This window comes from Sorex araneus, chromosome 3 (assembly GCF_027595985.1).
Source record: "Sorex araneus isolate mSorAra2 chromosome 3, mSorAra2.pri, whole genome shotgun sequence".
Taxonomy (NCBI): Eukaryota; Metazoa; Chordata; class Mammalia; order Eulipotyphla; family Soricidae; genus Sorex; species Sorex araneus.
Window position 1 is genome coordinate 226,336,680 of NC_073304.1, and position 288,358 is coordinate 226,625,037.

The 288,358-nt window shown below is 45.1% G+C and overlaps 6 protein-coding genes across 9 annotated transcripts; 2 read left to right on the forward strand and 4 right to left on the reverse strand.

Annotated features, from left to right (window-relative positions):
* Positions 1-17,384: 17,384 nt before the first annotated feature.
* On the forward strand, positions 17,385-26,499 carry MILR1 (mast cell immunoglobulin like receptor 1). Its single transcript, XM_055133561.1, has 6 exons — positions 17,385-17,504; positions 21,260-21,370; positions 23,572-23,661; positions 24,971-25,027; positions 25,123-25,191; positions 25,893-26,499. The coding sequence occupies exons 1-6, from the start codon at positions 17,390-17,392 to the stop codon at positions 25,940-25,942; spliced, it is 492 nt and encodes a 163-aa protein (XP_054989536.1). The 5' UTR covers positions 17,385-17,389; the 3' UTR covers positions 25,943-26,499.
* Positions 26,500-34,347: 7,848 nt separating this feature from the next.
* Positions 34,348-51,295, reverse strand: POLG2 (DNA polymerase gamma 2, accessory subunit). 2 transcript variants are annotated; one of them, XR_008629285.1, is made up of 9 exons: positions 50,704-51,295; positions 45,195-45,351; positions 44,967-45,072; positions 43,685-43,858; positions 42,919-43,059; positions 39,546-39,626; positions 38,986-39,206; positions 37,304-37,404; positions 35,016-35,031 (listed from the first exon to the last, which is right to left on the reverse strand). XR_008629285.1 is itself a non-coding variant. In XM_055132033.1 (8 exons), exons 1-8 carry the CDS (start codon positions 51,230-51,232, stop codon positions 34,866-34,868), a joined length of 1,455 nt encoding a protein of 484 aa, XP_054988008.1. In that variant the 5' UTR covers positions 51,233-51,295; the 3' UTR covers positions 34,348-34,865. The 2 variants fall into 2 exon arrangements, 1 of the variants encoding a protein (XP_054988008.1); XM_055132033.1 differs by lacking the exon at positions 38,986-39,206 and having other exon boundaries at positions 34,348-35,031.
* Positions 51,296-52,261: 966 nt separating this feature from the next.
* DDX5 (DEAD-box helicase 5) lies at positions 52,262-60,132 on the reverse strand. Its single transcript, XM_004617986.3, has 14 exons — positions 59,993-60,132; positions 59,525-59,705; positions 58,195-58,363; positions 57,813-57,909; positions 57,583-57,716; positions 57,422-57,487; positions 57,167-57,308; positions 56,927-57,087; positions 56,672-56,844; positions 56,304-56,414; positions 56,020-56,081; positions 55,865-55,924; positions 54,386-54,610; positions 52,262-54,209 (listed from the first exon to the last, which is right to left on the reverse strand). The coding sequence occupies exons 2-14, from the start codon at positions 59,566-59,568 to the stop codon at positions 53,806-53,808; spliced, it is 1,848 nt and encodes a 615-aa protein (XP_004618043.1). The 5' UTR covers positions 59,569-59,705; positions 59,993-60,132; the 3' UTR covers positions 52,262-53,805.
* A 144-nt stretch (positions 60,133-60,276) lies between these two features.
* CEP95 (centrosomal protein 95) lies at positions 60,277-93,749 on the forward strand. 3 transcript variants are annotated; one of them, XM_004617959.2, is made up of 20 exons: positions 60,277-60,600; positions 62,047-62,175; positions 63,640-63,747; positions 68,587-68,697; positions 72,775-72,871; positions 76,005-76,120; positions 78,723-78,851; positions 79,391-79,584; positions 82,203-82,315; positions 82,412-82,541; positions 83,111-83,243; positions 86,255-86,388; positions 87,205-87,294; positions 88,287-88,419; positions 89,189-89,358; positions 89,542-89,616; positions 90,477-90,629; positions 92,588-92,734; positions 92,962-93,033; positions 93,309-93,749. In XM_004617959.2, the coding sequence occupies exons 1-20, from the start codon at positions 60,582-60,584 to the stop codon at positions 93,483-93,485; spliced, it is 2,430 nt and encodes an 809-aa protein (XP_004618016.2). In that variant the 5' UTR covers positions 60,277-60,581; the 3' UTR covers positions 93,486-93,749. The 3 variants fall into 3 exon arrangements, with proteins under 3 accessions (XP_004618016.2, XP_054989862.1, XP_054989861.1); XM_055133887.1 differs by having other exon boundaries at positions 88,290-88,419; XM_055133886.1 differs by having other exon boundaries at positions 79,394-79,584; positions 93,309-93,748.
* Positions 93,750-101,450: 7,701 nt separating this feature from the next.
* SMURF2 (SMAD specific E3 ubiquitin protein ligase 2) lies at positions 101,451-202,682 on the reverse strand. Its single transcript, XM_055131921.1, has 19 exons — positions 202,122-202,682; positions 166,756-166,794; positions 162,902-163,010; positions 157,370-157,503; positions 154,778-154,843; positions 150,590-150,674; positions 149,362-149,445; positions 146,584-146,786; positions 143,575-143,659; positions 137,504-137,662; positions 131,821-132,016; positions 129,344-129,447; positions 119,881-119,995; positions 116,098-116,276; positions 114,675-114,812; positions 110,196-110,316; positions 106,674-106,875; positions 105,226-105,301; positions 101,451-104,634 (listed from the first exon to the last, which is right to left on the reverse strand). The coding sequence occupies exons 1-19, from the start codon at positions 202,171-202,173 to the stop codon at positions 104,535-104,537; spliced, it is 2,247 nt and encodes a 748-aa protein (XP_054987896.1). The 5' UTR covers positions 202,174-202,682; the 3' UTR covers positions 101,451-104,534.
* Positions 202,683-257,794: 55,112 nt separating this feature from the next.
* On the reverse strand, positions 257,795-271,964 carry KPNA2 (karyopherin subunit alpha 2). The gene is made up of 11 exons (XM_055131737.1): positions 271,825-271,964; positions 270,466-270,563; positions 270,162-270,299; positions 266,879-266,967; positions 265,627-265,895; positions 265,254-265,348; positions 264,881-265,144; positions 264,016-264,249; positions 262,203-262,385; positions 259,294-259,443; positions 257,795-258,134 (listed from the first exon to the last, which is right to left on the reverse strand). The coding sequence occupies exons 2-11, from the start codon at positions 270,538-270,540 to the stop codon at positions 258,042-258,044; spliced, it is 1,590 nt and encodes a 529-aa protein (XP_054987712.1). The 5' UTR covers positions 270,541-270,563; positions 271,825-271,964; the 3' UTR covers positions 257,795-258,041.
* Between the last annotated feature and the right edge of the window lie 16,394 nt (positions 271,965-288,358).

Here is a 288,358-nt window from a genome sequence, read left to right on the forward strand (position 1 = left end):
ACTGTTTAGGGTTAGCAGAGTTGTACTTGTCAGGAATAAAGACACGGCTTCTGTGGGTGGGCTTGGCTCAAAAGAACGCAGTTACCAGATTCTGACATGCTGGCAAAATGAGCATCATCTGGCCTTCACAGTCCCAGACTGAGCCCTGCAGACGGACTTTTCTCCCAGGGATTGGGCTCATCACTTACAGGCTGGGTCCCTGCATTCTGGAGCCAGAGCATTTCACCAAACGGCCCAAACAGTACTTCATCCCTGACATCTATACCTTGAGAATCTCTTTACTCAGGTACTCCGAACCCTGACTATACAAACAGGCCCCTCAGAGTTTGTCAAGTAGAGAAGAGACATAGGGCACATTCTCCAGGCAAACATGGGCAAAGCTCCTGGGGATGGAGGAGGAGGAGGAGGAAGAGGAGGAGGAGGAGGAGGAAGGAGGAGAAGAAGGAAGGGCGGGGGAGAAGAAGGAGGAGGAGGAGGAGGAGGAGGAGGAGGAAGGGCAGGGGAAGAAGGAGGAGGAGGAGAAGGAGGAAGAGGAGGAGGAGGAAGGGCAGGGGAAGAAGGAGGAGGAGGAGGAAAAGGAAGAGGAGCAGGCAGGAGGAAGAGGAGGAGGAGAAAGAGGAGGAGAAGGAGGAGGAGGAGGAAGAGGAGGGGAAGAAGGAGGAGGAGGAGAAGGAAGAAGAGGAGGAGAAGAGGAGAAGAAGGAGAAGGAGGAGGAGGAAGGGCAGGGGAAGAAGGAGGAGGAGGAGGAAGAATAGAAGAAGGAGGAGGAGGAGGAGGAAGAGCAGGGGAAGAAGGAGGAGGAGGAGAAGGAAGAGGAGGAGGAGGAAGAGAAGAAGGAGGAGGAGGAGGAAGGGTAGGGGAAGGAGGAGGAGGAGAAGGAAGAGGAGGAGGAGGAAGAGGAGGAGGAAGAGGAGGAGAAGGAGGAAGAGGAGGAGGAGGAGGAAGGGCAGGGGAAGGAGAAGGAGGAGGAAGGGGAGGGAGAGAAGGAGAAGGAAGGGAAGGAGGAGGAAGAGAAGGAAGAGCAGGAAGAGGAGGAGGAGGAGGAGGAGGAAGGGCAGGGGAAGGAGAAGGAGGAGGAAGGGGAGGGAGAGAAGGAGAAGGAAGGGAAGGAGGAGGAAGAGAAGGAAGAGCAGGAAGAGGAGGAGGAGGAGGAGGAGGAGGAGGAGGAGGAGGAGGAGGAGGAGGAGGAGGAGGAGGAGGAGCTTTTTGCAACTTTGAGCTTTCTCTTCCTCCCAACTCCAGCCTCCGAGAAGCGGCCCGTCCTTTGGAGTATGTACCTGGCTGCCTTCGCGTGACTGAGCCACAGAGCACCCTTCAGACCACTCTGGCCTTGATAAGGACCCCAGGACCAGCGAGCAGGGGCCAGTGCAGATAGCGCCCTCTTTGACATCTACTCACATCCCTCTCATTCCCCACTCAAAAAACACCGCACCAGGGCCGGAGAGATGGGACAGAGCACTTTACTTGAACACACCCCTTGGCGCCCAGTACTACACACGATCCCCCGAGCACCATCAGGAGTGAGCCCGAGGAGCCATCGCAGACATTACATTGGGTCTTCTGAGCACTGAGCCAAGAGTGACTGGTTGTGTGAATTTCCACTTCATCTGGGTGTCTGGGTCTGAGTTCCCGAGTACAGGGGTTCTCGGGGTACGGATGTCAGGGAAGAAGTACCGTTTAGGCTGTTTGTGAAATGCTCCGGCTCAGGAATGCAGGGACCCAGCGGGTAAGTGATGAGCCCAATCCCTGGGAGAAAAGTCCGGCTGCTGGGCTCACTCTGGGCCAGATGAAGCGCATTTAGCCAACATGTCAGAATTTGGATCAAACCCTGATCATCACTGGTGTGGCCCTAACTCCACACCCCACCCCCAACAAATACAGCCCATGATGTCTCCCACCCTGTTTTACGTGTGACGTGTAGGCATTTCATGTTCCTCAGCCGCACATGCCTTCCATTCTTCCTCATGGGTAGGCATGAATTTCCTAAGAATTCCCAGAATAAATACGAGCTGCATCATTTATTTCTCCGCTGGCCCCTCCCTTCCACGTCTCGCTCCAGCCCTGGGCTCCCTCCGACATCCTCCCCAATATGTAGTTTTCAAGCCAACAGTTGCCCTCTGTTCTCTTCAGTTGTTCCTGGGCTGTTTGGCGTTCAGGGCTGCCGCGTGGGGGGGGGTCAGGGAAAGGGGTCCCAAGTGCTACCTGTGAAGGCAGATCATGATGAGGGGGGTATTGATAATAGTGAGTGGTGGGTGAGAGGCTTCTTGTAGCACACTAAGTGTTTTGCAGGAACTGAGCTTCAGTCCTCTGAGGTTTGATGCAGCTACAGTTATACCCACAGCACCACGGCTGGTCAGGGCTGACCCTAGGACCCTTGCTTTGACCAACTACAGCAAGTCCCTCTGGTGCTGAGATGGAACCCAGGGTCTCGCAAGTGGGAGACGTGTGCTCTGCCACCGAGTCACATCCCGGCTTCATTCCTGCCACTTTCCGCCCGAGTTCTACCAGCCTAGCAACACCTTGCCTCTTTAGAACGTAAATCAAGAACACAGGCATATAGATTCAGAACAGAAAAAAGGGGGCTGGAAAGATAGTACAGTGGGGAGGGCATTTGCCTTGTACCCATATGGTCCCCTGAGTACTGCCAGGAGTAATTCCTGAGTGCAGAGCCAGGAGTAACTCCTGAGCATCACCGGGTATGTCCCCAAAAGCCAAAAAATCAAAACAGAAAAGGTCAGGATTAACTGAGTAACAATTCCACGGAGGATCCAACAATGAGATTCAGGAAATAAAATTAAAGAAGGGCTTGTCGATGGTGGGGAACGGGGACATCAGAGCCCGCTCAGAATGAGGGAAATTCTAAAGCAGCCTGTTACACATTTGCGCGTTTTTATAACATGAAGACAAAGTGCGGAGTCCCCAAGCCTCCCCAGGAACTCGACTGTATTTTTGTCTGGTGACTGCTACATTCCTTCCCTGCGCGCTCTGACTTCAAAGAGGTGAGTGTTTCTGAAGAGAGCTCTAGCTTTTAAATTCTTTTTCAAGTGACTTCAAAGGAAACCAAGCCAGAGCTTGTAGCCCGCCTGCCCAGCCAAACGACAGACATTTGATGATGGCGCCATCTGATGGACAGTTAAAAGATTACCCCTCGTTTCTTGTCTCCAACAGAAGAGCTCGGCTCCTCCTAACACCCCCCACCATCTTTGTGTGCCCCCCAATGCTTGTTAACCTGTTGGAGATTACCTGCTATAAAAACACACTACTGGGGCCAGAGCGATAGCACAGCGGGTAGGGCATTTGCCTTGCACACGGCCGACCCGGGTTCGATCCCCGGCATCCCATATGGCCCCCAAGCACCGCCAGGAGTAATTCCTGAGTGCAAAGCCAGGAGTAACCCCTGAGCATCTCTGGGTGTGACTCAAAAAGAAACACACACACACACACACTACAGTGCAAGCAAGATGTCAAGGGAATAACATAAAAACAGTATAGGAAGAGGTTGTTTTTTTTTAATTGAGCAAAATAGTGTTTTGTTTTCTTTTTAGGGCACATCTCACTGTGCTCAGGGCTTACTCCTGGCTCTGTGCTCACAGACCGCTCCTGGTGGGATTCAGGGGACCATATGGCGTGTGGGGATCAAATTCGGGTCAGCCATGTGCAAGGCAAGTGCCTTGCTTGCTGTACTATCTCTCCAGTCCTGGTTAATTAGGTTTGGGTTTGTTTTGTTTTGTTTTGTTTTGCCACACCTGTAGTGCTCAGAGCTCACTCCTGGCTTTGCAGAGATGATTATATGTGGTCCTGGGAACTGAATCTGGGCTAGCTCCATGCAAGGCAAGTGCTCGGGTGACCCTATGGGATGCCGGGGATTGAACTCGGGTCACCGTGTGCAAGGCAAACGCTCTACCCACTGTACTATCGCTTCGGCCCCACATTTTTCAGGAAGTCTTGACTTCTCCAAGAGCCTTAGCCATTTCTGCAGGCAGTGCGGAGGGCTGGCCAAAGTCCTTAATAATCTGAAAGATAATCTCATCTCCACGTTTTGGGGAGAGCAAGATCTTGCCCAGATGGAGATGTTCGTCACTTTCCTTCTTCACTGTGTCCCCCCAAAGGTGGCCAAAGCTGGGGAGCTCTGAGGGTCCACCCTGAGTCTGTGCTCCCCGATAACCTAAGCCCCCTAGGCCCAGCAGGAAGAAGAGTCTGAACCAGGGAAGAGTCTGGGATCCTCTGTGGCTAATCCTCTGCCTCCTAGGTTATAATTTGCAGCGCAGGAGGAAAACGAAGGGCCTTTGTTTAAGATGTGTTATGAACTCCCCCAGCGGCGGGAGCGTCCTATTAAACCCAGTGTGGGAAGTGTGGGAGCGACAGCCTGCCTGGGCCTGACGCTGGCCTGCAGCCTTGGGTCCTGCGGCCCCTGTGTACAGTCCGGAGTGTTCTGCTTCTCTCTTCTGCCCCTCACTCTGGGCCTGTTCCCAGAGTGCCACCAAACTCTCTGCTCACGTTAGTCTCTCTGCATGGGGCCATCATTTGGCTGGAGGGCACTGGAGCATTCATTTAAAGCAGCAAATGTCCAGTGGCTTGATATTGATTTATTTGGGCTGGAGTGATAGCACAGTGGGTACAGTGTTTGCCTTGTACACGGCCAACCAGGGTTCAATTCCTCCGTCCCTCTCGGACAGCCTGGCAAGCTACAGAGAGTATCTTGCCCCCATGGCAAAGCCTGGCAAGCTACCCATGGCATATTCGATATGCCAAAAACAGTGACAAGTCTCACAGTGGAGACATTAATAGTGCCCTCTTGAGCAAATCGATGAGTAACGGGATGACAGTGACAGTAACAGTGACAGTGATTTATTTATTTGCTTTTTCGGGGGTTACACCCAGAGATGCACAGGGATTATTCCTGGCTCTGCACTCAGGAATGACTCTTGGGGATGCTGGGAATCAAACCTGGGCCTGCCGCGTGCAAGGCAAACACCCTCCCTGCTGTGCTATCGCTCCAGTCCAGCTTGATATTTTTTCAATCCAAGGATCTAGCCTAAAATATTTGGAAATCAGATATCCAGAATTGAGATATGGAATGTATCTGTGTCTTAATGTTCCTTTGCGGAACTATAAATTCAAGTTCCTCTGAAGCTCTTGTTCATCTCTTGGGGCTGCCACAGCAAATCCCCACGGAGTGACTTACAACAGAAATCGGTGTCAGGGTTGGAGGCTCCAAGTCCCAAATCAATGCTGGCAGGCCAGGCCACTGAGGGCTGCTGGGCCAACTCTGCTCCGAGCTGCCTCCTTGCGTCTGGTGCTTGCTGGCATGCCGTGGTACTCCCGTAGATTCCTGGCTCATTTGCTCTTTTGTCTCTGGCATCTTGTGGCTTTCTTCCTGTGTGTCTCTCTATGGCTTCACATGTCCCTATGTTACATATATGCACCAATAAATTGCATCTCTTTCTCCCAACCACCCGGGGCTGGGCATTGCTCCCAAATGGTGCTCAGTATTCTCCCTGTACTTGGCCAACGATGGTGTGAGGACCTCTAAACCACTGCAGCTGTGCTTGGGGGTCTCTGAGTGGTGTTGGGGGTACTGAGACCACCGCAGCGGTGTTTGGGAGCCTCCAGGTGGTGTTGCGGGTGGGCATGTGCTCTGACCCTGTGCTGTTCTCCCCCGCCCTGAGACTTCATTTTAACTAAAGAGGCAAATGCCTCATTTTCAAATAAAATCAGATCCCAAGGTTCAGGTGGAGATGAAATGTTCGACCAACCACAAAATCCAGAGGAGCAATGAAGGGAAGTGAACAGTAAGTTGCAGTCTGATATTTCTTCTGCTGTTACTCTTACATCACAACAGCCCAGAATGTCTTTGTACAGTAGACAAAAATAAGTTTAAAAATTTCTATTCCTAGACTAAGAAACACTTGATTATTATAATTAAAATTTTGAAGAGTGGGAACTGGAGCCATAATATAGCAGATAGAGAGTCTTGCAAACAGTCAACTCGGATCCAATCTCCGGTACTCCATGTGATCCCCTTGGGAACAGTCAGGAGTGGCCCCTGAGTGCCAAGCTAGGAGTAAACCCTGAACACCGCTGGGTGTGACCCCCAAACAAACAAATTTGAACAGTCCTCAAGAGTTGCGTCCTGAATTCATTCTGCTCAGAAGTTGTTCGGAGTTGAAAACACTTGATTTCTTGCATCTGAATAGTCATCAGGTTCGGCCCTAGAATAGAGAAATTCTACATTCTCAATGAGCAAAGTCATGGAGAGAATTCCTTAGATCTCTTTCACATGGCATTTGAAATCATAAAAATTCTAGAACTTTAAAAATCAAAATCTTGCCAGCAAAGCAAGTAAGAATGTTCCAGAAATGCTAACAGAATCATCAACACGATCTAAAGAGTCGTTCAGGGACCGGGAGATAGTTCAGGAATTAGGGCACATGTCTGGCAGGCGTCCAATCTGGGTTCAAGTCTCCTGCACCACGTTACCCCCGAGCGTGGCGGGTATAGCCCTGGAGACCCCAATACCGCTAAATGAAGATTGTGGGGACACGGCTTGTTCAGGGCACAGAGACTGCACCCACGGCCGCTTTCATGGCCACGACATCTCATACTTTATGGCACTGATTAGCACAGCATATTTGATGGGGTGTAAAGTAGAAGGCAACCAATCTTGATAAAAGTATATATACTGGGCCGGAGCGATAGCACAGCGGGGAGGGCGTTTGCCTTGCACGCGGCCGACCTGGGTTCGATCCCCGGCATCCCATATGGTCCCCCAAGCGCCGCCAGGAGTAATTCCTGAGTGCAAAGCCAGGAGTAACCCCTGAGCATCACTGGGTGTGACCCAAAAACAAAACAAAACAAAAGTATATATACTTAAATACATATATTTATATAATATATATTATATATTATAAAGATGTTTTTTATATATATATATATCAGCACCAAAGCTCAACCTGTAACAATATCTTAGTGATCTCTTATACAGGGGCTTAATGACTCCAAGGTGAGATGCAATAATATTCACACACTTTTCTCTAAAGAAACCTTTTTGGATAATTTTTAGTGTTTTATTCATAACAGGCAGTGTAGCACTGTAGCACTATTAATCCCATTGTTCATCGATTTGCTCAAGTGGGCACCAGTAATGGCTCCGTTGTGAGACTTGTTGTTACTGTTTTTGGCATATCGAATACGCCACGAGTAGCTTGCCAGGCTCTGCTGTGCGGGGTGGGTACTCTCAGTAGCTTGCCGGGCTCTCCAAGAGCGGCGGAGGAATCAAACCTAGGTCGTCCGCGTACAAGGCAAACGCCCTACCTGCTATGCTATCACTCCAGTCCACATAACAGCAATACAAAATAAATTACTTAGCATCTGTATTTGGGGTAGGCTTGAGTGGTGGTGGAAAAATTTGAAATAATGGTGGTGGGAAGGCTAAAAATCTGCCTTTGGGGCAGGCTTGAGTGGTGGTGGAAAAAAGTTGAAAAAATGGTGATTTTTAATAATTTTAATATAATTTTAATTTATAATTTTTAATTTATAATTTTAATAATTTAAAAATTATTAAATACAATAAATCATTGTGAATGACTTTATAAAAATAAAATTGAGAGAGAGGAGAGAGAAAGAGAGAGAGAGGGAGAGGGGGGAGAGAAAGAGGGAGAGAATTAGGAGGGGGGAGGGAGAGAGACAGAGAGAGGGAGAGAGAGGGAGAAAGAGAGAGGGAGAGAGAGGAAGAGAGAAAGAAGGAGAGGGAGAGAGACAGAGAGGGAGAGAGAGAGAAAGAAAGAGAGAGAGGGAGAGAGAATGAGAGGGAGAGAGAGGGAGAGAGAATGAGAGGGAGAGGGAGAGAGAGAGAGAGAGAAAGAGAGGGATAGAGAGAGAGAGACTGCGCCTGCTTGTCAGTGGCCGAGCACCACTTTCCCTGTCAATATTTCACTGCTTGGTTCCTTTTGGAGTCTTCACCTTTGCCAGGGTCTCACTGCTCACTCACTACACCATGAGCTAACAGCCGCAAGGGGAACTTCCTCCAGATTCCCCTTGTAGCCTGCAAGCTTCCTGTCCTAGGAGAGGCTTCCTTACCCAGAAGTGTCCACAGCCACTTTTCTAAACAACTGCCCGTCCCCTACTCTTCACCGTTCAGGCATCGCGGTTTTCAGGGCCCAGCCTGCCCTGAACTCATCTGAGGGTGGAGGAGACTCGGGGAGATGTGGCAAGACAGTGATGTCTGCAAAACTTCCACTGCCCTTTAGCAGAAGTTAACGGGAACAACTGCCTGCCTCTTCTGGTTTCAGATTTCAGACACCCAGCAGTAGCTCAGGGCTTGCTCCTGGCTCTGTGCTCAGGGATCACTCCTGGCAGTGCACAAGGATCGAACCTGGGTTGGCTGCGTGCAAGGCAAGTGCTTTAACCCCTGTGCTCCCTCTTTCTCTCTCCAGCCCCCCTCCTTCCTTCCTGAGACTTACACCCCGAATCCGAAGAGCCTTTCATCCTGTGCTTCTCTTCCTTAAGGAGCGCAAGTGCCGGGGAGGCAGCGTTATTGTCCGTGGGAATAAAGTCCTTCTCTAGACCGAGGGGTAAATGAGACCAGCTGTTTCCAGACAGGAGGGGTCCGGCAGGGAGGAAGTGGGGGTGACAAGGGCTCACTCTGGCTCTTCTCAGACCCCCAACTGTGGCGAGGTGCAGGGCTGGGAATGACTCACCACCACTGATCGGGTTCCGGGCGAATCTAAGCAAGGAGCTTTCGGACTGAGTCAGCCCTGGAGGCTGGACCATATTCTGAGACATCCGTTACCTAGGCAGAAGGCGGGCTTCCCCGCCGAGGGGACACCTGTCCACAGGACCCTGCCAGACGTCCCGGGCTAATGCTGGGGACAGCACAGATGGAGAGTCCGGGTCCCCATCTCTTCTGTTTGGGGAGCTTCATATTCCTGCCACATCCTTCCCTCCCTTCACCCTTGATGTGGGGATTGTTTGTATCCCAGACTCAGGAGAACTCGGGATGGAGTAGGCAGAGAGGTCTCTCGCCACCCGGAGGGTAGGGAAGGGACTTGGTGATCACGGGGCGGGGGGGGGGGGGGACGGGGGGTCTGTTGGAAATTCAGACCCAGCTGTCACCCCCAGGAAACCGCCTATAAGGAAATGTCAGCATTTCTGCTGCCAGGCGTGTGAGTAGCCGCTTGAAACAACCCACCTCTGTTCCCTAAGATGAAACCAAACTCCTGTGGAGGTTGGGTGCCTGTGGAGGGCCCCAGGCAGGTGACTCAGTGACTTGTTACATGCTCTGGGTTCCACGCCTCGCACAGCAAAAGGGATGTTAAAAAAAATGAGAGTCAAGATCACTCAAAAAAAAGGAAGTTCTCAAAATAGCTCAGGACGATTGTGAGGCGGGCTGCCGGACCCTCCTGTTCTATTTCTCTCAGGAGAATGCGGGATTCATTGGGACCCGCTCATTCGAAGGGGCTTTCTGTTTCTCTCGCACGTCAGATGCCACATGTCGAAGTGTGAGTCTCCAGTCAGAACAAGATGTGGAGAAAGAGTTTGCTCATGGTCCTGTTCTCGCTTTCGGTCCAAGGGAAAAAGGAACCTGGGAAACAGCAAAAGCCAGAGCGTGAGTTTTGTTTGCATCTCTCTCGTATTAAAACTGTTTCAGGTGGGGCTGGAGCGATAGCACAGCGGGTGGGGCGTTTCCTGCAGGGCTGGAGCAATAACTCAGCAGGTAGGGCATTTGCCTTGCATGTGGCCAACCGGGTTTGATTCCCAGCATCCCATATGGTCCCTTGAGCACTGCCAGGGGTAATTCCTCAGTGCAGAGCCAGGAGTGACCCCTGTGTATCGCCAGATGTGACCCAAAAAGCCAAAAAATAAAAAATAAAAAAATAAAATAAAACTGTTTCAGGGGCCAAACTGTACAGCGGGCAAGGCATTGCCTTGCCCAGGGACCTGGCTTTGTTCTCTGACACCCCATATAGTCCCTGAGACTGCCAGGAGTAAGTCCTGAGCACAGCCAGTGTGGCCCCCCGCAAAATAAAAACTAAAATAAAAATGTTTCAACAAAGGGTATCGTGGTCAGCTGTAAATCTGATTGTTCATGGACACATTTTTCCTGAGCCTAGAGATGGGCAGCTCAGGAAGACGTTTGCTTTAGCCGCTGTTTAAAAAGAAACGTTTTCTGGGCGGGGGTTGGAGCCTCTTTCCTGACACAGACAAAATCCTGAGATCACTTTTACACTGCAATCTTTCTTTCTCTGCTGCTTTCCTTTGTTTGGTTCAGGTGTTTGGGTTGGGGACCATGCCTGGTGGTGTTCAGGGTCTCTCCTGGCTCATGCCTTGGGGTCTCTCCTGACACTGCAGATGGGGTTCATGCAACACCACGGATGGAACTTGGGCCTCTTGCAGGCAAAGCGTCTGCTCCGGTCTGTGGTGTCTTTCCCGCCCTGTTGGCTTTTTTTAAAAAAAAAAATAATCAAATCAACATACAGTCATGTGAAAAGAATTCAAGTCACAAAAAAACAAATATCCTGGGAGACAGTTTATCATCACAGGGCTAGACTGTTATCCTCGCCCTAAAGTATGCGCCAATCAGCTGAGTAAAACGCCTCGGTGTTGTTTTAAGCTGAAGTTGCCTCCAAGCTAAACTTCGTGTGAAGTGAAGCTCCGCAGTTTCGTGTTTGCCATCTGTGAAGGCTGCCGAGACCCCAGAGGCAGGAACGTGGGACTGGCTGGGCGGCAGGGCCTTGTCCCAGAGAGAGATGCAAGAGGGAAGATTGAGAAGCTCTTCAGGGTCCAGGTCAATGGCCAGGAGGAGATCTGGGGACCGTGTCCAGTGGTGCTCTGGGTTTACTGCTGGCCCTTCTTTCAGGGATTAATGGTGGTGGTGGGGTTGAATTCAGCTTGGTTGTAGCTGCAACAGAGCAAGGCAAGTGTCTTTTCACTGTCCTATCTCTTCCACCCCTGGACGGCATGTTAAGTGGTCTTCACCTCAGCAGTGTTCGATAGTCTATGTATCTTCTTCTGGGAATTGTCACTGTCACTGTCACTCTCGTCCCGTTGTTCATCGATTTGCTCCAGCGGACACCAGTAACGTCTCCATTCGTCCCTGTCACGTGCTAGTGTAGCCCGATGGCTTAACAAAGACGGTCCTCATTTCCCTTCTGGGAATTGCCTATTTAAATTATTTGACCATTTATTTGATTGTTTTTCTTCTTGATTTGTCAATGATTTGTGTGTCTTAAAAATAGAATCCAGGGCCGGAGTCATAGTACAGAGGGTAGGGCGTTTGCCTTGCACGCAGCCAACCCGGGTTCGATCCCTGGCATCCCATATGGTTCCCCCATGCACTGCGAGGAGTGATTCCTGAGTGCAGAGCCAGGAGTAACCCCTAAGTGTTGCTGGTATAACCCAAAAAGAAAAAAAAAAGGAAAGAAAAGAAAAAAAGAATCCTTTGACCCTAAAGAGAGAGCACGGGGATTAGGAGCTTGCCTTGCATGGTCCCCACCCTAGCTGGCAGCCAGAGCACTGCCAGGAGCCAATCCACAGAGCCAGGGGTGGCCCATGAACACCTCTAAGTGTCACCCCCAAATCCCTCACCCCACCCACCCTGACATCAAACAAACAAAGAATCTTTTGTTTTCTTTTTCTTTTTTCACTCTTTGGGCCAACTCGGTGGTGCTCAGGGATCACTCCTGACAGGCTCAGGAGGGCAAATGGGGTGCTGGGAATCGAACCCAAGCCGCCCATGTGCCAGACAAGTCTTACCCAATGTTCTCTCTCTCTAATCCTAAGAATCTTTGTTTTTTGTTTTTTTGGGAGGGTCACACCCAGCGATGCTCCTGGTTCTGCACTCAGGAATTACTCCTGGCGGTGCTCAGGGGACCCTATGGGATGCTGGGAATTGAACCTGGGTCGGCCTCATGCAAGGCAAACACCCTCCCCGCTGTGCTATGGCTCCAGCCCTGAAACTTTGTTTTTTGGGGGACAGTTTAACATTTCCTAATAGGTTGTCACTTATCTTGGTTTTGCTATAAGGATTTGTTGTGGTTTGTTGTTTTTATGGTGTCTAAGAGTACATCCAGGACTCACACAGGCAAGGCAATGCATCGCCACTGCACTCATGGAGACATTTTAACAAGGATTTCCCTAAAGCCCTCTTAATTTTTTTTTTTACTATTAGATTTTCTGAGAAGGGTTGTTTTCCACTCTTGACTCCACACCCTTCCCCCGCACGGGAACAGGAGTCAAACCCAAGACCTCACACATTATGAGGCAAATGCTTCAGTGCTGAGTCACAGCCCAGCCTCCACTGACATTTTATTTAAATCACTGAAACCAAGCATGCAAACTCTCAAAGACTACTGGGGTCATCTCAACCTCTTGGGAGCATCATGGGATGTCAGGAATCAAGATTCAGAGGCCGACAACATGGGACAAAGTGATCATAGCGATTGAAAGGCATGAAATGCACTTAATCCTGAATTCACAGTGATTCCCAAAGCAAAAATATATCACCAATGAAAGAAGCAGCTCTTGTTGCTCTAAGAAGTGTGGAAACGAACTTGTTTTTGCGAATGGTCTGTAGAAGAGAGAAGTATTTATCCTCCTTTTGTTAACTCAAAAGTGGAATTATTTTTCGGTACTAGTGGCTTCTTGAGAATTGTATGAAAGATTTGCATACGAACTCAGCTACTTAGAGTATACAGTTCAAATCTCTCGTCTAGATTACCATCTTTCTTGGTTTCGGTGATTCTGGTCTAGGATCTGGCGAGCTGAGAGGAACTCTGTCACGTGTTCCCTTGCTGGGGCTTTGCTTGACGACCTGTCACTGGTTCTCTGTGGGACTGTGCCCCAGAGGTTCCCTGTTACTCTGGCTTTCCTTAACCCTGGCCAGGTGCATGCGAGTGACACTCCTTGTGTTCAGGGCCGTATCTGGGTGGACAAGCCCTGCCTGGTTTTGCCTGCTGTGTGCCTCTCTCCATGCACCGCCCCCACACACATCCCCGCCCACACACACACTGAGGCTTCCTTTTTTTTTTTTTTTTTTGGCTTTTTGGGTCACACCCAGTGATGCTCAGGGGATTCCTCCCAGCTCTGCACTCAGGAATTACTATTACTCCTGGAGGTGCTTGGGGGTGGTGGTGCTCGGGGGACCATATGGGATGCTGGAGATCAAACTGGGGTCCGCCACACGCAAGGCAAATGCCCTACCTGCTGTACTATGGCTCTGGCCCCTGAGGCTTCCTTTTATCTGCTGTTATTTACCACCCTCTTCATGCCATCATCAATTCTATTTTTTTGGGGGGTGGGGAGGAACATTTTGTACCCACCTGGCAATGCTCAGGGCTCACTCCTGACTCTGTGCTCAGGGATCACTCCTGTGGACTTGGGAACGACACGGGGTCCTAAGGATTGAACCTGGGTCGGCTGCATGCAAGGCAAGAGCCCTACCCACTGTGCTACCACTCCATCCCGCCCCTATCAGCTATTCTTGATTGGACACCTTTTCTGCTAGGTGAGATTAAAATGATCAGACTAGATTAATCTTAGATCAACTAGTTTATCTGGAACCCCACCCTTCCACTCCCACTCTGTCACCTTTTTCTGATGGCACCTCTAGGTAACCTGAGAGGTCAAGTCAAATATTCTGTTTAAGATATATGTCAGGGGCTGGAGCGATAGCACAGCGGGTAGGGCGTTTGCCTTGCACGCGGCCGACCCGGGTTCTAATCCCAGCATCCCATATGGTCCCCTGAGCACCGCCAGGGGTAATTCCTGAGTGAAGAGCCAGGAATAACCCCTGTGCATCGTCGGGTGTGACCCAAAAAAAACCAAAAAAAAAAAAAAAAGATATATGTCAGACCCCAGGGCGGGTAGCATGACAGAGTGCAGAGGTGATCATTTTTGCAATCTCGAATGAAATCCCCACTGGCCACAGCCATATCATCTTGCAAAAAGAAAAAAGGACCCGAGTTTCACTGTACTTCTGGCCATGGTTTAAAAAGCAGAGAGGGGCTCTCCGCTGACATGTGACCCGGCCAACGCACGTGTGCGGCCTCTCTGTTGCTGAATGACCACGGTCCTGGAGGTCACCTATCTACTTTTAGCACCAGCAGCTTCTTGAAGAAATGTCTCTAGATTGTGAACTAAGCCACGGCCCCATGCTGCCCCAGGAGGGGAAACGTTTTTCTCTCTCGGCTTTTCCTTTTGGGGGGTGGGGAGGGAGGCACAGCGTGGTGACCGCCATCTGATAAGGACCATTAAAGAGAGGTACGAGCTTGCAATGATGCAATTTCTGGCAGAAATTTCCCTGGACTTACTTACTAAAATACTAAAATACAGAAATCCTAAACCGTGCAGCCCCTATCGCGGCTGCGCGACCTCATAGCTCTTCATTCTCAGCAATGGAAAATAAATTATCAAATGCTTCTTTTTCAGCAGGTCTGATTTTGAGGGGGGAAACTCCAAACAATAATAGTGAGTTTCTTGTTGAAATATTGAATGTAATTAAAGTAAAGAGAAAGTGAAGTGAAAATTATCAGCTACACAGGTGGGGGGGTTGGGCTGGGATGGGAAGTAGACTGGGGTTCTTGATGGTGGAACCTGTGCACTGGTGAAGGGATGGGTGGTCGATCATTGTATAAATGAGACTTAAGCCTGAAAGCTTTGTAACTTTCCACATGGTGATTCAATTATAAAAAAGAAATAAAAAATTAAAAAATTAAAAATGATAAAAATTATAATTAATAAATAAATGAATAAAAGAAAAGCAGAGAGGATTCCAGACTAACTCTTGGAATCACTGCAGGATAACTACTCAATCTTCAACAAACACTTGAAGGATCGGGGGAGGAACGAGAAAAGGGCTATAGTTTTTTAGAAGAGGAGGAAGTGGAGGAGAAGTAGAGGAGGAGTAAGAGGGAGAGCACAGTAAGATGTTTGCCCTGCACATGGCTGTCCCGTTTCTGATCCCTGGCGCCCCAGATGGTCCTTGGAGTCCACCAGGAGTGACCCTTGAGTGCAGAGCCAGGAGGAAGCCCTGAGCTGAGCATCACTGGGTGTGAAACAAAAGCAAAAAAAAAAAAAAAAAAGCAAGTAAAAGAAGAGGAAGAAAGAGCCCGAGGTAGCTCAGCGGGCTGAGCACGTGTCCACTTGTGGGCACCCTGAGATCATCTGAGGTCTGCGGTCTGGCTCCCTGAGCACTGCTGGAAATTATCCTCAAGCACAACTGCACGTGGCCCCCCAAACCAGACAGGTTAACGCACCCCAAATCAGAAACACGCCACCCAGTTATAATGAACCCTTTGAGATCTTAACCCAAGCAAATTTAAAATATGCAATTCAGGGGAGAAGCAGTAGTACAGCAGAGCCCTTGTCTTGCACATGGCTGACCAGAGTTCAATCCCGGCATCCCCGATGGTCCCCTGAGCCCCGCCAGGAGTGAGCCCTGAGTGCAGAGCTAGGGATAAGCCCTGAGCAGCCCTGGGTATGGTCCCAAGTCCCCAAATAAATAAATAATGGAATTGGAGGGGGATAGTTTTCTTTATTCTTAAATTTTCTTGATTTTGTTTTTCTAAATTTGAGAAGAATAAAAGATGATTCAGGCAACTGGGGAAGTTTGCATACTAGATAGTCTCTGCCATTCTAAAAAATGTTGCTAATTTCTTTTTTCTTTTTGGGTCAGACCAGGAGATGCTCAGGGGTTACTCCTGGCTCTGCATTCAGGAAATACTCCTGGTGGTGCTAGGGGGACCCTATGGGATGCTGGGAATTGAATCTGGGTTGACTGCGTGCAAGGCAAACGCCCTACCCTCTGTGCTATCACTCCAGTCCCAATAATGCTAATTCTTAAGTACAATAATGATGTTGCTGTTTACCTAACCTCTTAGAAATGGACCTTAGTGGAGCTCTCCATATCAAGAACCCCCGACACACAGCACATGCGCGGTCGAACAAAATTGGGCATGGGGAATAAATCACGTCCTGCACTCTCAGCCGGACAGGTGCTGGGAAGGCGTGAAAGAGTCTCAGGCTCAGGAATTCGGAGGCACAGCCAACACAGCTGGCATCACACTGGACTCATTCTGTTTCCCCCTTTGCATTTCCTTCATGCAAAGCATTTGCTCCTCCCACTGAGCTGTCTCTGGGGCCCTGGACCAGATTCTTTTCACAAGGTTGCTAAAGATAGGACTCGGGGTCCTGAGAATTCTTACCTAAAGGCAAGAACAGATCAAGGTTAGAGCTCTAGCTGGTAAAAGTCAGTCCGTCTGTGAGATCGCTGACAGGGCTGAAGTCCGGGCGCTGCGGGCTTTGATGCCAGGCCCTGCAGTTTTGGACAGAAGACAGTAAGGAAGGAGGAGAAAAGGCAAGAGGGGGAAGAAGCAGGAGGCTCGGAGCCGCTGTTCGTCAGGCTGCTTGCTGTCGTCTTGGTTTTCCCTCTGTGCGGCCCGGTCATCGGGCTGGTCTGGTCCAGGACTAGTGTTCTCACTGTGAATGACCTTTCCCACCATCGGGCTGCTCTCCTCTCCCTCGAGACTGACATTTCTGGTTGACTGTGTGTTCCGGGATTTGCTCTTACACGACAGCAAAGAGAGAAAGAAAGAAAGAAAGAGAAAGAAAGAGAAAGATCCGAACACAATATTTGACCATAGATCCTAAAACTTTAATCTTTCTAATTCAGCCTTGCCAACCTTTCTTTTCTTTTCTTTTTCTTTTTCTTTTATTTGTTTTGCTTTTCTTATTTTGTTTTGTTTAGATTTTCTTGGGTCACATCCAGTGGTGACTCAGGGGCTCCGAAGAGCATGCAGTCAGTGCCAGGGATGGAACTGGGGCCTCCTGAATGCAGACTCAGTCTTAGGAGTCTCCCCCTGGGGCCAGTCAGACGGCTTCATGGGCTGGAAGGCCTTCTTGGTATGCAGAGGCCCCAAGTTCGATCCCCAGCACTGTACAGCCACCCCACCCCACATACCGGCACCAGGGGGGTGCATGTCTGGTGCTCTTGAGCACTGTTGGGGAAGCTCTTACGAAGAAAGAGAGAGGGGGTGGAATACAGCAGGAGAGGAAGTGAGCATATAAGAGTGAGTCATCTGCCAAGAAAGGCCTCCCTTCCTGGGAAGTTCCCCAGGACAGAGTCTCTCTCCGCCTCCCGAGCCCCCAAAGATGACCCCACAACCTTTGAGTTCTCGCGAGGGAGGTGAGCAGCATCTGCTGGTTTTGTTTTCCAGAATGTTTTGCTTCTCTGCTTTTGAATGCAACGAAAGAGGTCAGGAAGGGCCACCGAGTGGATCTGTCTTGTGTGTCCACTTTGAGAAGTCCCCAAAACACATCACTGAAGATCGAATATTCATTGTTTCGGAATACGACACTTCTGAAAGCCCTCACGACAGCAGAGAATACCACCATGTTCACTATCTCCATCTCCACCGCCAGTGAGTTGGGCTCCTACAAGTGCAAAGCCCAAATCTCAAGTCTCAACTGTACAAAATACAGTAACTTACTCAACTTCACCTTTGTAGGTAAGTGGGGAGTCTTTATGCCTGGGGGGGCCCTCCTGATGGGGGTTCTTTACTCATCTCCCCCAAAGCGCTCTGTTCTCCTGGAAAGGATCTCACCGAGATCTTTAACTTCATAACGCCTTAGTACCGTCTCTTGCAAACATGGTGTGATTTCAGAAAATAGGCCGATTGCCTTCAACCCACAGTCTTTCATCAATGACTTGAAAAATCATCGAGATCTTCTCTAGATGTTTCACTAGTGGAGTTTAAAATGACTTTTTCAGAGCCGGTTGACAGCACAGCAGGTAGGGCATTTGCCTTGCACACGATCCACCCAGGTTTGATCCCTGGCATCTCATACGGTCCTCAAACACCACCAGGAGTAATTCCTGAGTGCAGAGTTGGGAATAACCCCTGAGTATTGCCAGGTGTGACCCAAAGAGCAAAAAAACAAAATAAAATAAAGATGACTTTTTCTCGGAAGAATCAAATAAGATGTCTTAGAATCAGTGTTGGAGCCAGCGGCAGAGAGGTTCAAAGCCCCAGGCCTTTGCTCCCGTCTTCTCTTTGCACCCACCAGGCACCCACTGACCAGCCCTCTCCCTGTACTTCTCTCTCCCATCTTCCCACCCCTCACAGCCCTTCCCATCACCACATGGTCTGCCGAGCACCGAGCTGGCAGGAGCACCAGGCTTCATGTCACTCCTGAGTACTGCTGGGTATAGCCCCCAAGCAAACAAACATAAAAAACCCAAAGAATAATATTTCTTTCTCCCCCTCCTCTCCTTCCCACCTTTTTTCTGGTACCGGGGATGGACCCAAGGACTTAACATGCCAGGAATTTCTCTCCCACTGAGTTCCATCCCTGGTCCCCAGTGTTTTTTTTTTTTTTTTTTGCTTTTTGGGTCACACCCAGCGATGCTCAGGGGTTACTCCTGGCTCTGCACTCAGGAATTACTCCTGGCAGTGCTTGGGGGACCATATGGGATGCCAGGGATCGAACCCAGGTCAGCCACGTGCAAGGCAAACGCCCTACCCTCTGTGCTATCACTCCGGCCCCACCCAGTATGTTTCTTACAATGAGACACCCAGGCCAGGGCCCCCAGCAACCTTCCCCAGCCTCTGGATTTGCTTCCAAAACTGCAGGTGCTGCCCTGCCCACCATTTATTCCACTTACCTTACCAAGGGCTTCTGAAGTGATAGCACAGTGGGTAGGGTGTTTGCTTTGCACATGGCCAACCCAGGTTTGATTCCTTCATCCCTCTGGGAGAGCCCAGCAAGTTACCAAGAGTATCCCACCTGCATGGCAGAGCCTGGCAAGCTACCCGTGGCGTATTCTATATGCCAAAAATAGTAACAAGTCTCACAATGGAGACGTAACTGGTGCCCACTTGAGCAACTCGATGAACAATGGGACGACAGTGCTACAGTGCTTGTATTGTACATCAGTGATTCTAGTTTTGTAGAATACATCATATCTTTTGCTTTACATTATGCTGCCCATCCAAAAGACAATTTTTGACTGTCTGTATAAATATATTTATGTAAGAGCCTGGCAAGCTACCCACAGCGGATTCGATATGCCAAAAACAGTAACAACAAGTCTCACAATGGAGACGTTACTGGTGCCCACTCGAGCAAATCGATGAGCAACGGGAGGATAGTAACAGTGACAGTGACCAAGGCTTCAAGCGTTGTGTCCCAATCCGGTGTTTTAGAACGTGTTCTCAGCCACTTTCCCACAGGCTGCAGGTGAGTATCATGCCCTGAGTACTACTAGGTATAGCCAACTCTCCCTGCACAACCCTCCCCCCTGCAAAATAATTTAGCTGAAAGAAAAAATTCAGCATCTCAGTCTCATTGGTCAAATTTCAAGTTCTCAGCCACAAGTGGCTGGTGGCTGGTGTGTAAAACATCGCAGACACGGAGCGTTGTGCTGAGACGGGACATTGTGTTGGAGGTCTGTGCTCTGAGTCACTGGCCCTTAGTTCTTTAGGGTTAGAACTGTCTTAACAAGGCAACCGTCATGACGCCTACTGAGATGGGAAACGTGGACAGACTCGAGAGGCGGAGAAATGGGAGTTATTCAATGGCTAGAGGTTTGATTTTATGGTTTTGGCAAACTGTAAGATGAGTCACTGTCACTATCACTGTCATCCCGTCGCTCATCGATTTGCTCGAGCGGGCACCAGTAACGTCTCCATTGTGAGACTTGTTGTTACTGTTTTTGGCATACCGAATACGCCACGGGGAGCTTGCCAGGCTCTGCCGTGTGAGTGAGATACTCTTGGTAGCTTGCCGGGCTCTCCGAGGGAGATGGAGGAGTCGAACCCAGGTCGGCCACGTGCAAGGCAAACACCCTACCCACTGTGCTATCGCTCCAGCCTGTAAGATGAGTAAGTTTTAGAAATTGGCTGTACTATACCATGCCCATAACTAACAGTACTGTACTTTGCCCTTCAGATTTGAGAAAGGGAGATCTCCTGCTAAGTGTTCTTACTACAATAAAATGAATGAATAATTTATTTTAAATTTTGGGGGTCAGAGAGATAGCTCAGAGGGTTCTAGCGCAGTGGGCTGGAGCACGTGTGTTTAAGGCTACAGGTGAGAGCTGGGGAGGGTAGGGGGCCAGGCGGGCGCTGGACTTGGCATCCCCCACGCAACCACGCTGCCACACAGGCCTCTGAAGACTCTGAAAATTCTAAATTTAACCCACCCTGCACAGCTTTTTTTTTTTTTTAGTTTTATTTTGGCTTGTGGGCCACACCCCGTGATGCTCAGGGGTGACTCCTGGCTCTGCACTCAGGAATCACTCCTGGTGGTGCTTGGGGAATCCTATGGGTGCCGGGATCAAACCTGGGTCAGCCCTTCCAAACGCCCTTCCTGCTGTGCTATAGCTCCGACCCCCCCTGCACAGCTTTATGAAGAAACTCTGTTCAACTAGAAGCCTAGGGGGGAAACCGAGGCAAGGAGAGGCAACGAACTTCTGGCTTGCAAATGCTCTGCCAGCCTGCATTCTGGTGTTCCATCAGTTCTAACACGCAAGGCCCCAGGGTCAGGCGTTGGCTACACAATCACCCTTCTATTTACTCGATGTCTGATCTTAGGAAAGTCACTTAACCTCACCAGGTCTTACTCTATTCAGTTGTAAAACCGGGAGTGACACCAAGGAGAGAAATAAGATCACACACATAAAGTACTTCAGAGCGTCTGGTATGTACGAACCAGAGAGATGGTACAGCAGGAAGGGCATTTGCCTTGCATGTGACCAATCTGGGTTTGTTCCCCGGCATCCCATATTGTTCCCCGAGTGCCACCTGGAGTAACTTTTAAGCATTGTTAGGTGTGCACCCCACTCTCTCCCCGTCTTCCCACGGCAAAAACAACAGTGCCTGGTATGTAGTTGAATACTCAACAAATGGAGGCTGTTTGAGTGCATAAATCAGACCAAGGGCTTTGACTCAAGGCCTTTTCCCAGCATTTCTGGGGCTTACGTTCTGGGGTTCAAGACCCTAACAATGTTGCCAGTCCTATTTTAAGTGCCACGCTGCATTTCCCTTCCATGTAAGACCCCTGTGGACCTTCACACACGGGCCGTGAGTTCAAATCCCGGTACCCTGCACGGAAACGGCACTGTCACCGGCCTCTCAGGATAGCAGGTGTTGCCCGGGTGCCTGACCCACTGGGCAACTGTCACAGTCGTCCTTCTCAGGTCCCCTTCCCCGGGTCTGAAGGAGCGAAAGTGTTAGTGACCGTGGACGCTGTCTTCTTCCAGGTGACGCCACGTGTCCTCTCTGCCTGAAGCTCTTGCTTCCCGCCGTGCTGCTGGCGCTCCTGGCCGTGATCCTGACCCTGGCGTTCTGGATCCTACGCAAGCACAAAGCACGTGAGTCCTTTGAAAACCTTCCCCATGACACAGACCCAGCAGGTGGACAGAGACAGGGAAGGAGTGGCAGGAGCCACTGGGAGGAGCGGGCAGAGCGGCCCGAGGCAGCCGTTTGAGCGGAGGCAGCCGGCAGTGGGCGGCCAGCAGATGCTAGTTCTGTTCTCCAAAACGGTCTTTTGGTCTTAGAGTGCTCAGGGTCCGAGCCAAGAGCCCACACTTGGTTCAACGCTCTACTGTCCTGACAGTCTTGCTGCTTCCTTTTACTCCCTCTTTATTTTTATTTTATTTATTTCTTTTTGGCTCTTTGGGTCACACCCGGCGATGCACAGGGGTCACTCCTGGCTCTGCGCCCAGGAATTACCCCTGGCGGTGCTCAGGGGACCCTATGGGATGCTGGGAATCGAACCCAGGTCGGCCGCGTGCAAAGCAAACGCCCTACCCGCTGTGCTATCGCTCCAGCCCCCTCTCTCTTTATTTTAAAATTTATTTTTATTTTTTGGTTTTTGTGTCGCACCCAACAATGTTCAGGAGTAACTCCTGCCTCTGCACTCTGGAATTACTCCTGGTGGTGCTCGGGAGACCCTATTGGATGTTGGGGATCGAACCCAGGTCGGTCACATGCAAGGCAAGCACCCTCCCTGCTGCTGTACTATCACTCCAGCCCCTTTTTATTTTTATTTTATTTTTATCTTTTGATTTGGGGGCCACACCTGGCAGTGCTCAGGGCTCACTCCAGGCAGTGTTCAAGGGACCATCTGGGGGTGCCAGGGATTGAACCGGGAGTGCCAGGTGCAAGGCCAGCCCCCAACCTGCCGTCCTGTCTCTGACCCCTTTCCTCCCTCTGAAGTGAACTTCACATTGCGTAGGAAGATTTGCCTTCTAAGACTGCTCAGCGGCATTCGGGACACTCCTCATCACCCACAGAACAGTCTCTATCCTGGGAAACGGAAATTCCTTCCCCCCTCCTCCCTCTGGGAATTATGCCCCTCAAGGTGCCTCTGAGAAGTGGGCTAGTATCTGTCCTTACCTACGGGCTCCCCTCACGGTCCACAATGTCCTCAGCTTCAGCCAGGTTGTAGGGACATCTCAGTTTCCTTCATTTCGTGTGTGCGTGTGTGTGTGTGTGTGTGTGTGTGTGTGTGTATGTGTGTGTACTATAACTTATTTACTTTCTGGGCCCACCCCTGGGGGTGCTCGGGGGAACAGGCAATTGAGGAATGGTCTCTGCAACTCCCACGCAAACACGCATTTCCACTCTTAGGGTCATCTCCCTGCCTCTCCCTCATGAGGGCAGAAGACAGGGAGGCTTGTCCAGGCACAGACAGAGACAGATGTAGGCAGAGACATGCTTTGTATGTGTCTCTTTTACACAGCAGCCTTCAGCGGTCTCAGCCGCCAGTGCTCCCACTGTAGCTTATTTTCTTCCAAAAATAAGAAAATTGAGGATGCAGGTTACATGCAGCTGTGTTCAGGATTTACTGCTGGCTTGGAGCTCAGGGAGGGACTCAGGAGACCATATGAGGTTCTTGAGGGCTGAATCCAGTCAAGAGCTCTACCCACTGTACTATCTCTCTGTCACTGTCACTGTCATCCCATTGCTCATCCATTTGCTTGAGCAGGCACCAATAACGTCTCTACTGTGAGACTTGTTGTGACAGTTTTTGGCATAGCGAATATGCCACAGGGAGCTTGCCGGGCTCTCCGAGAGGGGCGGAGGAATCGAATCTGGGTCGGCCTCATGCAAGGCAAATGCCCTACCCACTGTGCTATTGCTGCTAATTGAAAACTATCTCTCTAGCCCCTAAAAATATTTTTCTTTTAACGGAGCTGTTGAGTGTGGCCAGGACTGCAGAGAATGCAGCTGGCTCTGTGGCAGGTGTTGCAAAGCGCCTCACAGGCTGCTCTTCTCAGCCACGGTGAGAAAGGGGATCATGTGATCTCAAGGCCGGCTGATGGGCAAAGGGGCTCTCACTCTCAAAGGGGCCAGACACTCAACCCCTGTGATGCCCACTTGGAGAAGCAGGTAGCTGCCGGACCCCGGCTGAATCTTGGGGTTTCCCTCCCCAGAGGCCTAGGCCAGGAAGCGGGTTGTCTCGGGACTATGTGTGTGTTTGGGGGGTGAGGGGGGTTGCTCCTGGACAGAGGAGATGAGGAAAAACTGCAATTTAATGGACTTAACGATTCTGCACCAATTGATACAGGGAAAGCTATGAAAGAAAATGCTCTGAGGGTCCGTGGAGACAAACCAGAGGAAAATGTGATCTACACGACTGTCAAGAAAAAGCAGGCAGGTACAAGACACTCGGGCATTGGATTGGGCATAGGATTTTGTTGTTTTTCAGACCATCAGACATCTGGGCCAAATAAGAGGAAGGAGGGGGCTGGACAGATAGTACAGCCGGTGTTTGCCGTGCACCTGTCTTACCCCGGCAGAATTCTCAGCACCCCATCAGGTATCCTGAACCCCACAAGGAGTGATGGAGTGATCTCTGAGTGCAGAGCCAGAAGGAAGGCCTGAGCATGGCCAGATGTGGCCAGATGTGCCCCCACGAAAAGGAGAGAGAGAGAGAGAGAGAGAGAGAAGAGAGAGAGAGAGAAAGAGATGTCTCCCACCCCTGACAGTCAGTTCCTTTCTTCCCCAAGGGTGTATCACCCTTAAAAAGAGGTGTACAGCCTTTAATCAATCTTTCCACTGTCACTGTCGCTGTCATCCCGTTGCTCATCGATTTGCTCAAGCAGGCACCAGTAATGTCTCCATTGTGAGATTTGTTACTGTTTTTGGCATATTGAATGTGCCACGGGGAGCTTGCCAGGCTCTGCCGTGCAGGTGGGATACTCTCGGTAGCTTGCTGGGTTCTCCCAGAGGGACAAAGGAATCGAACTGGGTTGGCCGTGTGCAAAGCAAACACCCTATCCACTGTGCTATCGCTCCAGCACAAATCTTGGAAAGATCTTTCTTTTTCGGTTTTTGGTTGAGGCAAGATAGTTTTTACCGAAACTTATTTAAAAAGATGTGAGATGAGGAAGAAGTGTGTGTTCAAAAGAGAACATGGGGGGCTAGAGTGATTGCACAGTGGGTAGGGCATTTGCCTTGCACGTGGCCAACCCGGGTTCGATTCCCAGTATCCCATATGGTCCCTTGAGCACCACCAGGAGTAATTCCTGAGTGCTATGAGCCAGGAGTAACCCTTATACATCCCAAAAAGCCAAAAAAAAAAAAAAAGAGAAAGAGAACATGGGCTTCTCCTGGGTGGAAATAAGGAACGAAACAGCCCGGCAGGCGAGCCCCGTGTCCAAGGGAGCGCAGGGCTGGAGGAGCAGGCCGTTGCTTGGAGTGGACACCGAGGGCCTGAACAGGTGGTGGCCACTGACTCTTGGTTGCGTTCAAAGAGTAGCACAGCTGCCGTCTCCCTCCTGGGCAGTGTTCCCTCCCGAGCCCTAAAGCAGGCGCCACAGGCCGCGCTGTGGGAAACAGACCAGGGCTGGGCTAACAGGAGAACAAACAGACGCTGTTGACTGAGCCGGGTCCGGGCACCCCGGAGAACAATGGACCCACGCCAGCGCCACTCACTCCCAGTTCACCTGGTTCCCTTTTCACAGAGGCAGGATCTGGGCCAGGCTCGGGACCGAGGCCGTGTGTGGCTGCAGCTGAAGAAGGTAGGTACCCCCTGCCCCGGTGGGAGCCGCTGGGCTGCAGTGAGCAGAGATGCAGATTCGAGGCCCGGTAACCGTGTGCCTTATCTCTCGCCCAGAGACTGGACACGCCCAGGAGATACACTACGCCTCCCCCCTGTTCCTGGACGAGGCATCAGGAGGCCATGGTGAGTCACAGATGGGGGAGATAAGAGCTCCGGATGGGAGATACTGGGGACTTGGGGGTTCAGAGATGGGCCGGAGCGCCCCGTGCACACCCCAGGAAACCAGTCAGCCCCATCGCTCCCACCTGTACTGCAGAGGGTCAGGGGAACGATCCAGACAGGAGGCTGCACTTCTAAAGCTTCCTGGAGAAGAAATCCTTTAACTAGGGCCCAGGCAAACCCACTTAATGCTGGGCCCAGACGATAGCACAGCAGGTAGGGCATTTGGCTTGCACACGGCTGTCCTGGGTTCATTCCCCGGCATCCCATATGGGCCCCCGAGCACTGCCAGGAGCAATTCCTGAGTGCAGAGTTAGGAGTAACCCCTGAGCATCACCAGATGTGACCCAAAAAGCTCCCCCTCCATAAAAACAAAACAAAACAAAACAAAACAAAACTTAGTTAATACTTGGAGTGAACACAGCTGTGGAGATGCTCAAAGCTCTGGACATGTTTTGCATGGAGCATCCTCGGATTCCAACCTCAGCGTTGCTTGGACATCACCTGGTCCCCCAATTCCCAAGCCGCCAGGGCGTGGCCCCCAAACCAAGAGAAAACAGAAGGTGTAGCACTGTGAGGCTGATAGGGCTGGTAAGGAAGAGGGTGTTCTCAAGTGTCTGAGGCTGTATTCCCAAAGCCTCTTGAATAATATCTTTATTTTTCAGATGGTGACCCTCGTGAGACTGACCATGTCTATTGTAAACTCATCTTGTAGAAGCTAAGGATACAGATGACATCTCAGGGCAAGATGCTTTTCGAAAAACAGTCTTACGTGAAGAAAAAAGCAAACGTGATTGGCAAACCTCTCTTGGGAGCGCCTGCAGTGAAGCACTCATCCGTGTTCCACTCCGTTCTTCAGGCCCACTGGGGTTTGCCCAGTCCTGTCATCAGCCCACAGGCTGGGCGGGAGGGGTCCTGACTGGTGGGCTGTGCTTTCGATCACGCTTTTGCTATTTTTAGGCAGGGGTAATTCTTCCCAGGCCCACAGCTCTCTTTTGGTTTGGTTTTGTTGTCTCTCTTCATGGTGCTGGGGGTCACTCCTGGTTCAGTGCTTCAAGGTTGCTTCCAAGTGGTGCTCAGAGTACCGCGTGGAGCTAAGATTAGACCCGAGACTCTCACATGCAAAGCAAGCGTTCAGTCCTTTGAGTTACTGCTCTGGCCAAATAGGCACATCATTTAAAATGAATGATTGTGGGGGCTGGAGAGAGAGCACTGGGGGAAGGCACTTGGCTTGCACATGCTGGGAGAGAGCACTGGGGGAAGGCACTTGACTTGCACATGCTTCCCTTGGGTTCTATCCATTGGCAGTACATACGGTTCCCTGAGTACTGTCAGTGGTCATCCCTGAGCACTGAGCCAGGAGTAAACCCTGAGCACCACCAGATGTGAACCAAAACACAAAGACAGGAAAAACCAGTCATTAGACCCCAGGGCTCATCCAACTGCTTCCTAGAAGCTTGCCAATGATCACTGACTCTCCCATTCTTATGGTTCAAAAGCAAATATCTTGTCTAAATTCTAAAACAATGATCGGTGACATTGAGATGCTGGGAAGACAGTCTTCGGCCAAGGTTGGATCACTTAGCACCCTTGTCCATCAGCCATGCCCATCACACTTGCTCTCAGATCTGGTACTAACTTCCCTGGCCTTGCAGGGTCCTCAATATTTTGCTCATGTCAAAGGCCTGCCTCAGTGAGCCACCCTGCCCTTTGGCTTTCAGGGAGAAGAGCGCCCAGAGCTGCTGGTGGGGAAGACAGGAGAATTTATTCCTCCCGAGGGTCCTTTTGACAGATTGCCTGAAGGCAGTGGCCTAAAACAACAGACACTTATTTCCCCATCATTCTGGAAGCTGGAAATCCCAAACCAAGATGTCAGTGGTGGTGGTGGAGGAGAAGGAGGGGGGCGCTGGAGTGATAGCACAGTGGGTAGGGTGTTTGCCTTGCATGTGGCCGACCCAGGTTCGATCCTTGGCTTCAGTCCACCCATGCACTGCCAGGAGTAACTCCTGAGCACGGCCGGGTGTGACCAAAAAACAACAACAAAAAAAGATGTCAGTGGGGACTCTGTCTGCTCCCAAGGCCTTGGGAGAGAATTCCTGCTTGCTCTTCTGCTTCTGCTGTTCGAAGTGCTCCTGGGCTTGGATCACATGACTGACGCCCCTCTGTCCCCAGACGCCTTTGTTCTGCCACTGATTCAGAAACAGTTGTTTGTTTGGGGGCCACACTGGTGATGCTCAGGGCTTCCTCCTAGCTCGGCATTCAGGAATTATTGCGATTGTGCTCAGAGGATCATAGGGGATGCCAGGGATCGAACCCTAGTTAGCCACACACAAGGCAAGTGCCCTTCCTGTTGTGCTATGGCTCCGGCTCCCGCAACTACCTATTAATCTAGGACCATCTCCCCGAGAGACCCTCCCCAAGAGACCCTTCCTGACAACTGCAAAGACCCTTTTCCAAATAAGGAGACATCCAGAGGTTCCGAGCCTAAGCAGTGGGGTTCTCTTGTGTGGGAGCCCCCTGGAGCCCGCAGCAGGGAATAAAATGATTCCTGGCTTGACTGTTTCATTGGAAGAGTTGCAGTATTCAATAAAAGCCTCGATTTTTCTAGGGTTCCAGACTAAGAAAACTTGACCCTAATTTTCTTCTCTATTCTTTGGGGGAGCGTCTGAACCCAATTTAATTGTTCCCAACAAGGAAACTATGACTAGGCGATTCCTAGCTATCGCAGTGTCTAATCATAGTTATTAGACATTGATTCTGCTGCAAGCTCCTTCCAAGTCAATATTATTAATTTAGTATTATAGGTAAGGGAGTTCCGACTCGGCTGGAGCAAGTCATTTCAGGAGGTCACTCCGGCTTGGTAGTGGTTGAATTTGGAGTTAAATCCTGGCCAGGAAGAGTGCGTGGTGGGGATGAGAGATTGCATACACAGATCCGGATGAGTTTGAGGATTTTGCTGTCTAAAGAAATAATAAGAGTAAACTGTTCTACCTTTCACAGCTGAGTTTTAAATTTGGGGGGTGGTGGTGATGGAGGAGGGCCACACTGGAGATACTCAGAACTTACTCCTAGCTCTGCACTCAGGAATTCCTTCTGGCACAGCTTAGGAGACCATAAGGGATGCTGAGATCAAACCTGGGTCAGCCACATACAAAGTAAACTCTCTACCTGTTGTACTATTATTCTCATCCCCTGATATTTTTATTTAGGGGAGCTATTCTTAAAAAATATATTATTCAGGGATAATTCCTGACTGGGCTCTGGAATGGAATGCCAGAACTGCTCCGTGCAAGGCAAACACCCTACGTTCTGTACTATCACACCTCCTTGCTGTGTGTCTCTGGAATAAGGTAGTTAACCTCTCTGGGCTTCCGTGAGAGTGGGAGAGGGGAAGGGCAGGGGAGAGAAGCTACATTCGAGAGTTACTGGGAGAAGTAAATGCAGATGATGGTCCAAGCCCAGACACATACTAAGTACTCCAAAACTCTAGTTCATCCCTGTGTCCCCTGAGTGGAGTCAGCCTTGGACATACTAAATTTGGTGGCTCAGCCATCGCCAACTTCTTAGTCTGAACCTGTGTTCGCTCCCAAGCAGGGCTCTTGGCTTGCATGTGGCAGACCTGGGCTCAATCCCTGGAGCCACACATTGTCCTGAGCACCATCAGGAGTGGTCCCTGAGCCTAAGCTCTGAGCACTGTTGAGTGTGACCTTAAAACCAAAATAAAAAGCAGTGAAGAGGGGCTGGAGCGATAGCACAGCGGGTAGGGCGCTTGCCTTGCACGCGGCCAACCCGGGTTCGATTCCCAGCATCCCATATGGTCCCCTGAGCACCGCCAGGGGTAATTCCTGAGTGCAGAGTCAGGAGTGACCCCTGTGCATCGCTGGGTGTGACCCAAAAAGAAAAAAAAAATCAGTGAAGAACCCTGGCCGGTGGGCACACAACACCGGAGAATGCTTCGGACCCCAGACCAAGTCAGTAACACTGAGGTGCCCCAGATGGAGCAGGTGCAGTCTCCCCACCTTCTCCAGATGGGATCCCGGCAACCATAAGCTTCTACAAATGTGGCTCCGGTATGTGGAGACCAGGACTATTTCTCCAAACTACGCGGCTGCTTATGCAGCTGTGCGACCTTTCCTGGTATACAGAAAAGAAAAAAAAAAACTGCTCAGGAATGGCTCCTCCGCTCCTGAACTGCCATGATCCCAGAGGCACACAAACCAATTTCAGAATGCAGCAGCTGCTGGCAGAAATACCTCTGGACTTAATTACTAAAATACCAGAATTCCAAAACATCATATGCTCTTCATATCAGCAATAGAAAACAAATTATCTAATGATGCCTTTTTGGCAGGTCTGATTGTCGGAGGAAAATTCCAAATAATAATAGTGGGTTTTCTGTTGAAAATTGAATTTAATCAAAGTAAAGAGAGAGTAAAGTGAAAATCATCTGCCACACAGGTAGGGTGGGGGGTAGGAGGGGGGTATACTGGGGTTCTTGGTGGTGGAACATGTGCACTGGTGAAGGGATGGGTGTTTGATCACTGTATGGCTGAGACTTAAATCTGAAAGCTTTGTAACTGTTCTCATGATGATTCAATTAAATAAAATTGTATTGCAAATGGTAAAAAAGAAAAAACCAAAATAAATAAATACATGAGGTGATCAAAATAGCTATCATACTACATGGCTGAAGCAATATAGTAAAGTGGTTAGAATGCTTGTCTTGCATGTAGCCAGTCCAGGTTCAATCCCTTGGCATCCCATATGGCCTCCTGAGCACCACCAGGAGTGATTCTTGAGTGCAGAGCCAAGACTAACCCTTGAGCACCAACAAAACAAAATCAATCTTCCATACTAGACAAAGCTATCAGAGTGAACTAAAGACTGAGAAAGAGATTTTCCAATCACATATTTTCAAAGAACTAAGTGCTATAATGTATTTGATTATGGAATTACAGAAAAAAGGGGATTAGGATTCAAAAAAGTACATGAATCAACATAAATTCAGGGTGTGTGTTTAAGATTAAGAAACATAAAGTAAGCATGTTTCGCACTTTTTTTTTTCAGCGCTAGGTATCGAACCCAGGGCTTCATACACACAAGGCTCTACCACTCAGCTATACCACCAGCTCCCAACGTCCAGTATGATTTTTTTTTTTAAATAAAATTTTAATAAATGTCTGAATAAGTAGAACAATGATTTAGGAAAGAAAGTCAAGATATAGCTTTCTATTTCTTTACCCTATAGATTTACCCATTTAAATATAAATGGAAATTTAGCTTGACATTTTATTTTGGGGAGTGGGGGAAGGAAGCTGGGCCTCATCCAAAGGTTCTCTGGGTCTATTCCTGGCTCTTTGATCAGGAGGACTCCTAATGGTGCTCAGGAGATTATATGTGTGTGGTGTCAGAGATCAAACCAGGATCAGCTGGATTTTTTTTGGGGGGGAGGGTCACACCTGGCGATGCTCAGGAGTTACTCCTGGCTCTACATTCAGGAATTACCCCTGGCGGTGCTCAGGGGACCATATGGGATGCTGGGAATTGAACCCGGGTTGGCCGCGTGCAAGGCAAACACCCTACCTGCTAAATCACTCCTGGTGGGCTTGGGGGACCATCTGGGATGCTGGGGATAGAACCTGGGTCAGCTGCATGCAAGGCAAATGCTCTGCCTGCTGTGCTATCTCTCTGACTGGATTAGTTGGTAGAAGGGAAGCATCTTACCCCCTGTACTATCTCAGCGGCCCTATGACATTTGAAATCAGAGATTATCCAATGTATTGTAAAAACTGAAGAACCACACTTAAATGTTGATTTGAAGGGCTGGACCCCAGGCTGCCTGCGGGAGCCTCACTTTGATTGCTGGCACCCCGCAGGAGCAGCCCCCAAGCACAGAGCCAGAAGTATTCAGCCCTTGGACACCCCTGGACACTCAGTTATGCCACCGCCCCCCCCCAGAAAAAAATACCTCTAAATTTGACATTCCTCCCCCACTTGATTTTTCTTGTATTTTGGGCCACGCCTGGCAGTGCTCAGGGCTGACTCCTGGCTAGGTGCTCAGAGATCACTCCTGGAGGTGCTCCAGAGGACCATATGGAGTGCGGGGGGATCAAACCTGGGTCAGCTGTGCACAAAGAAAGCGCCCGACCTGCTCCTTGACCCTTCAGCTCCTGGGCCTGCAGGTTCACAGCGGCTCTTCCTGCAGATAAAAGGAGAAACTTGCCCTCGGCAAGTCTCATGGTGAAGCCGGCAGCTTCTTTTTCCTTTTCCCTTTGCTATCCTGAAGGGACATGCACTAGAGCCTTTCCTTTGATGCTTTCACCTCCGTATCAGAAGTCTCCAGTAGCACAGACACTTAGGGGTGAGAAAGACCAGACAAAGGGGCTGGAGAGATCGTACAGCAGGTCGGGCCCTTGCCTTGCACACAGAGACCCGGCATCCCATACGGTTCCCTGAGCACCACCAGGAGTGATCCTGAGTGCAAAGTCAGGTGTAAGCCCTGAGCACCACCAGGCCTGACCTAAACAACAACAAAAAACAAAACAAAACAAAAACAAATAAAAAGAAAAAAAAAAAACAAGGGGCTGGAGCGATAGCACAGCGGGTAGGGCGTTTGCCTTGCACGCGGCCGACCCGGGTTCTAATCCCAGCATCCCATATGGTCCCCTGAGCACCGCCAGGGGTGATTCCTGAGTGAAGAGCCAGGAGTAACCCCTGTGCATCGCCGGGTGTGACCCAAAAACCAAAAATAAATAAATAAATAAATAAATAAAAAGAGAAGAAAAAAAGACAAGTTCTGCAGCCTGAACCGCATGTGTGAGGCCCCAGCTCTGTAGGAACGCAGAGACCTAGAAACCCAGGGATCGCCATGGTCTCCAGACACTGGTTGGGCAATCCTCGGAAGAAAGATGCCAGAGTATCTTCAGAGGCCCGCCAGAGTAGGACCACTGAAGGTGCAGCTCGGCTGAGACCCTGGGTTTGGCCCCTGCCCCAGTGCTGCCAAAGGGCGGCTGCTTCTGTCCTGGCCCCCATCTGAGCTACTGCCGGGGCCTCTTAACCCCGCTTCGTTTAGGCTCTGTTAAGTCCACCTCCGTGGTGAACTTCACAAAACTCGCCTGTGCCCTTTCAAACGTCCCTTCCTGCCCCGGTGGCTTGTCCTGACGCGGGCCTGGGGCGCTAACGCGGTGTTCCTACACCTTTCCCGCAAGTGCCCCTCCTTCCCACCTTCCCTCCCTCCTCTTACCCCCACCACCTAGTTACGTGATTTTTTTTTTCTTTTTGGGGTCACACCCGGCGATGCACAGGGGTTACTCCTGGCTCTGCACTCAGGAATTACCCCTGGCGGTGCTCAGGGGACCCTATGGGATGCTGGGAATTGAACCTGGGTTGGCTGTATGCAAGGCAAATGCCCTACCCGCTGTGCTATCGCTCCAGCCCCAAGTTACGTGATTTTTGATAGTTCTGGAGACCCTGACCGACGCAGAGGGACAAAGACAAATAAACTGAAGAAATAGGAGTTTATTTGGGGTGCGCTCCGGGGCGAACCCTAAGAACCTCTGTTGAGGCTGGAGTAGAGCCGCACCCTGGGAGGGACGGCGCAGGTTTTTAAGTTGTCCTGGGCAGGGGGTGGGCGTGGCACCCTCGGTAGGCACGGGACAGAGCCTGGGCGCTACCAGCCTTGGGAAGGGCAATGAGCCCTGTCTCGGTGCCTGAGGGAAGGATGATCTTTGGTTCTGGGAAGGTGTGGCATTTCCTCAGCTGGCTGCCATGCGCTCCCTGAGTGAACCTTTCAGTTTTCACCCGTGGCCCCCGTGCAATCCCCTATGGCTCTGGTTGAGAAATGCCAAACCTGGCCCCTGACCACCGCTGATTTCATCTTCTACCTTCCTTTGCTCTCTGCTCCCCTCTGGCCTGCTCTTCTCCCCCTTACCACCCCACGCCTTTTCCCTCCTACGCCGCGTGACTCTCACCAGCCCAGGGTGGGCTGTTCTCACTGTCACATAGCTGGCTGCATCCTATCTTACAGCCTCAGTTCCAAGGTGACCACCTTCCAGGTTTCCTGACCACAGGCGTCAAGCCGCCTGCCCCGGCCATGACCTCGCCTGTTCTGTTTCCTTTACCCCATGATCACTGTCTGAAATTGCTTTAAGATCTCCAGTGTTGCCAGGAGTAATTTCTGAGTGCAGAACCAGGAGGAACCCCTAAGCATTGCTGGGTGTGGCCCCAAAACCAAATAATAAAGAGAAATGTAGGGGCTGGAGCAATAGAACGGCGGGTAGGGAGTTTGCCTTGCACGCGACCAAACTGGGCTTGATTCTCAGCATCCCATATGGCCCCTGGAGCACTGCTAGGAGTAATTCCTGTGCATCACCGGGTGTGACCCAAAAAGCAAAAAAAAAAAAAAAAAAGAGAACTGTATTATAATTCTATCTCTATTTGGGTCACTTCCAGCTACTCCCAGGGCATTGCTTGTGGCTTGCTTCTGGTGGTGCTCAGGGGGCCATAAGGCCAGATCTAACCCGGGCCTCGTGCATGTTAAGTATGCATGCTCCTGCATACCCAAAAATGCATCAGCCCTTTGAGCTTTCCTGGTTAACACACATGCTCCTTAGGTAGCTCTGGTTCTATTTTTCTTTTTTTTTTTTTTGATGTCTTTTGAGCTTTTGAGTCACACCTAGCAATGTTCGGGGCTAATCCCAGCACAGTGCTTGGGGGAGCTGTAGTGCTCATTTTGAATTCAAAATACTCGTGGTGAATCCATCATAGTTTTTGTTTTGGTTTGGTTTTTGCATAAGGGAAAACACATGTATTTGCTAGCTTTCATGTTGCAAAGGCTAGAAACAAAGGCTGCCTTCTAAATTGAGCCACCCCATCCCCCATAGGGTGGTCTCTGAACACTGTTTTCCAGTAAAGGGACCAAGGGCTTTTGGGAGAAACTGAAATATTAAAATCTCTAGATATTAGATAATAAATTTTTTGGAAAACTACAATAACTGTCAAAAGAGCAATTTTATTTTTAAATTTTTTTAATTAAGGCACTGTGATTTACATAGTTATTATCTGGAATTGTGTTTCAGGCATACATTGTTCCAGCACCAATCCCACCACCAGTGTCAATTTCCCTCTACCAATGTCCCCAGGTTCCATCCCACCCCCATCTGCCCTCTTGACAGACACATTTTTAAGTTGAGTTGCTGTAGTTTGGATCTCATGCTTTCAGGGGTGCTGACTCTGCGGTGTGTATTTACACACACGCACCACCCCTCAATACCACCGCTGTACCTGAGGCCCTGGGCACCTGCCCTTACTCCCCCGTCCACCTCTTAACTTCCTCTCCTGATTTAACAGAAACGACTTTAAAGTGGATGGACTCAGAATACATGTCTACAGCTTTCCTGTACATCTATGCAAACAGTAGATGAGATTTATTTCTTCATGAAAGTATTCTAATGGAGGAGGAAGACAGGATGAGTAGCACCATTTTGCCATTTCTTATGAACTGGCTGATCTAGGCACTGATCAAGGCCAAATTAAAAGAGGACCAAAATGATTCGTAAGAGCAAAGCAGTAAAATAAATAAATAAATAAATATGACAATAAAATTAGAAAAGGAGAATATTTATTATACATAGTAAGTTCTATACATTCTTAGCTGATGATATATATTTGACTAAAAAGTCCTTTACTTTAGAAATATGCATCATTTCCTTCATGGTAGTGTCTCTGCTTCGCAGATGTATTAATCCATTCTCCAAAGTCGCATCAGTGATCAGGACTGTGAAGAGGATGCTCATTTCATCATATCTAAGAGAAAAGTGGTCAAACAATTCTATCAGAAAGCGGCAAAATCCAAGACACATGAAGCACTGACATAGCTCAACAATAAACCAATATTCCCATCAAAACATGGGGGAGATAAAAAGGAGTTAAACAAAATAAAGGAACACAAATGTGAATTGTGAATTTACCACATTTCCAGTTTAAATTACTTTAGCGTTCAGGCCCTTTCCAGAATTACAAAACTCAAAGGCAAGGCTTGAGAGCTTGACCAAATAATAATAATAATAATAATAATAATAATAATAATAGTAATCCAACAAACCCTTCTCATGTTCTTAGTGAAATTGAAACATTCCTTAAGTTCCTAATTTAGTGTAACAGCTGAAAGTCAGAAAAGAAACACTAGAAATAAACCAACCTCAATACATCATTTGGGGGGGACACTGAGGAGCCTTGGAATAATCTCAGCCTTCTTAGTATTTAGAAGTAATCTGAGAAATACTATTTGAAGCTCAAGCTTCTTTTAACACTGTATCACTGTCATCCCATCATTCATCGATTTGCTAGAGTGGGTGCCAGTAACGTCTCCATTTGTCCTGGGCCTGAGATTTTAGCAGCCTCTCCTTACTTGTCCTTCCAAATGGTGCCGTATTGGAGGCTCTTTCAGGGTCAGGGGAATAAGACCCATTATTGTTACTGTTACGCCACAGGGAGCTTGCCAGGCTCTGCCATGCGGGCTAGACACTCTCCGAGAGAGATAGAGAATGTATATAGGAGAATACAAGCAAGTATGTGAAAACCAAACACATGTTTTAACACATATTAAAAACCAAATATATAACAGATTACATGGAAACAGTACTTAGAACCTGGTATGCTGACTTGGAGTTTCTAGTTCAGCAGGAATGGGCTTTATCCTCACTGGCCTCTCCTCCACTAATTCAGTCTCACTGCCCTTTTTTTCAATTAGACTCTACCAGTAATTATTTATCTACTGCTTATTCTCTAGTTTGTCCCACTAAATTCTAAACTTCTTGAGCATATACTGTGTACTCAAGTCATGAAGTACACATACCTCAGTATATTTGTGCAGTCAATCGACACTTCTGTTAACCCATTGCTCAGGCTGATCCCTGGAAAGCAAGATTGACCCCTAACTCTTCCCGGCCCTCACACCCAGTCCATCCCAAAAGGTGAAGTCAGCCTGCTTCCAAAAGATCTCAGAGCCCTATTTCTGCCACTGCCCAAGTTAAGGCCACCATTATCTTTTGCCTAGATTGCGGAAGTAATATAATTTTTTTTGTCTCTAGTCTTCCCCAGTCCTCTTCCTTTAACTTCTGTTTTTTTTATATGAAGTAATACATTCTTCAGTCCTTTCGATTTTTTTTAAGGTCTCGTATTGAGTAACATTTTGTAGGTGAAGAATTGTGAAAGTTTTTTCTTCAAGGAAGAACTAACAGGCGGGGAGGTTTTTTTGCTTTTTTTTTTTCCTCCACCTCTTGTTTTTGTTTTGTTTTGGAGGTGCTAAGGATTAAATTCATGGCTTCACACATGTAAGGCAAGTGCTAGACTGCTGATCCACATCCCTGCCCCTGGGAAGTAAAGTTCTTCGTATGTAGAATAATGAATGCTCTTCTCATCTCTAAAATGAAGGGGTAGTATTGGAACTTAGTCCTGTAGACCAGTGATTTCCGACTGTTGCTCTGTCAGTGCCAGTGTCCAGGCATAAAGATGGTGAAACACCCCGCTCCAGACACTAGCAGGTCACACTGTTCTTCCTATGGTAAAGCTTTCATTGCCCCCATGAGATTTTGTTTAAGGCCACACCTGACAGTGCTCAAGGCTTACTCCTGGCTCTGTGCTTTGGGGTCAGGTCTGGTGGGGCTGGGGGGGGGGGCCCGTATGTAGTGCTGTGTTGGGTGTGTTCAAGATAAAGTTTTCCCCGCTATAGCAATTAAGGGCAGGTGCTGTAAATATGAAAGTTAGGGATATTTCCAAATTATATAATCTATATTTGAGAAGTTTTTTTTCCCTGCTTTTTGGGGTCACACCGGGTGATGCACAGGGGTTACTCCTGGCTTTGCACTCAGGAATCACCCCTGGCAGTGCTCAGGGGACCATATGGGATGCTGGGAATCGACCCTGGGTCAGCCATATGCAAGGCAAACGCCCTACCCGCTGTGCTATCACTCCAGCCCCTTGAGAGGTTTTATTTTTACTCATAAGGGGAACATCATATAAACAAAAACTCTGAATATACTTTTTAGTTATTGTTAATACAGAAGGCACCTCTTACTTCGAATAAAGCTGTTCCATTGAGGAATGCGCAGTTTCCAAATAACCAGGCCACACAGAAATGCTGTTTTCCAGTAATTCATTAAACAGCCCTTGGCAAACCTAGGAAGACACAGAAGCTCCAAATAAGAAATAAAAGTAGCTAGAGTGGTTAGGCTATTTTTAACTTTTTTTATTTTCTTAATCTTAGATGTAGATATATAATTTCCTTAATTATGTGATAATGCTGTTTAACATACTTCCTTTTCTTTTTCTCTGTTTTGGGCTACACCGGCCATGCTCAGGGGTTACTCCTGGCCCTGCACTCAGGAATTACTCCCAGCAGTGCTCAGGAACCATATGGGATGCCTGGGTGACCTGTGGGCAAGGCAAGCACCCTACCGGCTGTACGACTGCTCGAGCCCCAGTTTAACATATTTTACACAAATAAAAAGAAACCCAAAACAGATGTAACCAGAGTAAAATAGAAGTCCAGGATCAGGGAGACAGTTCAGTGGGCTAGAGCACATGCTCTGTATGCAGGACACCTGGGTTCAATCCCTGCCACCTCATGGTCCACACCCCTTCACCCCCACCATCGGGAGCAACACCTGCGCTATGAGCTGGGAGTGTCCCTAAGAAACAACCAACACTGGGGCTAGAGCGATAGCACAGTGGGTAGGGCGTTTGCCTTGCACACGGCCGACCCGGGTTCAATTCCCAGCAACCCATATGGTCCCCTGATCACCACCAGGAGTAATTTCTGAGTGCAAAGCCAGGAGTAACCCCTGTGCATCGCCAGGTATGACCCAAAAAGCAAAAAAAAAAAAAAAACAAAACAAAAACAACCAACACCCAAAATGCAGGTGTGCAAAGAAGGGCTGTTCAATCTAAACTGAGTGCTGACATGTGAGCCTGCAGTGACCCCAACAACGCCAGGAAGAGGAACCAAAGGGAAGCTTCGGGGACACAGCTACAGACGGACAAGAAGCAGGAGAGTTAAAGGTTCCAGGGGGACAAGGATGGCGACTGGCTTCAGTGGAAGATTGGAGGCAGAGGCTGGACAGGAAACAATGAGTCAGCCGCACAGTAAACTTGAGGGAGGCGTGTCCACGCCGGCTCACTCTGGGCTCTCTCACTCAGCAGGGATCCCTGACCATTAGATGTCGCTCGCGCCCCCTCTGCCTCAGCCATTAACCACAAACCAGGCGTTCCCTGTGAGGGAGGGGCCCTGCCTCGAGCACAAACACCGCAGCCTTGGCACCGCCTGAGACGGGCAGAAAGGCACAGGGTTTGGCCTCACGCCCGGACTGGCACAGCACGCCCGGTGCGGGGGCCAAGGAGTTGCACTTCTAAGTTCCCAGGGAAAAGCCACAGCAGAGAAAAGAGGGGGTAAGGAAGCTGATAGTCTGAAACTCTCTAATATAGACAGCAATACAGTTAGTAAACTGGTAAGTGGGACGAGTGCTAGTACGGCGGGTAGGGCACTTGCCTTGCATGCAGCTGACCTGGGTTCAATCTCAGACACCCCCATATGGTCATGCCCCCCTACCCCCCACAAGCCCTGCCAGAAGTGATCCCTGAGCACAGAGCCAGGAATAAGCCCTGAGCACCACTGGGTATGACACCCCCCACCCCTGCCCCACCAAAAAAAAAAAAAAAAAAAGTGAAAATACAGAAAGGTTTTAAGAAGTTAGTGGTTACCAGCAGAAAATTTATCTTAGGCAAGAAGGGAGAAATGAATATTCTGTGCAGCCGAAGACATGGGAAGGGGACCCTACGCCATGGGCCAGAGCACAAACGGTGCAGCCAGTAGCAGGTGCGGCTGAAACAGGGAACTGCTCCTCGCAGCGGGCGGCCCTGTGGGCGTGACTGCAGAAGTGCACAGCCCGGAAATGGAGACGTGGACAGATACTCCATGCCATCTGCCAAGGAAGAAAGGCCAAAGGCAGAATAGACAATATGATGAAAGGACCCCACACTCACCCACCCCAGGGAAAAACAGCAAACAGATCAAAATCAATTTTGTTTAGGGGCCACACCTGGAAGTGCTCGGGAGCTTACTCTGGCTCTGTGCTCAGGGATCGCTCCTGCGGGCTCGGGAGACCGTACGGGTGACCAGGGTCAAACCCCAGTCAGCTGCATGCAAGGCTGGTGCCTTAACTCTAGTACAATCCCTTTAACCTCGCAAAAGAAAAGTTTTAACTACACCGGAATGATGATCAAAATAATTTAAATCATTCATAAAAATGCACGTCACCTACCTGTCTTAGTTCTACCGTGGGTCCTCGTCCCATGTCCACTGCCACTTTGATAGGGGCCAAACAAGGGTGAAGCTTAAGCACCTAGGGACAGGAGGGGAGGAGGGAGGGAGAGCACGACTCAGTAACCGTGACCAAGCACCGCGCAGCACGGGCTGCTCACAGTGACAAGGGTCTGGTGAGAGGGAAGGTGAGCAGCGCTTTCCTGCTCGAGACTCCTCTCCCATTTCCCACACCCCATTTCTCCCATCCTGGCACCACTGCCCTCCCTGCTCAGGCCAGGCCACAGGCTCATCTGTGGACACTCCCCGAGGCTTTCATAGCAGGTACATGTCGAACGCCTCTTTCCTGATCAATGGCAGAGGCCGTGGAGACTGACAACCGAGTTTTGTTTCCTTCCGTCTTTTCTCCATGACAACATCTATTGCCTTGTCTTGATTTCAAGGCAAAACCTGGAAGACCTCGAAAATAAATGTTTTGTGGGTTTTCCAGGATTAATATAAAAATATGGCTGTACGATCACCAACTACATTGTAGTCGAAGGCCATGTGGGGGAAGGGAGTTGCGGGCTGAATGAGGGCTAGAGACTGAGCACAGCGGCCACTCAACACCTTTATTGCAAACCACAACAGCTAATTAGAGAGAGAAAACAGAAGGGAATGCCTTGCCACAGTGGCAGGGTGGGGTGGGGGGGAGATGGGATTGGGGAGGGTGGGAGGGATGCTGGGTTTACGGGTGGTGGAGAATGGGCACTGGTGAAGGGATGGGTTCCCAAACTTTGTATGAGGGAAGTATAAGCACAAAAGTGTATAAATCTGTAACTGTACCCTCACAGTGATTCTCTAATTAAAAATAAATAAATTAAAAAAAAAATATGGCTGTAGTATTTGTGGAGAAGATCAATTTTTCAAGTTTCTTCTCACCTAAATAAAATGTGTATCTTTAAAATTGTGGCTTTGATGTTGTAATCTGGGGGCCACACCAGGCGGTCCTCAGAGGCCATGTTCAGGGATCATTCAGCGATCACGGAGCCACAAGCAGCCAGTGAGAAGCTGGGTGCTCTGCATGTGACCAACCCAGTGGGCCCCTGGCACTGCATGGTGCCCTGGGCACGACTCAGGTGTGGCCCCCAACAAACAGAAAACTCCAACAGTTTTAGAAGCCTTGGCTTTTCCTCTGATGAGGCATTTGCTGGAGTTATTTGTTTGCTTTGGGGCCACACCCGGCCCTACTCAGGTGTTACCTCCAGTGTAGAGTGGAGGTCACTCCTGTGGTGGCAGACACCCAGCCCAAGGCAAAACAGGTCCCTTTCCAAAGGCCCACTCCACGGAGGGAGGCAGAGTGGGGGCGGTGGAGGTGCTAAGCAACGGCCAGAATCAAAGGCGGGGCAGGCAGAGCGCTCACTGCATGTGTGAGGTCCTGGCGTCCCGACCCAGCACCGGCCCCCAAAGGAAAGCAACGGCGACTCGGGCTCCCTGGTGAAGGTGGAGTCGAGCAGGTTTTGCTAATGGTCTGGGCGAGGGGTGGAGGCAGCTCCCAGCCGCTTGGTCAGCCAGCACCACACAGACCACCCGCCTGGACAGTGGTACCAGGGCTGAGCACATTCAACAGGCCACACTATGGCCTGTTCTGCCGCTTTCTGCTCACACCCCAGCACCCCAGCAGGGGGTCCCAAGCCCAATCAGCTCCTCGCCCTCTGCCAGGAAAGAAATCACTCGGCGGAATCCTGGAAAGTACCCTGGAAAGTACCCATCCCCTGCTACCTCCCAGCTGTATCTGCAACTTCCTCCCACAGGCCGTGGTATAGCACACTTTGAAACAGTGTGAAGAAATCCGATTTTGTTTGCTTTTTGGTGGCAGTTCCTGGGAGACCATATGGAGTGCTGGGGACCAAACCCAGGTCAGCTGAGTGAAGCCAAGCCCCGCCGCTGTACTACTGCTCTGGCCCTGATCCCATTTTAAACCCTAGTCACTTACACTCCCTCTCCCCTACATTTTAAGCTAATAATTTTGTTTCCTAACTTGAGAAAATAGAGGGCACCAGAAAATGTCTTTCAGTAGCCTGGGAGCCTATTTATATCTCTCCCATCACTTCTTTCCTGCTTTCAAATAACTCCTTGTCAAGATGAATCCCTCCACTTGTGCTCTTAGTACCACTCTGATTCTCCTTTTTCTTCCAAAATCTGGCTTAATTGTAGCACTATAGCACTGTTGTCCGGTTATTCATCCATTTGCTCGAGTGGGCACCAGTAACGTCTCCATGGTCTGACTTGTTGTTACTGTTTTTGGCATATTGAATATGCCACAGGCCAGGCTCTGTCATGTGGGCGGGATACTCTCAGTAGCTTGCCGGACTCTCCAAGAGGGACAGAGGAATTGAACCCAGCTGGGCTGCATATAAGGCAAACGCCCTACCTGCTGTGCTATCGCTCCAGGTTAATCAGCTAATTTCTTCCTTTAGCTTTAATTCTTCTTTCTATTCTTTTTTTATTTTTTTTTTTTTGCTCAGGGGTTAGTCCTGGCTCTACACTCAGGTATTATTCCTGGCAGTGCTCATACGGGACGCCGAGGATTGAACCCATGTTGGCCACTTGCAAGTCAAGAGTCCTGTCTGCTGTCCTATTGTTCCAGCCTCTCTCTCTCTTTGGATTCTGAGCCCACATAAATGTTTAAGCACCTAAGGGACAGGAGGGGAGGAGGGAGGGAGCTTATCTAAAAAGCTTATCTAAAATAAGCTTTTTCCCTCACCCCAATCCTGCACCTAGCGCCTGTGACCCCGTAAAGAGCCTCCTCTGGGTAGATCGGACAGCCAAATCAAGTCCACAAGTGCTGCTGGGCTGTGTCCCTCTTACATCCACAGGGCTGGGTTCGGCTTCTGGAAGAAACGGAGAGCGCCATTTCTTGGAAATGCAGGGGAAGACTCAGAGAGAGCTGCATCAAGCTGTCCGGGACCCAGACAGGAATGCTTTGTTCTCATCTGTGAGAACATGCTCATTCCTGAAGTCAGATTCTAAACCCAAAGTTACTAGCACTAAAAGAAATCTATTATTGGGGCTGGGGAGGAATGCACGCCAGGGGTGCCACACGGCCCCTGGAGACCCCAAGTGTTGTTGGGGTGGCCCTGGAGGTCTTTAGTACTGCAAGGCCCAAGCAGCACCGCATCCTGGGGCCCGAGCACTGAGCTGCCAGGCCTGGGTGACTGGGTGCTGCTGAGGGTGCCCCCCCCCTTGGTACTCTTGGGAATATCACTTAGGAGTCTCCCTGCCCAATAAATTATTCAAGTTTTTTTGTAGAAAACAAACACACCAACATAAAAAAAAAAAGGGGGCAGCATACACTTTTAGCTTCCAAAGACTATAAGAAATATCAAAGGTACCTTTCTATGAAGATTTTTCTTTCTTGCAAATGAGTTATCTGTTTGCTGGAAAGAATCATAGAGGTAAGCCAGCATCCCCCGATCCAGGTCTCCGCTTATGGATAAAACAGAAGGAACAATATTTTTTCGTCCATCCCGACCCTATACAGAAACACAGAACAAAAAATATTGTTTCACAGAACTATCTGAAAGTTACCTACTAAGACGTATAAAGTCATAACACAGACAATTTGCGAATTAAGAAACTCCATTATATCATTAATAAATCCAATCAACTTTATATTGGAGAGCCCTGGTCACTACCATCTTAGCGAGTGATAAAGGTTATTATCAGAGCTGGAAATGTGGGAACACAGGCTGTGTATGTGTGAGGCCGTGCATTCAATCCTGGCGCCACACACACACATAACTGGAAACCAAATGTTATCAGATGCATGAAGAAGAGGCTATTCCTAAGTAAAAAGATCTGAATCATGAAGATCAGAGATACCCAAACCAAACTGGCCTGAGTTTCCGCCCCCAATGCCCCCAAGGTTATGAAGCTCAGGAAAGATAGAGACTAGGCGATATGACATCTCCCCAGAAAATATGAGGGCACGAGATCCTTATGAGACCTGCTGGGCTCATCAAGGACACTTGGGGACAATCTGTCACTTGTGGAGGCTTCAGGCCTACGGTAGACAGGACAGTCTCAGTGGATTACTGTTATTTTTCTGGTCACAGGGAACTGGATAGCGGGTCCCCAGGTGCCAAAGGTCAAACATACGTGTAATTGAGACACGTTTCCTGGAGACGTGCGTAAAAGCTCCTGATCCCCCAGATTCCACAAGGTTTCTATCGGCTCCTTCCCCCAGGGAAAACTGTAGTAAAGGCTGATTCCTTTCCGTCCCTCTTCATCCTCACAATCGCTGCTGCTGAAGTTAGAGGGACTCGCAGCAAACTGGAAAAGAAAAGTTGTTTGTCTCATCAACTGGAATAAGGGTAGTAAGCTGCCTGAGGCTTTTTGTTGCTTTGTTTTGTTTTGTGGCCACAATGGCAGGGCTTGGGGGCTGCTCCCAGGGTGCTCAGCCACCAGAACTGAGGCTCCTGGGCTCCAGCCCTCTGAGCCAGCCCCCTGCCCCCTGCCTGACAGTGTTCATGCAGCAACTGAATGAAAGTTGTCAAATTCCAAAATGGCAAGGTTTTAAAGGTTTTAATTAAGCATGAATGGGTACATTGTTAAAAATGCTGCTCACAGACTGAATAAAAAAATCTGGTTTTTCCCCAATGAACCTTTCTGTGGTTAGTAAAAGGGAAAGATGACCGGGAACCAACAAAGCAGAAAGAATTATAAGCTCACTAGTCATTGTTTATTGTTTTTGGTTCCAGGTCACACCTGCAGGTCTTCAAGGGCTCTTCCTGGCTCTGTGCTCAGGGATCACTCCTGGCAGTGCTCAGGTAGCCTTATGTGGTACTGGAGATCAAACCCAGGCCCTCTGCATACACAGCATGCACTCAGCCCTTCAAGCTCTCTCTCCAGCCCTCACCATCCTTAGCTTTTTGACAAAGTGTTTAACTATTTGTGATGGTTCCATTTAGTTTAGGTAAGTGTGCAGGGATTTTAGGACTTGGAGAAAAATAAGAATGGTGAGAAAAAAATGCTGATTACTTTGACTCTTTTTCCCTCCAGCATATACCAAAACTTGATTATAAATTACAGAACTAATTAACTTCAGTGGTAGGACATGAAAGCGAAAGCTAAAGGAGCGGGGGGCAAAGCTCAAACTCTCCATCAGCCACTCAGGCCAGGGCAGGAATTTGAACTGTACCAGGAAAGTAAAGGCTTATCAAAGAAGGTTCTAGGCAACAGCAAGATAACAAACGTGTTTACCCAAGTTGCAGTTACATGCTATGATGGGAATCAATACAGTGTTGTTCGTCTGCATCTGCTGATTTGTTTTAATTTGCCTTTCATAACATAGCTACATCATATAAAATTCCGCTTATTACAGAGAATACACGAAATAATTAGCTACTAACTAGCAGAGGAAGGTTAATTATTATACTACCTTTCTCCACCACAGGAGTCGATGCCGTAACCAGTAGTCAAGCCACTGACTTGCAGTTCGTGCTGAAGTAAACCACACCAGAGAAGCTTCTGTTGTCTCACCAATTCTTTGGAGATCAGAAATAGTAAATATTTACGGATTTGAAAATCACATAATCCTTCCCAAAGTAAAAATGACTGGTTCATGATCACTTAAACACAAGGCTGAGTTATTTGCCATGTTTTGTACCTCTTAACACCCTCAGCAGTTGATTTGGTATCCTTAACACCCTCAGCAGTTGACTTGGTATCGGAAACGAGACGAAAACATACTCCAATCTGAGCAAGCCCGTAGGGGAGTCTCTTGTTTACCAGATCCAGGCAACTGACATAATGTTCCAAGGCACCTGTCAAAAGACACACCAACCACTGGATCAATCTAGGCTACAGTCCTGGGCTATGCTGCTCATTTTGATAAGTAACATGACCATGCAAACACAGCTGTTTCAAGCAGCATGGATCTATTAAGGTCGATCTAGATTGGTTACCACTTATTTTAGGAATTTCCCCCAATTTGGGGGAATATTTTAAAATCCACAAATTGAAAAGTACACACAAAAAAGTTCTGCAAATCTTCCACCAAGACCAATTGCCAACATTTGCCATGTTTTTTCTTGTACAGTCCAAAACATTTCAGCATCTCCAGAAGTTAAACGTATTCTCTGAAAAACCATTAGTACACCAAAAAAAAAAAAAAAAAAATTAAACATGCTAGCATAATTCCACCTAACACCTGACAGTCTGTTTCTTGCTATTACTCCCCAAAATGTTACTTACTGCTATTCTTTATCCCTGATTAAGATCCATGCACTAGACGAGGGTATGTGACTTAGTAGGAGAGCACTTGTCTTGCATATGTGAGGCCCTGGGTTCCATCCCCTGCACAGCAGAGCAAAACAATGAGATAAAGTCACACTGTAGTTTTGGATCTCACTGAATCCGGTCCACCCTCTCTACCATTTTATTTGTGGGGGAGGAGAGGTGGAGGCTCCCCAGCAGTGCTCAGGAGGCCCTGGACTAGCAGTTCAATAGATACAGTGCTGCTTGGGCCCCCCACGGCTACACACAGTACTGTTCAGGGGCCATCAGGCAAACAGGTTGAATGCATGAAAGGCATACGCCTTAACCTCAATATTACACTCTTCCCACGCCCCTTCCTTTTGGTTGGTTTTGGGTTTTTGTTGTTATTTTTAAGCCACACCTGGCAGTGCTCAGAGCTTCCTCCTGGCTGCTCTGCTTGGGGACCATCCTGGCAGGCTCAGGGGACCATATAGGGGACCAGGGGTCAAACCCTGTCGGTCTCATGCAGGGCTTTTTGGTTTTGGGGTCATACCTAGAGGGGCTCAGGGGACCATAAGGGGTAGTGAGGATGGAACCTAAGTCAGCCTCCTGCAAGATAAGGTACCTTACCCGCTATACTATCACTCTGGCCCCAGTGCCACTGACTTTTGATAGTTTAGTTCACCTATGGAATATTTCATATTAGAGAGCAGTGTAATTATTTCCTTACGATTTAATTTAGATAAATCATTTTAGCACAGATAAATATCACATCGTAGTTGATATGTGTCTTTTTGACTCCTAACAGGAGGAACATAATATCAAATACCCACTACTAATAAAACCCAAGTTTTATTACCCACTTAAAAGTAGAGAATATTTATTCTTCAATAATCTTTCACCCAAGGTACAAAGATAAAAAAAAAAATTTAAAACACTTTTGTGTCACAGCTGGCAGTACTCAGGGCTTCCACAGGCTCTGTGCTCAGGGGTTGCTCCTTGCTGTGCCCAGGGAGCCATGCTGGGGATTCCTTCAAGCACACCCTGTTCCAGCCCACTGAGATATCTCTCAGTCCTAATTTAATTTTTAAAAAGCAGAATAGTTTTAGGGGCTGCAGTGATAGTACCAATAGTGATAATAGGGCACTTGCCTTGCATGTAGCCAATTAGGGTATATTCCCCAGCACCCCATATATATGGTCCCCGAGCCCACCAGGACCCCCGAAGCCAGAGCCAGGAGTTAGTAGAATGGTTTGATTTAGGAAGTAAGGAGAAGGGTAGGTGGGGAGAGAGAATCTCCTACTGATGTTTCTCATTTATTATACTGGGAGTTACAAAGCCATAAAGTAGATTTTTTTCTATCATTCCTTCTATATTTGTTGCATAATTCCATAAGAAATACTTTTTGGAAAAATACTTTCCAGAAAGTTTGGGGTTGGAATGCATTCCTTTGCATGCCAGCGGCCCATGTTCAGTCCCTAGCGCTGCACGGCCTCCTGGGCTGTTAGGTTAGAGTAGACCCTGAGCACGACTGGGTGTGCCCATTCCCCTGCAACCCTCGTGCCCCCCCACCCACACACACACTTTCTACTGGACCAGAGATGTGGTTCAGTGGTGAGTGACTGACTACACTGTCTCTGTGAATCCCGTGTGTGTGTGTGTGTGTGTGTGTGTGTTAAAATCGCCATTACTTTTCTACCACCAGCCTAATTCACTGGAGGGTGGTTAGGGGTTAGATCATATTTAGTTATGCCCAGGGTTTACTCTGTGTTCAGGAATCACACCTGGTGGTGCATGGGGGCCAATATGTGGTGCACCAATCAAGGTCAGCTGCATGCAAGACAAGCGCTTAATTCCTCTATTTCTCCAGTCCGTGCCTAATTTTTTTGTTTCTGTTTTGGGGCCATACCCCGCAGTGCTCAGGGTGACTCCTGGGTCTGCACTCAGGGACCACTTCTGGGGGGAACCAGGGAACAGTATGGGGTGCTGGTGCTGGGGATCGAATCTGGGCCTGGTACATGCAAGGCAAGCTCCCCTTACTCCCTGCACTATTGCTCTGACCCTGAGCCTAATACTTTCAGATCAAAACAAGAGATTCTTGTTGCTTTTATTTTGGTTCTTGTTGTTGTTGTTTTTGGACCACACTGGGCATTGCTCAGGGATTACTCCAAGCTCTGTAGTACACCACTGCCCAGGGATATGGATCGAATCTGGGTTGGTCTGGTCAATTTGGGCTCTGTGGGCATGACAAATCCCGACCGGCTATATCATCACTCCAGCCCCTTTGCTTTTCTTAATGATATTCTTAATTTTATTCAAGGGATTATGATAGATTAGCATGAATATTTAATGTTAGATTTGACTCAAATTTAGCCAATGGGAGCTTTCCTTAAATCAGTTTATGTCTCTTTGACATAATCCTATTAGTCTTTTAATTCTTTGATTTCTAGAACCTTAAAATGGGCCAAATGTGCCCTGTACTTTCTCTCTCTGTCCTAGATCTGGAACCAGTGATTCCTTTGGTACCGGTTTACTTTAGAAACCAAGATTTGGAGCCAAAGATATAGTATAGTAGAGCTCTTGCCTTGCACCAGGCGACCCAAGTTTGATCCCTGGCACCTCCTATGATTCCCTGAGCCCAAGCTCTCCCACAAAGTGCTCTTCTCAGGAAATAGAGGGGAAGAGGAAAGACTGAACCTGCAACCTCCAAGTGAACTAAACCCTGGGCTGCCGCAAGATAGGCTCCACTCTGTCTGCTAGAAGCAAAGGCATACCCTACAGACAAAGGAAATGCCCCCCACAGCCTCAGTCCTCTGCAACTTTGATATTCAAGTTACCTGGACTATCAGGAGAAAAGTTCAAATGACCAATAAAAGAAGGAAGGAAGGGAAGAGGAGGAGGAGGAGAGGAAAAGGGGATAGAGGAGGAGAAAGATGCGAAGAGGAGAAATAATCCTGAGAAAAATACATTCTAGAAACTTTTTTTTTTTAATTATTAGACTTAGAAAGGTGTTCGAGAGGGGCTGGAGGACACAGTACAGAAGTTAAGACAGCTGGGGCTGGAGCGATAGCACAGAGGGTAGGGCGTTTGCCATGCACGTGGCTGATCTGGGTTCGATTCCCAGCATCCCATATGGTCCCCTGAATACCGCCAGGAGTTAATTCCTGAGTGCAGAGCCAAGAGTAACCCCTGTGCATCGCCGGGTATGACTCAAAAAGCCAAAAAAAAAAAAATCCCCCCTCCCCCCAAAAAGAAGAAGACAGCTAACCCAGACTCAATCCCCAGCATCATATAGTCCCTTTGAGCCCCACCAGGAATGACCTCTGAGCACAGAATCAAAAGTAAGCCAGAAGTATAGCTGAGTGTGGTGCCCCCAGTACCCCCAAAAAGATGCTTAAAAGTTTGGAAGATGGAGGGGAAAAATCTAACACATGTAATGAGTTCGGTGGGAAAAAAGAGGGCTGTAGAGAGAGCTGAAAGGCTAATGCATCTGCTTTGCATGAGGAGACCCAGATTTGATCCCAGGCACTGTCTGGACTCCCAAACCAAAAGTAGCCCCAGGACATCACTGGATGCGGCCCCCAAACCAAAAAATAAATAAATTAATTAATAATAATAATAATTAATAAAACCAGTACAAAAGAAAGAGGATGGGGCAGGAACAATATCTGAAGACATAATGACAGAATGTAAAAAACTTCGTAAGCAGATGCTATTATAAGAATTCACATACAGGACACGGCAAATAGTAGTCAGCAGTAAACCAGGTAACTGAAACATGAGACAACCAAAGAATTTGGAAAATAAGTGGGCTTACGCTCCCAAGATGCTTGGATGAATCAAGTTTTCATTTTCTACTAGGGAAGAAAAGTTTGATTTGTTTTGGACACAGTAATTAGCAATGATTTAACTCCAATTAAGTAAAGTCATCATAGAATAATTAGAAAGCTAGTATAACCAAAATGGTCAAACTTTCCAGTTTTTGATTGTTTGGGGGCCATATCCAAAGATGCTCCTGGTTACTCCTGGCTCTGCACTCAGGAACCATTCCTGGTGGTGCTCAAGGGATGGGATAAGGGACGCCGAAGTTTGAACCTGGATAGGTCATATTCAAAGCACACACACTACCCGCTGTACTATTTCTCAGGCCCCAAACTCCCAAATTTTAATTTTGTTAATCTCTAAAAAGTTACATATAGATTACAGCATGGGCACTAATTTTCAGGGAACCATGAACAATGGTTAAATTAGTAATACCATTTAATGAAAACTGATCAAGTCAGAATCTTGGCAAATTCATCCTGCAAAGAACCTGCTGATTTTTCCCTGAAATTTGTGTATTTTTGTGTGCATTCACTGTGTCACTTACGAAGCTTCTGCAGACTCAAAAAAAAAAAATTACCTAAAGGGCTGTTTAAAAAAGAGTGCAAATCTGGCTGAATAAGTGAAAATGGAAAGAGAAGGGAAGGCTTTTTTTTTTTTTGCTCTAGAAAAGTGAGGTTTTGTTTAGTTTTATCGTGTGTGCTGAGATGGAGGCGTCACTGGGGAAGGATCTGTAAAACGCTTGGGTGGAGAACCAACGATTCAAACACGTGATTGAACTTGGGTCCTACAGGCAGCGATGCCCACTGGGCTGTAAGAGTTCTAGGGCTGCCCCGTGGTAAGGGGCGCGTCCTGGGCACTTGACACGGGTCCTCTGGGGAGCAGTTGACCGATTCCACGGGCCGGTTTGTCCGGGGAAGCAGCCTCGGAGAGGACTCACCCGCCTACTTCCGAAAGACAGGCCCAGGTGACCGCTGGAGCACGTGAACGGAGGGCCAGTCTCCGTCCCCGAATTGGAGCGAGCATGTTTTGGGTTTTTTGTTTTGTTTTGTTTTGCACCCCGACCCTGTGTGGAAGCAAGAAACGGTGAGGCATACCGTGCAGGAGCGTCTCCCGGAGCTTCCCCGAAGTTTCTAACAAGTTCTCAAGCATTGCTACTAGCTGTTCCTGACTCAGTTCTTTGTCTTGCAAGAGTGCGCGGAGAGACTCTGCGGGGACTAACCTGAAGGCGCGGTCGCCGGGCGGCGCGGGGCCGTGGCCGTGGTGGCGGGGGGCCACGGGGAAGACCAGCTCGCGGGACGCCACCACCGCCGCCCACCACTCCGCCGCGAGGTTCCTGCGCAGCTCCACGCCCAGCGGCCCGAAGCCGGGGTGGCGGCCGCTCAGCAGCGCGGCCCGGCTGGGCGGGGGCCCGGTGCCGCTGAGGAAATGTCGTCGCTGGCACACGTCGAGCAGCGCCTCGCTGCCCGCCTCGCTCCCCCCGGGCGGCTCCGGTGGCCCTCCGGAGGCAAGACCCCTCTCCGGCGCCCACCGTTCCGGGGGACCCCCATCGACACGACTACCGAACCCAGACAGCAGGCACCGGCAGGCTTTCCGGCCGGCCCCGACGGCCGCCCCCGAGCGCATCGCTTTCCACGGTGCCGGCGCGCAGCGCTGCAGGAGCCGGTCGCTCGCAGTTAACGGCCCCAATCGCGGGCCTCGGGAGCCACTGCGCAGGCGCGACGGAAGCGCGCGGGTCTGAAGGCCCCGGTCCCGCCCCCGGAAGTGCGTCACGGAGCTTTGGCCGCGGCCCGAGCTCAACCGCGAGCCGGCCTGGCCTAGTCCACCAGCGGCCGTGTCGGGGCGGGACGTCCCGGTCGTTTCCAGTCGGCATCGGCACACTATCCCCATGTTTGTTGCCGGCCCCGCTCCTCCAAGCCCCACGTGGCCACCACTCAATCGCCTGTCCACGGAAACGCTCGCTTTGCTTCCTATTTAAAGCTTCGTCATTTCAGGGCCAGGCTTCGTGAGCAGCGCTGGCTACAAACGGCCAGCACGGAGGGGGTAGCCTCAGCCCCTCCCGCAAACCTTGTCCCCGAGGGTGGGAGGGGGGATGGGAGGGGCTTGTGAGCAGCTTTTACGGAACTGGAGTGGCGTGGTTTCTCAGGGTCCCTTGCCAGCAGTCATCTACGGGAATCAAGACATGTTTTCTAAGCAGCTGTCCACTAAAATGTGGAGGGGCTGGAGAGGCTTTCGGATCATACGACCCTTCTAAGGATCCACCCAAAATGTGAACGGGACTTTTAAGATCTGAGACTAAGCAGGCTTGTTTACTATTTCTTCTGTCCAATTCTCACCTCACTCTTGAAAATGGAAACCTTTGAATGCAGGTGGAAGGAATCAACATTCCACCGTACTACCAATATGCAGACCTTATGAAGGGGGCAATAAATGCCTACGCAATTTAATACAGCAGTTTTTAAAAATTACGTGTCATATTTTTTATTAGGATTCATTCCATACAAGCACGAGAACAAGTTCGTAAAACTGTAAAAAGGAAAAAAAAATCGGAAAGTGTACTATCATAACACTTATTAACAGTGGGCTATTAACTACTAATGTGTTTTCCACTCAGAAAACACAATAGACCTATACGCAAATAAATAAAAGAGAGAATGGGGAGAAAAAATCACATTTATTAGTTAAGACAACCACAGGCTGGACACAACATACATGCTAAAAAGTGGACTGTCTTTCAAAACTTACTTCAAAGGTAAATAGGTAAATGTTTTTCACAGCCCCACAATATTTCAGTTTTACAAATTAAAAGGCCCATGTTAAGACACCGAACAGTAAAATACGTAATAAATGCTCCAACCTACCCCAAAAGCTTTTTGCAAGTTAAAAGTCATAGTGAATTTGACTAACCATGCTATTGAAAATAGTTCAAGTTATTAGTGAGGTTGAACCAGTTTTCAATGTATTAGTCCTAAAAATACACTCCAACTCCCCCCCAACGATATTATATAGGTTTACATTTTAGAGATAAGGCCATAAACACCAATTAAAGCCTCAATTTAATAATCTGACTTTAAATGAAGTCTCTCATGAAGACTTCACTCCTGGCAAAAAGTTGACATGAAATTACTAACCGAACTCTCTGTAAAGACATTCATACCTACTTCTCTAGCCATTACTGAAATAAAGGATTAGAAAGGTTGGTGAGGCCATCTTTTTACAGCCACTCCCTGGATCCTTCTAGCACTAAAAGCCCATTATCAACCCTAAATGACTTGTACTGTTGTCTCTGTGCTTCTGGTTCTGTCGCTCCCTCTTCATTAATCAAGTGGAACTTTACCACTTGGATTCATTTGAAATCCAGTTTTGTCTTCTAAGATTCCCTGAATTATTGAAGAGACATTCATGACTCCAAGTGTGACTAGTCAAGAGCCCTGTGAAGCTTAAGACTCAAGTCTATATATAATGTGTGCCAAGAAATGAACTTCCAGCTTGGCTGTAACAACCATCTTAAATGGTAGTATCTTAACTTCTGCCTAACATTTCAGCAATTCACAAAAGAGCCAAGAGCATGAATTTGAAAAACAAGTCTTAAAAAAGGAAGTCATGTTCTCACACTAAGTTTGAGGGTGAGGCTATTTCCTGTTTTTTCTATGTACTCATTTCACCATTCTGCTGACACTGTAAGACTCACCTGATATTGGGAGGTACTGACAAAAGGCCTCTGTAATTTAGCATAGAATTATAAAATTACCTGTATCAATTCCATTTTAACTTGTAAAATGGACCTTCTGATCTCACCAATTCCCGAAACTAAAGCCTGTAGAATTTAGATAAAAGGAACAGACAATCTAAAGTTTTACATGACATATGTAAAATAAAGTACAATTTCCACTTAATTCAGTCTTCAAATATTTTTTATTGGAAGGCCATGCATTGCCTTCATTTATTGTATTTCAAATCACTGTACATTTACTTTTGTGAAAACACTGCCTGCATTTTCTAGTACAAAAAAAACCTAAAAATTGTTTCAGGAATGTAGAGAAATATCCAACTTAAATAGCGAAAAAGTGCACCATAATTACTGCTGCACTGCAGTCATTTCTGCATTTCCCATGTTTCTTAAATAACTATCCTGTCTGATAACACACAATATAAAGAGCAATTATGAAAAACAGACATTTACATATACTTCTAAAGTCTTATTGGGAATATCCTGTTGGCATTGGATAACCAATCATAGGTGCAGCTGCAGTAGCAGGATATGCATATGCCTGTTGGTTCATACCATTGTGCATATTTGGAACACTACTTCCATATTGCTGAGTGCTATCATAACCATTCTGGTAAGTCCCAGTTGGATTACCAGTCCTAAAACTGGTCTGTATACCAGCAGACACAAAATTACTTCCAAAGCTCCCATTGGCGTAATTTGCAGCACTGTAAACACCATTCTGAGTTTTTGCCCCAAAATCTCTCTTAAGCAGACTAGAATAACCTCTGTCATAATTTTCCCTGTCTCTAAAGGTATTAAATCCACCCCTTTTGCCCGCAGAGTATCTGTCCCGACGGTCATCTTTCATGCCTCCTCTACCCCTGGAACGACCTGTCAAGAAAAAAAAAAAATTGCAAATTGATTTTACAAATTGTCACCAATAATTCAATTTAATAGGTATTAAGGGTTCAGCTTCACAATACATTTTACTGACCACTAATCCCATTTTAAATTAATGTTCATCATTATTTGACTCCAAACCATTTCTAATGAAAGGTTGGCCTTACCTGAACCTCTGTCTTCGACCAACTGAAGCAACTTGGGATTAATTGCTTGATTAGCTTCACGAAGCACAGAGATAAGGTCGCTCACTTGCTTTATATTATTAGGTGTAAAGAAAGTGTATGCTGTGCCTGTTTTGGTACTGCGAGCAGTTCTTCCAATTCGATGAATATAATCCTCTGAGGAGTTAGGGTAGTCATAATTGATGACAAATTTCACATCTTCCACATCTGTAAGGTGTTGCAGTGTGGCAAAATAGCAATGTACGGAGTTTTGCACACCACAACAGCCAGACCAAAAATAAAAAGTTAGACAATTGTATTCCCAAGAAGGTATGGGCTGCAAAAAATAGTTAAAATGGTTATCCATTCCCTGTAGGATTACCATTGAGGTTGAAGAAAGAGGGGGGGAAAAAAGGGGGGAAAAAAAAAAGCACAAGTCATCAGTATGTCTTAGAACCCGCCCAATGGAGAAAGCCTGTCAAAGTGTATTCTCTAGAACATTTCTAAATCACAAGTCCCCTTACAGATCATCAAGTGACATCTGAATGCTTCTGTGCAGTAGGGCCACTTAAAAGGTTCACAGCAACCTCTTCATGTGCTCATTTTGAGGACCTTTAAACAAAATTGCACATGGTCCTTTGTATGTGTACACACGACAGTAGTTTGAAATTCTGGCCACACTGCTTGTCTTGCCAAGACCTTACAACTGCAGCTGCAAGAAAAACATACCTGTCCCCCAAAAGTTGTTTTTATGCACTGTGTCTCGTCTAGGCAAGCGCTTCCAAGAAGCCAGGATTCACTTGAGAATGTGTCTCTCTCTGGCAGGTCTCGACATGACGACTACTGTGTAGGTGAGGGAGGAACTTTCAAGGCATTTTTCTTTTCCCACTGACTAGGTGTGAGAAGTTGTTCCTGCTCTAGATATCTCATGTGCCAGTACTCACCAATTTGTAAAAGGCTTTAGTACCTTTTAAAGCTGCTCTCTCCATTTCAAACTTGAACAAAAATTTCATTGTACATTGATGTTTGGAAATATTTCTTCGACATTTCAGCAAACTCACTGAAACTCAAAGACCCACAGATCACAGTAAACAGTTTGAGACAATGCTGTACCATGGCAGTCATGCAAAGCATGGGACAGAAGAAATACCACGGCAGTGAACTGTGAGGATAACTTCCATTTTTTTCCCCGGAGAGAACAGTTTACGAGGCAGAGGTGGTATGTTCTGCCTTTTGAAGATTACTGGCACACTTTCAGCTTTTCACCTCTCTAATCGACTGGAAGCAGCCAGCCGATCACTAGTCCTCCATCCCCCTCGAGTCCTCCGATTGTCATGCCTAGGCCTTGCCACAAAGACTGCACCTTTATATGAAAAAAACTTAGAAAAATGCAGAGGTTAAAGAAAGCAATAAACTTTCTTTAAAAAAAATTATATGGAGATCTTCTGGATAATCAAGCCATGAATGCGAGTTTGTACTAACCTAGCCCTCTGGAAGCCACATCTGTAGCAATCAGAATAGGAGCTTTTCCATGTTTGAATTCTGCAAAATAAGGAAAAAGTGTAGTGTATCATTACTCATTCTGTCTGGACTCCAGATTAAAAAAATTTCAAGAAATTTTTGTTGAGATATGTTACCATTTAGAACCCAGTCACGTTCCTGTTGACTCTTGTCACCATGGATACCCATGGCAGGCCACCTATAGTATGAAAGGAAGATTTTGTTAGTGTACTCATAACTTAAGTCCGTTAACAGATTATAATCAAATGTTTCACCATTTTTAGTAACCAATCTCTTTAAATTTCACGTGTTTTTACCCATACCACTGTTTCATTCATGCAATCTCAAATTCACTAAGACACAGTCTTCCAGAAATTTCTCAGCTCTGATGTGATTTTAATGGAGGAAATAGAAAACATACCCATCTCTCCTCATTTTTCTAGTAAGTTCATCACATCTTCTTTTGGTTTCAACAAAAACAATGGTTTTATTCTCCTTCTCACTCATGATCTCTTCCATTAAACGAATAAGTCTTAAAAGAGGGAGAAAAAAAAAGTTCATTGCAAATGATCTCAAAGAAAACACCTGATTATTGACGGCTGATCATGCAATTCTACCCATGAATGGTAAATGAACTAATCAGTGTATTTCTTCCTTGAAAAACAGCACATACCTCCCTCACCCAAGAAAGCAAGTTAATTTGGGGGAAGACTTCTTTACTTTTAACTAATACGTTCAAGCCTACCCAAGATAATCGAAGCAGTTTAAAAGGAAACTCAGAAAACTTACTTTTCATCTTTTTCCACATCATGACACACATCCACAATCTGAAGAATGTTGTGATTTGCACTCAATTCCAGTGCACCAATGTTTATGTGAATGTAGTCTTTCAGAAAATCTTCAGCAAGCTGTCTCACTTCTTTTGGCCAAGTTGCACTCCACATTAGGGTTTGTCTATCAGGCTGAAGTATTCAACAATTAAATTATGGCATTATACACCGAGTTAAAAATAATAAGCTCCATTTGAAAATGTAAGATACATACTCTTATCTGATCCACAATCTTCCTTATTTGGGGTTCAAAGCCCATATCAAGCATTCTATCTGCTTCATCAAGGACAAGATAGGTGGTTCTTCTCAGATTAGTTTTTCCACACTCTAAGAAGTCGATCAGTCTCCCAGGTGTTGCAATGCAGATCTCCACACCTTCAATTTTAAATTGAAGTTCCATGAAAACTTAGAACACGCAAATCAAAGTTGAAAACTCATTTTTTGCTTTACTTACCTCTCTCCAAATCACGAATTTGTGGCCCCTTGGGTGCACCACCATAGATACAAGTAGACTTCAAACGGCACGCTCTACAGTATTCAGCAGCAACTTGCTGCACCTGTTGAGCCAGTTCCCGAGTTGGTGCCAGCACCAAGCACTAAGAAAAAAAACAGAAAGGAACCTAATTTAGAGAACACCCAGACCCTAGTTTCAAATTGCCTGTTTCAGTATTTCTTTACACTTCTAGCCAAGCACACAGAACATACTTACAATAGGCCCATCACCTCTCTCTAGAAACGGCTGATGATTGATGTGGACGATGGCAGGCAGCAGGTACTATTTAGGAGAAAGCAACAGAAATTATATTAAAAAATTTTCACTTTTGCTTCTCAATCCATTTTTTGGCTAACCAAATTTTCTCCCAAACTTACAGACAGTGTTTTCCCAGATCCAGTCTGTGCTACTCCAACCATATCCAATCCACTCAGAGCAACCGGCCAGCCCTGAGCTTGAATAGCAGTGGGCTCAGTAAAGTTCTGTCTTGCGATCACATCCATGACATTAGCTGTAAGTTGAGATAATTTAGTAAGAATGACTCAAGTCAAAGGGATGGAATGGGTTTTCTTTAAAACAAGTATTTAGACGCAAAACAATCATTTACCAGGGAAATTTGCTTCATAAAAATTCAGAACTGGCTTTGGGCAGTTGTGACCTCTAACCGTAACTTCCTTGCTTCTTCTGTATGTCTCCACCTCTTGCTATAAAAAACAATCATCGTCTGGTAAATCTCTTGAGAACTAAACAAAGCAACTGCATGCTCCTTAATTACGAAGGGGTTAATTTTTTATCTGGATCCACATATGCTAAATTTAAGATTAACTGTTCTAAAAACAGTTAGAAAGCTCCAAATCGCTTCTTTCCAAAGACCGTTCTGTTTCCCAAGCTCAATGTGTCAAGATGTCAATTCCCCCAAATCACAAGCTGTTTCTGGTCAGATTTTGAGAATCTTCATACGAACAGTTAAGTGCCAAGAGATTACTTACTGCCGTGCGCCTAGCCAAGTCAGGGTGTTCTTGATAAAAATTCTTCTCAAATTTGGGCAGCTCATCAAGATTCCACTTCTTTTTAACTAGCTTCTCCCCAGGGTTTCCAAATTTTTTTCCAGATCCTAGGGGTCCTGCCCTACTTCCTCCAAACCGAGGTGCACCAAACCTGCAATTTACAAGGCAACGTTTTTTGCACAAGCCTACCCAGAGAGGAGCTTATATACTGTGGAATTCCCCCCACCCGGGGCGCTAACCAATTAAGCTCCATAGCGAGATCCAACGGGAAACCAAGCCCCGGCTCCCTTCCTCGGCGGCGGCCACTTCTCCAAACCCAAGCATCGGTCCCGCCCCGTGCCAGGGCCACGGGCAGCAGCGACAGCGTGGGGGTGCGCAGGCTCCCCCCGCACGAGCTCGGGAACCAACCCCCCGGGCGAGGGGACACGCCAGCTCCGTGTTTTTATTTTTTTTTGCCCTCCCCCCCAGCCGATCCCGGGCCCCGGGCGCTCGGATTTTCGTGGCCGACGGGCAGGGCCGGGGCGAGCGCGCGGCGCGAGGCCGCCGCCGCGCAGTCTCGGGGCCACCTCGGCACAGCCCATGGCGGCGGCTAGGCAGGCAGGCGGCACAATTATATAACGCGAGGAAGAGAAGGAGGAGCCGGCGGCCACCGGGGGAGGAGTCCGGGCCCGGGCGGAGCCGGCCGGGCGGCGTTCCCGCTGGGGCGGCGCTTCCCCCTTTGTCTCGCATTTCTCTCTGCGCCACATTTTCTCCGCGCTGCCATTTTGAGCTCCTCCGCCGGGCGGGGTAACAAAGGCGCCGCCGCCATGTCCGACGCCGGCATTTTGTGCCCGCGGCTCCGCCACATGGGCGAATCCGGCCGCCCCCGCCGCCCCCGGGGCTCCCGAGGAGCCCCCCGCGGCGCCCCCGACTCCCCGGGGCCCCTCCAACGCCGCCGCCCCCGCAGCCTGCACCGAATCGCGGCGGCTCCGTCCGCCGCGGAGCGTCGCGCTTCCCCCCACTCCCCCCACCCAACGCGATCCTGCGAATTCGGGCTCCCCCACCCCACCCCCGGCGGCCGCAGGGAAAAAAAAAAAGAAAAAAAGAAAAAATCCCGACGGCGCCCCCGCCATATTTGAAAAACAAAAATTAAAAAAATAATAATTTCGAAGGGCCGACTCGGGTAAATAATCCCCAAAATCTCCTAATTCCCCGACGGGGGAGACCCCAAAGGCTCGGAAATAAGCCCAACGCCCAACTCGCCCCCCGCCTCCGCCGCTGCCCCCGACTGCTCCCCTCCCCCACCCGCCGGGCCCTGACAGCCCACACTCACCCTCGATCCCGGCCGCGATCTCGGTCACTCGAGTAACCCGACATGGCGTCAATGATTGCGGTTGGCGGGGGACGAAGCGGAGAGAAAACAGGGAGCGACGAGTCGCTACAAGAGGCTTCGGCGACGACGAAGCCTCGCGGGGGCGGCAGCGGCGGAGGGACGGCGATGACAGGCGCCGGAGCTGCTCGACGAGAGACCGGTGGAAATGAATGAGGTGCCGGCCGCGTCCCGGCAGCCGGTTTTATAACCTGGCCCGCCTCCTCCGCCGCGGAGAACGCTGGGAGCCGCTCTATGACCTAATCACCCGCCCCTGCGCAGAGGCCGCAACGCCCGCCGGCGTTCCGGAATCCGCCATGTTCGCGCCCTGCCCCCCGCCGCCCCTCCCTTCGAGTCGCCCGTTTGTCGCCCCTTCGTGGCTTCGCCCACCCCCTCGGAGGCTGCCTCAAGACTTCACCCTCTGAGCTTCACCTTGTCCTCGTCTTCCTACACCTCAGGGGAGCCACCCCACCCTTGTGTCCAGGCCCGGCGGTGAAACCACTCTGCCCACTCGGAGATGTTTACGTCTCCGAGGTGTCCTCACGCCCATAACCAAACGACACGGGGAGGCGGGCCTCGACGCGCTCACGTGGCCGCCCCGCCCACCGGGTGAGCGGGCCGCACTACTTCGCCACTTGGGACAAGGCGGAGGAATACTAAACGAACGACGTTTACCGGAAGTGCCGGTCTAACGCCCTCTAGAGACCGGCCAGCGTTGCTGGGGGCCCGGGGCTGTCAAACCCACCGACCTAAGAATCCCTTAGCGGGCTCTACCCCGCGGGAATGGGATCTAAAACCCACAAACCGCCGCCTAGGCACGTGCGGCGAAGGGAAGTGCTCCTTTGATGACCAATCAGCGGCGAGAAGCCGTTTTAACGTCCCTCCCTCTTTCCCCCTCCTCCTTTGCGCCGCCTATTCCTTTCCCCTCCTCCCAGCGCCGTGCCTGCGCCGAAAAGGCCCTCGCCGGACACCGTAGCCCGCGCGCCCGCCAGCGAGTCCCGCCGCAACCTGCTTTCGAGACATGGCTTACTCCGAGGCCGGTGAGTCTCGGTCTGCAGCCCCTGTGTGCACGGACTGAAGCCGTCCGGGCCCCCTCCCTTCCTCGCCCCTGCCCGTTTTATCCCGAGGGCTCCGGGGCCGCGTCCTCCGGGTCGTGACAGGCGCCCGGCAGCAGCCGTCGGCGGCCGTCTCTGGGAGGGTCTCTCCGTCCGCTCCTCAGGGAGGGGGGAACGGGAACTCGGGCGCGGTTCTTTGCACGCCCCCGACCCCTGCCGGCAAAAGGGGTCGTGGGGGAGAATCTTCCCCGGGCTGATGGTTCTCGGGAGAGCCCAGCTGCTTCCGTGCGCCGGGGAGAGGCGCTTCGAAGACGACCCTTCCCCCCACACAAACACGCTACACACTCAGACTCAACTCCCGACCCCCAGACGCCCCGGCCCGCGTCGCGCTGCCCAGGGTGTCCTCTTGGCCGCCCGCCGCCGTTGGTTCCCGGCGGGCGCCAGCCGGGTCGTCTAGGACGCGCGGGGGCTCTCCGCCGCGATGGGCGGGGCGGGTGGCCGCGTTTGCCCAGCCGTGCGGGGAGTGGGTTTCCAGGACGCGGGGCCAGCGGGTTCCTCCCTCCCAGAGCGAAAGGACTTTCCCCTAGACTCCCCGTCGTCGCAGGGAGCGGAGGTGCCAAGGCTTGCGCATTGGCGTCTGGTCCAGGCATCCTCGACGCCCGCTCTCTGGTCCCAGACCCACTGGGTTGGTTCGCAGGGAACTGGCAGAAGGGCCAGGACGGTGCCGGTGCCCGGGGTAGGTGGGGCACGCTCTGCTCTTCTGCTCTTTCAGATGCATTAAACACAACCTTGAAACTAACAAGTGCCATGGTGGTTGGTGTCATTTACTCCAGTTTTTAACAGCCTCGGTTAATCACCACCTCTTTAGGCACTAGAGAAATTATGGCTTGCCCGAGATAATTGGGTAAAAACATAGCCAAGGCTTTTGGGACTCTGCAGTGACATTCATTAATTAGTTTCTGGTAGTCCAACTATCATTAACGAACTCTTGTTTATGACATTTAGTTGTAAGTGTGTTCAAGTAAAACTAGGCATGGGTCCAATGATAACTGCAGTGGAAAAAAGTTTTAGGTTGCAACAGTAAGTATTGTATTTTCATTTCTAGTTTTCACAACATGAAGTCTTGGCGCTGGGGCTGGAGAACACGGCACGGGAGTTAAGGCATTTGCCTTGCACTTTAGGCGGCTGACTCGGGTTAGAACCGGGGCACCTCATCATGGGTCCCTCTAGCACTAAGGGTCATGCCTCAGCAAACTCCTACCTAGAAAGGTCTTTGAAATCTCAGAGTCCGTGCGTGCGTGCGTGCATACGTACGTACGTACGTGTGTGTGTGTGTGTTTTAAATGTACTGAGTATTTGTGTGTGTGTGTGTTAAATGTATGGAATATACAACTTTTTTTTTCAAGGCTTTCCCCTCTCCTTTATCAACAGAGTGGATAACTGTTGCCAATAACCTCCTTTTGAAATGTCGCATAAATCTGAGGATACGAGAACTGGAAGATTGTGATGCTAATGTTTTTATTGCTCTTTATCAATGCATTTTGGGGGAAAAGGTACCAGGTAAGGTACAAGCACTAAAAAGAGGGTGTCTGAGTCTTATGGCAGAAATTTCTGTGCCTATATGTCAATGATAAAATATTTGAATGTCTTCTCTCTGTCTGTACTTATATCTAAATGATTATATTCATTACCTTAGTGAACTTCTTATGGAACCAACCCATAATAATAGCTGTGAGAGTAGTATCAGTCTGACTGGACCTGGTCATCACTGTTAAATCATTCCTAATGACTTAGGAAAGTTGTACCTTTCTGTAAATGTACTTCAGAAGTTTGTAAATTCTGGACCTTGTTGCATCCTCTTCCTTAGCCAGTGCTAGGGATAAGAATTGGGTTTGTGGGGCTGGACCTGTACGGCAGGTAGTCACTTGCCTTGCACACAGCCAGCTTGGGTTCAATCCTTGGCATCCCATATGGTCCCTGAGCACCTTCAGGAATAATTCCTGAATGCAGAGCCAGTAATAAGCCTTGAGCCATCATTGTTGTATGTAGTCTACAAACAAACGAACAAGGCAGTGTCTTGTCTCCTAGCTTAGGACAGTTGTTTCTTGGAGGGGTGCCACATCATTTTCCTGTGTTCCTAATTAGATATCACAGTTCTTATAAATTTAAGTCTTCCTTGCATTGTTTCCTTGAAGAAAGATTTCACACTTCTTAGATAATGGGATAGTTTCTTTAGTACTAGTCTCAACATTTTTTAGAAGTTAGAGACATATAATTTAAAATGCTTTTAAAATCCTGTCCCAGGACATCTTTCTCAGTACCAGAGGAAATGCCTCAAATTTCTGCACTCTGCCTATTCTGACCTTTCAAATGTTTTAACCCAGGACTAGAGAGATGATTCAGGGCTCGAGGCAATTGCCTTTCATGTGACTAACCCTGGCTTTTCTCCCCAGCACCACATATGGTCCCCTAAGCACTACTGGACATGACTCAAAAACAAAGCAACTCTTCTTTAGATCTGCTTGGGCATTTTTTTTTTTACCTCATGGAAGACAACCCACAGTTAGGGAGGAGCTGAAGTTTTACCTCACATTGTCTCTATATTATGGAGTTTTAACACATCCTTGGACTGGGTGTGTCTCTACTTTGTTCCTCTTAGTTGTGAGGGCCATAGCTAATGGTGCTTGGGGGCTACAGGACCACTCCCATTGGTACTGGGGGTAGACATGTGCTGTGGATCTAACCCAGGTCATTACAAATATAGGGCATATGTTCTCCACACAGGAGCCACAGCCCTCACCCTGGGGACCTCTTATTTTTCTTTAACATGGTGTTTGTTACAGAGCCTGTTCATATATGCTAGTTGAATATTTACACAGACATTTAAGCAATAAAGAGTATGTAGAATTAGGGCTCTTGAACTTTTTTCCTTTATAAATATTTTGTAACAGTTACTCAGAAGTCTGGTCAGAGATGAAAAACTTCAACCCTGATGCAAACTTACATACCTTTTTTTCCCCATAGACCTCATTACTATTCCCAAGAGTCAAGAGGATGAAGCTCACAATGTACAAGCAGTAATTGATTCCCTGGCCTTGGATTACCTGCAGGTCAGCTTGTCTCACATAACAGGTTGGTACATACTTCTATCAATGCATTTTACTAGGATAATATGTTAGTATTTTCGACATTGATTAACCACATGACTGAACTTGTGGAATAGACTAAATATAAATAAAGATTACACCAGGACCATCAACAACAGCTAGCCTTGGGAGCATTTCCAGAAGGAGTCATGACTGTGTTTGATGGATTTGGGCCTAGATATAAGAATCCTAGCTGACGGACTGGAGCGATAGCACAGCGGGTAGGGCGTTTGCCTTGCACGTGACCGACCCGGGTTCGATTCCCAGCATCCCATATGGTCCCCTGAGCACCGCCAGGGATAATTCCTGAGTGCAGAGCCAGGAGTAACCCCTGTGCAGAGCCAGGTGTGACCCAAAAAGCAAAAAAAAAAAAAAAAAGAATCCTAGCTGACAGCTTGAGGTATTTTTTGGTTGTTGTTGTTTCTCCAGCCATCAGTTTATTTTTGTCATTTATTAATTTTTAGTTTTGGGGTCACACCCAGTGATAGCTCAGAGATTACTCCTGGTTCTGCACTTAGGAATCACTTCTAGGAGTGCTCACAGATACAGGGATCGAACCTGAGTCAGCCGTGTGCAAGGCAAGCATCTGACCTGCTGTTCTATTTCCTGAGTCATAAGTTTTTTTGACTTCAAAATTATTCTGAAGTTGCCTGCATCTCAGCTTTAGGTGCTTAATTTCTCTTTTCTACTGGAATCTCTCTCCCTCTCATACTTCCTAAATAAAACTACCTCAAAAAAAAAAATCCACCATAATTAATCTTTAAAGTTGAAGCCTAGCTTTTGTATGTTGGTATGGTAATTTATCTAAGTTGTCCTTAGTGGTGAAGTTTTAGATATTCCTAATTTTTAGCCTCTGAGAATAAGTAGCATGATAGTTTTTATCATATTAATACCTGCATATACTGTCAGTGACTTATTTAAATTGCAGCACCAACATCATAGATATGGTCAGTAAAGCACTTGTCTTTCATGCAGCCAACCTGGGTTCAACCTCCAGCACTGCCAGGGGTGATACCTGAACCCAGAACCAGATGTAAACCCTGAGCATAGCCAAAAACCAACCCTGTGCCCTGCCCCTCCCCACTCCCCCCAAAAAAACCTTTCTTTAAAAAAAAAAGAAAGAAAAAAATTGGAGAGAGACTAACAGTTGCTGATACTCAGAGGCCATGCGCCACACCTGGCAGTGCTACAGGGAGGGTGGAATGTTCAGTGCCAGGGATTCAGTCCAGACTATAGGTGCCTTTGAACATCTCCCTAAGATTATGGTTTTGTTCACCAGTAAATATTAACTGAGAAAAATGCACAGTTAGAATGATCAAGTTCAGAGTGTGCTCCTGTTAAAAGCAAAATTGATTTCATGCCTGACTCTGAAAGCATTTGCAACTCTGTAATACCCGTTTCACAGCGCTCCAGTGCAGTACAAGGGTGGGATAGGACTTTTCATCATATATTTTTGCACTGCTTCTTTGTTTTGGCTTTCCCAGCAGTTCTTAGGAGGCTGAGGGCTCCTCCTGGTGGTTCTTGGTGAGTCAGATTTGCAGTTCAATGTGAGGGCTCAAGGGTGTATCCTTGAGGGCTCTGCTGTGCCAGGAATTATCCAAGCCATCCCTGGGTGCTCATAAGCTTCCAGGCACCTGTGGTGGCCAAGGGATTGAACTGGTGTCAGCGCATACAAGCATGCACTTGTCTCTGGGTTGTTTGTTTGGCTTTTTGGGTCACACCCAGCGATGCTCAGGGGTCACTCCTGGCTCTGCACTCATTCCTGGCAGTGCTTGGGGGACCGTATGGGATGCTGGGGGACTGAACCCAGGTCAGCCACGTGCAAGGCAACTGCCTTACCCGCTGTGCCATTGCTCCGGCCCTATGCCATGAACTTTAATTTCTGAACCCAGTTCTCTCTGGCCCTTATTTTGCGCTTTTGAATTTGAATCTTGACTCTATTGTCCCAAATAAATAGAGCAAAGCTATTTTTGAACATTTTTCCAAAATAACATGTACTAAATTTATATTCTAATGCCAAACATATTTACTAAATGCTATACATGCAAATAGTGAGGATACAAAGATTATTTCTTTATTCCGGCTAGCAAGCAGGTCGGATCTTGAAAACTTGCAACTGTACTTAAATCATTAAGGGAAGGTTTATACTATTAGTCTATTCTTTGACAGGAGCTAAAATGTTAAGTGGAATAGATAATTTCTATCTTTTAATTTGATATTAACAACAAAAGGGAGGAGCCACATCAGGCAGTACTTCAGGGCTGCTCCAGGCTCTGTGCTCAGCAGCCACTTCTGGAGGTGCTTGATGACTCATGCGGTCACAGAAATGAAACTGAGGGGAGCCCCACGCAAGATAGGCACGCACATTACTCCCTGTTCTGTCTCTCCAACTCCCTAATACTTGTGCTTCTAGAAGCGTACTATAGCGGGGCTGGTGTGATAGCACAGCAGGTAGGGCGTTTGCCTTGCACCTGGCTGACCTGGGTTCGATTCCCAGCATCCCATAGGGTCCCCAGAGCAGCGCCAGGGGTAATTCCTGAGTATAGAGCCAGGAGTGATCCCTGTGCATCGCCAGGTGTGACCCAAAAAGCAAAAAAAAAAAAAAAAAAAAAAAAGAAGCGTACTATAGCAAGGGTAGATCTGCTTATAAAAAATTTTAGGGGGTGATTGTTCCTGAAGAAGAAAAAGTTCTTTTAGAGGCTTTTGGGTTTTATTTTGATTAGAAGGCCACACAGGCAGTGCTCAGGGCTTAATTCTGACTCTACGCCTAGGAATCACTTCTGATGGTTCTTGAGGAGCCATAAGAGGTGCTAGGCATCAAATCCTGGTCAGCCATGTACAAGGAAAGCACCCTACCCATTGTACTATCTTTCTGGCCCCAACCTTAAAGAAATTTTTTTTTTTTTTTTTTGCTTTTTTGGGTCACACCTGGCGATGCACAGGGGTTACTCCTGGCTCTGCACTCAGGAATTACCCCTGGCGGTGCTCAGGGGACCATATGGGATGCTGGGATTTGAACCCGGGTCGGCCGCGTGCAAGGCAAACGCCCTACCCGCTGTGCTATCCCTCCAGCCCCCCTTAAAGAAATTTTTAATGTGGATCTACCTCTGGCAATTGATAAATATTCCATGAAAAATTTCAAAACTGCTTACCTCTTCCAGAAGACTGTAAAGCAGCTTTTTACTGTTTTGAGCTGTTTTTCTACACCATGAAGCACTGCGTTCTGGAGGGCAGTCTTAGTTGCTGGGTTGGTAGAGTATGTTCCCCATCCTGGAAACAGAAGTCTCGAGTATGCCCTGGAGTATATACTTAAGTATCTTGTTAAGCCAGAAAAACAAGGCTTCAAAACAAGATTTCTGGTTGATGGTTTTAAACTAAAAACCAAAAACCCAGCTGTCAAGTATGTTCTTCCCTAACAGTATTATTATAAGACATCGGATTCCTGGAGTAGATTAAGTTCTGAGTGGCTAGAATCTCTCAAATAGCACTTTTTACTTAGCTCCACCACCCTGGTTTTTAACTCCTGAGAATGCCAGGCGTGGCGTCCCAGAGGACAGCCTTAGCGTCTCAAGAGCTAACATTCTGTCCACACCTGGTGCTGATTGGGATCCGTTTTAGGGGACTTTAAATATGTCAGCTTTCCAAATGCTTACCAATCCTTTTGTAACCTTTTAACTTTGTAAAAAAAATGTGTGTGTGTGTGGGGGGGGAGGCACGGAGGTACAGAAGATAAGGCATGTGCCTGAATGCACCCAGCTCGGGGTTGGGCCCTAGCACTCCTGAGCCCTGCCAAAACTAAGCCCCGAGCACTGCTGGGTGTGGCCCCAAAACAAGACAAAAAGGATGGGGTTTGTATTCATGGACTCAAGGATGATTTTTAGACAGAAAAATGGGATGAACCACATAAAGTGAATAGAAATTAACAAACATGGAGAAAAATTGGGAATTCTCAAAGTTTCTCAATAGGTATTTTTTGTTATTTCTACATTATTCTACTATTGTCATTTCCTAACATACAGCTATCTAGTCTCTTACTGTTGAAAGTGGTTCTTTTCTGCCTGTTTGTTTCATCAGCCTAAGAAAACTGCTTCACTGCTTTAAATTTTAGTATAAAGTTTATACTAAATTTATAGAGGCGGGGCCAGAACAAGAGCACAGCAGGTAGGGTGCATAGCTTGCATGTGCCAAACCGGATTTGATACTGGCATACCATATCAACCCCCAAACCCAACAGGAGTGAACCCTGAGCACAGAGCCGGGAGTAAGTGCTGAGCACTCCTGGGTATGGCTCAAAAACAAAATAGTCTTAATAGAGGATGTTTTCTTAAGTCCACATATTTTGCTTCATAGGGGAAAAACTGCCAGTGAAGTATCAAACTATATTCAAGATTATTTCCTTTGTTTCTTCAGATATTATCACTGTCATCCCTTTGCTCATCGATTTGTTCGAGTGGGCACCAGTAATGTCTCCACTGTGAGACTTATTGTTACTGTTTTTGGCATATCCAATACGCCACGGGTAGCTTGCCAGGCTCTGCTGTTCGGGCAAGATACTCTCAGTAGCTTGCCGGGCTCTCCGAGAGGGGCGGAGGAATCAAACATGGGTCGGCTTCGTGAAAGGCGAACGCCCTACCGCTGTGCTATTGCTCCAGCCCTCAGATATTATCAGAAGCAGGAAATTGATGTTTTTAATATTTATATTGTTTCTTCTGGGTTAGTTTATAATCCTTATTTTCTTGAACAGTTTCCACAGTAGTGTATATTTCAAGATTATGAGAATGTTAATTTCTTCATTGTTTTTAATTGTGCTGCATTCTGTGCTTAGGAGAAAATATAGTAAAAGGAGACAAAGAATCTATTAAGAATCTTCTAGAAATCCTTGATGGGTTGCTGGAGTATCTTACAGAACATGTCAGTGAAGCATCTCATGAGAAAAGTAAGTAAATAATAGAAAATTGGTTTCACTATTATGTCGTATTTTGCTTTTATTTTTTTAACCTGTTTTTCTGATGTCTTTATCTGATAAATCTAATTATAGATTAAGTTTGGAGGGGGGGACCACACCTGGCACTGCTCAGAGGTTACTTCTGGATCTACACTCAGGAATTACTCTTGCTAGTGCTCGGGGGACCATATGAGATGCCAGGGATCAAACCCAGGTTGGGAATTCTTTATGGAGCTAAAGCAGTAGTACAGCAGGTAGCCTGCTTGCCTTGCATTGGGCTGGCCTTCTTGGCACCCCATATGGTGCACCAAACCCACCAGGAGTGATTTCTGAATGCAGAGCCATTAGTAAGCCCTGAGCAGTGATGGGTGTGACCCCAAAGCAAAACAAAACTATGTTCATGGTTTGGAAGAATCAATATTGTCAGAATAACCTGCCTCCCCAAAGTGTTGTACAAATTCAGTAGTCTCCATTCAAATTCCAATGGCAGGGGCTGAAGTGTTAGTACAGCGGGAAGGGAGCTTGCCTTGTATGTGGCCGACCCATGTTTGATCCCAGCCATCCCATTTGGTCCCCTGAGCCTCATTAGAAGTGACTCCTGAACATTACTGGGTGTGGCCTAAAATCAAACCAAACAAAAGAAAGTTCCAATGGCATTCCTAAAAGGCTTGGAAAAAACTATTAAACTTTTTATGGAACTATAAATAAAATAGCCAAAGCAATTCTAAGAAAGGAAAAAAATACATGGGAGGCATTGCATTTCCTGACATTTACTGGTACTACAAATCAAAACAATTTGGTACTAAATTAAAGGTAGACTTGCAGACCATTAATAGAATTAAGAATCCTGATATTTCAGATTTATGGATGATTAATCAATCAGTGACAGAAGTGAAGCAAAAAAATTTCATCAACAAATGGTGTTGGAAAAACATGCAAAAATGAAACTGATGAAACTATGTCACACCATTCAACTCATGGGCCATACAACAGTTAGGGTGCGTGCCTTACACATGGCCAATCTAGTTGTGATACCAACATCACATTTGGTCTCTCAAAAACCACCAGGAGTGATCCCTGAGCACAGAGTCAAGAGTAATCCCTGAGCACTGTTGGGTGTGGCCCAAAAGCCAAAAAAAAATTCAGAGTGGATTAAAGACTTTGAGATTAAACCAGAATGAATAAAACACTTTGAAGAAAACATAGGGAGAACTCTGCAGGAAATGACCCTCAGAAGTGTCTTCACGGGACTGGAGAAATGCAAGAGGATAGGATGCTTGCTTTGCACCCAGCTGACCCCAGCACCCTATAGAGTCTCCCTGACCCCTCCACACACATCAGGAGTACTTCTTGAGCACAGAGCCAGGCATAAGCTGTAAGCACTGCTAGGTTCCAAAAGGGAAAACACGTTTCTTTAAGTGATCTGACTCCAGAGACAAAGACCGCAACTAGGAATGGAGGTTCTGTTTGCCTCAGCAACCCGGGTTCTTGAAATATATCCCAAGGATTCAGAATCAAAAGATACTTGCATCCCTCCGTTCCTGGCTATTCACAGTAGCCAAAATCGGGAAAGAACCCTAGTGTCCAAGAATAGACGACTGGATAAAGAAACTGGTATAAGCACAAAATGGAATATCACTAGGCCGTGCAACTAAAGATTAAGTAATGCAGTTTATTGATGCATGGAGGGACCTGGACATTATCATGCTGGGGGGTAGGGGAGGAAGAGAGAGAGAAAAGAAAGAAAATGATCTCTCATATGCAGGGTTTAAAAGGACATATTTCAGTTAGGAAACTTGCCACTTGAGGGGGCTGAGGGACTGAACAGGAAGGAGGCAATGACTGGAGTGGAGGGAAGATCAAATTGGAGGAGAAGGTAGTGCTGAAAAGTGTTAAAGTGTTTTGTTTGAAACCCTTTCAGCAACAGTACAGTAAATACAATGCAAAACATGTATTTTCAAAAAGTGCCCCTTACTCTAGTGGGTGGTAGGTAAAGGAGGAGACGGGCAAATTGGTGAAGGAAGTGGGCACTGATGAAGGCATGGGTGTTGAAGAAATATATGCCTGAAACCCAGTCATGAATAACTTTGTTTCACGGTGACTAGTGGAAGAGGAAAAAATATTTTGCATGGCAAAGGACATTGAGCAAAAATAAAAAGAGATCCTAATTTTTATTTGCTTGTTTCTGGGCCTCACTCTACACTACTTGGGGCTTGCACACAGGAATAACCTCTGCTGATGCTCAGGGGACCTATATGGGATGCCAGGGATTGAATCCAGGTTGGCCACGTGCAGTACAAGCACTCTACCCACTACCCACCATACTATCACTTTAACCCAAAATAAACACTACTTAAGGGAGAGTGGGAGAAAATATTTGCACACAATACATTAGATAAACAGTTTAATATCTAAGGTTTATAAAATACAGAGCTCAAAAATTAAAAATATAATACCCCATCCAAAAGGCGAGGAAATGAACACACATACTTCCCCGAAGAGGACATAATGGCTAGAAGTCATTTGAAAAGGTCTCAGAAGCTAGAGAGATAGTACAGTGGGTAAGGTACTTGCCTTGCATGCAGCCAACTTGGGTTCAATTCCTGGAACCCCACCTGGTACCCTAAACCCTCCAGTAATGATCCCTGAGCACAGAGCCAGGGGTAAGCCCTGAGCACAGCCAGACTCAGGAGACCATCTGGAGAGCTGGGGATTGAATCCAGGTTTACTTGAAATAATCAGTATTGACTGGCATGTAGTGGGAAGGACCCTCATTCACTGTAGGAAAGTGGCGTGGTCAACGTGTGGAAAGCAGTCTGGAGATTTCTCAAAAAGTAAGACTAGAACTCCCATGTGATGTCCAACTATGTATGATTGGGTCAAGAAGTTGTGGTAGATACACAATGAAATACTATGCTGCTGATAAAAAAGAAATCAAGTCATGCAGTAAAGATGAAATTATGCAGTTTATTGCAACATTGATGGAATTGGAAGGTATCATGTTAAACGAAATAAATCAGGGAGATGGACAAACACTGGATGATCTCACACATTGTAGAATATAGACAGTCAAAACAAAGAGAGTAGGTAGTACTACCAGAGATAGTACAATGGGCAGGGCCTTTGATGTGCACATGGCCAACCTGGGTTTGATTCCTGAACCCAGCTGTGCTCAGGGCATGCTCAGGGATCACTCCTGACTGGACTTTGAGGACCATGTGAGGTATGGGGATTGAACCGGGTTGATCGTGTGCAAGGCAAGCTCCCTACCGCTATGCTATCTCTGATACTGAAAAGGCATATATTTGAACCAGGAATCTCTAGAAATGGGAAGGGGAATATTCGCAGGGGTGGGATTGAATCATGGGTGCTTTCATCTATGGTAACTCCAGAAACCAGTGCACTGACAAGTTATTCCTGCCAGTAAATATATTCCTCAAGAATTCTGTCGAGAAAAATGGGTAGAAAAATTTCATCCAGACCTTGAGCATATCTAAGTGGCTCTTAGTAAATTGGTCTAAGATGTAGGTTGATAGTTATATTTCATTGAAGCTGCACCTTGGTTAAATTGCCTCAGACATCCCTTAAAAGTAGGTACAGAGACTAATAAATGTACTTACCACCTAGATTATAAAAATGAAACATTGCCAACCCAACAGTAGCCCTGCTTTTAAAGCAACCCTGGGGGCTGGAGCAATAGCGCAGCGGGTAGGGCGTTTGCCTTGCACGCAGCTGACCTGGGTTCGATTCCCAGCATCCCATATGGTCCCCTGAGCACCGCCAGGGGTGGTTCCTGAGTGCAGAGCCAGGAGTAATCCCTGTGCATCGCCAGGTGTGACCCAAAAAAAAAAAAAAGCAAAAGAAAAAGAAAAAAAAAAAGCAACCCTGTGATCTTTGTTACCCATATAATAATGTTCATTGTAGGTGATGAATTGGTTCTAATTTCATTCAAAAGAATCCAAGTTTACCATGGGGCTTAGGGTGCCTAATTGTCTTTACCACCCTTATACAAAGGTAGTATTAACTTGGGGTTTTGTTTTTCCTCTTCTTTTGTTTTATTCTAAATAGGTGAAACTGAACAGTATTTTAAACAGTCTGAAGATCTTTTGGAAGTGGAAGAAAATATTAGAGATTCCAAATCACGGAAAAAAGTTTCTTTTGGGAGGTAGATCTCTATGTCTGTGAATCAAATCAAAACATGGTTTTTCCTTCAGAGAAGGTGCACACAAATGCCAGAATGGTAACAAAAACATTTTCCTTCAGAGAAAGTGCACACAAATGCCAGAATGGTAACAAAAACAATGTTGGTGTAAAAATTTTTATTAACATTTTTACAAACTTCTTGCTCTACATTCCTGGTGGGTGGCAGGGATTGAACCTGGATTGGTTGCATGCAAGGCCAGTAGTACCCTACCTGCTGTACTCTCTCTGGCCTCAGCATCAGGACAGTTTAAACTACTACTCTAAAGTGGAAGTGGTTGTACCTACATTTGTATGTACTTTGGGGCGGAAGTGGGCCGGGGTTGGGGGAGGCTGGGCACTCAGACCTAAGGCCTCATACATGTGAAACTTGTCTTGCTACTGAACTGTATCCAGTTAAGGCCACACTCATTGGTCTCAGGGATCTCAGGCTACTTTCAGCGGTGTCCTGGTGGTGCACAGAGGGGTCCAGTAGTGCTGGGGGGCTATTAGGTACAGAGGGTCTAGCCCATGTCCTCATGCATGCAAAGCATATATTCCATCCTGCTTCCTATTATTTTTTCTTTTTAGTATCATTAAAAATAAATTTATGAGTATCACCAGAGCCACCCCTGCAGTGCTGGATGGGGGCAGCCGTATGGTGCTCGGAATCTAATTCCTGCCCTTTGCTCAGGAATGACCTCTGGTGATGCTTGGGGCCCATATGTGGTACTAGGTAGCTATTGAGGCGGGGTAAATGTCTTAACCTACTGTTTCCCTGCCTGTTTCTCTGTTTTTAAGACTTACATTTTTTGGACTTGGGGCCACACCCAGCGGTGCTCAGGGCTTACACCTGGCTCTGCAAATAGGGATCACTCCTGGTGAGGCTGGGGGACCATCTGGGATGCTGAGGATTGACCAGGTAGGCCACATGCAAGGCAGGCACCCTACCTACTGTACTATTGCTCTGGCCCTATTTCTTTTTTAAAATATCATGTGGACCTTTCCTAGATGCACAGGATGTTTTTTAAAAAATAGGACTCGGGGCTGGAGTGATAGCACAGCGGGTAGGGCGTTTGGCTTGCATGCGGCCAACCCAGGTTCGATTCCCAGCATCCCATGTGGTTCCCTGAGCACTGCCAGGAGTAACCCCTGTGCAATGCCAGGTGTGACCCCCCCCAAAAAAAAAAATTGGACTCATTTATGGAGATGCTCAGCCCAGTGGCATGGTGTTTGGGGCCACCAGGACTCACTGGGTAGTGCTGGGGTGGGAGCATGTGTCAGGGATTAAGCTGAGTCCTGCACACCTTGGTGGGCTTGTGCTCTGCCTCCCTGGGAGAGTCATGCTATCTCCCTGGCCTCGCTCTGAATTTTTAAGGTTGTTAAAAATTACCAGATTGATTTTTTTCTTTAAAAGTTGTGACTAGTTTGGGGCTGGAGCGATAGCACAGCGGATAGGGTGTTTGCCTTGGATGTGGGCGGCCCGGGTTCGATTCTCAGCATCCCATATGGTCCCCTGAGCACCGCCAGGAGTGATTCCTGAGTGCATGAGCCAGGAGTAACCCCTGTGCATTGCCAGGTGTGACCCGCCAGGAGTGTAAAAGTGCAGGGTATTGCATTCTCATGAAGCAGTATTATTACAGTGTGTGCTTTCATAGGCAAACAGCATTTCTGATTTGGTTGCATTGTTAAATAGCAATTAAATTTTGATTTAATTTATCTGACTTTAAAATATCTGCTTTTGGGTCAGGATGGTCCAGGTGTGGCTCAAGTGGTGGAGCAGTTCTGCCTGCGTGAGACCCTGGGTTTGCACTCCGGCATTGCCCCTCCAGCGTTGCTGGGAGTGCCTGCCCCCAGAACGCAAAAGAAATAACTGCTTCTACTAAGTTTGTTGTAGTCTGAAAGTATAGGCAAAGGCCTTGATGGTTAGTTCTGGAATCTTTTCTTTTGGTTTTTGGACCATGCTTGGTTGTGCTCAGGGCTTACTCCTGGCAGTGCTCATGTACCATATGTGGAACAGAGGGTTGAACCAGGTGAACCATGTGCAAGGCAAATACCTTAACCCTTGTATTATCCCACCAGCTCCAGGTATTGTATCTTGCAGGAAACATGTCTTAATTTTTGTTTTGGGGACCCCTCTCAGCTTAGTGCTCAGATTTGTTCTTAGTAATGCTTAGGGCATGTGATGCTGGGTATTGGACCTGGGGCTCTAGCATGCAGTGCATGTTCTCCAGACCTTTGTGCTATCATCCTGACCCTGAATGTGTCTTAGTGGAGAAAAGAAATCAGGGGCCAAAGAAATAGTATAATGGACGATTTTGTGCAGTGCCTGGGTTTATTCTGGCACCACATGGTTCCCCGAGAACCGCCAGTTGAAGCCCCCCAAAATTATTTATTTTCATTAGCTATTTTAGAAAAATAGGCTAGAGTGATAATTCAGTGGGTTAGGGCATTTGCCTTGCATATGGCCAAACGGGGTTCAATCCCCAGCATCCCATATGGTCCCTCCGTGCACCACAAGGAGTAATTATTACTGAGTTCAGAGCCAGGAATAAGCCCTGAGCTTCGCTGGGTATGACCCAAAAAGAAAAACAGAAACAAGAAAAATACTAGGCTCAGAAATGGAATACAAGAATATATATGTGAGTGGGTTTTTTTCTACATCTGACAGTGTGTAGGGCCTGTTCCAGGTTCTGTGCCCAGGGGTCAGTCCGGGTAGTGCTTGGTTCCAGGGATCAAATCTGGTCTGACCACATGCAAAGCCAGGGCCTTAGAATATTTAATGCAGTTAATACCCTTCCCAGACGCTTGTCTGTTGTAGATCTAGAAAAACCAATATACTTTGTATTACCATAAATACGTACTATATGGACAGTTTATGCATAGTAGTTTCTATCATGCATATGTCAGTCAAAATAAATAGATAAGCAGTAGGAAGTGAAAAATGGGAGGCGGGGGTATAGGGGTTGGGCCTCTGCTTTTTTTTTTTTTAATATACATAGCAGTGAGCAATTAATCAGGACTCCCAGAGAAAGGTGCTCGAGCAGCTCTTCGGTTCCACATAGGAAGGGACATCTGTTGTCTGGCCTGGCACTAGGTAAACAAGGAAACTCTTTCAGGTGCTCCATGTCACCGGAGGCATTGGGACCTTCTTGGGAAGGAGATGAAGCAGAGTCTACTGGTGAACTTATTAGGCTTGGAGATACAGCACACACCTTTTCTCTAAGAAGCAATGGTGAGTAGTTAAATTCTATCAGTTTCTATTATCCAGTACAGAGCTATAAAATTGTGAACGGTAAATACCTAAACTTTCTTTTTTTTTTTTTTTGCTTTTTGGGTCACACCCGGCGATGCAGGGATCACTCCTGGCTCATGCACTCAGGAATCACCCCTGGCGGTGCTCAGGGGACCCTAGGGGATGCTGGGACTCGAACCCGGGTCGGCCACATGCAAGGCAAACGCCCTACCCGCTGTGCTATCACTCCAGCCCCCTAAACTTTCTTAAGATAAAATATTTAAAATTGAGGGGCTAGAGTGATAGCACAGCCAGGAGTAACCCCTGCACATCACCGGGTGTGACTCAAAAAGCAAAAAAAAAAAAAAAAAAAAAAAATTAAAATTGAGAAGAAAGCCACAGCGCTAGCTCAGTAGGCTGAGGACATGATTTGCTTGCATGCTGGAGATACTTCTATTACTAGAGATGCTTATATAATTAAAATTTAATTATACAGTAAAGAAGATCATAGTCTTTGCAGTAATAAAATTGTGTTCTAAAATTATTTAAGATTATGGAAAATATTCCAGTGTGTAACTTTCGGTCAGATGTTATCCTGCATCACATTACAGTCGGACACATGTTAAGTTCTAGATATGGGTAGCTTCCAATAACACACACACATACACACACAACACACACACACACACACACTCTGACCGGGGTAGGTTCTAATAGAACACACACACACGCAATGACTGAGTTTGTGCTTCCAATAACACACACACACACACACACACACACACACACACACAATGACTGAGTTTGTGCTTTGTATGAGGAAGGCCTGGGCTTGATTCTTGGCACGTTAAGGTCCCCAGAGTACTTCCAACTGTGACCCAGAGTCCCCCATCTGTGCTTCAATAAAAACATGCAACAAAGAAAGTAGATCCAGATCAAAGTGAATTAGCCAGTGAAAATAAATTAGAGGGCTAGGGAGATAGCTCAGAGCACTTTGATGGGAGCCACAGGCTTGTTCTCCAGCACTGCTGGGAGTGCCCTTGCCTTAAGGTATTTAATGTAGTAGAGAAATTGGGTCATGTTAAGAATTTTGAACATTAGTCTTGGGATGCTATTCATATTAAAGATAAAATCATGGATACTTGGATATTTAAAACATTTTGATGTGAAATAACCATATTGTACTGGATTACGGAAAAGGAGAGTACAGAAAGACGTTTGCTGGGTTTTACAGCATATGAGTGTCAAACATTTACAACTACACAGAGTTTAGATTGAATGGCTTTTGGGATGTGAACAAGGTGAATTTTTCTGTACTTAAGAATCATATCACTTGATCATATTGGTAACAGTTTCCGGGTGCATTGTCACACCTTCGTAGTGAGGAATTAAATGTATGAAGTCTTCATGAAATTGTGTGTGGAGGGGTGTGGAATGGAAGAGGGAGAGAGCTCAGGATGGGAGCACATGCTTTGCACGCAGGAGTCCCTGTGCAGCCCCTAGCACTGCATGGTCAGCGCTGCTGGACAGCCAACCCCCGCCGCCCCAGGAACGTTGTTTCAGAAGCACTGTCTGCGTGTAACTCACCGATAGAGAACATGCTTCACTGTTTGGCGCCCTGTCCCTTTCTGTCTAGACACAGCCACCAGCATTTCTACTCCGGCACTGCTCTTTGGAACATAGTCTGAAGTACTGCATACAATCTTGCTAAATTCTGTGCTACAGAGCTGTATCTCACTATCTGATCATTATTAAGAGCAATTTTTCAGCACCAGAAAGTTCAGGGGTTAATGGGGGCTGGAGCGATAGCACAGCGGGTAGGGCGTTTGCCTTGCACGCGCCCGACCCGGGTTCGATTCCCAGCATCCCATATCGTCCCCTGAGCATCGCCAGGAGTGATTCCTGAGTGCAGAGCCAGGAGGAACCCCTGTGCATCGCCAGGTGTGACCCAAAAAGAAAAAAAAAAAAAAGAAAGAAAGTTCAGGGGTTAAGGCAAGTTGCCTTGTATGGGACCAGCCTCAGTTTAATCCTAGCACCACTGATCCTAAACACCCACTGGGTGGGGTTTCCAAGCACTGAGCTGGGAATAACCCTCAAGTACCACTGGATGTGGCCCAGATCTCCCCCATTCCCCCCCCCCAAAAAAAAATTAAAAGTATTTCCCTTTAATCCTATGCATACAAGATTTTTGGTATTTTTTGTTTGGGGGCCACACCCAGCAGTGCTCAGGGGTTACTCCTGGCTCTGCTCTCAGGAATTACTACTCCTGACAATGCTCGGGGGATCATTTTGGGTGCCAGGATTGAACCCGGGTTTGTTCAGTCTCTTCTATATGTGCTGTACTATCTCTAGCCCCTCAATTTTTGACCTGTAGTATAATACTATGATATTTCAATAGTTGAAATGATTTTTACCTTTGTGTGTTTTGTGTTTGTGTGGTTTTGGACCACATACACTCAGGAACTTAAAGGACCATCTGGGGTCCAGGGATTGAACCCAGCATGGCTGCGTGCAAGGCAGACACCTTAGCTGCTGTACCATCTCTCCATCTCTCTGATTCTGGTTTTTAACATGGTTTTTGTTGTTGTTGTTGTTGTTTTAGGTGTTCAAGATCCTAATGAAATGCAATCTAATACCTCAACTGTACCACATTTTAAATTTCATAAAGAGGCCTTGGAACCTCCCTCGTCTACTGTTTTGTCAAAGACTAGGACATCCCTTGTTGAAGACGGTGAGTAGTAATGTGTTACTGGATCTTGAAACAGTTGGCATCCCATATAGCCCCCTGAGTCCACCAGAAAAATTCCTGAGCACAGAACCTGGAGTGAGCACAGCCGGGTATGACTCAAAAACATAATTTTATTCTTGTGTGTGTGGCGACAGGGATTAAACCCAGGACCTTACTCGCAATAAGGCAAATGCTTTGCTAGTCAGCTACATCCCTGACTTAATGATTGTCTTGACTTAATTACTGAGAATGATTTCCTGATTTATTTTTCCCTGTACTTACTTTATTTATTTATTTTTTTAAATTCTTTTATTGATTCACCATGTGGAAAGTTACAAAGCTTTCAGGTTTAAGTCTCAGTTATACAATGCTCAAACACCCATCCCTTCACCAGTGCACATATTAACCTGTACTTACTTTAAAGGTAAAGTTTAAAGTATACTTCTGAGTAGTCCATGAACATATTTATTAAGTTTGTATATGTACAAAACAATTTAATTTTTCATTTCATGATAATAGCTACATTTAATTTATCCAATTAGCAGAAATTCCTGTGGATCTGATTCCAAGCGCTCGGAAGCTAGGGGAACCTATCCGTTCCGCTATTCCTTTACATCCCCCCTACCAGCCTTCAGAAGAACAGCGAGCTCCTTACCCCGTAGGAAAAGACCATCTGCTTTCAGGCCACTGCTTTCCTGCGACGACCTCTACTAGAGAGGACACTGCCTTTCCTGTGGTAAGAGGAAATGTTTGCTTTCCGTTGGATAAACATCCGTAGCTTTACAGAAGTCTCCACTAGCGTAATAGTCAAGAATCTTGCACTGATCACTGCTGATTCTATAACAAGGAAAATAGCAGGGGCCAGAGCGAAAGTACAGCAGGTAGGGTGTTTGCCTTACACGCGACCAACCTGGGTTCTATCCCTGGCATTTCATACGGTCCTGTGAGTACCACCAGGTACTTTAAGCCCCAAGCACTGCTTTAAGCCCCAAGCACTGCAGAGTGTGGCGAAAACAAAAAAAGGAAAATAGTAAGAAATAGCTAACACATTTTCAGTGTTGCCAAGCACTGGGGTCCTTTTTAGGTATTCATAACTCCTCGCACTGGGTCTGGAGTAGCTATTTTATTTTCTATGGGGAAGCTGATGTAGAGATTTCAATGTCTTATATGAGATCACAGCTGTTATAGAGTCAGAATTTTTTCGCTTCTCAGGGAGGATATTTTGAAAGGACGGTGTTAGAGTCCCACCTGCCTTGCTCAGGGGCTACTCCAGGGCTCAACTCTAGGCCTTTCACATGTAAACCATCCATGCCAGCCTCTTGAACACTGTCTCTAGCCTGAGTCAGAATGTCTGAACTTAAACATTCTGGCTTCAGAATCTGTGTGTATGTTTGAAAATTGGAAAGTACAAGGACTTTGAACAATGGCCTTCATACTTTTGTCATCTAGCACTAATTGCTGTTAATTTCTTGACCTTTTGCTTTCCCTCCTGGCCTCTTTATTGTTGACATTGTTGGGAGCGCCACACCTGGTAGTGCTCAGGAACCACCAGTGCCACCCTGAGGGTTAAACCCTCAGGTGTGCAGCACGTTTGCCATTTGGGCCACATCCCCGATGCCCCTCTCTTCTGCTCTGGAAAAAAAGAAATCCTTTTAGCCATCGTTTTGTCCCTGTATTCCCTGAAACAAGAATGGGCAGTTCTGGACCAGAGCAGTAGTACAGTGGGTAGGGCATTTGCCTTGCACGCGGCCAACCCAGGTGCAATCCCTGGTATCCCCTATGGTCCTGAGCAGTGCAGGTGTGACCCGAATTCCCCACCCCCAACCATCCACCCACACACACACATATGAACCCCTGAGCAGTGCAGATGTGACCCGAATTCCCCCCTGCAACCATTACCCCCCACACACACACATATGAGCCCCTAAACAGTGTAGATGTGACCCGAATTCCCCCTTGCAACCATTACCCCCACACATACACATAAACACACGAACCCCTGAGCAGTGCAAGTGTGACCCGAATTCCCCGCCCCAACCATCCCCCACACACATAGACACAAGTGTTGAGTTAGTCTTCATATTGGATGAGGTTTGTTTTTAATAATTTCACTTCTGGAAATTTTATTATTATTATTATTATTTTAGGCTTTTGGGTCATACCTGGCAATGCACAGGGGTTACTCCTGGCTCTGCACTCAGGAATTACTCCTGGCGGTGCTCAGGGGACCATATGGGATGCTGGGATTTGAACTCGGGTTGGCCGCGTGCAAGGCAAACGCCCTACCCGCTGTGCTATTGCTCCAGCCCCCACTTCTGGAAATTTTATAATGATCCTTTGATATGAAAGATAATGACTAATAATTCCCAACCTGTGACTTGATCAGTCTTCATTGGATCCCAGGTAAAGCCACAACCCTTGAATTTTCATATTGAGTATACCTGACCTGCCTTTATATTTGAATGGTATCTGGGCCACACTTTTTCTTTGATAAGAGTGTATAGAAATGTCCTCTGTTGGGGCTGGAGTGATAGCATAGCGGGTAGGGCATTTGCCTTGCACGCGGCCAACCCGGGTTCAAATCCCAGCATCCCATCTGGTCCCCTGAGCACCGCCAGGAGTGGTTCCTGAGTATATGAGCCAGGGGTAACCCCTGTGCATCGCCGGGCGTGACCCAAAAAGAAAAAAAAAAAAAGAAATGTCCTCTGTTCCTTTGACATTGAATGATAGAATAGTTTGACAAATATGTGTTTTAAAAAGCAAAACGAGGGCCAAAGCAATAATACAACAGGCTGGATGTTGGCCTTGCACACAGCTGACCTGGATTTGATCCCCAGCATGGTCTTCTGAGCCCATCAGGAGTAATTCCTGAGTGCATAGCCAGGAGTAACCCCTGAGTGTTGCTGGGTGTGCCACCCTACCCCCATCAAAAAAGCCATCGAAACAGAATCAGAGAGATAGTACTGGGGTGCTGGGGTGGCCCAGGTAATTTTGGAAGTTTAACAGCACAGTACCCTTGAGCATTGAACCACTGGCAGGTTTGCTGAGCACCTCTTAGATCCAATCTACTGTAATCAACCAGTAAGCAAAATGGGCTGGGGGGATGGCTCAGAGACCTGGAGCATATGCTCTGTGTGTGGGGGAGCTCCAAGTTCGATCCCCAAGCACTTAGCCAGACTTAGCCCCCTAAGTACAATCAAATGTAGTACCCCCCCACCAAAGAAACAATTTTTAAAATACAAAATATGAAAATTTAAGGAGTCTACCTTTTCACAAATCATCCCTTGCTCTGATTTACAAAATGTTCTTTTTAATGTGTCTGGTTTTTCAAATTAACATTGCTGTTTTTAATAGGAATCAGAAAACAGCGTTTTCTTAACTTTCAAGTTGCATAACGATAACAAACAGGAAATAAGTCCAGACCTGGCTCAAAGCCCTAGAACAAGGAAACTGCCCAAAGGAAAAAGGTAACATTACTGCAGACTTGATTGTTGACAAAGATACATGAGTTATTTTGAACTGTATACTTGACTACTCAGATGCCACATGGTCCCTCATTACAGATACGAAAACAAAGCTGCAGACTTATACTGGGATTCGTCTTTCTCCCAGAGACTAAGAAAGAGGTTAACAGAGCACGGATTACATTCAGTATCAGAGAAACTCTCCCAGAGGCTCTATGAACTAGATTTGGCAAGTCTTTATTATTTATTTTTTACTCTACACTGAGATTGCCAAGGTTAGTGAGCATTCAAGTGATCTTTCAATTGAAGGTGAAAAGGTTCTAGAAAATTTGTTGTCTTAGTTATGATGAAAACATTCCATGATTCAAGTAGATAGGTCATAGCCTTCTCCCTAGTCTTCCATGATGTTACAAATTGGTACAGATTTTATTCAAATTTTATTGACTTCTATGAAAATGAAATCAGTATTTAATGAATTGTATAGATGCATCAGTAAGTTTTCCATTTTATTTCTAAAGACAAATTTGACATGATATTGCACAGATCTCTCATTCTTACAAAAATACTACAATTTGGGTTATTGAATGTATGAATTAAATATCTCCTTTGACTTTTCAGTTCACTGGCTGCAGAGTGCATAGCACTGCTAATATACCATGTAAAATCTAAGCATGCATAGAATTTGAAAATTTAGAATTAGTGCCTAATTATCAGAAGAAGCTTTTTAAAAGATTTTATGTCTACCCCAGCTTTTCACTGAGATCAATGAAAGATGTTGAAAAGGTGTTTTCTCATTAGATGTTAAAAAGTGCCCTGGGTGATCGAGTTCAAGAGAAGACTGACTCTGAAGAGGAGATCATTCGAAGTGAAGACACTCTGTCTCAGCATAGTGACAGCATCATGGAACGTGAGCTGAAGAAGCCAAGGCCAGGTACCTGTTCGAGAGAAGCCAGTGATGGGTCTAGACACTCTGTTCTAGTGCTCCCTCCCGGCCAGGGTGCAGCTCAGAGAGAGCACATGCTTCATGTGTATGCGGTCAGGGGTTCCATTCCTTCCTTCCCTCAAACCGAAAAATGACTAACCTTATTTTAAAGATTTCAGAAATTCTGAAGGGGTCAAAAATAAGATCAGAAGCCTGTATGTATATGGATTATGTTAACAATTACCTTTAGACGTATCATATTTAAGAAGGGTTGAAATCTTGGGGCCAGAGTGATAGTACAGCAGATTTGGTGCTTACCTTGCACGCAGCCCACCTGGGCTGATCCCTGACGTCCCATGTGGTCCCTGAAGCCCTCCAGCAGTACGCAGGAGTGATCCCGGAGCATAGCAGATATGACTCAGAAGACCAAAACAAGAAAAAGGAGGGTCGAAAGAAATCTCTACTGACCTCATCGTATTTTGTTCTTACCTCCCTCTCTCAAAATTGGTGTCTTTTGTTTTTATACCCAACATCAGTCCTTTTCCATGTAGTACCCAGGAAATGGGGACCAGTTTTGTAGATTTTTTTCATTTTGTTGATCCTTTATTTTGAGTTGCAGAAGCATTTTATTTTTTTTTATTATTATTATTTTTTCCTTTTTGGGTCACACCCGGCGATGCACAGGGGTTACTCCTGGCTCTGCACTCAGGAATCACTCCTGGCGGTGCTCAGGGGACCAAATGGGATGCTGGGAATCAAACTCGGGTTGGCCGTGTGCAAGGCAAACGCCCTATCCGCTGTGCTATCACTCCAGCCCCAAACAGAAGCATTTTAATTTGATGTAACCCTGCTTTTGTTACTTGTGATAGGGGGAAGGAGGATTGGGCATATCTGAAACTACTCATGGGTTCTGTTTTCAGGGCTCACTCCTCCTGGTTCCAGGGGTCTGCCACATGCACAGCCAAGTGCCTTAACTCTGTACTGTGTCTCTTCAGTCCCTAGGTGTCTTAACATTTTTCAAAAAAAATTTGTTTTGCAAATACTTTATTGCATGAAAAAAAAATGTTTTTCTTTTCAACATTTTCCTTATTGAATTTTTTAGTGATACTGGCTTTATCATTTGTTTATAATACTACAGAATATTGTTAAAGTTCAGTATTTCATCATATTTGTTTGATTTTTTTCATTGTTGAAAGTAGGGTATTAATGTTTCCTAATATTGGGCCAGGGATATCGCTCAGAGGGCTGGAATACATGATTTGCATGAGGGATACCTGGGTTTGATCCAGTGAGAAATGCCATGTATAACCTCCCCACCAAAAAGAGTCTAATGATGTATTGCTGTTTCTCCTTTTGATCTATTTGTTTCATATATTAAGGTACCACTATGTTGGGTGCATGTATATATTTACAACTGTTACATCCTTCAGATAAATTGATACTTTTATCATTATATAGTGGCCTTGTTGGGCCAGAGATGTAACAGTGGTACCTTGCATAGGTAAAGCCCTGGATTGGTCTCCAACAGCATCAAAAAAAAAAAAAAAGGCTAGAGAGATAACTCAAAAGTCTGAGCATGTGCTTTGCATGAAGGAGGCCAGGTTAGCTCCCCAGAACTGCATGATCCTGAGTACTGCTGGGAGCTACCCCTAGAAGAGGAGTAGCCTCTGAATCTTCCCAGGTATGGGACTCCACCCCTCAACAAAAAAAAAGCCTTCAGTCCTTATCCTAAACTCCTGAAGTCTGTTTGACTTGGTAACATACCACTAGTCCTACTTCCTTTGAAAACATCTGCTTTGTGCCTTCACTTTGTGTATCTTGAGGGCTGAATTGAATGTCTTACAGGCTGGGTATAGTTGGGCTGCCTCTCTGGATTTAGCACCAGAGAATTTAGCTCATTTAACATTTGAGAGAGTTAGTTTTGCCAGGGACTGAACCCAGGGCCTCACACATATTGATAGATATGGACTGAATGTTGCCTTGGAAATGTGAACACACTGGCAGTGCTCAGGGGGCCAAGACGCAGTACCTGGAGTCAGACCAGAGATGTGGCCACAGCTTCATGCGAGACAAGCTTGGTCTTTGTGCTCTCTCTCCAGCCCTTGATGTTGTCATTTTGTTGCTTCTAGTTGTTTTACAGTCCTTATTCTTGACGATTTTTTTAAAAGTTAAGTTTAATTTGGGTGCTAGAGTGATAGTACAGCAGGTAGGGCGTTTGCCTTGCATCCCATATCCCATATCTAGTCCCAGCATCCCATATCATCCCCTGAGCACCGCCAGGAGTAATTCCTGAGTGTGAAACCAGGTAACCCCTGAGCATCGCCGGGTGTGACCCAAAAAGCCAAAAAATAGATAAAGTTTAATCTAATCTTTTCTATATTAGATTTTTGACTTGTGGTTATCATAAGGCTTATATAAATTATAACTGGGTTTTTGTTTTGATTTTATGTTTCTTTTGGGCCATACCCAGTGATCTCAGGACTTACTCCTGGCAAGCCCGGGGAACCATATGTGGTGCCAGGAATTGAACCTGGCTTGGCTGGTGCAAGGCAAATGCCCTACCTCCTGTACTATCACTCTGGCCCTGTGTCTATTTTAAGACAACTAGCTACAGAGGTACTATATGGTTTTCTTTTCCTTATGGTGGGAATCACAGGATGTCCTAAGGGTATTCCTGACTCTGCTCAGAGTGACCTCTGGCTAGTCACTGTGAACTAGCATCAGCCACATGGTATGGCAACTAACCCCTGTACTGTCTTTCTGTGTGTTCATCCCCCTCCCATTTTTTATGTTAAAATTTACTTTTTTTATTCAACCCAAAGTTGAATATATAGCCTAAGTACTTGAGATGATGGTATACATTTCTGTGTTTTTGCTTAGTTGGCATGATTAATGGGAGGGATCATGTTGAACACGCTCATAAGCTGTGTCTTTGGTTTTGTTAAAAATGAACTATTTGATTTTCAGTTAACATTTCTGGGCTTCAGAAATTAATGGTGCACATCTCTTCTGTGTTGTAGGACTTGCCATGCGTAGAAAGCCACCCTATAGATCTCACTCACTCTCTCCATCACCAGTTAATAAAAACAAACAGTTTATGGAGAGAAAAAGTCAGAAGCCAAAAGAAACAGATAACCGGCGATTCCAGGCCAAGGTACACCCCATCTACATTGCCTCAGAGCGGCACACGAAATCATTTACCCTCAGTCCGTTGCTACAATGAACTGCTGTTGATTGAAGGCCTAATGTGCATTTGAGCTGAATGGATACAAAATTGTAATATAATATTTGTCTTTCTAATTAAAGAGCACAGACCTTATGAAGTGCTAAGAAAACTGTCAGATACAAAAATCCAGTGCACCAGTGGGTTAAGGAGTAGCTTTGGTGGGGGTTGATTTTCAGAGTGTGATAAACTTTAAGGTAGATTAAATATTGTCAGGCTTTTGGAAGAGGGATTTTGAATTGCAAGATAAATTTAGAACGCTTGGGTTGTCTGCTGGAGTATTACTATCTTATAATAATGAAAAACAAATCTTCAGATGTATTGCAATAATATGTAACTTCAGCATGTAATTCAGCATTAACTTCCATTCAGGAGAGTACCAAAACATGAGTGAAATTCAGAAGGAAAAGATGCATTGGATAACGTATTTTATGTACCAGTTAATGTCGGTTAATACTCATTTATGAGCAGGACCTTCGGTCATTTTTCCCTCTTCAGTGGCCGGAGCCATAGTACAGCGGGTAGGGCATTTGTCTTGCATGCGGCCAACCTGGGTTCAATCCCCGGTATCCATGTATGAGTCCCCGAGCACCGCCAGGAATAATTCCTGAGTTCAGAGCCAGGAGTAACCCCTAAGCATTGCTGGGTGTGACCCCCCTCCCTCCCAAAAAGAAAAAAAAATCCATTTTTCCTTCTTCATTTTCATGTATTTTTAGCAACTATAATATTTGGTCTTTGCCCTTCTAGGTAATAACCGAAGCATTTGAAAGAGAATTGAGAAGAAGTAAAATTCAAGAGAATATTGGGCCTCTAGGAATAAGTGACGAGGAGGAAACAGTGGGTAAAAGTCTTCACTATAATAAATGCCATTTTATCTGATAGTGGAAGTAAAGGAATGTTATTTTTCAAAGGGAAATGGAACCCACAGGGGCTTGAATCTTTAGTTTTTCATAAAAACAAACAGTATTGGGCCCGAGTGATACACCGCAGGTAGGGGGCTTGCCTGGTTCAATACCCAGCACCATATGGTTTCTTGAGCTCCCCTGGGTGTGACCAAAAAGCAAGAAAAATACAAGTTTTTATTTCACAGGGTAGCCAGCTTTTATTCTTGCTCCAAACTTGCAGGCGTGTTTAAAGGTTTCTGTTGTTTAGCAGCTGACCAGGGGTTTAAAAGAACAGTGTAGACCAGAGCTTCTTGAACTTTGCCACTCATGGCTTCTTTTCCCTCTGAGAAAGGCAGCGCAGTCCAGCCAGAAACACCTCAGATTCATGACATGATTGAGTTTGAATTATTATTTTGGTCATTGCACATTCAGAAACCTTTTACTGTTGCCAAAGTTTTCAGAACCACAGTTTAAGAAGGATCCTTGCTGACAAGGTAAAGGGGAGTGAGGAAAGACAAATCCCAGCTCTATACATGTTGGAAGACAACCAAAGCCTGGTTGTTGTTTTTGGGTTTTTTTTTTTTTTTTTTGGCCTTTCAAACGATGGGTTACTAAGTACTCTTTAAGAACTTTTTTAATCTTCATGGAGAAAGTTGTCAAAGAAATGTCTGTATCAAAATATTAGTGGTTGTACTTAAGACTCCAGTAGCTATGGAACTGAAGATTAAATGCTTGAATTCAAGTTCCAGGGGATACCAGAGGACTAACGGTGCTTTTAACATAAACTAGAGAAATAGAAACCAGATTTTAAAACTCTGAAGTAAGATATTCTCATTGGGGAGTTTTTAGTTGTGTATTTGTCAGTATGTAATATTTAAGATGTGTGATTAAAAATGAGTTCTTCGACTTCCTTTTATTTTTAATCATTTTATATCTGCATCTAAGAAGAAAATATACAGAGAACCTGTTCTTAAAGGAACTCCAAAGTCGAGTCGGTCCTGGAAGATGTGCTCTAGAAGAACCACGACTCAGAGTCCAAGAGATGACTTGCCAAAGCCATTTAGTAAAGCAGTTTCAAGTAAGAACCACAAAATTGTACTTTACAGAAAACTGGCGTCCTTTGAAAGTGTGTTCTACATTTCAAGGACAAAAGCGTTGAAAATACATTCACCAGCTAGCTGGAGAAAAGTTATTACATCACTGCCATATGGTTAAATTCTGTAGATTTCTGCAAAGATAGAACTGGTAAATACCAGCTAAGGGAGGTCTACTTTGGCACCAAAACGGGTGAGGCTACTCCCTGCTGCTTCGCTTCACTCTGCTGACTCACAGTGCTTGCTTTCTGCTCTGGGAAGTAGGTACAACCAAAAGGGTGCTCCAACGCAAGCAGATGGCCTGTTCAGCCCCACTTATCTTTACAGTTGGTGCTGGTGAGCACTAGGAGTCTTCACTAGAAGGAAAATGAGGTCATATGAAGTGCCAGGGTGCAGCTTCAGAGGGTGTTGGCCTTCTTCCTACATCCCAGTAGTCAGAATTGCTTCCCAGTAGGGCTGAGGAATCTGACCACACACACTGATCCACCCCAGGCACTGAGATGCTGAGCACTTAGAGGGGCTTCATAGAACACGGAGTCATCATCAGAACCGTTCACCTTGTTTTCACCCTTAGTGAGTGATGAAAGAATCAAGTGTTAGGTAAATTTAGACTCGTTCTTTATAGGATCAGAACCACCATTACCATTTAGAAAAGCTTTGATCTACAGAAAGGTGGGATGAGAATTGCTAGTAAAAACTGTCAGCAAGTGTGTCTCAGATGAAGAGCTGTTTGTTTTTTTTTTAACTTCACAGTGAAAATAAATGAACAAAGTCTCCTGCCCATGATGCTGGAGCAGTTTCCATTTCTCTACGTTTCTGGTCAAACACTGAGCAAAATGTGGAAAAAGCAAATTGCACAGATTGAACAACTTAAAAAAGATGCATGTAGAAAAAATCAATCAAAGAAGAAACTCCAGGATGAAGTAAGTTAGCTGTCAGTTTTAATCTAAACCAGAAGGGGAAGAACTTATCTTGACAAGCTAGTAAACAGCATTGGGGGTGGGGGGATTCTGAGCCAGGGTCACAGCCACCCTAGCCTCGTGCACAGCACGTGTGCCAGCTCTCAGGCCCGTGGATGGCATTACTAACTACCTTCCTTTTGATAGATAGAAGAAGCCTTAAGGAGACATGAACTCCTTACCGCACTTGTCAAGAAAGAATATGAACATAACAAGAGACTGGTATGTCAAGAGCAAGTAGGGATTACACTCTTAAATCCTATAATTACTTTTGCTTATGGAATATGGGCCCCAGGCTTTTGTAATTCCTGATCTTACCTATGGTAGCATGTGGGATTTAAACTAATAAGGAGAAAAGTTCCAGGTGCCTTTTGTGTCCATTTTCATTTGGTGTCTCTAGTGACACAATGGGGATTTGTCTATGAAAAACTGGAGGCTAGAAGTATATGTGAACTTGCCCTGGCCATGGTCACCAAGTGGAAGACTGACCCAGTGTGTCTACTGCCATAGTCCTTTCTAGGTGCCAGTTAGTTGCAAGTATTTTTGTCTTCCCCCATCTGTTTCAGGTACCAGGTAAGAGTTAGGAAGGTCACTGATGAGCCTCTTTTACGATTTGAGTAGAGAACTGTATATAGCGCAACATCCTCTATACGATAGACGGTGACAGAGGTCAAAGTCACTCTGCTGGAGGGAAAGATAAGCTACAAAAACTCAGAGTTCTAGAAAAGAATGAGTCCATTTTCCTACTCCATCCTTCCCAACCCCCCACTTGTTTTTTATTTCCCCTGAGACACCATGTGGTACACTGGGGGGGGGGGGCGCTCTCAAGGCTCTAGAATCCTTTCCAGCCCCTTGAGATATCTCCCTGGCCCATTTATCCTGCTTGGGTTTTTTTGGGGGGATGAGAGGGTGAGGGTGTGTGTGTCTTATTTTCCCAGCCATACTTGGGAGTGCTCAAGGATCCCTTCCTGGCAAATCGTGTGGTGCAAGAGATCAAACTCAGGTTGGCTGCATGCAAGGCAAGTGCCTTAGTCTCTGGTTCCTTTGTTCTTATTTTTCCTCTTCTCTATTCCCTTTCTTAGCAAGACTTCAAGGACCGCATTCACAGGCAGAAGTATACCCAATCAAAGATCAAAGAAAACAGGCAGCAGATTATTCGTGCTCGAAAATATTACGATGATTATAGAGTTCACTTGCGTTCGAAAATGATGAAAATGAGGACCCGAGAAGAAATGGTAAATGTGGCTTCCTGTCCAAGCCCTAAAACGTCTGCCTACCCTCATTTTATATACCTTCCAATGCAGCCCAGTCTATTCTTAAGTCTCTACCCTTGATCTTAGTGTGAAATCTTCCTGACCTCTGCATGCAGCTTTTAGTAGAACTGCTTTGAGGGGTTAGGAACAGGTTCTAGGAGACTGGAATTTAAAGTGTGAATGAATTAGAATTCTACATACAATAGGGAGAATAACATAGGGTAAGTATACTATAAAATGGTTCCACAAAATATCTGCCATCTCATACCAATCCAGCTAAAGTGTTTCATCTTTTTAGGTTCCAAACTGGCAGTAAGTTTCATCTTCAGAGTAAAATATAGTTAACTGATTTCTTATTTCCAGAAAATATGACCTAAGGGTTTTTAAGGTTTAATAATTGGACTAAGTGAATTAGGACTGGCTCATGAATGCATGACTGTGAATCATTCTTCTGATAGAATTCTTACCAATAAGGGGCCAAGGAGATGGCTCAAAAGGCTGGAACACATTTTCCCAAAGCACGGCATTTCCTGGTATGCTGCATTCCCCCCACCAAAAAATAAATAACACCAAAACAAATAATACCAAAAAAAATTCTTTTTTTTAGCTTTTTGGATCACACCTGATGATGCACAGGGGTTATTCCTGGTTCTGCACTCAAGAATTACTCCTGGCAGTGCTCAGGGGACCATATGGGATGCTGGGAGTTGAACCCAGGTTGGCCGCGTGCAAGGCAAACACCCTACCCACTGTGCTATCGCTCCAGCCCCACAAAACAAATTCTTAACGAGCAGTGGAAGACAGTGGGCAGATCAAAATCATTTGAACATTTAGAGCCGTGAATTATGCTCATGTGTAGATCCAACATTTGCTTCTGCTCTGGGTTTCTTGGCTTCTTGAGAGTTCTTTTCTGAAAGCAGTAAAGAATCTTTGAGACCCAGAAAAAAAGATGCTCAAAACTATTAGTCATTATAGAACTACAAATCAGAACCACAGTGACATTCCACTTACACCCACTAAGGTGGCTTACATAGAACTTTTAAAAAGATGTTGGCAGATTGTGGAGCAGTAACTTTCATTATGCAGGGCTGCTGAGATTATAAAATGCTGTAGCCAGTCTCAAGTGGTCTGGCAGTTCCTCAAAGGGTAAGACAGAACTACCCTCTATTTACCTAGGAGCAGTCTCGAGAAATATCCATACAAACAACCTGTACACAAATTTCACAGTAGCATTACATATACTTCCCAGATTAACAAATAATGCTTGGAATAAAAATGGTAATATATCATTGGGCAAAAATGAAATTTGAGCCATGTACAATATAGATGAGTCCTAGAAATACGGGAAGTAAAAGATACAAAAGGCCACCCACATATTGGGGCTGGAGTGATAGCACAGTGGGTAGGGCGTTTGTCTTGCATGCGGGTTCGATCCCCAGCATCTCGTATGGTCTCCTGAGCACCGCCAGGAGTAATTCCTGAGTGAAAAGCCAGGAGTAACCCCTGTGCATCGTCAGGTGTGACCCAAAAAGCAAAAAACAAAAAAAGGCCACATATTGTATGATATCCTTTAACATGAAAACTCCAGAATGGGCAAAAAATCTGTAGATATAAAAAGTGGACTAAGTGGCTGCTAACAGGTATGAGATTTCTTTTTGGAACAGTGAAAATGTTTGGACTTATGATTGCACACCTCTGTGAATACATATTGCATCTTTGTTTAGGGGCCACATCTGACTATGTTCAGGTCTTACTCCTGGCTCAGTTTGCTCAGGGATTACTCTTGATATGCCAGGGATTAAATCCGGGTCTGCTACATGCAAAGCAAGTATCTTACACACTGTATTATCTCTCTGGCCCCTATAAGTGTATCTTTGGAACATTGAGCTTATACCTCTCGAAAAGCTCAACATAAATTTAATTTTTATGAATACTGACAGATATTTAAGAAACTATTTGAAGAAGGTTTACAAATCCAGAAGCAAAGATTACGAGACTTAAGAAACTATGCCAAAGAAAAGCGGGATGAACAAAAGAGACAGCACCAGAATGAACTGGACTCAATGGAGAACTACTATAAAGACCAGGTGGGCTCTTTAAGTATATCAGATTAAAAAGTTACCTCCATGTGTCGAAGTCTCCTCGTTTGATAACTTATCACTATACCACTTAGACCAACAACACTTTGGTAATTTGAGATATAGACTAGTATTTTACAATGATGCCTCATTTCCACTAAAATTTAAGATTTTAAACCCAAGAATTTCTGTGTTTGGACAACAAATAATGTAAGTTTTTTTTTCCCCTTAAACAGTTTTCATTGCTGGCAGAAGCTATATCACAGGAGCATCAAGAGCTCAAAGCCAGGGAGAAATCCCAGGCACAGGTAATAAAAGATTTGAGCCATTTGATCTTTTTTTTTTTCCAGAAATAGGAAACAAGTGTTAGACATGTTAAGGGGAATAGAGTGTTACTATGATGGATCTGTGATCAAAAACATTTATGCTATGATTTTCTTTACCTGTTCAAACTAAGCTCTCGATAAGCTGTTGCTAAATTACTGCAGGAGCTTGATGAGCTTGTAGGTGAGAAGTGACTAAAAATAGATGAGCACTTAAGTAAATGTAGCGAATACCAGAATGACTTGAATTCTCTTTTCAGACATTATGTAAGGTGAAGAGAGAGCTGAGAGCTAAGATGGAGAAGGAAATCCAGCAACTGCAGCACATGATAACGGAGAATGACGACGATGCTTTCTTCCGGGAATTGGAAGCTGAGCACTTCCGAGCTCAGCTTCATCTGGCTTCCTTTCAATTCAGTAAAAATCACTTTTTCTGACTTCCTGAAAAAAGTTTCTGAAGGACTAGTTCTGAAGGCAGAGCTAGAATCGAATCAGTAAACTAAACAGAAGATTAATTTCTAAATGTCTTATCTACTTATTCCATAATAATTAATGAAATAATTTTTAATAAAAATTTTATATTTTAAATCTATAAACTAAAAATTTTAAGCCACACATTCTTAAATTTGAATTAAAGCAATTAACAAGCCTTGCTGCAGCAGTTAACCATTTCCTGAAGTATGTTGCTATAGGTCAACAAAAATAGTAACCAACAGTACTTGAGGACAAAAAAAAACCAAAAAACACTTCAATTCAGAAAATTCTGGGCTTGACATCAGAGGTGGGTGAAACTTAGGGTTAAACCTTAAAAATAACCATGTATGTGTACCTTTTCCCCACGGTGGCTGAAACATGAGGCTTTAACTTTATGAGCCTATTGGTAGAGGGCAGGATGAAGAAAAGAAGCAGTGGAAATGCAGAGTATGTGTTTCAAAAGAGCAAAGAGGTTGCAGGTGAGGAGGAGATAGGCTGGGCTTGACATGAGCAAGAATACATGCAGGGATAGTGCAGAAGGCAGGGCACATGCCTGGCATGCATCCAGCCTGAGTTCAATCCCTGGCACCACAGGAACCAAGCAGCAGGGCATTCTTGAGCCCTTGCACTGAACTGCGGGGCCTGCTTGATTAACCAGAAAGCTTCCTCAGGAGCACAATCAGTCAGGGTCCCTTAAAGGGGAGGGTGGGGGCACCCTATACTGTTTCTGGTGAAATTGGAGAAAAACCCCTGGGGATGATGACTTACATCGAGAGGAAGATCTGGTGAATGCCAAGAGTGTTACTTCAGAGTCGTTCTTGGTAGGTGGACTTTACGGGTTGACAGAATGATGGGGCACTTGGGAAGAGGAGAAAGGGAAGGCAGAGTAGAAGCATGCAGATTAGTTTGGGCTGAACATTATGGACCTTGATAGAGACCCAGGGAAGTAAGGAAGTATGCTGGGTGGGATCTGGTTGTACTGGAGAAAACCAGCTGAATCTGCTTTCCTGGCAGTGGTTTCCTGGGCAAAAGACTTGTTAAGAGCAACCAAGCTTGATGCATGATGAGGCAAAGACTCATCTGTAATATACTGTGGCAAGTATATGGTGAACTTATATACTTGTGAACGGAAGGAACTGGTATTATATATGCAGTATAATATAGAAAAAGGGTTTGGAGAATTAGTCCAGAAACAATAGATAATACCACAATAGACATAATCTTGCATTTTGTGCAATTTAAATCTAATAAGAGCTATGTTCGGAAGTTTTTTTGTCAGCTTTTTCCCAAGCTAGGAATAACCAAAAAGAATGAGTGAATTTGCCAGGGAAAAGAACAAACTTGCTTAACCGAGGTCAAGAAACAGGAAAGAGTTAAAATCCACATGGGTTGAAGAGAGCATAGTGAGTAAGGCTTGCATATATCTGACCCGGGTTTGAGAAGCAAACCACTAGCTGTGGGTACAGAACAGACTAACCAAAAGTTTGGGGCAAGGGAGATCGTACAGGGTTAGGTAAGGTGCTTAACTTGCGCATGGGTTGGATCCTGAGTGCAGAGCCAGGAGTATACCCTAAGTACTGCTGGATATGGCAAAAAAAGATGCCAGTGTATTCTTCAAAAGCAAAGTAAATGAAGTGGTAACTCAGCAAGGGGAGGATATTGCAAAATGACATGTGGAAAGAGATCAATCCTGGTGGTGCTTGGGGGACTGAACAGTGCTCAGGATCCTGGACACTGGTGTGCAAGACATTAGCTCCAGCCCCTTGAGCTCTCTGCTGACCCAAGGCATTATAACTGTTAAAAATGATGCTTTAGAGATTGGGGGTATGTATCAGTGGTAGAGCAATAATTGCATTGTATGTTTGAGGCCTTGAGTTAGTCCACACATTTGAAAGTTACTTAGAACTGCAAAATAACTTGTGTGAGGAGGTGGGAAAGTGTTATATAATGAAGTGGTTGGTGTGCTAAATTTTCAACTGACATAAAAGGAAAGCAACCAGACTAAGATTAGTAAGAAATAATGTATCATTTAGAAATGTGGAAGGTAAATCTAAGGAGCTAACAGGATTTGACAGCAGTGGTCTCTAGAAAACAAGATTGGGATGGGGGGGCCGGAAGGGGGTGGAATGTGTCTTCTATGCCCTTAAGTCTAATAGGACTAACTATAGCAACACATATGCATTACTGTGTAATGTGGGATGTTGGAGAATAAACTATCCTCTCTGAAAAACAGGAAGGGAAGGGATGAGCCAATGTTAAGACAAACTAGGGTTAGTGAAGGGGCTAAAAGTATATGGAAATTTATCTGCATTGGGAAGAGACAATAAAAAATGGGGGAATCTACAAGGAAGGAGAAGGACAGAGCAGATAGGATGGTGTCATTAAGGGAAATGGTATAGGGTCGGGGTGACAGCACAGCAGGTACAGTACTTGCCTTGCACACAGCTGACCCAGGCTCAATTCCTAACAACCCATATGGTCCCCTGAGCTTGCTCACTACCCACAGAGCCAGGAGTAAGTCCTGAGTACTGCTGGGTGTGGCCCCAAAACCAAAAGATACAGATATGTAGACACGCATGTATAAACTAAAGGAATACAAAATGGGCTTAGCTGCAGTTTATAGAAGGATCTACTAAATTCAAAATCTAGACAAGCTGAAACCATGTTGAAACTGGTTATTTTAAGCCACTAGAATCACTAAATCTGAATGTGATTTAAAAAAAAAAAAACTCAAATTATCTTTAAAAACTTGCACCTCCCAGGCTATAGTGGTAGGTCAGTGGTATGTGCTTGCCTTTTGTGTGTGAGGTTTTAATTTCAATTCCCAGCACAGGTGTGGGGCAGGGTGGTAATACAAAAGGATTGGACCACATGGTTGTCATACAAAGTTCTCCAAACATACTTGGCCTCTCGGGCACTGATGGATGCTGCCATGGTGACCCAGGAATCCAGAAAGCACCACCACCACTATCAAACAAAACTAGCTTCCAGAGGACGGAAAAACCTGGAGGCAACACCAACCCCTGCTTTTAAATTATTACAAAACTATCATAAGGAAACCAATGTAATGGTACAAAAAGCAGATACACAGAACAATGGAACAGAAGCCATTCATTTATACAGTAATCTACTTATGGAAAGCTAAAAATATACACTAGGGGAACAGACCATGATAAATGGTGTTGGGAGAACTGAGCTGCCACATGAACAATATCTAAGCTGACCACTAAATTATACCATACACAAAAAGACTTGAATCTGTTGTTACTAACAGATTAAAATGGTTTAAAGATCTTATAAGACATGCCTTGTAAAAAACAGGTGGTCAGTTTTTTGACATTAGTAATTCTCTGGATCTGACACCAAAAGACAGGCAACAAAAGCAAATGGAAACAAGTGAACATACATCAAATTAAGGTTTACACACAATAATCTAGTGAGATAAAATACTTGCAAAAACATAAGAGGTTAAACATGTAAAACAAAATAATTATAAAATGAGCAGATTTCAATAGACACTTCCAAGTAGGGAAACAATACTCAACAGGTACAAGATGTTTAATATCACTGTATCACTGTTCAATGTATCACTGTTGTCCCGTTGTTTATCGATTTGCTCGAGCAGGCACCAGTAACGTCTCCATTGAGACTTGTTACTGTTTTTTGGCATATCGAATACGCCACAGGTAGCTTGCCAGGCTCTGCCATGCGGGCAGGATACTCTCGGTAGCTTGCCGGGCTCTCCGAGAGGGTTGGAGGAATCGAACCCAGGTCGGCTTCGTACAAGGCAAACGCTCTACCCACTGTGCTATTGTGCCAGGCCTGGTGACGCGACAGCTACTTGGGAGACTGAGGCCGGAGGATCGCTTGAGTCCAGGAGTTCTGGGCTGTAGTGCGCTATGCCGATCGGGTGTCCGCACTAAGTTTGGCATCCATATGGTGACCCTCTGGGAGCGGACCACCAGGTTACCTAAGGAGGGGTGAACCGGCCCAGGTCGTAAACGGAGCAGGTCAAAAAAAAACTCCCGTGTTCAGTATCCCTAAGGAAAAATGCAAATTAAAACCCACAATGAGATTTCTTACCTCTCAGAATGGCAATCAATCATCAAAAGGACAGGCTGATGGGCCAGAAAGAGCACACAGCAGGCAGGGCCTTTGCCTTGAACACAGCAGACCTGGACTGATCCCCGGCATCCCATATGGTCCCCTGAGAACACCAGGAGTAATCCTGAGTGAGCCAGGAGTAACCCCTGAGCACCCGCTGGGTGTGACCCCCAAACAGACCAAAAAATAAAACAACCATGCTGCGAAGCATGCAGAGCAAAGGGACCCCCCATGCACTGAAGAACTGAAAACTGGTGCAGCCCCTAGAGAAACAGGGTCCTCAAAGTCTCTATAGGCTAGCAGTTTCACTCCATTTTTGTTTTTGCAAAGAAAAATAAAACTGATTTTGATAGATTGGTGAGGTGAGCAATGGGTTAGACATATGTTTTGCCTTCAGGAGGCCGGGGCGTGATCTGCATGTTATTCGGAGCTAGAGCCAAGAGTAGCCTGCAAGCACTGATAGGGATACCAAAAAATAGAAAAACAAAACTCGAACACTAAAAATGCACCTCCCTACACTCCATGCTTACCTTCAGCATTGTTTAAAACAGCCAGGACAGCTAAGTGCCCGTCAATGGACAAATAGAGTAATGGAATATTGTGCATGTGATTTCTTTTGGGGCCACACGCAGCAGTACTTAGGGTTTACTCCCAGCTCTATACTCACTCCAGGGATCACTCCTGGAGAGGCTGAGGGAACTAGATGGGTCAGCATCCTACCTGCTGTATTATCTCTCCCAGCCCTGGAAATCTCGCTTTTTGTGATAACACTGAAGAACCTTTAAGGATATCGATGCTGAGTAGAAAAGAGACCCTGGATGATCTCGCTTATATGTGGAATCTAAAAGCACCCATAAAGAATACTCGTAGATAGTGAGACTAGGTGGGGGAGGGCAGGAGGAATAGGAAAAGGACACAAGGACATCAACTTCTAGTTATAAATAAGTCAGAGTGGCAAATAATACGAAGGCTATTAATAATACTATTGCAGGGGCTGGAAAATAGCACAGGGGGAAGGTGCTTGCTCTGCAGGTGGCCAAACCTGGCTTAATCCCAGCTCCACATGATCCCGAGCATAGCAAGGAATGATCCCTGAGCACAAAGCCAGGAGTAATCCCTGCATCACTGGGTATGGTCCAGATATTCTCCCTGCCAATTACTTTTTTTTTTTTTCTTTTTGGGTCACACCTGGCGATGCACAGGGTTACTCCTGGCTCTGCATTCAGGAATTACTCCTGGCGGTGCTCAGGGGACCCTATGGGATGCTGGGAATTGAGCCCGGGGCCGGCCCGTGCAAGGCAAACGCCCTACCCACTGTACTATCGCTCCAGCCCCTCCCTGCCAATTACTATTGCATTTGAAAGTTGCTCAGAGTATCACTGTATCACTGTCACTGTATCACTGTCATCCCGTTGCTCATCAATTTGCTCGAGTGGGCACCAGTAACGGCTCCATTGTGAGACTTGTTGTTACTGTTTTTGGCATATTGAATACGCCACGGGTGGCTTGCCAGGCTCTGCTGTGCGGGCGAGATACTCTCGGGAGCGGGCTCTCTGAGAGGGGTGGAGGAATCGAACCCGGGTCGGCCATGTGCAAGGCAAACGCCCTACCCGCTGTACTATCGCTCCAGCTCCTCCCTGCCAAATACTATTGTATTTGAAAGTTGCTCAGAGTAGATTCTACAAAAAAATATGTAATACTTCTACATTTTACATATTGTGGAATGGCCACAATAAATCTACCATGTGTCACATACAAAGCCTGTCTGAAACTTTTCTAACCATCCAAACCTATATTCCTACCAGCTCGTACAGAATCTGAGTAGGAGGAGTACACTAAGTATTTGTTGAAAGAAAAGGTACACTTAAAGTGGTTGTTTTTGCGGGAGGGAGGGGTTCTTCTTGTGAGGGGTGGGGAGTGGCAGGAGCAGCACACCTGGCAGTGCTCAGGGCTTACTCCTGGCTCTGTACTCAGACACCACTCCTGGTGGGGATCAGGGGACCACTTGGGATGCTGGAGATCAAAGCCCGGTTGGCTGAGTGCAAGGAAGCACCCTACCAACTGTATTATCACTCCAGCCCAAATATTTTTAAAAAAAACCCAATTTTATTTTATTATTATTTTTTTTAAAGCTACATTTTATTGTTGTGCTGGACCATGACTTAAGTAATTCACATTTTTTTTTTTCTTTTTGGGTCACACCTGGCTCTGCACAGGGGTTAATCCTGGCTCTGCACTCAAGTAATTACTCCTGGCGGTGCTCAGAGGACCATATGGGATGCTGGGAATCGAACCCGGGTCGGCCGCGTACAAGGCAAATGCCCTACCCGCTGTGCTATAGCTCCAGCCCCAAAAAAAACCAATTTTAAACTCAGGTTCTGTTTGCATGTGGTAGATTTGGGTTCAATTCCTGGCACCCTACATGGTCTCCTGAGCACCACCAGGAATAATTCCTGAACACAGAGCCATGAGTACACCCAGAGACAGCCAAGTGTGCTCCTGACTCCACGTCCAAAACAAATCTATTAACCTTCGTTATAATGAAGCTGGACAAGCCTCTCAGATACCCTAGCTAAGAAACTATTTTTGGTTCCCTAATAAAACTTTTTAATAAATTAATAAATAAAATATATATTACTTAAAAAAAGAAACTATTTTTGGGTAATCCACAGATTATAATACTATAATTTTCCGGTTTTAAGTCCCTGGTATTCCTCAAACATCCCTTTCTGTATGGTCTATGCTACTGAGAGCCTTGCATAGAAAACATCCTATCCATTCCTTCTCCCACCCATGTACTTAATCTAATTTCTTTGTTCTGTTTTTGGTTTCGGGGCTACATCTGGAGGTGCTCGGGGCTTATGCATGGCTTTGTGCTCAAAAGACCACACGGGGTACTGGGGATTAAACCCAGGTCTGCCATGTATAAGGCAAGGGCCCTGCCCACTGTATTAATCACTCCAGTCCCTGGATTTACTTTCCCTTTCTTCTTTCTTGGTGGGGATAGGGGCTGGGAGTGGGACTTGCACACCAGGTGATGCTCAGTGGTTAGTCCTGGCTCTGCACTCAAGTTATGGCTCCTGGCAGTGCTAGGGGGAAGAATATGGGATCCTACGGATTGAACCTGGGCTGGCCACATGCAAAGCAAACACCCAACCTTGAACTATGACTCCAAGTCCTGGATTCTCCTTTTTAAAAGAGGTGTGAACTGGGGGCCAGAACTTGTCTTGCATACAGCTGACCCAAATCCGATCCCCAGTACCCCATGTGGTCCCCTAAGCATTCCCAGGAATGATTTCTTAGTGTGAACCAGGAGTAATCCCTGAACACTTCCAGGTATGGCCCCCAAACCGAAATAATAAAATAGAATTGGGAACTGTAACTCTGGTTCCCTGTATCTCTGATTTCTCCTTTTCATTTTGAGGGTTTTACTGAACACTCAGGTGGCAAAGGTGAGACCATTATTGCCGTTTTACTCTCCAGACTCCTGACAGACACCGCTAGAGGAAAAGAACCTACCTTTCAAAAGCTGAAAGTAGTCTCAGAAACTCAACTCCACAGGGCACCTCCCCTTCCCCACCGGACCACTGTAAACCAATTTGCCATAGCAGGAGAAGCAAGGAAGCAAGGTCCTTCCCTGCACTGCCAGAGACAGACAGGACGCACTGAAGGACTGCAGCACGTCCAGCCCCAGCTACTGAAGAGGTGTACCACTCTCCACCTGCTCATCTTATGGCTCACCTGCTGCCCTACTTCCTGGAGCCAACCATAAATCTCTTCAGAATCAGTATCAACTCAGTATTCTTTAAAAACTTTGATGCTGCGACAGTGCAAACAGCATTCATTTATTGCTCAACTTCGGCACGGGCACATACACAGTTCATTTTTAAAAACCATTTATACAGATGTTATTGATAAAGCTCATGTAACAACTGAGTGAAAATACAAAGAATATCAAAGCTAAAACACTCTGTAATAAATACAAATACAATGAAAATGATAAACTTTATCTTTAAAAGTCAGTTTGAGGGAAGGAAGAATATTACATTAAATGAACTAATTACATCTAGAAACAAAACAACTCAGCATTTGGTACAATCATCATCCTAACATGTTAAATACTACAAAGGCTACCTGTGACTGTGTGCTGCACTTCAGAACAGAAATGGAAGAGCTGTCCTATCACACTGGAAAGATGGCTGGAACAATCTCTAACTCCCATCAACACAATCAGTTAAATGCATCAGAAGTTCAAAGCGGATTTAGTGTTGTAAAATAAAGCAAATTACACTGTATTTGAAAGGAAACTTATGTTCTGGACTGTAAATATAAGAGAAAAAATGGTAAAAATAAATCCATTTGGGGCAATAGACTGTGCAAAACAAAACGGATACTATAAGCACTTGTTTTTACACCAAGAAATAAGAGCCTCTGACGTTAAACTCACCTCTGAACTGCATATGGGCTCTACAAAGTAACCTCTATTCATAACTAAGCATGGGTGACGGAAAGGCAATGAAATCATGAATGTGAAATAACACAACTAGGGGATGAATTAGAAAAAACTCAGGAGGAACATGCGGAAATAAATATTCACATTAAATATGAAGTGCAAGTCCAAGGCTTAATGACACATGGGGAACGATATGTGTAGCACCTATATGGAAGTAAGCAGGTAACATTGTGAAATTGAAATCTAAATCATACGTTTTTATAAATTATGTTGATATAATAGACTGTTAGGGTAATTTGTTTTAAAGCTCTATTAAGTATAATATCTTTATTATAAAGTTTAAAAGGCACTAAAAAAAGCGATGGTATTTGCCTGCTTCGTAATATACATTACGTTAGTATCATTTCATTATTACTGTCAGTTATGACTTCTCTCGCATTCATCACATACGGAACGATTGTAAGAGTAGGCACAGTTGCACTGCACTAGTGCTTCAATGTAAGGACGATGGACCTGCAGCCAGTAAGGTGCAATCATGAAAGCTGAAAACAGACCACCAAATACTATACAGAAACCTCTAAATATTAAGATGTGCTTCAGAACTATTAAGAAAGCTGTAGAAAAACAACTGTTTGGGAAGAAATAGGTTAGCGTAAGTACATTGCCACTGCACAGCTGTGACTAGACAAGCTTGCCTATAGCAGTTAAATTTGGCTGAATGCTGCCCAAGTAGTTCTTTGTGTTTTTTTAAGCAGCGAAATTTCAACTTCTGTTACCCGACCCACCTTCCCCACACCCATGAAAATTTTGTGGAATACTTATAAATGAAAAACTACAGCTGCTCTGGATAAAGGGGCTGTGGGTTGGGGAGTTAGAGGACCCTGCTCTAATACCAACCAGGTCTTTCCTCTTCTCCTTCTGCCCCACTTTCCTTTTAAACTGTTACTCCTTTAAGGAACCCTCTGGTCCAAGAGCACAGACTGAAAAACAAATCCATCAAATGAAAGAACACAAAGAACTATTATTTGATAACGAAGCTGCAAAATTTAAAGAAAGCTCTCATCAAAATGTGGTTTTCAATTTTAATATAGATATATTAAAAAGAACAGAGCTTATTTCTGATGGGTGAATTTAAAACTCCACCTATGAGTTCAGATTTTTTCCCAATCCCTCATTCCAAAATTTCGGTTGACTTCTGGATTGTGCATTATGCTTCAAGTCTTAAAGGTGAAATCTGAACAGTTCAAAATCAAATCACTGGTATTACCTTACATTTCCAAAATTAATTCATTTTTTAAAGTTACAGAGCGAGAATCAGTTTCTTCGGGAATCACATCCCTGGCCCCACTGCCCACCACTTTATTTTAGGTAAAGCAGGGTGTTCTAACCTTGATACCATAATCTTCAATGTAATATTTTTCCTCCTTTATAACTTGATTCATATTATGAGAAGCTGAACAAAGAACTGGATGGCTTACTTGATAGACGCTTAGACCATACTTTAAGGTCTGGTGCACCTGTCTTCAAGACTTTGGCTTAAGAAACTGTCTATATATTAAAGATAAACTAATTCAGCAAAAGAACGAAAAGTCCATCCTTTCCAGGTGATCTGGGCTTCTATACACATATAGTATTCCATTTAAGATAAAGAGTAACTCCAAGATGCCTGATCAGATTGACATGACATAAAAAAGTAAGGACTGTTTTTTAAGACTGGGAGCCCCTGAAGGCATCTTATTGTAGCAACGAAGCTACTAAATTTAAATGGTTGCATAATGAAGTGGACAACTAAAACCATAGCGCAGTATTCCAGGAAAATTCATGCTTGAAAAATAGTTTTAAAAACTCACTTTAAATAAGTTGAAACATATAATGCTTTTAAAATATAATGCTTTGCTATACAAAATGTAACTAAACATGTAAATTGCTTAAATTTTTAAGGATGATTCTTTTAGCCAGTTGTTTATAAAGGTAGAATAATTCAAAATAATTTTATTTTATTTTTTTTACAAAGAGCAAGTACAGGAGCTGTTCAAAATCATGTATTCAATCAAAAAGAAATGTGACTTGTACCGACTGCTGAAGTTGTCTTGATGCTGGAGACCTGAAATCTGCGGAGTGATCTGGATAGATTGCCTCTATAAAAATAGTAGTAGTCTTTAAGTGTAGAATCCTGCCTAACTCTGGAAATGTAGGAAAAGTCAGCATTCTTTAGGTTCAAGATACTAATTTAAATAGCAGCTGAATGTGGCCTCATGGCAAAACATAAGGACCTCTTTTTCCCTTGAAAAGGAATTTCAAAATTGTCTTTTCCCCTCACAGTGTCCTAAAAAAAATTTTTTTTAAAGGGAGGGGGAAGGGACATTTTCCTGTTTTTCAGCATTCCTTGAAACTGCTGAAAGGAGGCAGTCAGTCAGGGGTATAAATAGAGTCCTGGGTAAATCCTTGAAGTCTGTCATTCCACAGCAAATCCACATGTTTCTTCAATGGCTGTTAGCAGCTTTTCATATAACTTTTCATAGCTTTCATAGGGCGGAATGTCTATTCGATTGAAGCTGTGAATAAACAAATCAGATTTCACACAGTTTATTATGAATTAGTCACAACTGGCCTAGTAAAGTATTATATATAATGCACACCACTGCCTATAGCACATGCAAAACTTAAAAGGAGAAAATTAAAATGGAGGAAAAGGTCCTATTTCTCTCAAGTTTACCACTCTGAGGAATTCTCATCAATTTCTGAATAATCTTTTTATTTAATTTTTACCTAAATTTTTATTTAAATTTATTTTAGGTGCTGGGGTTTTACAAAATTGTTAATGGTAGCATTTCATGAATAACACCTTCCAGCACCAGAGTGTCCTTCCTCTACCCTAATCCCAGTGTCCCCTGCCCTCCCCTCCCTCATGGAAAGTTTCCTAATAAGGACCAGCTCTCAATTTCTATTGCCTTTGGGCTTTTGTTATTGTGACTAACGTTATATTAACCTATATTGTGACTAACCTTAAATTACATAAAAGAGATGCCTGCTCCTTTTAGGCTTCCATTTAATAGTTAGAACAATAAATGAAAAGTCAGATCTGTGTGAACTAATAGCTCTGTACCCCATGGGGGAGGGGCACTGATGCTATAAAAATAACTTACCAAGTGTGGGCTTTCGGCAGGTTGTTTGTGCAGGCATCAATCTGGTGTATGGTAAAGAGCCGTGGGCCTGCGGCACCTGCAGACGTAAATGTGGGTCACATCACTCCAGGTGCATGTGCATTAAGCTTGGAAACCCAAGAATAACACTGGTACATAAAGCCCAGGGTCTAAGAACAGGGGGAATAGTGATGACACATCGTAAACCGCCAAAAGGCAGCAGGAAAATAATCCAGGTACCGAACACTGAGAGTGACCTTGGATAAGGCTAGGTTTCCTTAATAAGCTACATTTCAATTCAAGAGGAAAGTTCAGGATTGAAATCTTTTTATTTATTTTGGTTTTTTGGCCACACCCGGCTGGGCGTAGGACTTATTCCTGGCTCTGCATTCAGAGATCACTGCTGCTAAGGATGGGGGACCAGATAGGGTGCCAGGAATTGAACCCAGGTTGGCCATGTGCCCACTGTATACCATTTCCCCAACCCTTAGGATTGAAATCTTTTGCCAACTTCTATCTTCTATAGAAAAATTAAGGACTTTAACTTATAGGAAAGACAACTAATCAAATGATAACATATAATAATTTAGGTTTTGTGACTCAAACTTGACTGACAGCAGAATATAAACAGTCTATAGAATAAATTTTAGTTAACATAAGACACATAAATGTGGGTATGCAATTTTTCTTTAGGTATCTGGGAAGTCTGGTGAGATCTCCACAAAGAAAATGTAAACGCAACTGAAAGGGCACTTTCCCCATGAGCTTTCCCTACGTGCACTGTGGGCAACACTGATGGCTTATGCACTAGTCTTGCTATGTATATCCTGTTATCACCAGAAGCAGCAGAGGCTTTGAAAATGAGACTCTTCAGAGACAAAATTAAGTAACTGCCTGCCCTCCAGGGATACAATCATTAGTGACATTATCAACTGATCCCAAAATTAAACAGCTAGTTCACAGAAAACAGCTTTTTATAAATACATGGTCGGATGGCATGCAATAATTAAAGTGCACTGATCAAATGAATAACTTCCATGATTCATGCTGTCTCTGTTAAAAAAAAAAAAAAAAGATGAAAAATGTTGAGGGAGAGGCATTCCAAAGGGCAAATGCTTTGCCAGACTGAAATGTGACCAGGGAAATAGGTAGGCACTTTCCTCTAAGAGTATGCAACAATTTAAAGCAGGGGATGAAACACTGAACAAGGAAGCATACGGACTCTAGCATGTAGCACTCACTATGATCACAGAGAACCCAGCAGAAAAGGCGCTCGGGAGGGGAACAAAAGAAAAGAAGGAGAAGAAGGCATCAAGATATTCAAGTTTCAGGTAAGAAATAGAGTGGAAAGAGAGCTTGCTTACAACACATGGTGTGTAAACTATAGATCAAATACTAACTCCCTCCCCACAATTATTAGCCACCACAACAGCTGGCCCTGTCTCTTTTACCTTGTAAAGCTTTGAAGCCCTGCAAAGGCACTCTTGATGATCCTGTCACAAACTGAAGTAACCGTGCTCGTCGCTCTTCGTCAAAAAATTCCACAGCTTTCCAGAACCACTTGACAACATTGCTGTCTGGTGTACAATGTTTTAACCGAGTGTTTACCTTCCAGTCATTAACATCGATCTTTCCAAGTCCACAAATAATCAGCTGTAAAAATGTTGCACAAATAATGAAACCCACGTTAAGCCAAAAATTCCACGAAGTAGAACTTCCTTTATTCCCCTAACATAATTCCTAAGAATACAAATCAGAATCATCTGCAATACTTTTCAAATTATACATACCAGGCTCTATTCTGAAAATTTTTGTTTTGTTTTGTTATGGGGAGACACCAGTGCTCAGGGGACCATACAGGATACAGGATTAAACCCAACTTGGCCTCATCCACTGTACTACCTTTCCAGCCCCCCTGTGCTAAATTTTAATTCTGTGAGTCTGAGATCTATATTTTAAATGTTCACTACCTACCCAAATGGCAAGATCGAAATTTCTGATTTCACAGTGAAGTGTATTTTTTAATAACCAGAAGTTAAACTCAAATAGTAAATATAATTTATATATGCTTTAAAATCTTCATCAGGTTATTCTCATTTTAACACTTCATCAGCTATGGGACCCGTGGCAATTTGGTTCCAGTGCTTTAATGACAGCAGTTGTCTATTTCACTCTATCCTACTGAAGCAACACAGTGGTCAGTAGCAGTGACCAAACTTATGGAATGTGTGAAGAGATGATACATTTTATGAGATTACCTTAAAAACTGCATACAAGTATCAAATATATAAGTGTATTAGTAGACTTATTAATGCACTGTTTGGCATCCTAAAGCAGGACCAGTATACATGAACTGTATCAAAATTGCTTCAGAATCACTTTTTACTTCACTCATCCTTAGAGTCCGAGACTATCAAGGTATGCTTATAGATTTTACATAAAGGTGCAAAAGTATATATTGTATATTAAAGTATATACATGTAAAACATAATGTATATTAAAGTGTATATATATATATTTTTTGGAGGGAAGGATTTAGGTATTCGATAGCTGTGCTCAGGAATGACTTAAGGCAGTTGCTTAGGGGACCACATGCAGTGCCAGAGGTCAAACCAGGGTCAGTTGTGTGCACAGTAAGCACCTCAGCCCCTGGAGTATCTCTAGAACCTACTACAAATAATTTTTTTTCTTTTGGCAGGAGAGATATCTGGACCACACCTGGCAGTGCTCAGGGCTTATTCCTGGCTCTGCACTCAGGGATCACTCCTGGCGGTGCTTGGGGGATCAAAGGGATGCTAGAGATTGAAAATGTGTGTCAGCTGCATGCAAGGCAAGCACCCTACCTACTGTACTAGCATACCAGCCCCACAATTATTTTTTATAATAGTAAATTATATGCATAATATAAAACATACTATAACTGGCAAATTCTAGTGCCTATTTAATCCTAGCAAACCAGTATGTTCTATCCATATTATTTTTATAAAATTTTAATTTCATTAGCTATAGAAACATAATAAACATTAACCCTAGTGGGAAAAAAAACACAATTTCTATAAGGCTCTGAAAAGATTACTGAATCATAACTACACTCAATAAATATCTATTCAAATAGGGTTACAGAAATACGTATTTATAGCACAAAAGATGGCTCCTAAATTCTTCAGTGGAATGGTAAGTTAGGGTCAAAAGGATTAAAATAAATTGCATTTCAACACTGCTGCCATTGCTGCTAAGTCTGCCTCTTCTTCATGTCATTTCACTACTGAAAAATTAGGTACAAAGAAATGCCAATCTTTTTGGGTATATTTGCTAACAGATCTGTTAATGGATTTAGTTGGAAAGGACACAGTAGTTTTGTATAATGTTCCATGAATAGTTTATTTGTAGACTCCAAATACACACTGGTTTTGGGGCCACATTTGACAGTGCTGTGAACTACTCCTAAGTTGGTGCTCAGAAGACCCAAGCTATTCCAGGGATGAAATATGAGGCTCCCTCAAGCAAACCATGTGCTCCAGCATTTTGAGTTATCTCCATGGGTCCATACCTCAAATATTTATGCTATCACTTGTCATTAATTAATTTTAGGACCTCTGATCACAAGTCTCACAATGGAGACGTTTACTGGTACCAGCAAATCAATGAGCAACAGGATGACTGATACAGTGACAGGACCTCTGATAGGGGAAAAAAAACTCATTGTTTTTCTCAAAATGGAAATTCAGGTCTGTTGGTTAAAAGTCTTAGTTATAAAAACAGGCCTAAGGTATTTATGGGCCAGTTTTATAAGACAACAAAAAAGTAATCTGTTTATTATAAATAGTTAGCAATGAATGTTTCTAAAAAGAATAAGGATGTTAGGTAAGTTTATACAAACCATTTTAATTATTTCCTCTATACTTTCATCAAAGCTTTTTGCAAAATTTGACATAAACCCAACTGAGCGTAAGCTTTTATCCAAATTAATTTCAATGTTGTAGAGAAAAATTAATAACTAAAGAGCCACTTAAGTAATTTAAGAGATGAAACTGCTGAGTGAAATCAGTCAGATGGAGAGAGACAAACATAGAATGACTGCACTCATTTGGGGGGATATAAAAAAAAAAAAAAACAGAGTATGTGAGCAATACCCAAAGACAGCAGAATTGTGGACTGGTCCATGGTAGGAGGCATGCTACCTAGGGGGAGGGAGAGTGTAGTTAGGATAGAGAAGGGACCACTATGATAAGGATGGTTGAAAATGATCAATCTGAACAAAAACTGAGTGGTGAAAGGAGGTAAAGTGACATGCATGAAAATCTTTCAGTAACAGTACTGCAGACCACAATGCCTAAAAGGAAAGTAAAAGAGAGAGAGGAGAAAGTGTCTGCCATAGAAGCAGGCTGTGGATGAGAGGCTGAAGGTGGGAGGGAAACTGGGGACATTTGTGGCAGGACATGTGCACTGGTGAAGGAAAGGGTACTGAAACACTGTATGACTGCAGCTCAATAATTAACAATGTTGTAACTGTATATTCCACTGTGATTCAATTAAAATATTTTTTAATTAAAAAATAAAAATACTAACAACAAAAAAGATATAAAATGTAAGCCATGAAACCTGTGAAAACAAGAAAGGATATTTAAATTTTTCAAAGCAGTTTTCCCATAATTACTGATTCTCACAGCCTGCACCAGAAAATTTCAATGGCACCAGAAATACAGCTTTCCTTGGGGGCTGGAGTGATAGCACAGCGGGTAGGGTGTTTGCCTTGCACGCGGCCAACCCGGGTTCGAATCCCAGCATCCCATATGGTCCCTTGAGCACTGCCAGGGATAATTCCTGAGTGCATGAGCCAGGAATGACTCCTGTGCATTGCCAGGTGTGACCCAAAAAGAAAAAAAAAAAATACAGCTTTCCTCTAAAATTAAATAACAGAAAATATATTTTCCTTGTTACACTAAATGATAACATGATATTCATACACCAACCTCTAACTCCTTCTCATCAAATGTCTTCAGCAGATGCTGTGGAATTACTTCATTAAATCCTTTCTGCAGAGCCAGGAATTGTGCCTCAATGCCTCGTAAAAATCTCCAGTTCACATAGAGCCTATAAACAATGGGTAGGAGTTTCAAATGATCAAATATATTCAATTTGATAACTGAATCTCTACGTTAGCAACACTGTGCTTTATCAGCATCTAGTACTAAGAATTTAGTCTAAAATATAAAGTCAAGGCTACAGTGATAGTACAGAGGGTAGGGTGCTTCCCTTGCATGAGGACAATCAGAGTTTGATCCTGGCATCACATACTGGCAACAAATATGATCCCCTGCACCTGCCAGGAGTGATTCCTGAGCACCACCGGGTATATCCCAAAAAAGAAACAAACAAAAAAAAATAAATAAAATATAAAGTCTTGGAGTTCTGAGGGTACATAAATCCTGAGCTGTGAGGCAGTTCTAAGCCAATTAAAAAGTGGAAACCTTGGGGCTAGAGCAATAGCTCAGCGGGTAGGGTGTTTGCCTTGCACTCGGCCGACCCGGGTTCGATTCCCAGCATCCCATATGGTCCCCTGAGCACTGCCAGGGGTGATTCCTGAGTGCAGAGCCAGGTGTGACCCAAAAAGAAAAAAAAAAGTGGAAACCTCATGGGAAAAAAAACAGTATCAATAATTAACTTTCTCTCTTACAAATCTTACTTAATGTTCATCTTCCAAATCTGTCAACACTTCATTTTCCAAACTTGAAAAAATAATTCCCTGAGAAGTAACATCAGTATTGCCTACTCTGAACCTCTTGTTTTTCGGTTTTGTTTTGGTTTGGGGGACAAATACAGCAGTACTCTGGTACCATGCAGTGTTAGGGATCAAATCCGGGCCTCCTGAAATGCAGTGTATGCACTCAGTCTGTTAGGCTTTCTCTCTGGTTAGGAAACCCCACTTTTCAAAAAACAGGACCCACTAAAAAACTAAAATGAAAACAGGACTCAGGGATGAGCACGAGGGGACATATGTGACACTGCTGGGGAGGGCCCTGCAGCACCCGGACCCCACTGAGGGCGATTGCACATGCGGAACATGTACTCTTCTCTTGAGCCACGTTCCCGGCCCAGGACCTCACCTTAGTTTAAGGGGACTGCACATTTATAAAAAGGGGTCTTGTTGTTTGTCTTGGGGTTCTGGGGTATACTGGCAATGCTCAGATTTCACTCCCGGCTCTGCAACTCAGGAATCACTCCTGGTGGAACTCAGGGGACCACACGGGATACAAACTGGCATAGGCAGGCACGCTACCTACTATCTCCTCAGCCCCATAAAAAGTCTTTCTCTGTAAATTCTGTTAGTCTCAGACTGTTTCTTGCCAAGGTATCATTATTTTGTGCTATAAATATGACAATTCTGGAGAGTGGGACACAGCAACTGAGAATTCCATAAAAGATCCTGTAAGTGATCTTTTCATTTCACACTAATGAAAGTCAGAAAATTCCCATTCATTCTTAGATTTTTTTTTTTGTCGGTTGTTGGGTGTCCATATACATGAAATATTTTCATAAATTAATTTATTCATAACAGTACTATAAATAAATTCATTTTTTATTTCTTGAATTTTTTTTTAGGAGGCAGTGTTAGGAAGCAGGTATGCCCTTTACCATACGCCCAGCCATAACTATGAGAGCGTTTCCTTTGTTTCGGTTTGAGAGTTAAGGCACCTGCTGTATTATCTCTCCAGCCCCTGGTTCGACTTATGGGACATAATCATTGGTACGCAGGGCTTAGTCCTAGCTTATTTCTGGTTGTGCTTTTGAGTTCCAGGGATCAAACCACAGTCTGTCACAAGCAAAGCAAGTACCTCAATCCTTGCATGATCTCTCTATTCTCAGCCATTATTTTCTTAGTAAGATTTCCTTCTCTTTAAATTAACTACAAGAATATAAAGTACAGGGCTGAAGCGATAGCACAGCGGGTAGGGCGTTTGCTTTGCACGCAGCTGACCCGGGTTCGATTCCCAGCATCCCATATGGTCCCCTGAGCACCGCCAGGAGTAATATAAATGTATATAAAGTACATGTTATAATACATGCAACATATAAAATACGTGTTAATTGATGTTGGTAACACTTCTAGGTAAATAGCGGGCAGTTACAGATACAAAAATTACAGGTAGAGGGGCTGGAGCGATAGCACAGCGGGTAGGTCATTTGCCTTGCACGCGGCCGACCCGGGTTCTAATCCCAGTGTCCCATATGGTCCCCTGAGCACCGCCAGGGGTAATTCCTGAGTGAAGAGCCAGGAGTAACCCCTGTGCATCGCCGGTGTGACCCAAAAACCAAAAAATAAAAAAATTAAAAAATAATAAAAAATAAAATTAAAAAAAAAAATTACAGGTAGATTTAACTATGCAGCTATGCAGGAGGGTGGTGTCCCTATCCCTTGAGTTGTTCAAGGGATACCTGTAAAAAGAAAAATCAAATCATAACTATGGATACAGTAAAATTTAAAAGTTCTCTCTTTTTTTCTGGTCATAGTCAGCAGTGCTCAGGGCTTACGCTTGGCTCGGTGCTCAGGGGTCACTCCTGCTGGTGCTTGAGTGATGAGAGTGATAGGGTGCTAGGGCCCAGACCCGGGCTGGCCACCTGCAAGGCAAATGCCCTACCTGCTGTACTATCTCTCTGGCCCCTAAAAGCTCATTCCCCCCCCCTTCACTTCCAGTTAACACCTTACTGTGCCTGTCCTGGACACATACGACATTTTGTTTGTTATATAGGCTTCCTGATCCAATGTTCCATTTAATTATAAAACAACACTGTTCTTTTACAGTCCTTCAAAGATCTGCTTTTCAGATTTGACAGCCTATGTGTATTTTTCTTTTAATTATGCACATAATATTCTATTGACTCTATGCAATTAACCATTATACTATAAGAACATTTTAGAAATCTTAAATATCTCAACACTATTTTAACAGAACATCTTACTCACATTACTTTAAAATGGAGCCACAAGTTAAAAGGCATGTGCATGTTCACTTATTTTGGTGGTGGTTATCAAGTTGTTTAGGAAAAAAAAATCTGGGGCTAAAGAGAGTAGCAAGTAAAATGCTTGCCTTACACGCATCTGACACAGGTTCCATTTCTGGGTTTAACCCATCAGTACCCCAGATGGTCCTCAGAACCTTCTAGAAGTGATCCCAAAGTACCACCAGGTATAGGTCCCAAACATTAAAACAAAAAAAGATATACCAGTGATGTTCCTTCCATCATCATTACATGAAACTAATGGTCCTCATTTATAAACTATGAAAACTTCAGTAAGACTGAGCTGGGTTCATTCCCTGGCTCTGATGGGGGAGGGAAGAAAAAAGATTTAGGAACAAAATTTTTAAGCTAAAAATTTAAAATGATGTACATATAGTTAAGTCTAAACTCCAAAATTTGATTACCAAAAAAAAAATTAAAATAATCATAGGGGCTAGAGTGATAGCACAGCAGGTAGGGCATTTGCCTTACACACGGTCAACCCGGGTTCGATTACCAGCATCCCATATTGTCCCCCGAACACGGCCAGGAGTAATTCCTGAGTGCAGAGCCAGGAGTAACCCCTGTGCAACGCTGAATGTGACCCCAAAAGCACACAAAAAAAATTTGATTACCATAACTTTATAGTTAAAAGCCTACAACACACTAGTTGATAAACAGGAAAAGAGCCAGTAACACAGCATAAAATAGTTAGTCGTTGTATCTCCACGCATACGGTCCTATGTACCATGTTTCCTAGTATTCATATTTTGTATAGCCCCTCCGCCACACTGAGCCTGGGCCAGCCTGAGATTCAAATCAACCAAAGCAAAACAATACAGCAGAGTCAGAGTGATGTTGAATAGTTCCAGGCTTCCGGGAAAACAGCAAAAGGGGAAGTCTAGGTTTCTTGCCAGAAAGGAGTAATGGTATGAATGAGAGGCCCCTCCTGCAAAGGAAAAGTCTAGTCACAGTGAGAACTGGGTCCCCTGATGGTGTCCGGGAGGCGATTCCAACCAGCCATTCGCTATTTAGTCCTAGCTGAGGCATCAAATATGTTAGTGAAGAGGCCATCTTGATTTTTTCAGTTCCATCTGACACATGAAGGTCTGAGGTGCAATCCCTGTTCTCTGTCATAATTCCTGACCTACAGAATTGTGGAAAATAAAATGGTGGTTGTTTTAAAGGCAGCTACCGAGAGTATCCCACCTGCACGGCAGAGCCTGGCAAGCTACCCATGGTGTATTCGATATGCCAAAAACAGTAACAACAAGTCTCACAATGGAGACGTTACTGGTGCCCATTCGAGCAAATTGATGAACAACGGGACAGCAGTGCAGTAAATTTTGTAGCAATGCATTAACTCTACCTAAACACTTAAAATGGTTCTGAAAACTGCCATTCCAGAACATTAAAACTATTCTCAGGCTTCAAGACACGAAAGTGTTTACCTGACATATTCCTTTTTATTTTCTTCAGTAACAGGGATACTTTTGCCATTTGGTTTAAGTTCATGTTGAATAATTTCACCATATGCATTATGTTCTACACAGAAGGTATGGTCCAAAACACCTGTAATATCATTTTCACTGGAAAAGAAAGAGGAAAAGATACTTAGTGGAAAGTCTAAAACACAGATTCTTAGATGTACTGATTGGTGAGACCAAGATAGCTTCATGACAAATATAAGGTAAAATTTCCTGGGCATAAAAATTAAAGACTTTTAACCTGTATAAACACAAAAACATCGAACTTTCTGAATAATGAGAAAGAGCTGGACAAAGCTGGCCTTATACAAGGAATCTTCCAATTATTTCAGAAAGAAGCCCCTCCTTGAATGTGGGTACACCAAAATGACCAAAAGCCTCAGAATCCCTAATGAGAAAGATCCTTTTATTTGAAAAGATAAATACTATCACTGTATCTTCATAAACAAAATGCCCTCCTATAAAACAGAACTGGTTCTTACAGATATCCTTTCAAAAGTGTAATCTCAGGCCCAGGGATGTGACTTGGTAGTAGAGCATATGACTTGCATGTGTGAAGCACCACACAAGTTAATGATGATGATGCTGATGAAAGCATGGTTTTCAAAAATCACTCCAGTAGAAATTTTATTTCTATCTATATTTATACTCGAACACATATAGATTTTATGTAGTAGTACTTTATTTTTTTCCCTGGTTTCTGAGTCACTCCAGGCTGTGCTCAGGGATTATTCCTGGCTTTGTGCTCAGAAATCACCTTGGTCATGCTTAGGGGACTGTTTATGTGGTGCCAGGAACCAAACCTAAGTTGGCCCCAGACAAGGCAAGTGCCCTACCTGCTGTACTATCTCTCCATCCCTGTAATACTTTTTAGAAAGACTATGATATCAGGTTTTTTTCTTTTTTTTGGTTGTTGGGTCATAGCCTGACTATCAGTGTACCTGCGAGGGAAGCATCTTAACCCCTGCACTCTCTACTCTCTCTCCAGCCTCTAGATTTCTTTTTTCTCTTTAAAGCAGTAACATCATCGCTTCTTGGCCTTTTGGCTAAGATCAAGTGTAAAGTAGTAACATCAACTTTTGGGAATTCATAACATATAAGAAAGCAAAAAAGAGGAAAAGTCCGACGTGGTTCTACCACTCAAATTATTTATCAACCTATGCATCGTTTTTTTAATTAAAAAAAAAAAAGTACATTTTAGAAGTCAGATAGTTAAGGTACTTGCTTTACATCCCACTGACCCCGGTTTGAATCCCGGGCACGACACTCCTGCGCCGGGAACTGTAAGTCCCTGAGCACTGCTGGGTGTGGCCCAAAGCATCACCCCCAAAAAGTACTTTATAACACTTATTTATTATAATAAGGAGACAGAAAATCCAATACATACAGTATCCACACTAAACTGTTATGAAGATCTGGATCAACTAACTCCATGTCATCCAAAGTAATTGACTTTCCAAGCAACTGTTTGTAAAAAGGCAACGTGAAACCACCGTCAATATAATGTCCATGAAATACAGCCATTCCCATTATTCGTCCAACAAAGTGGAAATATGATAGATGTTCCTGAGATTGAAAAGAGTTTATAGATTCAAGTTAGATACTGTCTGGGGAATTTTTAATAAAAACTAAATATTTAAACATTAATCTTTTCTTACAATAAGTATCAGCTAACCCTATAATTTATAAGTATTTAAATGGATTACACATATGATCAAAATCAGTCCAGGATAGTATACAACCACTAGGAAAAATGAAGTATGAAATTCGCTTATACACGGATGAACATAGAGAGCATCATGCTGAGTGAAATGAGTCGGAGGGAGAGGGACAGATATAGAATGATCACACTCATTTGTCGGCTCTAAAAAAAAAGTATGAGATTAATACCCAAAGACAGTAGAAACAAGGGCTAGGAGGACTGGCCTATGGCTGGAAACTTGCCATGGTGGGGTTGGGGGTGAGATGGGCGGGGAGGGGGACACAGTGCAGTTAGGGCAAGAAGAGAACACTATGACAATGATAGTTGGAAATGGTCATACTGGACAAGAACTGGGTGCTAAAAGGAGGTAATACATGATAAACTTTCAGTACCTGTAAAGCAACCGAGAGAGAGGAGAGAGAGAGGTGAGAGAGAGAAGAGAAGAGAAGAGAGAGAAGGAGAGAAAGAGAGAAAGTGAGAGAGAGAGAGAGAGAGAGAGAGAGAGAGAGAGAGAGAGAGAGAGAGAGAGAGAGAGAGAGAGAGAGAGCTCCAGAGAGGCATCTTGGGGGAGCAGGGGAGTGGCAGTAGGAAACTGGGGACACTGGTGGTGGGAAATGTACATGGGTGTTGGAACTTTATATGACTGGAAACCCAATTATGAACAACTTTGCAGCTGTGTGTCTTACAGTGATCCAATAAAAAAGGGGAAAAGAAAGATAAACCACACACACACACACACACACACACACACACACACACACACACACACACACACACACACAAAACCCACAACAACCCAGTCCAGGGATGTACCTCAGTGGTATAGCACATGCCTTCCCTGATATAACAATTTTTTTAAAAAAGGATTGACAAAGCTCAAAAGTTGTTTCTATAGGGCATGCTTTATAAGTCTCTAGCTACTATAAAATAGTATTCCATAGTCAATGTCTCCCTAGAAATATTACGAAATTAAGAAATTTCATAATTTTTTTTTTGGCTTTTTGGGTCATACCCAGTGATGCTCAGGGGTTACTCCTGGCTCTGAACTCAGGCTCTGAACTCCTGGCAGTGCTTGGGTGACCATACGGGATGCTGGGAATCGAACCCGGGTCGGCAAGGCAAATGCCTTACCTGCTGTGCTATCGTTCCAGCCCTTCATCAAATATTTCTATAATTTAAAATTAAGTTCAAATCACAGCCCTTTCGTAGCTTCATTAAGCTACTTGCAGATGTCATCCCCTTCTTCACCTTCCATCTCCTGCTGAATCCCTACAAGTCTGGTTCTGTCATGACAAAAGTATCTTTCAATCCTAAAGTTTTACTTCCTTGATATAATTAGAAATGAACTTTGTTTTATTTTTTACAGATTTTATTTATTTACTGGTTTCTGGGATCACATCCGGCAATGATCAAGGATTACTCCTGTCTCTGCACTCAGGAACTACTCCTGGCATTGCTCAGGCGACCATACAGGATCCTAGGAATCGACCTGGGTCAGTCATGTGCAAGGCACACTTCCTACCCGTTGTACTATCTCTTCGGCTTCCAGAAATAAACTTTAAATCATCACAGATTTGGGCTGGAGCAATAGCACAGCGGGTAGGGCATTTGCCTTGCACATGGACGACCAGGGTTCGATTCCCAGCATCCCATATGGCCCCCTGAGCACTGCCAGGGCTAATTCCTGAGTGCAGAACCAGGAGGAACCCCTGTGCATCACCGGGTGTAACCCAAAAAGCAAAAAAATAATAATAAAATCATCACAGATTTTAGGTCACAAGTCTACTGGACTACACTTAAACTGGGCTAGAGTTCTCATTCTGCCCGACACTTGCAAAGCACATATAGGCAAATTACTCAATTTACTAGGACTAGATCTTGAAAACTGGAAAACTGAAAATAGTAATATCTGAATAGAGTCTCTGTAAGGGGCCTGAAAAACGGCTCAAGTGGTATGGAGAGTACATGCCTAGCATGTGTGAAGCCTTAGGTTCAACTTCTAGCATTATTAGGTATGCTCCCCAGTCCCACAACATAAAAGGGTCTCTGTGAGAAGTAAAGTCAGATGATGAAACTCGGGGCAGTAAGCCTGACAATTGTGAAATATTTAACAAACAGATGCTGTTCTTTTCTACAGCAGAATGGACTCCCGAAACTGGACTGTCACCTAAAACAATCTTCCCTTTATAAAAGATTTTTTATAATTAATTTGGACTGTTAACCATATTTTGAGTCATAACATCTTTTATAATGATATTTTGTTGGCTGGATATTTGCATTTTAAATTTCTTATTAGGAAAAAAATTTTTCAAGCTTATCTTGAAACCTTTTTTTTTTTTTTTTTTTTTTTGCTTTTTGGGTCACACCTGGCAATGCACAGGAGTTACTTCTGGCTCTGCACTCAGGAATCATCCCTGGCGATGCCCAGAGAACCATACGGGTATTCTGGGAATTGAACCAAGGTTGGCCTCGTGCAAGGCCTCATGCCCTACCTGCTGTGCTATTGCTCCAGCCCCATTATCTTGAAACTTTTTAACCAAAAAAATGATTTTGTTTCCATTTTACAAGTTTAGACATTGTAATTACAAAAAATTTTAAAGTTATAGACCAAAAAAAAATCCATAAGCTAATAACCAGAGATAACTACCAATAATATCATAGTGTAAAAACCTTTCAATATACTTTACATATACTTACCAAAATTATGCCAAACTATTTTGTAACTTTCTTTTTAGTTAACATATCAAAACAACACCATTTCTTTTAAGAGAGAATTGATATTGTTATGAGGGTCATTGCAGAAGGGTCATGTGGGGGTAATATGGTGCCAGGGGTTGAACCTGGGACCTCCCACAAGGCATATGCATGATTGCTGGAGCCATATCCCTGGCCTACAGGTCACGGTGATGACTACAGAACATGCCCTTATATGAAAAAGTGAAGTAAAAGCAACTAATAACAGATGCTAACTTTCACCAAAGAGAGTTGTATAACACTGTGTTAATACTTAATGTTCAGGGTCTTATTTTAGCACTATTCTTTTCTGAGAACAAACTATATTATTAGCCATGACAAAACTGAGGCTTATGTTAATTAATCTGCCCAATGTCACAAAGTAATGGGATCAGGATATGAACTGATGTCTAACTCCAGAAAATCAGCGCATAGCCATTTATGTCATTCCGCTTTATGTCTTCATTTAATCACCCGGTCCTCTAGGGACAATGTAGCCTCCAGCTGGAACTTCTAGAAGTGAAAATGCAGGAAACACTCCTATATGCAATATATCCAAACTACTGCACATATCCAAAAGTTACTAACTTGAGAAAATTTACTAGAAGATTAACTTCTGTAACTAAGAGTCTGACTTAGGGCAAGAACAGCAATCCTGTGCCACAAGCAATGTTGACATTTATAGGATATTACAGGTCACCAATTAATTGCCATTATCATAACCACCAATCATACCGGGTTAACTGCAGAATCAGGATTGATTTGCAACGTATAGATATCATCTCTCGAATACTGGAAGAGGCCATAGTATGGATTCAACATTTCATGTGACAAAAGATATAGCCATTCCCTGGAAAACAAATACAAAAAGTTTTTGTTAATAAACATACTTTTACTGAGATACACTGCTCCATATAGCAGAATAAATTTTAGGAAAAGAAAATACTAACTATAGATATGTATGAAAAATCTATTACGCCTGAATTTTAAAAATTCTCTTTGTTGTAGTGAAGTTACTTTTCACTCAATACAATTATTTTTCTTGTGGTTCTTGGATTGAGCCTAGAACTTCACACGTGAGCAGTACTCTACCACCAAATGCCTGCTTCTTTTGATGTTATAGTTGGTATATCATAAATTTACTTATTTATTTATTTATTTATTTATTTATTTATTTATTTATGCCTGCGTGCATGCTTTTTGGGTCACACCTGGCGATGCACAGGGATCACGCCTGGCTCTGCACTCAGAAATTACCCCTGACGGTGCTCAGGGGACGATATGGGATGCTGGGAATCAAACCTGGGTCGCCCACATGCAAGGCAAACGCCCTACCCGCTGTGCTATTGCTCCAGCCCCTCACTCAATACAATTTTAACATTTTATGACATTTTTCCATCAGTGAACATAAAGATATCTAGAAGTAACAACTCATACAGTCAAATGGTCTGCTAGCTTTAATTACTAAATCATTTAGTAATTCATTACAAAGAATATGGGTTTATTTCAGAATGTCCATGTTAAGAGGTTCAGAATGACTCAAGGCAGATCACTTATCTTGCATATGTGAAATCCTGGGTTCAATTCCCACCACCACAGAAACAAAACAAAATAAAATTTATTTTTATTTTTATGTTTTTTTAATAAAAATAAAATTTAGATTTTCCTATGATTATATACTTTCTTGGTCTGCTGCCATCATGGTAGGTTTATATGGATAAAGCAACTAAGTTATTCTCACTTTTAGACAAGACTGTGTTTTCTTAGAATTATGTCAGTAAATTTCATTATTCATTTCATCATTCTTTTTTGTATGAATTCTACAGACAGCAAGTCATTTGGTAGAGGTAAGAATATATGAACAGGCACCATCAGGCTGCTGATGCACTTGCTCTGAACAAACATGATGACCTAAAAGTACTAAAAGTACCTGCATTACAAATCATAACGCACAAAAGAGAGAGAAAGAAGAAAAGTGCCTGCCATAGAGGCAGGCTTCAGAGGGTGGGGAGTGGGGGTGAGAAGATTGGGGACTGGTGGGAGGGAAATGGGGGGCACCGGTGGTAGGAAATGAATACTGATGGAGGGAGGAGCGTTGGATGATTGTATGACTGAAACCCAATCAGGAACAGTTTTGTAATGGTCTATCTCACAGATATTCGATAAAAAATTTAAGAAAAAAAATATTTTTAATTTTTAAATAAAAAGTTTTAGTTTTCAATGTTAGAACTCTTTCATCCCACTCTATTGTACTGTATCTTGGTTGATAATACTTCTCAGTATAACATACATTATTCTTTGATAATTTCTAAAATAACATTCACAAATTCACAAAATTGTCACAGATTGGTATAGTCTTGGTAGGAAGGTGTTAAAAATTCTTCATAAAATTTGTAATTGTGGTATTTCTCATGAGCTACATAATAATTGAAGGCTAATTAGCAATATGACTAAATAGTAATACAGTTTATCAGATGATTCAGCTGAGTTAGCTGAGTGGTACATCTTCACAAATCAGAACTTTCCACACACATACCTGGCCTTTCAGGTGTTTCTTGTTCTATGAATCTAGGGTTTGAAAGATGGTGTATCTGAGGAACATGGGTAGTGTTATGCTAATCGTTGAAAGCATAGGATTTGAGGTTAGTGTCCTTGGTTTAGAATTCTGGAAAAAGGAAAACATTGATATACATGTTCTGAGATTCCTTTTTTTCGTGTCTGTGATGCAAAGTTGTGTGTGTGTGTGTGTCTGTAAATATTGCACATGAGAAGTACTGAATAAATAGTCATTATGACTGAAATTTTAAAAAAAAAATAGTAATTGTGGGGCTGCAGTGATAGTACAGCGGGTAGGGCGTTTGCCTTGCACGCAGCTAACCTGGGTTTGATTCCCAGCATCCCATATGGTCCCCTGAGCACCTTGAGGAGTAATTCCTGAGTGCAGAGCCAGGAGTAAACCCTGTGCATTGCAGGGTGTGACCAAAAAAAAAATTTGTAATTGTAGTGTTTGCTTATACTTATATATCTATAAATACCCGCACAGCAGAGCCTGGCAAACTACCTGTGGCATATTTGATATGCCAAAAACAGTAACAAGTCTCACAATGGAGATGTTACTGCGCCCACTCGAGCAAATCGATGAACAACAGGATGACAGTACTACAGTGCATCTATAGATAGGGGAAAAAAAAGAAAAAAGAAGAATACAGGGACAGGCCAGGAAGGGTAAGGCACTAACTTACATGAGGCTGGCCTGGGCTCAATCCCAATCACCACATGTGGTACCTGTAAGCACCACCAGGAGTAATTCCTGAGTAGAGAGCCAAGAGTAAGAGCTGAGCACTGCCAGAGGTGGACCAAAAACAAAGATGATACAGGGAAAGCCTGAATTTTCTGGATGCGATACCACACTACTTCATAACACTTCTTGATTTCAAATGGACATTAATAATTTTTAAACCTCATGATTAAAAGCACCATCACTTGGGGCTGGAGCGATAGCACAGCGGGTAGGGCGTTTGCCTTGCACGCGGCTGACCTGGGTTCTAATCCCAGCATCCCATATGGTCCCCTGAGCACCGCCAGGGGTAATTCCTGAGTGAAGAGCCAGGAGTGACCCCTGTGCATCGCCGGGTGTGACCCAAAAACCAAAAAAAAAAAAAAAATTAAAGCACCATCACTTTAAACTGCTTGAATCCTTTAGTTTGTTTTTGTTTCGGAGCCACATCCAGCTGTGCTCAGGACTTACTCCCGACTGTTCTCAGGGATCACTCCAGGCACGCTTGAGGGACCATATGGAGTGTCAGGGATTGAAAGCAGGCTGCCTGTGTGCAATACCCTCCCTGCTTGCTGCACTATGGCTCTGGCCCCCTGAATCCTTTTTCAGACATTTTATTAATTGTGGTCTAATCAGAAAAAATAATTTAGGAAAAAAAATCAATAAATAAAAATGGAAGAGTAGAGTTTCTCTTTGTGACTAAGAAACGACATTCTCTAGTCACTCGGGGTGGGGGGGGGAATGAATCCTCATTTACAGCTTTATTTGTAATTTGTGGGATCCAGTGAGAATTATCATCAGGTATGCACACTGCCTCTGGGAACAGTGTCCCTGAATCCTTTAAACTATGAAAGAATTTGTTATTCATCTTGGTGAAAATGAAATAAAATCACCAGTTAGGACTTAGGTTGTAGTGTGCATTCTTATCATTCCTTGACTAGGAAAATACATTTAAGTGACATGATCTAATACTAAGAAGCAATTTTACTGGAAAATATAATATTCAAAATCTTAGAGTCAGGGGCTGGAGCGACAGCATAGCGGGTAGTGTTTTCCTTGCACGCGGCTGACCTGGGTTCGATTCCCAGCATCCCGTATGGTTCCCCAAGCACCACTAGGGGTAATTCCTGAGTGCATGAGCCAGGAGTGACCCCTGTGCATCGCTGGGTGTGGCCCGAAAAGCAAAAATTTTTTTAAAAATTAAAAAAAAATCGTAGAACCAAACCCAGAGGCTCAGTCAGGGGCTTCTCCCAGCACGTTAGGATGACTTCTAGCAACGCTCAGGGGACTGTGAGGTATCAGAGATAAAACCTGGGCCTCCCACCTGCAAAGCATGCATTCTGTGCTATCTTTCTGGTCCCTGGATGATATAAATTTGCAAATGAAATACTAACAGGTAATTAAAGGAAATCTTTTCAAAATTCTGTAACATAATAAAGCTCCCAATTAGTACCTGTTATATTATACTGGAAAAACGTTTAAAGTCCAGGGACCAGGGATGTGGCTCAGTAGACCACTTGCCTTTCATATGTAAGGCCCTGATTCTGATCCACAGTACCACCACAAAACAAAATTCAGGCACTGAAAGAAAAAAGAGGTCTAAACATAATCAACCTTCCTAGCACACATAGCACTCTCCCGACAGGTACATGCATGGTACTCTCTTGATGCTTTTTATGTTATTTTTTCCTCAAAGAAAACAAATTTCTGTTTTGCTTCACCAAATACAACTTCACTGTCATCCCGTTGCTCATCGATTTGTTCGAGCGGGCACCAGTAACGTCTCTCATTGAGAGACTTATTGTTACTGTTTTTGGCATATCCAATACGCACGGGTAGCTTGCCAGGCTCTGCCTCTCGGGCTCGATACTCTCGGTAGCTTGCCAGGCTCTCCGAGAGGGGCAGAGGAATCAAACTCGGGTCAGCCACATGAAAGGCAAACACCTAACCGCTGTGCTATCGCTCCAGCCCATACCAAATAAAAAGAACAAAAAAAAAAAAAAAAGAAAAAATCCAACTACAGGGTTCTATAGAATAAAGATCTACATTTTAAAGACTTAAAACTATGAAAAAAGATCAGAAAGATCAGTTCACTACCATGTCCATTTAGGCAGCACAAATTTTGACAGCAGTAGTAAGGTTAAGAAATAAACAGCAGGGGCGGGAAGATAGTTCAGTGGGCAGGGTATTCACCTTGCAAGCAGCCAACCCCTGGATGGCATCCCCCTACTACCCTCAGCACCAAGAACAATTCTGACTGCAGAGCCAGAAGTAACCCCTGAGCCCAGGTGTGGCCCAAACACACAAAAAAGAAATAAACAGCAGAGGCCTGTAAGACAGTACAAAAGGCTGAAGAGCATAGAAGTCCTTGGTTTGATTCCCAGTATTATGTGGTCCTCCCAAACATTAGGGTGGCACTGGTTGCTCCCACGGGTTCAAAGTCAAGTACCACCAGGAATGGCCCTGAGGTCCCCGAGCATAGCCTGGGAACCCAACCCCACCCCACAGGAAAAAAAACTTAGTTTAGCAAATACACTTACAGAATTTAGAGTCCAACAACAGGAAATTAAATTTTCCCAACAAGCATTCAAAATGTACTTATGACTGAGTCATAAGAATGTCAAGGGATGGGCAACAGTACAGCGGGTAAAATCACACAGCAGACTGAGTGCTGCCATCCCATATGGTTCCCCAAGCACTGCCAGGGGTAATTCCTGAATGTTGAGCCAGGAGTAAGCCCTGAGGATCACCACATGTGATCCAAAAAACAAACAACAGTAAGAATGTCAAGGGAGTCCTCCACTTCAACAAGCCCACATACACATCTCAGACTCTACTTGCTCATCTGACCTTCCAGGTAAATTAACACCCCTCTGCCCCTTCCCTGGCTAACATTCCCAGGATTATTTTTGGAAGTGGTAGCAGAGTCCTCTCATTTCTACAGGGCTCTCACCAGCCTCCACATGACCTCTGCCATCTCAGCAGGCCCACCTCCACATCTCAGATGCCCTGCTTGCTCATTTGCACTTCCATACCCTGTGCTGGTAACTACCTGAACTGCCTGTACCCTGAACTGCATGGCCTACTTGACAAGCTCTACTTGGCACACATTACAATGCACACACTTATGCTTCCTATCACTAGATGGCAGGGAAGGTAAAGAGCAGCCCCCAATCTAATCTTTCAGAAACTCCCAGGGAGCAAACCACAAATATCCCACCTTCCGAGTACAGCAAACACAATGGGGGAGTCACACAGAAGCTCACAAAGCTCAAGAGCCGGAGCGATAGTACAGAGAGAAGGGTATTTCCCCTGCAAGCAGTGGACCCAGGATCAATCCCCAGCATCCCATATGCTCCCCCAAGCACTGCCAGGAGTAACCCCTGAGCATCCCCAGGTATGCCTCCTCACCTCCACCACACACACAAAAAAAAGCTCAGTGAGTGAAAACAATAGCATGGAAGGCTCTACCAGGACCAATCAGCTCTGTAACCTCAGATAAAGACTTCAGAGACACCACAGTGAGGATGTGTAATGAGCTCAAGGAAATAATGGCACAGGCAGTCAGCAGTACACAAGAAAGTCTAAGAGCGAAAATGAGAAAACTACAATCAAAAGTGACAGAACTGAAACACCTTATTAGAGGGTTAGAGCGGTAGTACAGCGGGTAGGATTTTTGTCTTGCACGTAGCAGACCTGGGTTTGATTCCCAGCACCCTATATGATCCCTGAGCCCACCAGGAGTGATTCCTTAGCACGGAGCCAGGATTGCATAAGCCCTGAGCAGCACCAGGTGAGGCCCAAAAACAAACCAAACAAAAAACTCAATGAAATGAACACTGACCAAGAAAACTCCATCCAGCTAGACTAATCATTCAGATTTGAAGGAACTATAGGGAGCTTCCTGAACAACAGCCTTGAAACCAGTTTTGTAAAAAGCATTAAAGGAGACATTTTTTTTTTTTTGGGGGGGGTGGAGGGGATGGGGATTGGGCCACAACCAGCGGTGCTCAGGAGTTAGTCCTGGCTCTGCACTCAGGAATTATTCCTGGTAGTACTTGAGGGACCAAATGGGATGCCAGGGATAAAACCCAAAAAGGTTGTCAAAAAAAAAGACAAGATAAACTTCTCAACACTTCACCTTAAATATGGTCATGGCTTCTTGTACGTATGGCTACTACTATTAGCGTAAGAAAGGTGTGGCTTATTACTAGCTGAGGGTTTTATACTGTTTAAAACAATGTATCACTTATTTTGAAAGTTCTTCTAAGTCTATTTAAGTGATTTTAAAAAAACTTATAAATACCTAATATAAAACCAATATTGCCGTTTTAGGATAAGACACACTTTTATAAGTCTATTTATATTTCCCTTTATTTTTTTTTTTTTTTTTTTTTTTTGCTTTTTGGGTCACACCTGGCGATGCACAAGGGTCACTCCTGGCTCTGCACTCAGGAATTACCCCTGGCGGTGCTCAGGGGACCATATGGGATGCTGGGAATCGAACCCGGGTCGCCCGCGTGCAAGGCAAACGCCCTACCCGCTGTGCTATCACTCCAGCCCCTATTTCCCTTTAAATAAAAATTTTTGATTCTTGTCTCCTCTCACTGGATTATAAATGTAGGATTTATCTAGTTCAAGTGAATTTTAAAATGTAATAGCACAGATTAATACTATTACTTTTTAAACATAACCTGAAAAACAGATGTACAGTTTTGAAAACTTTTACTGATTTACAATTTTGAAGAATTTCAGGAGTTTAGCATTTTTCATCTATATGTATGTAGGTGTCATCACTTCCACAAAGAAAGATCTCTTTTATGTGATCTATAAAGTATATATAGTAACATAAGTGAACAGCAAATAGCCAAAGGCATCAGAACTAGAGAGTTTGACTGCAGAAATGGGCTTATCTGAAGGGGGTCACAGGTGGGAGGGGGTCTTTGGGACATTGGTGGAGGGAATTGGGAACTCTAATGATGTTTGAATTGTTATACAAAAAACTGTATAAATCATTGGAGCCAGAGAGATAGCACAGCGGGTAGGGCATTTGCCTTGCACTCGGCCAACTCCGGTTCAATCCCCAGCATCCCATATGGTCCCCCAGTGCCACCAGGAGTAATTCCTGAGTGCAGAGCCAGGAGTAACCCCTGAGCATCTTTGGGTGTGATCCAAAAAGCAAAAAAAAAAAAAAAAGTGTATACATCATTAACAATAATTAACAGCACTGTAAATAATGTTATCTCAATAAAAATTAAAAATGGAAAAAATCTGTCAAGGGAGAGGCTAAGGACACGGCTCAGCAACAGAGCATTTGCTTTGCATGTATGAGGCCCTAGGTTTGATTCCCGGTATCACTCAAAAAAAAAAAAAAGTGAGTGGAGAATGTGTAGAGAAACAGACTGAAGAACTGAGTGCAGGCTCTGCACTTGGGAGGCCCAGGTTCAATTCCCAGCATGACACGATGACCTAGGCACAACTCCTGAGTACAGAGCAAGAAGAATTTTATGGTCTGGGGAGACAGCTTAAGGGGCTGGAGTAGGTTCAATCCCCAGCACCACCTGGTCCCTCAAGCATCACACCTCAACTTGTAACACCTTAGTTCTGGTATTACAGGACTAAATTCAGTTCTGTAGTCCTGATTAAAACTGGATATGCCCCAACAAAAATAACACCACAACTACTACAAACACAGAAAACACAAAGAATTTCACAAAAGAATGTATAATCAATTTTTAAAATCTCAACTTAAAAACTCCACTTGCAGGAAAAAAGGCCAAAGAATGAAAATAAGTCCACAAAATGCTTAATAACAATTATGAGACTTGGTGGAAACAAACTTAGATTTAGATTAGGTGAAGCACATTACTGTGATGGCCCTTAGAAGTTTCAATATAGAAACTGACATTTCTACTACATCTATATAGAATTTTCATGCCCAAAATAAAAAGCATTTGATGCATGAATGTAACTTTACAGCTTGTTTAAAACATTTTAAGAACACTTATCTCTTCATTTTTACAATACACACACACAAAAAAACCACCACACATTGCTTTAGTTGCTAAAAAGCACAGTAGGAGAGAGAGCACAGGAGTGAAGGTCCATGTCTTGTATGCAGCCAATCCCAGTTTGATCCTGGGCATGTAGTACCCCAAGCACTGCTGATGGCCCTGGTCACTCCCAGCACCGTAGGGCCCAACATGCACCATCCTTGGACCTTAATACTGTACTGCCAGTCCAGTTAGCCAATATGAGTGGTTCCCAAAGCCCTGAGCACCACCTGGGAGGCTCTCACAACACACACACAAAACTCAGCAATGCAGGGAAAGGAAAAACACTGTTCAGTTTATATTACATGCATCCATGTCATTAAAAAGAAGGAAAGAGGGGCTGGAGTGATAGCACAGAGGCCAGGGCATTTGCCTTGAACGTGGCTGACCCAGGTTTGATTCCCAGCATCCCATATGGTCCCCCGAGCACTGCCAGGAGTGATTCCTGAGTGCATGAACCAGGAGTAACCCCTGTGTATCACCGGATATGACCCCCCCCAAAAAAAAAGAAAAGGAGGAAAGAGGGAGGGAGGGAAGGAGATGGGGGGACGGGCGGGTTAAGAAGGAGAGAGATGAGAAAAAAAAAAAGACCCTACAGGTCCTATCAAAAGTCTATGTAGACTTACAAATAGCTGTCAGATCAAGTCTCACGGGGCTCTAGCTAATACATTAGAGTTCTCAAATATTCTGCTAGCAGTACTATACTACTCTTATTATGAGTATACCTATTAGGATACCCTCTCTATTGCTACTACTAGGAAATATGCTAGAAAATGTCAACAATAAGGCAATAAGGCTACACCATAGAATTATTTTAAGTCTGTAAGGAAAATAGGGATATATCATGTTCTAAAGAGCAAGTCTTTACCTGGCAACTCCTCCATAGTCAAGGCCTTCCTCTCCACGAAATTTGATCATTAATCGCTTCCACAGATCTTTTGGTCTCATCTTCATGACCTGTCGATATGACTCCTGAAATAAATTTCAATGAATTATTACTGCTAGATGTTTTTAGTCTGATATTTAAATTTTCCATTCTATTTACAAAACATGTTTAAGAAAAAATTGTACATAGTTCAGAGAATAAATTTCAAATGCTTGAGATTAAATAAAATTTCTGAAAAATAGGGGCTGGCGCAATAGCACAGCGAGTAGGGCATTTGCCTTGCTCACGGCCAACCGGGATTCGATTCCCAGCATCCCATATGGTCCCCTGAGTACTGCCAGGGGTAATTTCTGAGTGCAGAGCCTGGAGTAACCCCTGTGCATCACCAGTTGTGACCCCCCCAAAAAAAAATTCTGAAAAATAAAACATATACTGCAACACTTCTGAAACCAATTCATTTGTTATATAAGAGTTTACTAAATGCAAAACTCTACATTTAAATTCCATGAATTATAGCAATAATTCCATTCACAATAAACAAATACAAGGTGTAAAGAGACAATTCAGCAGTCTAGAGCACACGCATCGCATGCGGGCAATCTGGGATTGATCCCGGCACCACAGAAAGCTACCCCTGAGCAGAATCAGGGAATAACCCCCAAGCACTTCCAGGTGTGACCAAACACAAACAAGAATTTGATGGAAGCAGCAATACTTTTTGTTCTATTTTTGGGCTACACACAGCTGTGCTCAGGGATGGTTCCTAGCAGTGCTCAGGTGTCAGGAATTCCAACCAGGTTGGAAGCACCTTATCCCAATATAGACTGTCTCTCTCCAGTCAAGTAGCAAGTTTTTAAAAGTTGGTCCTCCTAACTCAAGGGCATATGTGTTAGCAAGAAGTAAAGGTTAGAAAAAAACAAGTTTCGGGGATGGGGGAAGGAGGCTAAAATGCTAAGTGGTAAGGCAATTGCCTTGCATGCAGTAGAACTCTGTTTGAATCCCTAACACTGCATGCAGATCCTGAGTACAATATAAAATATACATGTATATGTATAATTTGTTTTGTTTTAGGGCAACATTCAGAGGTGCTCACAGTTTACTACTGGCTCTGCACTCAGAGATCACTCCTGGCTGGAGGACCATATGGAGTGTCAGGGATTGAACCAGGAATTATTGCTGTAATTCATGGTGGTACGCAAGGCAGGTGCCCTACCTGCTGTACTATCTCTCTAGCCTCATATTCTTTTTTTTTAGTGTAACTGTATTTAATATAATTTATCTTCTTATAAACATAATAACTTTATATATTTTCACAAAAGAACACTGGACTGGAGCGACAGCACAGTGGGTAGGGCATTTGCCTTGTGCACAGCTGACCAGGGTTCGATTCCTCTGTCCCTCTCAGAGAGCCTGGCAAGTTACCAAGAGTATCTCACCCGCATGGCAGAGCCTGGCAAGCTCCCCGTGGCATATTCGATATGCCCAACACAGTAACAAGTCTCACAATGGAGACGTTACTGGTGCCCGCTCAAGCAAACTGATGAACAACGGGACAACAGTGCTACAGAACATTATTCTATTATAAGGATATAAAGGTACTTGTTTATTTAGCTGCTGAAAGGCATTTTATTATTTATAGCTTCTGTCAATGATAAATAATAATGCAACTTAAAAAGAATATAAATCACTATTAAAGTAATCCTCACAAAACTGACTTTAGGGCCAGAGAGATGATACAACAGGGAGGGTGCTTGCCTTGCTTGTAGCTGACCTAGGTTAAATCCCCAACACCACATATAGTTCCCCCATTAATCACAAAGAGAGATCTCTGAGCACTGCCAGATGTGGGCCGAAAACAAAACAAAAGGGACCTGAAAGAAAAAATTTCATCCTCTGGGAATAGTATTATCAAGTTCCCAAACACCTCTTGCCCAAAAATCCAGGGATAAATGGTAAACACTTGGCCTTGGACCTCTGCAACTAATATATGAATTCTGAAGTTGATATTAGGGCACTAAAGTCCAATCATAAAAGGATGTTAGAAATACTTTCAACAAATCAAGGAAGTAACCTAGTAGTAAAAAAATAATTTTTTAAAATTTAATAATCCATTATCGTTTGAAATAATTAGAAAGGACTATATATGGGTGGTATTTTAGAATTATATTAACAAGTATTTGCAATGCAGAGATCAAACCAAAACAACCAGAACTTAACAATGACCTACTTTTTCTCTATTTTAAAATAAGATTTGGGGGCTAGAGCGACAGCACAGCGGGTAGGGCATTTGCCTTGCACACGGCCAACCCGGGTTCGATCCCCAGCATCCCATAGGGTCCTCTGAGCACCGCCAGGAGTAATTCCTGAGTGCAAAGCCAGGAGTAAACCCTGTGCATCACCAGGTGTGACCCAAAAAGAAAGAAAATAATAATAAAATAAAAATAAGATTTGACACTCACCTCAAAAATCTCTTCCCTAGAGACCTCAATCCGACAGTGGCCAGCCTGAGGTTGTTGCTGAGAAAGTTCTTGGCGCAAAATTTTTAGTTTCTGAACCAGGTCTCGTTTGTACCGTGGAACTGTCAGGCACTCTGTGTCCTCGGGGCATAGGGATACCACTTGCTGTTGCTGTTGGTCTTTCAGTTGGTTCTGCCGACTAAAAGTAAACAGAAATGATATTAAAGCACTTCGAATAAATACACTGCAGTTCATACATTTAAAGTAGCATCTTACTATGAAACAAGTCTAGCTCTATCAGCTTCAGGCCGCAAAATAGTTTAGCTTTGGGGCTGGAGAGATAGGACAACAGGTAAGGTACTTGCTGTGCACACAGCTGACATAGGTTCTATCCTCAGGATCCCATATGGTCCCCAAAGCACAGCAAGGAGTAATTTCTTCTTTTTTTTGGGGGGGGGGGTTAACACTTGCTGATGCACAGGGGTTACTCCTGGCTCTTTACTCAGGAATTACTCCTGGCGGTACTCAGGGGACCATATGGAATGCTGGGAATCGAACCCAGGTCAGCCACGTGCAAGGAGTAATTTCTAAGTGCAGAGCCAGGACACACGCACGCATGCACACACATGCGCGCGGTTTAGTTTGAAATATTTTCAACAAACTAGTTCCAAAGCTTCTTTCTCAGAATACATACACATACACAGAATTGCGTATAGTGCTTTATCTAGCAGCTGAAAACAGATTTCTCAAATATCATTTAATTTTTTTTTCTGCATAGTTCACCATCACCCATTGTAAAATTCATGCATATGCTAAACCCCATGCTTGTTATCTACAGTCTCTCTGGAAGAGAATTTGAAAGGCAGATTGGCAAGGAACCCCTTTTCCTCTACAGACTATTGTCTAGACCACAAAAATGTGGGAAGTCACAAATTCTGGCACAGAGAAATACTTTATAAACATGTCTAAATGCTTTAAAAGGTAACCGTTTCTTTTTGTTACATGGAATGTTATTTCATTACATTAAATGTGTCATAAAAATTACCAATTTTTAGTGTATAATCAATGGCAAGAAGTACATTTACACTGTTGTGTTAGTTTCTGTTTTTGTTGATGTATTCCCCACACCTGGAATCTAAGTCAGGGACTGAACATAGGAGCCTCTTGGAAACAAAGCATGCAATCAGCACTTTGAGCTATCTCTCCCCGGCCTAGTGACTTCTAGTTACAGTTTGTCACAAATGCACAAAAAATGTCCCAATAGCAGAAATTATTCCTTTTGCTTAGATTGGGGGGTAAGGGGTGTGCATGTGGAAAGCTGGTTACACCCAGCTGTGTTTGGGAGCTACTCCCGATTCAGTGCTTGAGGATCAACCAAAGTAGTGTTCAGGGATATGGTGCCAGGAATCAAACCCAGGACCTCAAACATGCAAAATAAGTGCTCTATCACAGAATCACATCCCTAGCCCCAGAAACAATTTCTTTGTTTGGGGGTCATATGCAGAGGTGCTCAGAAGCTACTCCTAGCTGTGTGCTTAGGAGTCACTCCTGGCAGTGTTAATGTAACCAAGTGATGCCAGGGATCAAAACCAGACCTTCTGCAAAGCACTCCATCCAACCTGTTGGGTTCTGTAGTCCACCAGAAATAATTTTATAAGGCTGGAAAGACAGTATAAGACACTTGTCTTGTACATGGCAACTCCAGTTCAATCCCTGGCACCACGGGGTCCATTAAGCACCCTCAGGAGCAATGTTTTAGCACAGAGCCAAGAGTAGACCCTGAGTATTGCCTGTATGACCAATGCCACACCCCCCCCAATAGTAATAAATGAAAGCATATTGCCTAAAAATATTTTTATTCCCTTAGAAAAATATTTAGAAAAATATTTAAGGTTAAATCTAACACTTTGTTTTGTTTTGCAGTCATACCCAGTGAGCTGAGTGCTTCTCAGGGAACCATATGCAGTGCTGGGAATTAAACTGGGGTGTACCGGGATTGAATGTGTTAAGGCAAGCACCTTAATCTTTGTACTATTTCTCTAGTCCCAATCTAAGAATTTTTTAAAGAGTTTTAAATAGTTTATTAACTGGTTAATTCCAACATACTTTATATATATATATATATATATATATATAAAGTGATTCAGTTGGAGTTTAATTTTATATACAACAGACAAAGCACAACCACCTAACCTAAGGACAATGGTACAATGGTAGAACTGTCCATAGCACTGTCATCCCCGTTGTTCATCGATTTGCTCGAGCGGGCACCAGTAACGTCCATTGTGAGACTTCTTGTTACTGTCTTTGGCATATCGAATACACCACAGGTAGTTTGCCACGCTCTGCCATGAAGGCAGGATACTCTCGGTAGCTTGCCAGGCTCTCTGAGAGGGACAGAGAAATCGAACCCACGTCGGCTGCGTGAAAAGCAACCACCCTACCCGCTGTGCTATCGTTCCAGTCCTAAAGGAACATATGAACACCATTCTTCATTGCAGCACTTATCACAGGTTATGGAATCGACATAGGTATTTAACAACAGATGACTGAATTGTGTTTCATACATATATATACATGTATGTGTACATATATACACATATGTGTGTGTATATATGTGTGTATAGAGAGAGAAGAGTGAGCAGATTAGGTAGCTATAAGGAAGAATGAAATCATGCACTTCACTGCAACACGGATGGAACTGAAGGTATCAAGTGAAGTTAGAAGAGGACAAATATCAGATGATCTCTCTTAATTTGTCATGTACTAAATAACAAGATGAGGGAATACAAGATAGTAAAATGAGAATATTTAGATTACTCTTGAGTCTAGAGGACCGGAAGGAGAAGAACAGGGAAGTGAGAAATTGGGGGAATTAAGAGGAGGACAAAAAATACAGGGGGAGGGATCAGGGGCTTTGGACCCACCAATGGGGTAGAGGTGTGGTATGCATACTTATATATTTAAACCAGAGGGCCAACAAAACTAAAGGCATGAAGTCCACATTACAACAAACTTAAATACATTCTTGACAAGCAGGCGGAGTGTCAGGGTGAGAGGGAACTCTGAGAGATGTGCTCTCCTCACTGAATGAATATATAAAACAGGAAGATAAATATGTGGAAAGTGAAAGAGTAACATCAGTAAATTAGAGAAATTTCATGAGAAATACCTAATGTGAATTCTAGAGAAAACAAAGAAAAGTATCAAAGTAGTATATAAGATGTTCTTTGAAATAAAAAATATACAATTCTCTTCATTAAACTTCCCTGTACCAAAGAGAAAAGAAAAAAGAACTCTTTGAATGATCCTTAACTTAGGACACTGTTCCAATCTATCAGCCAAGCAAGGGTAGAATAGAGTTTCAGAGTTATTAGAGTTTCAAATATCCATATTCTGTAAAGCATTTATCAGAAAACTACTGGATTTTTATAACAGCAAAACAAAATGAAACAGAAAAAAAAAAAACAGAAATGGGGAGCAATCACTGGGGACATGGGGGGAGGTGGAAAAAAATCCCAGAAAAATAAAACAAAACAAAATTTCCAGGATTATAGTGAAGCAAAATCTCAAAACGACAGATTCTCAAAGTGCGGTGAGAAATATGCCTCCAGGAAAACAAAACTGACAGATTATCAGGTATGTTTTACCATAAAGAAGACCACTAAATTAGAATTTTGGGAGGGAGATTAGTGACTAGTATCGAGATGGCACTGGTAAAACAGAGGGAGGGAAAGCAATCACATTCATGATATGACTGCTGTGAATATTAATCAGCCACAAAAAAGGAAGGTGTGGTAGTAGCTATGATAAAGTAACTTTGTGCTCTAACAAATCATCCCAGCAAAAATCATCCAATCACTTTATTTGGAGGGGAGAAAGGAGGGGCCAACAATCAGCGCTTCTCAGGACTTATTCCTGGCTCTGTAGTCAGGGATCACTCCTGGATGGCTCAGTGGACCATATCGGGTGCAGGGAAATGAATCTAGTCTGCCATGCACAAGGCAAGAGGCTTACTATCTCTTCAGCCCACCAATCAGTTCTATATACAGTGATTCTTATGTTCCAGGCTAAATACAGAGAAAATAGTTTGGATAAACGTTATGAGTCCCCAGTATTCGCATAAAAATCACGACACGGATGCTTTTTATACATATACACACAAAATCAAAAGATTATATGTATATATTCCTGAGCTCCGCACTAAAGAATCACTCCTGACAGGGCTTGGGAACCATGTAAAGTACCAGTAATCAGAGCAGCCATGTGCAAGTGCCCCACTCCTGCCCAATGAATTAGATTTTTAAATATTCCCTAAAATTTTTTGTTTAAAGAATTTGGGTATGCCAAAAGCACACACACAAAAAAAATTAATTAAAAACTTATCTGAAATCATCTATACAAAACCTGAAATTAGGGCCAGAGCTATGGTGCAGAGGGTAGGACACTTGTCTTGCACAAGGCTAACCCAGGTTCAATCCCCATCATCCCAAATGGTCTCCCAGGCACCAACAGAAAGTAATCCCTGAGTACAGAGCCAGAAGTAACCAGGTATGGCCCCAAAAAACAAATAAAAATTAAAAATAAATTTAAAAAAGCTAAAATTAGCCAGTGTGTTAATACGAGTACTTAGGGCACCTGCTCTGCATGTAGCTGCCCAAGATTCACTCTATGCACATGTCCTCCTTAACACCCCCAGATGCAGCTCCCAAAAACAAACCATAGAACCTAAAACCATAAAACTTCTAAATTCAAAAGAATTTATAAAGAATTATAAAATGCTATAATTATGTTAAGCAAAGATTTATTAGATCTGACAACAAAAGTCTAATCCATAAAAGTACAAATGGATAAACAAAACTTCCAAAATTTCAGTGTAAACCTACTCTTCAAAATCACTGTCAAGAGCTGGGAATATGGCCCAATGGCAGAGCGTATGCTTTGAATATATACGTCTGTGGGTCCTATTCCAGGCATCCCATACACACAAAAGTAACAAGTTAAAATTTTTCCAAGCATTTATTTGATAGAGGAATTGTATCTCAAAAAAAAAAACAACAAAAATAATTTTTTTTTTTTGGCTTTTTAGGCCACATCTTGGCTCTGTGCTCAGAGATCATTTCTAGCGAGTTCAGAATCATATGGGATGCCAGGGATCAAAACTGGGTCTGTCATGTGCAAGGCAAGTGCCCTTCTTGTTGTACTATCTCTCCGGCTCCCTCAAAAACAAGTTTTTAAAGATACACCTTTAAAGCCAGGGGTGTAGCTCAGTGGCCACGCACAAACTTTACATGTATGACTACTACAAGTCCAGTGTTCAGGCACTGCTGCTGATAGCATCCGGGAGACATCGTGGTGAGGGGTGTGGTACTAGAATTATGTGCACAGGAAACCATCATTAACAGATTAACAATATGTATACGACAGACCCTCAGTCAATAAAAAATAATTTTTAAAAAACTCACTTTAGTATCTGATACATACCCTTTTCCTAATATTTCAAAAGAAAATTTCTACAAGAGTTGTTAAAATGTAATTAAAACCTGTCACACTTTTACATAAAATTCTGATGAACACAAATAATTTATAATTTAAGAGAGCAGGTAGTCTATCACATTTATTACAAAAAGCATCTATTAGTCTTGTTCAGACTTGCATTCTAAAATGTACTACTTTAAAAACTTACTTTAAAACTAAATGCAAGTTAGCAGAGAGCCGAGGATCTGTAAACTGTGTTGTTCTGTTGTTATGGTCAACGAAATAAACTCTGCCTGTTGCTGTATTACGGATCTCCCATCCAGGAGGTAATGGACCAAGCTCTTCACAATTGATGTTGCTAAGATCCCTGCAAAAACAAATAAAAAATAAAAAATACCTCATTGCTGGGCCTGCTGAGCCAAGCAAGTGTAAATGACACAGAACAATTCCATGAAGTCTGAGAAAATGTATTGTTTCAGAAATTTGAGATGTTCAGCTGGAGTCCTTAATTCCCAATGGTTTAACAAACTCAGTCAAAACCCAATCCATAAATGGCTCAGAAACTTATTGCACAACCTACATTTGTAGTAAGCTAATTCCTAGGCTTCAATGTAATACAGATTTTAAATTTAAAAGCAATCACTACACTTGCCAATGTAGACAGAAAATATTGTTTTATAAATGTCAGTGATATGAGAATTAAATTTCCTAAAATTCCCCGTCAATTAATATAACATAAAATTTGTCTAAGCAAATATTCATTTCATTATTAATTTTAAGCTTGCCAACAAAGCGAATCAGAAACAATACTTAAATTATGATTCTGAAATTATATTTTAAGGCATAACTGCTGTTTCAAATGTTGAAATAGAAACAACACTGAAATTATAAATCTGATAATTATAGCATTTAAGATATAACTGCTGTTTCAAATGTTGAAATATGTAAAACTACTGAATGAAAAACACCTAAGAAAGATCTAAAGGCTTACTGCTACAGAAAAAAAGGAAAAGAGACAAACAAAAACACTTTTAATAAACCAAGACCATTGTTACTACGTTGTACATTAAAATACTATTAAATATAGGCAAATACTTATAGAACCATAATGAATAAAATAAAAGCAGAATGGCCAAAGCAGAATTAATTACATAACAAATATTATTTAAGTCAAGGTTCAAAGTTAAATTAAAACCTAATTTTTCTGAAGTAATCTCTTATTGGGCTGGAGCGATAGCACAGCCGTTGGGCTTTCGCCTTTCATGCGGCCAACCCGTGTTCGATTCCTCGGCCCCTCTCGGAGGGCCCGGCAAGCTACTGAAAGTATGGAGCCCGCATGGCAGAGCCTGGCAAGCTACCCATGCGTATTGGATATGCCAAAAATAGTAAGTCTCTCAATGAGAGACGTTACTGGTGCCCGATCGAACAGAACAAATCGATGAGCAACGGGATGACAGTGATACAGTGATACAATGAATCTCTTATTATAAACACAATAATAGACACATAAGTACTTAAAGTCGCAGATATAGTTAATTTTAACTTTCATTATTGATTTTCCAAGAGATTCTTCAGCTACAGAACAAAGCTAGAAAAGAACATGCTATCTGATACACAAAAAAAGGCAAGGGGAAAAGTTCAAGAGTCCTCATCAGACTTAAGTTAAAAAATAAATAAGTTGGCTTTGGAGCTGAAGAAAAGTGGCAAGAAGAGTAGTGGGACTGCTGAAGAATAGCTGTTAACGAAGGGAAGCTCAACCTGAGGACAGCTACATGATTGAGAGGAAATCTGGAATTTCACTAAGCTGAGAACTCAAGAACAATGAACTGGGGCTGGAGTGATAGCACAGCGGGTAGGGCGTTTGCCTTGCACGCGGCCAACCCGGGTTCGAATCCCAGCATCCCATATGGTCCCCTGAGCACCGCCAGGGGTAATTCCTGAGTGCAGAGCCAGGAGTAACCCCTGTGCATCGCCAGGTGTGACCCAAAAAGCAAAAAAAAAAAAAAAAAAAAAAAAAAGAACAATGAACTGTTGCCAGGAAAACTTCCCAACTCCCAATTAGGGCCATAGAACTCTAACCAACTGACAGCAAACAAAAAACTTACAAAGATCACAAAAAATTTCAGGAAACAAAAATATGATGACAAGTTTAGAAACTATAAAACATAGAACTAGAACCCAAAGCACTGTTAGAAATAAAAATTTTAATAAGCAACATTTCAAGAGTACAATTCCAAAGACAAATATCAACGAGAAATTTTTAGGAGTAAGCACATGTCTGGGGAATTTTGTTTTGTTTTGTTTTTTGCTTTTGCATTGAAAAAAATTTTTTTTTAATTTTATTGAATCACCACAAGATGGTTACAAGCTTTCATGTTTGTGTTACAATCACATAATGATCAAACACCCATCCCTCCACCAGTGCACATTCCCTACCACCAATATCCCGGGTATACCCCCCCTGCCTCCATGGCAGACAATATTCCCTATAATCTCTCTCTACTTCTGGGCATTATGGCTCGCAACACAGACACTGAGAGGTCATCATGTTTGGTCCATTATCTACTTTCAACACACATCTCCCATCCCGACCGATTCCTCTAGCCATCATTTTCTTAGTGATCCCTTCTCTATTCCAGCTGCCTTCTCCCCTTCAGTTTATTTTTTAAAGACTCTAGAGGTCAGAGAGATATATATGGGTTAAGGTGTTTGCGTGAAATGCAGCCAAACCTAATTTGTTCTCCAGAACTGTGTATGGTCGCCCAAGCACCAGCAGGTGTGGTCCCAATCTACTCCCCAAAGAATAAACTAAAAAACAAAAAGGATCATTAAAATGAAAGAATACATCTGGGGCCAGAGACAGCAGACAGGGTACAGCAGACAGGGCTCGTCTTCCCACTGGAAGATGTTTTAAACTCATCTTCCAGGTCCTCAAACCAATTTTTTAAAAGTTCCTACAGGTTGGAAAGGTAAGTAGGGTAGGGAAACTGCAGACGTAGAAACTAAATGTTAAATCAGAATGACTATCAGAAATAATAAAACTCTTACATAATTTGGTTAAATGAGTGTAAAGAAAATCACTGAAGATGCCTCAAGATTCAATGTCATGAAGGTTCTCCCTAGGTTTTCCCTCAATGTAACTTAAGGATTCTGGTCTGATATCAATGTCTTTAATCCACTATAAACTGACTTTTCTGCAAAGTGTGAGATGGGGGGGGTGTATGAATTCATTTTTTCACATGTGAATGATCAGTTTTCCCAGCACCACTTGTTGAAGATGATTTCCTTGTTTCAATTCATAATCTTAGCTCCTTTGTCAAAGGTTAGATGCCTATATACCTGAGGATCTGACTCTCGTTTGTCAATTCTATTCCACTGGTCTTAGAGTCTCTATTCCATGTACACAAGTATGCTGAGTCTAAGAGTCTCAAGCATCACGATATCTTGATTTCTATACCTTTATAGTGCAATTTAAAGTTGGAAAATAAAGACCTTCCCATGCTGGTTTTTCCTAGGATTGCCTTGGCAATTCAAAGGGCTTTATTATTTCAATATAAATTTCAACAGGAATACAGAAATTAAGACTGGGCAAATCACCTGCCTTACACACATCCAACCTGAGTTTGATCCGCAGTACCACATACTATTTTCTGATTCCCATCAACTGCAATCCCTGAGCACAGAACCAGGAGCAAGCCCTGAGCACCACCATATATTGCTCCAAAACAAACAAAAAAAATTTCAATAGCATTTGATCTGTGTCTTTAAAATAATGCCATGGGCTGGAGCGATAGCACCAGGTAGAGCATTTGCCTTGCGTACCGCCGACTTGGATTGAATATGGTCCCCCAAGCACCCCCAGGAGTAATTCCTGAGTGCATGAGCCAAGAGTAACCCCTGTGCAACGCTGGGTGTGACTGAGTACCGCCAGGAGTAACTCCTGAGTGCAAAGCCAGGAGTAACCCCTGAGCATTGCTGGGTGTGACCCAAAAAGCAAAAATAAATAAATAAACGACCAGAATAAAAAAAAAATCCACAGAATGGGAGAAAATATTTGCCATTCATCTGACAAAGGGTCAATATCCAAGATATATAAAGTACTTGTCAAAGAAAAAAAACAAGCAGCTCTGTGTCAGAAAAACCATGACAAAACGGTACCCATGTGACCTGCAGGCACTGCAAGGATCACTGGATCAGCCTGCCCCACCTGGAACTCAGCAAGCAGAGTCATTTTATCCCACCTAAAAGGTCAGCAAAAGTGAGACTTAATGTACCTGCTGAGTTCTCTGTCTGTCTCTGCCACAGCAAAACCTCAACCCCGGGCTAGAGAGAGAGTACAGCAGATAGGGCGCGGGCCTCACACTCTGCAACCCCAGATTTGATCCCTGGCATCCTATATGTTCCCCTGAGCACTATAAGGGGTGATACCTGAGTGCTAAGCCAGGAGTAAACCCTGAGCACCGCTGGGTGTGGCCCACGAACAAAACCAAAATAACACCACCACCAACAACAAAACCTCTACCCACTGGTAGTGTAGATGGAGGAAAATTCACCCTCATTCATAGGCCGCAGTAATGTCAAATAATTCCTTAAAAAATCTAGGAATTGAGCTTCTATAGGATGCAGCAATTCCATTCCTAAGAATACGTCCAAAGGGCCCAAAAATACAATCCAGAAAAGACACTTGCACTCCAATGTTCACTGCAGCACTATCCATAAAAGACAAAATCTGGAAACAACCCAAGTGCCCAAGAACACCAGATAAAGGAATATGGTAGATAAACAGAATAAAATACTAACTGACCATAAGAAAAGATGAAGTCATTCAAGTTGCTGCTACAAGATGGGTCTGGACAGTATCATGCTGAGTAAAATAGTGAGAAGGAAAGGGACAAAAAATGATCTCTCTCCTATGCAGTATATAAACATAGTAGGGGAGTAACAAATGTCCAAAGGCAACAGAAAAAAAAGAACATGAGAACTGGTCTTCACTAGGCAACTTGGTGGGGGGACTGGAAATGTTCTCGACAGAAACTGGAATACTAAAGTGTTGTGCATGATATCCTATTAGTAACAGTACTGTAAACCACAGAGCCTAGAAAGAGAAAAAAAAAAGTGCCTGCCACTGAGGCAGGCAGTGGGGTGAGAAGGGAACTGGGGACATTGTTAGAGGGAAGTACACAATTGTGAAGGGACTGGTGTTGGAATACTGTATGCCATCAGACTCAATTATGAGTAATTTTGTAATTTATGGTGACTAGTTAAAACCTCTAAAAAACAAAACATCATCAAAAAATGGGGAGAAGAGATGAACAGAAAGAAGACACCAATACAGATGGCCAATAGGTGTACAAAAATGCTCTGCATCACTTGTCATCATTGCAAATCAAAACAATGAGATACCACCTCCCCCCACAATGAGACTGGAAAACATGAAACAGATAACCTGGGGCCAAAGAGAGAGTACAGCAGGTAAGGCACTGCCTTGCACTTGGCCAACCCTGATTTAATCCCAGTCACCCCATATGGTGTTCTCCAGAACACCACCAGGAATGATTCCTGAGTGCTAAACTAGGAGTAAGACCTGAACATTGCTGGGTGTCATTCAAAAATCAAAATAAACATATAAATTTTTTTAAAAGAATAAAAACAAGGCCTGGAGACACAGTAGAGCTAGTTGGGTGCTTGCCTGGCACACAGCAGACCCAGTTTCAATCCTCAGCATTCCATATGGTCCCCCAGGCAATGCTAGGAGTTCATTCCTGAGTGCAGAGCCAGGAGCATCCCCTGAGGATCATCAGTTATGGTCCAAAAACCAAGAAAAAATAAATAATAGAAACAGTATCATGCTGAATGTAGTCAGTAAGCAGGAAAGGAAATATAGAATAATCTCTTTCATATGTAGGATATAAAGAATATAATTAAAATGAAGAAAAAGAAGAAAATGAAAATAAAAGGAAGCATAGTAAGGAAATAAATGACCAAAAGCAGCAGAACTGAACTACTTACTTTAACTTACCAGGGTGGGGAGATACAGGTGGGGTGGGGATGAGATTAAAGGTTGGGGACCATAAGACAATGATAAAGGGAAGCAAAAACACAAGTAGAGTGTGCTGGTGGTGTGGTATTGGAATGTTGCACGCATGAAACCCTATGATTAACAGTTTTGTAAATCACAGTGACTAATTTTCTTTAAATTTTAAGTGAAAAAAAATTAAGAAATCTACCTAATTTGTTAACCTAAAACAAATATTAAGAATGTTCAGAAAATGTTCTTACCTAGGCACCCGTGGATCATGCCAAGTGCTCACCCCAGTCTGAGTATGTAAGAAATAAACCTGACCTTGCTGTGTTGTCCTCTGCTCTGTAAAATAAAATATATATATATTGAGAATATTCAAACCCAGGACAGCTACAAACAAGAGGATATTATATTAATCAGAAAATTCCGCAAATTGCTAATCAACTTTATTACTAAAATAGGGCTTCACAAAATCACTTGTTTTAACTCAGAATGTATCTTTATCTGGAAACAGTATTATAAATATGAGGGTCACCATCTCATCTAAAAGTCAGCCATTTTTATATCTTGGCTTAAATATTAGTCGACAATCAACGGGATGACAGTGACAATGACTTAAATATTAAACATAATACAGTGGAAAACATAAAGTAAAATTGTCACAGTACTAATAATTATAAAGCAAGAATAAAGGAATGATTCTATATGTCTTAAATATGGAACCTGAAGGGAACAAAAGAAAGTCTGGGGGGAAAAGACTATTAACTTTGGGGAGAGTATGAAGACACAGAAACTTTAGAATAGTATGCAGGCTGATAATACTTTTCTATTATGCCTATTTTTATTCTAAAGCCAAGGGTTTTTTTCTCCATAAAGATATACTCGCTAAAGATATCTGTACTCACACGGAAGCAAAAAGGATGGAATGCGCAGGAGACTAAACAGGCAAAGATGGAGGGGGCCAGAGCATAGTATAGGGAGTAGGGCAAGTGCTTTCAACACGGTCAACCCCGGTTCAATCACTGGCATCCCATGTGGTCCCCCAAGACCACCAGCAGTGATCTCTGGTGGTCTGAGCAGAGTCAGGAGTAACCTGAGCAGCACCGGGTGTGACCCAAAAATCCAACAGCAAAAAGACAAAGATGACAAGATAGCCAAATTAGGAAGAGAAGAGTTAAGAGCAAGTATGCATACTGGGGAAGGAAAAACAGAAAGGTGAAATTAATTCAAGGTACTGAGAAAAAAGACAAGAAGTCTGTGAAAGGGTTTCTTCAACTCTTCAATGGTGTTCCTTAGTCTTTTTTTTTTCCTTTTAATTATTTGAAAATAAAAAACTGAAAAACTCTGGGGCTGGAGTGATAGCACAGCGGGTAGGGCATTTGCCTTGCACACGGCCGACCCGGGTTTGATTCCCAGCATCTCATATGGTCCCCTGAGCACCGCCAGGGGTAATTCCTGAGTGCAGAGCCAGGAGTGACCCCTGTGCATCATCGGGTATGACCCAAAAAGCAAAAAAAAAAACCAAAAAAAAATTAAAATGTTTATTTGGCGGGGAAGTGAAGTGGGAAGGAAACTTGGGAAATGTACACTGGTGAAGGGGCAGGTGATGGAACACTGTATGACTGAAACCCAATCATGAACAACTTTATAACTTTTATAACTGTGTCTCTCACAGTGATTCAATAAATGAATAAATGTGTTAAAATATGTTGGGGGCCATGGGGCTGGAGCGACAGCACAGTGGGTAAGGCATTTGCCTTGCATGCGGCTGACCCGGGTTCGAGTTCCAGCATCCCATATGGTCCCTCGAGCACCACCAGAAGTAATTATGAGTGCATGAGCCAGGAGTAATCCCTGAGCTTGCTGGGTATGACCCAAAAAGAAAAAAAAAAAATTGGGGGGGGCAGATAGTTCAATGGTATAGAGCGTATGTGCTGCACGCAGGAGTCAAAATTTGATCCCTGACACCACCAAGAGCAGCCATTGAGTCTACTAGGTGTGGCCCCAAAATAAGTTAATAAATTCAAGGGGGCCAGGATGGATAAGTTAATAAGTTCAAGGTGGCACATGTGGATGTGCAAGACTCTAGGGTTCAATCCAGTCATATCATTATGACTCCACACAGCAATATCTTTTTGAGTTTAAAAAATATATTTAGCAGGGACCAAAGAGCTAGTACAGTGGGTAAAGCACTTGCCTTACAAATAGACAACCTAGGTTCACCCCTGGTACCACATATGTCCCCCAAGCAGCACCAGGAATAATCCCTGGGCATGGAGCAAGAAATAAGTCCTAAGCACTGCCGAGTGTGGGACCCCAAAGATAAGAATTAAAAACTAAATTTAGAATCACATTTACAGGGCTGGAGCAATAGCACAGCGGGTAGGGCGTTTGCCTTGCACGCGGCCGACCCAGGTTCGATTCCCAGCAACCCATATGGTCCCCTAGGCACCGCCAGGGGTGATTCCTGAGTGCAGAGCCAGGAGTAACCCCTGTGCATTGCCGGGTGTGACCCAAAAAGCAAAAAAAAAAAAGAATCACATTTACATAAAAGTTTTTGAAGAAAAATTGAACACAAATGACACCAGGCAATTCCCCATGTTGGTCATTAGGTGTCACTATTAGCTCAAAATAATTATAAATTCAGAAGTCAAGGATGTAACTGATTAGTGTTAAGCAAGGAGCACCAAGTTTATTCTACTGAGGAATATTTACAACTTGTGATTAATTTAAAGAGTCAATATGAAAATTCATGTCATCTTCCAGGTGAAATTCTATTAAATCTAATAAATTATAAGTTTTATAACATAAGTGAATAAATCATTTACAATAATAAACCAATGACTAATAACCAACAATTAAAGAAATTCTGAATTATGCCCCAGAAATTATTTCTACGTATGTCTAGAAGATTATATTTAAGGTCTTATTTCAGAGTCCATAGTAACAATACCACTTTACCTTTATTCAGTGCCAACTTACAAAGTTGTTTCCAAATGTCTCATATTACAATACCTTAGTGATAAAAAGTGGAAGTATCATCTCATTGTATTATAAAAAAGTAATAAAGCTAAGTCAAATAACAAACCCAAGGATAAGTTATTGGTTAGTCTTCAAAGATTTTTTTAACTGTAAGGTTTTACATTTACTTTTACTTTCATGCAGAATCCATTAGCCCAGGTTAATAACTTCTTTGAGAGTTGATTTCCTTAATTTTCTTAGCATATGAAATAAATCACTTTATCTGCCTCTGCGAGTTTCCATACCATAGCCTTCTGGTAGGTCTGGAGGAGTATGTAAATGTGTCCTGCTCATATAATTTCTATGGCGTTGTGACCTGACTCTCCTCTCTGCCAGTCTGGGATCTGAAGACTGTCCACATGTTGCACCGTTTGTTCCACTAATTGGAGTGTTCTCATCAACAAAGCAGCTGAGAGGTCTGCCAGGACTAGAATATTCAGAAGCTGGTCTAATGAAAAATAACAGGAAAAAAGGTTAATCAATTCAGATATCAAAAGCAGAGTATTCTAAACTACTATATATATATGTACTACAAGATCACTTACAAAGAAATACACAAGTATAAAGTGTATTATGAAACAATGGATGAAATTTCTAACTGTTCCTTCAATAGTTTCCAATCTATTGAAGTCATGAGACAGTATAGGGGTTAAGGTGTTTGCTTTGCATGTGACCAACTCCAGTTCAATCTCTGGCATCTAATATGGTTCCCCAATTAGGAGTGACCCCTGAGTATTGCCAGATATGGTTCAAAAGCCCACAAACCCCCCCCCAAAAAAAGAGGAAATTAGAGTTAGTTTTTAAACAATTTACAACATTTGCAACATTAATTTTATACATGTTGACATTAAAGTCAATTGCTCAGTTAAATGAATTAGAAGGAAACAGAATTAAGACCAACACAAGGTCATATTCATATGTGCAATAAAAATTGAATTTCGGCTTCAATAAAATCCTTTGTAGTTTGTTCTTTTTCCTTTTCTTATTTTCCCCCACTTGGCAGTTGAATACAGAAGTACAACCCTCAAAGAAAATAAATTTAATGACATTATGAGATAAGCTTTAACCAGAGAATGGTAGTAGAGAAACCTCTATGATTCAATGAGTTAAGCAAATAACTCAGTTAAGCAGAGGGCTGGAGCTATAGTACAGGGGGTAGGGCGTTTGCCTTGTATACAGCCAACCCGGGTTTGATCCTCAGCATCCCATATGATCTCCCAAGCACCGCCAGAAGTAATTCCTGAGTGCAGAGCCAGGAGTAACCCCTGTGGATCACCAGGTGTGACCCCCAAAAAGCAAAAAAAAGAAAATTAAACATATAATTAATAAAATAAGTAGAGCTAATAAAAGTTGGTAAATGTCTAGATCTTACACCTGCCTACTCAGAAAAAGTAGGGCAGGTGTAAAGCAAGACAAAATACACTGAATAGAGGTGGCAAATTTTATTCTTATATTTTTATTTTGGGGAAGGGGGCGGGTTTTAGGCCACACTTGGCAATGCTCAGAAGCTGTTCAGGGGAATACAGCACCAGGGAATCAAACCTGGGCCTCTTACATGTAAAGCAAGGACTCTAGCCGGTTGAGCTGTTTCTCAAGATCTTGCTCTATTTTTTTAATTAAAAAGAGGAACCAGATAATAGAGCGGGCGGGTGCTTGCCTTACATGTGGCCAAATCAGGCTCAATCCTCGGCACCCCATGTGTCCCTTGAGCCTCTCCAAGACTGACTTCTGAGCCGGAGCTAGGAGCAAGTCCTGAACACCACAAGTGTGGCCCAATAAAAAAAAAAATTAAGGTGGGGAGTGGGTTGGAGTAAATTAATCTACTTATCCTACTCATTTTCCATTACTTAAAAAGTAATTCCTTGTATTTTCTAAAGATTATCTTATTTCCATTTTTTTTATTATTTCATGAAGACATGCCTTACTCCCCTGTACATAATTATAGGCCAAATGCTGAGCACAACAGAAGGTATGCAACCATTTAGTGAAAAAAAATTATGGCTGTCGAAAGTAGATAATGGAACAAACACTATGACCTCTCAGTGTCTGTGTTGCAAGCCATAATGCCCAAAAGTAGAGATTATGGGGAATATTGTCTGCCATGGAGACAGGGGGAGAATGGGAAAGGAAGGGTATACTGGGGATATCGGTGGTAGGGAATGCGCACTGGTGGAGGGTTGGGTGTTTGATCATTGTGAGATTGTAACCCAAACATGAAAACTTGTAACTATCCCATGGTGATTCAATAAACTTAAAAAAAATTTTTTTAAATAAATAAATGATGGCTTTTATCACTTCCCTGAACGCTTCACTTATCTCCCTTCTCTTACTCAGTCAAATCCTCACATTCTTCAGGATTTTTTAGTCCAGAAGTTCCCCTACTTTAGTTTTTCTTTATACGTTCCAATATCCCCTATACCTCACTCAAAGTCAGGTGCCTTTCCGTTTAGTCACAGAGCATCTGATTTTTATCTTGATCAGACTTAACTGGATACAATCCAGTATAATTACAATTACCCTCTAACATGATTGAATAAATAAGAATCCTGTATATATGGAATTATAGTCATCTAATAATTCAATTTGAATCTAAAACATAATTCAAAGGGGCAGAGTAATAGTACAGTGGGTAGGGCATTTGCCTTACACACAGCCAACCCAAGTTCAATCCCCAGCATCCCATATGGTCCCCTGAGCACAGCCAGGAATAATTACTGGGCATTGCCAAGTATGACTCAAAAGAAATAAAAACAAAATTCTAGAATTTCACAAGGAAGATGACATTTCAATTTATTCACATAACTCATTTGATAAATTTTGTTGGATATTAATGGAGGCACAGGAACTATAATAACAGGATAACCTGCTAAAAAATCCTTATTGAAAATTACTTTTTAAAAATAACATTGGCACTTATAAGATTTACTGATTTATAGTATATAAACCAAGGAGGAAAATCTGGGAAAGCTTGAGAAAGTAAGCTAATGAGCATATATCACAGGAAAATATTTGTATTTTTTTACCGTGTTGGGCGTTCCCATTGGGTAGTTCTTGTTATGTGGTTTAGATACTGGATTCTTCCAGAGGCAGTTCGCCTTTCTTCCCAGCTTAGGGAAAAATTTTGAGAGATAAAGTCATTAATACAAAGCTGAAAACTGAATGTTTTCACTGCAAAAACCAAGGAAAAAAGACATCTGCTGCTAAAAATCAAGATTAAAAAAAAAGGGGGGGGCTGGGAAAAAAAAAAAGTATAAAGACAGAAGGATCAATATGCAATGGACTCTTGAATCAAATTTTTTTTGTGTGTTCCAGTTCTGCCATTTACTACTTTTAGAAAAGTTTCTTAACTTCTAAAACTCAGGTTATTTAATTTGTTAAATGAATAACGATGGGGCTGGAGTGATAGCACAGCGGGTAAGGCGGCCGACCCGGGTTCGATCCCCAGCATCTCATATGGTCCCCTGAGCACAGCCAGAAGTAATTCCTGAGTGCAAAGCCAGGAGTAACCCCTGTGCATCGCTAGGTGTGACCCAAAAACAAAAACAAACCAAAAAAACAAATAAATAAGTAAATAAATAACGATAATAATAACAGTAATAGCAATAGTGAGCTAATTATTAAGCACTAGCTATATGTAGACATTACATTAAGGAGTCTACAAGTGATTTCATTCATGTCTTATAATGTACACTATACTATTTATCATCATACTTTTGTAAATAAATATAAACCAAAAATTGAGAGTTAAATACACTGATTAAATATGCAAAGATAGTAAGAAAAAGGTGATCTAATTTCAGAATCCCATGCTATGAGAACTCAATGACATACTGTATATAAAGTGCTTACAGCATTATCTGACACATGCATACACAATATTCATTATTCTAATTACCATTGCCAAAAGTCTCTATCCCATACTACTAAACAGCAGTTTTTCAGATATTCATTCATATGCCTATTTCAAATAATTTAATCAAGCTTTTCTTCTTCATTTAATAACATTTACAGAATATATTTGTCAAATTTAATTTGTTTCCTAGTGAAAACTGTTTATAAACAAATTTAATGTAACTGATTCATGGTCTATTTTATACATTTATCGTAATAAGATCTCTCAAATTTTCTTAAGTATAAGGAAAAACTAAACTCTAAAACCAGTATACAAATTTCACAAATAGGAAACAACACTAATTTATCTCAATATTTTAAGGATATGATGTACATAATTCTCTAATAATCTTTACTTACCCATCCGGTAAGTCATTATCAAACAAACGACTGCAGTCCACAACTTGTCCTCCTGTGCCTATTCGATCTCTGGACTGAAGACTTACTATTAAACAAGACACTATTAAGAGTCACAGAACTAAAAAGAAATACTTTAACTTTAAAAAGATACACATTTAATGATCTGACTCAGCTTATCTTTAAATTTAAAATAAACTCTGTTTCCGAGTAATCCTGTGCAGCTCTTTCTTTCCCTGCCCATCCCTTCAGAGGCAAGCACACAAACATGACGCATCTATGCATTCTGGAGAATGCAGAGGTGGCTGTGGTACTCAGGTGCACTGCTGTGAGTAACATGGCAACTAAACTTGTGTCCTCATACTTGCAAGGTCCCTGTAAACAGTGATTTTTCCAAGAGATTTCTCCTTTTCAGTGATATTAAATTTATTAGGTTTTCTTAAGCATTATGTTTTCTTTAGCATGCTCATGGAGAGGAGTTAATTCCTTTTCCCTCATTTTAATAGTGTAATGCAAAGCTACCAATATGCTTCTGAAGAAGCCTAATATGAAAGCCACATTCACAGAGATGACTTTGAAAAGTTCACATTAATTCTGAGTTCTTTTGTTCATTTGTTCTGGTGCCACACCCGGCGGTGCTAAGCATCACTCCTGAAGGAGCTCACAGGATCTTATAGGATTATCTGTGTAGAAAGAAGGCAAGTGCCCTACCCACAGAACCCAGCTTTAATTCTTGACCCATCTTTTATAAAATATACTATGCGGGGCTAGAGCAATAGCACAGCAGGCAGGGCATTTGCCTTGCACGCGGCCGACCCAGGTTCAATTCCCAGCATCCCATATGGTCCCCTGAGCACCCTGGGAGTAATTCCTGAGTGCAGAGCAAGGAGTAACCCCTGAGCATCACCAGGTGTGACATAAAAAGCAAAAAAAATTAAATTAAAAATAAAAATAAAATAAATTTACATATATATATATTCATATATACACTATGCTCTTTGAAGAAGGGATTGTTCTCAATCTTTGGATTCAATGAGTTAGAATAGTACACAATCATCCAATATAGTATAAAGCTATCTTTGTATTTTTTCACACAAGAGGTGTGAGCTCTGGAACAACCTCTACTAAAGAGTGCTGTGACCTTCAACAAAATTGAGGGGCTGGAGCAATAGTACAGAGAGTAGGGTGTTTGCCTTGCATACAACTGACCCAGGTTCAATCCCCAGCATCCCATATGGTTACCTGAGCACCACCAGGGGTAATTCCTGAGTGCAGAACCTGAGCATCTCCGGGTGTAACCAAAACAAACAAATTTTTTAAAAATAAAACCCTGAACATTCTTCAGGCTTAGATCGTTTCAAATTGGATAATATGAAAGCTGGGTGATAAGTCCTTCTTGCTGCTCTGGTAGTCTTTAACTCTTTTTAAAAGTTTGGCAAAAAGGCAAACTTGACCCTACACAACCTCAAGGATTAGTAAATTACATGAGGAAGTATGATATCTTAAAATCATTTATTCTATGAACTTTCATTCAACATTCTAAAATATTCAGAACTGAAAGATTGTGGAAAAAATTAGTCATTTCAATATACTGTTTTTATATAAGCGCCACTTTCTCTTGTTTGTTTTGTTTTGAGACTATACCCAGCTGTGCTCAGGGCTTACTCTGGGCTCTGAATTCAGGAATCATTCTAGGGGAGGGCGGAGTGGGTCTTGGAGGATCATATGAAGTGTGGGGAACTGAACCCAAGTGAACTACATGCACGGCAAGCATCCTTATTATTCTATCTTACTATACTATCCCTCTTGTCTCTAAAAGCTCCATTTTTAAAGATTATACTAATAAAGTCCTCAGAAAATAAAAGCACATGTTTTAAAAAAACTGTGCTGAAAATGAATCAGTTTTTATAAAGAAAACTACTGAGAGGCCAGAGAAATGGTATAGCAGATAGGGTGCTTGCCTTGCATTCCGCTACCAGGGTTAATCCCTAGAATCCAGTATGGTTGCCTTAGTCTCATCAGAAGTTAACCCTGAGTGCAGAACCAAGAGTAAGCCCTTAGCACTACCAGGAGTAGCCCAAAAACCAAAAAAGAGAAAAAAAAAAAAACAACACTGAAATGCTTATTGAAATTTATTAACTAAAAATACATGAATGTTAAATAAAACTTTTTTAATGTAGCACACTCAAGTTTATCTCTGATATTGCTACTTTTACAAATGTAAATTTATACTTAGTAAAGCTACTTCATTGTCACTAGGCTTAACTGTCAAACAACATGTAATGTACTAAATAACATTACATTGCAAAGTCTTGCAATGCCAGGATTAATTCTGAGACCTTTTATTTTTCTCTCTTAGTAACTGGAGAATTATCAATAATGCTGTGGTGTAGAAATTTCCCTATGAAAATTATGACAGGACTTTGTTAAGTTGTTAACTGGCAATTCCCTAAACATGAGTCTAACTAGTCTGTAAAATGATATCTCTGATAGGCTCATAATTAGATTATCTTATTTAAAATTCTCTTGGTAAGATTCCAATGACATTTTCAGTTTTCCTGTGCGTGGGGGAGAGAGAAGTGGTGCAACCTCCTAGTGATTCTCAGGCAGCCAAGAACACACAATATTACTCAGGCCCTGCAGTGTTAGGGACTATTACCTGGACCCCCTCAATAGTGTTTATGGGCCTCCAGGACTGCACCTGACAATGCTTAGGGAAACATGTTTTAGGGACCAAATCTGAAGGGGCCAGAGACATATACAGCAGGTAGGGCATTTGCCTTGTACACAGCACACCCAGATTCAATCCTTGGCATCTCATATGGTAACCTGAGCACTGCCAGGATTCCTGAGTGCAGAGCCAAGAAACCCCTCAGCACTGCTGGGTGTGACCCACAAACAAACAAAAAATAAAGAAACCAAGGTTGGAAACATGGCAAGGCATGCACCTTAACAACTATGTCATCTCTCTGGTCCCTCCAATGACATTTATCATCTTTAAGAAGCCTCAAAGAAATATACATTAGTCTCTTATCATGCTATTAACTTGATTAAATCTCTACAATCAACTCAATCCATAACATATTTTGGGGGTCCATGCTCTTTGGGGGCCCACACCACTGGGGACGATGCTCGGGATCTAATGACAAAGTACGAAGTGTTAAGATATTCAACACTGGAAATGTGGTTTCAGGGATCTGTCTCAGGCTTCCAGCACGCAAAGCATTCACTCCAGCCCACTGGGCTATCACTCTGGTCCAATCCATTCATTCTTTTTTTTTTTTTTTTGGCTTTTTGGGTCACACCCAGCGATGCTCAGGGGTTACTCCTGGCTTTGCACTGAGGAATTACTCCTGGCGGTGCTTGGGGGACCATATGGGATGCCAGGGATCGAACCCGGGTTGTCCGCTTGCAAGGCCCTACCCGCTGTGCTATCGCTCCGGCCCCAATCCATTCATTCTTAAGAAAAGTCTCATAAAATTTCATATAAAGTCCTGCTCTTAGTCAATTCAGCCATGAGTCTAGTAAATGCCTTATCAGTTAATGTAACAATTTTTCCCCCTTTTCCAGTCAATGCTGTCCTATGATTCCCAATTCTATTTCTTTTTCAGTCAGTGCAAATATTTTTAACAAAAACATAACTAGAGAGTTCAACAGAATTATTTTCCTCTTAAAATCCAATTTGAGGATTTTTTTCAGAAAATTTTGGTTATACAGTGAATCAAACCCAGGGCCTTCCACATGTGAATGCTAATATGACTACATCCCTGGCCTATTTTCAAAAAATTTTCAATACTATTTATAAACTGTGTATTAGTGCTTTATTAAATGTATAATTTAAAATAATTTCCTTCTAAAAAAATTAACAAATCTTCACAACAATACAGTTCTTTTTTTTTTCATTATTTATAACTTTGCTTTGTTTTTAGTTGCAGTACTGAGGGGATCAAACGCAGGACCTCACACATACAAAGCATATATGGCTCTATTACTGAATAACATCCATGACCCCTCATAATTTTGTTGTTTCTAAAGTTAGCCTAGATCCTGGATCCACTACTCAAAATATTTCATAACACTCATACTTAATTCATGCTAATACAATGAAGCAAGTTACTATACTTTGATTTAAAAAGAATTTGGTCAATCTGAATAAGCAACAATTCACATCACTTTAAAATTCACACTTACCTACTATCTGTCCTCTAACTGTATCATTGTCATTTGGCCCAAGTTTGCACAGATCCAACCTCTGATCTATTTCAAATCAACAACAAAATAGCAATTAAAAAGAAAGCCGATTGCAGAGATATTAAGATCTACAGATAGTAAACTTCCATTTACTCTAAGTGGAATTCGGGCTACCACTTAAATACCATTGTTTCAATGGTGAAACAAATGTTTAAAATTGTCTGTTAATTGTGTCTCAGGGACTGGAGCAATAGCACAACGGGTAGGGCATTTGCCTTGCACACGGCCAACCCGGGTTCAATTCCCAGCATCCCATATGGTCCCCTGAACACCGCCAGGAGTAATTCCTGAGTGCAGAGCCAGGAGTAACCACTGTGCATCGCCAGGTGTGACCCAAAAAGCAATAAATAAATAAATAAATAAATATAAATAATAATAATAATAATAACTACTGTCTCAAGAGCTATTTTGAAGCAGTATGAGTTGAAAAACTGTCAGAAATATTGATGTAAATATTGTCTTCATCTAGAGACACCACTGTACAGAAAAAAAATCTGTCAAGAAAAGGTAATTCATCTACATTCTAATGGAAATACTCCAAATAAAAAGATTACCTAGTAGGGGCTGGAGCAATAGCAAAGCGGATAGGGCATTTGCCTTGCACGAGGCCAACCCGGGTTCGAATCCCAGCATCCCATATGGTCCTCCGAGCACCACCAAGAGTAATTCCTGAGTGCATGAGCCAGGAGTGACCCCTATGCATCGCTGGGTGTGACCCAAAAACCAAAAAAAAAAAAAAAAAAAAGACTGCCTAGTAGCACTAATTATACAGATGCAAAGCCAATCTGTCAATCCAGTATGGATAATAAAGTGAAGATAATCACTTCAATAACTTTTTTTTTTTTTCTTTTTGGGCCATACCGGCAACGCTCAGGGGTTATTCCTGGCTTTGCACTCAGGAATCACTCCTGGCGATGCTCAGGGGACCATATGGGATGCTGGGAATCGAACCCAGGTCGGCCGCGTGCAAGGCAAACACCCTACCCTCTATGCTATCACTCCAGCCCCTCACTTCAATATCTTGACCTTGTTCTGTAGCACTGCACTATTGCACTGTCGTACCATTGTTCGTCGATTTGCTCGAGCAGGCACCAGTAAGTCTCCATTGTGAGACTTGTTGTTACTGTTTTTGGCATATCGAATACGCCATGGGTAGCCTGCCAGGCTTTGCTGTGCGGGTGGGATACTCTCAGTACTTGCCGGGCCCTCCGAGAGGAACGGAGGAATTGAACCCAGGTCAGCCGCATGCAAGACTAATGCCCTACCCACTGTGCTATTGCTCCAGCCCTGACCTTGTCCTAATGTTTCTAAATCAGATCTATAGTTAAGCGGTTAACACAGATGTCTAACACTGCTTACTTTCTTATAATTTATTTTTTTGGGGGATGGGGGTCACTCATTCCAACAGTGCTCAGGGCTTATTCCTGGTTCTATATTCAGAGATCACTCCTGGTGGGGTTCAGGGGAGCATACAGCATGCTAGAGACAGAATCTGGATCAGTCATGTGCAAGGCAAGCACCTATCCACTACATTATCTCTCCAGACCTCTATAACTTGTTAGTATTTTACTTTTTTGTTAGCTTTAGGGATACAACTGGTACTGCTCCCCGCCTCCTTCTAGCATGTTATGAGGATTGGGCGGGTGCCACTCTTGGTAGTGCTCAGGGGACCATGCAGTGCTGGGACTCAAACCTGGGCCAGTCCATCAAGCTCTCATTCCAGTCCATGTAACTTCTGTTATTTTCACCAAAGTCTTTTGTACCATTCTTACTCATTAATAAATCCCCACTAGCTGATACTTTCAACACTCTAGTCACAAAAGTAAAATCCACTTTATTTCAGAAATCACCTTAAAGAAAGGTGTTAAGGGGCTGGAGCAATAATACAGTGGGTAGGGTGTTTCCCTTGCAAACGGCCAACCCGGGTTCAATTCCCAGTATCCCATATGGTCCCCCATCACTGCCAGGAGTGACTCCTGAGTGTACAGCCAGAAGTAAGCCCTGATTATCACTGGGTGTGACCCAAAAAAGCAAAAAACATAAAATTAAATTTAAAAAGATGTTAAGAAATAAAAATAGTTGACACCTTCCTTTTCACTCTTCAGAGTATCTTTATTAATTCTTTTTTGGGGAGAGAGGGTGTTTTGGTTTTGGTTTTAACCACCACTTAAAATAAGCCAGTGGTATTCATGGCTTACTCCTAGCTGTGCTCAGAGGACTATATGTAGTGCCAGGGGAAAGAACCCAGTTTGGGCAGCATGTAAGGCATGCACCTTACCCACTATACTGTCTCCAACCTGAATATCAATCATTGTTTAAAAAATTTATAAATTCACTGAACACTAAATATGTTTCAGGTTTCACATATTTAAAGTGGTTCATTCATTATTTTTTAAGTCCACAAAAGAAATGTAGACCAGAAACTTTTAGCAATACTGCTAAAACACAGGAAATCTTTGTTTATCTGCCTCTCCTATAAAGCACATATTGTATAGTATACATGTATATTTTAAAGTATTTTTATCTACTCACAACCAGTATCCTTGAGGCGATTGATGGCATTGGAAAGAAGACGAACACAACCAAGAAATCCAGCACCTTGTTTTTTATGGATCTTCTTGTGATTCCATATACTGATCGTAACTGAATCAGACTTTCCAATATACCTAAAATATAAAATTACTGCATGAGTAAATAGCTTGGAAATCACAAGTAGTTCAGAATAAATTTTTTTTTGTCTTTTGTCAGTGTTTTGAGAATGTGGCTACGTAACACAAAATATGTTTTGAGTTCAATCAATATTCAGAGAAATGAATTTAAATTCTGTCTTAAAAGTCAAATCTAAAAAATTTTAATATAGCCCTTATCTGCCACTGAAGCTGAGTAACAATTTTTACTAGCTTTAAAAAAAACTTTTAGTAATCGTTTATTAACACTGAGAATTTATGATTTCTTTCTGAGAACAAAATCTTTCAAGAACTTTAATCACAATCATGTTTAAATGACATGACCTATTACCTCAGAATACTCAGCTTATTTTCAAGGGGCACTGCCAAGGCTGACAGACCAAAAATCTGACATACCTGTTATGTTTTATAATGCTGTAGAACAAAAGGTGTAACGCTTTTCCCCTGCTTCTTTCCTGTATGCAGGCCTTGAGCGAGCAGGACTCTTGCAGATTTCACTTCACTGCCTGCAGACAAGCAGAGCAGGGGAAAGCGTTACTATACTTGTCTGTACATATATACCTGCAAGTATGTAAAGGCTCTACCACGGCCAATTGTTAACATGGTGTCAATCCATGCAAAAATATAGTAAAATAATTATATCAGAAGAACCCTAATTGTATTTTAATGATTCTAAGAGATCAAATTTTTGGTCCAACAACCTTGACCTTACAGTGTCCTTTAGAAAGCAATTAATATCAGAAAAATTCACCTAGTGTATAGTCAGAACTCAAACTTTTGTTTCTGTTTTGGAGCCACACCCTGCAGTGCTCAAGGGTTATTCCAGGCTCTGTGCTCAGGAGGGACCCCTGGTGGTGCTCAGGAGACCGTATGTGGCACTAGGGATTTGAACTGAATTCAGTGTGACACAAGGTGAGCACCTTAACCCCGGTACTTTCTCTGGCTCAAAAATTCAAAATATAAATGAGAACATGGAAGGTAACTTAAGCACCTGGACCCAACTATATTTAAAACAAGCCCTTTCAATTATGCAAGCTAATACACCATCTTTCTAAAAATTAAGCAAACTTGCTTAATTTTATGATCAAAAACACGATAAATCAATGGATTCATTTTAATCTGAGCTTCAGCTCAATCTGAGCTAGAGATTAATCTAAACTAGTTAGTAGTAAGGATCAGTGAAACAGCTTCAGGCCAGACTGGGAGGGGACAGGGAGGGAGGGGCGGCGGCACCTCATGATTATCTGTTCTTTGAACTATGATTCATTTACAGATAATCTTGATAAATTGTTTCCTGTGGGGCTGTTGGTTTAATTTTTGTGGGGTTTGGGGCAGGAGGTAGGAAAGGGAGGCAGGCGCTTAGGCCACAATTGGCCATGCTCAGAGCCTACTCCTGACTAAATACTCAGGGATAGCTCCTGGCAATAATATTGGCAGTGCTCAGGAGACTGTATGTGGTACCAGGGATTGAACCACATGCAAGGAAATACCTTATCCACTGTACTATTATCACCACTCCTGTATCACTAGATCATAAATGCTCTACAATAATTCTAACTCTTTTCATTAAAGGCTACAGAATATCAACAGAAATCACAAGAGAATTTATTAATGCCAACTTGTGTTAGGCTGTAACTAAATGCTCAAAAGATGTTATGTAAAATCAATTCACTTCCCTCCCTCAACTCTGATTTTCTTCATGTTGGCTTCATCTTCAGACACGTCGTCTCCAAGTAGTGACAATAATATCTGACAGTTCTTGGTTCAGCTCTGCATCTTCAAATAGTTCTAGCATGAACCGAAAGCTAATTTTCACTGTCCTCGTCTGAGTACCATACTGTAGACCAGAAACTTGGTCAAACAGCATATGCTTATTCCTTAGCTAGCAAGGGGAGATCAGCCCTGCTCACAAACACAAACTAATACTTCTCTTGTATTGCTAGGTCATTAAATATTTATGACATTGTACCTTACCAGCCTATCCAACAAATACAGAGGACAAAAAACAAAGAGACTTGTTAGCTAGTATGGACTCCGACTTCTCCAATATGGGAGACTAGGTTCCTGCAAATAGTTAGGTGAAGTACCTGCCTTAGAAACATGAGGTCACAAGTTCAAACCCTGGCACCATCCTACATGCAACAAGCATGATCCCAGCAGTACTAATGATTGGATCCCTATGCACTATACTATCTCTTCATCCCCGGCATGAAACTTTTAATGACATATCTTAATTTTTTTTTTTATTTTTGGGTCACACCGGCGATGCACAGGAGTTACGCCTGGCTCTGCACTCAGGAATTATCCCAGGGGACCACATGGGATGCTGGGATTCGAACCCGGGTCGGCCACATGCAAGGCTAGTGCCCTACCTGCTGTGCTATCACTCCAGCCCCCGTAGATTAATTTTTATAAGGGAAAACAAATGAAACATTAGTTATCAAGTACTATGTATCAGATATACTAAATTAGTAAGGAAAATTTTCAAACCAAGAATGTAGAGAATGCCCTGAAACCTCCCAGTGAAAAACAATCATAATGAACCAGATGATCAGACTCCACTATCAGTAACTCGCAGTCCAAAATGGTAGCCTCCAGTCACATGGAGCTACGGGGATATGGCTAAGACCAAACTGAGTTATACTGTAAATACAAAATAAATCTCTGATTTCAAAGACTTAGCCTGAGACAAATTACATTACTTATGTTACTTAATATTCATTACATGTTGAACTGAGAAGATTTTTTGTTTTGAGGCCACACCTATACTTCTGGAGGTCTCAGAGGACCATACGGGATGCCAGTAATCAAACCAGGGTCAGTCACACACAAGGCAAGCACCCTACCCTAACCATTATACTCTGGCCCCCAAATGAGAATATTTTAGTTATAATTTAATAATTAATCTTAATTTCAGACTTTTTGCATTTTACTCAGCTACAAGGAAAACTTAAATTACAAAAAGAAAAAAAATGCAAATTACAGATGAGTTCCCTATTTCTATTCAACAATTCTAACCTAGTCCTAGAGAAAAATGAAGCAATGAATTCAAAGTCTGAAGGGGAAGTGTTCTTTTACCTAGGAGACTATATTAGAAAAACAATAAGACAAAATATATTTTTGAAAATAGATCAGAAAGTCCTTTTTTTTCATCTTCATAGTTTTCAAAATGATAACAGAAGACAAACTCTACCAAATTAGGCAACTAAACACACACAAAAAAAACTGGAAGTCAGGGCTGGAGTGATATGTATAGCAGGTAGGGTATCTGTATTGAACATGACAGAGTGGATTCGATCCCCAGCATCCCATAAGGTCCCTGTGCATCACCAAGAGTAATTCCTGAGCACAGAGCCAAAAATAACCCCTGAGCATCACTGGGTATGACCCAAAAAGCCAAAAAATTTTTTAAAAAATTAAACTGGAAGTTATTGAACCTACAATATAATGGTTAAGAAAGTTATAGAATAATTATGCAGCAGGTCCTACAGAACCTAGACTGGAACAAGATGACAAAGGCACCAGGAGAGGTTATCTCAAGAAGCAAACAAAGTCACATGTTCTAAATATGCCCACAGGAGATATTCAGTCCTGTCACAAGTTTGGTATGTGATAGAAAACTAAACTAGCAAAGTAAATTAATAACTATCTTTGTTGTTGGGGTGGGAAGAATTTTCTTTTTTTTCTTTTTAGAGAAGAAATTTTCTAAATTTTAGGAAAGAAAATATAATCATACCACACCCTGTGATATATTTATCAATATTTATGTGATCATAATGTAAACAGAATAGTTTAACCAAAACGGGTTCAAATAACCATATAGAAGACTAGGAGACAGCTAGGGGCATGTGAGTCTTAAGAGAGAATGCAAGATCACTTGTAAAAGATAATCAGGGACTGGGAACAGGGACTCTGACCAAAGAGATGGAGTTCTGGGTCTGATCTCTGGTGCCACACTGAGCACCAGTGGGATAGGCCTTTCCCTCCGCACCATCAGGTTGGCCCCAAAGTTTATAAATGCCTAAGTGAAAAAGGAACAGGAGAGAGCTCAGAGGGCTGGAGCACATGTTTTATATGCAGGAGGGCCAGGTTCAATCGCTAGCACAATATGGTCCCTGAGTATTGAATAGAAGTAGCACTGCCAGCTGTGACCTAATTTTTTTTTTTAATTACCAGGAAATAAGAAAACACTTAAGAATGGGAATGAGTCTTGTGGTGGGGTTGGTGTTGGAACACAGGATGTCTATAACCCCAAAATTAATAACTATGTAAATCATGCTACATCAATTTAAAACAAAAAAGGGTATCAATAATAAAAATAGGGCAGGAACATCTGAGATATAGCTCAGAAATAGAATACCTGCCTTCTATGAGACCCTAGGTTAGATCCCTAGTGCCACCCCCACCCCAAAAAAGCCAAAAACCTAGAATAGAGAACTGCATTTTCTTATTAAATCTACATGGTACAGGCCAGAGCGACAGTACAGTGGGAAGGGTGTCTGCCTTGTATGTAGCCAACATGAATTTGATCCCCAGCACCCGGTATGGTCCCCTGAGCCTGCAGAAGTGATTCCTGAGTGCAGAGTCGGGAATAAGCCTGCTGGGTTTGGCCTCAAGTATCTTAACATTGAAGTAACATTAGTCATATAAAAAAAAAAATTTTTTTTTTAATAAGGTGCCACATCCAGCAGTGCTCAGGACAGAGAAACAAACCCATCAATATGGATATGGGGTCAGGGCTCAAGCTCTGCACTGCCAGAGGACTGCAGGGCTATACCCAACAACGCTGATGATGGGGGACAAACAGTACTGAGGATCTTGCTCATGCTAGTGAGGCATGTGTTCAACCCAACCTCTAGAAATTGGAACCCTTCCATTGGACTCTTGAAACATGGAAGCCCTATTAACCATTTTCTTTTTAAAGGTAAAAACACTGGGGCTGGAGCGATAGCACAGCGGGTAGGGCATTTGCCTTGCACACGGCAGACCCGGGTTCAATTTCCAGCATCCCAGATGGTCCCCCAAGCACTGCCAGAGTAATTCCTGAATGCAGAGCCAGGAGTAACCCCTGAGTATCACCAGGTGTGACCCTCCCCCTCCAAAAAAGGTACAAACACTACTATGATCAAACTAAAATTTCAAAGAAACCATCCACTTAGAATGAGCCTGCCCCAATTCTGATTTCTGGTTTTGTAATACTATGCACATATGTATTTTACTCATTTGAGCTAATTAAGAGTACCTCATCTTCAAAAACCAGCTATCAAGATAAGCCCAAAAATACCATCGCAAAATGTTTCATAGATTAATCTTTCTAAAGACTGTATCAAATAATACTGATTTGATGTCTCATTTTACATTAATTATTTCAACCTACAGGTCATAATGCTGATTCCACTTTGGATCAAGTGTATTCTTCACAGTATCTGTAGAATGGCATTGCCCAGATCCATCAACCACCACCTTAGCAAATGGATCAGGAAGTCCTGTGAAAAGATGGGAAGATTTTTATTTCAATGAAAAAACAGCCTGATGTAGAAGTTAGATTACATGAACATTGTCTTTTGCTACAGAATAAGTGATCACTCCATTCTTTATAAAGTCTTTTTTTTTTTTTGCTTTTTGGGTCACACCCGGCAATGCACAGGGGTTACTCCTGGCTCTGCACTCAGGAATCACCCCTGGCGATGCTCAGGGGACCATATGGGATGCTGGGAATCGAACCCGGGTCGGCCGCGTGCAAGGCAAACGCCCTACCCACTGTGCTATTCCTCCAGCCCCTATAAAGTCTTAACATTCTGGGGCCAATGAAACTGTACAGGGGTTGGGCATATGCACCTGACTCAAGTTCAATCTCTGGCACCACATGGTCTCCTGAGCGTTACTGGATGGATTCCTGATGGGCCCCTCTCCTGGCCCAGCACTGCTGGGGGTACCCCTAGTGGTTCCCAGCAATGCAAAATCTGAGTAGCCATACATCCTAGTGCCTTAGAATGGGACTGCTGGCTGTGCTGGCCAAGGACTACCACAAGCTTCCTCCTGACCTCTACATGGAGCCCCTTCCCCAGAAGAAAAAGAGGGGCCTCACTAAGGAAACAAAAAACTGTTACACATGGAAGTAAAAATTTGAAAAATTTTAAGTTTGAAAATTAGCAAGCATTTGTGCTGATTACAAAGAAAATACAATGCCCTGTCAGACACCATTCTAAATGTTTTAATTTATTAAATTTCTTATTCTTCACAATAAACTATGAGGTAATCTCTATTTCACTGAGAAAACTGAGACACAAAGGGGTTAATTAACAAACGCAAGGTCAGTCCATACATTCAGTGGCAGATCCAAGGTTTAAAGATTTAATTCTAGGGGCTGGAGAAACAGTACACCAGGTAAGGTGCTTGCTTTCCATGAAGCTGGCCTGGTTCAGTTCCTGGTGCTCCCTGTGGTCCTATGCTATATGGATACCTCTAATTTACTACTATCTGGTTCAAGAGCTGGAGAGATAGTAAAGTGGGTAACCCAGGTTTGATCCCCAGCACCCCATTTGGTTCCCCAAACCCCTCCAGGAGTAAGCCCAGAGCACTGTTGGGTGTGCCTGCCCCCCCACGCCCCCCTCCACACACACAAAAAAAAGTGAAAGAATCATTGTTACCTAGTTCAACAATGAGAACAAAAGGTCAGTTTCCCCTAATTTTCTTATCCCGAGAGCAAGCTCACAACTTCAAAGAATTTTACTGCCTACCCCAATGAAAAAGTAAGATTTCCTTCCATTTTTTTCCACCTACATTTTTAAGGGCAGAAAAAGATCGTGTGAGTGATAAAAATCAGAGGTTTATAAGAATGAAAGATTCCTCTAGATTTCTTAGAAATACTGAGACAGGAATATTTGGATATTATTACAGTGGACTCTGGAGGAAAGAAAAGAATTTGGGAAGGAAGGCTGGGAGACAAAACTGCAGATATTATCTTGAAAACCACAGCAGATGTCTTTAAAAGTATGGAAGCTGCTGTAAGAGTGTGCATTCATAGCCATAATACCCAAAAGTAGAGAGAGTATGGGGAATATTGTCTGCCTTAGAGGCAGGGGAAGGGTGGTAAAGGGGGGATATACCCGGGATATTGGTAGTGGGGAATGTGCACTGGTGGAGGGATGGGTGTTTGATCATTGTGAGATTGTAACCCAAACATGAAAACTTGTAACTATCTCACAGTGATTCAATAAAATTTAAAAGAAAAAAGAAAAAAGAAAAAAGAGTGTGCATTCATTACTTCCCTCCTTTTTCTCCTTGGTACCTGCCTATCCAACTTTATTTGCATTTTGTACTCCTACTAGGATCACCCCCAAGAGGAGTAAGAGCACATATTTTGTGATCAGGTTATTAACTACAGGGAGGAAGTACAGAGTTTAGATGTTATGTTAATGTTATAAGGATAACATTAATTGGTGACAGCTTGTAAGAAGGCAAAGAAGTCCCCCTGCGTGATAAAGTGGAGTGGCAGGTACAAGCCACATAAATTATGACTTGCTTATAACATTCTCTGTAATTGTTTTCTCCAATATAAGCACAAGGTACCATAAAATAAGTAATCTTATAAAATGTACTTTTATAAGCTTTTAATTCACATTCAACATTAAGTAAAATTTCAAATGGAATGAACAAATAATTTAAAACCTGTCAAGAGCATATGATTTGTTTTAATAAACTTCAATACTATCTAATGTCATTAAATTAAATAGCACATAGCCAGTTTTGCTGGCGGGTAAGAATCAACTTTTAAAATCTAATAGGGGCAGGAGAAAGAGGCAGGTCGGAGTGCAAGCTTGGCACAGGTCCCCTCAAAGCATTTCCAGGAGCAACTCCCAAGCACCATTCCAGGAGCAAGCCCTGAGCACTGATGAGTGTGGCCTAAAACAAAAACAAAAGCAAACCAATCTAATAAGAAGATCAGGGAGCTGGTTAACGGGGTGACAAACATCTGAGTTTAACTCATGGCACTGCATGCTCAAATACCATCAGACAAGGCATAGGGTGGGGGTGGGGGGTTCTCTAGCACTGTTTGAGAATACCCACAAAAAAAGTTACTAATCTTCTCTATTTCTAAGGACAAACATTTTACATACAAAATTTTGCTGGCTCAGAGATTTTTACTATTAACCATCATGTGTACTCAATTTCAAGCTGTGTCAAGTATTAAAACTACTGTAAAGCAAAGGTTTTTGTTTTTGTTGTTTTTAATGTACCACAAACGGCACATTAAAAGGACTACTCCTGGCTCTGCACTCAGGAATCACTCCCAGGGGGTTGGGGGATCAAATGGGATGCTGGGGATTGAACCTGGGTCAGCCTTGTGCAAGGCAAATGCTCTACCCTCTCTACTATCGCTCTGGCCCTAACTTAAAGATTTTAAACACTGTAGTTACTTCCCAAATCCTCAGGAAATCTAATCCTAAATAAAACAAAACAAACAAATTCATGACATATGGCAAATACAAGGAAGACTGCAAATACAGGAAATAAATGTCTACTTTGAAGTCTGAGGTATTAGAGCCTCTATCATTAAATGTGGCAGTTTTTATTCCCCCCACACACACACACTCTAAAAATTTCTAAGCAGGGTGAAAGATTTCCCTATTGTCCAGGAAAATTGACTAGATGAGTAAATTCTCCTTTAAAATATAAGTAAAAAATGTTTAAAAAGTGAGTATTTTTCTAGAAATCAAGTAGTATGCTTACCTTCAATATACATTACACACATCCACATTCAGACACCTGTACATGCATGCAAACACTTAAATTTCATACAAATGTGTGTGAAAGGAGTGAATAAAAAAAGCAGGGGCTAAAACAAGCAAAGGGAAAAAATATATGTGTATATGTATATATATATATATATATATATATATACAAGTCACTTCAAAAAATGTGCTGTCAAGGCTAGAGAGATAGTTCAAAGGGCTGGGCACATGTTTTGCTTGTGGGAGGCCCAGCTTTGATCGCCAGCACCACATGATCCCCTGAGCACCACCAAAAGCAACCCTCCAGCAAAATCAAGACTATTCCCCAAACACAAGTACCCCACCCCACAAAAAGAAATGTGATGCCAAACAATTCTAAACTGAAATTTGTGAAGCATTATGCTTCTAAAAAGAAATTCTTAAACCAAGTAACTGTGAAAATCTATTCCAAAATAAAAAATCCATGCATAACATACAAGATTAAAAATTTACTTACGGAAAAAATCCTTTTTCACCAAGTTTTTTGCACAGAGTACTGCAAAAGAAACAAACAAACAAAAAGACCAACATGAAAATTTGAAAAATAAAATTACAAACTACGTTATTAAACAAATTTTAAATATTAAGTTTTAAAATACCAATGAATAATAGTGAAACAAACTATTGCAAGGTATAACACATGATGATAAAATTTTGCTAAGGACTAACAAACATCTGAACCAACTGCTGGCAACCCTTCTCCCCGCCCAAAGGCATCACCAGTAACAATTAATAGCAAGAATGTGATATTAGGAATGAATTACTATCTCCCTCTAAAGGTCTAGTTTCAAATTAGCAAGGCAGTAGTGGGAAAACAGTTCAAGGAGGTGCCAGATAGCACAGTGGGTAAGACACTTGCCTTGCACTCAGCTGACCTGGGTTTGATGCCCAGCACCACATATGATTCCTGAGCCCTACAAGGAGTGATCCCTGAGCAGAGAGCCAACAATAACTCCTAAGCACTGCTGAGTCATCATCCCCCCAAGGGGGGTGAGGGGTGGGGGTGAATATATATATATTATACACACACACACACACACACACACACACACACACACACACACATCCAGGTTGTTATATGCACTTAAGGATATAATAAATGTTGTAAATAGAAACAAAAGTTTTAACATAAATGAAATTGCTTTTAAAAAACATTATTACCGGGGCTGGAGAGATAGCACAGCGGGTAGGGCGTTTGCCTTGCACGCGGCCGACCCAGGTTCAAATCCCAGCATCCCATATGGTCCCCTGAGCACAGCCAGGGGTAATTCCTGAGTGAAAAGCCAGGAGTAACCCCTGTGCATCGCCAGGTGTGACCCAAAAAGCAAAAAAAAAAAATAAAAAAAAAACATTATTACCATATTAAATTATAAATTCTACAGCAAAGATAGCGACTTTCTAAATTATGAACTTAATTAACAAGACAGAACTGACATATCTTTCAAAAACTGAAAGTTAATATATTCAGCTAGATATCTCACCCCATACTTTGGATTGTTCGAGCGGGCACCAGTAACGTCTCTCGTTGTGAGACTTATTGTTACTATTTTTGGCATATCCAATACGCCATGGGTAGCTTGCCAGGCTCTGCCGCACAGGCTCGATACTCTCGGTAGCTTGCTGGGCTCTCCGAGAGGGGCGGAGGAATCGAACTCGGGTCGGCCGCGTGAAAGGCGAACGCCCTTCCACTGTGCTATCACTCCAGCCCATAGTTTGGATTACTTTGCATTAATTTATTATCTGATCTAATCATATGTAAATATCTGTATATATGTAAATATGAATATACTGAAAATTAATATAAAATTTACTTTATTAAAGTGTAATACAGTGGTATTACACACTTTAAAAAAGTAAATTTTATATGAATTATGTCTACTAAAAAAAGGTGCTTTAGGGCCAGAGAGACATTAAGTAGGTAGAATGCTTGCCTTGCATGGAACCAACCCAGATTCAATTCCCAGCACTCCAAGTTCCACCAGGACTAATCCCTGAGGCTAGACCAAGGATTAAGCCTAAACCCTTTTTAATGTGGGAAAAAAAAACACATAACACATATTTTAGGCCTGAGGGTTTAAGGTGCTTGCTTTGCATGTGGCTGAACCAGACTCAATCTCCCAGGTCACTGGTAGTTCCCATACCAACTGCTAGGAGCAAACCCCAGCACAGAGCTTGGAGTTGCTTATTGAGAACCACCAGGTGTGGCCCAAACCACTACCCCCTCCCTCCGCCCAAAAAAAATGGTTACAAAACTCAAATTTACTTCATTAATTTAAACTTGCTATAAATAAAAGTAAAATGCAGATTTTCATGTCCTTATGGCTACTTTATAAAGCATTCATGTGAACTTTAATTTCTACTCTACCTCTCAATTTAAATGTCCAATTTTACATTCAAAATTACAATTACTGAAAGTTTGGTATAAAAAACTCATTTAATAAACCTTGGGAATTAGTCTACAATAAATCAATTTAAAAGTTCAATAAAAGGCTAGAGATACAAAACAGTATGTAGGGAGCTTGCCTTGCACGCAGCTATCCCAGGTTCAACACTGGACACCATATAGAGTCCCCCTAAACCCCCAGGAGTAATCCCTGAGCCCAGTAGTCATGTGTAAGCCCTGAGCACCAACAGGGTATGGTGTCCAAATCAGAAGAATGAAAGTTTAAATAAAAGGGCCCAGAAATATGGCCAGTGGTAAAGCACCTCCTTGTATGCATGAATTTAATTACTGACACTGCAACCCTTGCCCAATTTGATCCTTGAGGCCCTGCAATCACTGCATCCAAGTGCATAAGAACCACAATCAAAACTTGTGACTCTAGTAATAACTAAAACAAAGGGAAGTGAAAAGGGGAAACTTCATATTCTTAGTATGACCAAAGCCCATGACCTCACAAGTACTAAGGTGGGAATAGCCCCTGAACACTTTCCAGGTGTGGCTCCCTCCCCCTCACGAGAAAAGAAAGAACTGCTAAATAGCTAATACAGGACAATGCCCTATATGCAGCCAACTCCAGTTTGAACCCTGGCACTATAAGGTCTCCTGACTATGAACAAGTATGGCCCTGCATCTCAGGCCCTCAAATTTAACCAGGCCAGCTGGTCAAGAATCACTGGGAATGGCCCCAAGGCCTCCTGAGCTCCACATGGGAGACCCAAAATAAATCATCAAGTACCAACTTAACAAATTAGTTTAGGGCCAGAGCAGCAGTACAGTGGAAAGGGTATTTGCCTTGCACTCGACCAACCCGGGTTCAATCCAAGCCGGGTTCAATCCGTAGCACTTATCCTTCCACCTGTGCTCCATATTTTATACCAGCCCCGCACTTGCTCAAGCACCTTCTCTTAAATCTTTTTTTTTCCTGCTTTTTTCATTTGTTTGTTTTGGGGTCACACCAGGCAATGCTCAGGGGGTACTCGGAGCTGGCTCAGGGATCACTACTGCCATTTGGAATCCCTGGAACCACAGCAGGTGAAATTTCCAGCAAACCAAAACCAAGTGTGTAAATAAATAAGCACCACAATTAGTGTTCAAACCCCCTAAACCCCCCTCACTACAAAAACAACAATAACCAGGGGAAAAAGGGAGAACATCTTTTTGTCTGGTGGAGAAACAGTACCAGACGAAAAGATCAGGCTTGGTCAAATTGCTAGTGATGCTGTGCTTCAGAAAGTCTAGTTCAATCCTTGGCATGGCATGGTCCCCTCTTCTCTACCCCCAGCACCACTGGATATAGTCCCAAAAGAGACCCAAAGAAGACTGGCCAAATTGCTACCTTTAATATTGATCTCAGGGGCTTCAGCCACCATTTGTATCAATTACTTGAAATTGTATTAACAGGAAGACTGTCAAACATGACTTGAGACAGTAATTTTATTTGCACAAATAAAATTATCTTCACAATATGGAGCTTTTAATGCACTGTTATTTTGAAGAACATAATCTATATATTAGAACCACTACTTTTCTTCCTAGCTACCAATTATAAGAGCTCGGTAAACGGTCAATGAATTAATCAATTTCAATATACAAGTTCTCATCATGTCACCATTACAAATTCCCAACTATGGGGCCAGAGGGTAGGACGCTTTCCTTGCATGCAGCCAACCTGGATTCAACTCCCGGCATTCATACGGTCCACTAAGCACCTCCAAGAGTAAATGCTAAGCACAGAGCCAGGAGTAACCCCGAAGGATCTCTGGGTGTGGTCCGAAAACAAAAACAATAAAACCAAATTCCCAAACTATAGGAGGTATGAATCGGAGTCACCTATAGTATATATCTACATTATGTTATCTTATACTATAACACAATTTTTCATTTATATTTGTATGAATATTTGTAAAATCATCATTTAAAAAAAAAAACAGAAACAGGGCTGGAGAGAGAGTACAGTGGGTAAGGTCCTTGTCCTGCACAGTCGACCAGGGTTCGATCCACAGCATCCCATATCATCAGTCACCCAAGCCCACTAGGAGAAATCCCTGAGCATAGGGCCAGGGGTAATCCCTGAGCACAGCACTGTGGCCCAAAAAAACAAACAAAAAGAAAAACCAGAAATAATAGAGAAGCTGAGTCAAGACTGGGAACTATGGGATCAGAGAGGGCTGGGAGTATAAAGGAAGTTTCATTTTTATTTTCCAAGTGTTTACTAAATTAGAGAGGTTAAAAAATGTTGAGGGGGACAGAGTACAGTGGGTAGTGCTCTGCCTTGCTCGTGGCCAACCCAGGTTCAATCCCCAGTATCCCACATGGTTCCCTAAGCACTGTCAGGAGTAATTTCTGTGTGCAGTGAAGAATAACCTCTGTGCACCACCATGTGTGGCCTAAATAAATAAATAAATAAATAAATGATGTTGAAAAATATTGGGCTAAGATACAGGAAGAGGACAGCAGAAAAGAAACCACATAAGGTGGGAGGTGTGGCAACAATGCTAAGGAGTGCATCCTTTCTCCTAGACAACAGTATTTAAATATTATTCAGTTTGGTATACTTCCTATCCCAGTAGTAATAGAAACCTGACATACATACTTTAATGTTTTGCTTATTTTATATTGAACTCCATGTATTTAGCAGTGATGTCAAATCTAAGTAAATTTGCACTCCGCTAACACAGTCCCATTACTCCAGAGTCCCCTAAACCATGTCTCAAGTAGCCCAGAGATAATTCACTAGACTAATTTTACTAGACTACTTTGATCATGTTGCTACCTTTCTCAAATTCCTTCAAAGCATTTCTGATTTGCAAGCCTACACTCACCAAATTTGTTCTTTTCTAGCTATTGTACTCATCCCTTCTTCAGTGAACAGTTTGAAAATGGTAGAGAAGCTAATAAAAACAGGTTAAGGTCAGTAAAGTCAATGTGTAGGTAGCTCCTCTCTCACGCAACTGCAGATGTGACCATCTGAGATGCTTAATGAGAAGGAGTGCTTCCCACATCATGTAAACTGTATTTTCTCTCATATACTCCTTTTATTCAACAATTCCTGAGCAACTACTTTATGCCAAGTACTATGACAGATTCTGAAGTTTTAAGAATAAACAGTCCTGGGGCTGGAGCGATAGTACAGCGGGTAGGGCATTTGCCTTGCACTCAACCAACCTAGGTTCGATTCCCAGCATCCCATATGGTCCCCCAGCACTGCCAGGAGTAATTCCTGAGTGCACAGCCAGGAGTAATCCCTGTGCACTGCTGGGTGTAACCCAAAAAGCAAAAAAAAAAAAAAAAAAGAAGAAGAATAAACAGTCCTCAGCTCTCACTTTGCAGGCCAGCAATAACTCAAATGTGACTGCATGATATCAGTCATTCCAATGCCTTTTCTTGTTATTTTTCAAAGGAACGTTTTTTTAATTTTGCAAAAATTCTTAGCTCTATTTGAAGCAGTGACTGGAGAAAACCGTTTGCAAATATAGACACAATAGATATTACTATCTCATTTGTCAACAATTTTTTGTTTAGAAAGGAGCTATCTATATGCAACATATCATAAGGAAATACCAGAGAAAATCCCAGCTGTAAGAAATAGAATACTTGTCCTTACTGAGTGGTGCTCACAATGAATGGCTGTCTATGCTTATTCTGAATAAAATTTCCAACTGCTCTGCATCTTCTGCCAAAAATTTCCTTTCCTCCTCCAGACTGGAGTTGCATTTCAATTACACTGCTAATCGGAATGAGGCTGCTTGAGAACTAAAACAACACTCAGACATCCTGTCTTCCTTTGCCCTACAAAAAAGAGATTTTACAATACTATTCCTGCACTTAAAAGTTGTACAGATGATACTGAAGAAATAGAACAGCAGGTAGGGTGTTTATCTTGAACACAGCTGGCCCATTTTGACCCCCGGTATACCATATGGCCCTGTATTGGGTATAACGCCTCCCCCAAAAGTTGTATAGACAATTTTCTAAGAGTAGACTGCTCTGTGTTTTCTCTGAATTTATATTTTTACTGTAAAATATAACTGAGTTCATGATCACATTCCTATACAAATTCCAGCAAGAAGGCCTACCACTTTAAAAAACGTATTAATAACGCACCCTTCGTGATCATTAGCACATGACAATCATTTAAACCTCTGCCCCAAGCAACAGCCTCTATCTCAACTTCAAAAGTGATATAAAAATGAAACCTACTTTCAGCTCTCATCTTCCAACCCGAGTTGAAAGTAGACTATAGACCGAACATGATGGCCACTCAATACCTCTATTGCAAACTACAATATCCAAAAGGAGAGAGAACAAAGGGGAATACCCTGCCACAGAGGCAAGGTGGGGTGGTGGGGGATGGGGTGGGGATGGTGAGAGGGATACTGGGATCATTGGTGGAGGTGAATGGGCACTGGTGGAGGGATGGGTAAACGATCACTGTATGAGTAAAATGCAAGCACAAGAGTTCATAAGTTCGTAACTGTACATCACAGTGATTCTCTAATAAAAAATTTAAAAAAAAAAAGAAAGCTAAAATTGTACATGTAGGGGCTGGATCGATAGCACAGCGGGTAGGGCGTTTGCCTTGCACGCAGCCGACCCGGGTTCGATTCTCAGCATCCCATATGGTTCCCTGAGCACTGCCACGAGTAATTCCTGAGTGCATGAGCCAGGAGTAACCCCTGTGCATTGCCGGGTGTGACCCAAAAAGCAAAAAAAAAAAAAAAAAAAAGATCACTCCTGGTGGGCTTGAGGGATCATATGGGGCACCTAGGTCTGCAATGCGCAAGACAAGTGCCTTACCCACTGTACCATCTCTCTGAGCCCCATAAAATTTCTGCTCATTAAAGTCACAGGTAAGAGACTCAGCAATGAATCCCAGAAGACAGCAGCTCGCTGGAGATTTCTCCGAACCCCATCTGAGCTAATTTCACCAGACATTAGCTATTGGATATTGGGGCTCAGATAGAGCAGGTGTTCCCTCTCTGTCTACTGCAAATGAATCCCTGGTGGCCACAAACTTCCAGAAGAAAAACCCAGGTACGTGGGACCAGGGACTAAAGACTCCAGGCCACCTGGTGGCAGGGACCAGCATCCCTTCCCGTCTCTGGACCCTTTGAGGTCCTGACTGTCATGCCCACAAGCTGCCTCCAGCTGCCACTTAAGAGCATTAACAGCCTTGATCCGGAGACTCAGAATGAATCTCAGGATGGATTAGCTCCTACAGAGATGTCTCCAGCCCCCAATCATTTACAATTTTAGAATTCCAAGGGCACACAGCCATTTTTGCAGCCGCATGATCTCTCATGATATTCATAATAAGTAATAGAAAATAAATTATCTAGCATCTGCCTGTGGCAGGCAGGCTTGAGTGGTGGTGGGAAAATTCAAAATAATGCTGATGGGAAGGTGTAATGATGGTGGGATTAGTGTTGAAATATTGAATGTAATCAATGTGAAGAACCTTATACAAATAATTTTTTTTTAAAAGGTCAGGTAATTTGGGGATAGGGAGGGGACACTATATCCAGCAATGCTCAGGGCTACTTCTGGCTCTCTTGGTGTTTAGGAGTTGCTCCTGGTGGTTCTCAGAAGACTAAGAAGTACCAATGATAGAACCCAGGTCTTCCACATGCAAAGCATGAACTTGCCTTTGAGCTATCTCCTCAGCCCATTAATTTTAAGTAGAACTTTTCTTCCAAGAATAATAATCAAGTTCTGATTTAATATCACATGTTGAAAAATAATTAAAAGTTTATACTTTTAATTATAAACTTTTATTAAATAAATAAATAAAAGTTCAAACAGAGTCAAGCATTATATTCAGCATGAAATAAATGTAAAGCAACCATTCTAGGTATTCACAGAAGACCACTATAGAAGCTATTACTGTAAGAAATTCTGAGAATATTTCAGCTACGTGTCTTAAATCAGTTATTTCTGTCCATGAATCTTTTCTCCAATTTGAGAATGAAAACATAAAGGTGGGTACTGGAGCTGGGTAGGTTGCCTTGCATGCGGCTAACCTGGGTTCAATTTCCAGCATCCCATGTGGTCTCCAAGCACCACCAGGAGTAATTCCTGAGTGCAGAGCAAGGAATGCTCCCTGAGCATTGCCAGGTGCATCAAAAAAAAAAAAAAAAAGAAGAAGAAGAAGAAGAAGAAAGAGAGGGAGGGAAGATAAAGACACTACCCTGAATTCATCAAGGATAGTATGTTTGCTAGGACTTGAAAGGACTTAGGTCCTCCAATGTAATATCCTGACTAATGCTATTGGAGACAGGCATTGCTTCCTCCATAGGATATTTTCATTTCATCAGTTTCATTAAAAGTGGTGTTTTGTTTGTTTTTTCATTGAATCACTGCAAGATACAGTTACAAACTTATCCATGCTTGAGTTTCATACAATGTTCCAACACCCATCCCATCTTTTTTTTTTTTGCTTTTTGGGTCACAGCGGGGATGCACAGGGGTTACTCCTGGCTCTGCACTCAGGAATTACTCCTGGTGGTGCTCAGGGGACCCTATAGGATGCTGGGAATCGAACCCGGGTCGGCCACATGCAAGGCAAATGCCCTACCCGCTGTGCTATCGCTCCAGCCCCACCAGGTACATTTCTAACCAATGCCTCCAGTTTCCCTCCCACCTCCCCAGCCTGCCTATATATGGCAGACTTTTTTCTTCTCTTTTTGCTTTCCTCCTTTTTTTCTTTTTCAGCAACATGGTTTGCAATACTGTTAATGAAAGTGTATCATGCATATTATGAAAGTAGTGTTCCTGTTTTTTCAATTGAGGTGCTGGCTCAACCCCAGGCACCAAAAAAAAAAAAAGTCAACAAAATAAAGAGACCACTTCTAAGTAGTGGATAAAACAAAGACAATGGTAGCGTTTTCTTTATGAAATCTTAATATAAAATTCAAGTACAAAGTTTTAATGATGTCTAGACACGACTGTAAATGTGAGGAAAGTACTGCCTCATTTCGCAGGCACTCCCAAATTTTTCTCCCTTTCCCAACTTTTTTTAGAGGCAATCATAAAAGGAGCATGGTTAAGCTATAATACAATGTAAACTTAAACACTTAAAAGAACCAGAATGTCTGAGAGTTTGAACCTGGGACTGTCACTTTCTCCTTATGACTCAGTAATTAATTAATATTTCTACCAAGTATTTCATCTGTTAAAAATGGCAATACCAGGAAACCATCTCATAGTATTATTGAAAGGTGAAACAAGTTGAAACAGAATAGTGTCTAGTATACAGCAAATGCTCGGTAAATATTATCACTTCTACTTTAAAATATCTAATGAAATTAATTCACCAGGTTGCAAGCATCTTAAGAAGCAAGAAATAGGTCTTATCACAAGCTGAACAAGCCTGTGATTAACAACTATGATAAATTGGAAAGCTTAAATCAATGACAAATGCCAGTCTACAGGTGTAAATTGGTTGAAAATCATGGGTTTAAACATTCACTTCTCGAATAAGAGTGATAGAACAGGTAGGACGTTTGCCCTGCATGAGGCCAACCTGGGTTCTATTTCCGCATCCTATGTAGTCCCCAGAACACTGCCAGGAGTAATTCCTGAAAGCAGAGCCAGGAGTAAATCCTGAACATCAAGGGGTGTGACCCAAAAAGCCAAAAAAAAAAAAAATCACTTCTCACAATTCTAAAGGCTAAGAAGTTCAAGATCTAAGTGACTGCAGATTTGCAGTCTGGTGAGGGCCCCACTTCCTGATTTGTAGAGTGCAGCCGGCTGGTTTTATCCTTATATGGTCAACAGAGGGATGGATCATCTTTCTTGAGGCTCTTCTCATAGGCATACTAATTTCAATCATGATGGCACTATTCTCATGGCCTAATTCCCAAAGATCCCACCTTCAAAATAACACCATCATATTAAGAATCAGGGCTTCCACCTATGAAATTCTGTGTGCAAAGAGAAGAAAACTGCAATTTTTTTATACCTGTAAGTGTTCAGTGAATACTGATGAGTCTTAGTCTCCGTTCTGTTTTGGGGTCACCCATGCTGGGCTCAGGGCTTAGACCTGGTTCTGTGTTCACTCCTGTCTTAGTGCTCAGGACTCACTCCCAATGGTGCATGGAGGATCATAAGTGATGCCAGGAATTGAACTGGGGTCAGCCACAAGCAAAGCAAGCACCTTACACCTTACACCTTACCTACTTTACTACACCTTACACCTTTACTACCTTCTCTGGTCCCACAAATATCTTTCCTGCCTCCCTCTACTTAACCACCAAAAATATAGCTGCCAGCTTATATTAGGAATCACATCTCTACATAAGCACATCTCTCTGCCTTTTTCAACTTCACATGTTCATACATAAATATATCTAAGATTTTTAATAAAATGCCAGGAAAACTTTCAGAGTATACCGCTTGACACCTACAAACATATGAATTGCGGTCAAAGATCCCTAGAAAAACCAACTACAACTGCGCATTGTTGCTCATCCCAACCTCAGTGGGATTACTGCTCTTCCCGTTCCAATTACCTACTAAACGAATTTTGGTATTTTCATTACATGTTCCATTCTCTGTTTCATTATATAGCTCTCTTATTAAAAAACTGTAAATGATCTCAGCCTTCTGACTCATTCACACTAAACTGACAATTTAAATCCTCTCTGCACGTACCATTTACTTGGGGCTTTTTTTGCCTTTATAGTAATAATTGTTTTGCCTTATTAGTAATATTCCTCCCACCTCAAGGGCTTTTATTCTAATCAGTGACCTTCAGAATCTTATCCACTCATTAAAATTCAACTCCCTACAAGGTCTTCTTGATTCTCCTCCTTTTCCAAAATCTGATTGTGATCACTCCCATCCAGTGAAGTTCAAACACTCTGACTCTAAATGATTTTCTATGTCCCTTCTCACTTTGCTTATATTATTTATGTGACAGTTTATCCTTCCATGTCCCATTGAGCTATAAATTTCTTGAAGACAAAGTTGTGACTTATGTATCTTATAGTCTGCTATGTAATACTGTAAGCAATTAAAACTCTTTAAAAATTTTCTAATGAGCAAACTAAAAGGTAAATCAAGTATCCCTCCTTGCTTCCCTTAACCAAGCAAATATTTCTGCTCAAAGTGGGGTAGATTCCTCACTTATCTGTAAGCACTCCATTTATCCTGTCTCAACTATCTACAACAGATAGTTTCTTTCCCAAAATATATAGTATCTTTTGGGAAAATATACTTTCCCCAAAATATAGTATCTCACTGAGCCTTGTCTCATGCACATTAATAAGTTACAATGTAGAAACTGGAAGATAGCTCAAAAATTACACTGTCAGGATCTAGAAGCCAACTCAATCTTAATTACCAGCACCACAAGGACCCCAAGCACCACCAGGTGTGGCCCTGGTGGCCCCTTGTACTACTGGGCATGAGCAGCAATGCAAGAACAGGACTAAATATTAAATCACTGGCCCATACACCCTAGCTAAGTACGACCAGGAGTGTCCCTTGGCATAGTATGGGCAGCTCTCTCCCTGCCCCCCAAAAATGAAATCATCATCTAATATTCCAGTTAAAATACCCTTATTTCCACAGCAATGTAAACAAACATAAGTTTCATTTCCAGTCTTCTGTATATAACCTGCCTCTAAAACCTATAGTCACTGAGATACCTAGTGATTAATACAGCAACAGGACCAAAGATACTTAACTTCCCAAAAAGAAATTGGTAAACACAGACCATTATTACCAAATTGGTAAACACAGGTCATTATTACCAACAGCCAAGAAAACAGCAACATAAACAAACCTTTCATGTATGGCCTTGGAGTCAATCCCCAACTTGCAAATATAAAAGACTATAATTTTTTAATACTTTTTTATAACTTGATCAATTTTCAGATCTTGATTAAAAATTATTACATTTTAAATTTTTACTTAGTGTCAGAGATATTAGGGAAATTAGATACTGGGATTAGGGCACTTGCCTTGTATGTGTGGGACCCTGGTTCAGTTCTCAGCACCACATGGCCCCTGAGCACTGAAAGATGTGCCTGGAGGTCCTCAAGCACAGACAGGATAGCCCTGATGATGTCCAGCATTGCAGGGCCTGAACAATAGTGCCTTCTTGGGCCCTAGTACTCAACCATCTGGCCGAGTTGGCCAAGAATCACCATGAGTAGCCACGAGATCCCCTGAGCACTGCTTGGGAAGCTCCCACCACCACCAAAGATTATCTTTAGATTAGATAGGTTACAAACAAAATATATTGTCCCTATACCTCCACCCATTTACTCAATGATTAACATATTACATTTGTATGGTACATTTATCACAATTAATAAAAACAGTGTTTTCTTTTTTGTTGTTGTTTTTGTTTTGGGACCACACTAGCGATGCTCAGGGATCACTCCTGATGGGCTGGAGGAACCATTATGCGGTGTCAGGAACCGAACCTAAGTCAGCCATGTGCAAGACAAACGCTTACCTGCTGCACTATCACTCCAGCCCTTGTATTGATATGTTATTAAAGTTTGTATTTTATTCAGATTTGATTAGCTTTCACATAATGCTTTTTTATTTTAATTGGGGCCACATGCAATAATGCTCCAGGTGATGACTGGAGTCACCAGAGTCACATCTAGAGGCATTAGGGATACAGAAAATGTGGTACCAGGGATCCAACTTAGGGCCTTGAAAATGTAGAACAATTCTCAGCCAATTGAACCAGCAGTTTAAGGCAAGCGCTCAAGGATGCAGTGCTTCTTGGACCCTGCAGTGCCAGGGATTACGTGAACCACCCCTGCAGTACTTGGGAGCCTCCAGGACCACACCTTAGGGGTGTTTGGCAGCCTTTAGGATTGTACCAGAGAATGCTCAGGGCAGCATGTGTTGCTGGGAACTGAACCAAGGTCAAGCGTGTGCAAGAGATAACACCTTAACCTCTATACTATCTCTCTAGCCCCTGCAGAGGTGCGTTTTAATTGTTCTTTCCACACCATATTTTGGGAAGAAAGTCACTATATGTAGCCCATGCTAAAGGACAAGAGACTTGATCTCCCACCTATAACAGGATGTGTACTTTAAACTATTCAGAGTTCTGTGTAAGATTTACCTAATTATTCAATCACATACATACGCACTCAAAATACTTATTTCTATGCATATTATTCCAAACTATACTAATACCTCAGATTATAATCTAATACTACTTATATTGTTCTTCAAGCTGTACCAAAATTAGTCAATGGGAGCTTTCAGTTAATTTTTGTGTTCCTCTGACATACTCCTATAACTTCTGTGACACTAGAATATGAACACTCTGGGATCATCTTATTCTCCAAGGAGCTCTAAGAATTATGAAAATTAGGCATCTAAGATTCAAAATCCTCAAACATAAACAGTTTAATCAAATAACTCTTGAATTCCTAAGGCCTTCCCCCACTCTAACATTCAATTCCATGAATTCGAGGGAAGGGAGGTGAAGCAATATAGTTCTTACTGAATGAAACTTACTTAGGAAGATGCAGGGTGGAGGGGAGGAAAGGAGTATGTGTTCAAGAGAGAACATGAGCTTGAAAAAACAAGCAAGCAGAGACACAGAAACAAGCAAGCAAGGTCTGTGTTCAAGGGAGAAGGCTAGAAAAGCAAGCCCATGAAGAATTTTGATATGTGCCCTGAGAAACTTGTAAGTAGTGCACAAGGTAGACAATCAATAATTACTATAAATATTGAAGTCTAAGAAATTCTAAAGTTCTACCAGAGGGTTCAGGATTAAGTCATAACTTAACATTCCAATGGGATATGCCTAGAATGTGTCATGTTTAGACTCTTCTTCTAACATCACAAAATTTAATTCACTCCACTATTTTACAGTAAACAAAAGGTTTCCTTTTTTCATGGTTCCTCCTGTTTATTCCACTGCAAGCCAAGTATATTACCCAGTGGAAGTTCCAGTGCGCAGGGATAACATGTAGTTCCTAGATTCTTTCTATGATGGCTTATTACCATTTACATCACCCTAAGTTTCATTCAAATAACCATTTTAACTTGCTATATAGAATTTAAATACAAATCCTAATGCCAGTTCATTATCAACAGACAGGATAAAAATGACAATTCAAAGTGCCAAAAATCTATTGACACCCATTTGTACATATGCCTTTCTAGGGCAGCTATTCAGTACAAATATAAAATAAAGAATCACTGGGTCGGGGCCGGAGCGATAGCACAGCGGGTAGGGCGTTCGCCTTGCACACGGCCGACCCGGATTCGATCCCCGGCATCCCATATGGTCCCCCCATGCACTGCCAGGAGTAATTCCTGAGTGCAAAGCCAGGAGTAACCCCTGAGCATCGCTGGGTGTGACCCAAAAAGCAAAAAAAAAAAAAAAAAGAATCACTGGGTCATGCGTAAGCTCAATTTTTAATTTTTTAAGAAGTCTACATACTGTTTGTCACAGAGGCTGAACCAGATGGCATTCCTGGTAACAGTAGATTAGGGTTCCTTTCCCCCCACATTCTCACCAGTATTGGTTGTTTTCATTCTTTTTGATGTATTCCAACCTCATTGGTATGAGGTGACAACTCACTGCTTTGATTTGTGTTTCCCTGACAATAAGTAATAAAGAGCACTTTTTCATATACCTAATGGCAACTGTGTATCTTCTTTGAGGATAACTTTTCTGTATCTGTATTGCAAACCACAATGCCCAAAAAGGGGGGGAGGGAGGAAAAGGGAGAGAGAGAAAGAGGGGGAGAGAGAGAAAGAGAGAGACAGAGAGAGAGAGAGAGAGAGAGAGAGAGAGAGAGAAGTGCTGCCATATAGGCAGACTGGGGGGAGGGGACGGGAGGACACTGATGCTGGGAAATGTACACTGCTGGAGGGGTGGGTGCTGGGAACACTGTATGACTGAAACCTAACCATGAACAGCTTTGTAAGGGTCTATCTCACAATGAGTCAATTAAAAAATCTTAAAAGAGAAAGAAAAGAAAGCATGCAACCCCTGGCAAGTATGTATGCCAAGGAGCACAAACCTCAGTGAGCAGCACAACTAAGTATTTTAGCACCGCAATGTGATATGTGACCCCTGGCAACCATCACAACTAAACATGCAAGCATGTATGTCTGTGACCCCAGTCACTGTAGCAACACCAACAAATATGGAAGGCATTGTTAAAAAGAATAAAATGCAAGTCAAGTAGCCCAAGTTTGCCACAATATATAAATGCTATAAATTGCACTGCCTCAATAAAACGCAATCTTGAACGTCAGCATAAGCCACAGAAGACAAGTTCTTGGTGTCTGTATAAGCAGTGTATACTCCTGACCCATGGTCACACCTAACTGGATGATGCGTGCCATCAAGGCCTATGAACTAACCAGACCCTCTTTTGGGAGACTAGAAGGAAGGAAGCACATCACTCCAAAACAGGAGAAGTTACAAAATGCCCTGCAGAGGCATTGAGAATCAGTGTCTCAATTCCTGAGACTTCCAATTTCCTAAATCCAAGTCTCACCAAGACCACACTGTACCTCCCAATAAATTCTCTTTCTGCTTAAAATTTGTCTGAATTAGTTGTCTTCCTGTTACTTGCAATCAAAATATCTTAGGATTTTAGTCTGGCTGGGCCAGAGAGGTAGTACAGCAGGTAGAGCATTACCTTGCATGCAGCTGACCCTGGTTCAATTCCCAGCATCCCATGTGGTCCCCCGAGCACTGCCAGGAAAAATTCCTGAGTGCAGAACCAGGAGTAGTACCTACACCGAAAAAGGATTGAACTCACAGCCTCAAACTTGCACAACAGGTACTTTACCCACTAAACCACCTTCTAAACTTTACCCCAAAAGATTTTTAAAGGTGCCAGAGATCAAACCCAGGATTTCCACATGCAACTTCCACTCAGCCCATTGAGTCATCTCTCTAGCCCTCCCCCTTGAATCCTCAGTAACTTTATAACTACTTGCTAATAACAAAATTAAGCAAGCACTTCCCTAGAGAACTGCTACAAGTACACTGAACCAGTCAGATAAACAGCGTACTTGCTGTGGAGCTGCCATAAACTACTCCATATAGACCACACAAATGGGATCTGGTATGACTACAGCCACCAACTGAATAAAATACAAGCTAGACCCTGAGCCACACCAGCCTGCAACATCTTTCCCAAACCTCTGACCCACAGAAACCATGAGCAAAATTTTTTGTTCTAGCTCTAAGTTTAGAGTAATTTTTCTGCAGCAATTTTAATAAGACTTTGTAGTAGTTTGAGAGCTGTAGAAATAGTAAAGGGGTTAAGGCACATGTTCTTACATGCTGCTGACCCCACTTGACCCCCAACATCTCATGATCCACAAGCATCTCTAGTCTCCAAGCATCAATAGGTGAAAACCTATGGACCTCCAAGCACAGCCAGAGTGACCTAGGGAAATCCTTAGCAGTGCAGCCAGAATACTGAAATCCTGTGACCCCTGCACAGAACCACCTGGCTGGCCAAGAATCATCAGAAGTGGTCCCCAGGTCCCTTGAGCATCACCTGGGAGCCACCACCCCACCCCTGAAAAAATTAGGTCAACAAACTGGGTTAAAGGGGGTCAAGAATTTATTTGGTAAGGGACTAGAGCGATAGTACAGTGGGTAGGGCGTTTGCCTCGCACGCAGCCGACCCGGATTCGATTCCCAGCATCCCATACAGTTCCCTGAGCACCGCCAGGGTTAATTCCTGAGTGCAGAGCCAGGAGTAACCCCTGTGCATTGCCAGGTGTGACCCAAGAAGCAAAAAAAAAAAAAATTTATTTATTTGGTGAGCTAAAAACGTAGATTTTTCCAGATAAATACAAGGCTTCATCTAAGAGACTTAAACAAGCTAGGTGATTATCCACAGAAAGTCTAATAAAAGACAATCCTTCTGAAGTCAACATAATTGGCCTTTTAACCTCTACAGTCTTTCTGCTGCATCAAATTCTCCATGGCAAAATAAAGTAGATAATAAATATACTCACCAGGCCACTGAGCAGTGAACTCAAGAGTTTTGCATTACAATCCTTCCAAATATGCAGTTATCTATTATGTCCTAAATTAATCCCTGGCCTCTCTTCAACCAAAATGAGTGAGCCATTTATTGCAGAAGCATCAAGACTGCCAAACAAAGCAAAAATTATTACATTTACAGTCTTTTGAACTAAAAATCACCACACACATTACCACTAAGTAAGACAGACCTTTTAAATTACATAGTTCATTCATCTCTTTTTAAACTTTTAGTTATTTAATAAATCTAACCAATCTAAATAAGCAAACATGAACAAGATAGAATTTAGAGCTACAAAGAAGTTCACAGCTTTGAGAGGGGGAAAAAAATGTTTTTGTTTGTTTGTTTGTTTGGAGCCATACCTTGCATACTCAGGGATGACCCTGATATGGCTAGAGGGACCATATGTGGTGCCAGGGATTGATTCTGAGTCAGCTATATGCAAGCCAAGTGCCTTACCCACTGTACTATCTCTTTGGCCCTAGAATAAAACATTTTTATATAATCAATGAAAGATATAATCAATGAATTTTTTTAATTAATTATGAATATTGATTTAGTACTATAGGAGACTAAATATAAGATAGTGCCAAGCATCCTATATTTGCTCCTCCAGAGGGATTCTCCAACCCTGCACTTAATGCCATAGGATACTTAATTTATGGACTACACAAGCAGGATTCCTTTGCCCTCTTGCTTTAAAGTTAAGTTCAATAAATAAGAATCAACAGTGAAAATCTCCCTGCAATCCCTTCTAGCTGAACCAAAAGATGGTACTACTTTCATATATTTGTTACTCTCCTGCACTACTCTTTGCTAGATGCCAATCGCAACATTCTCTACCTCTCTCCTAACAAGACACTGAAAAAGGAACAACACACTCAACACAGGGAAGTATGGAAAGACTTCTCAGAGAAATAATGCTCCAGTTATGTCTTATTAGGCAAGAAAACTTAGTAGGAAAGGTATCAAACTAAGAAAACAACATTGTAAAAGACTTGGAGAAGGACCAGGAACATAGTTGAACAGTAGAGGGCATGTCTCACAAGTATGAGGTCCTGGATTTGACTCCCCAGAACCCCACCCCTTTCCAAAACAAACAAACAAAAATAATAACAACAACAACTTGGGAGATAAAGAATGTGAAACAGTTCAAAGCAGGTACAACACAGTATGATGGGAAACAATGCTAAAATCAAATCTTTAAAGTTTTTAGATGAAGGCACTTAATAGACCTAATTTCTGAAAGTTTAAATGAGATTTAAGAAACACACTAACAGCAGCCACACCTATATACCACAAACAGACCATGTAAGCTCATCCATCGGCACAACTTTACAGACTTGCAATTAAATCTCAGGAGAGATCAACTAGCTGCAGAAATTCACAGATTCACCAGCTAAAAACTCTGGGGTGCCCTGCCAAAGGCCTGCAGTCACACTAACACCAAAGGCCCCCATGCCAACAGCCACACTTCACTGCCTCACGCGTAAGCTCTGCAGAGATGCCAAATGACCAAAACCAGTCAGTCTTCAGGCTGAAAACTCTAGGGTCTTCTTGGACTGGTTTTATTAGAAGTCAAATGATCTGATTAAAATAACCAATCAGTGGGGCCGGAGTGATAGCACAGCGGGCAGGGCATTTGCTTTACACGAGGCCAACCCAGTTCGATCCCCAGCATCCCATATGGTCCCCCAAGCTCCGCCAGGAGTAATTCCTGAGTGCAAAGCCAGGCGTAACGCCTGAGCATCACTCGGTGTGACCCAAAAAGCAAAGACAAAATAAAAAATAAAATAAAATAACCAATCAGTAAATCTTCTACATTAGAAAGTGCAGTTTAAGTGGCTAATGTGCATGCGCGGCACACTAAAGGCCCAGGTGAGATCACCAGCACCACGTGCTCCCCAAGCACTGCCAGAAGTAGCCCCTGAATACCACTAGGTATGACCCAAATAAAAAAAAAAAATTACCTAGTGGGGTCAGAGCAATAGTATAGCAAATAGGGCATTTGCCTCTCGTGTAGCCAATCCCCAGAAACCCCATATGGTCACCCAAGCTTACCAGGATTGATCCCTAACCACAAAGCTAGAATTCAGCCCTGAGCACTGCCAGGTCAAACTCAAAAACAAAACAATAATTACTTATTAATGTTTGCAATTCTATTTGGAGTGGGGGAGGAGGGGACAGAGCCTGAGCAACAGCTGACTATTCTCAGAGATCACTACTGCAGTGCTGAGGCACCATACAGGACAGCAGAGATAGTTGAGTACAAGGCAAGTGCCTTACTATTTATCACTTTGACCCATATTGTATTAATTAAAAAAAAAAACACCTTTTGTATCTGCTCCTATAACATGTATCATACAACATACAACAGCTTATAAAGTCAAGTTTCTAATAAAGTTTTTTCATTAAAAGTCAGCATCTCTGGCAGCTTTCTAATTCACCAGCTCGATTTATTTCAAGTACACTGGCTGTTTCCTTTTTCCAAAGTTATGTGTTTATTAAAACACTGTGATTTACAAGGCTATTCATACTATAGTTGTTACAGACATAGAATGTTCCAAGATCAATCCCACTAACAGTGTAAGTTTCCCTCTACCAATGTCTCCAGTTTTCTTTCCTTCCCCTACCCTGTCTCCCTCCTTAGCAGGCACAAAACAAATTATTTCGTATTACTTGCTCCAAAAAAACTTAGAGGAATGGCAAATGAAGTTATCAGAAAATATATCAATAAAAGTCACTTTGTGATGACTTTGTGATTAACCGATTTCACTGTATCACTGTTATCCGTTGTTCATCGATTTACTCGAGCGGGCACCAGTAACATCTCTATTATACTCAGCCCTGAGATTTTAGCAGCCTCTCCTTACTTGTCTTTCCCAACAACTGGAGGCTCTTTCAGGGTCAGGGAATGAGACCTATTATTACTGTTTTTGGCATATCAAATACACCACGGGTAGCTTGCCAGGCTCTGCCTTGCGGGGGATTAACCTATTTAAATAAATAAAAATCTTTTAATAAATGCCTACTTTTACTTACATAGATAAGCTTTCACCTTAGGTATTTAAAATATACTGCATTAACTTTTATTTGGTACTGTTTCATTATGGAAATACTCCTATCTTCCCTGTCATTAAAAAAAAACTTTTAATTCTTCACTAATATAATTTAGAGTTCACATGAAACAGCTAAAGACTATAACTAAAATTTAGTAAGAGTAGCACTGAGCACTGTCATTCCATTGTTCATCAATTTGCTCAAGCAGGCACCAGTATCATCTCCATTGTGAGACTTGTTACTATTTTTGGCATATCAAATACACTACAGGTAGCTTGCCAGGCTCTATCATGTGGGCGGGATACCCTCAGTAGCTTGCCGGGCTTTCCGAGAGGGATGGAGGAATCAAAGTCGGGTAGGCCACGTGCAAGGCAAACGCCCTATCAGCTGTGCTATAACTCCTAGTAAGAGTAAAAATAAGAATATTCAAAAGGGAAAATCTGTATAGGCCTATAAAAGTATAAACTGTTGGGGCTGAAGCGATAGCACAGCGGAAGGGCGTTTGCCTTGCACGCGGCCGACCCGGGTTCTAATCCCAGCATACCGTATGGTCCCCTGAGCACTGCCAGGAGTGATTCCTGAGTGAAGAGCCAGGAGTAACCCCTGTGCATCGCCGGGTGTGACCCAAAAACCAAAAAAAAAAGTATAAACTGTTGTATCCTAAGAAAGAGAATATTGAGAAGACTAATAAGACATATCACATTCAGTATAAATGAAATTTTAATTTATTACTGAAAACATGGACTGGTGCAGCAGCATAGCAGGTAGGGCGTTTGCCTTGCATGAAGCCGACCCAGGTTCGATTCCTCCATCCCTCTCGGAGAGCCCAGCAAAGGTATCCTGCCCGCATGCCAGAGCCAGGCAAGCTACCCGTGGCGTATTCGATATGCCAAAAACAGTAACAGGTCTCACAATGGAGACATTACTGGTGCCCGCTCGAGCAAATCAATTAACAACGGGATGACCAACAGTGCTACAGTGCTGCTAAAAACATACCTCTGCTAACCTAAAACAAGGCAATCATAAAACCATGAGTGAATGCCATACTCAAAGCCACATGCCGAGAGGTTTGTACTATCCTTTAAAGAAGTTCCTTTAGGGCCAAAGAAATAGTACAGTGAGCATGGCACTTGCCTTGCATGTGGGTGACCTGGGTTCTATCCCCAGAGTCACATATGTTACCCTGAGCACCACCAGGAGTGTTCCTAAGTGCACACCTGATGATGCTTAAGAAGTAACCCTTAAGCATCATCAGGTGTGACCCAAAAACTTTTTTAAAAAATTTTAATTTCATAACTAAAAAAGCTCCTGCTATTAAGGGCCCACACCACAGCTCCTTCCTGACTCTGCTTACTGCTCCGCCATACCAGGTGAGACTTGTCTCCCGATAATATCACTAGGCCTATTCCGAGTAAGAGGCAGAATTCAAATGGGAGGCAGAGCCCCTCCCTCCTGGATGGGTTCCAATGGTCTCCACACCTGACCTGCACCATATTAAGGGCCCACACTATAGCTCCTGAAGTGTGTGGCCACTTCCACATGACAGACCTACTCAGTAAATTACATGCTGCTCACAGTTATTCTTCCTATCAATCTGTGAGGATTGAGAAGGCAATCCTCTGCCTCACTGTGAGGCAGAGAAGGCAAAGAGCAACCTCTAGCTTACTCCCTCAGTGTTCCCGCACAGCAAGGACACTGGAAAACCAAAGGCGGAAAACACTGGATAGATACCTACCTACCAAGCTCAACGGGAGAAAACACTATCACTAAAAACATAAATAACACCAGTAAATCCCCAGTGTCTTTAGTGACACTATGAGGATTTTGAATGAGTTCAAAGAAACGATAGCACAGGTAGTCAGCAAAGCACAAGAAAGTATGAGAGTCAAAATGGAAAAATTACTACAGTCAGAAATGACAGAAATGAAGAACATAGTATGCAATATTAAAAAGTCAATAGAAGACTGCCAGAGAAAGCACCTTGCTTCAAGACTGATCTCAGAGAGACACAGGCAGTTAGAGATTCCAGGAAAGCGTGGCCACTCCCAGACCAACATCTCTGGAGCCTAGTCGGGGTGGGGATAGACTAAGTCCCAGCTCTGCCAAAGGTCCAGAGCTCCATCCAACCACATCCAGCTCCTGTCACTGCAGAGAAATAGCCCCACTCACGACTGATCTCTGAGAGATGCAACAGAGACACCTGCAGTTGACTGTCCTAGTCTCAAAGCCCCCTCCCCCAAACATGCAGCTGCATATGCAACTTCATAACACTTTACACTTCCAAACTTCACAGAGCTGACAGTACAGGAGAAACAAGAAAATTAGATGGGAAAATTGAGTAGAAGCCAAGTAAGTTTGATGAATAAAAACAATTAACTAACACAGAAAGCCCAACTTGCACCTAACAACTCGGCAAATCCTCAGGCCATGACTTTATCAACACTATTATGTGATATTTTTGTAATAAGCAATATAAGTAAATTAGTGCCTGCTATGTGAGCAAGCTTCAGTGGCGGGTAGATGGGAAACTAGAGACGGGGTGGAAGTAAGGACACACTGGTGGTTGGACTGGTACTGGAATACTGAATACCTGAAACAACTATATTATGAACAACTTTGTAAATCATGGTGTTTAAATAAAGTTAAAAAAGAAATAAAAAACATTTTAAAGTTAAGAGGCAGAATTCAAATGGGAGGCAGAGCCCCTCCCTCCTGGATGGGTTCCAATGGTCTTCCAACAAAAGCTCTGAACAGCAGAATAACAGAAACTGAGCAAAAGATCATGAGCTCTAAGATGAGGAAACCACTAGGAAACAGCAGAATGTGGAAAATAGTCTGAAAAGAAATTAACCACCAGAGAACCATGGAAAAAGCTCAAGAGGAACAATAGAAGAATTATCAGAGCCCCTAAAGAACAGGAAGGCAAATTTGATGAAGAAATAATAGTTAAAGAAATCAGTGGTAAGAACTTCCTAGAGTTGAGGATTACAGGCACCAAGATCCAAGAGGCCTGAAAGATCCCAATGAAAAGAGACCCAATTAGGAAAACTACAAGGAACATTGTACTTGTAGTTTTTACAAAATCCAAATTTTTGTAAAAACTATTACAAAATTACAAAGTCCAAAGGTAGAGAAGGAATACTGAAAGCAGCAAGACCAAAAAAGGAATAGAAGGGGGCTGGAACGATAGCACAGCGGGTAGGGCGTTTGTCTTGCTTGTGGCCGACCCGGGTTCGATTCCCAGCATCCCATATGGTCCCCTGAGCACCGCCAGGAGTAATTCCTGAGTACAGAGCCAGGAGTAACCCCTGTGCATCGCCAGGTGTGACCCAAAAAGCAAAAAAAAAAAAAAAAAAGGAATTTAAATACAAAGGAAAGCCCATAAGATGTACAGCAATCTATCGAATGAGATACAAGTCAGAATATGGAACACAGATATAGTACAAAAATTCAGAATAATGAACACTTCACCCTCACCAAGAACAGTCTATTCAGCTAGATTATCATTCAAATTTGAAGGAACTAGACAGAGCTTCATAGACAGGCAAGAGGGCCCGGAGCGATAGCACAGCGGGTAGGGCGTTTGCCTTGCACGCGGCCGACCCGGGTTCGATCCCCAGCATCCCATATGGTCCCCCAAGCACTGCCAGGAGTAATTCCTGAGTGCAAAGCCAGGAGTAACCCCTGAGCATCGCTGGGTGTGACGCAAAAAAGCAAAAAAAGAAATATTAAAAAAAAAAAAAAAAGAGTTCATAGACAGGCAAGAGCTTAGGGAATTCATAGCCCTGAAACCAGTTTGGCAAGAAACATTTAAAAATATGCTTTTAAAAGGACAGGAGAAACTTGCCATCATGTTGCACTGAGTATGGCACTCACTAATGGTGCATATGGTTGTCCTCTATTAGACTAAAAAAGGTTTAAAACGTAGCAATTAATCCTCACAAACTGACTTTTATTGATTTTTTTCTACTAACTATTTACAATTCTTTTATGTTTTTGCAATCTCTTTTGGTAGGTATACTATGAATCTTATGGGATCACCTTTCTATGTTAGCTACTATTCTATCTTTGGAATTTTATATTTTGAGTATGTCTTAGATTTTTTCCTAGTTGGTCTATTTTCACTGGGACCCTTCGAACCTCTTGGATCTCAATGCCTGGACTTGAATTGAATTTCCTCAAGTCCTGGAAATTCTTCTTTCTGATTTCTTTAAGTCATATTTCTTCATTAAATGATGTTTCTTCATCAAATTTGCCTTCCTGTTCTTCAAAAACTCTGATAATTCTTATACTATTCCTCTGGAGCTCATTTTTTAGTTCTCTGGTGTGCTGTTTGTTTGTTTGTTTGTTTGTTTGTTTTTGCTTTTTGGGTCAGCCCAGCGATGCCTGGGGTTCTTCCCGGCTCTGCACTCAGGAATTACTCCTGGCAGTGCTTGGGGAACCATATGGGATGCCGAGGATCAAACCCGGGTTGGCAGCATGCAAGGCAAATGCCCTACCCGCTCTACTATCGCACGGCCCCCTGTGCTGTTTACTTTTATTCTTTAGACTATTTTCACCTTCTGTTGTTTTCTAGCAATATCCCTCACCTCATCTTGGAGTGCCTAGATCTTTTGCTCAGCTGCTGTTAATCTGCTGTTCAGAGCCTCTGAGGTTTTTTTAACACCTACCATGCTCTTCATTTCTGCTTGTAGTTTTCTCATTTCATTCTTTCTTTCTTCTGCATTTCTGACTTTGTTGATTACCTATGCTATTGTCTCTTTGCTCTCATTAATATCCTCACAAAGATGTCACTACAGTCATTATCTGAGGATTTACTGATCTGGTTGGTGCTGTTTGAGCCCTTTGTGTTTTTGTTTTCATTCACTAAGCTTGGTGGGCTTCTATGCATCTTCCCCATCAGGTTTGCTCTGCTGGAAAGGTGTGGCAGCACGCAGAGTTGTGCAGTTGTGAAGCTGGGTTCCTTACTATGGCAGAGTTTGGGTGTGGGGGCTTGGAGAGCTGGAGATTGTTTCATTTTTACAGATCTTTACTTACAATTGACATTCACATATGCAGAAATATCCCCATCTACTGGTAAGAGGTAAAACCACCGGCTGTATCAGGAAGACCAGCAAACTACAGAAAATTCCATCAAGTCATTAAAAACTTGTATTGAAATAGTTCTCCCAATTGCAAATTCCTGAGCCATTCAAGCTTCTCTCCAGGTGTCTTCCTGTTTGGGGGGGGTTGGGTATTTTGCTCTGTTTTGTCTTGGTTTGGCTTTTAGGCCACACCCAGCAGAGCTCAGGTACTACTCCGTGCTTGGGGGCTATCGACAGAGATGTTTGGGGAACCAAGGTAAGTATGGAACCCAAGTCTCCTGTATGCAGAGTATGTACTCAGCTCACCAAACTATCTCTCCAGCCCCATCATTATTCTGCTCCTTACCAAAAATTCGAGTGTGAGAGAGGAAAATAAAGTTAATATATAAATGATTACTATATTAAAATTATAATAGTTATGTAGCACTGTCGTCCCATTGTTCATCAATTTGCTCGAGCGGGCACCAGTAATGTCTCCACTGTGAGACTTGTTACTGTTTTTGGCATATCGAATATGCCATAGGTAGCTTGCCAGACTCTGCCATGCGGGTGGCAATAGCTAATATTACTGAAATCAATTATGACTCACTGTACTCCCAAAGTGTGTAAGATATCTAAAAGTCACAATCTTAAGCACTGCACTGTAGCACTGTCATCCCATTGATCATCAATTTGCTCAAGCAGGCACCAGTAACGTCTCCATTGTGAGACTTGCTGTTACTGTTTTTGGCATATTGAATATGCCACAGGTAGCTTGCCAGGTTCTGCCCTGCAGGCAGGATACTCTCAGTAGCTTGCTAGGCTCTCCAAGAGGGACGATGGAATCAAACCCAGGTCGGCTGCATGCAAGGCAAACGCCCTACCCACTGTGCTATTAATCCAGTCTTAGTCACAATCTTACTTAAATCAATACCAGTATTAACCAATATTGTTGTACCAGTCCCTTTAAATTGCAGCATATAATGGTTTATGACTAACTATTTAAAACACAATCTTTAGTCAAACTGACAAAACAGAGATCAAAGCAACTATGAGATAGGTGCTTGCCATGCACCCGGGTGACCGATGTTCAATCACCGGCACTCCATGTGTTCCCCACGTTCCACCAGGAGTGATCCCTGAGCACGGAGAGAGGAGTAAGCCTGGAACACATCTATGTTGTGGTCCCAGAACAAGAGGTGTACAGAGGTTCAGATGCATGCCTAGAATGCCTAAGCATATCCCTGACTCAAATTCAACCCCCAGTACTACTTAGTCTCCTTCTGAGCACCACTGGATGTAGCCCACACACAATCAGTATGGATGACTCTGGTGGTCGCAGGCCTGAGCAGAACCACATCCTTGGGCCTTGAAGATGGGCCACTGAACTGAGGACAAGGTTGGCTATCGGCAGTCCAGAAGTGGCCCCTAAGTGCCTGCCCAAAAGACAAAAATACATCAACATACATATTGTATAGCTTCAACAGTATTTTTGTAATTATCTAATTTATTAAGTTGTTAAGCACAACCCTAAAATAACATTCATTTTAAGTATGCATTTATAACTAAAGGCACAGACAGATAGCAAGTCAGAAAGTAGGTGATCTGAGTGTCAAGGAATGGATGCTTACAATGAAAAAAACCAAACTCCTTTTCTCATAAATGTTGGTGCAGGTTTTTACTTAAAACCCTGTCTAAATAAATCAGTTCTTTAGGTTTTCTGTTGGATAAGTGCTCTGCAATTCCCACATCCTGTCAAAAGCTACCAAGATGACATTCCACTGGTTAGAACAAGTAAAAGAAAATTAATGGCTTTACCCATCATTTGCTATTTGACTCTGTCTACAGTGGCCCGTTCAATGCTGGATAGAACAGTACTGGCTGTGGAGCCAGAGAGAGTACAGCAAGTAGGAAGGACTCTTGCCTTGTTCATGACTGAGCGGGGTTTGATCTCCAGCATCCCATATGATTCCCTGAGTACAGCCAGATGTGGCCCAAAAACAAACAAACAAAAAAGAACAGGACTGGATGAAAATATGTAACTCACATGTTAAGTTGAGAAAGAAGGAAAAAAGCAAGCATGGTCATTCAATTCCCAATATGTACCTTAGTTGTTTTTTTAAATAAGAATTTGTACTGACTTTTCACTTGGTGTTTAAGTTTTCTTTTTTCTTTTAAATTTTAAGACATTTGATTTAAAAAGTTGTTCACAATAGGGCTTTTTGAAGTTTTGAAGAATGACTTTTTTTGTACTGCTTTTTTCTGTGCTGATGTGTCTCTCTTTTCTTTTTTTTTTTTTTTGGCTTTTTGGGGTCACACCTGGGATGCTCAGGGGTTACTCCTGGTGATGCTGGGGGACCATATGGGCTGCCAGGGATTGAACCCGGTTGGCTATGTGCAAGGCAAATGTCCTACCCCTTGCACTATCACTTAGGCCCCTGATGTGTCTCTTATTGGGTGCTTGTGTACCATAGTAAAATGAGGTATTTTGAATCTGCACCAGAGATTCATAGTAAACAAAAGTCTATGAAAGATGCTTAACACTGTAGGACAATAGGAGATGAAAACTAAAACTACAATTAAAAAAATTACTATACATCCATTAAAATGGCTAGAATCAAGACAGACAATAGCAAGTGTAATATTAGCTAGGACTGGGAACAACTAGACTAATTAACAGAAAGAATGGTGCAACTCTGAAAAAACACTCAAAGAAAATTTGATGTTGCCCGCTGGTTGCAACCCTGAGTAAGCAGCATGAATCACTCTGATAAGGGATTTAAAAAAAAAGAAGAAAAAGAAAGAACAAATTTGGTTAAGTACATAAAACATGAACTCGAAATTCATAGCAGTTTCATTCATAGTGGCAACAAAAAAAACAGAAACTAGAAATGTCTCTAAATGCTGTGAATGGATATGCAAAATAGGGTTTATGTGCACAAAGCAATATTCAAGAAATTAAGTGGAACAAACAATTCAAATGCACTACACTAGGTGAAAATCTGACTCACAAAACTATGGTATGATTCCATTTACATAAAATTCTAGAAAAAAAACTGTAGTGACAGAAAGCAGAAGCATTTGCCAAAAACTTGAGGATGGGACAAGGAAAATGATCACGAAGGGCATGAAAATAATTTGGAAGAAATGACCTTTGTTCAAATCTATGCAGTAGTGCAAACTTAAAATTAGTAATCCAGTTTTTAAATCTTAAACTTTATGTCTGCTTTCAATGTTTAGTATCAAACTAGTCCTTTTTAGGGCTGGAGAATGTACAGCGGATAAGGTGCTTACCTTACATGCACCTGACCTGGATTCGATCCCCAGCATTCCATATGGTTTCCCAAGCACCACCAGGAGTAATTCCTGAGTGCTGAGTCAGGAATAAACCCCTGAGCATCACCAGGTGTGATCCAAAACTAAAATCATCATCATCATCACCATCATCATCATCATCATCCTTTACAGGACACAGATGCAGGGGTAGGGGGTCTTGGATATTTCAGAGGGGGTGAGATAACTGTGTACACCAAGACACCGGAGAGATAGTACAACAGATAGGGCGTTTGCCTTGTACACTGCCAACTGGGTTTGATTCCCCAATACCCTATAAGGTCCCCTCAGCCCACCAAGACTGATCCCTGAGCAAAGAAGCAGGAGTAAGCCCTGAGCACCGCTGAGTGTGGCAAAAAACAAACCAAAAAATGTCAACACCACCGTAAGCACACTACCTTAACTATAATAAAATTTTTAAATAAATAATAACCTTTAAAGTTAACTTCATCAAAATACCTTACATCATATGAACCTGGAGAGATAAGTACAGCAGGTAGGGCACTTGCCTTGCAAACAGCTGACCTGGGTTCAATCTCCACTACCACATATGGTCCCCAAGCACAGCTAGATGTGATCCCTGAGCACTGTTGGGTATGGCCCAAAAACAAACTTTAAAAAGGCACACCATTTACTGTAGCAAAAATTAGAAAATATGTAAAAGTTAAAAGAAGAAAAAATGTAAAAAATGATTGCTACAATCTCTTCTTTTTGGACCAAGCAGTTGCTCAAGGGTTACTCCCCAACAGTACTCCAGGGACCATGCAGTGTCATGAGTAGAACCCACATCCAAAGCATGCGCTCCAGCCCTCTGAGTCATCTCCTTGGCCCCCAAGATTATTTCTAAACAAATATATCAAAGTTTTAAATCCTTCAATGGTTGCCATAGTCCTTAAAAAATAAAATCTGGACTCAGGTGCTTGCCTTGGACTCAGGGTGTGTGTTCCCCACCCTGGTTTGCTCCCAGTTTCACACAGTCAGGGGTCACTTCTGGGCACAGTGCCAGGAATGCCCCTGAGCAACTCCTCTAGTCTAGCTCCCTCCCCTCCGTTGTAATATCAAAGTTCTTAGAAAAATATAATAAACCCCTAAATGAGTTGGTGTGTCCCTGCATAAAACCTCATCTCTTGATATTCACACAAGTGCAATAATGGTTAAGAATATAAATTAAACTATCAGGAACCATGTATATCTCCACTATGTATTCAAAAAAATGCCAAAAGCTATTAATCCATGTTGAAACAGAATCCTATCTTCATGGAGCTACAGTATAGAAAGATAACAAATGCCCTTCAGTGCGTTAAGTCTGATACTACAAAAGCCTCTTAGAGAGGAAAGGGCAATTCAGGTCACGAAAAGTTCTTAGGATAAGGGTAACTCTTGAGCTGAGTCCTAAGGGATGAGCAAGGATCACAAAATAATTCCAAATAAATGTACTTACTTTATTTTTCCGATTCTTTTAAATTTATAACAAGATTTTTATATAAATTGCATTCTGACATGCATTTACTTCATCTTTGCCAAGTCTCAGTTTCTCCTACCTCTTAGAAGTACTATGTACTGAAAGTGTTATCACCTATTATACTTATTATACTGGCACTTAAGCATTCAATACATGCTATATAGAAATACATAATAAAACTAATTATAATAGTACACGTCAAGGCTTCAACATTCTTAGAACAGAGAATGTTAATAAGCAAAAACATAAGAACACAGAAGAGTTAAACAATTATCATAGTCACAATAGTTCTCTATATACTATGATTATATCCTCATACTGCACATTGCAACATTATATTCATAATGATAATAAACAATTAATAAAATGTTGAGTATACTTTATTTAGAGCTAGAGAGTACAGCGGGCAAGGCGCTTGCTTCACATGAACCCAAATTGAATCCAAATCTGGGGTTCAATCCCCAATACCACATATGGTTGCTGAGCCCCATCGGGAGTGATCCCTGAACACAGCCAAGTACTGCTGGATGTGGCCCAAAACAACAAAATCCTATATCAGATGTTCCTAAGCATATATGCATATACTTTTTATAGTTTTGTAAGTATATGTACATTAATGGGCTGGAGTGATAGCACAGCGGTTGGGCTTTCGCCTTTTACTCGGCCAAGCCGTGTTCGACTCCTCCGCCCCCTCAGAGAGCCCGGCAAGCTACTGAGAGTATGGAGCCCACACGGCAGAGCCTGGCAAGCTACCTGTGCATATTGGATATGCCAAAAACAGTAACAATAAGTCTCTCAATGAGAGATGTTACTGGTGCCCACTCCAACAAATTGATGAGCAATGGGATGAGAGTGACAGTGATATGTACATTAATAAGTTCGTGTATACAAATTTTACATTTTAAAATTGTTCTAGAAATATTAATTGAAGTTGAAAGCTTTACCACAGAGCTCATTATAATGATTAAGTATAAATGTGTAGTGGTGGGAGAAAATAGTATATCAGATAGGGCACTTGCTTTGCTTTGCATGAGTGTTGACCTGGGTCCAGTCCTCAGAATCCCAAATGGTAACCCTTCAAGCACCACCAGGAGTGACCTTGGTGGAATGACCCTTCAGGGAGAGCTAAGAGTAAGCCCTGAGCACTGTCAGATATGGCCCAAAAGTAAACCAAACAAACAGAAAGTGTTAGTGTGTTATTAAAAACAACAACAGGTAGCCCCCCCCAAAAAAGTGGGGTGGGAGCAATAGTACAGCGGGTAGGCGTGTGCCTTGCACTCGGCCAACCCGGGTTCGATCCCCGGCATCCCATATGGTCCCCCCCCAAGCACCACCAGGTGTAATTCCTGAGTGCAAAGCCAGGAGTAACCCTTGAGCATCACTGGGTGTGACCCAAAATGCAAAAAAAAAAAAAAAAAAAGGGGGGGCCGGAGCAATAGCACAGCGGGTAAGGTATTTGCCTTGCACATGGCCAACCCAGGTTTGATTCCCAGCATCCCATATAGTCCCCCAGACCACCCCTAAATGCAGAGCCAGGAGTAACCCCTGTGCATTGCTGGGTGTGACCCAAAAAGCAAAATAAATAAATAAGTAGAAATTAAAAACAACACAATAGAAGTCGCGCCAGATATATTACCACAGGGTAATGCACTCAGCCTTACACACAGCCGACCTAGGTCCAATCCCAGACACCAAACATGGTCCCTAGAGCACCACCACGAGTGATCCCTAAGCACAGACTTTGGTCTAAGTTCTGAGCATTGCTGGGTGTGTCCCCACCTCACCAAAAAACAAAGCCTAAAGTCCCAAATCAGATTTTTAATCACCAAGGTCTGAGGAATATTAAAATTATAATTAGTCCTACACTCTTTGGGGGGGGGCTTTAGGTTTTTTTGGAAAGGTGCCCCACAGCCTGCAGTGTTCAGAGATCACTAAGAGACAGGGAGAGAGAGAAGTGAGAGAAGAGAGACAGAGAGACAGACAGGGGGAGAGAGAGAGAGACAGAGACAGAGACAGAGAGAGAGACAGTCCAGGAGAGAGAAGAAGAAAAGTGCCTGCCTTGGGGGGGTTGGGGACATTAGTGGTGGGAAATGGACACTAATGAAGGGATAAGTTGGAGCATTGTATGACTAAAACCCAATCATAAACAACTTTGTAACTATCTCACTGTGATTCCGTTTTTAAAGTAAAATATATATATGTTTTTTAAATAATTTGCAGCAAAGTCAAACATCTATTGTAGGTGGAGAACTCATAGCTCAAATGAAAAAGAGAGGTAAGAGGAGAAAGAGAAAGGAAGAGGGAGTCAAAACATAACACCATACAACAACTGCTTATGTCTTTTAGTAAAAGGGCAGCTGTATATTAAGGATATAATCAAGCGTAAGTCAAAAAATACCCTGGAATCAAACCCTCTATAAACTTAAAACACCTGTACAATGCTAACTTAAAGCAAAGAACAATAAATATAAAGCATCTTACAGCTCAAGTGTATTATAAAACAAACAGAAATTCACTGTGGGATCTGCCGTTTTTTTTTCCTTTTAGTAATTTTTCCTCTTTTATGGAACCCGGATCTAAATGAACTGTTAAACACTTAGTCTAAAGGTATGCCAAACATTTCTTGAGGTCCTAACAAAGAATCAACTTTTTTTTTTAAACAAAATGAAGCCTAGGTTAAATATTTTATTTGGCTACTCAAGATGGACCAAAAAGTTGGGCACCAGCTCCAGACCAATTCCTGGACGCACATCAAACAGTCCTGTCATTTATCCAGTCAGTCAAAACAATCTTTTCCATCTAACCCTTTAATGTTTATGTCCTAAAAAGCTGCTAATTGAATCCAGCTCTTGAGATCTATTTGTTAAAATCTATACCATCTAATTTATAAATGAACAGAAATGAAAGAAATATAGATTAACTTTCTTGGCAAAACATAAGAGATTCCACCATACATACTCAAAAGGAAGAGGGCATATTCTTAATATTTGAATAGTTATCTCCTAAAATATGAGACAAATTCTCAGTCGTTACAAGAAATTAACAGTGCTTTAAAATGTTATTTACAATTAAGGTGGCAGAGTATATTTAAAATTCCTTCCCTCAAAAAAATCTAAAACTATAAATCATTGCAAATGCTGCCTAGTATTTCGCCCCCCCCCTCCAAAAAATGGTGATCTTTTCTAACTTTACTCATGATTTTTTTTCCTGCTTTTTGGGTTACACCTGGTGATACACAGGGGTTACTCCTGGCTCTGCACTCAGGAATTACTCCTGGCGGTGCTCAGGGGACCCTTTGGGATGCTGGGAATCGAACCCAGGTCGGCAGCGTGCAAGGCAAACACCCTACCCACTATGCTATCACTCCAGCCCCTACTCATGATTTTTATAATGTATCATATACAGTAAGGAAACTAAGTACTTTAAAGATCTACTAGAGTCACACTAAAAACCTCAAGCTCATATTATCTGCAGGAAAATCAAAATCCTGTTTGCTCTTGAAAACCTATCTTTGCTTGCATGCTTTTTCCATTCTGGAGAAGCCGGTGTTCTCTCTTCAACACATACTTCCTCTCTTTCTCTCCCCACACGTTCTTCTTCTAAGCAAACTTCGTTCAATAAAAACTATCTTGCTTCAGTTCTATTTTCAGACTAATTTTCTCATTATGTATATATAGCCGAGAAGGATGTAAATAGCCAAGAACTTTCCTGATTTTTTTTTTTTGCACACCTGGAACCACCGGCTAGTTCTAGGATCACTGACACTGATAGACTCCAAATAGAAACAACAGCAGCTGAACTCGAAAGCAACGAAGCTCCCTTATAAAGGTTTCCATTGATTCGCGAGAAAACAAGGAAACTGGCAGAAGTGAAGAGAGGCACCACCCAATCCAGGTTTTCAATTAAGAATTGCTCAGTTAATGATTCTTTACAATTCTCCCTCGGGAAAGTAAAGTTGTCAATGAAAGTGTTCTTTTTTTTTTTTTTAATTGCAGCTAGGCTAAATTCTCAAATTCAGGGTTTTGAACTGAACCTGTTCAGGCCGTGAACTGGGATGTGACACAGCATTCAATTATAAAATTAGTCAATATAAATCTCAGTCTGGTGTAGGTAAATATAATTAGTTTATTCTTACAAGAATGCGTGTACACACACACACACACACACACACACACACACACACACACACACACCGGGCCTCGAAGGAAAATCATCTTTCTCACCTCACATCCAAGATGCCAACGCGTCGATTAAATAACGAATTGTGGAGCGAATCTAACTACATACACTGAGTTTCAACTATACGTTTCACGTCCCCAACATTTTTTCTTCCTTAAAATGGGGAGTCAAAATACGACCCCGTAAGAAAACTAAAGAAAAGTCACTAGTAGCCAAATGAACCTGTAAGGTTAAGGATTTTCATGCACCCGGAATCCTCACACTTCGCACGGAGCTGGGGGGTGGGGGGCTGGGGGTGGGAACCTTGGATCGAGCAACCCCTCCGCTCCCTCTATACACCCTTTAGAAAACGGGAAGGGGTAGAGGTGCGGGGAGAGAGAGTGGGAAAGGAGAAAACTTCGCTAAAAAGTTTGCAGGGCCACAAAAGCAGTCGCGTCCCCTCCCCAAGCCCAGTCCATTTCATTTCCCCCCCACCCCGCCCCTCAAAAAAAAAAAAAACAGAAAAAGAAAAAGCGTTTTCAAACCGCGTCCAGACTCTAGAAGGGAGCCCCAAGTGCTGCGGCCTACAAGGGAACAACCCAGAACACGCTGCCCTAGGATCACACGCTTCCAACAACACCAGTGTTCAACGAGCCGGAGCCGCGGGACCCGGCGGACACGCCGCGAAAGTCACCCCGGGTGCCCCCACCAACAGCCCCCCGCAGGCACACGCGCACGCACACACACACACATACACACACACGCGCGCGCGCGCGCGCGCACCCGCACCCCGCCCGGGTCTCAGGTGTGCGGCGGGGCGCGGGCGGGCGAAGCCGCGGGCACACACACACGCCCTGGGTCCCGCGCTCCATCTTTACGCCGTGGAGACTGCGCGCGGCCCGCGGCCCCGTGCCATGCCCGCCCGCGCCCCCCCCAAACAACCCCCGACCACCCCACCTGGGCAGGCGCCCAGGTGCGGCTCCCCGCGCGCCCGGCACAGCCCGCGCTCGGCGGCCAAGTCTCCTCGCCCTCCAATCCGCCCGGAATTCCCAGCCGGGTCGCCCGCCCCTCAACAAAAGACACACACACGCACACACACACACAAATACACCCCCCCGGCCCGCCCCCGGCTTTTTTTTTTTTTGAAAGAATTTCCAAACAAGGGCGAGGGACTGGCGGCTCCTCTGCCGAAACTAGGCCTTCCCACGTCCCGGAGCCCCCCCCGCAGCTCCCCCACCATTGATCGCGACCCTGGCCCTGCCCAAGGCCGCCGGCGCCCCCCGCCCGCCCCCTCACCTGTCAGGCGCAGTTTGACGGGCCCGTTCCTCCGGCCTCCGGGGTTAGACATGTCCCCGGCGGCGCGGCGCGGGGCGGCGGGGCGCGGGCCGCGGGCGGGGGCCGGGGCCGGGGCCGGCGCGGGGCGGGCGGGGCGGCGGCGGCGGCGGCGAGGCGCGGCGGAGTCACCACCACAGCGGCCGGGGCTGGGGCCCGAGCAGCCGGCGCCGCGGCCGCCACGGCCGGAGAGTCCCGGATGTGCCGAGCGTCGTCGCCATGAGCCGCGGAGGGAGCGGGACGCCGAGCTCCCCCCTCCTCCTCCTCCTCCTTCCTCGGCCCGGCCGGGCCGCACAACAAAGCGGCAGCCGCGGCCGGCCGCGCCGACTCCGCCCGCGCCCCTGCCGCCTCCACGCAGCCGCCTCCGCCTTCCCCTCCCCGGTCCGCTCGGCGCGCCTCGAGAGGCGGCGGGACGGCGCGGCCTGAGGCGGGCGGTGTTCGGCGGCGCCGGAGCCGGACTCGGGTCTCGGCCGCTTCCTCCTCCACCCGCCCTCTTGTCTGAGGGAACCGGGTCCTGAGGCCGCCGCCGCCACTCGTCTGCTCGGGGGGCGGGGAGGAGACGGGAGGCGGGGCCGGCGGGGCGGGGCGGGGCCGGCGGGGCGGGGCGGGGCCCTGTCTGGAGGGGCGGGGCCGGCGGGGCGGGGCGGGGCGGGGCCTGCGCGCGCAGGGAGTCCCGCGGGCGGACCCGGGAGCCCCACGCTGGCCGTGGGCGCTGTCTGGCTGGGGAGAGCGTACATTGCCGCAGGGGGCCCTCCGTAGAACTTGAGGAGCGGTCAGTCACAGGAGTGAAGAGAGGACACGCGGGTCTGTGACACAAGACGACTTTCCTATCCCGTCCTCTTACGGGAACGCGCCTGCCGGACTGCGAGACGCCCACTGTGTACGAGTTCTCTGGGCCCTGGGAATTCAGCGCGTCTGGAGCGAAGGCAGAGAACTGCTCCCAGATGGAGGGTTCTAGCAAATCCCCAGGGTTGTTTTGCTCCTGGTATCACAGTTGCCACCTCCATCTAGGACTCACCTGGTGAATGAGATCAGGTTACCTACCTGCACTGGCCTTTTTCCAGCTGGAGGGTCAAGCTAGGATGATAATAAAGCAAGCCTTACAGGATCGTTAACAGGGTGAACCCTGGCGAGCAATATAGGAAAAGCTTTTTCTATATAGTACTGTATTTCGTTATCTCAGGAGGAAAAATGAAATATGAAATAAAAAGCATGTACCTTACCCTTTGACCCTGTACTTGCACTCTTAGGAAGGTATCCTTTACAAATAACGTAGAAACATGTTCTTTGCCAAGTTCATCTAACAGTAAAATTGGGGTGATCGAACAGTCAAAAGATGATTGTATTATATCAACCTCGTCAATTTTCATTTTACATGACAATTAGGAGAAGCATAAGCTTTGAGAGAGTATCAAAGTTCAAAAGCAGAATAAAATATTGTGCATGAAAATTATCTAGCGCAGAGGCTGGAGCAATTGCACAGCAAGTAGGGTGTTTGCCATGCATGAAGCCCACCTGGGTTGGATTCTCCTATTCCTGTGTGGTCCCTGCACACTACCAGGAGTGATCCCTGAGTGCTAAGCCAGGAGTAATGCCTGAACATCACCAGGTTTGACAAAAAAAAGAAAAGTAAAGTATCTAGCACAATATAAATTAAGGATAACAGCATATGGGGTTTATATATGTTTTGTTTTACGAAGGCTGCTATATTAGTGCAATTTAAATGCTAAAAAAACATATATTTTATTCCGATTCAGGCTTAGTCATTAATTTTAATTCATCGGTTATGTCACTTCATTCTCCAGATGAAATTACCTCCAAGACTATCTCATAAGTCTAGATACAGACCTATAATTAACGTGATGCAAAAATTATATAAAGTTCTGCTCTGAATTCAGTCCCCAGCCCCCCCCCACACACACACACACCCCGTAAAAATTATATAACACTCTAGGGCCAGAGCAATAATATAGTGGGTAGGGCACTTGCCTCGCATGTGGCCAACCCAGATTGGATCTCTGATACCCAGAGCACTGCCAGGAGTGATCCCAGAGTATAGAGCCAGGAGTAAACCCTGAGCGTTGCCAGGTGAGGCCGAAAAAGTAAAACAAAACCAAAACAAACAAAAACCATATAACATTCTAAAGTTAAAAGTCAGATTAGAGGGGCTGGAGTGATAGCACAGCAGGTAGGGCTTTTGCCTTGCATGCAGCCGACCCGGGTTCAAATCCCAGCATCCCATAAGGTCCCCTGAGCACCGCCAGGGTTGATTCCTGAGTGCATGAGCCAGGAGTGACCCCTGTGTGACCCAAAAAGCAAAAAAAAAAAAAAAAAAAAGTCAGATTAGAAATTCAGGGATAAGAGCTAGAAATTTAATTAGCAAACACTAAATATACTCTGCACAAATCAATAATCTACATCCTTTATAGAAGTGCTTCTTTGTACCACAGAAAATATGAAGATACACCGATTAATTTGAAGAAGAGCTACTGTCACAATTTAGGGCAGTAGGTGTATATGGCAATAAAACTTATCCAAAATGTACTAAACTAACACATTCCTACACGCTTTGTTCCCAAACAGAATAACTTCATTTGTAATTTTGTATTAGGTATTTTGTTTTGCTAAGGCTGCTATATTAGTGCAATTTAAATGCTTAATAAACTAATATATTTCATATATATTAAAATATATAAAATATAAAATGACCCTGAAAGATCCTCTAATGCGGCATCGCTGAGAAGGACGAGTAAGGAGAGGCTTCTAAAATCTCAGGGTTAGGACAAATGGAGATGTTACTAAGACCACTCGAGAAATTCGACGATCAACGGGATGATAATTATGATGATTTTAATTCCAATTCAGAGTTAGTAATTAATTTTAATCCATCGGTTTAAATATGTCCCCTAGGACTTCAGGGGACAGAGAGATAGTACAGCAGATAAGGTGCTTGCCTGGCATGCAGCTGACCAGGATTTGGTCCCCAGCATCCCATATGCACAAACAGGAGTAATTCCTGAGTGCAGATCCAGGAGTAGCCTCTGCACACCACAACTGTAGTACAAAAGCCCAAGTTAGGATTTCAGAACTGTGATGGGGCAACTGGAGAGACTGCCTGTCCTAAAGTTAAATATAGTGATTCAAATATGTCTTGTGACAGAATAGAAAAATGTATTCTCGCATAATATGCAGAGGAAGACTCTGTTTAGGCTTGCCTGTGGGTAAGTTTAAGTCCCTTTGGTTAGTTCAGGAATGTAGCTAAATAGAATACATGCCTTGCACATCTGAAGTCTGGGTTAAAACACACACACACACACATACACACAAACACACACACACAGCAATCAATCAAAAAATTCCATTGTTTAAAACAAAAGATTCAGGGACCAGACAGATAATTCAGAAGTAAGAAACTTGCCTTGCACATGACACCCTATATGGTTCCCCGTCTCACCAACCAGGAGTGATCCCTGAGTATAAGCACCACCAGGTATGGTCCAAAAACACAAAAGAAAATTTAATTTCAGGGGCTGAAGCAATAGCACAGTGGGTAGGGCATTTGTCTTGCATGCGGCCGACCCAGGTTCAATTCCCAGCATCCCCATATGCTCCCCTGAGCACCGCCAGGAGTAATTCCTGAGTGCAAAGCCAGGAGTAACCCCTGTGCATTGCCGGGTGTGACCCAAAAAGCAAAAAAAAAAATTTTAATTTCAAAACTAAAAGACTCAGATAGGCATTATACTTCAAACACAAAGATCCAAGAACAGATGATTGGATGAAGAAACTATGGTATATATGCTCAGTGGAATCCTACTTGGCTATATGAAAAGATGAGGGGCTGAAGAAATAATAAAGGGGATAAGGCACTTTCTTTGCATGCAGTCGACCCAAGTTCTATCCTCAGCACCGCACAGGGCCTCCAACCACCTCCAGGAGTGACCCATGAACACAGAACCAGGGGTAAGTCCTGAGCACAGCTGGGTGTAACCCAAATAACTGAAAAAAAAAGGAATAAAAGATAAAATCGTGCAATTTTTTTGCTATGGTAAATCTGGAGGATACCATGCTGAGGGAAGTTAGTCAGAAGATGAAGACGGATACAGATTGATCTCGATCTCTCTAAGATGTGCAATACACAGAAGAAACACAGTAAGGGAATATAGCAACTAGAGCCAAGGCACAAAACCTAAGAACTGGTCTCTAGAATTGAACATGGCATGGTGTGTGGTGGGGCGGGGGGAGGGGGTGCCAATAGATTGAGGAAGAGGAACAACACTCTGGTGGAAGATATGGTGTTGGGATATTGTATGCATGAAACCCTATTTTCTTTTCTCATTTTTTTTTGCTTTTGTGGGTCACACCTGGCAATGCTCAGGGGTTATTCTTGGTTTTGCAGTCACTCAGGAATTACTCCTGGCTCAGGGGACCATATGGGATGCTGGGAATCAAAGCCGGGTCAGCCGCCTGCAAGGCAAACGCCCTACTGCTATGCTATTGTCCAGCCGCTCTTTTCTCATTTTTAAGAGTAATATTTCAGGGCTGGAGCCATAGTACAGCGGGTGGGACACTTGCTTATATGTAGCTGACCCCCAAGCCCCAGATGGTCCCCTAAGCACTGCCAGAACATAGAGCCAGGAGTAAGCCTTAAGCAGAGTGGATTCTGGCAAAAAAAAAAAAATTATAATAATAATAGTACTTCAGGAGTACCTGCCAGTAAAGTAAAAAGAAGAAGATTTCAAAATCATTTACATTGTTAAGGAGAATTAAACATTAGTTGGATTAAGTTTCTGCTTTAGATACATAGTATTGCTTCTTTATGGCAACATTCAGGCATTTCAGATATATTTTCAGGAAAAGGGGGAGGAATAATAATTCTTAAATTTCACCCTTGTCATTCTCCCTGAAATAGAAAACCACTTCCAGTGTGAATTATACCTATGCATGTCTTTAGTGGGAATGGGAATTGTAGAAAATCTTTTCAGAGCCTTTTTATTCCCTTGTGATTTCTAATTTGCTCTCTGGAGAATAGTACACCTTTTATCGAATCATTGTTTCAAAAATCTGTCTCAAGCGTACTAATTCCACATATTTCCTACCAATAAAATCAGGTTTTTCTGTAAATACCACTTAATAAAACCATCTAGTGAAAATGCTGTAATAAAACATTGTATCATTTTTGAACAAGATTTAATCTTTTCTATTCATGCATTATACTATTAAAGTCACACTTGTTATGATGGGATCATAGACCAGAGGTGAAAAACTATACACAAATTTAAGAAGATTTAAAACCCTTTGTTTAAAACATCTTTTTGTTTTCCAAGGTTAAAATTTGATGTGACTCTATGAGAAAATGTTTCCCGTCTGTAGTTGGTGTTTTTCTTCCGCTCTAGCCATTAATATATCTTTTTCACATAGAAGAGTTGTCTCCAGTAATAAAAAGCCTGTCTGAGGTGTGGTTATGTTAATAATGGTACTCCTGTGAAGCTATTTTTTAGTATAACTTTCTAATTTTTTTTTGCTTTTTGGGTCACACCCGGCGATGCACAGGGGTTACTCCTGGCTCTGCACTCAGGAATTACCCCTGGCAGTGCTCAGGGGACCATATGGGGTGCTGGGAATTGAACTCGGGTCGGCCACTTGCAAGGCAAGTGCTATTGCTCCAGACCCTAACTTTCTAATTTAATACAGTTTATGTACCACGGAAAAAGCAAACATCAGGCACTCTGTAGTTAAAACACTGCTTAAAATGAGACTTTCTCTAATATTTCAAACATGGATTTTATTATATTTCATATTTTATTATGGATGCTGCCTGAACCCCTCGCACTCCCCCGAACCCGGCTCACCATCTCGCCTTAGACAACGTGCCACTCTGCATGCCAGGCATGGAACTCTACGTGTGATCCCTGCTGGAACTCTACTCGTGATTCCTGATGGATATCGCCAGCTGTTTTGCAAGATTCAGACAGAATGGGGTTGGTGGGGCATGGAGAAACCGCGGCGGTCACAGCGCCGTAGGACATAGAGCCATGGCAGCAGTGCGCACAGTGGCTCATCCACTCTGGGGTGCTGTCAGCCAACCACCGGGTGACCTGGGACTCAGTGCAGGTGTTCGACCTGGCACAGACCCTCCATGATAGGGTCCTGCTCTGCCAGCTGCTCAACAACCTCTGGGCGCACTCCATCAACCTCAGGGAGATCAACGTGAGGCCGCAGATGTCCCAGGTGCTGCCCAGAGACGCAGGCAGGTGCATGTTTGTCAGTGTGCAGATCATTACATGCCAGTCGACCAAAACCTTACATTCGGTAGATTCAGAACACCTGTAAAGACGATTAAAGGCCACCCCAAAAGCCTCCATCCCTCTCGGAAAGCCCAGCAAGCTACCAAGAGTATCCCGCCAGCACGGCAGAGCCTAACAAGTTACCTGTGGCATACTCAATATGCCCAAAATAGTAACAATGACGGTCCTCATTCCCCTGATCCTGAAAGAGCCCCCAAGATGCCTTCGGGCTATAATAGCATGCAACAGGGACCAATGGAGACGTTACTGGCACCCCCTCGAGCAAATTGACAAAAAATGGGATAACAGCGATACAGTGATTTTACTCTAGCTCCCACCAAATCAGCTTGTAGCGGGCAAAGCAGGTAATCTTGACTCCAATATGGATACCAGCAATAGTCACACCTGTTCCCCTCCCCCGCTCCACCCATTTGCTCTCTACCTCTGTGGGGCCCAGGTTCTTGAACTGAGGTTCATGGAAAAACTCTCGCATCCTTAGGAATTAGGATGAGGTCATGTTCCAAGTTGCTCTCTGGGACCCCTTCTTTGAGCCCCTCCTAGCATCTGTGGTCCCAAGAGATGGAGGGGAGCTCACCCTTGTGTCTCTCCAACTCTGGGCAGCCCCATGTCCTTCCCACAGCCTGAGTTCTGGTCTCTACACCTTCTGCCTTAAGCCTGACATGGCATGCTGGGTCCCTATGCATGAGGAAGACTACATTTACCTATTGCTCTAACACAGAGTCCTACACTCCTGCGCCAGAGATAGGTTAGAATAAGGCCTGTAACTTTGCTTTTTCTTTTTCCTTGAAAGGGTGGGGAGTAGGTTATTCCCAGGTTTCTGCTTGGGGGTGGCTCCCAGCTGTGCTCAGGTAAGAACCATGTTGTGGGGGGGAGGAGGGGCTGGGGTGAAACCAGGATCCACTGAGTGGGAAGCAAGAATCTTATCCTCTGAATCATCTCTCCCACAAGTAAATTTGCATTTTAATGGTTGCAGAGAGAGCGGTTTGAGAACCACTGCCTAGTCCCATGCGTGGCCAAGTAGCCTTGGTTGTACTAGGTGAGCGAAGCCTCACTAAGTCAAAGCTGGATGGCTGACCACGAGACCAGTCGCATCTTCTCTCCTTGAAACATGCACTGGGCAGGGCTGGAGCAATAGCACAGTGGGTAGGGAGTTTGCTTTGCATGCGGCCGACCCGGGTTCGATTCCCAGCATCCCATATGGTCCCCTGAGCACCACCAGGAGTGATTCCTGAGTGCAGAGCCAGGAGTAACCCCTGTGCATCGTCAGGTGTGACCCAAAAAGGAAAAAAAAAAAAAGAAAGAAAGAAACATGCACTGGGCACCCTGGGAGATAGCACTGGGGGGTTGAGTTTAGCCGAGATGCAGTTAGCAACTGACGGAGCCACTTTAAGACCTTAGTCAGTAAATTAAAAAGGATACAAGTCCATAAGAAAAAAAGACTAAACAGGCAGACAGAGCAGTGGAGAAAAGAGGCTTCAGAACCCTAAAGAGATAGAGGAAGTGATTGTCTGAGCGATTTCCTGCTCATACCCCTGGCCCAGATCTCATCCTTTTCATGTCTAAGGATCTCCCTGTTTGGGATCCACCCCCTCACTTCAGCAAGCTTAGTGGGGACCCCTGATCTTCGCTCTCATTTTATCTCCCCTTGGGATACGTTTTTCTCTTTGGCTCTTTTGTAAGCATCCCCCTTTCCCCCAAAGAGCCTGCCCTGCCCCTGCCTTTGCTCTTCCCAGAACTGAATCTCCCCTGCAGTCCATCCAGGAGCCCGGGGGCTAGAGAGAAAGTACAGGCAGCAAGGCGCTAGCCTGTCCATGGCTGCAGTGCCAGGGACCTTGATTCCAATCCCCAATGCTACATACATATGGTCCCCTGAGCACTGCCAGTAGTTACTCCTGAGCACAGAGCCAGAAATAGTCTCTGAGCACCATCAGGTACACCCACCCCTGGGCAAAAAAAAAAACAAAAAAGCAAAACCATCCTCTAGCTCGATTCCTACCAACCTGGGCAATGCTTCTAGAATCTAGAACAGACTAAAGCAACTATTACGTTCCTGAAATGTGTCATGTTCTTGAAACATGACATGGGGCAAGCGTAAAGTCTCCAATGAATTTTAAAGACTTAGAATAGGAAAGAAGGCAAGATGTGGTGTGTATGTGTGTGTGTGTGTGTGTGTGTGTGTGGTGCTGAGGTTTGTACCCAGGGCCACACATATGCAAGACAAGTCTCTAGCACTTAGCTATGTCATCAACAGGAAGGCAAGCTAGGGACCAGAGCGATAGCACGGCGGGTAGGACACTTGTCTTGCATCTGGCCAACCTGGGTTTGATGCACAGCATCCAATATGATCCCCTGAGCACCTCTGGGAGGAAGTCCTGAGCATAGCCAGGTGTGGCCCCAAACTCCTATCCCTCAAAAAAAGAGAAAAAAAAGCAAGCTATTCCTCAGTGTACAACGCAACCTGACACACAATCCCTCACAAGCACCACCAAAAACAGTGTGAGAGTCCCAGTCATCACAACCACCGCCACCACAACAACAAAAAAGGTGAGGAGGGGGAAAAAAATTTAATTTCTAAAGGAAAAAACATTTTTAATTTATATATTTAAACTATAATAGGTAAGAGCCAGAGAGATAGTACCGTGGGTAGGGTGCTTATCTTGTGCACAGTCAATGAGGTTTGATGCCCAGCACCCCATATGGTCCCCCCCAGTACTGCCAGGAGAGATCCCTGAGTACAGACTCAGGAGTTAACCCTGAGAATTGCTGAGTGTAGCCCCCAATAATTTTTTTTTTTGCTTTTTGGGTCACACCCGGCGATGCACAGGGGTTACTTCTAGTTCTATACTCAGGAATTACTCCTGGCAATGCTCAGGGGACCCTATGGGGTGCTGGGATTCTAACCCGGGTCGGCCACGTGCAAGGCAAATGCCCTACCCGCTGTACTATTGCTCCAGCCCCCGCCCCAATAATTTTTTTTTTTTTTTTTTTTTTTGCTTTTTGGGTCACACCCGGCGATGCACAGGGGTTACTCCTGGCTCTGCACTCAGGAATTACCCCTGGCCGTGCTCAGGGGACCATATGGGATGCTGGGATTTGAACCCGGGTCGGCCGCGTGCAAGGCAAACGCCCTACCCGCTGTGCTATCTCTCCAGCCCCCCCAATAATTTTTTATTTATTTATTTATTTATTTTTTGCTTTTTGGGTCACACCCGGCAATGCACAGGGGTCATTCCTGGCTCATACACTCAGGAATTACCCCTGGCGGTGCTCAGGGGACCATATGGTATGCTGGGATTCGAACCCGGGCCGGCCGCGTGCAAGGCAAACGCCCTACCCGCTGTGCTATCGCTCCAGCCCCCCCCAATAATTTTTTAATTAAAAAAATTTGGGTTAAATGCAGGACATATTGGGTTAAATGAACTGGAGTACTGAAGTTAATTTCACTGTATCTTTTTCCTTTTGGGGAGGAGGAGGTAGTGTTATGGGCATATTTATGTTTTGTTTGCTTGTTTGTTTTGTTTTGTTTTGTTTTTGCTTTTTGGGTCACACCAGCGATGCTCAGGGGTTAGTCCTGGCTCTGCACTCAGGAATCACTCCTAGCGGTGCTCAGGGACCATATGAGAAGCCGGGGACCGAACCTGCGTCGGCCGTGTGCAAGGCAAACGCCCTACCTGCTATACTATCACTCTGGCCCCTATCCCCTATATTTAGAGTGTTGAGGCTACCCCTGCTTGACTCAATGCTCACTCTGGGTGGAGTTGGAGGACCCCATAGTGCTGGGGGTTACAACTTGGAGGACCCTCATGCAAAGCATGCATGCCAAAGACTTGTGTTATACTTCTGTGGAATTATAACACAATTATAATTTGGGTCACACTCTCCCACCCACCTCCTCCAGGCTCGGAGGAGAATGAGCCCAGGAGCCCAGGAGCAGAATACGCCAGTGTCACTCTTCAGACCTAATGTTACTCCGCTAGCCGCGCAGCTTCTAGCCCTCTATTCAACAGCAACTACACCATCCTCCCGAGAGCGGAAATGTCTAGTGCCTTGGCTCTCTTTGCACCTACCTAACTTTAACTTAAACTGGCTCAGTCTTAGAATGGGCTGTTTTGTTTGAGTTTGCATTCTAGACCATACAATGTGGTGCTCAGGAACCAAGGAATCTCCTAACTCTGTGCTCAGGGGTTACTCTGAGCAGAGGATGGGGGTCCAGTGTGACCCTGGGGCTGGAACCTGGTTCTGCCGCATGCAAAGTACACATCACACTCATTCCACGGAGCTCTCTCTCCGGCCCACGAATGGACAAATCTTTTTTTTTTCTTTTTGGGTCACACCCAGTGATGCACAGGGGTCACTCCTGGCTCATGCACTCAGGAATCACCCCTGGCGGTGCTCAGGGGACCATATGGGATGCTGGGATTCGAACCCGGGTCGGCTGCGTGCAAGGCAAACACCCTACCCGCTGTGCTATCGCTCCAGCCCCAGGAATGGACAAATCTTGGACAGCAGGTTTGCATGTCCACAGAGAAGTGAACTAGATGACTTCTGAGGGAGACTGGACGATGTGCCCCTGAAAAAGACAGATGTGAGCCCCCTAAACTCTGCCCAGGTCCTACACTAATAAATGTGACCCTCTTTGGAAATGAGGTCTTGGCAGATGGAATCAAGTCAAGGTAGCCATTGGAGTCAGTCCTAACTCAGTGTGACTGAGGTATGTATCCTTTTAAGAAGAAATGTCCTGTGAAAACTCACAGTGAAGATGGAGATTGAAGCAATGAGGCTGCAAGAGGAATGTCAAGGATTGTTGGTCACACCCAGAAGCCAAAAGAAGGCAAGAAAGGTTTCTACCTGAGTGTCTGAAGGAGCATGAATTTGCCCAACACCTTGATTTTAAACTTCTGAGCTTCAGAATAATAATGTCAGAATTTCTGTTGTGATACTTTGTGATACTTTGTGATGGGACCCCCTCAGAAAACAAGTATAACCTCTTAGTTCCCTCCACAACCAATATATACACCAATTATATTGTAAACAGGCACATTGCATACCCACTTTGCATTGTGTGCTACATTTATAATTCTGTACTGTCACTGTTTTGTTTCGATTTGTTTTGTTTGTCTTTTTTTTTTCGGGGGGGGGGGGGGAATGTCACACCCAGTGATGTTCAGGAGTTATTCCTGGCTCTGCTCTCAGGAATTACTCCAGTGGTGCTCGGAGGACCATTATAGGATCAAACCCAGGTCTGCCACATGCAAGGCAAATGCCCTACCCACTGCTCTATCACTTTGGCCCCAGTTGTCACTGTTGTTTTTTTTTTGCTTTTTGGGGTCACACACAGCGATGCTCAGGGGTTACTCCTGGCTTTGCACTCAGGAATTACTCCTGGCAGTGCTTGGGGGACCATATGGGATGCTGGGGATCAAACCCAGGTCGGCCGCGTGCAAGGCAAACACCCTACCCGCTGTGCTATCACTCTGGCCCCGCTGTCACTGTTTTTAAATCTTGAAAGCAAGCATTATTTAATGGGGTTGGAGCAATAGCACAACGGGTAGGGCATTTGCCTTGCACAGGGCCAACCCAGGTTCAATTCCCAATATCCCATATGGTCCCCCGAGCACCGCCAGGAGTAATTCCTGAGCGCAAAGCCAGGAGTAACCCCTGTACATCGCCAGGTGTGTCCCAAAAAGAAAAAGAAAGAAAGAAAGAAAGAAAGAAAGAAAGAAAGAAAGAAAGAAAGAAAGAAAGAAAGAAAGAAAGAAAGAAAGAAAGAAAGAAAGAAAGAAAGAAAGAAAGAAAGAAATTATTTAATAAGGAAAAGGAAGCAAGCACCCTGGCAGGGGTGAAATGAAGCATTTATTTAAGGGAAAGCGAAAATACGTATGACATCTTGCAAATGCAAGGAATGAAAGCCCATGGGGGGGAACACCCCAATCCTGTATTTTATAAAAAATGGAAAAGATGTAGACCAACTGTGCACATGCATTTTCGAATGCCTTAAGCATACAGGCTGGCCTGCTATTATATTGTGAATTCTGAGTTTTCAAAAGAATGCAATTTAGAGAGATTGCATATTTTCCAAAGCCAATTTGGTGATTTAAGCATGGAAGTATTACAATGAAATGTTTGAAAAGTTATCTGTGCATGGCTTGCTGTAAACTGATATCATGAAGCAACACATCTTTTGGGGATGAGGTAGCCCCAGGCCCGGGGGAAAGGGAGAGGGCACATCACTCCCCTGCAACTACTCTGGACAACTGAGCCTCAGGAGTGAGCTCAAAAGAAGAGTCACATCCAATCATCTTCAAAATGAGAACTGTAGTAGCTACAGCACGATTCTCTAAGGGCGGAATGGGAGGAGATGTGGAAATACTTGTATGATGGAGTCTTCATGGGTAATGCAGAGACTATGGGCCAGGATGAGATCAACATGGCTCGGAAGCCAATGGGTCAATGTCAACCATTTACTAAAAGCCTTCAATGGATGCTTACTGCCTTTGGAATCCAATCCAAACAGTTTTAGTGACATGAAGGAATGTTGGTGGAGGAAAGAAATGACTTTTAAGAAAAAGCAGAGACAAAAATATGTGTGAGAAATGATCTCTAGCTCAATTTCTAAATAAATATGAATTCATTTTAAATGATATTAAAAGCATATACTAACCGTTGTACATGTTTTTTTTTCTTTTTTGGGGGGCCACACCCAGTCATGCTCAAGGGTTACTCCTGGCTCTGCACTCAGAAGTCACTCCTGGCGGTGCTCAAGGGACCATATGGAATTCTGGGGAACAAACCCCAGTTGGTCTTGTACAAAGCAAGCGCCCTACCACTGTGCAATCTCTCCAGCTCTCTTGTGCATGTTTCTTACAGCCTGTAGCTGAGAGTAGAAGTTCAACAAGACCGAAAAACAAATACAGACGGAGTTAAAAGGTTGCTCTCGTGAGTGCATATTCACTGTAAGTCGATCACAGTGATGGACCAAAGTTTTACTAAAATGCAAATACAGATATTTACCCCTTGCCTACCGTATACATGGGAAATGATAGGCACTGTTGTCTGGTCCTCACTGGAAGGCACCAGCTGAGATTGGAGCGAACACAGCAGAGGGAATGAGAGATGGAGTGTGGGATCTGATCCTGACCATCACTTTTTATTTGTTTGTTTTGTTTGGGGCCATATCCAGTGGTGCTCAAGGCTTACTCCCAACTCTGTGCTCAGGAATGACTCCTGGCAGGGTTCAGGGGACCATATGAGGTTCTGGGGATTGAAGCCGGGTCAGCCACATGCAAGGCAAGCACCCTGGCACCCTGCCCGCTGTACTATGGCTCTGGCCCCCGGAAATTGACAGTTTTTAACTATGAACTTACACACCATGGAACTTGGCCTATAGCATTTCTGAAAAGTGGAATTTGGCTCATGTGAATTCTCATAACAAAGAAAGGATTGCCAAAACCAGCAAGTTTCTCTAAATACAGGTGAAATAATATTCTTACAGAGTAAATCCTCACAATGTGAAAACGTACAGAGTAAGTTCACTAGACAACCTCTAAAATAGTTTTACCATAGAACTAAAGTCATGAAAAGTGATTCAGTCAGTGAAAACCGGTGGGGAATCCTCTCTTGCTTTTGTACAAGGGACACGGGAGAATTGAACAAACTGAAGTCGGCCCAACCTCTGATAGAGTAGCATACAATGAAAAGGTTCTACTGGCTCAGTTATTTTACAGACTCAAGAAAAGGGACTAATGGGGCTGGAGCGATAGCACAGCGGGTAGGGCGTCTGCCTTGCATGCAGCTGACCCGGGTTCGATTCCCAGCATCCCATATGGTCCCCTGAGCACCGCCAGGAGTAATCCTGAGTGCATGAGCCAGGAGTAACCCCTGTGCATCGCCAAGTGTGACCCAAAAAGAAAAAAAAGAAAGAAAGAAAAGAAAAGGGACTGGAGTGATAATACAGTGGGTAGGATGCTTAACTTGCATGTGGTTGACCTGGGCTTGATCTCCAGCACCCCATATGGTCCGCTGAGTATCCACCAAGAGCGATCCCTGAGCGAAGAGCCAGGACTGATCCCTGAGCATCACCAGGTGTGTCCCCTCCCCATTCCAAAAAAAAAACAAACCAACAGAAAAGGTATTTATATAAAAATATGTTCTAAAATGAATATGAACCTAGAGAATATGTGAAAGGTAAAAGCTATCTACTATATTGTCTAATGTTCATTGTTGTAGAACACTGTTCAACATTATTCAATTTTCTTGCTGATAATAGTCATTTCTGGGACTTGAACGATAGTCCTGAAGGCCAGGTGCTTGCTGTACACCAACCCTGGTTTGATCCCTTGCACCCCTGAAATGATTTATGGTCCCCTGGGCACTGCCAAGGATCACTATTGAGCAAAAAGGCATGGGTAGCACCTTAGCACCACAGATGCGGGTCAAAAACAAAGGAAAAGAAAGAAAGAAAGAAAGAAAGAAAGAAAGAAAGAAAGAAAGAAAGAAAGAAAGAAAGAAAGAAAGAAAGAAAGAAAGAAAGAAAGAAAGAAAGAAAGAAAGGAAGGAAGGAAGGAAGGAAGGAAGGAAGGAAGGAAGAAAGAAAGAAAGAAAGAAAGAAAGAAAGAAAGAAAGAAAGAAAGAAAGAAAGAAAGAAAGAAAGAAAGAAAGAAAGAAAGAAAGAAAGAAAAAGAAAGAAAGAAAGAAAGAAGGAAAGAAGGAAAGAAAGAAAGAAAAAGAAAGGGAAGGAAAGGAAGGTAAGAAGAACAAAAAGAAAGGAAGGGAAGGAAGGAAAGTGGGAAGGAAGGAAGGGAGAGAAGGTAGGAAGGAAAGAAGGAAGGAAGGAGCCATTCCTGGGGCAGGGGAGACAGCTCAGAAGTCTGGGCATATGCATTGTATGTGGGAGGCCCAAGTCTGATCCTTGGCACCACATGATCCTGAGTACAGAACTGGGAGTGGCTCCAGCACCACCAGGTGTAGTCCAACTGTCCCCCAAAATTGCCAAGTAGATATACCATACTAATATAGTGACATGCATGTTTATAATAATGTTAAATATGAAGAATATTTCAGAGCCAGAGATGAAACTTAGCTCAGAAGTAGAGCAGTTGCCTTGTATGTGAGAAGCCTGGGTTTGAACTCTGACTCTGGGAAAAAAAAACAATTTCAGAACAGTGAAGTAGACATGATATCAAGTAGTGTGAATTAACAGAGCTTAAGAATACATGACCTAATTGAATGAAACATAGGCAGAACATGCTGTTGGCCTCAGAGGAGTCTTTAATAAGACATTACTGGCAAAGGAAATAAAAACAGGGGCTGGAGCAAAGAAAGAAGGAAAGAAAGAAGGAAGAAAAGAAAGAAAAGGAAGGAAGGAAGGAAGGAAGGAAGGAAGGAAGGAAGGAAGGAAGGAAGGAAGGAAGGAAGGAAGGAAGGAAAAAAGAAAGGAAGAAAAAAGAAAGAAAGAAAGAAAGAAAGAAAGAAAGAAAGAAAGAAAGAAAGAAGAAAGAAAGAAAGAAAGAAAGAAGAAAGAAAGAGAGAGAGAGAGAGAGAAAGAAAAAGAAAGAAAGAAAGAAAGAAAGAAGAAAGAAAGAAAGAAAGAAAGAAAGAAAGAAAGAAAGAAAGAAAAGAAAGAAAGAAAGAAAGAGAAAGAGAGGAAGGAAGGAAGGAAGGAAGGAAGGAAGGAAGGAAGGAAGGAAGGAAGGAAGGAAGGAAGGAAGGAAGGACATCAAAAAGTAGGAAGCTGAACAGATACATCATCAAGACATAATGATAGGGGGCTGGAGCAATAGCCCAGCGGGTAGGGTAAGTTTGCCTTGCACGCGGCCAACCCGGGTTCGATTCCCAGCATCCCATATGGTCTCCTGAGCACTACCTGGAGTGATTCCTGAGTGCAAAGCCAGGAGTAACCCCTGTGTATCGCCGGGTGTGACCCAAAAGCAAACAAACAAACAAACAAATAAACAAAGACATACTGATGGCCAATAGGCATAAGAAAAAGTGGTTCATCATTATTGACTATGGGGCTGGCAAGACGGACAGTAGGTAAAGCACTGGCCTTGCTCATGTTAATTTGGATTCGATCCCTGGCACCCCTCTGTTCCTCCAAACACCATAAGACTAACCCTTGAGTGCAGAGCCAGAGGTAAGCCCTGAGCACTGCCAAATATGGTCCAAAAACCAAACACCAAACAACCATTATTATTGACTATCAAGGAAATGCAAGCCAAAACGACAAGATAGTGCCTCACATCAGTGAGGATGGTCAATATATGAAAGAATGGAAACAAGCAATGTGGGCGAGGAGGCAGAAAAAAGGATCCTTCATTCATGCTTGGAGGAACTGTTGTCTGATCCAGCCTTCATGGAAAATAATGAAGAGACTCCTCAGAAAGTTTAAGAAAAGAACGCCCATATGACCCGGTGATCCCCTCCTGGGTTCCATCTTGGAATTGCAATTGTCAAGGATGTTATGACACCTAAATTCATTGCAGCATAATCCAGAAAGATCAAGAAGTGCTCAGCAACATTGAGTGGGTCAGGAAACCAGGAGAGCTACACAATAGGATACAAAGTAGCTGTGAGACAAAATGAAATCTTGCAATGGGCAGAGCTGGATGAAATTGGAGGAGGTCGTGCTGAGTGAAAAGTATCAAATATCCTAAGGAAAAACACAAAACACAAAAACACAAATCTTGCTCAGAGATGAAGTAGAAAGAAACAAAGCGGGGACTGGAGAGATCAAGAGTAAGGGCTGGAGGTGTTTGCCTTGCACTGGCTGATCCCTGGCACCGCCGAGGATCCCCCAAGCACCGCCAGTAGTCACTCCCGACCATGGAGTCAGGAATAGCCCCTGAGCACCCGAACCCCACTCTCCAGATTAAATGATGCCAGTTTTAAAAATAAATTAATAAAAGGAAACAAAGCCAGGGACTAGACCAGTGGTCTCAGCCTTTTTCCAACCATATTCCCCTTCTGACCTTGCTTGCTTCCTGTGCCCCCACCCCCAGCCTCCTTTTACCTGTTGGCTCTCTCATCTCATGTCTTAGCTCCCCCAGTTTATGTGATTATCACCTGTGGCCCACTTGAAATATCCTGGGGCCTTATAGTGAGGGTGGGGGTGCTGTCATATGGCCTCTGTCTGGAAAACACTATTTAACCCCAGTGGAAACACTCCCAGAGATACTGTCCCCAGAACAGTGAACTGAGACTACAGAGCAGAGTGGGGAGGGTGGGTGACACTCTGGAGTGGGGGGGAGAGGGTGGGGAGGAGGGTCATGAAAAAGCAGCAGGGGATGGGGGTCAAACCTGGGTCTTCCGTGTGAAGGCACACACCATACCCTCTGTACCTTCTCTCCGCCCCCGTGCATGTTATTTCTTTCTTTTTTAAAATATTTTTTATTGAGGGACTGTAATTTACAAAGTTATTCATAGCACCCAGCTTTATAATCAGTCATGATCAAATTCCATGTGTATAGTTTTCCCATCCTCGACCCCATCACATCAATATCAGAGATCACTCCTGCCTGGACCAAATCTGGATCAGCTGCATTGCGAGGCAAACGCCATAACCGTTGTCCTATCACTCTGGCTCTACATGTGTATTTCTTGATATGGAAAATAAAAATGCTCCCAACATGCTGACAAGTGAGAAAAATTACAACACAGCATTGGGAGGCCATGAGGTGCCATGGATCAAACATAGTGCTCTGTGGGCACCAGGCTCTTCCTCCAATCCTTTGAACTACTCACAGCCCCTACAGATTCAAATATCTTTTGGGTTGTTTTTTGGTTTTGTTTTTGTTTTGGTCATACCCAGTGGTGTTCAGGGATTTCTCTGTGCTCATGGATCATTCGTGGTGGGCTCACAAAATCATATGAGGTACTGGGAATTAAATCTGGGTCAGGGGGGCTGGAGCGATAGTACAGTGGGTAGGGCGTTTGCCTTGTATGCAACCGACCCAGGTTCAATTCTCAGCATCCCATAGGTCCCCCAAGCACCGCCAGGACTAATGCCTGAGTGCAAAGCCAGGAGTAACCCCTGAGCAGATTGGGTGTGACCAAAAAAAGCAAAAAAAAAAAAAAACCACCTGGGTCAGCTACGTGCAAGGCAAGCACCCTACCACGTGCAAGGCAAGTGCCCTACCCACTATACTATCTCTCTAGCCCCAGATTCAAATATCTTAAGAGAAACACCTAAATGTATTCAAATACCTTAAAGGAAACACTTAAATGGTAGAGTTTATTTATAGATAATGGAGATTTCTATTTCTTCTTCTGTTTTTTTTTTTACTTTTTTTTTTTTTTTTTTGCTTTTTGGGTCACACCTGGCGATGCACAGGGGTTACTCCTGGCTCTGCACTCAGGAATTACCCCGGCCGTGCTCAGGGGACCATATGGGATGCTGGGATTTGAACCTGGGTCGGCCGCGTGCAAGGCAAACGCCCTACCCGCTGTGCTATCTCTCCAGCCCCTTTTTTTTACTTTTTGGGTGACACTCGGCGATGCACAGGGGTTACTCCTGCCCCTGCACTCAGGAGTTACTCCTGACAGTGCTCGGGGAACCTTATGGGATGCTGGAGATCAAATCCGGGTCAGACAGGTGCAAGGCAAACACCCTACCCACTGTACTATCACTCCAACCCCTCTATCTCTTCTTATGTTTATTTGTACTTTCTGCTTTTCCCAATAAGAAATATACTTCTTATGTCATAAAGAGGTAAAAATGCTAGGTTTTAGAGCCAGGGATGTAGCATAATAGCAGAGCACTTGTCTTACATGTTGGAAGCCCTATGTTTGATCCCTGGTAGGAATATGCAAACATGCGGCCTGAGCTGGTAAGGTGCTTGCCTTGCACGCAGCTGACCCGAGTTCAATCCCTGGCACCCTATATGATCCCTCAAGCTGCCAGTGATCCCTAAGTGCAGAGTCAGAGTAAGTCCTGAGCACTGTCTTTAGCCAAAAATAAAAACCAAAAATATGCAAACTGGGGCTGGAGTGGTAATAGAGTGGGTAGGGTGCATGCTGCCAAACTGGGTTCAATCCCTGGCACTACATATGGTGCCCTGTGCCCACCAGGAATGATCCGTTGGTGCAGTCAGGAGTAAGTACTGAATGCTGCTAGGAAAAAATAAATAAAGTCAACAACAAAGAATGAAAGAAATGCACCAAATGTCAAGCATTTGCCACCAGATGATGGCATCATGAGGGAGTTTCATTTTCCTCTCTAACTTTGACTTTTTTTTTTTACAAAAAGCACATATTAAAGTCATATTATTTTTATTAGCAGATGACATTATTAGTGTATATCATTTCACACTGTGTTGATGAGCGGGCAAGGGAAGGGAATGCTTCCACGGAATGGCCATTTCAATAAACTGAAAATCCAACGCCCTCTAATTTTACCAGCTGCTCTCATGTCTTCCTTCAGAAAACACTATTAATTACAGGCTTCCTTGGCACAGACAAATGTATATGATGCACGAACTGCAGACACCTTAACTTTGGTCCATGAGCTGGTGGATCCCGTCCTCAACACCGTCCCTTTCCTCTGAATTTCTCTCTCAGAACCAGAGAGACAGTACAGGAGGTAAAGCATTTGCCTTACCCACAGCTCACCCATTTTCTTTTCTTTTCTTTTCTTTTTTTTTTTTTTTTTTTTTTTTTTTTTTGCTTTTTGGGTCACACCTGGCGATGCACAGGGGTTACTCCTGGCTCATGGCTCATGTACTCAGGAATCACTCCTGGCAGTGCTCAGGGGACCATATGGGATGCTGGGAATCGAACCCGGGTCGACCACGTGCAAGGCAAACGCCCTACCCGCTGTGCTATCGCTCCAGCCCCAGCTCACCCATTTTCAATCCCTGAATCCCTGACACTGCATGTGGTCCCCCAAGCACCGCCAGGAATGATCTCTAAACACTGCTGGTGTCCCCCGCCCCCCAAAAAAATACCCTCTCTGAGACAGAGACAGCTATCTACCAATCTCAACTGAGAAATCTAGAACTTTGGGCCCGAGAGAAAGTACAAGGCTTGCGTGCATCAACTAATCCTGGTTCAATCTTGAACGCCACACATAGTCTCCTAAGCACTGTCAGCAGTGATCCCTGAGTGTAGGCCCTGAAGTGTGGCCCAAAAACGGAAGGAAGGAAGGAAGGAAGGAAGGAAGGAAGGAAGGAAGGAAGGAAGGAAGGAAGGAAGGAAGGAAGGAAGGAAGGAAGGAAGGAAGGAAGGAAGGAAGGAAGGAAGGAAGGAAGGAAGGAACTTAGCAGGGGTGCCTTGAGTGACATGTGTCCAAGGAGTTGGCGACTCAAGCTGAGAGAGCTGTGAATCAACAACAGCCCCTGGAGAAACAACCTGTATTTTTTGATGACAAAGAACTTATCCTGAGTCACCCTGAAGACTTGCTCCTCCGTGAGTTCAGAGCAGACCTCGAAGAGGGTCGTGATGGTCTCCCTCTCCCTGAAACCTGTCAGCCCACAGGACACACAGTTGTTTTGGTTTTTGTTTGTCTGTTTTTGTTTTTATGGGTCATACCCAGTAGTGCTCAGGGGTTACTCCTGGCTCTGCACTCAGGAATCACTCCTGGCAGTGCTCAGAGGACTATATGGGATGCCAGGGACCAAACCTGGGTCAGCTGTGTGCAAGGCAAGCTCCCTATCCGTTGTACAATCACTCAGACCCCCATTTTGGTTTTGAGTGTCATGGAAGCATTGGAAGGAGGGGCAAAGGGCAAAGAATCAAAATACTGAGTGGCTTCAAACCATGTCCCACTCGAATGCTTGGGAAAAAATAGCCTAGACAGCCTAGGGCCTGAGAGAGGTGCAGGGGGTAAGGCACTCGCCTCGCAGTCTGCTGACCCAGGTTTGAATCCTCTGCACTCAGTATAGTTCCCTGAGAACCACAAGGAATTAATCCCTGAGCACAGCTTACTCCCCCCACAAGCACTAAACAAACAAACAAAAACACAGAGCAAAAAAATAAAAGGAACCAGAAAAGGAAACCCAGAGGATCATACCAGCTGCCCCCAGTGACTCTGAAGAGCCATCAGTTTCAGGTGAATGAAGCTGTCTCCCTGTGGGCGAGCGGGAAGCAGCTGGGACCCGGGTGGAGTGAGGAAAGATGCTCCCTAGAGATGGTCCTTAAGCCCAGAGGAAGTGACAGCCTGAGATATAATCCAGCTCGTTCCTATGATTGTATGCAGCAGATCCCCGGCCCACAAAAAGGTCTCTGGTCCACCAGGAGTGATCCCTGAGCGCAGAGCCAGGAGTAAGCTCTGAGCCCCACCAGGTGTGGCCCCCCAAAACAAAAACAAAACAAAGAACACCCTTTAATTTATTTTGGTGCCAAGGATAAAACCCAAGGCTCTTCTGCACAAAGCAGATGTTTCACTACCCCCTGGAACTCTTTTTTACTTTTTTTTTTTAACAGAAGCCACCGCCCAACACCCCCGATCCTACATCATGGGTCTCAGCCCCGCAGTGCCAAGGGAGTCCGTGTGGTGTTAGGGACTGAACTTGGGGTCTCACACACGCTCGGCATTTGCTCTATGACTTGAGCTACTCTCTAACCCTTCACTATGACATAATGTACGTTTCACGTGTTTATTTTCCCCTTTCCTTTCCTGAAATTTTTGTTTGTTTGTTTTGTTTGTTATTGGGGTGATGGAAATAGTTCAAATTCTCACAGGGAGGGGATACCGTGTGAGCTTTGATGTGGCAGCCCCAGGTTTTTACTGAGCATTTAACATTAATCTATATTATGACATGAGGAAGGAGCAGAATGGTTTTATGAACTTATCACTAAATTTGTGTTTCTATTATATTTGAAGGGCTGGTCATTGTTTAACTGAGACTTAAACCTGAAAGCTTTGTAACTTTCCACATGGTGATTCAATAAAAGAATAAATTAAAAAAAAAAACTGAAAAAAAAAAGGGCTGGAGCGATAGCACAGCGGGTAGGGCGTTTGCCTTGCACACGGCCGACCTGGATTTGATTCCTTCGTCCCTCTCGGAGAGCCCAGCAAGCTACCAAGAATCTCCCGACCGCACAGCAGAGCCTGGCAAGCTACCCATGGCGTATTCGATATGCCAAAAACAGTAACAAGTCTCACAATGGAGATGTTACTGGTGCCCGCTTCAGCAAATTGATGAGCAACGGGATGACAGTGATATGATTGTTTTTGAGCCACGCTCAGCCATGCTCATGGGTTACCCCTGGCTCTGCACTCAGGAATCACTTCTGGTTGGGCTCAGGGGTCATATGGGATATTAGTGATCAAACTCGGCTCAGACACGTGCAAAGCAAGCACCTTACCTGCTCTTGTCTTATTGTTCCAACGACCAGGGGTCATCACACACAAGCTTGGGTATGGTGCCCATACATTTGGACGAGACGGGGCATGTCCCAGGTGGCATGGGCCCTGGCAGCCCTCATATTTGGTTGTGTTGCTTGCCAGAGGTGGCACAGGTCTAATCATGGTCCTTGTGGACTTCTAGTCATGATTGCATCCTTTTTTTTTTTTATTGACTCACTGTGAGACAGACCCTTACAGAGCTGTTCATGATTAGATTCAGTCATACAGTGTTCCAACACTTGTCCCTCCACCAGTGTACATTTCCCAGCACCAGGGTCCCTAGGTTCCCTGGCATCACCCCTCACCCCCCATCCCCTGCCTATCACTATAGCAGAGGCTTTCCTTCTGTCTCTGTCTCTGTGTGTCTGTGTGTCTGTGTGTCTGTCTGTCTGTCTGTCTGTCTGTCTCTCTCTCTCTCTCCCTCTCTCTCTCTCCTTTTGGGCATTGTGGTTTGATGGCATCCTTTTCATTGCAATGTTTGCACATGTGCTTAGCAGGTCTTGCTCTAGTTGTGGTGCTGGCCCACATCAGTCATCGTGCTGCTCCTCCCAGGAGGCACATTCCTGGCTGCAGTGCACCAGGGATCACACATTTTAACAGCGGTGTGTGTGGGGGGGGGGAGGCGGTGTCCCAAATAGCATCACCCCCTGGCCCAGGCTCCGTGTATGTGGGAGGCACTGGGATCAAACTCATGGCCTCACGGTTGCAGGGTAGGCACTTCTTGGCACTGAAGCACCCTGGGAGTGCTCTGAGCCACACTTCAGAGTCACAGAGGTCAACAATGGGATTTCTGGTTAACGTGGCTTCTTGTAAATCCCCCTGATGGACTGTCAGACAAACTTGAAAGCAATGACTAGAAAGACTCGGTCAAACATGGAGGAATGTTTCTGATATAAACGGAAAGGGAAGGAGAGAAACTGCATGCAGACCAAGCATATGACCACATTCCGAAAACATGCATAGCAAAGAATCACATGAGCAATACCCCAGAAGGACAATAGTGGTTTTGTTAGGATGCGAGGCAAGCAGTTCCGCCCCCCCTCCCCCGTCCCCTGAATTTTCTGTAAAAGACTCTCCGCATACTTTTCACATTTCCACTTTTGTAATAATGGCAGCTGGTGCATACGGCCTCGACTCCTCTGCCTCGAGAAAATTCACAAAAATGATCGTGAGGACACAAAGGGCTTCTAAGTTGACCCCCCCAAAAAAAAAATTTTTTTTTTCATGCGAAAAAGATCTCATGGTTGAAAAATTCCAACACATTCTTGGGAGAGGGCGAGCTGGTGGAGGAGTGGTAACAGACACCACAGAGCCGCGAGGGAAGTGACCAGAAGGCTGGGTGGGGTGATGATTCAAGTCGAACATGTCACTTGTGGACAGGACTCCAGACTGCCCTCCCGGGAGACGGGCTGACTCACTGTGTGTGCCCCGGGCCAAGACGCTCCGAAGCGCTCTCGCCTCTTTCTCCCAACCGAACAAGGAACGCTGTGTTTAACCTCTCCCGCTTCCACTGGGGCTGCAGGGAGGTTAATTACTGTTTGGGAAGGTATGCAAGCTGGTGGGATAAAAGACCCAACAGGAAGGAGGAGGCTTGTTACCCACCGCGTAACCCTTTGAATGCTGGGAAGCTCCGGCGCGTGCAGGGTTGCTGTGCCCAGGGTCTGGGGCCGGGCAGGACAGGTGCAGCCTGGCAGGTGCAGATGCTCGCCGGGCTCTAACAGCAGGGCCCGGGGGGGGGGGGGGGGGGCAACCGCAAAGCCCTGGAAGGGTGTGAAACTCCTGACCGCTTTGTTCTTTCCAGCGTCTCTGACCTGGGTCCAGCGAGCTGAGTGTGGGCTTTGCACGAGAGAGGCCTGAGTTCCTGAGTTGGGTCCCCAGCACCAAGCGCAGCCAGAGATGAAACCCTGCATGCAGCACAGAGCTGGAAGAGCACCTAGGCACCACCAGTGTAGCCCCCCCAAATGAAAACAGGCAGAAGCCCGGCTTACTGACCCGACCTCCTTGCTTGGCTGCCTGTATCTTCCCGGCTGGAAGCCCTCTTTTGTTTTATTTTGTTTTGTTTTGTTTTGTTTTGGGGGTTGTTTGGGTTTGTTTCGTCTGTTTGTTTTGCTTTTGGGGGGGCACACCCAGTGGTGCTCAGGGGTTACTCCTGGCTCTGCCCTCAGGAATCACTCCTGGGATGCCAGAGATCAAACCCAGGTCAGCCATGCGCAAGGCAAGCGCCTTACCTGCTGTATGATTCTCTGCCCCCCGCCAGGAAGCCCTGTCTTAGCTCACGTCTAGGGCCCCTGACTCTCAGGCCTGACTCCTGCTTATGGAAACGAGTCACGTCTCCACATGTGGGAATCCCTGAAACCCTGGAGCTGCTGTTCAGAAGACAAGGTCTTGCCAAGATGTAGAAATGTAGTACAGGGGCTGGAGCGACAGCACAGCGGGCGAGGCACTTGCCTTACACAGTCTCTCGCCTCTCAATCCAGGTTTGATCCCCGGCATCCAGTATGATTCCCAAACCCCACCAGGAGTGAGGCCTGAGCACAGAGCCAGGAGTAAGCCCTGAGCACTGCAGGATATGGCCCAAATGTAGTACAGGGTGTTGGAGAGATAGTTCAGCAGGTAGGGCTCTACACTCAGGGATCAGTCCTGGCAGCTTGGGAGACCTTCTGGGGTGCCAGGGAAAAAGCCCAGGTCAGTTGCATGCAAGGCAAGTCACTGTACTGTCACTCCAGTCCCTCCACCATGGCATATATATCCAGGCTCTGTCAGTGGGCCTTTGGGTTGATGTGATGTTTAGGATGCTATGTGAAAATAGCACAGCGGGTAGGGCGTTTGCCTTGCACACGGCCGACCCAGGTTTGATTCCTCCATCCCTCTCGGAGAGCCTGGCAAGCTACCAAGAGTATCCCGCCCGCACGGCAGAGCCTGGCAAGCTCCCCATGGCATATTCGATATGCCAAAAACAGTAACAAGAAGTCTCACAATGGGGGCTGGAGTGATAGCACAGCGGATAGGGCGTTTGCCTTGCACGCGGCCGACCCGGGTTCGATTCCCAGCATCCCATATGGTCCCCTGAGCACCGCCAGGGGTGGTTCCTGAGTGCATGAGCCAGGAGTGACCCCTGTGCATTGCTGGGTGTGACCCAAAAAGCAAAAAAAAAAAAAATAGTCTCACAATGGAGATGTTACTGGTGCCCGCTCGAGCAAATCATTGAACAACGGGACGACAGTGCTACAGGGTTACTATGGTGCAAGTGTCTTTTTGAATTAGTATTTAATTTTCTTCAGATATCTGCCTAGGAGTGTAATGGTGCAGGTAGGACGCTGTCTCAAGATCCTGAAATCCAGAAATGCCGCTCAGAAGACCACAATTGTCACTTACTGAAAATCCACTCCATAGGTCAGAATCCTGTGCGGGAAAGCCTCAGGTCCAGCTTACACTTCTCTTTCACCACCTTTTCCTTCCCTTGGATGTTGTTTCTGACAGGCCCCAGGAGCCAAACACTTTGGTTGTGGTGCTCGCACACCCTGGGTTGTGGTGCACTGGAAATCACACACTCTGCTGAGGTGCTATGAGTCCCAAACAGTGGTGACTCCAGGATCACGTGGGAGGTACCAGGAATGGTGGCCTCTATGGCCTCCAACGCTCCAACACTGAGCTATCCTTTGGCCCCACTTACACTCCTTCTTTTTTTTTTTTTTTGGTTTTGGGGTCACACCCGGCGATGCACAGGGGTTACTCCTGGCTCTTTCACTCAGGAATTACCCCTGGCGGTGCTCAGGGGACCATATGGGATGCTGGGATTAGAACCTGGATCGGCCGCGTGCAAGGCAAACGCCCTACCCGCTGTGCTATCGCTCCAGCCCCTTACACTCCTTCTTAAGATCTGCATCTTCTCTTCCCCACAAAAGCAGGAAGTATGTCTATCTTGGTGGCTGCTATACATTCTCCTCCTCTATGTCCTGAACATTTAGTGATCACCTACTACTTTGCAGCCCCCAGCTGTGGTCCTGGAAATCAAACCGTGAACATACACAAAGTACTCTTGTGCAGCTTCGAGTCTAGCAAGAGACAGACAATCAACAAAAACAAATGAGCAGTACATCAAATGTAAATCACTGGTAAATGGTTAGAAAAAAAAATCAAGTGTAAGGAGACAAGAGTTGGGGGCGTGTTAGTTCACAGGAGTGTGTCAGAATAGATTTCTCTGAGAAAGAAACAAATTATTCAGGAACGGTTCGTGCAAATATCTAGGAGGAGGTGGAGCCCGACATGCAAAATCCCCCAGGACACACACATCACCAGTGACGTATTGGAGAATAATGATGAGAAAAGTGTTATAAGAGCAGTAGGAATGTGGCTGGAGCCATAGTGCAGCGGGTGGGGTGTTTGCCTTGCACGCTGCCAACCTGGGTTCAATCCCCAGCATCCCATATGGTTCCCCAGTGAGCCAGGAGTGATTCTGGAGCATGGAGCCAGAAGTAATCCCTGAACACAACCAGTCATAGCTTCCACCTCCTTCCACCCACTTCTCCCCCAAAGTAGCAGGAACACCACGGAGGAGCAGTCAGAAATGAGGGTCTCAGGACTAAAGCGATAGGACAATGGGGAGGGTTCTTGCCTTGCACATGGCCAACCCAGGTTTGATTCTTGGCTCCCCACTCCCTGGGCACTAGGAGTGGCCCTGAGCACAGAGCCAGGCATAAGCCCTAAGCACTGCCAGGTGTGGCCCAGAAAAAAAGAAATGAGGGTCAAGGAGAGGGGGTGGCATTATTCTATAGAGCCTGGCAGATAAGGACTTGACGTAAGCTATTTATGGAAATACCATGCACGTAGAGGGGAATGCGCAACCTTAAACCCTAAGCCTACAACAGACAGCAAAGTTGGGGCCACACCTGTGAATTCCTGTTTCTTTGCTCATGGATGATTTCTGGTCATGCTCAGGGGATGATATGCAGTTCTAGGCATCAAACCCAGGGAAGCGCCTTTTACCACTGTACTGTGTCTCTCGGGGCTCTCAATGCTTACAGTGTCCACCCCCGACAGTGCTGGGGGCCATGGGGTGCTGGAGAGCAGCTCAGGACTTCACACATGCCGAAGAATCCTCAGCACATTTATAACACTCTGAGCATCCCCAGTTGAGTCTTTTGAAACACGGGAGGAAGCATTGAACTTCAGAAATAGAATTTACTAATCATAGACTTCACTCCTGTAGATACCACCCGCTGTCTTCAAACTCTGACTTTTAATCTGAACGGAAAGGAAAGTTTAAGCAGAGGGACTGGGACAGTAGTGCAGCGTGTAGGACATTTGTCTTGCATGCAGCTGACTGGGGTTCAATCTCCAGTTATCCTATGTGGTCCCCCAAGCACCGCTAGGAGTAATTCCTGAGTGTCTGCAGAGAGCAGGGAGTATCCCCTGAGCATTGCTGGCTGTGACTCCAAAACCAAAAAAATTAAAAGTTTCAAGTAGAGACCAGGCCAGAGAGATAGCACAGAGGTTAGTGCACTTGCCTTGCTTGCAGCCAACTCTTCCAGTTCCATCCCTGACACTACATGGGGGCCCTAAGCACTAATATGGCCTTAATACTCCCAGTCAGTAAACAAACAGATGAAAGGCCAGGGCATTGCTCTTGGGCAGGGTATCTGCTCTGCACGCGCGCGGGGTTCTGGTCTCATTCCTGGCTCCAAAAAAATAAATAAATAAAGCAGGGAAGTCTCATCCTCTGATCCATATGTTCTTTACTTTGTTGATTTGTTTGTTTTTGCTTTTTGGGTTACACCCGGTGATGCTCAGGGTTTACTCCTGGTTCTGCACTCAGGAATTACTCCTGGCAGTGCTTGGGGGACCCTATGGGATGCCAGGGATTGAATCCGGTTTGGCACCTACAAGTACGACCAGTACCTGCTGTATTATCGCTCCTGCCCCTGGCCCACATCTTTGTAAACCACATGATCCCTGGGACACAGAGCTGGGAGCAGTCTCTGACCTCTGAGATGTGTGGACCCAAAACCTCCCCCCTGAAAAAAAAAATAAAATAAAATCTCAGCAACAGATGAGATTACTTTATTGTTCGGGAAGAGTGTTAGGGATTGAACCCAGAGCTGGACACAGGTAATGCAGGTGCTCTATTCTGAGACTGGGGCCCTGAGATGGGTGCTAGGCAAAAAGCTTCAGCGGCTGGAACACATGCTTCGAACAAGGGGGCCCCAGGTCCAGCCCCAGCTTCACACGATGCGCTGAGCACCACCAGATGTGGTCCCAAATAAAGTAAAATGTTCATCCTCTGTGGGGAAAGTCAACTAGAAGCCTGATTCCAAAGGGTGGTTCTAGTCAGGACTTCTCTGAGCTATGAACCTCTGTCTCCAAAGCCCACTTGACAATTTTCCAGATGTTTGATGAGCATCTCCAGCATCCTACAGCCGAGACCCACCTCCTGGGCCTTGGACCAGCCCTTCCAACAGGCTCCACATCTCCATTAGCAGAAGCCCTATTCTTCTCTAGACTTCATTTGCCCTGCTGTGTCTTGGTCTCCTTACATTTTCTCACACCCTGTATCCAGTCTATCAGCAGAGCCTGAGAGCTCTACAGAATATTCCAGAACCACTGCTTACCATGCCCTGGGTCCCTTCCAAGCCACGATTAGCTCTCTCCTAGTTGGCTGCAGTCCCCTGACAACTGGTTTTCCTCCAACTGCCTGCCCTCACCTTCTTCAGGCTGCTCCTAGAATAGCTGCCCAAGAGATTTGATTAAAACACGAAGACAAGGACCAGAGGGATAATATTGAGGCACTGACCTGGCACATGACCAACCTGGGTTTGATTTCTGGCACCACCTATGGTCCCTCATGCCCTGCTAGGAATGATCCCTGAGCACAGAGCTAGGAGTAAGACAAGAGCAAACAAAAACCAAAAAAACCTGAAATTGACCTTGTCATTTCTCCATTAAAGCTCACTGTGGCTTTATCTCAGGTAAAACCAAAGTGTACCCTACCTATCACGCACCATTGTAGCAAAACACAGCTGCTACTTAACCCTCTGCCTTGAACACCTGTGACCCTCCGCCATCAGACTTTCTTTCATCTCTCCACCCAAGCCCTTTCTACCCCCAGACCTTTGCACCTGCTGCTTCTACCGCCTGAAGTACACCTGCTCCCCAGCTCTCCTCCTGGTCTCTATTAGAGTTTTGGCTCCCAATTCCCTTTCCCAGACATGACTTCTCAGCCACCTTGCCGAATGTTTCCTGACTCCCTCCCTTCTCAACATCTCATATTTACTTTCCCAGCTTTGTTTTCCCCGCGGGGCATTTAGCACTATCTTACAGGCCATCGTTTTGAAAATGTTTTATCTCGTTTGTCAGCTGTTCCTCCCAGTGGAACATAATTGCTCTGAGGACATTGGTGGTATGCTGTGTTTACCAGCTCCTAGAACGGGGCTTAGCACACAGTAGGTGACCTCACAGGGTCATGACTTGGGGGGGACGGCTCCTTGCCCCAGACCCTGTCCTGATGACCTGTGTCTGAGAAGCTGGTGACAAATCTGCAGAGGACTCCAAGCACCCCCGGTGGCTGGGAGTTGCCGATGGAAACATGTTCCCCTTCCTGGCGTGCTGGGACCTGGGCAATGCCGAGCTGCTGATCCGTATCTCTCATTGGAAGGAAGATGGGATTAGGGACTAGAAATTAGAGGAAGGATGTCTCCGCCCGTCTGGTCCCCGCAGCAGAGACTGCCATCTGCCTGGCCCAGCGCCCGCTCCCAGAAACAGGATGTGTCCAGAGAGGAAGTGACTGCAGACATAGAGGTGGGGGCTGCGGGCTGCAGGACCGCCTGGGCCTGAGACACAACACTTGAGGCTAGTCATTCTGGAGCCTTCCAAGGGTCCATTCCTGGGGGATGAGTAAAATCCGCTCCACAGTCCCGCGGTGACTCACTCTGCGTCTTGGGGAATTTGCAGCCGGTCCCTAACACAGGACAAACAGGTGTTTCCTCCTGGGTGGTGCCCAGCTGGGGCGACTGGATGGATGCTGAGGGGCAGAGGAGGCCCGGGCCAACCCGGACCCAGCTCTGGGTGGGGGCGGGGGGGGCATGGGCTGTGAGGTTTTTCTACTCCTGTGCCAGCATCGTCCTGGGGAGCCTGTGGGTGGGGCAGTGACCACTCAGGCCTGCTTCATGGGGATGGGAGGGAGGGGGGGAGAGCGAGCGAGCAAGAGAGAGAGAGAGAGATGCTTCTCGCTCAATGGCCCTGTGGGTGAGAGAAGCTTCAAGCCCATGATTTTCCCGATCTTATCTTTTTTGATATAACATCAGAGGTCAGAGATGGCCTGTGATGGGAGGTCAGGAGTCAATGGAAGGTTGGGGGTCAGAGGTCAGCATTCCCTGGATGGGGTGTCCCTCAGGAACCCACTTTCTGCGTCTTCACAGGAAATAGCACTGTCGCACTGTCATCCCGTTGTTCATCAATTTGCTCGAGCGGGCACCAGTAACGTCTCCATTGTGAGACTTGTTGTTATTGTTTTTGGCATATCGAATACGCCACGGGTAGCTTGCCAGGCTCTGCCGTAAGAACGAGATACTCTTGGTAGCTTGTCAGGCTCTCTGAGAGGGACGGAGGAATGGAATCAAACCCGGGTTGGCCGCGTGCAAGGCAAACACTCTACCCACTGTGCTATCGCTCCAGTCCAGGAAGTAGAAAGAAAAAGGGCCTGGTCAAGTCTCTTGGAGGGAATTTTCCGGCTTTCCTTAAGGGGCCCAGACTCCAGATCACAGCTTAGAGGCCCCCCGTCTCGCAGAGAACACGTCTACACTCTCTCCGCGGTCGCTCGCCCCTGTGGGCTCCCCAATGTCAATTCTGCATCTTGCACACAGGGCGAGTGTCGGGAAACGCTGTACGAAGGAAACCAAATGGCTGATTAGGAACCACAAAGCCCAGGGCTGGGCCAGGAGGGGCGGCCCATGAGCAGCGTGTTCCCGAGCCAGGCGAGCCCTCCTGCGGCCACCGCCGGGCCAACTCCCGGCCACCGCCGGGCCAGCTCCCGGCCTCCTGCTTGTGGAGCGAGCACCGAGATGCTCAAAGCCGGCGAGGTTATCGGGAGCATTCTGAGAGCTGTAATAGAAGCTGTGGGGGCGTGAGGCTGTTTGTCTTCCTGAGACCAAACAAGTATCTTGGAGCTGGTCTTTGATAAGAGGCGGGAGATAGCACGGGTGTCATCCGGGCAGCCTGCGTCTGACTTGCTTATTTACAGCAAAGAGCTAAAGACAGTCTACAACTGCCTTTTATTTTTTATTTTTGTGGAACTGGGGCTCCTTGAGCAATGCTCAGGGGCTCGGAGGGCCTTCATAGCAATACTCGGCTAACCCGGTCAGACAGTTCAGTGCTCGGGCCCGACAATGAAACGCTGCTCAGGCCCCGTGGTGCTGAGCCACTAGCAAACGCAAGGCCTGGTGCACGCAAGGCACACGCCCCAGCCCTCTGAGTTATCTCCCACGCCCCAACAACCTGCTTTTCTTTTTTTTTTTGTTTGTTTTTTTGCTTTTTGGGTCACACCCAGCAATGCTCAGGGGTTACTCCTGGATTTGCACTCAGGAATTACTCCTGGCAGTGCTTGGGGGACCATATGGGATGCTGGGAATCGAACCCGGGTCGGCCGCGTGCAAGGCAAACGCCCTAGCCGCTGTGCTATCGCTCCAGCCCCCCAACAACCTGCTTTTCTCGGCGGGAACTTCTGATTCCGAGCATCCTTTCACGTCATTCGAGTCACCTCTACATTCCAATAAACGAAGACGCTGAAGGGTCTTCCTCAAGGCCAGGGGTGGCGAGGGGCCGGGGAGGTGGTTCAGAAGACTGCAGTGCTGGGTTTGCATCGAAAAACCCTGAGTTTAATCCCCAAGCCACCTGGCCTCCTGAGCACCACAAGGAATGACCCTTGAGCACCCCCAGGTGTGGCCAAACAAACAAACAAGAAGAGATGGAGAAGCAGCAAGAGAGTACAGGGGTTGAAATGCTCGCATTGCATACAGTCGACTTGGGTTTGATCCCCAACACCATATAAGGTCCTCTGAGCCCTGCCAGGAGTAAGCCCTGATCACCACTAGATGAGGCAGAGAGAGAGTGAGAGAGAGACAGACAGACAGAGACAGACAGAGACTGAGAGAGACTGAGGCAGAGAGACAGAGACAGAGTGATCTCAGGAATATACTAGAATATACTAGAAGGCCAGGCACCACTCTGCCCCAGGCTCTGTGAAGCTCTCCAGGGAAGGGGCCCCTCAGTCCGGTCCCTCGGCCGGGCTCGGCAGGAAACGCTCCGTCTTCTGTGCGACACATGGCGGAGGAGGCAGAAAGGCGGCGGACACGGCTCCTCTCGGCTCCCTGAGCTTTGCCCTCCCATAATTTCCCCAGATCTGATTCCAACCTCACATTTTCCTTTCTCGAAGATGTGGATGAAAAGCAGTGTAGCATCCACCATCCTGGGCCGGCCCCGCCCACCCGCTGGTCCCCACGGAGGGGTTTTCCTAGGATGGAGGGCTCTGAGGGAGTTTTGGGGATTGTTTGTTTTGTTTTGTTATTATTTATTTCTTTAGTTTGGTTTGGGGCCACTTCTGGCAATGCTCAGGGCTCTGAACTCAGGGATCACTCCTGGCGGGGCTTGGAGGACCGTATGGGGAAGAGGCCTAGGCGCTGTCCCCGACCTCCTGCCAAGAGACAGTCTGTGGCGGGGAGAAGAGAAGCACGCCAAGGGGACATCTGCCGTCCCCACCCCAGCAGGCCAGGAGAACACCCTGGTTTCTAGAATCAGCCGATGATCTGGAGCATTGTGGGAGGCAGGGAGAGCTGGTCTCTCTGACCATAGACCATGGACTGTCGCGAGGGTCCTAGAGTCCCCATCCAGAAGAGGGAAGAGGGTTGGAATGGAATGACATAGGCCTGGCATCAGCGGTACCAAGTGCTGGAAGAATCTTTGTCGTAGGGGAGAGTCTCTGATGCAGAGGAGGGTCTGATGTAGGGAGTGTCTGATGCAGAGGAGGGTCTGATGCAGGGGAGGGTCTCTGATGGAGGGAGGGTCTGATGCAGGGGTGGGTCTCTGATGGAGGGGAGAGTCTGATGCAGAGGAGGGTCTCTGATGCAGGGGAGGGTCTGATGGAGGGAGAGTCTGATATAGGGGAGGGTCTCTGATGCAGGGGAGGGTCTAATGTAGAGAGGGACTGATGCAGGGGAGGGTGTGACATAGGGGAGGGTCTGATGCAGGGAAGGGTCTGATATAGGGGAGGGTCTGATGTAAGGAAGGTCTGATGCAGGGGAGGGTCTGATGTAAGGAGGGTCTGATGCAGGGAGTGTCTGATGCAGGGAGGGTCTGATGTAGAGAGGGTCTGATGCAGGGGAGTGTCTGATATAGTGTAGGGTCTGATGTAAGGAAGGTCTGATACAGGGGAGGGCCTGATATAGGGAGGGTCTATGTAGGGAGGGTCTGATGCAGGGAGGGTCTGATGTAGGAGAAGGTCTGATGCAGGGGAGGGTCTGATGTAAGGAAGGTCTGATGCAGGGGAGGGTCTGATGTAAGGAAGGTCTGATGCAGGGGAGGGTCGGATGCAGGGAGGGGCTGGTACAGGGGAAGTCTCTCTCACTCTCCCAGACCTACAGGCTGCTCTTGCTGCCTGCTCTGGGCAGAGAGGCTGGGGGGCTTCCAGACCCTCCATCAGACCCTCTGCTTCATCCCCTAGCCCCGAGGGCGCACTTCAGAGAGCACACCCCAGAGAAGGTCTGTGCAGGCTCCCCAGAGTCTAAGGATACGCCCAGCCAGGCCCAGGCCTGCAGGAGGTCACCACAAACTGGCCCAGCAGGACACCAGACAGTGGTCACCTTTATGTGGCTGCACATAAAGGTCGGCTCTCGGGGAGGGGACTGGCAGGTTGCGAGCTGGGACTGAACCAGTGGCTGAGAAGCAAGAACCCACCGGAAGTGCCCCCGGGGCTAGGGAGGGACAGGAGCTGGGGCTTCAGCTCCCATGCACAGAAGAAATGACATCAAAGCCTGTTTCCTCCCCTCTCTGTTAGCTCATATGCCTGAGAGTCCTCTAAGAAAGGACTCAGGTCCAGGCGGGAGCAATAGTACAGCAGGTAAGATGCTTGCTTTGTACATGCCCAGGTTTGATCCCCAGCATCCCATACGGTCCCCCAAGCACTGCCAGGAGTGATTCCTGAGCATCTCAGAGTGGGACTCTCTGACCAAAAAAAAAAAAAGATGTCATGCCAGGGCTGAAGATGGCACAGCTGGTAAGACTTGTACGCAGCCAACCTGGGTTCAATCCCCAGCACTCCTTCTGGTCCTCCGAGCCCCACCAGGCGTGATCCCCAAGTGCAGAGCCAGGAATAAGGCCTGAGCACTGTGGGTGTGGCCCAAAGACAGGGAAAAAAAAAATGCCACATCAGGAAGGACTCATGTCCGTCACACCCTGCGAGAAACAGAAGCGGGTGACTCTCCTTCAAGACGTGAGACATCAGGGGAGGGGACTCCTGTCTGTCTGCCGCTCCTCCTGCTGGCCGTGTCCTCAGGACTGGCTCAGACGCTGAGGGGCCCAGCCCCCTCCCTGGGCTCCCCCAGGGGAAAGAGGAAAGGTAGCAGAAAAGAAAGGAAAGTCTGGGGCTGGAGGAATAGCACAGCAGGTAGGGCGTTTGCCTTGCATGCGACCAACCCGGGTTCGAATCCCAGCATCCCATATGGTCCCCTGAGCACCACCAGGGGTGATTCCTGAGTACAGAGCCAGGAGTAACCCCTGAGCATCGCCGGGTGTGACCCAAAAAGAAAAAAAAAAAAAAAGAAAGGAAAGTCTGCGAGAAGGGGTGCCCTGGGACTCTCCCTTCACCCACCCCTAAGGGGACTCCCTCACATCGATGGAGGAGAAGGCGCAGGCTGAGTTCCATCCTGGCACGGCTGTGTGCTGAGCACAGTGCCGCCAGCCCCGCAGTCTGTGATCTGCTGCATACAAGTTAGTCCCAGTCACGCCACAGCCAGGCTGTGAGCACTGCATCCAGATCCACAGCGCCCGGTGAGATCCATGGCTAGGTATGTGTGTGAGACCCTCTGACATCGCCACAGCCACGAATGAAGAGAAGAGAAGCAGGGACACATCTGGGAGGAACTCCAGGGCTCCCCTAGTCCTCTACCCAGGGACCGGGCCCGGCCATGGTGGCCACCTTGGGGGGGCCCTGTTGCAGCCATTTGAACAACCTCCCCAGCCCAGCGGGGTTGATTTTATCAAGGATTTACCTGACAGGCTAGAAGCCAGCGTAGATGCTGTTGATCTTGGAGCCTGGCCCGGGAGCTGACCTGGGGAGGGCCTCCACACTGTCTGTTGAGCAAACAGACATCTGACACAGGTTCCACAGACTCAAAACCTTCTAGAATCTCAGAGAAGGGCTAATGAGGTCCAGATCAGAGTGATAGTACAGCGAAGAAGGGGCTTGCCTTGCACGCAGCCCACCTCGGTTCAATCCCTGACATCCCAGATGGTCTCCCGAGCACTGCCAGGAGTGACTCGTGAGTAATCACAGGCAGGACTAAGCCCTGAGCACCGCCAGGTGTGGCCCAACTCTCGGTTGTTGCAGCTTTCCTGGTGCAGGAATAGTGACTGTGCTATAACTATCAGGGGATGAGCTCCACGGCAGGGACAGGAAAGCCGGTGTTGCCAACACACAGGAGTCAATTCGTGCCAATGGCCTCTCCTGGGGCAGGGCACTCACAGAAGCCCAAGAGCCTGCATGAAGGTGAACGGCCTTAGAATGGAGAGCTGATTTGGTTCTCAGATCCTTGTATCACTTGAACCCTCATGAAAAATGCATCTAGCGGGGCTGGAGCGATAGCACAGTGGGTAGGGCATTGGCCTTGCATGTGGCCGACCCAAGTTCAATTCCCAGCACCCCACATGGTCCCCTGAGCACCACCAGGAATAATTCCTGAGTGCAGAGCCAGGAGTAACCCCTGTGCATTGGCAGGTGTGACCTAAAAAGAAAAAATAATTTTTTAAAGAAAAATGCATCTAGGGACCAGAGCGATAGTACAGCAGGCAGGGTATTTGCCTTGCACACAGCTAACCCGGGTTTAATCACAGGCATCTTCTACGGTTCCCCAAGCACCGCCAGGAGTGATTCCTGAGTAGTGCAGAGCCAGAAAGCCAGAAATATCCCTAAGAATAATGGGTGTGGCCCAAAGCAAAACAAAAAAGGAAGAAAAGGAAAGAGCCAGAACTACCCCCGTGGTGGGTTCGGATCAGCAGGAACCCGTACTTTCTGAAATAGGGGATAATGGGACCTGTGGCTGTAACAGAGAGATGTTACCGCTTTGCCTAGCCAGCAGCATGTATGGTGCCCTGAGGGTCAGGGAAGGTCCAGCAGGCAAGGTGCTTGCTTACCTTGCAAGCAGCTGACCCCCGTTCAACCCCTGGAACCTGAGTGGTCCCCCAAGCACCACCAGGGCTATTCCTTGAACACAGCATCAGGACCAAGCACTGAGCATCTTTGGGGGTGGCCCCCAAACCAAAAGCTTTTTTTTTAATTTTAAAATCATAGGAAAATAATGGTGGACACAAGTGTGTGACAGAGCTTTGGGTTTTCAAGATGAGGAGACCACCAGGGCTGACGGATTTCATGCCTCTGACCTGTCCACTTGTAAATGGTTAAGCTTTCCTCATGACCTCAGCGCGTGGCCACCATTTGGTTTTTCAATCAACACGAATGTCCAAGAATATATGTCGTGGGAGAGTCCGACGACAGGAAGTGGAAAACCTCACCCTGAGCACACCCGATCTTGACTTCTAAACCCCGTTTTTCCTAACACAAACAGGCCTCGGAGAAACGAGCGGTTCCAGGGCTGGGACAGGAAAAGTCCCAGATGAGCCTAGAACAGTTTGTGCTTGGAAGTTCCAAGAACGGCGGGTCACGGCGAAAGGACACAGCCACAGCCTGCACGGTCTCTGCTGCCAGGCCATCAAGTTCTCAAGGTAGGATTCCAGTGCCTCGAAGCCACTGTCCTCGCGCGGGTGGACGCCGCCCAGGATACCAGGGGGCCAGGGGGAGCCGCGGGGAGGTGGATGCTCAGCCTGTTTCCTTTCTCCATCTTGTTTTGTTTTGTTTTGAAGCCATACCCAGCAGTGCTCAGGGCTTACTTACTCCTGGCTCTGTGCTCAGGGATTCCTCCAGGCAGTGCTGCAGGGTCCGTACATGGTGCCAGGGTCAGCCGTGTGTAAAGCAAGTGTTCTCTCCGCTGTGCCACCTCTCCAGCCCTCCTTTCTCCGATTTGGAAACAACAAGCTTGTGGGGAGTGGAGAGGCCCTGGCATGGCAAAGCCCCAGAGCTGAAAGATTCCTAGAGAGGGGGCCGAAGCCATAGTCCAGCGGGGAGTTGCATTTGCCTTTCATGTGGCCAACCTGGACCCGGGTTCGATCCCCGGGTCCCCTGAGCACTGCCTGGAGTAATTCCTGAGTGCAGAACCTGGGTGTAAGCTCTGAGCATTGTTGGGTGTGACCCCAAAACCAAACCAAAACCAAACCAAAGATTCCTAGAGAGACTGAGAACCAGGGTCACTTCCTGTCTGCAGGGAGGGAAGAAGCAGGTGTGCCAATATCCAGGAACGGGCAGGATGGGGGGACCCTGAGAAGGGAAGCCCAGAGGGGTGGGGCCTGGCTGCTGCTTCTCATGGAGCCCCCTCCTCAGGCACTGAAACTGGACCCCCTGGAAACGGCCTCTGCCCACCTCCAGCTGACATCAAAGGAGAAAAACAAACGGGCTCTGAGATGGAAGGCGTCCTGTGGGTCAGACCGGCCAAGCCATCCATGCTGCTGGACGCCGACCCCCCCAACCCCCGCATCACCGTGGCCTCACAGCGTCCGGCCTGGCCACCTCCCTGTGGCCTGCAGAGGGCCAGGCCAGCTTCTCTCTCAGAACCCCACTCTCTTGCTCAGCCTGATGCACGCTGCAGTCTCCTCAAGTGGCCAGAAGGCTGGTTCAGGGACTCGTGGCTGACTCATTGCAGGCCCAGGAGAAGGCTAGAGGTGCATGGACACCCCACCAAGCCGCCTACACCCCCAGCACCCCCTCCCCCAAATCCTCCCGGCTGTTTACTGTGGAATCTTGAGCAACTTTCTCAATGTCTCTGAGCCTCAGTCTTACCACCTGTAAAATAGGAGTGATTCCTTCTTCCCGAAGTGGCTGTGAAGCTCAGCGTTGCAGACTGAGTGACCATCAGGCACAGTGACAGCACAGAGGGTCCTCAGCAATGAGCAGGTCCCTGGTGTCGACAAACTATCTTTGACTTTCCAGTTTCACTGTTCGGTGGCTTTGTTCCTTCACCTCTGCATCCCAGTCTCCATCCCCAAAAAGGGGGAAATCTCAGCCCCTGTCCCGGGCCTCACTGAGAATTGAGGGGGCTAAATTCATGTCCACGGGCTCCATGGTTTGTGATAAAGACTATTTCCCTTCCTGGACTGTGCGAAAGGCTTAAAGAACAGTTGGACGATCCACGCACAGACTAGGAGCGCTTGGCCCTCTTTCTGCCCGGCATGAACTATTTCCTCCGGGAAAATCAGCCACAGCCAGAACAAACTGCAGCCCTGGTTTGCTCCAGGGAGAATCAATGTTCTAGCCCAGGTCCCAGCCCAAGCCCTCTGGGGCCCAGCCCTGACCCTTGACCTCGGCTGTTCTCAAGCAGAAAGGACAGCACCCTGTGACACAGAGCCATCCAGCTGTTCCCCAGTGGCCTCCTGGGGGTACTGGGGACCAGAGAGAGTCAGGAGCCAGGCACCCTTCCTCCCTCAGGGAAGGTCCCGTGGGAGAAGTGCACGCCACCTGGCAAATCATTTCTTCTCACCCGGTTTCAGTTGTCACGTCTGCAAAAAGGCCATCCCTGCCTTAGGGAGTGGGACACGGTCCCCCGAGTCTGTCAGGCACAGGCAGTGCCGTCCCCCGCCCATAATTAATAAATGATGAAGTAGATATTCATTATTACAAATAAAATCTCTCCTGGACTCAAGCACTCCTGAATGGCTTAGAAGATGCCAGGGTTCAAGTTCAATCCGAGATACCGAGTTCCTGGGGGAGAGTGAGAAGCTCTTGGTGCTCTCATTTCCTGTCACAGCTGAGAAATCTGATCTTCCACCAAGACCTAATCTAGGGCCAGAGAGAGAGCACTGAGGTTAAGGCCCTCGCCTGGTTGGATCGCCAGCTCTCTCCTCCTGAGCACCTCCAGGTGAGATCCCTGAGAATAATCTCAAGTGCTGCCCAACGGGGTCCCCAAACCATCCCCATATAAATCCTAGCCAAAAAAAAAGCTGTTCTCTCCATCTTTGTGGAACCTTGAATAGATCCCCCTAGAGGGAACCCAGGATGGCTCAGTGACTAGAGCGAGCCAGCCTCATGAGTGCAAGGTCAAGCGTTTGATCCCCCGTGCTGCCCACACATGCCAAGCACGTGCCAGGGCTCTGCTGCTGGGGTGCCTAGTACACAGCCCCTGGATGCAAACTGTCACTGTATCACTGACATCTCGTTGCTCATCGATTTGCTCGAGCGGGCACCAGTAACGTCTCCATTGTGAGACTTGTTGTTACTGTGTTTGGCATATCGAATACGCCCCGGGTAGCTTGCCAGGCTCTGCCGTGTGGGCGGGATACTCTCGGTAGCTTGCCGGGCTCTCCGAGAGGGATGGAGGAATCGAACCAGGGTCGGCCGCGTGCAAGGCAAACGCCCTACCCGCTGTGCTATCGCTCCAGCCCAAACACCGTAGCTAAAGCTTGTGACCTTCAGGGAGCACCCAGAGATTCCAGCCCCCATCACTGCAACAGAAACAAAAGGAGGGGAACCCCCAAATTTAAAAATATGTATAATGTAGACACAATTATAATATATCGCGCAATGTAATTATAACAAAACAAAATAATTATACACTGTGTGTCATTTCCACCTGTGTGTGTGTGTGTGTGTGTGTACTCAACCAAAGGCTAAGAGAAAACATGTCACATGAAATGAACCAAGTCATCCTTTGCATGGCAAGAAAGAACTAGAAGTAATAGCATTGCAGAGAGTTGAGAAGCCACAGAATCTGCTGCGGCAATCTCACCAGAATGAGACAAGATTGTACAAAATTTGGGGGACAGGTACTTTGAGTCACTCTTCAGAGACTTACAGGTTAAACCATTTTCATAGCCTTAATGTTGTACTTGGGGCTGGAGCAATAGCACAGCGGGTAGGGCGTTTGCTGACCCGGGTTTGATTCTCAGCATCCCATATGGTCCCCTGAGCACCGCCAGGAGTGATTCCTGAGTGCAGAGCCAGGAGTAACCCCTGTGCATCGCCGGGTGTGACCCAAAAAGGGAAAAAAAAAAGAATGTTGTACTTGGGGCTGGAGCAATAGCACAGCAGGTAGGGCGTTTGCCTTGCACGCAGCCAACCCGGGTTCAATTCCCAACATCCCATATGGTCCCCTGAGCACTGCCAGGAGTAATTCCTGAATGCAGAGCCAGGAGTAAGCCCTGTGCATTGCCGGGTGTGACCCAAGAAGCAAAATAAAATAAAACATTTCTTAAAAAAAATAATAATGTTGTACTTGATGGTGCTGGAGAGAGAACCGGGTGTAAGCCGAGCTGGTTCAATCCCCGGCACCACACATGCTCTCCAAGACACACCAGGAGTGATCCCTGAGTTCCAGAATAGGCCCTGAGCACAGCCAGGAACCAGTCCACCCCCCCAAAAAAAAGATGTAGTACTCCAACCAGTCAGAGAGACAGCCCCAAGGCTTGGAGCGCATGCTTTACCAGCCCCAGGCTGACACCCCGTACTACACGCCTCCCCACCAGGAGCCATCCCCAAACACCAGGCTGGGAGCAACCCTGGAGCATCACGGAATGTAACCCCCAAACTAAATATTACACTGAGTATAATCCCCAAGAACGCCGTACTCCTGGGCAGGGCCATGGCTCAGAGGGCTGCGGCAAAGGCTTTGCTTGTCAGAGGCTGGTTCAACTGCCAGCATCGAACGGCCTCTGAGCATCAGTTGGGGTCCCAAGTTTTATATGTGTATATCGTACACCACAACAGTTTCTCTATCTACACATTGACCAGGTGAGTACTGCCCTACTCCGAAATATAGGTTTCTTAGTTTCCTTTGGGCTTGGGGCCACACTTGGAGGTGCCCAGATTCTGGTTCTGTGCTTAGGGATCACTCCCGGCTAGTCTCAGGGGACTATACAGGGCGCTAGGGATCAAACTTGGGCGGGCTAGGGGTGAAGAAAACACCCCACCTGCTGTATTATCGCTCCAGCCCTAACCAACACTGTTAAAAATGTCTCCGTCGAGCTGGTTATCTCATTCATGCTTAAAACATCCTTAGGAATTGGCTACTAGTTTTCTTCCCATTTGCTGAGTTGGAAAATGAAGCACAGAGCCATTAGGTCACTTCCGGGAGGTCCTGCAGTCTGAATCCGCGCTCCAGTCTGTCTGCTGGCTGCCCGGGCTCTTAACCACTAGGCTCTACTGCCTCCCTGTGGCAGTTTCTCCCTGAGTCCGGAGGAAGCCAGGCTTTGTCACAGATCCCTCCCTCCTGAGTGCCACAGAACCCCAGGGGGCTTTTCACAGCAAACCCCACCCTTGTATGCGCATTTCATCATGTCAGAAAAAACAACCTATCACGAGAAACAAAAAGACTTTGGCTTTAGAATCCCTCAAACTTGAAAGCTTCTTTTTTTGTTTTGTTTTGTTTGTTTTTTGGTTTTTGAGTCACACCTGGCGATGCACAGGGGTTACTCCTGGCTCTGCACTCAGGAATTACTCCTGGCGGTGCTCAGGGGACCATATGGGATGCTGGGATTTGAACCCGGGTCGGCCGTGTGCAAGGCAAACGCCCTACCCGCTATGCTATCACTCCAGCCCCAAACTTGAGAGCTTCTTAACCAGGGGCCTTAACCTAATAAATATGACGCCACTGGGGATGGAGGCATAGCATGAAATTAGGGTAGGACTGGTAGGACATGGGTGGGCAGAAGGGTCCTACAGAACAGGCTGAGACGCTTCTGGAAGCCCCTTGTCCGGGTGTGGAGCCCTCCTTGTTCCCAGGGGCTCATTTGGGAGCTAGAAACCCCAGGGGTGTGTCCAGGGACCTGTGGCCCCAGTTAGGGGAAATTCCTTTCAGTCCCTCCTCCTATGGGAACACCAAGGCAGACCCGTCTGGAAAGTTCTAGAAAGACCTCCATTCCTCTTATGGAGATCTTTCCGTGTTTCCCAAGTCTCTGGAGGTGGAGAGGCAGCTTTCAAATGGCCGAAATTCTAACTGCTCAAACTTTCGAGATTCCAAGCGAGAGGCTTTGGCCTCGGAGGTTGTTTTCATTGTTTGGTGAGTGAGGCCAGGGGTTGTCCTGGCCGGCAGGCCGCAAGCAGGGGCCTGCTCAGGGCCCTGCAGATCTCTCTGGCCTGATTAGCAGTCATGCGGACCCTCTAATTACAGGATTAGATCACAGCTGATGGGGTCTGGTGGGATGCCCTGAATTGAGGGTTGATCGAGTCTTTACTATGTACCAAACTGTCACTATTTACCCAGCACAGCCCAAGGGGATGTTACCGGTGCCCGCTCGAGCAAATCAATGAGCAACGGGATGACAGTGACAGTGACAGTGACAGCCCAAGAGGAAAAGCTGGAGGGCCAGAAAGATAGCTCCACAGACCTCTCCCCTCAGAGCAAACCCAGCAGTCGGGAGTAGCCCCTGAGCACCTGGAGTGGGACCCCCAAACAACAAAAGCTACTGAAAATAATGGACAGGGCAGAGACACTGTTTCCTCAATCCTTTTCACCCTCTTTGCCTTGGGATCAAAGCTTCCAGGAGGACATGAGCAAGGCGCCTCTCGTTGCCTAACAGCAGGGTCTGCTCCCTGGGCCCTCCTGAGGGCCCCACAGTCTTCCCATCGCGTCAGTCACATTCAGTCACTTACGGCCGGGACTTCCCTATAACCAAGAGGAGAAGTGAAATCGCAGAGAGATTGAAGAACTCAGACAAGAACCCAGTGATGAGGCGCCCGAGGGCGAGCCCGACAGGGAGGGCGCTGGCCTTGCATGGGGCAGACCTAGTTCGACCCCCGGTACCCCAACCAAATGGTCCCCTCCCTCCTGAGTCCCGCCAAGAGCAAGCCCTGAGCACAGCAGGAGGAGGGGGTGGCCCAGAAACAAAGGGTGCGGATCATCTCTCTTTGTGGCTGATCATGCCGAGGAGGTGCTGATCCAATGAGTTGAGAGTAAGCTTTATATCCTGGGTCCAATCCACGGCCCAGAGCAACACCGGACTGGCCAAGCCAGCAGTCAGCCCCCGAGCAATTATCAGGTGTGGCTTGTTTTTAAGATGTGGGAGGGGCTGGAGCGATAGCACAGCGGGTAGGGCGTTTGCCTTGCACGCGGCCGATCCAGGTTCGATTCCCAGCATCCCATATGGTACCCTGAGCACCGCCAGGACTAATTCCTGAGTGCAGAGCCAGGAGTCACCCCTGAGCATCGCCGGGTGTGACCCAAAAAGAAAAAAAAAAGTGGGAGGTGGGGTAGAGGAGAGAATGTGACTTGTATTTGGAATGAAAGTGATGGTGGGATAAGGGAGCTAAAATGGGGTCACTTGAGTGGGCACGAGAGACCTGCAGAGCTGGAAGCAGATGTGAAGAGAAGCAGAGAGAACTCGGCAGCCTGCAAGCCAGGGAGAGATGCCGCAGGCTCAGAGAGATGTGGCCTCAGCGGGAGGCAGCCCTGCAGACAGGGAGCTCTCAGCTTCCTGGGTCCAGGCCTACAGCATAAACAATAAGGGGATGTGATACAACAATCCGTTTCTGGGGCTGGAGAGATAGTACAGCAGGTAAGGTGCTTGATTTGCACACCCCAGACCCAGGTTCAATCCTCGGCATCTCATCTGGTCCCCTGAGCACTGCTAAGTGTAATTCCTGAGATGACCCGAAATTTTTTTTTCTTTTTGGGTCACATCCGGCAATGCACCGGGTTTACTTCTGGCTCTGCACTCAGGAATTACTCCTGGCGGTGCTCAGGGGACCCTATGGGATGCTGGGAATCGAACCCGGGTTAGCCCCATGCAAGCCCTACCTGCTGTGCTATTGCTCCAGCCCCCCGAAATTTTATTTTTTTAAATCCACTTCTGCTCTCTGAGCCGCCCAGCGTGGCTCTTTCTCACAGCCCCTATTAACTAGTACAGTTGTCATGGGTCTTTTTTCAATTAACCAAGAATATTACACTATCTCCCTTACCTGCTCGTCCATCTCTCCGGCCCTGTATTTATTTTTGCAATTGTCTGGTATCTTGCTCAAAAGCATAATGGACCAAATTTGTACACCAGAACCACACCCCAGGGAGCACAAAAGCAAATGGTGGAGGGGATCAATTTCGTGGACTAAAACTTGCTTTCCTCCTTGCAGTTTCCACTGCACTGGGCAGTCACTCCCCTTCCTCTCCGCTGCTTGAGCGGGGGCTGGTCCGCCTCTGAGCTGACTGCATTCCCATAACGGCTTGGGGGGACTCTCACGGGGCTTTCCGAGCTTGATTAGTTCAGATTTATACAGTTCCTTAGGAAGCTCGGGCCAGGATGCTATGGGAAGTCCCCATAACTAGTATTCTCGCCACCCTCTTAAAAAGAACATTCCTGCCTCAAAAAGGCTGATGAAGCCAGAAAAGAGCTTATCCGGGTGCCGCGTGAGTGGGGCAGGAACCCGGCGAGGCGTACTGAGACCGTAAAGAAAGCGTGTCCAGCTTCCCCGAGTTCTGGCCCTCCTCCTATTCTCTCGAGCAGGAAATTATTTCAAGTATTTCCTGAACAGCTGAAGTACGTTAGAAACCTGCTCACATTCTCTACATTATCTGCAGGAAATAGACGCTGAAGAATTTCTTTGCAACAAGAAACTCTTTGCGCTCCACTGCCCGTTTCTACCTGAACGGGATGATAATCCCGCGGCGGGAGCTGGGGCTATAATCTTGTTGGAGTGTGTTGATGTCCTTCTCAGGGCCCCTAAGTGCATGCAATAAACGTGTGTGTGTGTGTGTGTGTGTGTGTGTGTGTGTGTGTGTGTGTGTGTGTGTGGAGAGAGAGAGAGAGAGAGTGAATATGTAAACTCCTTGGCAGGTAATTTAGCCACGTCCATCACAATTTGCTAGTTAACTTGCTCTTTTTCTTTTTTTTGCTTTTTGGGTCACACCCAGTGATGCACAGGGGTCACTCCTGGCTCATACACTCAGGAATTACTCCTGGTGGTGCTCGGGGGACCATATGGGATGCTCGGAATTGAATCCGGGTCAGCTGCGTGCAAGGCAAACGCCCTACCCACTGTGCTATTGCTCCAGCCTCAGTTAACTCATTTTTTTGTACTTAATCTTCAGGTGGGGTAAGAATGCGGTCAACAGGGCCAGAGCTATAGTACAGTGGCCGGGGCACTGGCCTTGTACATAACTGACCTGGGTTTGATCCCTGGTCCCCTGAGACCCCCACCAAGAGTATTCTCTGAACACCACTGGGTGTGATCACCCACATCCTGCCACACCACCCCCTCGTTACCCCCTCCCAAAAAAGAAAAGAAATGGGTCAGCCTCTTTATGTTTGAAGCAAAATTCTAGAATGTGGGGCCAGAGCAGAAGTGCAGTGGGTAGGACATCTGCCTTGCACTCGGCCCACCCAGGTTCAATCCCCAGCATCCTGTATGGTCCCTTTGTGGACCACAAGGAGTAATTACTGAGTGCAGAGCCAGGAGGAACCCCTGAACATTGCCAGGTGTGACCCAGAAAGAAAAAAAAAATTTAGAATGTGCCACAAAAGCAAAGGGACAATGCACTCTCCCCTAAAGAGATTTTCTCTTTTCACAGCATGAGCCCACCCAGGGTCAAGGTTGGGTGTTTGTGGGCCTCCTGCCCCCAAGGACACCCAACTTGAGCCAAGTTTCTATCTCGCCTGCAAGTCAGCGTGGGTGTGTGCTGACACCGCAGGCTGGAGAAGGGAGGGAAGGGCAAGGCAAACCGCCGTGACTTGGGCTGGCAAAACCCCACCAATCTCCTGTGCAAAGGCCCAGCGTGAGGGGCGCAGCAGTGAGCCCAGAGGCCTGGCCTGGTGCTCTTTCCCCCTCCAGCCAAGAACCAGGACAGAGCTGAGAGAGGCCGACAGCTCGGATTCAGTTGGCCCAGGGCCGGCAAGTGCCCGCTTCCTACAAACAGTGGGGAGCCGGGGGCCACCCCGAAGTGAGCAGGGCTCAGGCATCAGTGCTGGCCCAGTGTGGGAATTGCCTCTCAGAGGTCTGGCTGTCAGCGGCAGGATGAGGGGCCAGACACTTCCGGTTTGCTCACCCATCTGGAGGCTGCAGGGATGTCCCACTTGAGATCAAAGGGGAACCCAAACCTTGCCAGGCTCTTTCCAAGCCAGAGGCACCCAGGCCCGGTACGTTTCCTCCAGCTTTTTGGAGTGACAGTTAACCAACTAGCCTCCTGCAGGGACAGAGGTTCCAGGTCGAAGATTGCTCTTCAGTCAATAAAGCATGTTCAGAGGGTAGAAAAAGAGAAGGCCTGGGGCCAGAGAGATAGTACAGTGGGTAGGGCACTTGCCTTGCACGCAGCCAGCCTGGGTTCGATCTCCAGCACACAGTGGGGTCCCCTGAACTCTGCTAGGAGTGACCCCCGTTAGGGCAAGGCCAGGAGTAAGCCTGGAGCACTGCCAGGTGGGTGTGCCCCCACCCCCCGCAAAAAAAAAAAAAAGTCCTGTAAAAGCATGGAGAAACTCAGTCGGAAGGATCCAACAGCGAAATTTGTAATATTTTGAAGGTGGCTACATCACAACTCTCTGTCTAGGGGCTGGAGAGCTCAGTGGGGTTCATGCAGGAGATGCAAGTTCAGGACCCACACGTGACAGCATGGTCCCCAAGCACAGCCAGGAGGGACTCCTGAACACTGCTGGGTGTGAACCAAAATGAAAATGCCTCCAGTCTCATCCAGTCATTTAGGTTTTTTTTTTTGGGGGGGGGAGCGGGGTTTCTAATTATTTTTCAATAGTATTGCTAAAATGTGATGTGATCCTCTATAACTACAATTAGAGGTTGCTAGCATTGTTGGGGCTGAAGTGATAATGTGGCGGAAAGAGCTTTGCTTGCCACCAAGCCGGTTCAATCCCCAGTACCCCATACGGTCCCCCAAGCATCACCAGAAGTGGCCCAAGAGAACAAAAACCAAAGAGACAGGTAGAGAGAGAAGGGGAGAAACAGACAGACAGAGAGTAGCAGCATTATAGATCATATTTCTGTATACTTTTTTTTTTTTTTTTGCTTTTTGGGTCACACCCGGCGATGCACAGGGGTTACTCCTGGCTCTGCACTCAGGAATTACTCCTGGCGGTGCTCAGGGGACCATATGGGATGCTGGGAATCGAACCCGGGTCGGCCACGTGCAAGGCAAACGCCCTACCCACTGTGCTATTGCTCCAGCCCCTGTATATCTTTTCTTGACATTTTTTGGGGGAAAGGTGGAGCTACACCCAGCAGTGCTCAGGACTTACTCCTGACTCTGTGCTCACTCTGGGAAGGGCTCTGGGAGCATATGAGGTGCCAGGGATTGAACCTAGGTCTGCTGTTTGCAATGTGTTACCCACTGTACTATTGACAGTCTTTTTAAGACAAAAGTCCCCCTGTGTCTTTGCCCTTTGGGGCTTCACACTCTAGGCTGTGGTGTTATGAACCCTGGTTTGTGGTGCCCACCAGGGCTCACACACTTTTCAGTCACTTACTGGGGTCACACTCATGTAGGCTGCAGTGCCCAGGCACATTCTGATTGTAATGCTCACTGGGGAGCATGCTGGCCTGGCTTCAGAGCGCTAGCTGCCTTGCTTGCCAGTGTGTCACAGCTGACACGCTCTGCAGTGGCACCAGGATTCAGCAAGCAGCAGAGGTGGGCACGTAGGGGCGACACCAGGGGTCAAATTCGGCCTCGTTTCCATAAGGCAGGTGCTTTTTTGCCACTGGGCTATGTCTTGGATCCTGAAAAGTTTCTTATTCATCCTATCCTTCTTCACAATCCTTTATTGCTTTATTGCTTTGGTTTTCTGGGCCACACCCAGTGGTGCCCAAGGCTTACTCCTGACCCTGTTATCCGGGAATAGTCCTAGGGAGCTTGGAGAACCTGTGGGGTGTCAGGGACTGCATCTGGGTTGGCTGCAAGCAAGTCAAATGCCATACCCACTCCAGCCCCAACCTAGTCACTTGAGGTTTTTTTTTGGGGGGGGAGAGGGGTCACACTCAGCGATGCACAGGGGTCACTCCTGGCTCTGCACTTAGGAATTACTCCTGGCGATGCTCAGGGGACCATATGGGATGCTGGGAATCGAACCCGGGTCGGCTGCGTGCAAGGCAAACGCCCTACCCACTGTGCTATCGCTCCAGCCCCCCCAGTCACTTGTTTTTAATGGTTAAGCTTTCCACGTTTGCCTGCCTGAATTGCTACGTTGTGGATAGTAATCCTTTTTTCAGAGTAGAAAATACAGCTTTGTTTTTCTGTCAGGCTCATTCGAGGAGTCCTATCACTAGTGAATGAAGAACTATCTATTGTTTACACTGACCAACTTCCAACTGAGTCATCACCAAGCTAGACTCAGGTGGCTGTTTTCCTGATCCGTGAGGCTGGAGGTGAGGTGCTCCACATCTGTCCACCAGAATTAGGAGAAAGGACAAGAGCAGACACAGAAGGAGAAATAGGAGCCCTTGTTGGGATAGCACGAGGACCAAATGCTGAGGGCTAAGCTCCGGTCAGCTTCAGTGTTCAGAAAGTATTGTTAAGCCTGTAAAGACTAACCACTGGCAAAATCACCAAGTCCTAATACTGAGTGTAGAAACAAATTCTGTAGCTGACTGAGAAGGAAAGCAAAAATGGGGAAGGGTAAATTCAGCCTACGTCAAATATACCGAAATCGAGGTCTGGGAAAGAAGTAAAAACCTGTTTTTGGAGGCCGGAGTGAGAGTACAGTGGATAGGGTTATTGCCTTGTATGCAGCTGACCCGGGTTCAATCCTCTTGTATGCAGCCGACCCGGGTTCAATTGGAGGCACTCCAAGCCCTCCATAAGTGACCCCTGATTCCAGACACAGGAGTAAACCCTGAGTACCACCGGTTGCGGCCCCAAAACAACAACAAAAAGAAAATGAAAGAAAAAGAACCTCATTTTTTTTCCTCCTAAAAGACTGAGAATGGCGGGGCTGGAGCAATAGCACAGTGTATAGGGCGTTTGCCTTGCACGCGGCCAACCCGGGTTTGAATCCCAGCATCCCATATGGTCCCCCGAGGACCCCCAGGAGTTATTGCTGAGTGCATGAGCCAGAAGTAACCCTTGTGCATCGCCGGGTGTGACCCAAAAAGAAAACAAACAAACAAAAAGTCTGAGAATGGCTGTTCTGTGGCTATATTATTTACCCGTATGAATACTACAGCACTGTAGCACTGTCGTTTCGTTGTTCATTGATTTGTTCGAGCAGGCATCGGTAACGTCTCCATTGTGAGACTTGTTGTTACTGTTTCTGGCATTTCAAATATGCTACAGGTAGCTTGCCAGGCTCTGGTGTGAGGGCAGGATACTCTCAGTAGTTTGCTGGGCTTTCCAAGAGGGACAGAGGAATTGAACCCAGATCAGCTGCATACAAGGCAAATACCCTACCTGCTATGCTATCGCCCCAGTATGAATACTAGTCAGCAATTATAGGGCCAGAGTAATAGTACAGCGGGTAGGGTACTTGCCTTGCATGCGACCAACCTGGATTCAATCCACAGCACCCTACATGGTCCCCGAAGTCCTGCCATGTGTGAACCCTGAGGCAGAGCTAGGAAGAAACCCTGGCACCACAGGGTGTGGCCCAAATACAAGCATATAAAAAGAATAGGTAGCAATTACTATCTCAGATATTTAGTTCATCCCAGGAGTTGTGCTCTTATGACCCTGGAACATAGAGGCAGTGTTTGCTCACGGGCAGATTTGGTCCATTCCAAAGGAGGCCCTAGCATGAGGGGGAAAGATGGGAAAGACCTGTGAAGAATGCGTGACCTGATCAATTTAAGAGGGTTTGGTGCGCATAACTCCTACACAGTGTTATGAAACTGTCCCAAATATTTAGGAGGAACTGAGTGTTTATAGACACCAGAATTATGCTTTTAAACTATGCCAGCAACATGCCATTTAAAACACAAATTCTCCAAGTTAAATTTGTTCTTCTGCCCTCAGAAAACCCTGCGTGATAGCTCGCATGTTTTTTGTCATCTTTATAAAGCTGGAGTTATGAAATTTAGATCCACGATGTTGCTGAGACACTCCCTTGAGGGGAGGTCTGATCTGGCCACGTTTTGATCATCACAAATTAGGTCAACAGCCCAACTTCAGAAGAGAGCACCATTAGTGACATATTTCAGGGGCTTTCCAAAATCATCGAGGGGAGTATTGGCAAACTTCAGCAAGGCTGGAGGGAGGTCAGAGGTAGCCGGCTGTACTTACTTCCCCTTCATGGCCTTCTGAAGTTGGGGTCCTGTATCTCTGTGCCTTTTTTTTTTTTTGGAGTGTGGGCGGAAGGTTGGCAGGTGTGCCACACCCACACCCAGCCGTGCACAGGGCTTACTCCTTGCTCTGTGCTGAGGCTACCCCTGGCAGGGCTATGGGGACCATACAGGGGGCAGGGGATCTAATCTGACTCAGCCACATGCAAGGCAAGTGCCCTACCCACCCACATACTATCTCTCTAGCCCCTCCCAACTGTCCATTTAAATCAAACTGAAGATGCCCCTATTACTTTGTTTCTTTGTGCCATACCTGGCAGTATTCGGTTTACTCGTGGCTTAATGCTCAGGGAGTTATAACCGTGGTGGGGATGGAATCAGGGTCAGCCATGTGTAAGAGCACTTGACCTGCTCTATTCTCAGGCCTGTCCTTATTTTTTGTGGTGGAATGAATATAGTATTTTATAGACAGCAGTTTTGCTTGTGCTTGCTTGATTTTTGGAGGCTGGGCCACACCTGGTGCTCAGGGGACTGACCCTATGTGGTATAGCTTGGTGTGCCTTAACCCCTGTACCACCTGGCCCGCACAACTCTGGTTATTTACCTGGATCTGGAAGAGTGGAGAACATGCCTTTCATTGCTGAGGCACTGTGTTGATCCCTGGCACCCAAAAGGGAAAAATGACTGAGAGCACCAGGCTGATTCAGAGGTTCAGTGGCTGCCTCCGTCCAAGTACCTGGTCAGGAGTTCGAACCCCGTACTTAAGAACTCAACGTCCCAGTAGTTGTTTAGGATTCCACCACCACACAGCGGAGCCCAGTGAGGTTCCGTCATTCCAAAGCAATAAAGGGAAGAATAGGAGAAAACAATAGGAGCTGGGAGATAGTACAGTGGAATGGACATTTACCTTGCACACGCTGGCTAACCCAGAGTTCAATTCCCCAGTCCCTGTCAGGAGAGATCCTTGAGCCAGAGCCAGGAGTAACATCCTGAACACCAGTGTGTATGTCCTCCAAAGCAAAACACACACACTAAGTTAGGGGGCCTGAGAGACAGTACAGGAGGTAGGACTTTTACCTTGCATGCGGTTGACCCCAATTCTATTCCTGCATCCCATATAATCCCATGAGCCCTGCTACGAATGATTCCTGTGCAGAGCCAGGAGTAAGCCATGAGCACTACCAAGTATGGGCACCCCCCCCGAAAAAAAGAACTAGAAACCTGTTGCATTATTCTGAAAACTTGAAAAAAGGGTCAAGAATCACTTTTGGGGGCTGGAGCGATAGCACAGCGGGTAGGGCATTTGCCTTGCACGCGGCCGACCCGGGTTCGATCCCCGGCATCCCATATGGTCCCCTAAGCACCGCCAGGAGTAATTCCTGAGTGCAAAGCCAGGAGTAACCCCTGAGCATCGCTGGGTGTGACCCATAAAGAAAAAAAAAAAAAGAATCACTTTTGTCATTCATTCAACCTCCTGCTTCTGCCACTCAATCTTCTCTGGGAAATAAAACAGCCAAAGCAGGCAGGCAGATTTCTTAATTTCAGCAGTGTATATGAGGCCTGGTTTATAAATCAAAAAAGCAGAACAAGGGGCTGAAGTGATAGCACAGCAGGTAGGGCGTTTGCCTTGCACGTGGCCGACCTGGGTTCAATCCCAGCATCCCATATGGTCCCCTGAGCACAGCCAGGAGTAATTCCTGATTGCACGAGCCAGGAGTAACCCATGTATTGCCAGATGTGACCCAAAAACCAAAAGAAAAAGAAAAAGAAAAAAAAAGTGGAACAAAATGGGCTGGCTTGGTCCTAAACACAGTCCAATGAGTAGGGAGCTTGCTTTGTACATGGGGTTTGATCCGGGTTCAAACCCCAGCATGGCATATGGTCCCCCAAGATCTGCCAGAAAAGATCTCTGGGGCAGAAGTTAAGTCCTTAGCACAGCACAAATACATAGTGACTGAAGCATATTGTGGAAACACCCAATATGATCCCAGCAACCCAAAAATTTTTTTTTTCTTTTTGGGTCATACCTGGTGATGCACAGGGGTTACTCCTGGCTCTACACTCAGGAATTACTCCTGGCAGTGCTCAGGGGACCATATGGGGTGCTGGGAATCAAACCCAGGTCGACCGAGTGCAAGGCAAATGCCCTACCTGCTGTGCTATCGCTCCAGCCCCCCAAAATATGTTTTAAACATAATGCAGTAGTAGTATTTTAAAGGTCACAGTATGACAACACTCGGGGTCTCACAGGATGGGGGGGTGGAACCAGCTCTTCTCCCCCACCCCTATGAGACCCCAAGTTGCCACCCACGAATGGCTCCTCCAGCTACTTATTGAGCTCCTTAATGGCCATGATCCCAGAGGCACACAAAGGAATCACGGAACCCAGCAACTTCTGGCAGAAATCCCTCCAGACCTAATTATTAAAATATTAGAATTCCAAAATCACGTGGCTGCTATTGTGGCCACACAACATCATATGCTCTTCATAATCAGAAATAGAAAACAAACTACCAGGCTGGAGCAATAGCACAACGGGTAGGGCGTTTGCCTTGCACTCGGCCAGCCCGGGTTCAATTCCCAGCATCCCATATGGTCCCCTAGCACCGCCAGGGGTAACTCCTGAGTGCAGAGCCAGGAGTAACCGCTGTGCATCGCCAGGGATGTCCCAAAAAGCAAAAAAAAAAAAAAAAAAAAAGAAAAGAAAACAAACTACTACCTAATGATGCCTTTCGGCAGGTCTGATTGTTGGGGGGGAAATTCCAAATAGTAATGGTGGGTCTTTTTTTTTTTTGCTTTTTGGGTCACACCTGGCGATGCAGAGGGGTTACTCCTGGCTCTGCACTCAGGAATTACCCCTGGCCGTGCTCAGGGAACCATATGGGATGCTGGGATTTGAACCCGGGTCGGCCGTGTGCAAGGCAAACACCCTACCCGCTGTGCTATCTCTACAGCCCCAGTAATGGTGGGTCTTTTGTTAAAATATTGAATGCTATCAAAGTAGAGAGAGAGAGTAAAGTGGAAATCATCTGCCACACAAGCAGGGGAAGGGGTGAGATGAGGTTATACTGGGGTTTTTGGTGGTGGAAAATGTGCACTGATGAAGGGATGGGTGTTTGATCATTGTATGACTGAGACTTAAACCCTTTGTTCTAACAGTTTTGTAAACTTTGTAACTGTTCTCACAGTGATTCAATAAAAAAATATTTAAAATAAAATTAATAATATTAATGATAATAATAATAAAGGTCACAGTAATGTTTTAAAGATGCATTTCACTTTTCCTAAGACTTAGAATAATAGGAAGAACACTTTGGCTTTTGTCCCCCTGGATTCTTACAGCCTCACCTCAAGAAATTTTTTTTTTTTTTTGGTTTTTGGGTCACACCCGGCGATGCACAGGGGTTACTCCTGGCTCTGCACTCAGGAATTACCCCTGGCGGTGCTCAGGGGACCATATGGGATGCTGGGATTAGAATCCGGGTCGGCCGCGTGCAAGGCAAACGCCCTACCTGCTGTGCTATCTCTCCAGCCCCAAGAAATTTATTTTTTACTCTAACAGCATAGCTATTCCTGGGAGCCATGGCCCTTGACCCTGGGAAATAGTGTTTTGCACCCCACTGCAACACAAGCAAGGCAGACCTTAGCCTCTGTAGTATCTCCACAGGTCCAAAAGATTAAATATTTGGAACCCCACCACCAACCAAATTAACAGAGCCCACAGCCCACTAGGAAATCACTTCAAGTGATTCCCAGGGCTGAGCCTTGAAACCACTTTAGAGTTAAGTTTGGGAAGAATGAATTCTACCTGCAGCTCCAAGAAATATCCATGACTAAAGAGTTTTGTTTGAGCTACGCCCAGCAGGGCACAGGGCTGCCCTGAGCTCAGTGCTCACTTTGGGGAAAGTACACTCTGAAGTGCTGGGGGCTGAATTCAGGGTTCCTGCATGCAAAGCAGCATCCCAACCTGCTGGCCTGTCTCTGGGCCCTGAGTTTGAAGGAGATGCTGGCTGAGGATTTCTGGGAAATTTTTCTGGCTGTATGAAGTAGAGAGAGACAAAGTGCCAACAGTCATCATTACCGAAGAGAGGAAGCAGCCTAGAGCAGAGCCAGTGGAGAAAAAGCAAGAAAGTTACTGCCCCTGGATTCCTGGGAGATATCACAAATCTTACATCCACTAATATCTGCACCCAAGAGTAACTATGTCCTATAGTCTGGTTTAGGAAAATCCAATTACCCTGGGGCCGGAACGATAGCACAGCGGGTAGGGTGTTTGCACGTGGCGACCTGGGTTCAATCCCCGGCATCCCATATGGTCCCCCAAGCACTGCCAGGAGTAATTCCTGAGTGCAAAGCCAGGAGTAACCCCTGAGTATCACTGGGTGTGACCCCAAAAAGCAAAAAAAAAAAAAAAAAATCCAATTACCCTTTCCTGCAACCTTTAGGGTTCCCAAATTAGAAAGCAAACAAGCAGAATAAAGAAAAAAGGTGGAATTCAATCTTTATTTACAGGACACTGAAAGATATGAAATTCCACATAGAAATAAGAAATCCATTGAGAGAAGCTTCATACAGTATGTACAGTTTGGAACTGTTCAAGTATAGTTTCATTGTAAAAAGTGCTACGATAACAAACCACATTTAAAAAGAGTTCATAGGAGAGAAATAGTAAGACACACTTATACCAAACATGGTTCACAACAAACAATATTCTGCCTTGGCTGTACAACCTAAAAGTTAAAAGTCCCAGGAGCACCATCCTGAACTTGAAACGCAAAGCCTTCAGAGGTAGTTTCTGGCACAACATTCTGATCTTCCTCTTCCTAAAAGAATAAAAACAAAACAATATAATCCCAGAAAACAACCTAGAAGTTTATATATACTTATTTCTAAATTTTGGGCCACATCTGGCTGTGCTTAAGAGATATCATGTTGAGGGGCTGGAGCGATAGCACAGCCGGTAGGGCATTTGTCTTGCACGCGGCCGACCTGGGTTCAATTCCTAGCATGCCATATGGTCCCCTGAGCACTGCCAGGGGTAATTCCTGACTGCACAGCCAGTAGTGACCCCTGTGCATCGCCAGGTGTGACCCAAAAAGCAAAGAAAAAAAAAAAGAGATATCATGTTGAGTCCGCCATCAAACCCAGCCTCCCACATGCAGAGACTATGCTCCCGTCCCTTGAGCTATCTCCACACCTTCTGTATTTCAATTTTATCTTAACATCTATCTATTTAATCTTTATTCTCCACTATATTTTAAGTATTTTAAATAGTGAAGGGGAGCCAGAGCTATAGTACAGTGGGTAGTTTTATACTCAACTGATGTGGGTTCAGTCCCCAGCACCAGATACAGTCTCCAATGCCAGAGCCCACCGGGAGTGATCCCTGAGCTCATAGCCAGGAGAAAGCCATGAGCACCAATGGGTGCAACGCCCCCACAAAAAAAAAAAAAAAAAAAAAAAAAACCTACACACACACAAAGAAAAAACAAAAACCCACACAAATAAATTTTAGTGAAGAAATGCTGCTGAAATAGCAATCTTTTTTTTTTTTTGCTTTTTGGGTCACACCCTGTGATGCACAGGGGTTACTCCTGGCTCATGCACTGGATTATTCCTGGAGGTGCTCGGGGAGCCATATGGGATGCTGGGAATTAAACCTGGGTCAGCCTCGTGCAAGGCAAACACCTTACCCGCTGTGCTATCGCTCCAGCCCTGAAATAGCAATTCTTAAGTGCCTCGAAGGCAGAGTTCTGACTTAAGGATTACTGCTACAGTTAACAAAACTTTTCGGTAGAAAAAGGAAAAATTATGGAGCTGGAGAAACAGTACAGGAGATAAGGTGCTTGCCTGCACACAGCCAGCCTGGGTTCAATGCGTGGTTCGCCCATGTGATCCCTGAGCCCTGCCAGAAGTGATCCCTGAGCACAGAGTAAGCCCTGAACAAAAATCCAAAATCCAAAACATTATCGTGTTACTCACCTCTACAGAGAAATATTTCTCAATCAAGTTTAATGAAGCTTTGTATACAGATTCATTTTCATGGTTTTGTAGAGCTTCAATTTTGTCCAAACCTCCACATTCTTCAATCATTATACTAAGTTTCTCAGTTTCACCAAGTTTCTCAGCAGCCTAAAGAAAAATATTGTTTGCTGGTAATATAAACATTACTTAAATGAAAAAAAAAAGTCCACACTTGAGTATCAATTGTAACACATTTACTAAAGAAATATACATGAGTTTCTTTTACAACTCTGGTAAACTAAAACAAACTCATTTCATCTTTCTAAGCAATTTTTTTTTTTTCCTTTTTGGGTCACACCCAGCAATGCACAGGGATCACTCCTGGCTCATGCACTCAGGAGTCACCCCTGGCGGTGCTCAGGGGACCATATGGGATACTGGGATTTGAACCCGGGTCGGCCGCATGCAAGGCAAACGCCCTACCCACTGTGCTATCACTCCAGCCCCTAAGCAATTATTTTTATCATTTCAGACAGAGACTATGCATGAAAAATATCACTGTAGCAGTGTAGTCCTGTTGTTCATCGATTTGCTCGAGCGGACACCAGTAATGTCTCCACTGTGAGATTTTGTTGTTGTGATAGCATAGCAGGTAGGGTGTTTGCCTTGCACACGGCCGACGTGGGTTCAATTCAACCTGGGTTCAATTCCTCCATCCCTCTCTGAGAGCCCCACAAGCTACTGAGACTATCCCGCCCGCACGGCAGAGCCTGGCAAACTACCTGTGGCGTATTCTATATGCCAAAAACAGTAACAACAAAGAAAAATACCAAGTTAACTTTAAAAATGAGGTGGGTCCGGAGCAATAGTACATCAGGGAGGGTGTTGGCCTTGCACGTGGCTGACCTGAGTTGATCCCTGGCATCCCATATGGTCCCTCAGCACTGCCAGGAATAACCCCTGAGCATCACCGGGTGTGATCCAACAAGCAAAAATAAAATAAAACAAAATTAAATTAAATTTAAAAAATAGATAAAAATAAAAATGAGGTGGTCATAGGGTAGGGAGTTTGCCTTGCTCGTGGCCGACCCGGGTTCGATTCCCAGCATCCCGTATGGTCACCCAAGCACCACCAGAAGTAATTCCTGAGTGCAGAGCCAGGAATAACCCTTGAGCATCACTGGGTGTGACCCAAAAAGCAAAAATGTAAATAAATAAAATTGAGGTGGAGGGCTGGAATGATAGTACAGTGGGTAGGGTGCTTGTCTTGCACAGGGCTGACCTAGGTTTGATCCCCGGAATCCCATATGGTTCCCCTGAGCACTGCCAGGAGTGACAGTCCTGAGTGCTGAGACAGGAGTAACCGCTGAGCTTCACTGGTGGATGATGAAAAAAAACATAAATAGCAATAATGATAAAAATGGGGTGGCAAGACAAGTGCTGCATGCCTGAGAGCATGCTTTGAAAACATACAGTGGAAGTCCGGATCCCCACTGCACCACATATGCCAAGCACAATCCTGGCAGCACCACTACCCATGATGCCCAGGACAAAGAAGTTATTCCCTAGACCAAAGAGTTATTCCCAGTTGCACCACAGACATGTGTATGTGTGAGCACCTTGGCCTTGAAGCTTATATGTGAACATTACAACAACTCTCCAGTTCCCCCCACCCAGGCCTTGGGGAGAACAAAACTTAACTAATGATGCTCAACAGGTGCCACAACCAAAGATCACAAGGTTTGGTGAGCAAGCTGGCTGAGTGTGTGAGCAGTGCAGAGCTGTGTATACCAGGAAATCAAAAGTGGGGGGAGGGGGGGCGGAGTGATAGTACAGTGGGGAGAGCATTTGCGTTGCACCTGGCTCACCCAGGTTCAATCCCTAGCATCCCATATGTCTCCTGAGCACTGCCAGGAGTAATTCCTGAATGCAGGACCAGGAGTAATCCCTGAACACTGCTGGGTTGTGACCCAAAAAAGCAGAGGCAGAGAGAGAGGCAGAGAGGAATGGGGAGTGAGGAAGGGGAATGGGGAGGGGGGGAGGGGAAGGGGGAGGGGAAGGAGGAGGAAGAGGAAGAGTAGAGGGGGAGGGAGAGGGGCCAGAGTCAGGGAAGTCTGGGGTTCCCTGTCACTGAAACCAAGGGAAAAGATGGGGGAGGAAATTAAAATTAAATTCCATAGTGCTAGACAGAGATCAGCAAACTAAGAGCAGGGCTGGAGTGATAGCACAGTGGGTAGGGCGTTTGCCTTGCATGCGGCTGGCCCAGATTCAATTCCCAGCATCCCATATGGTCCCTTGAGCATCGCCAGGAGTAATTCCTGAGTGCAGAGCCAGGAGTAAACCTTGTGCATCTCCGGGTGTGACCCAAAAAGAAAAAAAAAACTAAGCCTAGGGGCAATCCCTAGCATCACATGCTCCCCAAAGCACTCCTAGGAGCAACCCCAAGCAGAATTGAGCCACTCAAGCACTGCCAGTTTGGGGTGGGTAGGCGTAGGGAAAATTAATTCAAATAAATTCCTTCTAAAAGAAAGGCAAGACAAAAAATAAAAATAAAAAAAAAAAAAAGAAAGGCAAGACAAATATTACTATGTTGGGTCATAGACAGTACAGGACTTAAGGCCTTGCATGCTGCTGAACCAGGTTCAAGTCCCTAGCACATAAATGGTCCCCTGAGCACTGCCAGGGCTCACTTCTGAGCACAGAACCAGCAATACGCCATAAGCAGCTAGCATTGCAGGGTATGACTCCGCACCCCTCCCCAGAGAATAGACCAGAGATGTTACTTTAGATTTCACTTTGTAATCATAAGTTTATGATCACACCTGGGCCTGACTTCAAGTCTGATCATACTGTATACTTGTCTTATCCTTATCTACTGTGTTTCCAGGAAATTGCAGGAGCTAAGATTCCACCTTGTTAAGACTTACCTGAAAGATATTTGAAATGGCATCCAGAATAACCAGAATAATTTTGGTGTCTTTTGCAGTCAGAAGGTTCATCAATGGTTCTATTATGCCACAATGAACAAGGTATACAATCTGTTCAACGGATCCACCACTTGTATAGTTGGTCACAGCCCATACAGCTTCCTTTTGCGTCTTAAAGTCTGCCTAGTAAAATAATAAAAAAGGCTATTTCAGAATGGTAGTAAAAAAAAATGTTTCAGAAAAACATGACTAAAATACCATTTGGTTCCGACCAACTTTAAATGAAAGAGGCAGCAAAGGACTATGAATAGAACTCAGTCCTGAGTTGACCTGGTTCTATTCCCCAGCACCATATGTAGTGGCCCCAAGCACAACAGAACTCAGTACTGAGCACGTAGGAATTGCCTCTCTGCTCTACAGGGTGTGGCCCATAACAGAAAAGATGCCTAAGAGATACCACAGGAGTCAGGACATTTGCTGTGCATGCAGCTGTAATGACTATGACCTAGTTTCAAATCCCTGGTTTCAATTCCACATAGGTATCCAGGCCAGAAATAGCCCCTGAGAATGGCCAAGTGTGCGACCCAAATCCCCACACGCCCCCCTCCTCGAAAAGACTGAAGGGCTGGAGAGAGAGATCAATATAGGAGCCTCGGTTCAATCCCCAAAGCCTACTGAGCCAGAAGCAACCCTGAGTACTGCTAGGTAAACTACCTTCTCAGGGCCAATTAGAGCTCAACAGCCTGAAGTACAAGCTTTGCTTGCAGAAACCCCGAGTTCAATGCCTAGAACCAAATGGCCTCCCTGAGTACCACTAGGTTTGACGGAAACCAGAACTTTCTTAGAACTGGGGAGAGGGCTCAAAAGGTTAGAGCACACACTGGATTTGATCCCTTACAGTGCACAATGGAGCCTTGGATGTGAGCCTCACTGGGAGTGACCCTCAAGCACCTTGCAAAAGTAGCTCCACCAATGTGATCCTCACATGTATGAGGCTTGATTAACTCAGGTTTGATCCCCAGCACCACCCCATAAAAACCTGATCAAGAGGCTAAGGATATAGCCCTGGGTAGAACATTTGTCTTTGCATATGAGATACTGGCTTTAATCTCCAAGTTAAAAAAAAAAAATTTTTTTTTAATTATCAAGATTCCAGGGCTCTGTAGCTAAAGCTGTGTCTTATACGGAAGACACACAGTTGTCTGTCTTATGGCTCAAGAAAACAAGAAGAAGCTCCCCAAACTACATGTGCCACCCCCAGCAGGGCTCAGGAGCTACTCCTGGTTCTAAGCACAGTAGTATCCCCAGGTGTGGTACTGAAGTTGAGGGACTTACGCCCTATACTACCTGACTCAAAGGGAGTGCGTTTGATCCCTACTGTGCTACATGCATCAGTACCATCTCAGTAGCTCTGCCATCCATGATTCTCGCCACATCACAATTGTGCAGACCACAACTTACGGAGTGCCACCCCATGTGAAACACCAGGGCCAGCACACTTAATGCCCGAAAGCACGTCTGAGAAACACACTGACTTATAGTAAACACGATATGAGTGTGACCCCCATCAAACATTACAGAAAGTGAGCAAGGCACCAGTCATTACAGTAACAGCAACTGAGGGAGGGGAAGGAAGCAAGTAGAATAGATGCGCATATCTAAGGGCCAAAGGGCAGGGATGTACTTCAGCCACTAAGGGTCAGGCCTTATGTATGAGAGCCTGTGTCAGGGCCCAGAGTGCCCTTCCCCAACCTTATCACAGCACAACCAAACATCTGTTCATAAATGTCTTATTTCACGACTCCACCATTACCTTCGTGAGAACACCAACAAGATAAGGGACTAATCCATGATTCACAACTTGCTGGATTTGGTCCTGGCGGCCAGCAGTGATGTTTGACAGTGTCCATGTGGCTTCCTTCTGAATGTTAGTTTTGGAGTTCGTTAGCAGGCTGGGAAAGACAGCAAGTGCTCCTGCATCTATTACAATCTGAGTCTGTTCATCTGTCCCAGTGACAATATTTCCTATGGCTCTTAGCGCAGGAGTCTAAAGGGAAAAAAAAAGGATGATACTCATTATTTCCCCAGCACTGCTTAAAAACTCAATTCCCTGAAAGGGTTCTAACAAGAGAGGCCAGAACAATAGCACAGCTCATAGGGTTCAATTCCTGATATCCCATGATTTCTAGAGCAAGGAATAATTCCTAAGCACTTCCAGTGTGGCCCAAATGCCAACCTCCCAAAGAGAGTTCTAACAAGAGGCTCTTCATGGTTTAAAATAGTATAAGTATCCACTACTTTCACTTTTTTGTTTATTGGGCACAATCCAGAAATGCTCAGGGGGGGCTAGAGTGTTATCACAGTGGGTAGGGAGTTTGCCTTGCACTCGACCGACCCAGGTTCAATTCTCAGCATCCCTTATGGTCCCCGAACACCGTCAGGAGTAATTCCTGAGTGTAGAGCCAGGAGTAACCCCTGTGCATCTCTGGGTGTAACCCGAAAGGAAAAAAACCCAAAAGTGCTCAGGGCTTACTCCTAGTTCTATGCTCAGTGAACATGATGAACGTGGTGTCAGGAATCAAACACAGTTAGCCCCATACAAGGCAAGTGCCCTACCTGCTGTACCATCTCTTGGGCCCCTTGTATTTTATAATCCCATGTAACAGTCACTAACTTACCACTATTGGCAATTCAGTAGCTCCTAGAAGCTTCACAAGTTGGGGTACAACTCCCGTTTTCACAACCATTTCAATCCTTTCATTTGGACCATCAGTAAGGTAGGAAATGGCCCAGCATGTATCTGCTAGTACTTCTGGATCATCGTGCATCAGGAGACGAACTAAAGTAGGAAGGATTTGTTCCACTGCATCAAGTGGGGGTGCAGGATTCTTGTTTCGACAAAGGTTTGAAAGTGTCCAGGTAAGATTACGCAAGTAACCACACTAGAAATAAATAAATAAATAAAAATGCAATGAGAAAAAAAAAATTCTTATAGCTTGAGAGCTCTGGAGAAAATCGCAATCAATAACTTTACTTATATTAGTGACTTACTGCTAAAGATGACATATCGGGAACTGCAAGAAGAGCCAACAGTGGATCTATTGCACCATACTTGATAACCAAGTCTCGGAAAATTGAACCATCACCTGAAAAAAAGGACAAGGTAAACATATCTAGTTGTCTAGTATTATCAATGCTCAGAGACTGAGCACACCAGCAATGTCAGAGTATGAAATGACACTCTCAAAAGAGCAAACACCTTAGATGCCTGCTAGATACTGAGGTTTAGATGCCTCTATTGCCCCAAGGCATCATGGGAAGCAAGTAAGCTTACAATGTTAATACACAAGTAGCCATTACTTTTACTTAGGACAAGCTTCATTATGACCAGACATTCTGTCAAAAGTATTTAAAATCCAGGTACCTGCAATATTTCCTAGAGCCCAGACGGCTTGTTCACTGATGTGAGCGTGGGGAGATGCCAACAGAGATATGAATGCTGGGATAGCACCTCCATCTACCACAGCCTTTGTCTGTTCTGATGTCCCAGATGCAATATTAGTAAGGGCCCACGCAGACTCAAACTGAATGGGACTACAATCAGTTCTGCCCAAGAAGGACACAAATTTTGGAATCAAACCAGCCCGAATGATATTGTCAATGGGAGGTTGCTTTTCCCTAGAGAGTAGTTTCCTGAGGATGAACAGAAACAAACAAACAAACAAAAAAAAAAAACACAAGGTGGTTAACAAAGTAAGTTTATGTTAAAACCAATTCAAATGCAATTTTAGACTTAGAATTATAGACAATCTTTTAATTAAAGACTAAACAAGGCCGGAGTCAAAGAACAGAAGGTAGGGTGTTTGCTTTACATATAGCCAACCTGGGTTCCATTCCTAAACCCCACCGGGAGTGGCCTCTGATGAAAGAGCTGGGGGCAAACCCTGAGCACCTCAGGGTGTGGCCCCAAAACCTAAATGCTTAAGTACCCCGGAACTTGAGAAGCAAATAGGACTGCTTTACAGACATCCCATACGGTCCCCCAAGTGAGCACCCCCAGGAGTAATTCATGAGTGCAGTGAGCATCAATGAGTGTGACCCAATAAATAAATGGCTAGAGGCGAGGGGACTGGAGATAGTATAGCGGGTAGGTCACTTGCCTTGCAAGCACAGCTGGGTGTGCACCGCCCACTTCACCAAAAATAAAATGGGGGAATCCTGCTTAGGAGAATCCCTTCCCACTGTGGGAGGCTTCCTGCCCCTTATTTAATATATTCATTGACCAAAAAGGACAAAGGAAAAAACTATAGGTGGGAGAGATCTTCCGATGGCAAAAAATAATAAATTAGCTTCACCCAAAGAACAGTCTAATTATAACAGGCTGCTGGCTTTAGATTTTATTTTACCATCGGAACCAGACAGATAGTCTAGAGGGGAAGGAGGCTTGCATGTGACTGACCCAGGAACGATTCCTATACCTCTCCCTCCAGCCCGTCACAAGTGATCCCTGAGCAGAGTCAAGAATAAGCTCTGAGCACTGCCAGATGTGGCTTAAAAGCCAACTAAATAAATATAATCAAATACAATCATTTTACCCTAATTCATCTTTCTTCCACCTCCACGCGAAATCTTTAAATAGCTGATATCTTTTGTCAGCAGTGCTACAGAAGGCTTACCTAGCAGCTTGAGTAGCTTGGAGCTGGCTTTCCAAATTGTTGCTATTTATGCCTTTGACAATGTCATCCACAGACCAATTTACAGTACCCTACAAGAAGAGTAAAATTCACTTGAAAATCATCACTTTTAAAATTAAATCTAAGATTTATATTTGTGGGCCAGAGTGATAGTACACTGGGTAGGGTGTTTGCCTTGCACACGGCCAACCCGGGTTCGATCCCCAGAAATCTCATATAGTCCCCCAAGCACCACCAGCCAGGAGCAATTCCTGAGTGCAGACCAGGAGTAACCCCTGAGCATAGCTGGGTGTGACCCAAAAAGAAAAAAAAAATTATACTTGCTCTCACGAAGAAAGACATTAAGATTTGACAAAAACAATTAAAACATTTATTCTTACATTTTATTTTGCCTCTTAACTATTTCAAGGTAAAACAGTTCTCAAACTAGATGTCATACAGCTTGTAGGAATCTTAAGTATCCTTAAACATCCTACCATTTTTTAATTAAAAAAGGCAGCTATGAACAACTTAAAAGAAATTAAGGGGCTGGAGATATAGTACACAGGTAAGGCTTGCTGACAGCCCAAGTTTGACTCCCAGAATCACAAACCGTCCTGTCTTCTGCCAGTAGTGATCCCTGGGTGCATGAGCCAGGAATAAGCCCTGAGCATTGCAAAGTGTGGCCCAAAATGCTCAAATAAAAGAAAAATGACAAGGGGCTGGAGCAATAGCACAGCAGGTAGGGCTTTGCCTTGCACGCGGCCAACCCAGGTTCAATTCCCAGCACCCCATATGGTCCCCTGAGCACTGCCAGGGGTAATTCCTGAGTGCAGAGCCAGGAGTAACCCCTGTGCATCGCCAGGTGTGACCCAAAAAGAAAAAAAAACAAAAAAAAAGAAAAATGACAAGAGTTAATAACAGGGGGAGATGGGGATGGGGGGTTGGTAGTGTTGGGTCATATCTGATAGTACTCTCAGGAAATCCTATATAGTGCCATGGATTGATTCCAGGCTGCTGATTTTGGGGCTGAGTTTTTGGGGCCACATCCAGCAATGCTCAGGGGTTCCTACTAGCTTGGCACTCAGGAATTACTCTGTAGTGCTTGGAGTATCATATGGGATATGAAGGACCACACCAGGTTGGATATATGCAAGGCCAGAATCTTATCCACTATCTCTCCAGTCCCAGTTTTTATTTTCTATGCAAGTCTCAAATACTTGCTTCAGGTATACTTTAATGGAATAAGAGACAGGGTTGAGGGGCGAGAGCAACAGTACAGCAGGTAAGGCATTTGCCTTGCACGCATCCGACGCGGGTTCAATCCCCAGCATCTCATATAATCCCCCAAGCATTGCCAGGAGTAATTCCTGAGTGTAGAACCAGGAGTAACCCCTGAGCATCACTGGGTGTGACCCAAAAGGCAGGGGGAAACACAAAAAGAGACATGGCTAAAGAAAATAATGCTGGGAATTTTCACATCTGAGTTTGTAATCTACTACTTCTATGTGTAGTACTGCAATATGTTATATATTGTAACCCTAGTAGAAAGATTTGATTATCAATGCTATATCTAACTCTGAAAGACAGTGCTCCCCTGGGCTGGAGCGATAGCACAGCGGGTAGGGCGTTTGCCCTGCACACGGCTGACCCGGGTTGATTCCCAGCATCCCATATGGTCCCCTGAGCACCGCCAGGAGTAATCCCTGAGTGCAGAGCCAGGAGTAACCCGTGTGCATCGCCAGGTGTAACCCAAAAAAAAAAGACAGTGCTCCCCTTTCTCCCTGGGAGCTTACAACTATAAACAAAGGTAACAAGTAGATAACCAGAAAACAAATGCTGTGTACATATAGTTACATAGTATTTGTTGCCCATTTTCAGTGAAGGTACTATAGGAATTCTGAGAAAGGATTTTTCCTGTTGGGGTGACGTGAGTAATCTCAAAACAAGGGACTTGAGTATAGTCCTTTTAGAGATAGCATACAGGAGGTATTCAATACTTTATATTTTTTATTATTTTTTTTTAGTTTTTTGGGTCACACCCAGCAATGCTTAGGGGTTTACTCCTTGCAATGCATGCAAAGCAACTGCTCTACCCACTGTACTATCACTCCTGTCCCCTCAATGCTTTAAAAAAACACAGAAGTACAGCAGATAGAGCATTTGCCTTGCACAAACCAAACTGCGTGATTCCCTGGCATCATATATGGTTCCCCAAGCATAGTCAGAAGTGATCCCTGAGTTCGAGCCAAGACTAAGCCCTGAGCACTGCCAGGTGTGGTTTAAAATCAAAAGCTAAAAACAAACCAAACCAAAAAAATAAAGTAGGAAAATGTCAGGCTGAAAACCCAACTCAATAACTGGCACTGAAAACACCCTCCTGCCCGCCCCAAACACCAGGCACCTCAGCACTGCTGGACAGGGCCAAAAATACAGGCAGCAACTTTGGAGATGAAGAAACATTTGAAAATAGAATACGGAGAGCCAGAGAGATAGAGATAGTACAGCAGGTTGGGTGTTTGCTTTGCATGAGGCTGACCTGAGTTCCATCTCCAGCACCCATATGGTGTGGCCCCCCTCCAAAAAAATATGTGAGAGCAGAGCTAGAATGGTAGTATAGAGGGTAAGCTGTTTGCCTTGCATATGACCAACCCGGGTTCAATCTCTGACACCCCATAAGGCCTCCCTTCCCCCAAAACCTGCACTGAGTGATCCCTGACCTAAGAGCCAGGAGTAAGCCCTGAGCACCTCTGGGTATGGCCAAAACCAAAATAATAAAAGGAGAAATATGGACCTAATATATAAAATAACCTCAAAGGCTACAGACCAAAACCAAAGTTAGTTATCAGTGAAAGAACATAATTAAAAACAGACTGAAAGATACTTCAGGAGGAAAACAATCTAAAGAAAGCCAAGTAGAGAACATTAAGAGGATACAATAAAAAGGAAACACATATATATTTCACCACATAATTGTTGCATGTTTTTTCCCCCAAAACACCAGCAGCTTTTATTAAAAAAAAAAAAAAAAGCGCATCAGCCAGAGCAATGGAACAGTGGGTAGGGCACTTGCCTTGCATTCAGTCAACCCAGGTTCAATTCCCAGCATCCTACATGGTCCCCAGAGACTACCTGGAGTGATTCCTGAGTGCAGAACCAGGAGTAACCCCTGAGAATTTCCAGGTGTGGCCCAAAAGTAAATGAATAAATAGCAAAAATCTCATGGGAGAAACACCGACCGTATTGATTTTCTGGCCTGCCTAATTCTGAGTGAAATTCTATTTACCTGGTTGTTGCGGTTTTCCTGCAGTGGAGACGTGGCATCATCAGGAAATGAGCTGACATTTCTCCTTTTCAGCATCTGATCATCCTTCTTGGCTTTCCTCAGCTCCACGTTAACCTCTATCCGGCGCCGTCTCATTTCCTTGAGGACAGGGAGCACATTACTACAGCTCCTCTCGGCTTCTGTGGCCAGGTGAGGGAATGGCCCCCCAGTGCTCCCCCACTCAAGTCCCTCAAGGTCCTGACCCACTTCTTGGGGCACCTACCCAACAAGACTTAAGCCCTGGTAAGCCACAGACGATACTCACTGTGCTATCTTTGCCCTTGTTCTTGAACCTGTTCAGGCGGGCTGCTGGGGAATTGGCGTTCTCATTGGTGGACATCGTTATGAGACAAAGGAAGAAAGCTATAAATGGGGGGAGAAAGAGGGTTAAGGTCCCTTTAATAATTCCGTGCAGCACATCAAGCAAGAGCTGTCAAGCCCGCACCCAAGCCACACTCGGTCCCATGGGAGGAACTTCCGCTTCCCAGCCCTGGGGGTGGGGGTGGGGGGGGTGCCACGTCCCCTTCCCTGCCAAGGGCAGAGACTCCCTGGGGCCCACCCCCCCCAAAAAAAAAAATGGAATCCCAGCTGCAGACACGTCTATTTCCTAGGAACCACAATTAAAAATACATGTAGGAGGAGAAAAAAAAAAAATCAAGCGACTCTAGTAATTCGACATACTCCATAGAGTTCTCATTTTCAACACGTTCCATGTGTAAAAAAATCAAACACCGACATTCACATTCTTTTGTCATGCCACTTCACTTCGTGGTCCTGTCCCTCATCCACGGGGAGCGGCCACCGGGCGTCTGGGACACGCCCCCCCCACCGGGGCGGGACAGTGCGGCCACTTCAGAGCAGACAAAAGGGAGGGGGGGAAGTGCCCACCCCAAGATCAACTGATTTTTAAAAAAAAAGAAAAAAAAAACACGACTGTCGAGGGCGATCACGTCCATCCTCCCGCGGCTCCCATTGTCTGCAAACGGCCGGCCGGACCCCTGGCCAGCGCCGAGCAGCAGGCGCGCTCAGGGCGCCTCGGCGCCGGCTCCCCCGCAGCCCCCCGCGGCGCGGCCGGACCCCTGCGGCCGGCGGCCCCCAGCCCCGCAGCCCCCCGCCGGGAGCGTCCGCGGCGGGCACCGCGGCGGGCCGCACTCGGGGACAAAAGGGACAGCTCCTCGCCGCTGCCACGCCGCGCTGCCCCATGCACCGGGCTGTCGCGCCGGCCCGGGGTGCAGACGACGCGTCCAACCGCCACCCCCGGGCCGAGGCCGCGCCACCGGGGCGGAGCCGCCCGCTCCCCGCCCGGGCACTCGCGTCCCCGAGCCCGCCGCCCTCGGCTCGTCCCGGGCGCGGGGAGGCTTGACGCGCCGCGGCGCCCTGGAGGGGAAACTCCATCCGGGAGCAGCAGGGAGGAAAGCCCCAAGCATCCGCGGGCCGCAGTCAGCCGCCGGGGCCCCGGAGCGCCGCGCCCGAGGCCTCCTCAGCGAGGCAGGCCCGAGCCAGGCCCGGCGCGGACTCCGCGGCCTCCCCCGTCTCACGCCGCCCGCACGCCGCGGCCCTGCGGCGCCGGCCGTTACCGTTCGGGCAGCGCCGCCGCCGCCGCCGCCGCCGCCGGGGTTCTCACCTGTAAAATGGGCTCCGGGTTCCACAGAAGAGTGTGCAGGATTCACAGGCTGCGGGGGCCGCGACCCTCAGAAACGTCCAGCAAGCCTCAGCCCCGAGACGGTGTGGCTCGTGGAGCCGGCCGGCGCGATTTAAATTTCCCGGTGGCTCGGCATTCCGATTGGCTGGTTCGAGCCGCCGCCACGCCGCCATTGGCGGGTTTGAAAAACACGTTGGGTGGGGAAGTGTCATAGGGCCTGCAAGGAGCCGGGGGAGCCTCGCGAGAAGAGGGAGCGGCCCGCCCGGCAGCGCCCCCACCTTCACCCCCCCCCCGACGGCGCCGCGCACGCCCGAATGGAAAGACTCCAGGTCCCGGCATGCCGCGCGCCGCCCCCCTTGCCTGCCGCACCTCGGCCAGGGCCCCGGCTCTCTCTGCCCACGGTGCCAGGCGGCGTGTTCCCAGCTCACTCACTTCCCAGGGTGACTCATTTAATCGCGTCTACCAGGGTCAGATCATTCTCTTGCCAAAAAATATTTATGTGAAAACATCACTTTGCTTTCCCCACTCCCCCCACACGCACCCTCCGTGCGTTAGGACACCGAAGGAACCGGGCAGAGGTTTCTTGGTCACTACGAAGGGCAGGAATAGAGCAGATGGGTGGTGCAATTTTTTTTAATTTTTTACCCCGCCCCATTTTTTTTTATTTTAATTCCCTACTAAGAAGAAAAACAAAACGTGCGTCACGAGGCTGTTTGGAGAGAGAGTACATGAAGAGAGAACGAAGGGGAAAGGCCCTTGCTTTGCATGAAGTCCACGCAGGTTCCATCTCCAGCTCTGCCAGGAGGGATCCCCGATAACCAGGAGTAAGCCCTGAGAATCACCTGTTTTGCCACCCCCAGCGCCTCCCCCCAAAAAATTAATAGAAATATAAAATGTGCATTATTAAGCGCTATGAAATTCACAAATTTGTAAGGAAAGGTTTCTTTTGTCTGCTCCTCTAGGCAGCTTTTGTATTTAAATAATTTTAGGTAAAGAAGAATTGCATGTTTTTCATCAGATCTGCCAAATGTTAAAATATGAGCAGAAAGAATGGGGTTGGAGTAATAGTACAGAAAGTAGGATGCTCGCCTTTATAGGTGGCTAAGCCAGGTTCAATTCCAGCATCCCATATGCTTTCCTGAGCTCTAGGAGTGATCCCTGAGTGCAGAGCCCAGCTAGGTGTGGCCCTCACAAAAAAAAAAGTTAGCACCTTGCCTTGCATAGACCCGCCCAGGTTAAATCCCAGATACTGTTCCTCAAGCACAGCTGAGGGACCTCTAGCACAGAGCTTAGTGTTAAGTCCTAAGCATAATCATTTGCATGTGGCCAAAAACAAACACAGAAACAAAAATAAACAAAAATGTTAGCAGGGCCAGAGAGATAAGGGGTTAAGACACTTGCTTGTCGCTGACCTGGTTAGATCCCTAGTAAAGTAGGCAGGCAGGTAGATGGGGTAGGGCCCCATGCCCGTGAGTGCTGGATAAGCAATAAAACCAACTAGCCCCAAGGCTGCCAAAACCTACCTTGTGGACACAGCAACTCAGGCCTGATAAAACCTTTACCTGGAGCCAGCACAGACCCAGAGAAGGCTGAACGCACCCCAAGAGAAGCTCCAGCAGGAACAAAGGCCAGGAAAGGAGCATCAAAGAAGACTATCAACTGCTCCCAACTCTACCCTTTGACAACCACCCTAGCAACAGACTCTTACCTGGGCAGACAGCCCCATCTGGGGCAGCTTGGGAGAAACCCTATAAAAGCCAACTTGAATAAAGGAAGCGCCAGCGAGTGCTGCCAGTGGCCATGCGTCCAAGTGCTGCACAGCAGAGATGGGGCCTGCATCTCTGCTTTTGAGATGTGGACTCCCAGAGCTTCAGAGCTTCGGATTTTACTGCTGGGGTGTGCGCTGGGGCTTTCTGCTCTGGAGACTCCCGTATTCTCTCTGGCGCATCTCTCTGTCTCTGTCTCTCTGTCTCTCTCTCTTCCCTCCTGCCACCCTCCACCCCCTGCTCCCTCTCAAAACTCCCAAATAAAAGCTGTTAACATTTTACTGTTTGTCTTCTACTGATTTTATTTTTTCTCTAAGGGAAAGACAACACAGCCGAAAGGCCTGGGTCAGGTCTAGGACTGACTTTGCTTTCTTCCAAGGAGCAAAGCTCACTGTTATCAGTCCTAGATTTCACCAGTCAGTCTGGGTGGCCGAGGTGGACAGAGAGAAAATGGCAGATTCCCTTCTGGAGGCTGGCGCCTCTCTCCTCCCCGCTTCACGCCAGGGACCCCCACCAGCATCGTTAGCACTGCATGGTCTCCCAAAGCACCACAAGGAGCACCCCTTTCTTGGGGGCTGGCACGACGGCACAGCGGGTAGGGCGTTTGTCTTGCACGCGGCTGACCCGGGTTTGATTCCCAGCATCCCATATGGTCCCCCAAGCACTGCCAGGGGTAATTCCTGAGTGCAGAGCCAGGAGTAACCCCTGTGCATCGCCAGGTGTGAGGCAAAAAAAAAAAAAAAAAAGAAGCAGCACCCCTCCCGGTTACCCTACAGAGCCCTCAGCACCACGGGGGGCGGGGGGTGACTTGAAAACCAAATATTTAACATTCTTTTTCCCTGTTCCTCCAGCTTCCTCTCTCTTTTTTTTTTCTCTCTCTCTCTCCCTCTGACATCATTTGGAATGAGCCTCAAATAGCATGTCTCTTTACCCCTAAATATTTTACCATGTGTCTTCTGAGAGTAAGAAAATCTTCTTCAGGGTGGGAGAGATAGTGCAGCAGGTAAGTTATTAACCCAAGTTTGTTTCCCATCATATATGGTTCCCTGAGCACCACTGGTGGTGGTGGTGGTGGAGAAGGAGAAGGAGGAGGAGGAGGAGGAGGAGGAGGAGGAGGAGGAGGAGGAGGAAGAAGAAGAAAAAGAAAATTCTTTTATGGGGTGAACAGAAAGTACAACAGCTAGGGCACTTGCTTGCATGATGCTGGTCAAGGTTCAATCTCCAGCAATTCATATATCTGGTCTGCCAAGAGTGATCCCTGAGTGCAGCAGGGAAAAGCAAGAAAGCAGAAAGAACAGGGCTGGAGCAAAAGCACAGCAGGTAGGGCATTTGCCTTGCACGCAGCCAACCCGGGTTTGATTTTTTCAGAAAGAATATCCTTTTATAGGCGGGTCAGAGAGATCGTATAGTTGGTAGAACATTTGCTTTGGGTTTGATTCCTTGCATCCCATTTGATCCCCCCAAGAACCATTGGGAATAATTTCTGGTGAAAAGCCAGAAGTAACCTCTGAGAATTGCCAGGTGACCCCAAAACAAAAATAATTAATTACAAATATTTAAATCCTCTTATATACCACCACAACTACCAAATTTGGGAAAATTAAACTTCAATGTTATTTTTGTTTGTTTTTGTTTAGGAGTCATACCCAGTGGTGCTCAGGGTTGACTCCTCACCCTGCACTCAGGAATCACTCCTTGTGGTGTTCGGGGAACATATGGGACGCAGCTTTTGAACCTGGGTAGGGGAAATGCAAGGCACGTGCCCTTCCCACTGTACTATCTCTTTGGCCCCTTGTCACATATACTGTATTAAAATAACATCAACAATAGTCAACAGGGTTATCGATCATTTTTTCCTTACTGCAATTTTTCTGTATTCTAAAAGGGTAGTTTTTAAATAATAGCTGAATTTTTAATTTTTACTTGGGTCACACCTGGCAATGCTCAGGGGTTACTCCTGGCTCTACACTCAGGAATTATTTCTGGCAGTGCAGGAGGGACCATATGGGATGCTGGGGATTGAACCTGGGTTGGCTTCGTGCAAGCCAAACAAACACCCTACTTGCTATACTATTGCTCTGGTCCCTAATAGTTGAAATTTTTTTTTTAATTTTTTTTTTTTGCTTTTTTTTTGGGTCTCACCTGGCGATGCACAGGGGTTACTCCTGGCTCTGCACTCAGGAATTACCCCTGGCCGTGCTCAGGGGACCATATGGGATGCTGGGATTTGAACCCGGGTCGGCCGCGTGCAAGGCAAACGCCCTACCCGCTGTGCTATCTCTCCAGCCCCTAATAGTTGAAATTTTTAACTAGAAATAAATTAAATTGTGAATTACTGTAAATTCAAATTGAATTTTGTCCTTATAGACATCTGTACCAATCGCATTCATAGTATAGTGCCATGAATTGAGAGAAGTTGATTTTACCCATATTTACCCATCCCCCACTCCCCACCCAGTGCAAAAGAAAAAAGAAAAATTAGATAGAATTTCCCCCTAGCCTAGTGGATTAGGGGCAAGTATGTGACCTCAATGATCCAATTGGGAAATTTTTGCCTTTGTTTACTGACTGGACCTAGAAAGCTGACTCTTTTAAAAAAAAAAATGAAAGGATGTTCGATTTGAAGAAGATATATACAAAAAAAAAAAAAACCATAAAAGCGCTGATCAGGGACTGGAGCAATAGTACAGCAGGTAGGGTGTTTGCCTTTGCACACTGCCGACCTGGGTTCGATCCCCAGCATCTCATATAGTCCTCTGAGCACTGCCAGGAGTAATTCCTGAGTGCAAAGCCAGGAGTAACCCTGTGCAATGCCAGATGTGACCCAAAAAGCAAATAAATAAATAAATAAATAAATAAAGCGCTGCTCAACAACAGCCCTTCCTATGGCTTAAGGTTGCAATTATGTAACTTTGTAGTTACATCACTAGAGAGCCCTTATTTTCTTTGTTGTTAAAGCTACTTTGGTCAGGTTTTTTGCTTGACAAGCTCCAAAAGGGTCCAAAAGGGTTTTTACAACTCTGCAAGATCTTAGTCTTTTCAGTTTCATTTCATGGAAGAGAGAACAGAATTGTCAGTGGTGAAATAACTTATCCAGGTTCACACAGGCTCTGCCAACAACTGGGGGGTGGGACGAGGGTGAGGGAGAGAGAGGGAGGGAGGGAAAAAGAGAAAGAGGGAGATAGGGGGAGAAAGAGAAAGAGGGAGATAGGGGGAGAAAGAGAGAGGGAGGGAGGGAGGGAGGGAGGGAGGGAGGGAGGGAGGGAGGGAGAGAAAGAGAGAAGGAGGGAGAGAAACAGGGAAAGAGGGAGGGAGGGAGGGAGGGAGGGGGAAGAGAGGGAGAAAGAGAGAGGAAGAGAGAGAGGGAGAGAAAGAGGGACAGAGAGAGGAAAAGGGAGAGAGAGGGAGAGAGGGAGAGAGAGAGAGGGAGAGAGGAAGATAGAGGGAAATAGAGGAAGACAGAGGGAGAAAGAGGGGGAAAGAGGGGGAGAGAAAGGAAGAGAGAGGAAGAGAGAAGAAGAGAGGGAGAGAGGGAAAGAGAGGGAGAGAGGGGGAGAGAGAGGAAGAGAGAAAGAGAAGAAGAGAGGGAGAGAGAGAAAAAGAGAGAGAAAGGGAGAGAGAGGAAGAGAGAGGGATAAAGGGATAGAGAGGGAGAGAGAGAGGGAGAATAGAGGGAGAATAGAGGGAGAGAGGTGAGACATAGACTGGAGCTCAAGGATAGACTCCACCTCCATTCCCTGAAATGTACCTGGAAACAGTCTGAAACAAAACTATAATGTCAAAAAGGGAAAGCTGCCTTGGAAAATTCCAACGCTCACCTGGGAAAACGTCCCCCTCTCCCACGTACTGTCCCTCCCACTGTCCCTCTCCCTCCTCTCCAGCTATTGCAATTTGGACTGAGATTTCCAAGAGGACCTTATCTGTGCTAGGTCAATTAGTAAATTCCATTCTCCAGGCCCAGGGCTTGATTAGGTAATGATGCAACACGGTGAAACGAACTGTTTGCCGAGGCCTCCCGGAGGGACAGCGACCGCTCTTTCACTGGACTTCAGGCGTGCTAATGCCACCCTGGAGGATGAGCCGAAGAGGGTCCTGGTGACTGAGGCTATTGTGAAGCTCCTGGGACTGATGCCATTACTGATGAAAGCGCTTCTCTCCCCCAGCCCGCAGCCAATCGGAGTTCAGCGTTCAGTTCTTTGCATTGAAAAGGTTCCTTAAACTTCTATCTATATATGCATATCATAAATATACGTGCCAGGGGCTGGAGCGATAGCACAGCGGGTAGGGCGTTTGCCTTGCACGCGGCCGACCCGGGTTCGAATCCCAGCATCCCATATGGTCCCCTGAGCACCGCCAGGGGTAATTCCTGAGTGAAGAGCCAGGAGTAACCCCTGTGCATCGCCAGGTGTGACCCAAAAACAAAAAAAACAAAATAAATAAATAAATAAATAAATAAATATACGTGCCAGAGATACAACGCAGGAGCTCACACAGCAAGACTGGCTCATTCACCTCCGGATAGCCCTGATTCTTTAGCTTCTTTTTATTTTTTGCTTTTTGGGTCACACCTGGCGATGCACAGGGGTTATTCCTGGCTCTGCACTCAGGAATTACCCCTGGCAGTGCTCAGGGGACCATATGGGATACTGGGAATCGAACCCGGGTCGGTCATGTGCAAGGCAAACACCCTACTGGCTGTGCTATCGCTCCAGCCCTGATTCTTAACCACCTCCACACACCAAAGAAATTCTTCGTTTGTTTGTTTGTTGGGGCCACACCTGAAAATGCTCAGGGGTTACTCCTGGCTCTGCACTCAGGAACAACTCCCGATGGTGGATGGTGCTCAAGGGATGCCGGGGATCAACTCAGGTTGGCCGCTGGCCTTGCCCTCCCCACTGTGTGGTCACTCCAGCCCTGGAAGGATGCTTCCACTGCTGGTGCGACTCCCTTGCTGGCCTCTTCACCTTCTCGGGGAAAGGCTGCTAGGGCAAGCATGGTTAAGCGAAAATCATTGGTGCACCCCTCACATGCACGCGCGCACACACACAACACACACACACACACACACACACACACACCTGCAAGAAGAAAAAACCCCTTGGGAAATAAAGTGTCAATGTTCGGAACTCTCCTGTACCTTACTGGGTTTTTTGCTGGTTTGGTTCTGGTGTCTGGGCTGCACCCAGCAGCGCTTGGACTGTTTCAGGGATCACTCCTGGCAGGTTTGAGGAACCATGTGGGATACAGCGATACAGGGATCAAGCCCAGGTCAGCTGTGTGCTAGCATTCTAGCCAATGGTAAAATAAATGGCAAAATAATCAGTAGTCAATCGGCAGCCTGTGCTAGGGACTGAAGCCTGGGTGGCCATAGGCAAGATGAGCGTCCTAACCTATGTTGGCCCAAATTACTATTCAGTTAAGAAACAGCTTTTTTTTTGGGGGGGGGGGTGGAGGGTGTTTAAGGGTTTTTTATTTTTTTTTTTATTTTTGGGTCACACCCAGCAATGCACAGGGGTTACTCCTGGCTCATGCACTCAGGAATCACCCCTGGCGGTGTGCAGGGGACCATATGGGATGCTGGGATTTGAACCCGGGTCGGCCGCGTGCAAGGCAAACGCCCTACCCGCTGTGCTATCACTCCAGCCCCAAGGGTTTTTTATTTTTGGATTGTTTCTTTGGTTTTGGGGCCATACCCAGTGGAGCTCAGGGTTTATTCCTGGCTCTGCACTCAGGGGTCTCTCCTGGCAGAATTGGGGACCATATGCGGTGCTGGGGAATCACACCTGGGTTGCCCGCAAGCAAGGTGTGAGCACAAATTGTGGGCGCTCATACACATACAGTCAGTGGCCAGGAACCAAGAGCCTCAGGCCAGAGGAAGGAAGGAACTGAGGAATGGGGCCCCAGGCTGGTTGGTAACCAGTGACCCTTTATTTCTCTTTTTTTCACTCCTCTCTAACAGTTATATGGAAATCGTGAAGAGTGGGGAACACATAGGAGAACATTATCATAATAATAAACGCCCCTTCTTCAGGGGAAGTTCTAGGAGATTAACTCAGGGAAAAATCTCATCTGGGGGTTCAGCACTCTAGATTACTAGATCTGGTTAGGGCGGGATTCCATCTAAAGGTGTATTGATTTCTCCTTATATTTCTCCTAGTAATGCATTTAAACAATTATATTGAATACTAATATTTCTAGGGGCTGGAGCGATAGCACAGCAGTTGGGCATTTGCCTTTCACGCGGCCGACCCGATTCCTTGAGTTCTATTCCTCCGCCCCCTCGGAGAGCCCAGCAAACTACCCAGAGTATCTAGCCCGCGCGGCAGAGCCTGGCAAGCTACCCGTGCATATTAGATATGCCAAAAACAGTAACAATAAGTCTCTCAATGAGAGACGTTACTGGTGCCCGCTCAAACAAATCGATGAGCAAATATTTCTAGTATGAACACAGTAAGAGGTATATTAAGCTTAAAGTTTGGCTTTTCCTGGGGACATCTCGCTAAATATCCCAGACCACAGTCCTCAGGCCAGGTTACTCTTTCTTAACCCCAGCAGGGTCCTTATTCAGTTACTTCTTCTAGGGTCATGATAGAATTTGTTCCATGACTGTACGTACTCTTAACTTATTATACTTCTTTTTTTTTCCTTTTTGGGTCACACCGGCAATGCTCAGCGGTTACTCCTGGCTCTGCACTCAAGAATCACTCCTGGCGGTGCTCGGAGGACCATATGGGATGCTGGGAATCGAACCCAGGTCAGCCGCATGCAAGGCAAATGCCCTACCAGCTGTACTATCGCTCCAGCTCCAACTTATTATACTTCTTATGGTGCTTAGCTTGTCCCTTTTTGATGCCAGGACAGCTTACTGCTTGCATTGGGTCCATCCTTGTCCCTCGCCAGGACCCTCCCATGGAGGGTGTTAGGAAGCAAGGGCAACTGAGGCTTAAATCATGTTACAAAAACATAGCATCCACTGTCTTCCTGTGTCTATACAAAAAGGACATTGCTAAATCATGCAAAGGACATAAAGGGAAAAGAAAAGCAATCTAGGATTAGAAGTGCCTCCTGGAATTGGTGTGCCCCGGGAGCACTGTGGTGGGCGTCCTGAGGTAGGAGCAAGGACAAATCAATGTTAACTAACACAAGGTGAGCACCCTACCCACTGTACTATCATTCAAAAATAAATAAACAAGACACCTTTGAGGGGCTGGAGAGATAGTACAGCAGGCAAAACGCTTGCTATATACATGGCCAATCTCTGGCATCCCATATGGTCCCCTGAGCACTGCCAGGAGGAATCACTCAGTGCAGAGCCAGGAGTAACCCCTGAGTATCACCGGATGTGGCCCCAAAAACAAACAGAAAGAACAGATTTAAGGGACAGGGATGTGTCTCAGCAGTAACCTTGCATGTTAGGCTCTGAGTTCAATCCCCAGCACTGTAGCACTGAATCACTATCTTCCCGTTGTTCATCAATTTGCTCGAGCAGGCACCAGTAATGTCTCCATTGTGAGACTTGTTGTTACTGTTTTCGGCATATCCAATATACCACGGGTAGCTTGCCAGGCTCTGCCACTCGGGCAGGATACTCTTGGTAGCTGGCCAGGCTCTCCAAGAGGGACGGAGGAATCGAACCCAGGTCGGCCACGTGCAAGGCAAACGCCCTACCCACTGTGCTATCGCTCCAGTCCCGATCCCCAGCACCACACACAAAAAGGAAAGCAGCTGTGATTATGGACAGGACACTAAACGGCCGTGGAACACGAGAAGCTTGGCTATTATTAACTGGGGAGTATTGATTGTCCTGGCCGTGAAGCCAGCCCAGCAGCATTCCATAAGGCAGCAGAAGTGGAGAGGGAGGGACCGGCTGTTGCTGACGCAGGAACCTGCAGGAAGAGGTGCTTTTTTTTTGCTTTTTGCTTTTTGGGTCACACCTGGCGATGCACAGGGGTTACTCCTGGCTCATGCACTCAGGAATCCCTCCTGGCGGTGCTCAGGGGACCATATGGGATGCTGGGAATCTAACCCAGGTCGACTGAGTGCAAGGCAAACGCCCTACCCGCTGTTCTATCGCTCCAGCCCCCGGAAGAGGCACTTTTCTCTCCACGCATGCTGAAACTTCTTGCTCTCAACAGCACCTTCGAGATAGCTCTCTGGGAAAGGGTAGATTCCCAAGGGGCTCTCCAACACGGAAGCCCAGAGAAATGAGACCTAGCTGGTTAGTATAATGGACATTAGTTTGTGTCGCCCAGTCGAAACTCACTTTCCTACTTAAAAGGTTTTCCTTGGGGGGGGGGGCGGAGAGGGGCGTCCGAGAGATAGTACAGTGGATAAGACACTTGCCTTGCATGTGGCCAACCCAGGTTTGATCCCCAGCACCACATAGGATATCCTGAGGCTGACCAGCGCAGCCAGCACTGCTGGGTATGGCCCTCAAAAAGAACAAAACAAATGTAAAAACGCAATCCTTGACTCTCTGCTGGAAACTGGCACTAACACAAATTGGCCCAGTTGACTGGACCAGGTAGAATATCACAAAACGGTAAACAGAAGTAGCGTGACCTTCTTTCTCCCAGGCTCAGAGACAGGTTCCAACAGAGCATGGATTCACTAGAACAGACTCAGGTTCCAGGTTCTGTTGTTTTTGGGGGGGCCACACCCAGTGTTGCTCACGGCTGACTCCTGGCTCTGGGCTCAGGGATCACTCGTGACAGGGCCCAAGCACCATAGAACCTGAGTCAGCCTCCACAGTTGCTATCGCTGTCGCTCGGGCCCCAGTTCTGGCTTCTTAGACAAACAAGAGGAAGGGGGCAGAGGAGGGTGACGGGAGAGAAACTGGGGACACTGGTGCTGGGAAATGGTCACTGGTGGAGGGAGGGGTACTGGAACAGTGTATGACTGAAGCTGAATCATGGACAGCTTTGTAAGGCTCTATCTCACAGTGACTCAATAAAAAAGTAAAAAAAAAAAAAGAGGAGAGGAAGAGACACTCATTCTCCAACACTTGGCATTACAAAATGAGTGTGTTGGGGCTGGAGCGATAGTACAGTGGGTAGGGCATTTGCCTTGCACGCGACCGACCTGGGTTCAATTCTTAGCATCCCATATGGTTCCCTGAGCACCGCCAGGAGTAATTCCTGAGTTTATGAGCCAGGAGTAACCCCTGTGCATCACTGGGTGTGACCCAAAACAAAGAAAAAAAAAGAGTGTGTGGTCTGGAGTGTTTGTACCACTGGGAGGATAGATGCCTTGGGGATTGAACAACGGAAGCAGAAGGAAATTCAGGGGCTGGAGCGATAGCACAGCGGGTAGGGCATTTGCCTTGCACGCGGTCGACCCAGGTTCGATTCCCAGCATCCCATATGGTTCCCCGAGCTCTGCCAGGGGTAATTCCTGAGTGAAGAGCCAGGAGTGACCCCTGTGCATCACTGGGTGTGACCCAAACCCCGCCCCCCCAAAAAAAAGAAAAGAAGGGAATTCAGAGGAGGCTTTAGACTCCTAATCTTGACTTGGCTAAAGGCAGACCAACCCTTGCAGACTTCAGAGACAGGACCTGGCCAAGTTCCCTTAAGCTAATTTTGGATTGGGCTGTCTGCCTCTTTCAGGGGAGTTTAAGGAGTCATAAACAATATACTCCAAAGGGGCTGGACATTTGCCTTGCACATAGCCAACCCGGGTTGGATCCCTGGTACCTCACATGGTCCCCTGAGCACCGCCATGAGTGATTCCTGAGTGCAGATCCAGGAGTAACCCCTGAGCATCGCTAGGTGTGTCCCAAAATACAGCCCACAATTTGCAATTTACAGGGACTCGGGGAAGGGATACATGCAGAGACTTCTTAGGACAAATTTGAAGGTGTCATTAGTTGAGGCATCTGTTCACTCGAAGAGCTGCACTGTAGAATGAGACCTTAAAAGTCCAGGTGGAACTGGAGAGATCACACAGGGGTGAAGGCACTTGCCTTGCACATGGCTGACCCGAGTTTATTCACAGCACTGCACATGGTCCCCTCAACACTGCTGGGAGAGCCCCTGAGAACTGCCAGGTGTGGCTCAAACTCAGGGAGGCCCAGGGAGGTGGTTCTGCAGTAGAACACTTGACTTCTATGCGTGAGGCCGTTGGTCTGACCCTCCTTAGATGGTCCTAGGATGTGCTTCTTCCTCCTTCCCCGCCAGGCAGAGCATGCTTAAGAGAGCATGACCTGCTGGGCAGGGCAGCAGACAGAGGGGCCAGGCAGAGGTCAGGGGCAGACACAGGGGCCAGGGATGGAGGTCAGGGGCAGACACAGGGGCCAGGGATAGAGGTCAGGGGCAGACACAGGGGCAGGGGCAGACACAGCTCTGCAACTTCTTCTTGCTGTTTTTTGTTTTTTTTTTTTTATTTTGGGGCCATACTCGATAGTACAGTGGGTAGGGCGTTTGCCTTGCACGCAGCCAACCCGGGTTCGATTCCTCCATCCCTCTTGGAGAGCCCGGCAAGCTACCGAGAGTATCCCGCCCACATGGCAGAAACTGGCAAGCTACCCGTGGCGTATTCGATGTCAAAAACAGTAACAAGGGGCTGGAGAGATAGCACAGCGGGTAGGGCGTTTGCCTTGCACGCGGCCGACCCGGGTTCAAATCCCAGCATCCCATATGGTCCCCTGAGCAGAGCCAGGGTAATTCCTGAGTTGCAGAGCCAGGAGTAACCCCTGTGCATTGCCAGGTGTGACCCAAGAAGCAAAAAAAAAAAAAAAAAAAAAAACAGTAACAAGTCTCACAATGGAGACGCTACTGGTGCCCACTCGAGCAAATTGATGAGCAACAGGATGACAGAGCTACAGTGCTACCTGGCGGTGTTCAAGGCTCAGGGCTCATTCCTGTCAGGCTCAGGGTACCCAATGGGGTGCCGCAGATCAAACCCAGGCTGGCTGCTCTCAAGGCAAGCACTCAACCCACTATACTATCATTCCGGTTCCCTGTTCTTCCTGTTATCCAACCACTGTGATGCTGACTTCGGCCTGGCGGGGGCGCTGGAGGGGGTAGTCAATTACCTGGTAGAGGTAAGGCACTTAGCTTGCACATGGCTGACCCCAGTTCATTCCTGGGTGTCAGTCCCCCAATGACTTTCAGGAGTGAGCACTGCTGGGGGTGGCCCCTAATCAAAAACAAACACACACATTTGGAAAAAAAAAAAAAGTCAGTTACCTGATAGTCCAAAAACTGACTTTGGACTTTTTCTAACATGGCTGAAGCAGAAAAAATATTAATTTGTTAATTCATTTTTGGGGGTCCAGAGAGCCAGTATAATGGGTGGGGCACTTCCTTGCATGAGGGCAACCAGGGTTCAATTCTTGACACCCCATACAGTCCCCTGATCCCCACCAGGAATGATCCCTGAGTGCAGAGATAGGAGTAAACAGGGCCTGGCCCCCAAACCAAGAACAGAACAATCCAAATGCATTCTTTTGTTGCTGTGTTTTTGGGGACCACACCCAGCGATGCTCAGGGGTTACTCCTGGCTCTGCACTCAGGAACTACTCCCGTCAGTGCTTGTGGCACCATAGGGGATGCCAGAATTGAACCCGGGTTCCAAGGCAGGCACCCTACTTGTACTATGGATCTGGCCCTCGAGCAGTTTTATGTTCCAATTTGGTTTTATTTTGCAGGCGGCACTACTGCACCCTCACTTCCTGCCAGTTCTTCACACTGTTCTAAACTCCCAAACAACACGGAGCAAACTCAGCGAAACTGGGATTCACACATCAAAACAAGAAGATAGCAGCTTTCTACTTGCTACAATGGTTAAAATCCAAAACCGACAATATCAAATACTGGCAAGGATGTGGATATGGGACAGGAACTCTTTTTTTGGGGGGTTGGGGGTGTGGAGGCACAGCCAGCGGTGCTCAGGGGATCAAGTGGTGTCTAAGATTGAACACCAGGTTCCTGGACTGACTGTAGGTACCCCAGCCCTTTCGGCTATCTCCCCCCAAATAGGAATTCTTTCTTTTGGGACACCCTTCTGGGGGTGCTGGGAGCATCTGTGCTACACCCAGTGGAACAAGGAGGAGGGAAGTGGACCCCAGGAATGTCCACCATGCCCTTGGCCCTCTGGGTCAGCTCCCTGGCCAGAAACTCGTATTTGTTGCTGGTTGGAGCAACAAGCACACAGTGCAGCCACATTGGAAGGCAGTTTAATCATTTCTTTCCTTTTCTTCTTCTTCAGGGCTGGAGATTGAACCCAGAGCCTCACACCGGAAAGCCAAGAGTTCTACCACTGAGTTACATTCCTGGCCTAGTTTCATAATTTCTTACATAATATTTCCCATGCAACCCAACAGTTATGCTCCTAGGTATTTACTCAAAGAAAACATATGTCTACACAAAACAACTAAGCACAGATATTTACGGCAACTTTATTTGTAATTGCCAACATCTGGAAGCAGCCAAAATGTCCTTTAACAGGACATTTTCAAAATGGCCTTAACTATAAAAACAAACTGGTACCTAATAGCCACAGAATAGAACTTATTCCAAGAAAAAAAAAGGGGGGGTGTTTACCAAATCAAAAAAAAGGCTGATATTCTGGGAAAAACAAATCTATAGAGACAGTTGGGATGAAGTTCAGTGGTACGACACATGCTTCATATATATCAGGCCTATTTTAATTGTTTTTGTTTTGGTTCCATACCTGGCAGTGCTCAGGGCTCACTCCTGGCTCTGCATTCAAGGATCACTCTTGCTGGGCTGGGGGATCTATATGGGGTGCTGGAGAGCAAACCTATGTTGGCTGTGTGCAAGACAAGTGGCCTACCAGCTGTACTACTGCCCGAGCACTAGCCCTATTATAATCGATGATCCAATATCAGCATATTCACTGTGTCACTGTCATCACTGTCATCCTGTTGTTCATCAATTTGCTCGAGCGGGCACATCTTCACTTGTCCTAGCCCTGAGATTTTAGCAGCCTCTCCTGACTCGTCCTTCCCAATGGTCCGCATTGAAGGCTCTTTCAGGGTCCGGGGAATGAGACCATTCATTGTTACTGTTTTTGGCACATCGAATACGCCACGGGGAGCTTGCCAGGCTCTGCCATGTGGGCAGGATACTCTTGGTAGCTTGCTGGGTTCTCTGAGAGGGAGAACTAGACAATAAGAGGTCGCCATCAGCTCATTAGAATTAACAAAAATCCACAATTAAAGGCTCCCTCTTGGGGCTGGAGCGATAGCACAGCGGGTAGGGCGTTTGCCTTGCACGCGGCCAACCTGGGTTTGATTCCCAGCATCCCCTATGGTCCCCTGAGCACCGCCAGGAGTAATTCCTGAGTGCAGAGCCAGGAGTAAACCCTGAGCATCGCTGGGTGTGACACAAAAAGCAAAAAAAATAAACAAATAAAAAATAAAGGCTCCCTCTTTATGTTTTTTTGTTATTTTGGCCATACCAGTGATGCTCAAGGGACTACTTCTGATAGTACTACAGGGAACCACATGCAGGGGCAGGGATCAAATCAAATCAGCCACATGTAAAACAAGATTATCAACCCTTGTACTAACTCTCCAGTTCCCTGCATTTGCTCTGCATTGTATTGTCTATGGGTTTTGACAAACGTATAGTGCCATGCAGCCACTATAACACTGTAATATATTCATCCTTTCCTTCCTTCTGCTAAAGGGAGGAGAGAGAACAACAAATCCACACATCCATCGGGGTGGGCAGGGAATGGGAGAGAAGATTTGGAGATGAAATTTGGGATGGAGTGAGTTCAAAGGATTGGGTTTTCTCCTCTGCAAGCTGGAGGTGGTTTAATCCCTGGCACCTCAGAGGTTACTCAAATGGCAGTGATTCCCAAGCCCGGAACCAGGAAACGCCCTCAAGTGCTGCCGGATGTGGCCCAAACAACAACAACAAAACAATCCCAAGCCAATTATCAGTCCCTTAAGTACAGCAAATATGCCACAATAACGGAAGATGCTAATAGGAAAAAGTGAGGTGATGAGGACAGTGGGGAAATGGGAAACTCCTTTCTGCTCAGTTTTTCTGTAAACCTAAAACTGGTCAAAAATTAAAATCATGGAGCTGGAGCGGTAGCACAACGGGTAGGGCATTTGCCTTGCACACGGCTGACCTGGGTTCAATTCTCAGCATCCCATAGTGTCCCCCGAGCACCACCAGGAGTAATTCCTAAGTGCATGAGCCAGGAGTAACCCCTGTACATCACCAGGTGTGACCCAAAAAATAAAACAAAAATTAAAAGTCATGCATTAAAAACATGTTGCAACGTAGAGCCTGAAATCATGGTACTAAACTTTCATCTTCTCTTACCTTAAAATCCACTGATCTGAAAAGGTATCATGTGTATTCCTCCTTTCAGCACTCAGTTCTTGTCCAGAGTGATTATTTGCATCTATCATTGTCATACGGGTCTCTTCTCTGTCCTAACTGCAAAACAATGGGTCTCTTCTCTGTCCTAACTGCAAAATAATGCCCAAAAAGAACAGGTAGGAGGAGAAAGGTGTCTTCCATGCAGGCTGGGGTGGGGGTGGGGAATGGTGGTGGGAGGGAAACATTGATGATGGGAAATGTGCACTGGTAAAGGGACAGTGTTGGAACATCCTATGACTGAAACCAAATCATGAGCAACTTTGTAACTGTGTATCTCAGAGGTGATTCAATATACATCTGGTTTTTTTTTTTTAGGTCACACCCTGCAATGCTCAGGTGTTACTCCTGGCTCTGCACTCAGGAATTACTCCTGGCAATACTTGGGGG

What these genes read in the sequence shown, in the direction of transcription:
- MILR1 (XM_055133561.1), top strand. Translation starts at nt 17,390, where the DNA reads ATGTTCACTATCTCCATCTCCACCGCCAGTGAGTTGGGCTCCTACAAG. An exon ending in TGTCAAGAAAAAGCAGGCAG is followed by an intron (nt 23,662 to 24,970) that starts GTACAAGACACT and finishes CCCTTTTCACAG; the next exon opens with AGGCAGGATCTGGGCCAGGC. An exon ending in CGAGGCATCAGGAGGCCATG is followed by an intron (nt 25,192 to 25,892) that starts GTGAGTCACAGA and finishes TTTATTTTTCAG; the next exon opens with ATGGTGACCCTCGTGAGACT.
- POLG2 (XM_055132033.1), bottom strand. Translation starts at nt 51,232, where the DNA reads ATGCGCTCGGGGGCGGCCGTCGGGGCCGGCCGGAAAGCCTGCCGGTGC. An exon ending in GAAACGTGTCTCAATTACAC is followed by an intron (nt 43,060 to 43,684) that starts GTATGTTTGACC and finishes GTTTCTGTATAG; the next exon opens with GGTCGGGATGGACGAAAAAA. An exon ending in CCACGGTAGAACTAAGACAG is followed by an intron (nt 37,405 to 39,545) that starts GTAGGTGACGTG and finishes GTGTCTTCCTAG; the next exon opens with GTTTGCCAAGGGCTGTTTAA.
- DDX5 (XM_004617986.3), bottom strand. Translation starts at nt 59,568, where the DNA reads ATGTCGGGTTACTCGAGTGACCGAGATCGCGGCCGGGATCGAGG. An exon ending in AATTCGTGATTTGGAGAGAG is followed by an intron (nt 57,088 to 57,166) that starts GTAAGTAAAGCA and finishes TTAAAATTGAAG; the next exon opens with GTGTGGAGATCTGCATTGCA. An exon ending in ACGTGACTGGGTTCTAAATG is followed by an intron (nt 55,925 to 56,019) that starts GTAACATATCTC and finishes CTTATTTTGCAG; the next exon opens with AATTCAAACATGGAAAAGCT.
- CEP95 (XM_004617959.2), top strand. An exon ending in TTTGGGGGAAAAGGTACCAG is followed by an intron (nt 62,176 to 63,639) that starts GTAAGGTACAAG and finishes TTTTCCCCATAG; the next exon opens with ACCTCATTACTATTCCCAAG. An exon ending in TGAGGACCCGAGAAGAAATG is followed by an intron (nt 90,630 to 92,587) that starts GTAAATGTGGCT and finishes GAATACTGACAG; the next exon opens with ATATTTAAGAAACTATTTGA.
- SMURF2 (XM_055131921.1), bottom strand. Translation starts at nt 202,173, where the DNA reads ATGTCTAACCCCGGAGGCCGGAGGAACGGGCCCGTCAAACTGCGCCTG. An exon ending in AACTTGCATTTAGTTTTAAA is followed by an intron (nt 132,017 to 137,503) that starts GTAAGTTTTTAA and finishes GTTTACTTTTAG; the next exon opens with TCGGCAGAACCAACTGAAAG. An exon ending in GGGCTTCAAAGCTTTACAAG is followed by an intron (nt 105,302 to 106,673) that starts GTAAAAGAGACA and finishes TTACGTCTGCAG; the next exon opens with GTGCCGCAGGCCCACGGCTC.
- KPNA2 (XM_055131737.1), bottom strand. Translation starts at nt 270,540, where the DNA reads ATGTCCACCAATGAGAACGCCAATTCCCCAGCAGCCCGCCTGAACAGG. An exon ending in CTACTGAATTGCCAATAGTG is followed by an intron (nt 264,250 to 264,880) that starts GTAAGTTAGTGA and finishes TTTTCCCTTTAG; the next exon opens with ACTCCTGCGCTAAGAGCCAT. An exon ending in CCATTTCAAATATCTTTCAG is followed by an intron (nt 259,444 to 262,202) that starts GTAAGTCTTAAC and finishes ATTTTTCTTTAG; the next exon opens with GCTGCTGAGAAACTTGGTGA.